The sequence below is a fragment of the Rana temporaria genome, chromosome 1, assembly GCF_905171775.1.
Source record: "Rana temporaria chromosome 1, aRanTem1.1, whole genome shotgun sequence".
Classification (NCBI taxonomy): Eukaryota; Metazoa; Chordata; class Amphibia; order Anura; family Ranidae; genus Rana; species Rana temporaria.
Genome location: NC_053489.1, coordinates 591,300,405 through 591,551,990, shown reverse-complemented (window position 1 = coordinate 591,551,990; position 251,586 = coordinate 591,300,405). Strand labels below are relative to the sequence as shown.

Here is a 251,586-nt window from a genome sequence, read left to right as displayed (position 1 = left end):
TGAGGACACATTACCACCACGTGAACTATTTGGGTCTATTGTAGGTCCACACTGAGGACCACCTTTCGCGGTGGCCTTTGTTTTTTTCCAGTTGAATTCCTGTTTGTGGGTAATTCAACCGATCTTTTGCTAATGAGGTCTGTTTCATACTTCATACTTCATCATCTGCTCATTGATTTTGCGATCCCGGTTCTCAAATGATGTAACATCAGTGAGCTGGGACAAATCTACCTGTAGGGAACTGATATCAGCACAAATTTGAATAAGATTACACTCCCTTTGAGTGATAATGAAACGCAACCATGACTGATTGCATTATGGGTATGTCTCTACCTGCCTTGCACACCTTGAGAGTGAATGTTTTTTTCGCCTTTACATTTTATCTCCAGCTCAGTCCAATTGGAACCCTGCTCAGGTGCTACAACACCTATATCTGCCTCTGGCTTTTGATCTGTATTCTCTGACCATGCTTCTCCCTCTCCTGTCCCAGAAATGTAGGAATGGTAACATGTTGATAGATGAGTACAGTGACTTTATCACAATACTTGAATCCATGTGTGTTATTAAAAGGAGTCTAAGATTTGGTCTACTTTTACACCTAATTACATTTTGGGGAGACAAAGGTATTAAAGAAAGTGTATTACTTTTGGTCATAAAACGGAGTTTGCCAGGCCATTCATAACGTGCAGCGTGGCTCACGCATGTGCAATGCATGCCTGGCTGTAAAGCCACAGCCAGGCGCCCACACTTGGAATTCCGGCGCCGTAGAGAGGAGGGGGAGAGAAGCAAGGCTTTGGGCGGCCGCAACAGTAGGACAGGTGAGTATCTGTTTATTAAAAGTCAGCAGCTACACTTTTTGTAGCTGCTGACTTTTAAATGGGTGGAACTCTGCTTTGTGCTTTGTACTTCAGTTCTGTTCAGTTCTGTTCTGTGCAGTTTACATGATTTTACACTTCAGTTCTGTTCAGTTCAATTTACATCGGTTTGCACTTCAGTTCTGTTCAGTTCAGTTCAATTTACATGTACATCTGTTCTGTTCATTTTAGTTCAGTTTACATCAGTTTGCACTTTGGATCTGTTCAGTTCAGTTTGCACTTCAGTTCTGTTCAGTTCAAATTACATCAGTTTGTATTTCAGTTCTGTTCAATGCAGTTCAGTTCAGCTTACATCAGTTTGCACTTTGGTTCTGTTCAGTTCAGTTCAACTTTGCCCACCTGATCACCCCCCCACATCTACTACCCTCTGTTCCACTTCACCCTCTCTTCTAGATTGTAAGCTCTAACGAGCAGGGCCCTCTGATCACTCCTGTATTAAATTGTACTGTAACTAAATGTCTTCCCTGATGTTGTAAAGCGCTGCGTAAACTGTTGGCGCTATATAAATCCTGTATAATAATAATAATAATAATAATAATAATAATAATTTACATCAGTTTGTATTTCAGTTCTGTTCAATTCAGTTCAGTTTACATCAGTTTGTACTTCAGTTCAGTTCAGCTTACATCAGTTTGCACTTCAGTTCTGTTATGTTCAGTTTACACTTCATTTCTGTTCAGTTCAGTTAAATATGCATGTACTTCTGTTCTGTTCATTTTAGTTCAGTTTACACAAGTTTGCACTTTGGTTCTGTTCAGTTCAGTTTACATCAGTTTACACTTGCGTTCTGTTCAGTTCAGTTCCGTTTACATCAATTTGCACTTCAGTTCTGTTCTGTTCTGTTCAGTTTACATCAGTTTGCACTGCAGTTCTGATCAGTTCAGTTTACATCAGTTTGCACTTCAATTCTCTTCAGTTCAGTTAAATTTACATCAGTTTGCACTTTAGTTCTGTTCGGTTCAGTTCAGTTCAGTTCAGCTTACATCAGTTTGCACTTCAGTTCTGTTTAGTGCAGTTTATATCAGTTTACCCTTCAATTCTGTTCAGTTGTAAAGTCACTTTTGAAAATAATAAACAAACTAACAAGACAAGACAAAGGGCCCTTTCACACTAGCGGACCGTATGTCCGCATTTTCATCCGTCCGTTTGCGGATGAAAACCGGACATACATGGGTCCCTATGTGATTACGGGTGTCAGCGGATGAACATCCGCTGACACGCGTAATTTGTCCGCCTCCGCAAAGATCCGCATTTGCAGATGGAAGAAATCCTATTTTTCTTCCGTCTGCCGGATCAGACCGGATGAACACGGACATACGGTCCGTGTTCGTCCGATCCCCCACAGCTGCCAGCTCAGCGGGGATTTTACGGAGGATCCCCGCTGAGCAAAGCGGACACACGGAGCGGATCATTACTGATCCGCTCCGTGTGAAAGGGCCCTAAGGCATAATAAGCTAGTATGCATAGTATACTAGCTCATTATATAATACTCACCTAGTATCGAAGTCCCCGCTGCGGTACCCGACACAGCACCGGCCGGTGACATGTCGTCCTGGAGTTACTTCCGGGTATTGCAGCTCTGGCGCTGTAATTGGCCAGAGCCGCGATGATGTCACTTCCGCGCATGCGCACGGGAGCCGCCAGTCATGGCATGACCTTTCACTGTCCGGAGGTATCTTCTCCCACATCCGGCAAAAGACCACAGTATCCACGGCAATCTACACCATGTCTGGCCCCCCTCCCCCACCGCTGTGTTCTGGGAGACACACATGTCCCAGAAGACAGCAGGGACCACTCAGAATGCACAGCACGACTCGCACATGCGCAGTAGGGAACCAGGCTGTGAATCTTCCTGATTCCCTTACTGAAGATGCCGCCATGGGACAGGTTGGCTTCGGGTGAGGACATTGCAGGATCCCTGGACAGGTAAGTGTCCTTACTTTAAAAGTCAGCAGCGGCATTATATGTAGCTGCTGACTTTTTTTTTTTGTTTCGGCGGACCTCCGCTTTAAGATAAAAAAACGACTGTGTGCAGCAGCCCCTCTAATACTTACCTGAGCCCCATTTCGATTTATTGATGTTGCACGAGACTCAGCTATCCAGGACTCACCTCCTCGTTCGCTGAGACAGCAGCGTGGTGCTGTTGGCTCCTGCTGCTGTAAAGTAAAGTCAGTGAGCCAAAAAAGAGAGAAAGGGGGCTGGACCGGGGCCCCATGTCTGAATGGAGCTGTGGTTCGACTCAGGTGCCCCCATAGCAAGCTTTTTTTCTGTGGGGGCACTCAACAGGAGGGAGGGGCCAGGAGCACTGAAGAGGGACCTGAGAAGAGGAGGAACTAGGCTTCTCTGTGCAAAACCACTGCAACAGAGCAGGTTGGTATAAAATGGATGTTATTTTAGTATCACTCTGTTCACATCTGGCGTATTGGGATCGCGACTTTGCCCCCATTTGCCCCCATTTCCAAAGCACAACTTGTGTTTGGGTGCCATTCAGAGCAGGACTTAGGGTGGTGGTGGCCCCTGGGCTTGAGTGTTGATTGAGGGGCCCCCTGGAGCCGAGAAGCAGGGGGGGGTCGAAGTTGTTGAGCGGGGGGGTGCCACCGAGAACGAAGCTGATCAAAGTTGTTGAGCGGGGGGGGGGGGGGGGGTGCGGAGTGCCGCCGAGATCGAAGTTGTTAAACGGGGCGCCCTATTGGGCAGGGCCCATGGGCTTGAGCCCAGTCAAGCCCAATGGTAAGTCGGGCCCTGGTGCCATTCATTTTTAATGACACCTAAACGCAGTGCAGTTTTGCTGCAATTGACGCTTGATCAATCGCACACCAATCATAGCAGACGGTATTGGGTGAAGTGTGTCACCCAAAAATCAGCTGAAGCTTCTTTTGGGTGACAAGCTTTGCAGTTTGCTGTGATTGCTGCATGATTTATTACATGGGTTTTATCTGTTCAGTCATATTTTTGCTATAAAAAAAATCTTCAGATTTTACATCTGTCTTCAGTTCAGTTTAGTTTATATCAGTTTGCACTTCAGTACGGTTCAGTTCAGTTACATCAGTTTTCGGTTCAGTTAAGTTTACATCAGTTTTCACTTCAGTTCTTTCACACATGCGGACCATTCATTTCACCAGTTTACGTTTTTACAAAGAAAAAACGGATGAACTTTACATACATTTTTCATCAGTTGGGCCCCTTTTGCATGGGTTTGTCCGTGTTCAGACTCCACTTCGCTCAGCAGGGATCGATCCGCTGATCCCCGCTGAGCAGGCGGATGACAGGTCCATCTCCGTTTACTGTATGGAGATTTGCCTGTCAAAGCCCCGCTGTTCTCTGTCCTATACAATCCAATTCTCCAGACAGAGGAAAAATAGGGTTTCCATCCTTCTGGATTTCACTGACAGGATCGGATCGGATATCGGCGGATATCAGCGAACATGTCATCAAGGTCATAAAGGTGCATGGAGCGTCTGATCAGGTCTGTCTGAAAAACTGACAGGCGGACCTGATCGAAAAGCCTGTGTGAAAGGGGCCAAAAGTTAAATTTTCATCAGTTTGCACTTCAGTTCAGTTAAATTTACATCAGTTTGCACTTCAGTTCAATTTTCATTAGTTTGCACTTCAGTTCTGTTCAGTTCAGTTCAATTTACATCAGATTGCACTTCAGTTCAGTTTACACTTCATTTCTGTTCACTTAAATTTAGGCCCCTTTTACACGGGGCGGATCAGTAATGATCCACCCCGTGAACCTCCGCTTGCTCAGCGGGGATCGCTCCCTTGATCCCTGCTGAGCCGGCGGATGACAGGTGGTCCCCGCACACTGTGCATGGACCGTCCTGTCTTTTCTCCGCTCTCCCCTATGGGGGATCGGATGAACACGGACCGTCTGTCCGTGTTCACCCGATCCGATCCACCAGACGGATGGAAAAGAAGGTTTTTCCTCCGTCACACCTTGGCGGATCAGGGCGGGTCGGATGTCAGCGGGCAAGTCACCGCTGACATCCGCGGCTCCCTAGAGGAGCACGGAGCGCCCGTTCAGGTCCACCTAAAAAACTGGCAGGCGGACCTGAACCGGCCGCCCGTGTGAAAGAGCCCTAACATGTACTTCTGTTCATTTTAGTTCAGTTTACATAAGTTTGCACTTTGGTTCTGTTCAGTTCAGTTTACATCAGTTTATACTTCAGTTCTGTTTAGTTCAGTTTTGTTTACATCAGTTTGCACTTCAATTCTGTTCTGTTCTGTTCAGTTCAGTTTACATCAGTTTGCACTTCAATTCTCTTCAGTTCAGTTAAATTGACATCAGTTTGCACTTCAGTTCTGTTCAGTTCAGTTTACATCAGTTTACACTTCAGTTCTGTTTAGTTCAGTTTTGTTTACATCAGTTTGCACTTCAATTCTGTTCTGTTCTGTTCAGTTCAGTTTACATCAGTTTACGCTTCAGTTCTGTTCAGTTCAGTTTACATGAGTTTGCACTTCAATTCTCTTCAGTTCAGTTAAATTGACATCAGTTTGCACTTCAGTTCTGTTCAGTTCAGTTTACATCAGTTTACACTTCAGTTCTGTTCAGTTCAGTTTACATGAGTTTGCACTTCAGTTCTCTTCAGTTCAGGTAAATTGACATCAGTTTACACTTCAGTTCTGCCTGTCTGTTTTCATCCGATCCGATCCGCCAGACGGATGGAAAATAGGGATTCCATCCGTCTGATTTTAGCGGATCGGATGTCAGCGGGCATGTCACCATTGATATCTGTCGCTCCATAGACCTGCATGGATCGTCCGTTCAGGTCCGCCTAAAAATCTGACAGGCGGACCTGAACGATCTTCCCGTTTGAAAGGGGCCTAAGTTTTGTTCAGTTTACATCATGTACTTCATTTCTGCTGACATCAAATGTTTTTCATTGTTGCAGAAACCCATCATAGGTGACAGAACTATAAACAAAAAATGTTTCTTGACTGGAGCCAGTTCTTACCAGAATGTGGTTCAGGAAAGTCACGTTCCATGTTCATTTCTCCCAAAGCCTTCTAAGGCTTCATTTACACCTGAGCGTAGTGCAGCAACAGCTGCTGCAGCACATTTATTTTTTTGCTTTTTTTGTTTGTTTTTAGTAGAGCATTTTTGGAGCGACATCATTCATTTGCATGGGCCTCCCTCCATTCCAAAAAAAAGATAAAGAAGCTCATGTAACAGATCTTGGCACAGGACCAGGAGCATATGCGGTTGAGATGGCTGACATCTTACCTGGTGTTTCCCCGCGGGAGACGCCGTTTACGGCACGGGCCCTGAAGGTCCGGCACAGTAAGCTGGACCTTCAGAGCGCATGTGCTGATAATGTCATTGCCTGCATGCACACTGAAGATCTCCTAAACTATGCAAGTTTAGGAGATATTTACAGTTCCTAAATGTAAACCTTATTAGGCTTACCTATAGGTAAAAGTAAAAAATAAGTCTTTACCACCTTAAGAGAGCCTGTATCTGGCAGTATCTGAACAAACGGTGAATCTTAAAATAATCACAATGGGGGTTATTTACTAAAGGCAAATCCACTTTGCACTACAAGTGAAAACTACAAGTGCAAAGTGTACTTGAAATTGCACTGAAAGTGCACTTGGAAGTGCAGTCGCTGTAAATCTGAGGGGTAGATCTGAAATTAGGGGAAGCTCTGTTGATTTTATCATTCAATCATGTGCAAGCTAAAATGCTGTTTTTTATTTTCCTTGCATGTCCCCCTTGGATTTACAGTGGCTGCACTTCCAAGAGCACTTTCAGTGCAATTTCAAGTAAACTTTGCACTTGTAGTACAAAGTGAATTTTCCTTTAGTAAATAACCCCACATATGCGTAATTAGCCAGCATTAGCCTATTGTGTATCGTAAAAAGCCTAGTGGGTCTTAAAGTGGTTGTAAACCCTTACAATCTACTTCTTACTACAGGTAAGCCTATAAGGCTTGCCTGTAACTACCGTGGATATCTCTTAAACCTGCACAGTTTAGGAGATATCCTCTGTATCAGCATGTGCCGACGTCATCAGCCCATGTGCACTGAAGCAACGGCACGTTTGTGTCATTGCTTCAGCTAGTGTGCCGTTACCGGCATTGCGGCTCTGGCCAATCACAGCGCCGGAGCCCGCGATACTCAGAAGTAACTCCGGGGGCTGTCGCCGGCCGGAGATGTGTACTGGGAACGCTATGGGGGCTTCGATCTAAGGTATTTCATAATGAGCTAGTATGCTATGCCTTTGTCTTGCAGGGTTTTTATTTTTACAACCACTTTAAGCCAAGTACACATGGGGGGTTATTTACAAAAGGCAAATCCACTTTGCACTATAAGTGCAAACTACGAGTGCAAAGGGCACTTGGAGGTGCAGTCGATGTAAATCTGGTAGATCTGAAATGAGGGGAAGCTCTGCTGATTTTATCATCCAATCATGTGCAGGCTAAAATGCTGTTTTTTATTTTCCTTGCATGTCCCCCTCAGATCTACAGTGACTGCACTTCCAAGTGCACTTTCAGTGCAATTTCAAGTACACATTGCACTTTTAGTTTGCGCTTGTAGTGCAAAGTGGATTTGCCTTTAGTTAATAACGCCCAAGGTGAGAATATCGGACGAATGAACGCCCGTTTATTTATTTATTTTTTTACGCTATTCACCATATAAAAAATGAAGATGTTACTAAAGTACGTAAATACTTGTACGACAGAATAAAAAATCAGAAGTGATCTAATATATTTGTATTGTATTTTCGGACGAAAACTGTGCTTATTAACCCCCCTGGCGGTATTCCCGAGTCTGACTCGGGGTGAGATTTTTTGGCTATGATCGGTAACCCCGAGTCAGACTCGGGCTTGCCTTGCTGAATCCACAGGCTTGGTTTACTTACCTTGTCCCTGGATCCAGCGATGCCACCGCGCTGTGTGAGCGAGCGGGACCTCGCTCGATTCACACAGTGCCTCTATGTGCCGCCGATCTCTGTTCCCTGCGACGTTACGACGCACGGGGCGGAGAACGGCACCAAATTCAAAAAGGTAAACAAACACAATACATACAGTATACTGTAATCTTATAGATTACAGTACTGTTTGTAAAAAATACACACACCCCTTGTCCCTAGTGGTCTGCCCAGTGCCCTACATGTTCTTTTATATAATAAAAACTGTTCTTTCTGCCTGCAAACTGTAGATTGTCCATAACAACCAAAAGTGTCCCTTTATGTCAAAAATGGTTTTAGAGCAGCTAGAAAACAGCGATAATAAATTATAAGCACTTGCAGAATTGTGCGATAGCAATTTGTGGGGAAATTCGTCATACAAAAATAAAAGTAATGACAGCGACAATTCTGCAACTGAGCAAATTTCAGTGATTTTGAGTTGATTACATTATTGAATAATTTTTATTATAATTATATTATTATTTGTTATAATTATTTATAATTATTTATTATATTATAATTTATAATTTTGTTTTAAAAAAAATGTCATACCCGGTATGCCTACTACACTCTTGTTTGGTCAGATTTAAGTGAGTTATTCCTAAGGATTACAGGCCTACAATATAAAACGCCAAATTTCCTTGCAAAATAATGGTACCGCTTTCAGCACCTTTTTTCTGAAATAATCATACCGCCAGGGAGGTTAAACGAACATTGCGATCCAGTATCATACGAGAAAAGTTTTCGTATTTGTGCCTTTGGATAATTTCTTACAAAAGCTGTGCACTAACAATCAGATTATTGTACGAGCGATTCGAAAGCGATATATTTTGTATGATTTCCTGGTGGTGTGTACAGGGCTTTAGAGCTGTATGCGTGTAAGGCATTATCTGGCTGGATCTGGCTCAGCCTGCAGGTAAAGAGTTACTACACACAGTACATCTAGGAAGTATGAAAGAATGTATTTTCATGGGCGGTCACGTGATCACTTAATTCTCAGTGTCACCAGCTCCCGTCTCTCATTAGGAGGTCATGCAAACTGTGAGCTGCTGCAGTCACTCATACTCATTTCACATTCAAATCCAGATGACGGGCTGACAAGCCATGGGAGCTGCTCGGGGAAGGAGCTCACTGTCCCAGCAGCCTGGAGAATCCAAGTAAGAGACCCCTTCAACTTTCTTTTTCTTCTTCTGATCCGTATTGTAGTGTTTGCTTTACCTGTCCTGCTGCCACATACATCGTGTACCTGTCTGACACACCTGTTCAGGCAAAGAACAAAGCACAGTTGAGCCCAGAGGGAATTATGGGTAGTATACAGGTGGCTTGCTACTGTATTATTTAGTTTTTTACGAAATATCTTGAAGTGCTCGTTTACACTTATACGCTTTAAAATGTGTTCAAATTTCTGCTTTACAAACAGAAGTCCCATTTTTGCTATGTATCTGGTTCACGTCTATGGGTTACAATTAGAATGTGTTAAGAGAAAATTATATGGGCCAATTCACCCCTACATGTGTGCCTTACTATGTGTCCTGCAATGCACATGCATAGGCGTGAATGGGTCCTTATCCTGCTTTGGTGGTTGATGCAGATTGTATATACAACATTACAGAATCTAGACAGCCAACAGTGGGAAAATAATAAAATTGAATTGCCATCTTTGTATTGAATTTTTGGAAGGATTTAAAGAGTAAGGGCTCTTTCACATGGGGTGATGATCCGCCCCGTGAACCTCCGCTTGCTCAGCGGGGATCGCTCCGCTGATCCCCGCTGAGCCGGCGGATGACAGGGCGGTCCCCGCACACTGTTTTCTCCGCTCTCCTCTATGGGGGGATCGGATGAACATGAACCGTCTGTCCGTGTTTACCCGATCCGGCCCGCAGACAAATGGAAAAATAGGGGTTTCCTCCATCTGCAGAATCGGAGGATTGTAGAACCGGGTGAGATCGGGTGTCAGCGGTTGTTCATCTGCTGACCCCCGCAATCTCATAGGGACCAATGTATGTCCCTTTTTCATCTGTACACGGATGGATGAAAAAGCGGACATACGATCCACCTGTGTGAAAGAGCCCTAAGGCCCCGTACACACGACCGAGTTTCTCGGCAGAATTCAGCCAGAAACTCGATCGGAGCTGTATTCTGCCGAGAAACCCGGCCGTGTGTACACTTTCTGCCGAGGAAACCGACGAGGATCTCATCGGGCCAAATAGAGAACATGTTCTCTATTTCCTCGTTAGTCAACGGGGAAACTTGGCTCGCCGAGATCCTCTGCGGCTTCACAAGGAACTTGACGAGCAAAACTATGTGTTTTGCCCGTCGAGTTTCTCGGACGTGTGTACGGGGCCTGACTCTTGTTGTGAAAAAAACATTCCCCTCTGAGTGATCTGTGTACGATGCAGGGATTTTAACAAACATTGTTGCAGGTTCTTAACTTTTTTTTTGTTATTCTGAAAAATAGCTGTTTGTTTGTCTGTGTCCGTGTGAATCTGTATGGGAGTGTTTTTATAATTATTATTCAGCTGCTTCACCTGCAGGACTCTAATGAGGAATGTGGCAGAGTCTGCATACCTTTTAAGCCCTGTACACACACTCGGTTTTCTCGATGGAACCCGGCAGGAAAACTGCATGGAGCTTTGGCCGGGAATCCCGGCCGTGTGCATGCTCCATCGGCACTGCCTCTCAGTTTTTCCCATAGGTAAGTAGTAGATCTGGCGGGGAAAAAAAAGAGAGCAGGTTCTCTATTTTTCCGCCGGGATTCCCGGCTGTTTTCCTGAAAGGAAAACTACAAGGAAGCATACACACGTCCGGTTTTCATTGCCAAAAGCTCTCCTGGCAGTTTTCCTGCGGGAAACCCGGTCATGTGTACGAGGCTTCAGATGTGATTTCCCTTTGGGAGTACATCACCAAAAATTTAATTTTTGTTGCAGAGATGCTCAAAATCTGATTTGTATATTAGTGCCGACTTCTAGAAAAATCAGTAAACCAATTGCACAAGCAAGAAATTTCTGGGGGCGTTCTGTACATCATCTGTACATCATCTGTATACAGAACACCTCCAGGTAGCCTTATTGCATTGCATTTTACAAAAAGTGATAGAACTGCAGATTAAAAAGGAAAGGTAATATTTAATAACATTTAATTACATATATGACTTGTGTGGCAAGTGTATACACTATATATATATTTTTTTTATTTACAATTTTTCTCCCACAAAACTTACCCTTTAAGCAAATGTGCCCACTTTCCTAATTGTTTGCTCCTCCATACAACCAGCAGGGATTTCTTACTTGAAGCTCTAACTGATTGACTGTTTTTAGGTTTTAGGTGCAGAAAACCATTGAAAGCAATTGGTTTCCTAGCTGCAGTGAAAGCACACCAAATCAGCACTGAGGCGTCTTTTTTAAAGTCCTATGCATTAAAAACTGATATTTAAGTTTAGCACACCTATGGGGAGCTAAGTCACTTGGTTGTTGATATCAGAGGCATTGGTGGTAGGATTGCCCAGCAGAAATGTATATCTCCAGTCCCTCTTGCAAGGCCATAATGAGGAAACTGATCTCTCATTACTGGATTGATAGCGCATTGCTTCATAGTACATCATGAAGAATTCATCAAAGGAGTACGGCATCATCTTATGGATATACAAAGCATTTAACAATTGGGTGAAACTTGGAATTCTGGTGGAATTTCTTACCATTAAAGCCCCCAAGAGATAGAAGATAGTTTTGAATCAGTTTTTTTTTTTTAAAGTGTATTTTGTGCGTGTACTCGAGAGAGGAGCCGGACTGCAGGAGTTGGGAGTAGGCAGGCCTCCCCCAGAGGCAATCTGCCACCTTTCTCCATGCCCCGGGGGGCAATGGTGGGTGTGTGAGGGGGTCTTCCCACACAGCCCGCCCTACCTGCTCCGCTTTGAAGCCCACCGGGGCAGAGGGACTCCCTATAAGGGAGTGAGAGGATCTAGCCCGCTCAACCAGCCCTGTTAGTCCTTCGCCTCTCTTTTTAGAGACCGCGTGGTCAAAGTGCGTGCATGTTAACCCAATTTCGAGTGCGTGCAGGTGTGGTGGTTTTTGTGGGAGGGGGGTGGGCGTACTAAGCGCAGGCTTACCTCGCATAGCACACCCACCGGGAGCCAGCCTGAGACCACCAAACTCAATTCACATGTAGCTGAGACCGGGAGCTGAACCCCTAGCTGCAGAGGTGAATGGCTTGTCAGCGCAGTGCCAATCGCGTTGAGCCACCGCAGCTCCCCTTTTTGTTTTGAATCAGTTTGTAGGGAACTATGCAGAACTCCGGAGGTGGCTCTGCCCAGCTCAGTAGATTGCTTTAAGAAAGGTCTGGATACTTTCCCTAATGTACATAATATAACTCGATACTGACATTTATAGGTAAAGTTGATCCGGGGAAAAATCTGATTGCCTCTCGGGGGATCAGGAAGGAATTTTTTTCCCTGCTGTAGCAAATTGGATCATGCTCTGCTGTTTTTTTTTGCCTTCCACTGGATCAACTGTGGGTATAGAATTGGGTATATGGGATTGTACAATATTTTTTTTTTTTATGTGGTTGAACTAGATGGACTTGTGTCTTTTTCAACCTGACTAACTATGTAACTAAGTAACTGTGTATCAGGTGGAGGTGCAAATTGAAAGTGCTTCTTGAAAGTTTTTTTGATCGGTTTTGCTACATTTGGCCCTGCAAGTGGTTAGAAGCAACAATGGAAGTAAAATGCAACATTTATGTACACATCTTCCAGTATTGTGAGAGATACACCGCTGCTCTAGGTAGGTCCACTCAATCCAACAACACCTCCAACATGTGTGCAGGCCCAGTTCCCACACATGTGCAATGCTAGAAGAAAAAACCCTGGTTAGAAATGTCCATATCGCAGCAAGAAAAATTATTAATAAAATCAAGAGTCCATAATGAGCTTCAATTCACCGAAAATAGTGACATTAATTATGACACAGTGATTGATAGAAGGTCCGCCACCAATTAGTGAAAATTTTGAGGCTTACCGGAGTGAATGGACCTAAATAAGTGTATACTTATCAGGTCAATCAAATTAAATGATGCCAAGGATCAAGATGTACTTCAGATGTTGAATAATCAATAGACCTCCTGGGACATCCTCATAGATAATGCAGTGATTTCACAGAAACCGTTTGATTGGTCTTTTAGTGTATACACTCAGGTGATATTATGCACCATGCAAAGTAATATATTAATGCAGCCAAGGAAAAAATAAAAATAAAGTGCACATAGCGTGATTCTGTATTTCCATAAAAAATCACATTTAATAGAAAACGTTTTACACTCACATTTAGGAAGAATAAAACAAGCGCTTAGTAATAAATTTCAGCAGTGGGGTCAGTGGAAGAAGAATAAAACAAGCGCTTAGTAATACATTTCAGCAGTGGGGTCAGTGGAGTCTCCCGACGCGTTTTGTTCCCTTAGAACATCATCTGGGGCACTGACACACTGCTAGAAGACACCCTTATATAACAAAGTACCCCATACCTTAATTATGGCTCCAACACGCGGGGAAAATTAATCCCAGTACATACTTCCGGGTTGCGCCAGCATAGTGAGTATGGCGTGAGTTCCACGTCTCATACTGAGAGACAAAGCTGGAACGCAATGTCCATCGCATAATAGGAAGTGGCCAGTATAGGCATGCGTTCCAAGCCTCAGAATGTATCAAGGGACTGGAACGCAACGCCAACAGCGTACTAAAGAGGTCGTTACAAACGTGAGTGCAACGTCCAAATCTCCGACAGCATGCCAATGAGATCGCCAGACTCGCAATCGCAACATCCAGATCTCAACGCGCTGACAATGTCAATACAAAACAGAGCCATCTAGCGTCTCGAATTAAATATAGTCACTCTAACAGTAATCAGTAATGAAATTTGACAAAACAGCACCAGCACACACCTGTCCTAGCTGATACTCAAAAAGGTTGGACCCATAAGTAGAAAGGGGGTAAAGATTATTATTATCAAAGTGTAAAAACACAGATAAATAGGACAGACGTGTCCACTTCATCATTAAAAATTAGTGGCATATAAAATAATATACATAGGTCAGTAAACCATAATGTATATATATGTAAATAAAAAAGAAATAAAACTGGGTAAGTAAATAGTTTAAGTTTACAAACCATGGAGAGTTCCAAAAAAATTACCTAAGATACATAATCGAGTGTCCAATGGAATTAAAATGGAGCCATAATTGGATATGATGTACTGATGGGAAAACTAAGATACATTAATAAATGCATTGCGAGTCTGGCGATCTCATTGGCACGCTGTCGGAGATTTGGACGTTGCACTCACGTTTGTAACGACCATTTTAGTACGCTGTTGGCGTTGTGTTCCAGTCCCTTGATACATTCTGAGGCTTGGAACGCACGCCTATACTGGCCACTTCCTATTATGCGATGGACGTTGCGTTCCAACTTCCTCTCTCGGTATGAGACGTGGAACTCACGCCATACTCACTATGCTGGCGCAACCCGGAAGTATGTACTGGGATTAATTTTCCCCACGTGTTGGAGCCATAATTAAGGTATGGGGTACTTTGTTATATAAGGGTGTCTTCTAGCAGTGTGTCAGTGCCCCAGATGATGTTCTAAGGGAACGAAACGCGTCGGGAGACTCCACTGACCCCACTGCTGAAATGTATTACTAAGCGCTTGTTTTATTCTTCTTAAATGTGAGTGTAAAACGTTTTCTATTAAATGTGATTTTTTATGGAAATACAGAATCACGCTACGTGCACTTTTTTTTTTTTTTTTTCCTTGGCTGCATTAATATATTACTTTGCATGGTGCATAATATCACCTGAGTGTATATACTAAAAGACCAATCAAACAGTTTCTGTGAAATCACTGCATTATCTATGAGGATGTCCCAGGAGGTCTATTGATTATTCAACATCTGAAGTACATCTTGATCCTTGGCATCATTTAATTTGATTGACCTGATAAGTATACGCTTATTTAGGTCCATTCACTCCGGTAAGCCTCAAAATTTTCACTAATTGGTGGCGGACCTTCTATCAATCACTGTGTCATAATTAATGTCACTATTTTCGATGAATTGAAGCTCATTATGGACTCTTGATTTTATTAATAATTTTTCTTGCTGCGATATGGACATTTCACAAGTTTGTATTATATTATAAAGACCCTCTAACCAGGGTTTTTTCTTCTAGCGATACACTTTATTTTTTCTTTTCCATTTTTTCAAAATTGATCTATTTTGTGGTGTTGGCTGCTTTTTTTCACGTTACTAAACAGCGCAGTGATATATCTACATTTGTATATAATTTTCTTGGTCAAGAGAAATTCCAGATGGCCGCACTAAAACACTACAATCCATATTATTAATCTTGAATGAAACAGCATAGAAACACCATACATAAGCAGAGTGGGAGAGGAAAGGTTAACACATTTCGCACTAGCCTCATCCGATAAGGGTTGAGGTTGGCACGAAACACGTAAGCCTTTCTTCCCCCGCTGTGGTTCTGTATGGTGTTTCTCTGTTTTTTCATTCAAGATTATTAAAGTGGATTTTAGTGTTTTTGTGCGGCCATCTGGACTTTTCCTTAATAACATCTTCCTGTATGGTGGATACTTTTCATTGGCTGAGCTTAGAATGAAGAGAGTGTGGCTGATTGCTGGATGCTTGTCTGGAAATGGGAAATTGCTAAGAAGCTAACTGTAAGGCCTCATACACACGACCGAGTTTCTCGGCAAAAACCAGCAAGAAACTTGCTGGGAGATATTTTTTTGCCGAGGAAACCGGTCGTGTGTACATTTTCGTCGAGGAAACTGTCGAGAAACTCGACGAGCCAAAAAGAGAGCATGTTCTCTATTTCCTTGACGGGAATGGAGAAAATTGGCTTGTCGAGTTCCTCGACAGCCTAACAAGGAACTCGACGAGGAAAACGATGTTTCGCCCGTCGAGTTCCTCGGCCGTGTGTACGAGGCTTCAGGGATGGCTATCAAGGATTTAGCTGTTATTATTCACAAAGCATTTGCCTGTGTATGCCCAACTTTGTTCTGGTGTATTTCAACATTTTCTGTAGATCCTGTCTCCAAAGTAAATTAGTAAGTAAAGTAATTGTAATGATTGTAAATAATGGAGTGGGACCCATGGTGGAGTGAGATGATTGGGTCTTATGTATTTGTCTGCAATGCATTATATGCAAAAATATGTTTTAGATTCTAATTATACTAGATCTGTCTGAACCTCCAGAACGTAACCATACCATTGATGCCACTGTAAAAGAAAACTTTACTGTAATAACATGCTGGTCAGTGACAGTTCAAGAGGTAGCCAGTGATCAGCATAACTGATGATAACATGCATGACGGTTTTGCATTTTTACAAAATGGTTATATGGTCAAAAAAGAATGAATGTCCAACCTTATGTCATCTACAGTTCTGGCTCTGGGGAAGGCATTCCTAGGTTGGCCAGTTTTGCTACAGAGGAGAAAAAAATACTTGCTGACTTTCTATAAGCGAATGTATAAATTATAGAACAAGTCCATCTGAATGTGACTAACTACTGGCAGACTATACCATGACTTGGAAAAAAAGAGAGGGCCAGATTCACAGCAGTAATACGAAAATTAGTAGATACGCCGGCGTATTTTCAAATTTGCTGCGTCGTATCTTGATTTGGAATCCTCAAACCAAGATACGACGACTTTTGGCAAAGATCCGACAGGCGTACGGCTTCGTACGCCTTCGGATCGTAGGTGTAATTTTCCGGCAGCCGCTGGGTGGAGTTTGCGTCGTTTTCCAGCGTCGGGTATGCAAATTAGCTGTTTACGGCGATCCACGAAGGCACGCGCGTTCGTCGCATTCTCTTACGTCGTCGCTAGTCGGTTTTTCCCATCGCAAACATAAGCCTGCTTTTTCATGGCTTACATTTAGACCAGCCATGTTAAAGTATGGCCGTCGTTCCCGCGTCGAATTTCAATTTTTTTTTTTACGTAAGACGCCCGGGAATATGAAACAACGTAACGCACGTCGCCGTTCAAAAAAAACGTTGGGGCGCCGTAGTTTCGCGCAAAGCACGGCGGGAAATTTTCACACGGAGCATGCGCAGAACGTTCGGCGCGGGAGCGCGCCTAATTTAAATGACACACGCCCCATTTGAATTAGGTGGGCTTGCGTCGGACAGATTTACGGTACGCCGCCGCAAGTTAACACGTAAGTGCTTTGTGAATCAAGCACTTACGACGAAAACTTGCGGCGGAGTAACGTAAAGGGGATACATTACGCCGCCGCAATTTTTCATGAATCTGGCCCAGAAACTTCAGTATTCCTTCAGACAGGCAGTAAGTTTACTGCCCTCTAAAAAAGGATCTGCAATGAATAACTTTTCAGTACAGAAGGAATAGAAGCAGTTTGCAGATGTTCAGGAGACACTACTCTCTTTAGGCCTGTTTTTTTTTTCTTTGCTTTTTTTCCCCTACTTTTCTTTTAAATTGCTGAATGGCAGTTGTACATTGAAGGACCTAACCGCAACTGCAAGCCACGGATTCTGCTCACGGTTGTAGTGCGGCCCTATAAATTACTATCGCTCAATTCTGCAAGTGATTCTAATTTATTACCGCTGTTTTCTAGCTGGTCTAAAAACTGCTTTTGATGTAAAGGGGCGCTTTTTGGTTGCCATGGACAATCTCAAGTTTCCAGGCAGAGAGAAAAGTATTTATAATATAAAACTGCTTGCAGGGCACTAGACAAAAGCATTAGGGGCAAAATGGATGTGAAATGATTTGATACAGTAATGTGATCTGTAAGATTATAGTGCATTATATGCGTTTTGTTTTTTGCACCTTTTTTATTTGGCGCCAGGCTCCATTCCTGTGCGTCACACTGCTCACAGGGAACGGAGTCCTGCACAGCGGGAGGACATCGCAGGATCCTGGGGACAAGGGAAGTAACTTTACAAGGATACTGCTATGCAATTACGAGTGTGGCTCGGTTACCGATTTTGAGAATGAAAATTCACCCCGAGCCTGACACGGGATTACCGTTAGGGAGGTTAAAGTAGTTCTAAAAGCAGAAGTTTTTTTTTTTATCCTCATGCATTCTATGCATGAAGAAAAATAAAAAAACCTGTGTGTAGCAGCCCCCCTTAGCCCCCCTTATACTTTCCTAAACCCCATCTCGATCCAGCGATCTTGCACAAGAGCCTCGGCTGTCCGAGGACTCTCCCTAATTTGCTGTTGGCCCCTGCTGCTGTCAATTAAAGTCAGTGAGCCAATGAGGAGAGAGGGGCCAGGAGCACTGGCGAGGGACCCGAAAATAAGAGAATGTTGGCTGCTCTGTGCAAAACCATTGCACAGAGGAGGTAAGTATAACATGTTTGTTATTTAAAAAAAAAAAAAGACTTTAATATTACTTTAAGCTGCCCATAGACAACTACATTTTCAGTCAGTGTTGATGTTTGAATGCCTCCCACAGTGCTATTGTGTTCTGGCGGTGGGGAGTCTTTCCGGGTGGCACAACATAATGATTACTTCTAGCGGCTATGGCTGCCGGCAGTACTTCTATGTAAAAATCAGAGAGGCCGGTTCTACCCAAGTTGGTCGCTGGATTAACTTGGGTGCAATCAGCCTGCTTATACAAAGATCGAATCTTGGCCAGTCCCTGCTGAACTGGTAGAGTTTCGATCTATGTTTGGGTGGCGTTAGACAGGAAAAAAAAGAAGATACTTCATTCCTTACCAGTTCTACCTAAAATGTGTTTTAGGCCTGGTGTTCCTGTTTGAGAATTTTGCAAATTCTTTGTACGCTGTTACCCAGGAACAGGTACAGATCTACCCAGCAGAAACAAAAAACAGCAAAATAAAATAAAAAATTAGGACACAAACCTTTTCTTGCTGTATCCAAAACAAAATAATTTCTTTTGGCTAGAGTTGGACTTTAAGGTGAAAGGAAGCACCCCCATCTCCATTACAAACACTGCACAACACAGCTCTGTCTTTTCAATGGAAAACTATAGTCTTCTCAATGTTTTTCCAGTTATAGATATAGATGTGAATATGATTAACATGATAAATAATGTTATCAATGTGTGTAAATGCTTTAAAATACCTTGTGTCTATTTATAGCACACAATGATCTTGTATACAGCCATATTTGCTTAGTACATATGCAGGCTGTGCGTCTCACTTAGAATTCCATGCATAATGTTATCTTTTCTCTAGGTGTAAGGCCTCGTACACACGACCGAGGATCTTGACGGGCGAAACACATCGTTTTCCTCGTCGAGTTCCTTGTTAGGCTGTCGAGGAACTCGACAAGACAATTTTCTCCATTTCCGTCGAGGAAAAAGAGAACATGCTCTCTTTTTGGCTCGTCGAGTTCCTCAACAGTTTCCTTGTCGAAAAATGTACGGTTTCCTCGGCAAAAAAAAAAAAAAAACAGCAAGTTTCTTGCTGTTTTTTGCCAAGAAACTTCGTTGTGTGTACGAGGCATAAGTCTACGTCCTCGTGTGTATGTTTTTAGTCGAGAAAACTGTGGTGGATCTCGACGAGAAAAAAAGAGAACATGTTCTCTTTTTTCTCGTCGGGAGTCTCAATTTCCTCGTCGTGTTTCTCGTCGGGCTGGTTTACGACGAGAAACACGTTTGTGCGTATGCTTATAAACCCGCACATGCTCAGAATAAAGTATGAGACGGGAGCGCACCTTCGGTAAAAGTAGTTTTCGTAATGAAGATGGTGCATTCGTCACGCTGTAACAGACTGAAAAGTGCGAATCGTCTCTCACCAAACTTTTACTTAACACGCAGTAACATGAGATTAGCAAAAGCAGCCCCAAGGGTTGTGCCAGTGGAATCGAACTTCCCCTTTATAGTGCCGTCGTACGTGTTGTACGTCACCGCGTTTGAGAACAACGAGATTTTGTCTTGACAGTGTGTATGCAAAGAAAGCTTGACAAGAACCTCGTCGAGGAAAACAACGTTTCTTTTACGATGAGATTCTCGGTCGTGTGCACGAGGCCTACCAGTGAGAGCTGACTAATAATGCACATAATGCATGCTCTGAGCGGCTGAAATTGTATTTACGCATTTGTTGTACAGGAACCTTGAGTGATTTCAGTGATGTTAAGATGTTTTCTTCTGTATATTCATCTCTTGCCGCCCTTGTAGCACAATTGAGCAGTAACAAAGAGGGTGGACTTTAATGCCCACACAAGCCACACAGGAAGGGGTTAAATGCAATCATGGAAATATTTTATAGCCTCCATGTAAATATGTGAAACAACTTTAATGCCTCGTACTCACAACCGTTTTTTCCGACGGGAAAACTGCTATGGGAGCTTTTCGTCAGGAATCCCGGTCGTGTGTATGCTCCATCGCAGTTTTTCCAACGGGAAAACTGCCGGACAAAAAAAAAAGAGCAGGATCTCCTTTTTCCCGTCTGGAAAAAATCCTGGTGGGAAAACAGTTCGTCTGCATGGTTTTCCGACGGGCAAAAAAACGCACATGCTCAGAATCAAGTATGAGACGGGATTGACCTTTCTGGTAAAACTAGCGTTCGTAATGGAGATAGCACATTCGTCACGCTGTAACGGACTAAAAAGCACGAAGACTGAAAACTGCGAATCGTCTCTCACCAAACTTTTACTAACACGAGGATCAGCAAAAGCAGCCCAAAGGGTGGCGCCGTTGGAATGGAACTTCCCATTTATAGTCCCGTCATACGTGTTGTATGAGCATGTGTATGCAAGGCAGGCTGAGAGGAATTCTGTTTGGAAAACCGTAGGTTTATTATCCAACGGAAAAAACAGTTGTGTGTACTAGGCATAAGGTATGATATATATATGTAGCGCCCCCTTACTTTCAGTATGGGCACTACGCTAAAGTTAGTGGGGAATGGGAGAGTTACCTTGCTCCCATTCACTATTTGTTTAAATTTTGGGACTTCTGTCATTCCAGAAATGTCCACTGGGTCAGTCTGTGGTCCAGGGATGCAATGTCATCCCTGGCCAGTAGTTGGCGCCAGAGGGGTTCTGGCAGAGTAAGTTTCTCCAGCAGCCAATCAGAGGCGCTTTTCCCTCGCGGGGCGTGCTGGAGGGGAGTATATCTGTGACATGTGTCATGTGTTCTAAAATCTTTGCGGGGTCCCCGTTCCAGGTGCGGCATCCACCTTCAGGGTGCGCGCATCCATGGACCCCGCCGGCGTGGCCCACCTGGCCATAGTTTCAGACTACTTGGAACCTCATCCTGAGGTACAAGGGGACCCCAGTCAATTTTGGCTGGGTTCCCGATTCTATTGAAAGGGTCCCAGGCTGGGTGCCATTCTATTGGGGAGTCGGTTTGAGGAGGACCCGGAGGCAGGTCGTCCAACAGAGCCTGAACAAACCAATTGGGGATCCGGTGACCAGAGTACTGACAGGTATGTTTGCTGTCACCTGGTGACCAATGCAGAAATCCTGAGTGACACCTCGGCTGCCAGGCCTGTAAAAAAAGGTCTGTCCGAGGACACTTTACCCACTCAGTTGGAGTGGCGACGAGTTACAAATTGGTACTACGCAGAGCAGTACTGACTGCTCTATTTAATATCCAGGCCTGATACCGCAAGGTTCTTCCTCTCTCTCTATTAATCAACTTTGCCCTTCCCAATTGACGTTGATGTTGGCCGTGTTGGCGTGGAAAAAAGAGCATTGGGAAAAACCTTTATTCACTGTCTGGACCTTCGCTCACTATTTGTCTCTACAATTGCACCCCTAGACAACACCAGGGTAACTTAATAGGCCGATCCCAAATCAACCAGCGGCTCCTTCGGGGGTAGCGCTACATAAGCATATCTCACCCCAACAAAACGACTGTAATATATTGCAGCTTACCAGTTTTCAGATGAGGTGGCTGCATTATTTTTTTTGTTCTTTTTCAGTCTTATTTTCACCTGGTGTTTCTACCAATAACACACTTCCCATCCTAGGGTGACAACACTCACAGAGATGTATCTACAGAGAAGCAGGGTTGTCACTGTGGGATTAATTTACTACAACTGGAGAGTGCAAAATCAGTACAGGTAGCAGAAGATGTTATCAGCTAGCAAAATTTTCGGGCAGGAATAACAGTTCTGGCCAAATAAACAAATAAACGCCTAATGCTGCGTACACACGATCGGTCAATCCGATGAGAACGGTCTGATGGACCGTTTTCATCAGACCAAACCGATCGTGTGTGGGCCCCATCGGTTATTTATCCATTGGTTAAAAAATGGGAAACTTGTTTTAAAATTAACCGATGGATACCTAACCGATAGAAAAAAAAACTATCGTTTGTAGGCACGACCATCGGTTAAAAATCCACGCATGCCGATGGTGTGTAGGCACGACTGACCATCACTCAGCTTCATCGGTTAACTGATGGAAAAATGATGGATGGAATGATGGATGGAAAAATCCATCAGACCGTTCTCATCGGATTGACCGATCGTGTCTACAGGGCATAAGGCAGTGTTAATTTTATCGACTAAAACCTTTTAGTCGACTAAATGAATACTATTTTAGTCTACTAAAATACGACTAAAACTAAAAAAATTTAGATGACTAAAATACGACTAAAACTAAAATGGGACTAAAACTAAAATGCTAGGGTAACTAATGCATTACAATTTAATTACACCCATTAGATTTTAAATACCGTAAGTAAAATTAGTTTTAGTCAACTAAAATGTACTGGAGATTTTAGTCGACTAAATACGACTAAAACTAAAACAATTGCAGAAGACTAAAATTCCATTTTAGTCCTAAGACTAATACTGCGTACACACAACCGTTATTAATGTCATGAAAAAAAACGAGGTCCATAGAGAATAATAGATTTTTTCCCCTCCAGCGTTTTGTAGCTACATAACGCTCAGGTGTGAATGGGGTTATACCCTGTAAAAAAGAAATGCTTTGATATACAAGTGCTTTGGATTACAAGCATGTTTCTGGAACGAATTCTGCTCGCAATCCAAGGTTTTACTGTACTGGTTTCTAGTTGGCAGCGGTGTTTTACAGTCTTTCTTCAGCTAATATTGTAATTGTGTTGACAAAATTAGAAAATGCATTTCATCTGATCTGCACGAGCCCACTTCTGACAGCGCTGGTAACACCATGTGATTTACACAAAAGCGATTTCTCTTCCTGCATTTTATCTACTTTGCATCCATGATACTTTAGAACTGAGGACACAGAAGCTCTGTTCCAGATTGCCTCTTGGGGTTTTTAACACAAGTAGTTCTGCTGTCAAATAAGTATACAGCCTGTCATTCTAATGCTGGAGGGCAAATTCCTTTCACTGAGGTCCTAGACAGACCCAGCATGGGGGGGGGGGCAGCCGAATCCTGTCCCACTTCACAAAAAAAATATAAAAATTGTAATTTTTAAAAAAAATGATAGAACTGCATGTTTTTTTTCTGGAGTTTATTTCAGCTTCATCAAATACTGTTTTCCTCTAAAATGGATATATAACGTAACTTCAATGCAGTGTCCCAAAAATCAGCTTTTTCTAGTTAAAACAAGTTCACACTTTATTTTGCCTACTTGTCATCGCTGAGTAGGTTTGAACTAGGAAACTGATGTGACAGTTATCACCTCTGGTCCTGCCAAGCTTCCCTGTCATATACAGAGCTGTAAAGGAAGGGACTGGACTGTTCTGTGCAATGAAGGGTAATGACGTGTACTGGTTACTTTTTTTTTTTATATTGTTAAACAAATGTTTAGCCTGACTTTTTAATGCCTATTGTATTAATCCTACAAGTACCCTTAGAACATTGAATTGATTAGCATCTGAATTGTGCGTTCTTACATTATTTATTTTTCCTGGATTGTATTTTTTCAAAAGTGTAATCAAACATATCGAAGAATTGATGTTGTCTTGAATACAAAGGGTGGTCACACCAGATATTGATTTGATTTGGATTTCTCTTTTGTTAATTTACTTTCCATTTCATTAACCCCCCTGGCGGTATTCCCGAGTCTGACTCGGGGTTACATTTTTGTGCTGCGATCGGTAACCCCGAGTCAGGCCTTGTACACGGGCGAGAAACTCGACGGGCAAAACACATAGTTTTGCTCGTCGAGTTCCTTGTGAAGCCGCCGAGGATCTCGGCGAGCCAAATTTTCCCATTCCCGTCGGGGGAAAAAGAAGACATGCTTTCTTTTTGGCCCGGCGAGATCCTCATCGGTTTCCTCGTCGAAAAGTGTACACATGACCGGTTTCCTCGGCAAAAAAAAAAACCCAGCAAGCTTCTTGCTGGTTTTTGCCGAGAAACTCGGCCGTGTGTACGAGGCCTTAGACTCGGGCTCGCCTCGCAGAATCCACAGGCTTGGTTTACTTACCTTGTCCCTGGAACCAGCGATGCCACCGCGCTGTGTGAGCGAGCGGGTCCTTGCTCGATTCACACAGTGCACGTGTGCCGCCGATCTCCGTTCCCTGCGACGTTACGACGCACGGGAGCGGAGAACGGCGCCAAATTCAAAACCGTAAACAAACACATTACATACAGTATACTGTAATCTTATAGATTACAGTACTGTATGTAAAAAATACACACCCCCCCTTGTCCCTAGTGATCTGCCCAGTGCCCTACATGTACTTTTATATAATAAAAACTGTTCTTTCTGCCTGCAAACTGGAGATTGTCCATAGAAACCAAAAGTGTCCCTTCATGTCAAAAATGGTTTTAGAGCAGCTAGAAAACAGCGATAATAAATTATAATCACTTGCAGAATTGTGCGATAGCGATTTGTGGGGAAATTCGTTATAAAAAAATAAAAGTAATGACAGCAACAATTCTGCAACTGAGCAAATTTCAGTGATTTTGAGTTGATTACATTATTGAATAATTTTTATTATAATTATATTATTATTTGTTATAATTATTTATAATTATTTATTATATTATAATTTATAATTTTGTTTTTTAAAAAAAATTCATACCTGGGATGCCTACAAGACTCTTGTTTGGTCAGATTTAAGTGAGTTATTCCTAAGAATTACAGGCCTACAATATAAAACACCAAATTTCCATGCAAATAATGGTACCTCTTTCAGCACCTTTTTTCTGAAATAATCATACCGCCAGGGAGGTTAAAGGGGTTGTAAAGGAAATTATTTTTTTCCTAAATAGCTTCCTTTACCTTAGTGCAGTCCTCCTTCACTTATCTCATCCTTCCATTTTGCTTTTAAATGTCCTTATTTCTTCTGAGAAGACCTCACTTCCTGTTCTTCTGTCTGTAACTCCACACAGTAATGCAAGGCTTTCTCCCTGGTGTGGAGTGTTGTGCTCGCCCCCTCCCTTGGACTACAGAAGAGTCAGGACGCCCACTAACACACAGCTCCTTTCTCTATCTGCAACGTAGAGAGCGTCCTGACTCTCCTGTGGTCCAAGGGAGGGGGTCGAGCACGACACTCCACACCAGGGAGAAAGCCTTGCTTTACTGTGTGGAGTTACAGACAGAAAAACAGGAAGTGAGGATTTCTCAGAAGAAATAAGGACACCTAAAAGCAAAATGGAAGGATGAGGTAAGTGAAGGAGGACTGCACTAAGGTAAAGGAAGCTATTTAGGGAAAAAAAAAATTGTACCTTTACAACCCCTTTAACCCCCCTGGCGGTATTCCAGAGTCTGACTCGGGGTGAGATTTTCATACCAAAAGTGGTAACCCCGAGTCAGACTCGGGCTTGCCTCGCTGCAGCAGCAGACAAAGTTACTTACCTTGTCCCTGGATCCAGTGATGCCACCGCGCTGTGTGAGCGAGCGGGACCTCGCTTGATTCACACAGTGCCTCTGTGTGACGCCGATCTCTGTTCCCTGTGATGCACGGGAGCGGAGAACGGCGCCAAATTCAAAAACGTAAACAAACACAATACATACAGTATACTGTAATCTTATAGATTACAGTACTGTATGTAAAAAATACACCCCCCCCCCCCTTGTGCCTAGTGGTCTGCCCAGTGCCCTACATATATATATATATAATAAAAACCTTTCTTTCTCCCTGCAAACTGTAGATTGTCCATAGCAACCAAAAGTGTCCCTTTTTATCAAAAATGGTTTTAGATCAGCTAGAAAACAGCGATAATAAATTATAATCACTTGCAGAATTGTGCGATAGCGATTTGTGGGGAAATTCGTCATAAAAAAATAAATAATGACAGCGACAATTCTGCAACTGAGCAAATTTCAGTGATTTTGAGTTGATTACATTATTGAATAATTTTTATTAGAATTATATTATTATTTGTTATAATTATTTATAATTATTTATTATATTATAATTTATCATTTTGTTTTTAAAAAAATGTCATACCCGGGATGCCTACTAGACTCTTGTTTGGTCAGATTTAAGTGAGTTATTTCTAAGAATTACAGGCCTACAGTATAAAACGCCAAATTTCCTTGCAAATAATGGTACCGCTTTCAGCATCTTTTTTCTGAAATAATCATACCGCCAGGGAGGTTAAAGGGGTTGTAAAGGAAATCATTTTTTTCCTAAATAGCTTCCTTTACCTCAGTGCAGTCCTCCTTCACTTACCTCATCCTTCCATTTTGCTTTTAAATGTCCTTATTTCTTCTGAGAAATCCTCACTTCCTGTTCTTCTGTCTGTAACTCCACACAGTAATGCAAGGCTTTCAGGAGAGTCAGGACGCCCACTAACACACAGCTCCTTTCTCTATCTGCAACATAGAGAGCGTCCTGACTCTCCTGTAGTCCAAGGCAGGGGGTCGAGCACGACACTCCACACCAGGGAGAAAGCCCTGCTTTACTGTGTGGAGTTACAGACAGAAGAACAGGAAGTGAGGATTTCTCAGAAGAAATAAGGACATCTAAAAGCAAAATTGAAGGAGGACTGCACTGAGGTAAAGGAAGCTATTTAGGGAAAAAAAATTGTACCTTTACAACCCCTTTAAGAACAAACCTACAGACCCTATCTTGTTTATAACCTGGGACTGCCTGTACTTACCCAATATCACACTCTGCGCATTCCTCTCCTACCATAGGTGTGCGCAGCCTATTGCATTAGGGTGTGCACACCAAAGCTCAAACACACATGCGTGTGTAATATACCATATATGGCCGTGGGCAAGTCAGTAGGGCTTTGTCAGCAGGGCAGAGATCGGTGTCAGTAGTATATCTTTATTTGTATTATTATTATTATTATTATTATTATTTTACAATTTTTTTTTTTTTTTGAACATTCATTTGTTTGTTTTTAGGAGCCCTGTTTGGGGGGCTTTGGTGAAATATCAGTGGTCTAAACAGACCCTGATGTGTAACTTTTGAGACAGAGAAAGGGACTGAGGACAGAGATTCCCCAGTCCCTTTCTCTGCAGCCAGGCAGCAGGGGGAATCTGCATAGTACAGGGTGATTAGGGTGTGCTCAGGCACACCTTACACCCTATGTGCGCACGCCTATGTCTCCTACACATATTTGCCTATCGTCATAACCTCTGCACTCCTCTTCTGCTCATACTGGCCATTATCATAACCTCTCAGGCCCCGTACACACGACCGAGTTTCTCGGCAGAATTCAGCCAGAAACTCGGTTCAGAGCTGAATTCTGCCGAGAAACCCGGCCGTGTGTACACTTTCGGCCGAGGAAGCCGACGAGGACCTCGGCAAGGAAATAGAGAACATGTTTTCTATTTCCTCGTTAGTCAATGGAAAATTTCAGCTCGCCAAGGTCCTCGGCGGCTTCACAAGGAACTCGACGGACAAAACGATGTGTTTTGCCCGTTGAGTTTCTCGGTCGTGTGTACGTGGCCTCACTCCTCAGACACTTCCTTAACATTGTTTGTCATGCCCCTAGCCTTGCACGTGCAGGAAAAAGCATGTTTTTTTTGCTAATACATATATGGTTATATATTTCTATTTATAGTACATACACAGCAGTGACAGGATGCATAACACATACAATAATTTATGACTAATTATTTATAAGTGTAATAACGTTTTTCAAGTAGATGACCTGTCCTCTTTGAGTAATACTTATTTTCCCTTAAAGATGCGTTCGACCCATTTTAAGAGGCATATTATGATTTTAGGAGGTGGAAAAACTGGCTTACCGCAGCAGTTATAAGGACAGTAAATTAGTGAAGCTGGAGAACACCTGTGGGAGGTGTGCCGCTATTATGACAAATAGTTACAGAATCCTTTTGGAATGTGAGTAAAACTGGTTGTACTGTGGACATTCATCATAATACAAGTGAACAATGCAGCAAAAGCATGACCTCTACCTCAGGTTCCTCCGCAGCTGGAGGTTACACACTTCAGCTTTGTCCAAAATGACATGTGTTCATTATACTGGCTCAAGACAAGATAGATGCGAATAGAAACTTTTCTGTAATCCATTTATAGTAAACCTGTGCTGAGAGAAAGAGGCTACAGTATACAAAAATGCAAACAGCAACACCAAGGAGCACTGGATTGCTCAGATAACTTAATTCCCTTCAAAGAGGCTTATCAGAACTATATGCTCTGACTACAACCAGTCTCCCCACAAGCTGGCATCGGTAGAGAAGCGAAAATGTTTGTAGTCATCAGTTGTGGCCAGAGTATAAAGTTTGATAAGTTATATAAGCCTGCCTGCACTAAATGTTCTGTAAGTGCATAGGGCCAGATTCACAAAAGAGATACGACGGTGTATCTCCTGATACGCCGTCGTATCTCTGTGATCCGCCCGTCCTAACTATGCGGCTGATTCATAGAATCAGTTACGCATAGATAGCCCTAAGATCCGACTGGTGTAACTTGTGTTACCCCGTCGGATCTTAGACTGCAATTCTAGGCCGGCCGCTAGGTGGCGAGGCCATTGCGGTCGGCGTAGAATATGCAAATGACTAGTTACGGCGATTCACGAACGTCCGCGATGCCCGTCGATCTAAATTTATGTTGTTTCCGTAGCGATACGCGTCATACAGTTAAGGCTGCCTCCTAGGTGGTCTAAGCAATGTTAAATATGGCCGTCGTTCCGGCGTTGAAATTTTAAATTTCACGTCGTTTGCGTAAGTCGTCCGTGAATGGCGCTGGACGCCATTTACGTTAACGTCAAACCAATGACGTCCTTGCGACGTCATTTAGCGCAATAATTTGACAGACAGCGCCTAATTTAAATTGTGCCCGCCCCATTTGAATTAGGCGGGCTTGCGCCGAGCAGATTTACGTTACACCGCCGCAAGTTTACAGGTAAGTGCTTTGTGAATCAGGCACTTACGCTGTAAACCTGCGGCGGTGTAACGTAAATGGGATACGTTATGCCGCTGCTGCGCAACGTAATTCTTTATGAATCTGGCCCATAGAGTTTTAGTTATTATATTTTTTAAATAAATGAATGCCCAACTCCAGGATACCCGTTGCTCCTCCGATGCTACCCTCCCCACTCATATAGTGACTGAAGTTGCCACTATTTCTGGAAAAATATTGACCTTTTTTTTCTGTTAATAAAATTGCCAATAAGTCTAATTTTCACCAGCCAGGTAAGCAAAATACTGCCCAGGTGGCAACCCTAGCGGTTACAATCCCTCAGGGGAGGGTCAATGATGCCCTGCATTCACAGTCTTCCAGACTGCAGGGGACAGAACAGGAAAGGAGGTGAGTATCTTGGTCAGGGTTGCTTGTTTGTCTTATAAACATGCTGGGGGACCTTTTTCCATTTAAGATATCTGGACAATCCAGAATGTTTGTGCTATTCTTTTAAGTAGTATGTAATTCCTGGAATACTATATTAAGCTGCAAGAGTTGTGGAGTTGACTGATGGCTGTAATTTTCTTTATATTTATTGATCAGTGCAACCTGTCATGTGCTCCTTCCTTCTTAAAATGCTATCTGCCCAGTAGCCATGCTAGTCCTTTCCTCGAGTTAATTTACTAAAGGTGTTGTTGAGCCATTCACTTTGCAAAGTGAATATTCACTTAGCTTAGTAAATATGGTGATTAGGTGAAACTGTTTTTGCTTTGGAAATTCAAGCATTTGCAAGCAAAAAAAAAAAAATGTTTGCTTACACGTGATTGGATGGCTGTTAAAGTTAAAGCGGGGGTTCACCCTATTAATAAAAAAATATATATATTTTTCCTCTAGCATAAAATGAGGCATAGTAGCGCGAGCTACAGTATGCCTGTCTTTATTTTTTATCCCCGTACTCACTGTGCAATCGTAGAGAGAAGATTCCGACTCCCCGCGGGGAATGGGCGTTCCTATGGAGAGGGAAGGTGATTGACGGCCGGCTCTGGCACGTCACGCTTCTCTGGAAATAGCCGAAATAGGACTTGGCGCTTCACGGCGCCTGCGCATAGTCTGTGCGCAGGCGCCGTATAGCGCCGTGAAGAGCCGAGACCTGTTCAGGCTGTCTTCGGGGAGCGTGACGTGCCAGAGCCAGCCGTCAATCACCTTCCCTCTCCATAGGAACGCCCATTCCCCGCGGGGAGTCGGAATCTTCTCTCTACGATTGCACAGTGAGTACGGGACTAAAAAAATAAAGACAGGCATACTGTAGCTCGCGCTACTATGCCTCATTTTATGCTAAAATGTTACTATGGAGGGTGAACCACCGCTTTAAAGTGGTTCTAAAGCCTTACAGTTTAACCTTAATGCATTCTATTTATTAAGGTGAAAAACCCACAGACCTCCCCTTTTCCTTACCTGAGCCCGATCCGATCCAGCAATGTGACTCCCTCCTCTGTCTCACTTCTTATTGGACAGATTGATAGCAGCAGGAGGGATTGGCTCCTGCTGCTGTCAATCAAATCTGATGACACAGGAACGGGTGGCGGTGCCGGGTCTGTGTCAAAGATGCAGCAGTGGGACTCAGGAGCAAGCACACATGGGAAAGCCACTTTTCCTGAAGAGGAGGGGCCTGGATGCCGGCGGGGGGGACTCCAGAAGGAGAAGATCGGGGCTGCTCTGTTCAAAACCATTGCAGAACAGTATAGCAGGGTGAACATTCTAGATTCTGAAGAGATTATGAGATAGAACAGTAACGTAGAAGATACATATCAGATTCTGAGAAGAGTAAGTCCCCTTTCAGACATGCGGACCGTATGTCCGTTTTTTCATCCATCCGTTTGCGGATGAAAAAGAAACATACATGTATCCCTATGGGATAGCGGGTGTCAACAGATGAACATCAGCTGACACCCGATATTTTCCGTCATCTGCCGGCTCAGCAGGGCTCAACGGAGCGATCCCTGCTGTGCAGTGCACACTGAATCTATATTGTACAGTATTGCTGCCTGGGCAGGTGGAGTGTGATGATGATATTAATAATTGTACACAGTATTGCATTTGCTGGGCCTGCCATATACTGTACTGTACTATACTGTATAACTGCACTACAAAATTCCTTAACAAATAATGCATATTTTAAAATGTTATTAGTAATAACATTTTAAAATATGCATTATTTGTAAAGGAATTTAGATTCAGTGTGCACTGCAGCAGTGTCACTCACACTGCACACTGAATCTATATTGTACAGTATTGCTGGGCAGGTGGAGTGTGATGATGATGATATTAATAATTGTACACAGTATTGCATTTGCTGGGCCTGCCTGAGCATGTGGAGCGGTCCGGTGGAGTGTCACTGACACTCCACCGGACCGCTCCACATGCCCAGGCAGGCCCAGCAAATGCAATACTGTGTATAATTATCAAAATCCACCTGCCCACAGTGCCCAACTGCCCACTGCCCAGGCATGTCATCCTTTGTGGGGAGAGCCTGGATAAGCCCGCTAAGCTGCCTGATATCATGATCTGGCTCTATTCCCATTCCCCACCTCCTGGGTCTGTGTGTCCCGTCCCGTGTACCTGTGTGCCTCTCCATCGCCGACTGTCATGATGATCTCCTCGGCGGGCTTCAACGCCGCTGTTCCATCTGTTTTAAGCATCCGGTCCCACTCCCATCTCACTGTCAAGTATCGCCATTCACCGGGCAGTCCGGGCAGACTCCGCCTCCTCCCGTAACGCTGCTTGTTGTGACTCACCTTCTGACCACCTGACGCGGCCGCGTCGAAACGTCACTCCGTACACTCCCAGCCGGGTGGCTGGGAATGTACGGAGGGACGTTTCGACGTAATGGGAACGGTGTTGCCGAGAGGGCAAAAGTAATCTGATAGATTACTCGTTACCCTCAGGAGGCCCATCGTTACCTAACGGCGTTTATTTTAACGTCGTTAGTTACAACACTGCCTGTAAGGCCTTGTACACACGACCAAGTTTCTCTGCAAAAACCAGCAAGAAACTTGCTGGGATTTTTTTTTGGCGAGGATCCCGTCGAGCCAAAAGGAGAGCATGCAGGGCCGTCTTTAATATGGTTTGGGCCCAGGGCAAACATTTTTTTGGGGCCCCCCTCCAGCTCATTTTGGGCCTGGCTGGTTCACATGTATGTTTTGGCGGTCCTCATTTGTGCAGGTACAGCAGCCCGTTGATTTGAATGGGCTGCCATGCCTTTGTTTCCTGCAGAAAAAAGGTGCATTCAGCATTTTAAAAATACAGTTGCCTTGAAATCCATTCTGCTTTTGCACCATGCTACTTACCTGCAGTTCTTGCACACACAAACGCACTGTGTTTTTAAAAGCGTGATCTAAAAATGCAGCAAGTTTGACAGTGCGGGAACTGCAGATAAGTCACAGCAGACAGCAGAATGGACAGACAGTGCTGTATTTCAGTGCTTGATGGGCATAAGCGTGCCGTGTGCGCAGCCTATTACATGAGGCATGCGCTTTTCTTTGCAGGAAACGCAGGCATGGTGGCCCATTCAAATGAATGGGCTGCTGTGCCTGCGCAAATGTGGGCCGCCAAAACACATACATGTGAACCAGCCAGGCCCAAAATAAGCCCATCAAGCAGTTAAATACAGACAGTAATGTCATGTACTCTGAGGCTTTACTCAGCCTGGACTGCAGGTCTGGTCTGTGATTTAAAGAGTTCCTCTATTTTACACATGGCATGGCATGGGGTCCCATGGTGCTAAAGCAGAATGGACAGACGGTGCTGTGACCCCATGCCATGCCATGTGTAAAATAGAGGAACTTTTTAAAACACTGACCAGACCTGCAGTGAATCATCAAATATTATAAAGACTTTGGGCACACTCTACAGAAAACTTCAATTTACAATATAGATTAGCAAACAGTGACATACCTTGAGGAGCAGGACATGAAGAAGTCAGCCTCAGGAAGAGCAAACTGGGGATGTTATAAAATCACATTCTAATTCACTTTTATATGCAAGCAGCACCCAGTGGCAGGAAGGGAGAAGTGCGCGTCCAAAGGGAAGCCAGGGGTGCTGTACATTTTAAAACACTGGGAAGGGAAGCAGTACTGTCACTGGCTGTGTGCCGCTGATGATTTTCAGCCTGATTTGTGGGCAGCACAGGGGCTTAACGGGAGGCAGGGCCGCCATCAGGAATTATGGGGCCACTTACACAGCTTCAGGCATGGGCCCCCTGGAGCAGAGAACCGGGATGGGGGGTGCTGCCGCCTGAAATTGAGAAGCAGGGGGGGGCTGCCGCAAATTTAGAAGCGGGGGGCCCTTTACAAAAAAAGAAATAAAGAAAGAAATAAAGAAAAATATATATAAAAAAGGGGTGTAGCCATCCGGGGCCCTGGGGACCTCTGGTCCCTTTAATAAAAATAAAAAAATAAATAAAAAATATATATAAAAAATATATTTTAAAAAGGGGGTTGCCATCTGGGGCCCTGGGGACCTCTGGGCCCTTTAATATTTTTTTTTTAATTAAAATAAATTACAAAAAAAAGGGGGTTGCCATCCGGGACCTCTGGGCCCTTTAATAAAAAATATATATAAAGAAACATTTATAAAAAAAAGGGGGGGTTGCCATCCAGGGCCCTGGGGACCTCTGGGCCCTTAAATAAAAAAAAAATAAAAAAAAATATATAAACAAAAATAAAAAAATAAACATTTATAAAAAAGATAAAGGGTGTTTGCCACACGGGGACCTCTGAGCCCTGTAATAAAAAAAATTTAAAATATATATATATATATATAATATATATATATATATATATATATATATATATATATATATATATATATATATATATATATATATATATATATATATATATATATATATATATATATATATATATATAAAATATATAAAAAGAAAAAAAAAATATATAAAAAAAAAAATTTATAAAAAAAAAAGGGGGGTTGCCATCCGGGGGCCCTGGGGACCTCTGGATCCTATAATAATAAACATTTATATATATATATATATATATATATATATATATATATATATATATATATATATATATATATATATATATATATATATTTTTTTTATAAAAAAAGGGGGGTTGTCATCCGGGGCCCTGGGGAACTATGGGCCCCTGGGGACCCCCAGACTTCTAAAAAAAAATTGGCCCTTTAATAAAAAATAAAATAAAAATATATTAAAAAATTGTCCCTTTAATAAAAATATATAATTTTTTTTTATTTAAAAATAAATAAAAAAAAGGGGGGGCTGCCATCTGGGGCCCAGGGGTCCTCCGGGCCCCTGGGGGCCTCCGGACCCCTAAAAAAAAAAAAAAAAAAAAAAACAATTTTTTTTTTTTTTTTTTTCAAAGGGGGTTGCTTTGGGCCCCCAACAGTGACAGGGCCCAGGGCACCTGCCCCATTTGCCCTGCGGTAAAGACGGCCCTGAGAGCATGTCTTCTTTTTCCTTGACGGGAATGGAGAAACTTGCCTTGTCGAGTTCCTCGACAGCCTAACAAGGAACTCAACGAGGAAAACGATGTGTTTCGCCCGTTGAGTTCCTCGGTCGTGTGTACGAGGCTTAAGTCATCTGATTTGCTACACATCTTAGCAGATTAGAATTTACATTAGTATAATTAGCCTCTGTTTCAGCTACACTAGCAATTATATTTAATCAAAGCAAAGTAAAAAAAAAAAAAACAACATAAGGTACACAAATTCATGTGATCCAAAAAACAGAATTTGCGTGTTTGGGACACCATGGATGTTCATGTGTTCCCTGGGGGGTTATTTACAAAAGGCAAATCCACTTTGCACTACAAGTGCAAACTTCAAGTGCAAAATGCTCTTGAAATTGCACTGAAAGTACACTTGGAAGTGCAGTCGCTGTAAATCTGAGGGGTAGATCTGAAATGAGGGGAAGCTCTGCTGATTTTATCATCCAATCACGTGCAAGCTAAAATGCATTTTTTTATTTTCCTTGCATATCCCACTCAGATCTACAGCCACTGCACTTCCAAGTGCATTTTCTAGTGCACTTTGCACTTGTAGTTTGCACATGTAATGCAAAGTGGATTTGCCTTTAGTAAATAACCCCCTTAGTTTGTCTACATGGAAAATGAACCAGAACGTGGGATTGTGTGCTCATAAACAAATGAGCAACCTAATAAAAGCATCATAATAATAAGAAGACATATGACACCGGCATGTGAAAAATGTATGGCCGCAGCTATTTACTTGATTTCAATGATAGAGTTTTAACTTTAAAACGTTATTACCACAAAATCACCTGTTAACCATTCATCGTGTTCTAAAGTAAATTTGATTGTACCAACATTACCGAATTGAAGAGACTCTCCACCTACATGGTGGGTAATAATACCCATGGCCGATCCGCCCTATAGGACTCACTATGCAAGCAGCTTAGGGCCCCACAAAGCTACGGAGGGCCCACAAAATTACTAGAGGCCCCACCTGGTGAGAAGTCATTTTCGGCCCCTCACCCTGCTTCTCAACTCGCTGGCTGCATGGGAGAAGAGGTAAGAAGTCAGTACCCCGCCGCTTCTCACGTTAATCTTTTAATGTGACATGTCACTGTCGGCAGCCCCCTTTAATGTGACATGTCATTTTGCTTAGGACCCCAGGGAGGTCAGGATCAGCACTGATAATACCCCTGCAAGCATCATGGTTGATTGACTTGAGATAACATGTTGAAGACCGTCCACTGAGAAGGATATATAAAGAAGAGGGTATCCAATGGTTGAAGGACAATATCTTACCAAGATTACCTTTTTCCAATCCTCTAAACAACAGATCCAAGATCTGCCCATCAAGAATCGCATACCCTTTGCACCTCTCCCTAGGCAGTTTGTCACTCACTTCACCAATTCCTTTTCATGACCCTGACAAGAACAGCGCTGAAGGTTGGCAGGGAAAAAACATTGGGCTGGATTCAGGTAGGAATTGCGCCATCTTACGGAGGCGCAGCGTACCGTTTTAACGCTGCGCCTCCATAAATTACCTGCGCTACGCTTCATTCATGAAGCAGTAGCTACGTAATTTGCGCGGGCGCTCCTTAAAACTGCCCGGCGTAAGGGCGCGTAATTTAAATGATCCCGTAGGGGGCGTGGATCATTTAAATTAGGCGCGTTCCCGCTCCGAACGTAGTGCGCATGCTCCGTCGGGAAACTTTCCCGACGTGCATTGCGGCAAAGGACGTCATTTGCTTCAACGTGAACGTAAATGGCGTCCAGCGCCATTCACGATTCACTTACGCAAACGACGTAATTTTCAAACATCGCGACGCGGGAACGACGGGTATACTTAGCATTGGCTGCCCCGTTAGTATGCAATTTGCATACTCTACGCTGACCACTACGGGAACGCCACCTAGCGGCCATCGTAAGAATGCAGCCTACGATACGACGGCATAAGAGCCTTATGCCAGTCATATCTTAGGCTGCAGTCGGCGTATCGACCTTGCTGAATCAGGAGCAGTCGATACGCCGGCGCAACTAAGCAATTGCGCTGCGTAACTATGGTTACGCAGACGCAATTGCTTACTGAATCCACCCCATTATTATCTCAAGTTTTCATTTCTATGAAAGCACTATAATCATACATCCAGCTTCTTAGATAGTTCATTCAGCAATTTGCCACTAGTGACTTTGTCCTCACATATTTACTCAGCCTACATTTCATTTGCATAAGCCCTGTCGGAAGGATCATGTGAAAATTCCAAGGGAAGTTACTCTATAAGCTTAGGAATTAGATGCACTCCCCACTCTGGGCCCAGGGTGTGACACAGATACAAACTCATTCAAGAAGAGAAAGCACAATGTACACTAAATGCTGCAAACCAAACCAATCCAAAATAATATTTTACTGATTTTGCAGGTGGTAACGTGAAATCTGATTTCTGTGAATTGCCTTATCAAGTAAGCCCACTTCAGCCCATACTGTTGATATCTGTGATGTGTGATTATTCATCAGCAGCAGGACATTTAACCACTTCAATACAGGGCATTTTCACCCCCTTCCTGCCCAGGCCAATTTTTAGTTTTCAGCACTGTCGCACTTTGAATGACATTTGCACGTCATGCAACACTGTACCCAAATAAAAATTTTGGTGGAATTTGATTACCTCTGCGGCTCTTATTGCGCTATAAACAAAAGAAGAGTGACAAGTTTGAAAAAAAAACACAGTATTTTTTACTTTTTGCTATAATAAATATTCCAATTTGTATTCTTCTACACATTTTTGGTAAAAAAAATCACAATAAGCGTATATTGATTGGTTTGCACAAAAGTTATAGCGTCTACAAAATAGGGGATAGCTTTATGTAATTAATTTTTTTTTTACTAGTAATGGCGGCAATCTGCGATTTTTATCGTGACTGTGACATTGCGGCGGACAGATCGGACACTTTTGACACATTTTTGGGGCCATTCACATTTATACAGCGATCAGTGCTATAAAAATGTACTGATTACTGTGTAAATGTGACTGGCAGGGAAGGGGTAAACACCAGGGGGCGATCAAGGAGTTAATTGTGTGTCCTAGGGAGTGATTCTTACTGTGGGGGGAGGGGACTCACAGGGGGAGGAGACCGATCCATGTTCCTCTGTACTGGGAACACACCATCAGTCTCCTCTCCTGACAGGGCGTGGATCTGTGTGTTTACACACACAGATCCACAGTCCTGCTGTGTTAACGGGCAATCCGGCTCCCGAGCTCCCAGCTCCCAGTATGGGAGATCCCTTCTGCGGACATCATATGTCTATGGGTGGATGTGAAGTGGTTAAAGAAAAGTGGTTGGAAACCTGAGCACTTTAACATGTGCATATGATAAAAAAAAGAAGTCACCTTCTGTACAAACTGCATGCCAAGCCCACCCCTCCTATTTGGTCAATGAGGCCAATCAATACAGCAGAAGCCCAAATCCAGCCAAGCAAAACGGATAAAAAATCCCAAAACCTAATTGTATCTCTAAGTAGTACATTTTAAATAATTGTCTACTTACGGTACTTCCCCGAGTTCACAAGATATAGCTACACTGGCTTCTTTACTTGAGACCATTTGTAGGAGAAGACTGTAGGGTGCTCCAGATGTTGAACTAAATCTACTGCCCTTAAGGTCTTGAAAATTTACAGACATAGGGGTTGAGTTACTAAAACTGGAAAGTGCACAATCTGGTGCAGCTCTGAATAGAAAATAATCAGCTTCCAGGCTTTTTGTCAAAACTTAATTGAACAAGATGAAGTTAGAAGCTGATTGGCTACCATGCACAGCTGCACCAGGTGTTGCACTCTCCAGCTTTAGTAAATCAACCTCCATATAATATATGTCAGGTGTATTTTTAGCTGTTTGCCTGGAGGTAAGCTCAAACCAGGGGCATAAGTACAGGGGTCGCAGAGGCTGCCATTGCGACACGGCCACATGCTCCAGGGGGCCCGCGAGGAACTCGTCGAAAAAGACACATCGTTTTCCTCGACGACCTCTTGTAGAGGAACTCGACAAGCTTGCTTTGCGTACACACTGTCAAGACAAAATCTCCTCGTTCTCAAATACGGTGACGTACAACACATACAAGGGCAGGGGAAGTTCGATTCCACTGGCTAAACTCTTGGGGCTGGTTTTGCTAATCTCATGTGTTTTTGTGTTAAGTAAAAGTTTGTTAAGAGACGATTTGCACTTTTCAATCTGTTACAGCTGGAAAAATGTGTTATCTCCTTACAAACGCTACTTTTACCCCCGTCTCATACTTTATTCTGAGCAAGCGCGGGTTTCTTAGCATACACACGCTCGAGTTTCTCGTCGAAAACCAGCCCGACGAGGAACGCGACGAGCAAATTCAGACTCCCGTCGAGGAAAAAGAGAACTTGCTCTCTTTTTTGCTCGTCGAGTTCCTCGACAGTTTCCTTGATGAAAAACTTACACACGACCGGTTTCCTCGGCAAAAAAGCTCTCCCACCAAGTTTCTTGATGGATTCTGCCAAAGAAACCAGTCGTGTGTACGAGACCATACAGTACATTCAGTGGCTGCAGGAGGGAAATGGAAGACTCGGACAGTTATGATTTTTATACCCTGGGAAGGTTGAAGTTAAAGCGGGGGTTTACCCGTACATAAGACTTTTTCCCCTTAGATGGATGCTCGTTTTGTCTAGGGGAATCGGCTAGTTGTTTTAAAATATGAGCTGTACTTACCATTTACGAGATGCATCTTCTCCGCCGCTTCCGGGTATGGGCTGCGGGACTGGGCGTTCCTATTTTGATTGACAGTCTTCCGAGAGGCTTCCGACGGTCGCATCCATCGCGTCACGATTTTCCGAAAGAAGCCGAACGTCGGTGCGCAGGCGCAGTATAGAGCCGCACCGACGTTCGGCTTCTTTCGGCTACTAGTGACGCGATGGATGCGACTGTCGGAAGCCTCTCGGAAGACTGTCAATCAAGAAGGAACGCCCGCTCCCGAAGACCCATACCCGGAAGCGACTGAGAAGATGCATCTCGAAAACGGTAAGTACAGCTCATATTTTAAAACAACTAGCCAATTCCCCTAGACAAAACGAGCATCCATCTAAGGCAGGGGTGGGCAATTATTTTTTCGAGGGGGCCACATGAGAAACTAAAAATATTTTGGAGGGCCGGGCCAAAAGGCTAAACTCAATACTGCATAAAATCAATTGTATTTCTTTATAAAAAGCAGTAAATATCATTGTTGGACAACTGGTACGAGTACTTGTTATAGACATGGCACAGGAGGGGGACAGAGGCTGGGGACATGGCACAGGAGGGGGACAGAGGCTGGGGACATGACACAGGAGGGGGACAGAGGCTGGGGACATGGCACAGGAGGGGGACAGAGGCTGGGGACATGACACAGGAGGGGGACAGAGGCTGGGGACATGACACAGGAGGGGGACAGAGGCTGGGGACATGACACAGGAGGGGGACAGAGGCTGGGGACATGGCACAGGAGGGGGACAGAGGCTGGGGACATGACACAGGAGGGGGACAGAGGCTGGGGACATGACACAGGAGGGGGACAGAGGCTGGGGACATGGCACAGGAGGGGGACAGAGGCTGGGGACAGGCAGCCACTGTTTAATCAATAACAATTGATTAAACAGTGGCTGCATGTGATGGCACAGTGGCTGCGTGTGATGGGCACAGTGGCAACAATTGATGGCACAGTGACTGCGTGTGTTGGCACAGTGGCTGCATGTGATGGCACAGTGGCTGCGTTTGATGGGCACAGTGGCTGCGTGTGATTGGCACAGTGGCTGCGTGTGATGGGCACAGTGGCGACAATTTATGGTGGCACAGACTCATGGGCGTCCGCTGAAACTTTTTCAGGGGGGGCGCTTCAGCAGCGGCGATACACAGTCGCATTTTACCCTTTCATCGACTGCTAGCGGGGGTTAAAAGCTACCCCCCCACGTTAAAATTTAAAAACACCCCACTGTGCCTCCTGCATCTTTCAATATCTCTTTGTCCTACTGTGTACCCCGTCTCCACAACTGCACCTCTGGACCCCTTTACATTACACAGCACCCTGGATCACTGGACCTATTTCTATTATTACATAGTTATACAAAATTAAATGGTTCAACTCACCATAATGCAGAAACAGTTGGAGACCCGAGTGTGTCACTTGCCACCATCGCCTGCCACGCGTTGCGGATTGTCACTTGCCACGTCGCCTGCCACATGCTTATCACTTGCCACGTTGCCTGCTGTCACATGTTGTGGATTGTCACTTGCCACGTTGCCTGCTGTCACATGTTGTGGATTGTCACTTGCCACGTCGCCTGTCACATGTTGTGGATTGTCACTTGCCACGTTGCCTGCTGTCACATGTTGTGGATTTTCACTTGCCACGTTGCCTGCTGTCACATGTTGTGGATTGTCACCTGCCACGTCGCCTGTCACATGTTGTGGATTGTCACTTGCCACGTTGCCTGCTGTCACATGTTGTGGATTGTCACTTGCCACGTTGCCTGCTGTCACATGTTGTGGATTGTCACTTGCCACGTTGCCTGCTGTCGCACATTGTGGATTGTCACTCGCCACATCGCCTGTCACATGTTTATCACTTGCCACGTTGCCTGTCACATGTTGTGGATTGTCACTTGCCACATCGCCTGTCACATGTTTACCACTTGCCACGTTGCGGATTGTCACTTGCCACGTCGCCTGTCACATGTTGTGGATTGTCACTTGCCACGTTGCCTGTCACACATTGTGGATTGTCACTTGCCACGTTGCCTGTCACACATTGTGGATTGTCACTTGCCACGTTGCCTGTCACACATTGTGGATTGTCACATCGCCTGTCACATGTTGCGGTCCGGACTGTCACTTGCCTGCTCCAATTGTCCCTTGCTGTGTCCCAGAGTCAGGACCAGGGTTGTCAGCAATGTCAGGCAGCAGAGAAATTATTTAAACTCTCTAAATTCCCGCGGTGCCTACACAGAGAGGAAGGGGGCTGCTGGGCGGGCAGTGAGAGATGATGTAATCTCTCTGCTCCCTCCCGCTTAACAGCTCGCTGATTGGCCAGCACTCGCTCAGGCATAGACACTCACCAAGCCAATCCGCCCAGCCCACAAGTTCTCTCACCCGACACCCGTCAGCGGAGCCGCCCGCACTTTTAGCTGTCACTCGCCCGCACACTATGTCACTCGCTCCCTCACCAGCCCACCCAGCTGCCCACAGCCTGGCCTGCTAGCTCTCACCCATCCACGGCACTCACCGGCCATCCGCTGTTAGATTTCGGGGGGGGCGATCGGGGGAGATATACAGTGCAGACACCTCACGGCTCTCCTCTCACTGTCACAGCGCCACGGCTCTATTTACCAGAGAACTCTGCAGCGGCGCTGTGACAGGGAGAGGAGAGCCGTGAGCTGTCTGCACTGTAATTCTCCCCCGATCGCCCCTGTCTGTCAGTGGAGCTAGCTCTAATTTCATTCATTTCATGACATTGGCACTGGTTTCTAGGGGGGGGGGGGCGAGAGCCCTCCCTTGCCCTGTAGACACTCCCCCTTGGACGGATCTGTCCAATCGCGAGCAAGGGGGAGTGTCTATGCGACTCCCCCTTGCTCGCGATTGGACAGATCCGTCCAAGGGGGAGTGTCTATGCGCGGCGGGGAAAACAGCTGTTCAAACGAACGCTGTCTATAATGTTCCCCGCCGCGGTGATTAACGTGGCGGCGGCGGGGGGGCCGGATTAAAAGGTCCGCCGGGGCGTATACGGCCCGCGGGCCGTAGTTTGCCCAGGTCTGATCTAAGGGGAAAAGAGAAAAAAAAAAACATCATTGGGTGAACTCCCGCTTTAAGTGGAGTTCCACCCAAAAATTTAACTTCCACTTTTCCCTTTCCCCCCTCTGGCACCTTTCAGGGGGAAGGGGGGTGCAGATACCTGTATAATACAGGAATTTGCACCCACTCCTGGGACTGACTCCCACTGGTCCCAGGAGACAGCGGGGACCACTGGGAAAGCGCCGCACTACTCGCGCATGCACAGTGGGGAACTGGGCAGTGAAGCCGAGGATGGCGGCGGGGGCAGCAGAGAGACGAGCGTTTGCTTGTCTTCTGATGCCAACATCGCTGGCGCGCTGGACAGGTAAGTGTCCATTTATTACAAGTCAGCGCTGCAGTATTTGTAGCTGCTGGCTTTTAATATTTTTTTTTTTTCACGGGACCTCCGCTTTAGTACATAGATTTTCTGAAAGTTTGGGAAGAAAGACTAAAGCCACACATGATAAGATTTTTAGACTTTTTTTTTTTTGCTTACTAGTCTCATATCGAAAATGAATAGGTTACCAAAGTATGAAAATTCTCGTACGACTGAATAAAAATTCGGAAGTGATGTAACGTATTGTATTTTTAGACTAAAACTGTACTTATTAAAAAACGAAAATTGTAGAATCTGGTATCATAAAGAGAAACATTTGTGTGTGTGTCCCTTCGGATAATTTCAGATGAAAGCTGTGCACTAACAATCATATTATTGTATGATCGCTTCGAAAGCTGTATTTTTTATACAATATTCTGATTTTGTGTACTAGGCTTTAGATGGATCAGTGTCACCAATGCAACTACTTTGGATGTTTGAAAGAATACACGTTCTTTCCCTTTATAGCTCCATCGCTATTCTTGTTTCACTCCTTATTTACATCACCAGGGGAATTTTTTTTGCATTGGATGCAAATTGTTGACCATGGAGATGGAGAAAAACAATAATCCTTCAAATGCATCCTTGTATATTATGCTAATAGGGGAAAAAAACACCCTGATTGTTATAGGAGTATGAAAGGAGTCCACATTTGTGTTCTGATGTGGAAATAATCAGTTGATCTTTGTTTGTGGTTTAATAAACTCTATATGACTGTCCTTTAAGTAAAGAGATGATTGTCTTTGAACTCTCCAGTAGGTTCATTACCCAGTTGTGAGTGCATTACTTAGTCAAGCTGGTCATAACACTACTTAGCAACCTATAGAATTTTTACATCTGATTTCATTTTCTATATAATTTAGATCTGTGGTTTGTTGTTGATTATCTCAAAATGCTTAAGCAGACTTACAGTTAAAAAGAAAGGTCTACTGTATATATTTGGGTCCCCTCTCTCATAATAAATAGCAGCATGAAAGTAAAAAAAAAACATAAATGCAATATATTCAATATATATATACAAACACATTTTCTTTAACCACTTGCCGACCAAGTCACGCCGATATACGTCGGCAAAATGGCACGGCTGCGCAAAGCAACGTATATATACGTTGCTTTAAATTTCGAGCCGCGCGGGCGTGCGCCGCCTGCCACGAGCTCCGTGACTGTGCCTGCGGGACCCACGGACTCGATGTCCGCCTGTGACTCGCAATCATGTCATGGAGCTGCAGAACAGGGGGATGCCTGTGTAAACAAGGCATCTCCCTGTTCTGCCTTGTGACAGGACACTGATCTTCTCCTCCCTGTCATCGGGAGCAGTGATCAGTGTCGTGTCACATGTAGCCCAGCCCCCACACAGTTATAATCACTCCCTAGGACACACTTAACCCCTTCCCCGCCCCTAGGGGTTAACCCCTTCCCTGCCAATGTAATTTACACAGTAATCAGTGCATTTTTATATCTTTTTACTAGTAAAAAAAATGCCATAAAACTATCCCCTATTTTGTAAACGCTATAACTTTTGCGCAAACCAATCAATATACGCTTATTGTAATTATTTTTTTCAAAAATATGTAGAAGAGAAGAATATGTATTGGCCTAAACTGAGAAAAAAAATGATATCTTTTTTGGGGATATTTATTATAGCAAAAAGTAAAAAATATTGCTTTTTCTTTCTGGAATTTTTTTTTTTCTTTCCAGGAATTTTCTTTTCTTGTGCTCATGCGCATTTCTTTTTTGATTATATTTCTCACACAATTCTCCCATCATCGATTAGAAAATCTTTTGTTTTTCCAAAAAATTCCAACATGCCCAATCACTCAAATTTGATGGTCATGCGAAAATCCACCATTGCTGTAACCCACTAATGGTTTGAAAAGATTTTCTAAGGAAAATTATTTCGGAATTCCACCCATATATGGGCCTTGTTCTTTTATTGGTTTTGAGCCACACAGTGTTCTCAGGATCCTGCGGGAAGTACCTGATGTCACACTCTGCAGTATAAAACTGCTATTTATTATGGGAGGGGGGCTGATATAGTAAATTACTTTCCTCTGTCAGATCTGCTTTAAAGCCGGGTTTCATTATCAAATTTTCTCATCTCCCAGGTATATAAAAGAAATATTCAGTAGTGCCCACCGAATTCTCATTTGCCACTGGTCGCGCAGCATAATTCATCCACTTCCTGTGGGCATAGACTGTCAGTGATGGGTCACAGTAGTATGTTGCTTAGACCAGTAATCAACCTTTACAACATGAGCTCCATTCTGTGCAGTAGTGAAGATGTGGCTTATCATGTGACTGGCTACAAGTCACCTGGAATTAAAGCGGAAGTCCTGCAAAAAATAAATTAAAAGCCAGCAGCTACAAATACTGCAGCTGCTGAATTTTAATAAATGGACACGCGCCTGCGATGTCGGCAGCAGAAGACGAGCAATCGTCCGTCTCTCTGCTGCCCCGCCGCCATCCTCGGTAAGGGAATTAGTAAGTGAAGCCTTGCGGCTTCAGTGGCCGGTTCCCTACTGTGCAGCGCTTTCCCAGTGGTCCCCGTTGTCTCCTGGGACCAGTGTGTTTCCCAGAAGGCAGCGGGGGGATGGGAAGTGGAGTGACTCTCGTGGGAGTCTCTCCCCAAAAGTGGGTGCAAATACCTGTACTATATATCTGCACCCCCCTTCCCCCTGAAAGGTGTCAAATGTGACATCGGAGGGGGGGGAGGGTTCCGAAAAGCGGAAGAGCCATTTTTGTATGGAATTCCTCTTTAAAGTATGTGTACTTTATTTTATTACAATTTAAATGCAGGAAGGGGTTCTAGGAAGGGGCAGACGGCTGGAGAGCGGGGTCGGAGTGGTTCAAGCTTGAGCTGGGCTTCGTGATTGTCTGGCTGTCATGATGCTTCTTATATGCACATAAGGACTTTTAATTTTACTCTAATAATTTCCTCGGCCGGCCATACATGGTGAATACATGGGTTGCAGGAAATAAATTAGCATGATTCCCCCATCAACACAGTGCTGACAGGGGAATCAGCCACCACAGTGGTGCAGTGAGTAGCACTTTCGCCTAGCAGCAAAAGGGTCGCTGGTTCGAATCCCGACCACGAAACCATCTGCCTGGAGTTTGCATGTTCTCCCTGTGCATGTGTGGGTTTCCTCCGGGCACTCCGGTTTCCTCCCACACTCCAAAGACATGCTGGTAGGTAAATTGGATCTTGTCCAAATTGGCCCAGTATATATATGTATATCTGTGTGTATAACTGTGTGTCCCAAGCGTGTCACGATCCTACGGGGTAAAATGACCGCACCAGCCAAGCAGACTCTGGCTGGAAAAAGCGCCCAGAGGCGATTCAGTTCGCATGAGTTGCGCTATACAAGTCATTCATTCATTCAATGTCTTCTTCCTGCAAGGGGAGGGGGGGGGCTTGGGAAGCCACCCCCACCAGAAGAAGACAGTGATTACACTGGTCTACAATTTTTGTTAAATTATCGACCTCCGATGGGTCAAATCAGCCTCCATGCGGACGTGACGTGTGTGAGGGTGGGAGGTGCCGGAGCGCTCCCTGGCTTGCTGTAGCGTGTAGCGTGTGGCGGCGAGACCCGAGGGCTCGATCATCCAAGCCTCGGAACCGGTGAGATGTCAGCGTGAGAGGCTGACTTCCCCCCGACGGCTGAGACGCAGACTCAACGGCCAAAAGGACGGATGCCGCGGAGCTGCGAGGTCTCCCAACCCCAACCCGGAGCTGGATACTGACCGAGGACATGATGAGAGCAACCGCAATAAGGAGGAAGCAGCGCCGCAGGGAAGGAGAACCGCGCGGCGGCAGCAGCAGGCGGATTTGAATACACCGGGTCGGGTGAGACGCTCAGTGAGCCGAGCTGGGTCGGGCGCTGTCCCGCTGCACCCCCCCCCTGGTTTCATCCCCCCCCTCCTATCTTGTATGCCCGAGCTGGGAGTCAAATGCTTAGCCCAGCTGTCACATAAAGGATCAGTGCAAGAAGCCTTTTTTTTTTTTCTCTTCCTCTGACGGGAGTATCTGGAAGTTGTAAAAAAATAATAAAGTGGGAGCTGAGCTATTCACATAAACAGGGGTGTCTATGCAACCCCCCCCTCACAGCATATAAATGTCATAATATTCTGATTGCTAAATGCGGGCATAAACGAGCCGACCAGCCCAAATGAAATTCATAGCTCTACATATAGTGACAAATAACAACGCGGGACTGTAATCACTAGAGCATAGTGGGCCGAACTGAGTGCAGGAGGTAAACCTGGATGTGTAGTAGGGGACCCCTTATTGTGGAGAGTAAAACTCAGGCATATAACAGGCCCAATTAACATCCTCAACTATAGCATATGGAGCATCTCTGCCAGTTCTGATGGGTCTGTAGAGATAAATAGGGGGATAGTTGGGAGGATCTTAACTATAATCCCCCCCCCCCTCATTGAGAATTCCCCCTACCGAGAACCGATTAAGCGGATTTAACGGTATCTCAGTGCCCTGGATATTGTTGTAATGATTCTTGGAGGAAAGACCCCTACTGCTGAATAGTGGCCATAGAGGCCCTATAATTTTGGATATCGCAGCTACAAAATCCCTACAAAATCCCTACGTCTGCATCACTTCAGGAACATATACGATAAGTTGGGCTGACGTAATATAGGAAACATCCTTGGTAAAACACAGAAGGTATTCCCTAGTAAAATGACAATTAGGCTGTACTAGGAGAACTTAATTTAAAAGCTTTCCCTGTGGCTCCTTTTATTCTTTTTCCGTTTCAAACTGGGGAAGAGAATCAGACCCACAAATAAAATGAATAGATCAACGAGAGGGGGTACTACAAAACCAATTAAGAACAATTCAGGGAATGGCTCCATACAGCAATACATGACTCAAGAAGGGAATAGTAAAAGCCCAGGTCTTTCAAAAAAATCTGAAAAAAAGAAGATTGATACAAAAAAGGGTACAGGAATAGGTAGCGCTGAGAGCTCTAGAGGGGAAACGACACTTGAAAGTGAGCAAGAGCAATATAATGTAGGGGAGTCAGATCAAGATACACACCCCCCCACGAAGGCAGAGATGAATGCCATGCTGATGAGGATGGAAAATGCCATGGAAAACATCATCAAGACAGAAATTAACAAGATAAGAGCAGACCTAGGTGGACTCCGCGACAGAGTGGTCGAGACGGAAAGGAGAATAGAGGAGCAGGACCAGGAAATAAACTCCTTGAAAAAGCAAGTAAAAGCTCTGACTGAAAATCAGAGATTAGCGGCATATAGGATTGAGGATCAGGAGAATCGTAATAGACGACAGAATCTTAGAATTAGAGGGGTGGTAGAAGAAAAAGATGAAGATCTCAGGGACATTACGAACAGTCTATTGAACCCCTTGTTAGTAAGATCAGTAGAATCCAAGCCCCTTAAGATGGAGAGAGTACATCGGGTGGGAAACCCCCAACAGATAGGAAAATATGGTCCAAGGGATGTGATTGTACGTTTTAAGAACTATGTGGATAAAGAGGAAATCTGGAGAAGCCTCAGGGGAAAACCTCCCTTGAGATATAGAGACATTGAGCTACAAGTTTTCTCTGATCTGTCTAAAGAAACGTTGGCCAGGAGAAGGAATTTGAAACCCCTATTGGAGCTTATGAGGGCACAAAATGTAAGGTATCAGTGGGGGTTTCCGGCGTGCCTCATTGGCATCAAAGGGGGTAAAACAGCACGACTCAGACACCCGGAGGAATTGAATGAATTTTGCTCCAAAATGGACTTAACGACACCAGAACTTCCAGAATGGGTAGATTAGTTGGGCTCTGCACGACCCGAGATTAGGGTTCGAGGTGGGGAGGGGGGGAGGGGGGAAGTCAGGGGAGTGCCCCGAGCACCACCATGAATGAGGAGTCAAGGATGAGGGTGAGAAATCCCCCATCAGCGGCTCCCAGGCCAAGTGTGGGCCGGGGGTGGGGAGGGTGGGAGGGGGGGTTGGGGTACTGGGGGGGGGAGGGGAGTAAAAGGGAGGGGTGGGATGGGGGAGAGAGGGGGTGGGATGGGGGAGGGAGGGGGTGGGAATGGGAAGAGGGGGGGGGTGGGGGGAGGCAGGGGGACCATCTGAACGACTCCACAGGAATTCTTCTCAAACTCAAAAAAAAAAAAAAAAAAAAAAAAAAAAAAAAAAAGAGATAAATGACAGATATTAAGTTCTTATCATATAATGTAAAAGGATTAAACTCTCATATTAAGAGACATAAAATTCTTGCCGAACTTACGCAGTATAAAGCAGACATCGTCTACCTACAAGAGACCCACATTACCTTAGAGTCTAATATAAAGATATATTCATCCGATTATCCCGTCTGGTATTATGGAGACACCGTATCATCGAGATCTCGGGGGGTTGCTATAGGATTTGCAAGAGGAGTTAGATACACACTGGTGGACAGATTGAATGATCCTGAGGGGAGGTTTTTGTTTTTAAAAATAAAACTAGGGGAGCAGGACTACACTCTGGCAAACGTATATGCACCCAATGTGAATTCGGCTAAATATATCAGTAAAATACTCAGAAAACTAAAAGATTTTGAAGAGGGACATGTGGTGTTGATGGGGGATTTTAACCTTTGTATGTGCCCGAGCCTCGATAGTACGTCCCATGTTCAGGGGAATAACGGTGAGCATCTTAAGCTACTGAAAAAACAAATGATACAAAATCAAATGGTGGATGTTTGGCGAATTTTCAACCCCAAGACAAGAGATTACACGTTTTTTTCCCCTGTGCATGGGACGTACTCGAGGATCGACTACATCCTCGTAGACCACAGACTTTTGGAGAGGGTGGTCGAAGCAAGATGTGAGATCATAACGCTATCAGACCACGCACCTATAACCATCAAAATAAGCACTTCCATACAAAAATGCATCCCTCCAGAGTGGAGATTGGATGAAGGTCTGCTGAGGGACGAGGATGTGGTCGAGAGAGTACAGAAAGAATTGGAATGGTACTTCCAGGAGAATGACAAGGAGGGAATCACAGGAGCAACCCTGTGGGACGCTCATAAAGCGTATATAAGAGGGATTTTTATTGCTGAAGGGGCAAAGAAAAATAAAGCAAGAATGAGTAAACTAAAAACATTAAAAGAGGAGATATATAGGCTGGAACAGGAACATAAATTACAGGGCCAAAAGAGGGAAACACTCCGTAAGTTAACTTTAACAAGGGATGAATATAAAGCCCTTGCCGGGCAAGAAACCAAGAATTTCATAGACAGGGTAGAGAGTGAAAGTTATGTCTGGGGAAATAAACCTAGTAAAAACCTGGCCAGAATGGTAAGAAAAAAGAAAACCAGGAACTTTATCGAAAAAATTAGGAATGGGGATGGAGACTTAGTTTACGCTACGAATAAAATAGCAGAATCTTTTAGAAGCTATTACGAAAAACTATACAATGTCCAACAGAAGATCAGGGACCCGGTCGAAAAAAAGGATAAGATCAGGGAAGTTTTACAGCAAACTAACCTACCGAAGATAGAAGAGTATGAGATAGAAAGAATGGAGGAAAGTATTACTGAACAGGAGATAAGTGAGGTCTTAAAAAATACTCCCAAAGGGAAAAGCCCGGGTCCAGACGGCTTCACGTCGGCCTACATACAAAGGTTTAGTACTATCTTAGTCCCTAGACTATGTCAATATTTCAATGGGTTGGGGCGAGACTATGAGATGAGCAGAGAGGCATTAACAGCTACGATCACTGTCATTAAAAAAGAGGGAAAGGACAATACGAATTGTTCAGGGTTCCGACCTATCTCACTCCTGAATGCAGATACCAAACTGTATGCAAAAATTTTGGCCGAACGAATGAGGGGGGCGATGACTGCCATTGTCCACCCAGACCAGGTTGGTTTCATACCTGGGAGGGAGGGAAAGGACAATGGGGTCAGGGCACTTCTTCTTATGGAGCAGATCAAAGAAAGAGGGACCCCCGGTCTATTCCTGTCAGTAGACGCTGAGAAAGCGTTTGACAGGGTAGACTGGGGGTTCCTGATACAAACACTCGAATGTATAGGAATTGGCCCAAGGATGATTAAATGGATCAAAACGCTCTATTTCCACCCTTGCGCTAGGATCAAGATCAACGGATCTTTATCCGCACCCTTCGAGATGAGAAATGGAACCAGGCAGGGCTGTCCCCTGTCCCCTCTTCTTTTCGTTTTATCATTGGAACCCCTGCTGGCAATGGTCCGACAAAATCCAGAAATATATGGAATAGAGGTTGGAGAAGATGAGCACAAATTATCCGCCTTCGCAGACGACATTTTATTTTATATAAGTAGCCCAAGAGTCACTCTCCCGAAGTTAATAACTATTTTAAAACAATATGGTGAGGTGTCAAACTTCAAAGTGAATACAGAAAAGACGGAGATCTTAAATATTAATATTCTTAAAGAGGAAGAACAATATCTACGGAAGAAATATAATTTTAAATGGCAAAAAGAAATAAAATACTTGGGAATAAAACTGGCAAATTCCATCAAGAAAATATATAGAATAAATTTTATCCCCCTGCTCAACGAAATAAAAAGGGAAATTAAAAACATATTCAATAGACCTATTTCGTGGTTCGGGAGGATAAATGTAGTAAAAATGGTTCTCATCCCAAAAATCCTATATAAGTTTCAAATGGTCCCAATATACCTACCACCGTCATTTATTAAAATAATTAACTCCCTCATAATGAATTATATTTGGAATAATAAAAAACATAGGGTGTCTGCTCAAATTCTAAAACGGGCCAAGAAAAAGGGAGGCTTAGCTGTACCCGACATCAGATTGTACTATAATGCTTCGGTTCTCTCAAGGGTTATAGAATGGGCTAAAGAATCCCAGGACAAAAGATGGATAAATATTGAATGCACATTAGCAAGGGCACAGTTAGGGAGATTAATTTGGAATCCACCACAACACAGATCCTTACACACTTCAACACACACAATTACTCATAATGCATGGAAGATCTGGGATAGACTTCACAAACAATTAAAAACAGAATTCAACTCACCCTTTATTGATATAAAAGAAAACGAATATTTTATTCCAGGAACAAAAGAAGTAGGGGGAAATTGGATCACAAATAGAACACAGTTAAAAGATATAACACTAGATGGTAAAATTAGGACACTTCACGATATTAAACACAGGATTGGAATTAGGGCGCTCGACGAGTGGAGATACTTGCAGTTAGTGTCATTCGTCAAGCGCCTACCACACCCTTTGAGGTCACAAGAGGATTACACCTTATTGGAACAATTGTGTAGCACCGAAAGCTCAAAAGGAAATATATCTAAAATCTATAATTACTTGCAGAAAATGGAAGAGTCAGACACGCTAAAATACATCCAAAATTGGGAAAAGGACTTAGGGATCCCAAGGGGGAAAACGACCATAGGAAGAATCCTGAAAATGACGCACACCTCGGCAGTAGATGTAAGAACTGCCGAGATGAACTTCAAATGTTTGACGAGGTGGTACGCCACCCCAGATAAAATGGCAAAATTCAGAGGGGGAGAGTCAGAGAAATGCTGGAGAGGTTGTGAGTCAAGGGGAACAATGGCACACCTATGGTGGGACTGCCCGAAAATTAAAGCCTATTGGAAAAAAATCTTGGCCCTGATAAAGGTAATAACAAAAAAAGAATTGGAAGATAACCCATGGGTAGTGCTCTTTCATGGGGGGGAGACCCCAGAGAAGGAATACAAGGATTCACTGATCCCTCATTTATTGAACGCAGCGAAAAGATTGATTCCCCTTAAATGGAGAGACGCGAAAAGTCCGCAAATGTGGGAGTGGATCGACTCCGTAGAGGACACTTATAGGAGAGAGAAATTAAAATACGGGAGCTATCAACACAAAGTAGGGGAAAAGGATATATGGGTACCCTGGACGGAATTTAAAAAATCCTGGAGGTTCGCAGAAAACCTGAGAGAGGAATAGGAACGCATTTTTTTTTTCAGTTGAGGGAGGGAATTCTTACAGTGGAGTCGTGGGATGGTCAAGGGAGGGGATGGGTAGGGGGGGGAGGGGGTATTTAGTTGGGGAGGGGGGATATGGGGTGCTGGGCTTTTCTTTGTCACGCAGATAAAACCTTTTAAATAGTTCCGTACTTACTATAAAAGAGTGAGTTCTAAACGGTGAAAAAAAAAAAAAAAAAAAAAAAAAAAAAAAAAAAAAAAAAGAAAGGAGATGAAAATATAAAAATAAACAAATAAATAAAATATAAATAACAAGTATAAAAAATTGCAAGAGAAATGCACCACAAATGATGCTAAACCTGATGTAGAGACGGAATTATGAATAAAATCATGAGCAAGTCTCTCGCTGTGGGGAAGTCTGAAGTGGCAAAAAAAAAAAAAAAAAAAAAAAAAAAAAAAAAAAAAAAAAAAAATTATCGACCTCCGAGATAAAATGTGCTAATTATTTCATATTTTGATTACATGAAATTCAAAACAGGTGATAAGGCTTCTGGTTGGTTAAAGTTTTCAAGATATTTCACAATAAAGATCTATACACAGGCGAGTATATTTGCCTACAAGGGAGGGAGGTATCTGATCATCATGATGCCTCGTAACTTCTCGACAAAGTATGGTAGAACAATGAAAGTGGTACCACATGGAAGTGTATAAATGTATTTTCACTTTGACTAAAGATTATAACCTAATTTATTGTTCTTTTATTACATTTGTCTTGGTAAGATCTACGCATCAAACAGTTACAATTGGTGGTTTGTGAAAGTGTCATTGCCTAACATTTCCAAGGAACAGATGCGTGATATTTTCCATCAACAGCCAAGATGCCTCAAAACTGTGTAAACAACGCAGATAACTTCTGCTACTTTTGTGGCAAGGTTACATTTGCTAAAGTGACAAGTGCTTTTGCGCTAAAATGGATCCTAAATGAGTGAATCCACCAAAAATATATAGTGCAGCAAAACCTAATTATGTTTACATGACATAAAACAGGAATATAAATAAATGGTGATTCTGCGCAACATATCACACTAATGGAATAGTGATATCACATAAGCAAGATAAATGTAAGAGCTGACAAATAATCAGCATATAGTATTAAATGCAAAGAGAATAGTGAGTCCAAATATAAATATATATATACTCAAATAGTGAATAGTGAGTCCAAAATATATAATACTCATAGGGCGAATGTGCAAAAATATATAAAGAATATTGTGCAAAAAAACCGGAATGGAAGTTCAATCCCAATAGTAAACACAAATCAGCTGTCAGGGCAGATATTCTGAATGCACTGGATGAAGGTGAGCACCAGCTCTATGGTGTGAGTGCACGGCCGTGCGATAGAAGATAAACCAGATCCCTGGCTGAGCTCCCGGGACTCTTACCTCTCACCCCTCCTAAATGGGCATTGATGTACAGGTCACTCGCAGCCTTCTATGGGTGGTCCCTGATGTTTCCTCTCTTGATCTGATGGATCCTTCCTTAATTGGGACAGATGCTCCTCGAAACCAGATGGATGATGTGGGTTATAAGAGAGAGAGAGAGGGGACTCCCATAGTGAGGTAACGTTTGGTGCAGGTAAAATATGTTTATTGAGGAAAAACCTGCACTTACATTAAAAGAAAAATAAAAGTGCAACGGGGAAACAAACAAGCGGCGTTTGAATCGCCAGCTTACGTCACTCCGGGTTTTGGAATTGGAGGACGTACACCCGGAGTGACGTAAGCTGGCGATTCAAACGCCGCTTGTTTGTTTCCTCGTTGCACTTTTATTTTTCTTTTAATGTAAGTGCAGGTTTTTCCTCAATAAACATATTTTACCTGCACCAAACGTTACCTCACTATGGGAGTCCCCTCTCTCTCTCTCTTATAACCCACATCATCCATCTGGTTTCGAGGAGCATCTGTCCCAATTAAGGAAGGATCCATCAGATCAAGAGAGGAAACATCAGGGACCACCCATAGAAGGCTGCGAGTGACCTGTACATCAATGCCCATTTAGGAGGGCTGAGAGGTAAGAGTCCCGGGAGCTCAGCCAGGGATCTGGTTTATCTTCTATCGCACGGCCGTGCACTCACACCATAGAGCTGGTGCTCACCTTCATCCAGTGCATTCAGAATATCTGCCCTGACAGCTGATTTGTGTTTACTATTGGGATTGAACTTCCATTCCGGTTTTTTTGCACAATATTCTTTATATATTTTTGCACATTCGCCCTATGAGTATTATATATTTTGGACTCACTATTCACTATTTGAGTATATATATATTTATATTTGGACTCACTATTCTCTTTGCATTTAATACTATATGCTGATTATTTGTCAGCTCTTACATTTATCTTGCTTATGTGATATCACTATTCCATTAGTGTGAAAGGTTACATTTGCACCTCAAAAGTTCAGTATGATGGCAGGGGTAAAAAAGGCATTCCACTTATGTTTTGGATGCAAAATAAGGGATCAGGAAAAGAGTTGGACCCCTCATTATTGTTGCATTACATGTGCAACTTATCTTTGTCATTGGCTAAACGAGAGAAAAAGACAATTTTTCGCAGTCCCAATGGCGTGGAGGGAGCATGAAAATGTTACATGAAAAAAACAATAAATGACTGGAAAGTTATGTTATTGGTATCAATATAAAGATACATTTATTGGTCAGCAGTTCACATTACTGTGCTATTCTTATTACAACTAGAGCTCACTGAGGTCTGTCGATTTCGTTGTGCATTATTTTTCTAGTCATGTTTACTGAGTGCCTTATCTATTGTATGCTATGTCTTGTATATTTCCAATAAAAACTTTTAAGTCATAAAAAAAAAAGATACATTTATAATGATTAGTGTGGCACAATTCTCATTGCTATACAGTAAAACCTTGGTTTGTGAGCATAATTTGTTCAAGAAACATGCTTGTAATCCAAAGCACTTGTATATCATTTTTTTTACAGGGTATAAAAGAGAAGAGAGGCACCTCTAAAGCCTCGTACAACACGACCGGTTTTCTCTGCAAAAACCAGCAAGAAAACTGCTTCTTGCCGAGATTCCCGTTCCTGTGTACAAGGCTTTCAGGTTTCTCGTCAGGAAATCGGGCCAGAATCTCGACGAGAAAAAAAAGAGAACCTGCTCTCTTTTTTCTCATCGAGATTATTGTCGGCCTGTTTCCCGATGAGAAACCCGAGAGTGTGTATACTTACCTGTCGCCGTGGAAACCTGCGTATGCTCGAAATGACTTTGACAGATGCGCAGTACACCCAGCCCTATAACGAGCTTTTATCCTACCGGACTATAAGCTATACACTCATCAGTGAACTTAAAGTTGATGGCATATCTGAACCCCTAAAACACAGTTCCCTGTGCGGTTCTGGATAATTACCGTATTTATCGGCGTATACCGCGCACTTTTTTGCCCTGAAAATCAGGGCAAAATCGTGGGTGCGCGGTATACGCTGATACCCGCTTTCCCGCGCCGGGTTTGAATACTGCGCCGACATATACAGAGCGCAGTACACTCGTGTAGTGTCGGGCAGGCTCGGCAACTCTCCCGCTGACGTCCTGTACGTCCAGGACAGGAGCGCGGAAGGAGCCGAGACTGCCCGACTATACCCGAGTGTACTGCGCTCGGTATATGTCGGCGCAGTATTCAAACTCGGCACGGGAAACGAGCGGGGAGGACGCGAGGACGCCGCAGAAGGACGCCGGACCCGAAGAAGAGGACACCCGAAGCCGCAGACGGACGCCGGACCCGACGAAGAGGACACCCGAAGCCGCAGAAGGACGCCGGACCCGACGAGGCTGCCGATGGACGCCGCGCAAGACACCAAAACTGTAAGTACAAAAAAAACTTTTTTTCCACAGGATTCGGGGCTCCTGGCTCCCTAGCGAGTGGTTGCTCTCTGTATATAATTCTCCTGATGAAGCAACTATTGTTGCGAAACTAGTCGGGATCCTGTGTTGTATGACCCCCTTCTTTTCCCCGCCACCCTGTGTTCAGGGTCTATTCCATCTCGGTGACCTGTACGGTTGTTCGTACAATATGTCCATCGTTCTACATTGCTGTCTTCCGATGTATTTTATGATTATGTGTGTCTCTTGTTTTTTGATACTATGCTAAATAAATTGACATATGTCTTTTAACTCTACTACCCCTCTATTCAATTTTTTTCTTATCTAGTACCGATATAGGCCCCCTGCCCCCTTGTTTTTTGGTCTATTGGGTCTTTGGGGTGCCTCCAGTCTTACCTTATACTAAATTGATCTCCAGGATGATGGTACTATAATTTTCTGTATTTATTGTTTACATTAAGAGGCTTATATTTAAATCACATGCACAGTAGCTTCCACGGCATACAGTAGGTAGGGTGAAGCAAGATGGCAGCGATAGCATCGAATGTGACAAGCACATTCTCGTCGTACGCAATGACGTCACCGCGTTCTTGCCTTTCAAGAGAACCGCGGTTCTTTTGAAAGGTCAGTGTGTGTACACTCCGGCGGCAAGAGATTCTTGCCAAGAATTTTGTCAGGGAAAACGAAGGGTTTTTCCTGACGAGATTCTTGCCCGTGTGTACAGGGCCTAAGTGTAGCAATAAGTTGCTAAATGTTGTACCTTCATTAAATGTAACCATATTGCTACACTTAGAGAATCCTCTCTTCTTTTTTATACTCAGTTATGAAATGACGCTACTCTTATATCAAGACATCGCTTGTATATCAAGGCAAAATGTATTAAAACATTTTGCTTGTCTTGCAAAACGCTCTCAAACCAAGTTACTCTCAAAAAAAGGTTTTACTGTATAACATTTTGCAGAAAAGTTATGGAGCACAATTGTACATCCCCCTCTTAATTTTGAATTATTTTGATGCAATTTTGACCTGAAGCTGAATCTTGTTAACTGGAGCTAATTTATATCAGGACTCAATTTTCCTTTATTCGTGACCCAATTCTAGTAGGATTTAGCTACTTTCATTTCCATGGCTATCTCCTTGTAGACCAGTGTTATCGCTAGTGGCTATAGCAGCTGCTTGCGATAACTGAAAGCAAATACAGCAGGCTGGTTGTACCCACGTTGATTGAGGGCGACCCTCCTGCGCAAAATAAAGTATAGGTATGTAATTTCCTGCAAGGGGTATGGGGCGCACATCGGGAGCCATTTAGCAGGTCCAGCGGATGCGATGTCCGCTAGCACCTGCCGATGATTCTGAGGATAGGCAGAGCAGCGTGGGAAAATGGAAATCTTATATTTATGCTAAGCAGAAACATGGAACTTTTTTTAGCACTGATCACTGTATTGGTGTCACTGGTCCCCAAAAAGTGTCACTTAGTGTCCAATTTATCTGCCGCAATGTCGTAGTCCTGCTAAAAATCGCTGATCACTGCTATAACTACAAACCGATCAATGTAAACGCTAATTGGGACTTTTACCAGAAATATGTAGCAGAATACAAATTGGCCTAAACTGATGACATAATTAGATTTTTTACATATTTTTATTGGGTATGTTTTATAGCAGAAAGTTAAAGAGGAAGTAAACCCTCTAATACTTTTCTTTAAAAAAAAAATCCTTGCAAGAGAAAGACATAATATGCTAGTATGCATAGCATACTAGCTCATTATGAATTACTTACCTGAAATCAAAGCCCCCGAACCGACTTTTGTTCCTCTCCTCTGCCGCCATCATGATACCCGAGTGACTTCCAGGTATCGCGGCTCCGGTGCTGTGATTGGCCAGAGCTGCGATGATGTCACTCCCACGCTGTGACAGCACAATCACCGTCACGGGACCCGCCAGTGATGGCACGATCGCCTTTTCTAACGCCTGCATCGCTGTCTACGATGTGCATGCGCCGTAATCATCGGTGCAGCCATTTCATTAAATATCTCCAAAACTGTGTAGGTTCAAGAGAAATTTATTGCACCTAAAGGTAAGCCTTAATCGGTAGGTTGAATTGGTCTGTGAAGCCTCGTACACACGACCGAGGAACTCGACGGGCGAAACACATCGTTTTTATCGTCGAGTTCCTTGTTAGGCTGTCGAGGAACTCGAAAAGGCAAGTTTCTCCATTCCCGTCGAGGAAATAGAGAACATGCTCTCTTTTTGGCTCGTCGAGTTTCTCGACGGTTTCCTCGACGAAAATGTACACACGACAGGTTTCCTCGGCAAAAAAATATCTCCCAGCAAGTTTCTTGCTGTTTTTTGCCGAGAAACTCGGTCGTGTGTACGAGGCCTAAGGGTTTTCCAACCACTTTAAAAATATTGTTTGTTTGTTTTTCAAAATTGTTGGTCTTTTTTTGTTTTTAGCGCAAGAAAATAAAAACTGCAGAGGTGATCAAATATCACCAAAAGAAAGCTCTATTTGTGGGGGAAAAAAGGACATAAATTTTACTTGGGCACAGCATCACAAGACCGCACAATTTTCAGTTAAAATAACACAGTGCCATGTCGCAAAAAATGGCCTTGTCAATAAGAGGGTAATACCTTCCAGGGCTGAAGTGGTTAACCACTTGACCTCTGGAAGATTTGCCTTAATGACCAAGTAATTTTTTTGCGATATGGCATTGCGTTACTTTAAATGACAATTGCACGGTCATGCAATGCTGTACCCAAATAAAATGTATGTCATTTTTTCCCCATAATTAGAGCCTTCTTTTAGTGATATTTGATCACCTCTGCATTTTAGATTTTTTGAGCTATAAACAAAAAAAAGACCAACAATTTTGAAAAGAAACCTAGATTTTTTACTTCCTGCTTTGCAGGGAAAGAAAATCAATCACTTCCCCCTGTCAGAACGGAATTCTGCCTTTTTTACATAGGCAGAGCTCTGTCCCGTGTGTCTTGCCGACGATCAGAAGGTGCCAGTGGACATCCAATCGCCGGCACCCGCTGGTCGGCGTCTGCTGTGACAAATCACTGACAGCTGAAATGCAAACAAAACAATGCCGGCAATAGAAACCTCAGGTCCCCCCTCCAAGCCATACCAGGCCCTTTGAGTGGGGTGGCCCAAAGCACTCACCCCCCCCCCCCCGCGCAGAAACTAATTGCGTGGGTTTAGTATGCTGCCATGGACTGGTGCCAGAAAATTAAAACTATGGTAAGTATTTGATATCATTTTCCAGTTTTGCTAACATGGCAGCATACATGTGGTGTACCAATAACTAGCTACCAGGGTGGGAAGCTTAAAGTGGAACTAAGCAGGCAGGTTCTCTTTAACAAATCACCCTTTGCCAATTGACAATTTCAAGTTTCCTTTTTCACAGCTCCCTTAACAGATTGTGCCTTAGCAATATTTTTTTCAAGACAGTCTCTGAGTATTGTGTTACTTTTTTTATATGATTCTAAAATGTGATCTTGTCTCATAACTCTTCTGTTCACAGCTCAACATGATGGAAATAACATGTAACACTTTGCTGCGACAACTCACTGCCCGTTCATCTTGTATTTATAGTTTGGTACCTTTGTTTACTTTGAGAGGATCATAAAAAAAGAAATTGCAAGCCATAGTTATATTGTAATTTAAAGATCTTTCATAGTTAGCTAACAGAGAGAAAATCTATTGGGAATTCTTGTTTTTTTATCTCTTACTATATACATATTAAAGTGTATCCATAGCCTTTTTTTTGTTTTAGACAGAGTAGGAAAGGGTAAAAACCCCTACCAGGGGTGTACTGTTGGGGAAATTTCCATTCACTTCCTGTCTCAGTGACACAGCAGGAAGTTAGAGGAAATCCCATAAGTTGAGGATAATTCCCTGCTTAAACAGTTGTCCCAAAAACAGGAAATCTCATGAGAAGATTCCCACTTACCTCTTGTTCCCCGCACCACGTTCTGGTATGAACTGGTCCTGAAAGTGAATAAAAGTGGATGACTCTTGTGTGAAAACATTTAGACCCCTATAGTAATGATGACCCATGTAATACTCTTTGTGAACTGACTTTTACCTCCATTGTTATAACATTAAGTGATAAAAGGTCTCCTCTCGCACACGGGGGGGGGGGGGGGGGGGGGTATGGGATGCCACGTTTGTAGCCATATACCTTTTTTTTCTTGTCAAATAACTTTTTATTGAAAAGATAAGATTGCATACAGCATACAGGAACATAAGACACAGCATGATGAGAGACAAGAAAATAGGGCACACATCTGCCTGTGTTGCAGGTATTCAAGTAGTAAGTAATGTGGGCCATCTGCATGTTTCTAGGCAATAGCTGGCACGAAGCTGGTGTCCAGGATGCCATATCATATCAATACATGTAAGTGCGCTGCATGACGCTTAAACATAGGGGGAGTTACAAGGGTACTCACAATAGGAGGAAGAAGGAAAGAGGGAACAGAAAAGAAATAAGATGAGGGGTAGAGAGGGAAGAAGAGGGAAGGGTCATCGAGTTGACCTTGTTTACCTGATCACGGCGGGTCCTCCCGAAGGCGCCAGGTCCCCCAGACCATGTCGTGGTCTTCTAGTCTGTCCTGTATCCTGGCAGTCATTCTCTCCATTAACTCCACATCCTTGATTCTAGCGTGCAGGCCCTCTGGGTCAGGGGGAGAGCATTCTTTCCAATAAAGGGCAATAAGACAGCGGGGCCGCTGTGAGGACATGGCGTGTGAGCTTTCTACAAGGCCCAGAGGTTCTCAAGGGGGATAGGCCCAATAGGAAGAATTTGGGGGACATAGGGACCTGTGTGTCTAGAAGGCGGCCCAACAGTTGTTGCACTTCGGTCCAGTAGGGGACAATCAACGGGCAACTCCAGTAGATGTGGAAGAGGGAGCCCTTGTCCCACTGACACCGCCAGCATTGATCAGAAGTAGTGGGGTATATAGCGTGAAGCACGTCAGGGGTCATATGCCAAAATAGAAGGACCTTATACGTGTTTTCCTTATACAATGTACAAAGTGAGCTCTACGGGCATTGCTCTACGGGTATTACCTCATTAAGGGCCTTTTCCCATCGGATCATATAAGAATGTTTACCCTGGGACTCTAGGGGGTAGGCATTCAGTATTTTGTATATATCAGAAATTAGGCCTTTCTGGGCCGATCCGGCCAAGACCAGCCTTTCAAAGGGGGTTGGAGGGGATAGTAGTTGTGGATTTGCAGGTAGCTATAGAACACCTGCCGAAGAGCTATGTAACAACATCTCGTTGGGATTCTTGAACAAATTATCAAGAATCCTCACGCAATGCGCCAACAACTCTTTAGGCCTCCCCAATCAAGCCCCTCTTAACACGAATCACTGCCCAAAAAAACTTTTTAGTTTCGAATTGGTAAAGACCCACGACCTGGAAGCCTTCATTTTGAAATTAAAAACTACTTACTACCCCGGAGAAGTCTGCCCTGCTTGGCTCATCCAGGAGAACTTACACACCATTATTGATGATTTACACTACCTGGTCAACCGCTCACTCCAACATGGGATTGTTCCAACAACTCTAAAACAGGGCTTTCTGACTCCACTTCTAAAAAAAGCCGGCTTGGACTCGACGGACACCAACAACTTCCGACCCATTTCAGCTTCTCATTTTTTAGCTAGAGTTATCGAAAGAGTGACTCTTCTCCAGCTCCAAACTCATTGTGAGGATGGCCTGCTCTTCCACGATCTACAGTCGGGCTTCCGCCCTGGGAGGGGAAACCGAGCTGGTAGCTTTGTCCACTCGAGAGAAGCTCCTTAACGTGGTGGATGCGGGCGGGTCGGCAGCCCTGGTGCTGCTCGACCTGTCCGCAGCCTTTGACACCGTGGATCACTCCATCCTGCTATCCAGACTCGAGTCCTCTTTCGGGCTGGGAGATACTGCCCTTGCTTGGTTCCGTGATTTTTTTAACAGCTCGCACCCACCAAGTTAAGATTGGCTCTTTTCTATCCCCGATTACCACAGTGGAGAATGGGGTCCCTCAGGGACCAGCCCTGTCCCCCATTCTCTTCAACGTTTATCTTAGGCCTTTACCCGACATTATTGCCAAACATGGTCTCTGGTTCCATTTGTACGCGGACGACGTCCAGTTGGTAGCCGATGATCTAACTTACCCTGACATGCCCTTAAGATTGGCCAATTGTCTGTGCGACATTTACCACTGGATGGCCATCAACAAACTGTGCCTCAATGGTAACAAAACAGAGGTCATGATAGTTGGAAAAGGCAAGACCGACTTTCTTCAAAATTGGCCCACTGAGTTGGGCTTGACACCAAATCCGAAACATAAGGTGATTGTCCTGGGGGTTATCCTTGACGAAAAACTAAGAATGATTCCCCAGGTTAGACAATCGGTTTCGAGAGCCTCCCATTTTCTACGACTTATCCCCAAGGCAAAACATCTCCTGACCCAAGACCAGAGGAAAGACTTAGTCCAGGCACTAATTATCTCTCGCCTTGACTTTTCAAATGGAGTCCTACTAGGCATTCCAATGAAATGGTCTAAGAAACTGCAGCTGGTGCAGAATCAAGCAGCCAGGCTTATCTGCAATCTCCAAAAGCAAGATCATATCAGCCCTGTGCTCAAAGAACTTCACTGGCTCCCTGTTACAAAACGTGCCGATTTTAAAATCCTCTGCCTGATCTACAGGGGCTACCACCAGCTGGGCCCACAGTTCCTATCAGATCTGACTCCTCACTATATACCTAGACGCTGTCTTCGCTCAGCCGACAAAGCTCTACTCATTGGCAATACTAACAGGCTAATTTCTATAGGAGAGTTAGAAAAGTGAGGCTATTTAAATATATCATAAGTGTAGTAGCTCAGTGTTTCAGTCCTTTAATGCATATATGTAAAAATATTCCGGTCAAAGAGGACCGAAAAAACAGGAAGGACTATTATGAATACAATGACTAAATGATTATTCAAAAAGTACAAAATGTATTAAATCTAGGTTTTACACATGATAGGAAGAAATATATTGAACAAGAGCTAAAATTAGTTACAGTGAAATCTAAACCCATGGGTATTGAACAGACTAACACTGTGACATACACATTTATGACAATTTATGTTATGTTGATTGTCATGAATGTGTATGTCACAGTGTTAGTCTGTTCAATACCCATGGGTTCAGATTTCACAAATTTAAGCTCTTGTTCAATATATTTCTTCCTATCATGTGTAAAACATATATTTAATACATTTTGTACTTTTTTGAATAATCATTTAGTCAGTGTATTCATAATAGTCCTTCCTGTTTTTTCGGTCCTCTTTGACCGGAATATTTTTACATAATTTCTATAGGAGGAAAACGGATTGGCTCCGCGGGGGCGACACTCTGGAACCAAATCCTGATTAACATTTGCATCTCCCCAAGCCTATATACGTTCAGGAAGAAGCTGAAGACCTGGCTTTTCTGCCGAGCATTTCAATCCTAGGCCAATTTTTCTTCGTTCATCTACTCGCTGATTTCTTGTCTTTTTCTCCCTCCCTTTATTTATGCTCCCCTCGCCAGAACATCCGGGCTATTTTGTCACAAAGCGCTTTGGCACCACCGACCGGTGGTATACGCGCGCTTCACAAACAAATAGTAATAATAAATAAATAAAATATCAAATTTGGTTTGTAGGCTAGAGAAAGGCAATAGTTTACGCGACAGGGGATCTACCAGATTCCCAAAATTAAATAGATTCCGGGACGTCCACGGGTAGGACATTTGGTGAGTGAGGCTATCTGGCACCTTGGGATTATACATGAAAGAGGTCAAGAGTGAACGCTCTGAGGACAAACCACAGGGTCGCGACAACCGACGCCAAAGTCGTCGGAGCTGTGACACAGTGCCCAGCAAGCACTCAGGGGGGACCTCCACATTCGCACTCCAAAGCAAGTTATTAGGGTGAGTCGGAGCTAGCCACAGTTTTTCGATCTCCATCCACTTTTTGTAGGACCGTTGGTTGAACCAAGAAGTCACCGCCCGGAGCCGAGTGGCCTGGTAATACCTAACAAGGTTGGGGAACGCGAGACCCCCGTCCGAGCGCGCCGCCATTAGTACCGTCTGGGGAACTCTATGTCTTTTGTGATTCCATGTAAATTTAAGTAGGTCGGATTGGAGTTTTCTCAAGTGTTTATAAGGGACAGGGATGGGTAACGTTTGAAAAAGATAAAGAAGCTTTGGGAGTATCGTCATTTTAATTGAGGCGATCCGGCCATTGCAGCAGTAAGGACCTTATTGAGCGGAACAGGGGAGGAAAGTTTTCCTGGTATAAGGTAGTAAAACTCGGAGTGATTTGTATCCCCAGGTATTTCAGAGAGGTTGTTTTCCATTGATAGGGAAAGTTAGCTCGCAAATGGGCAGTCTCCGCTCCAGGGATATTAATCGGGAGGGCCTCCGACTTGGAGGTGTTGATTTTATAGCCCGACAAAGCTCCATACCGAGTCAATTCTGCATGAAGATTCGGAAGGGAAATCCTAGGCTGCGACAGGGAGAGGATAACGTCGTCCGCGAACAGGGAAATTTTTAATTCCCTGCCTCGGACCAACACCCCCCGGATGGACGGGTTACCCCAGGTCGTTGCCCCAAAGGGTTCAACACACAGCGCAAACAGCAGGGGTGATACTGGGCACCCCTGCCGGGTGCCGTTGGTAAAGTAAAAGGAAGGTGAGAGGGCAAAGGGTGTCTTGACCTGAGAGGAGGGGTCAGAGTAGAGGTGGCGGATCGCACTCAGGAATGGGCCCCCACGTGGTGCAATGTGGCCCTTTTTTTTATTTATTTTTTATTTACGGATCTGAACACAAGTACATTGTTGATAGGACAATGTGTTGATAGGACAACTGTGTAAAGATCTGTAATTCACTCAGGGCTGTAAAATAGTAAACAGTAAATATGAGTGCATATGCGTAGATTGCACTGTTAACAGCTAAAGGAGGATAAAGAAGAATTGTACGCCTGTATACGCAAGATCTTTAAGGAGCTTGTGTTTTTTGCACAGGAGCTTTCTGTCAGGAAGACCCTGGATGTAAATATCAGTAAATTATTATTTCTACGTATAAGTGACCTTTAGGCTACATGCACACAACCATAAGTATTTTACTCATCATATAGACAAGGTTTTTCTGGAACAGAAGTTCCAGCATGGGTGATCAGTAAAATGCTTGCCCTAATGCCGCGTACAGACGGTCGTTTTTTGTGATGAAAAAAAACGTTGTTTTTGAAAACGTCATTTAAAATCACCGTGTGTGAGGAAAACGTTGTTTTATGTCTTCTGAAAAACGACAAAAAAAAAATTCGAACATGCTTGAATTTTTTGTGTCGTTTTTCAAAACGTAGTTTTTTGTGTCAATTAAAATGATAGTGTGTGGGCAAAACAACGTTTAAAACGATGTTTTTAAACCCGCGCATGCTCAGAAGCAAGTTATGAAGCTAGCTTCAATGGAAAAGAGTGCTGAACGTAACCGCGCTTTGCTAAAGCATTTTGAAAAAACGATGGTGTGTAGGCAACGTCGTTTTTGAAAATGAAGTTTCAAAAACTTTGTTTTATTTCATGATTTAAAACGTCGTTTTTTTTCATCACAAAAAACGACCGTCTGTCAAGGCATAAGATACAATATAAATGCACACAACTATTGTTCTGTATACTCCTGCTTTTTTTCCCAATCATTTTATAATAAGTTATCAAAAAGAACATGAAAGTACAAAACAGTACAACAATATTTATTTGGTCCACCTCAGCATACAAAATCTAGTGGAGAGGGAGCAAAAGAAAAGGAGAAAAGGACTAAGTGCAAGACGTGCACCTGCTGTGTGTTGTACGGATATTCCTCCGTCCAGATTTTGAACTGAACTGGGATAATTTCCCCCATTCCGCTACTTCCAACACTTCCCCCAAGTCCTGTTCCCATTTTACCATATAAGGCAGTTTATTAGGACCTCCATGTGGTATTCTGTATATCTTACATATGTGGCCAGTATGCTTATCTACAGACTACAGTTCTACAGTCGGATCACTAGTGTGCTTGAGGGTGTTCAGAAGATGCATTATTTGGGAGACGCCTATTAGGGAGTTGGTGATTCTCCTGTAATGCGCCTTTCAATAACATACATCTATGGTCACATAGGTCGGCGAGAGAAAGAAAACCTTTATTTGTCCACCACTCAAAAGTTTGGGTACTGAGACCCGGAGGGAACATTGGGTTGCCCAATAAGGGGGCCATTTGAGTGTGAAAGGACCTAAATCTATGACTTCTCGCCAATCTGTCCCACAGCCCAAAGGGAAAAAGATAGGGTTGAGCATAATATACCAGGTCTATCTCTGCCTCCGGCTTTGTTTTTTAAAACAGAATGTACTTTTTGCATCTTGCAAATTTTTAAATTTCTGGTTACAGGTCTGAACGCAGTGCATGTCTACGCACCGGTGTGCACTTTTCCTTTTTTTTTATTTTTTTTATTTCACTTGCAATAACATCCGTAAAAAAACACTTTCATATATGTTTTTTACGCCCATGTGCATGAGGCCATATACTGTAAGAAATACTACATGTGGTATTTCCATTGATAACACAAACTAATCTTATGTTTGAATTATCCAATGCAATATTTTTACATAGATGATAAAAATAATACAGATAAGGCAGCAGTAAAGCTTTTGTGAATTGACCTCTAAGCATTCTATACTGTGTTCCACAATACTATGACCTGACCTCAAATACAATAGGATTACATTTAAAGAAATCTAGTTTGCTGAATCTCGAAAAATTACGTTATTTTTCAGAAGATGAAGAATATATGTTTTTGTAGTTCCTTTTACAAGCATGTTCTAAAGATTGTCAATAGGCAAGTATTATAGTGTAGGAATATCTATATAATGCATACAAGCATGGAAGCAGAGTGGCCCCGCAACAGGCAGCGGTCTAACAGGTTTCTAGTGTTTGTTCTGTGGACTCATAATAATATGTACAGTTTAGGATGGGAGGAATAATTGAACATAAATACATAATAGCTCCTGTTAACCTATGTTCTCTTTTATATGTTATATCTAGCATGTCTTTTATCCTTCTTTATGCAGTAAACCTGGAGCTATGTACACCCCCTCATTTTATGTTATGTACCATTTGTCTCCAGCTCTCATTCTCTCTCACTCTCTGTTCTTGAGTCACAATATAGGACCGCAAAGATGGAAAAATCAATGTTCTGCTTTCCATTCTATGTGCTGTTTATTAATACACCTGCCTAGATCATGTTGTTTACCTTAGAAGCATTGAGAGGCTTTTCGGCTTACTCAATGACATTTGTAGAATTTATCACTGGAATTCTGGGCTCAAAGAACGACTTGGCTTCCCATCATTATTAATTGAGAACTTTACTTTAGTGAAGCTATCCTTTAACATTTAACCTTAACCCCCCTAGTGGAAGCCATCTAATAAAATACTTACCGTCACCAAGACTTCTGCGATTTTCATTTGGTTGTACAAGCTGAGCAGCCGCCACTGATTAGAACACCTGGGATCCTGACTGCAGGTATACTTGCTGCACCATGTGAACAATAGACATGTGCATTCGTTTTTGTCCGAATGCATTTTCGTTCGAATTTCAGGTATTTTTGTTATTGTTTTAACAAATGAAAACGAACGCATGGAATCCGAAAACCGAAAGATCCGACATAAACAAATTCTCTATTTTCGTTTTCATTATTCGAATGTGCCTAACCTTAAAGCGGTGGTTCCCCTAAAAATAAAATGTTAACATTGCCTTTCCCAAATAAATTACGATTAGAATCGGCCGGTTTTATTAAAAAAAAAAGGTCCGTACATACCGTTTGTTAGATTCGTTCCCACCGCCACTTCCGGGTACGATGCTGGCGGTGGGCGTTCCTAATTGATGGACAGGCATCCGACCGACGCATACATCGCGTCATGAGATGCCGAAAGAAGCCGAACGTCGGTGCGCATGCGCCGTATAGAGCCGCACCGACGTTCGGCTTCTTTCGGCATCTCGTGACGCGATGTATGCGTCGGTCAGATGCCTGTCCATCAATTAGGAACGCCCACCGCCAGCATCGTACCCGGAAGTGGCGGTGGGAACGAATCTAACAAACGGTATGTACGGACCTTTTTTTTTTAATAAAACCGGCCGATTCTAATCGTAATTTATTTGGGAAAGGCAATGTTAACATTTTATTTTTAGGGGAACCACCGCTTTAACTCTATTAGTCCAAGATTATTCTACATAGAGAGAAAAGATTCAACATTATAGAGAGAAAAGATTCGACATTATAGAGAGAAAAGATCGCTGCTGGAATTGGGTGGGGGAAGTAAAATAAAAATAATGATGATGATGAATGTTATTTGCTGATTGTAACCAAAGAGGAGGAGCAGTAAAATAGCTAGAACTAACTTGATAATTTAACATGAACAACGAAGATTCGACAAAGCATCGAAAAACATACAAACGTCGAATCTGTCATTGAAGGCTTATGGTGTCTGTTGATAGTTCTAAGAAGATTTGACGGAGCAGCTAAACTGTACGACGCCGCAATCGTACATTTCCGGTCAAATGCTCAGCCTATAGGCTATAGAAAAATTCTAATGTTGGTTGACTAGTAATATTAATTAATAAATATAATTATTACTAGTATCATACATTAGAATTCTACTATAGCTTGTAGGCGGAACATTTGACCGGAAAAGTATGATTTAAGCATCATACAGTTTTGCTGCTCCGTCAAATCTTCTTTGAACATTCGATACACACCATAAGCCTTCAATGACAGATTCAACCTTAATTCGTTCGGATTTTCAAACGATTGCAATTTCCAACGAAATAAATAAAAACGAATTTCGGGAGTAACTAAATGTTTTTTTTTTTTTTCGGACGAAAACAAAATTCCACATGTCTAGTGAACAAGGCCTTATTCTTCCTGCTGTACACACAATAATAAAAAACAGACTACTTCTTGAGTAGGTTGACTCATAGATGATAACCATAACTGGATGACATTTAATGGAAAATGGAAAAGAGTACCGCTCCAAACCCTGCAACCTATGCTGTGCTCCCGCCCTGTAGTACTGACAGGTGCAGACTCTGCGCTGATCCGTGGAAAAAAGAAATGTTCCTGGACTGCCACACTCTGATAGGCGATTTATTGAAACAAAATGAACAAAGGATAAAATCCAAAGCTGTATAACATCCAAAAATTCATGCAACACTGCAATCAATGGTAGAAAGTGGACATAGGAGACAAAAAAGCTAACATGTTTCACATCATGGATAGATGCTTAGTCATAGCTCATGATGACATTTGGTTTGCTAAAGCACTGTATCATATAAAACTGACATTTTTGTTATAAATACTGTTTTCCCTGTTGTCCTTTAACCACTTGCCGACCGATGCACGCAGATGTACGTGGACAACATGGCACAGGCAGGCAAATGGCCGTACCTGTACGTCCCTTTACTTTGCGAGTATGCTAGCGGGTCCCAGGAACTCGATGTTCACGGGGGGGGGCCCACAATTTGCGGTCGGCAAAGGCAGAACAGGGGGATGCCTTTGTAAACAAGTCCCCTGTTCTGCCTAGTGACATGTCACTGATCTCACAGTTTCCGTGATCGTGAACGATGATCAGTGACGTGTCACTGGTAGCCATGCCCCCTAACAGTAAGAATCACTCCCTAGGTCACACTTAACCCCTTTAGCGCCGCCTTCAGTGCCATTGTAATTTTTACAGCGATCAGTGCATTTTTATAGCACTGATCGCTGTAAAAATAACAATGGTCCCAAAATGGTATCAAAAATGACCAATGTGTCCGCCATAATGTCGCAGTCACAATAAAAAACGCTGATCGCCGCCATTACTAGTAAAAAAATATTAATAAAAATGGCATAAAACTACCCCCTATTTTGTAGACGCTATAACCTTTGCGCAAACCAATCAATAAACGCTTATTGCAATTTTTTTTACCAAAAATATGTAGAAGAATACGTATTGGCCTAAACTGAGGAAAAAATATGTTTTTTAATATAGTTTCTGGGGATATTTATGATAGCAAAAAGTAAAAAATATAGATTTTTTTTCAAAATTGTCGTTCTATTTTTGTTTATAGTGCAAAAAATAAAAACCGCAGAGGTGATCAAATACCACCAAAAGAAAGCTCTATTTGTGGAAAAAAAAGGATGTCAATTTTGTTTGCGAGCCGAATCGCAAAAAGTGGCCTGGTCTTTGGCCTGCGAAATGGTCCAGGACTGAAGCGGTTAATATTTGACCTTAAGCCCTGGTTCACATTGCAGCGATTTGGCATGCGATTTGACATGTCAAATCATATGCCAAATCAGAGGCTATTGCCGGCTATGGCACCGACTGAATTGCGTGACGCCACATTTGTGACACCGCACCGATTCCCAAAAGTAGTTCAATAGATATTTGTGCAGAAAGTCACACAGATGTCTCTGAAATCATCCCCGAAGTCAGGACTGACATGCGGGAATGAAATCGTGCAAGGCCAGCTGAACTCGCACAATTTCCTTCCCGCTGTCAGTGCGAACCTAGGCTAACTCTTTGAGTATCAGCTACCTAATAAAACACTTATCATCTTCCAAACGTCTGAGATCTTTACTGTGCAGCCCTGACCTGTGCCACACAGACTTTGCAGCGTGAACTCCAGGCATTGTCCAGCTTTTACTTCACATGTACACTGCTTGACCCATTAATTCTTATGGCTGGTCTGTACTCATGGTGCTCTCCAGTCATCCAAAAGAATGTGTGCTGAGCCATAGGCCTCATACACACGACAGAGTTTCTCGGCAGAATTCGGCGAGAAACTCGGTCAGAGCCTGATTCTGCCGAGAAACTCTGTCGTCTGTACACTTTCGACCCGATGGAGCCGCCGAGGAACTCGTCGAGAAAATAGAGAACATGTTCTCTATTTTCTCGTTGTTCTATGGGAGCTCTCGGCCCGCCGAGCTCCTCGGCGGCTTCAGGGCTGAACTCGCCGAGGAACTCGACGTGTTTGGCACGTCGAGTTCCTCGGCCGTGTGTACGAGGCCATAGGATTAAGTGGGATGAGTTGCACATATGCCCAATAGGATCTGGACACGGTCAGGCATTTTTGCTACAAAAATGATGCAGCACCAAACAAGGCCACATGGTGAAGAGTTGAAAATGTATCTGTGGCAGGCGCAGCACTATGAAGTGCCTTTATGCCCTGTGGCATTAGAAGAATTTTGATTTCTCAGATTTTAAGTTTAAGTCCAAACAAGACTATCTGTTACTCTATAATTCCTCTAGCACCGTTCTATGGAAGCAGTAGGTTTAAAGAGCACACCAAAATCTTGAGATAACTTCTTTATTAACTTCAGCTTTTCTTCATATATAACACTGACAATTTCACAGCAGGAAGTCAATGTACAAACATGTGTTGAATAAAGTATAACCAGGGCCGATGCTAGCGCAAGGCAACATGGGCCCTTGCCTTACGGCGCCAGCGCCGGCCCTGGGGGGGGCGCAAAAAAAAATTCCAACATGTGCAGCTACGGCCGCCGCCCGCACTATAGCCCCGGCGGTGGCACAGTACTTTACTTGGGCTCCTGCGCCGTTATTTGTTTTTTTCAGCAGTTCCGCCTGGTTGGCTGGTGGAACTGTCTGTCTCCCTCGTTGTGGGGGTGGGCGGGGGAACGTACAACGTTTTTTCTTCTAGGTTCATTTGCGCGATTGGCGGGCGGCAGAGTGGGAGGCACTGTGCCTCTGTGGTGCGCTGATTGGCCGTATGGGGCCGTATGATTAAAAGCCAGCAGCTACAAAAAGTGTAGCTGCTGGCTTTTAATAAACTGACACTTACCTGCTCCTGCGTTCCAGCGAAGCGCCGGCCGGGGGTCCGCTCCTCTCCCCCCCTCCCAGGCCGGCATCTTCATTGTCACTGTGGGCACCTGGCCGTGACAGCTTTCGGCTTCATGGCCGGGCACCCACTGCGCATGCGCGAGCGGCACTGCGCATGCGCGCGCGGCCCGGCGCTGCGCTGCTTGATTGGACAGTTAACTTGTATGTCTCTATACCCTGTAAACAGTCATTTCAGCAAAAAAATGTTTTTCCTTTAGTGACCCTTTAAGGTTATTAGCAGGTCTAGCTGTATATGCATGTAAGTCACATTAGCTGGCCAGCTACAGTATCTGCACTCAGGAGCCAACATCTGTCTCTAACTGCAGGTAACCGCTGGATCTGCAGATACATGCTTTTATCCGTGGACAGCCCCAACTCATTTCAGCCTATCATTCAGTTGCAAAGGCTGGATCACCTGGGATCCTGGCCATAGGTATACTTGCTGCACTATGGCCATTTAGGACATGTGAATGAGGCCTTATTCTTCCTGCTGCAAGCACCATCATATAAAGAAGGGGTGTCCCCCTATTGACATTCCTGGGCTACATTGAGGAATTGTCTTGGGCCACACATAAAAGACACTACCAATAAGGAAAGCTGATGAGCAGAAAAAGGCAGATCACAAAGTTAACTGTCACTATTATAGATAATGGCCCAGATTCACAAAGGATATTTATCCTTTTATATTAAATTGGTTTGGTTCAGGGTCTCAAAGGATAAAAGTACTCACAAAGCCAATATATAAATGAGCGGAATAATATACAGCAGTATACAAGCATCCAGGTTTTTTCCTTTGCTATGTGTCCACTTCTGGATCGCGTCACTATCTCTGGCCCAACCCGACACGTTTCGCCACAAAGGACGTCATCAGCAATATATAGTTGCTCACAAATATAGTTATAACTAATGACATGAATAAGTCATGATTGTAAGGTATGGGATGTTTTTCCTTGGGAAGATAAAACATCTAAAAGTCCAGAAAAAAGACACTGTAAAAAAAATCAGCCCCATGTGTTCGCTTATGCCACGTACACACGATCGGTCAAACCGATGAGAACGGTCTGATGGACCGTTTTCATCAGACTAAACCGATCGTGTGTGGGCCCCATCGGTTATTTTTCCATAGGTTAAAAAAAAGCAATCTTGTTTTAAATTTAACCGATGGATACCTAAACGATAGAACAAAACCGATCGTTTGTAGGCACGTCCATCGGTTAAAAATCCAGGCATGCTCAGAATTAAGTCGACGCATGCTTGGAAGCATTGAACTTCGTTTTTTTCAGCATGTCGTTGTGTTTTACGTCACCGTGTTCTGACAGGATCGTTTTTTTAACTGATGGTGTGTAGGCACGACTGACCATCAGTCAGCTTCATCGGTTAAAGCGCTGACTGACCGCTGATCGGAACCCTCCCCCCCTCCGGTGTCACATTTGACAACTTTCAGGGGGGAGGGGGTGCAGATACCTGTCTAAAGACAGGTATTTGCACCCACTTCTGGCCCGGCATTCACGGGCAAAAGACGGGCATTCCGTCACATCCCGTCGCCCCCCCGTTGGGTGCTGGGAACACTCGGCTCCCAGCACACAGCGGGAGCCAATCGGCGGGCGCGGCGCGACTCGCGCATGCGCCATAGGGAACCGGGCAGTGAAGCCGCAGTGCTTGACTTCCTGGTTCCCTCAGCGTGGATAGCGGGGGGAGCAGCAGAGAGACGAGCGATTGCTCGTCCTCTGCTGCGATCGGCGCTGGACTCCAGGACAGGTAAGTGTCCTAATATTAAAAGTCAGCAGCTGCAGTATTTGTAGCTGCTGGCTTTTAATATTATTTTCCCGTGGCACATCCGCTTTAACCGATGAAAATGGTCCATCAGACCGTTCTCATCGGTTTGACCGATCGTGTGTACGCGGCATAAGTGTAAACACATTTTTACAAAAAAATGCTAAATAAATATTCATCATTTTTAAGTAAGTTTACAATTTTGTGTTGTGCCACATTCGTGGCCGTCTTGCATCAAATGTGACCCATGGGCCAAAGGTTGGACACCCCTTTGTAAGTTGGTTAACTCGTAGTTAATAATCCTAGCTGGATGAAATGTTATTTGCTAAAGCACCGTGTAACATATAACTGCTGTGTTTTCTTTATTTTATTTATTTTTAATAAAATACTGATATTACTTTTTTTTCAACTTTTTTTGTTTCTCAGCACTGCCGATCTCCTCCAGACTTTTTCAGCCACTTTCTATCATTTGCACTTTTGGATTGGCTTTCTAGTAGAGACAAAGTTGGATCATGCTGCATAATGTGCGCTAGCGTAGCTAGTTGTGACAGGGCGAGACAGACTCAAAAAATGTTTTTTAATATTTGATCACCAATAAATATTTTAAGGCTGTACAATAGACATGTATTCTTGCATGGATCTTGGTGTGCTCTGTGTATTTTCTCCAGATCTGTTCAGGTATCTAGTGTGATACTTTGCCTCTGTGCAGGAGCTTCCTGTAATAAGGACCGGTCACTCTCGCTTCTTGTGCAGGGTGACTGGTCTTGTATCCGCCCCTCCTGTATTTTTCTGCAGACAGCCTGCAGAGGGCAATCCTTCTGGATCTCTTCCACAGGCTAAATACAGCACAGTAATGATGTTAGATGTTTTGTTGCTATAAGGTAATATCTGGGTTTGCAAAAGCAATTTGCGCACACAAAGTAGATTTATATACTTAGGGCCAGATTCTTGTAGAATGGCGTATCCTTGCGGCGGCGTAATGTATCCGATTTACGTTACGCCTCCGCAACTTAGACGGGCAAGTGCTGTATTCTCAAAGCACTTGCTCCGTAAGTTGCGGCGGCGTAGCGTAATTCGGCCGGCGTAAGCCCGCCTAATTCAAATTTGGATCAGGGGGGCGTGTTTTATGCAAAACTACTGTGACCCGACGTGATTGACGTTTTTTCGGAACGGCGCATGCGCCGTCCGTGGAATTTCCCAGTGTGCATTGCTCCAAAGTACGCCGCAGGAAGTCATTGGTTTCGACGTGAACGTAAATGACGTCCAGCCCCATTCACGGACGACTTACGCAAACGACACAACTTTTTCAAATTTTGACGCGGGAACGACGGCCATACTTAACATTGTTGCGCCGCACCATATAGCAGGGGCAACATTACGCCGGGAAAAGCCTAACTTAAACGTCGTAACTTTACTGCGTCGGCCGCACGTACGTTCGGGAATTTGCGTATCTGGCTAATTTGCATACTCGACGCGGAAATCGACGGAAGCGCCACCTAGCGGTCCAAAAAAAAATGCAGTTTAGATCCGACGGCGTAAGAGACTTACGCCTGTCGGATCTAATGGATATCTATGCGTAACTGATTCTAAGAATCAGTCGCATAGATACGACGGGTCAGATTAGGACTTACGACAGCGTACATGGCACTGCGCCGTCGTAAGTCCTTTGAGAATCTGAGCCTTTGTGTCTTTAGAGGTATGTTACTTTTTTGTTTCTGAAGCTTAGCTTGTGTAATTATTATGTATTATGTAAAAGCTTATAAGAAATTGCAGTGATTGAGCTTAGAACTACTTTAATTTTCTAACAAGTAGATAAAACTGACTGAATATAGCAGATGAAAATGTATAAAATAGAAAATCACAAAACAACCCTAGGACTGTATTCAACAAAAATAAATGATTTATCCAGCTAAATATCACTTCAAAATATTTTTTAATTTTTTTCAAATGTATTTTATACTAATGCTCACGTTTTTGTACAGTATATCTCATACATATATCACAATAAAACAAAGACTGTATTCATGTATACTTACCCCTGTAAGGTTGTGAATTCCACAGTTTGCATCTTTCAGAGGTAGTCATGTGACACAGAATAGGCTCACTATTTTCTAGACATGTTACCGTTTATGGGTGGATTATGCATACTCACACACTTAGCTCTTGTACACACTTATGCATTTTTCATCAGGATTTTTAATGGTGTACAAACATAACAGAGACACAATGAGCCAGTAGTTAACCAAAAAATGTATGCAAAGTCATAGTCAATGGGACCCTAGGGTGTCCAAATATTATGCAATATTTCCAGTCAATAAAACTGATTAAAAGTGTAATCTAAACCCAATAACTGCATTATAAATTGCAACTTAGAAGTCCATTAACGGGATATTTTCACCTGGTGATGTCAGTAACACACTTTGTTCCCTAAGTTGGCAGTTCTCAATGTATTGCATATATAAAGGAATAGCATTTTCACTCAAGGCTGTTTGTCTTTTTTTTGGACTACAGAACACCTCTCCCACTCCTCATCTTTGTGTAGCACCCTAGTCCTAAACAGGGCAGCTATTAAATTTAGTTGTGCTAGGTGGTAACTAGCCTGGCTGATTTGTAGTCTTTGATCCACTTGTTTCTTTCCTAAGCTTGAGTTTAATTTGTAGTCTCTCTCTTCTGTCAATAGGTGTGACTGTTGCCTTTGCATTAGGATGATAGATTACAGTGAGTTCAGGTTATGAGTAAATATGTTGTCTCGGCCAATCAACAGGAGTTTCCTTTGACTGCTTTGCATGCTATTTATTTTGAAGAAGTCAGGTAATCGGGTTCTTTCCACCCAGGCTGCAGCCTGGGTGGATGTGTGTGGAGCAGCAGCAGCGGTGTGGGCCTGAAGCCTGAGGCCTCTCTACGTGTAAAGGGGCTGAAGGGAGCCTGTCCGTTGCCGGAGGTAAAGGAGAAGCAGTTTCCAGAGGGACGACCACTCCTGTTGCCGGAGGCAAGTGTAGAAGGGATGGAGTTCTGAAGGAGTACCAGAGAAGACGCCTCACTAGCTGGGGGTGGCAAAGTAGTATATAGTGTAATACAGGGGGAGGTTCTCTTAATTCAAAAAGGTGGACTTGATGGGACTGATAATGCTGTTTGAGATTTTGGAGCAGCACAGGAAATTAAAAGCTAACTAGTTCTTTGCCCAAAAAAAAATCACAAAACACTTTTAATAATATTTTTACAGACAAAAAAGGAACAAGTTAGGCTGCATTCACATTTGAGCGTTTTGTCGCCTGAAGCGCGACGCCCCAAAACGCTAGAGGGGAAAAAATACATTATTCTCTATGGAGATGGTTGACATCTCCACTACAAAACGCCTGACGCCGAACGCCTGAAGCCCAAACAAGTTCTGGACCCTTTTTTGACGCTCAAATTTGGGCGTTTGGGCGTTTTACATTGGTGACCCTAGACCTGTAAAAAATCGCGGTAAAAAACGCCGCATTTTGTCGCGGCAAATGGCTGTAAAAAACGCTGCAAAACGCTACGCTCGGGTGTGAATGCAGCCTTAGGCCTCGTACACACGACCGAACATGTCTGCTGAAACAGCGGACAAATGTTTCTTAGCATGCTAAGAAACATGTCCACTGGAAGCCTGTCCGTCGGACATGTTCGGTCGTCTGTACAGACTCACCGGACACGTCCGCTCGGCCGAAAGCCCTCGCATGCGTCGAAGTGATTCGACGCATGCGTGGAAGCATTGAACTTCCAGGGCCGCGCACGTCGCCGCGTCATCATCGCGGAAAAGGCGCGGCCACATCACCGCGTATCGTGTCCGCGCGGATTTCTGTTTGATGGTGTGTACAACCATCAGACAGAAATCACCGAGCGGACATGTCCGATGAAAACGGTCCGGCGGACCGTTTTCATCGGACAGTCCGTCCGTGTGTACGAGGCCTAAGAGAAATCAATTGTTTAGGTTTAAATATAAAAAATTGTGTTGTATTGTTCTGGTGTGTGGTGCAACCAAATGAGAACTTTGTGTGTGTCAAAAATATATTTCAGTATGCTCTACAACTTCTCCCAACCACTATGAAAAAGGAATGACTCTTTCACCACATCAACCAGTTGTTGTTCAGAAAATCCTGTGAGCCATGCTAAACCTACTTTCAATGTTTAGCAAACGTCTTGTCTACAGCATGGGTTCTTTAATCCAAGGACCCAAGCTAGAAAATTGTTACCATATTGAGACCCAAGAAAAGTATCATTAACAAACTGTCAGAAAAGCGAAACAGAGACAAACAACAATGGCTGCATGCAAAAAAAACCAGTAAAGACCTTGTTGGATCCTGCAGTTTTCTCATACTGCGCACTGCACGAGATGAAGTGCATAATGTAATTAAACTCATTTGTTGTTAAGAAAAAACTTTTCTCCCTGAGACCTCAGGGGAAGGTTTTTTTTTTTGCAAAACAGATGAGTGTAGTGTCATAGAGTGAATGCCCAAGAAAAGGCGTATGAGGTCATGCCTGTGATGGACGCTGCATTAGACTCTGACCACCTTCACTAAGTGTGATTAATAGCTGGTCAAACCAACACTGCACTGTCACTGATATGCAACAATAACATTCTTAAGCCTCGTACACACGATCAGTCCATCCGATGAAAAAGGTCTGAAGGACAGTTGACTTAAGTTAACCGATGAAGCTGACTGATGGTCCGTCGCGCCTACACACCATAGGTTAAATAAACAATCATGTCAGAACACGGTAACATATAACACAACGACGTGCTGAAAAAAACAAAGTTCAATGCTTACAAGCGAGCATTTGTGGATTTTTAACCGATGCTTTTGCATACTAACGATCGGTTTTGACCTATCGGTTAGGCGTCCATCGGTTTAATTTTAAAGCAAGTTCTCATTTTTTTGACCGAAGGTTAAATAACCTATGGGGCCTACACACAATCAGTTTGGACTGATGAAAACGGTCCTTCAGACCGCTCTCCTCTGGCGATCCTATCGTGTGTACGCGGCCTTACTCTCACCCTGCACAAAGATTTTCCAGCTTGCGAGACCACTATCAAGGGACAGTAGACTGACGGCAATTATTGCTTGGTTCGCATAATTAAGCAATTAACCATTAATACCCAAAATAAATCACTGGCACCAGATATTTTTTATTGTAAAATATCAAACGTTGACAATATTAGCAATACCATTTATGACTTTGAATACACATCTGTAATACCCACTGTCACCACAGACAGATACAGTGGGCCAGATTCACAAAAGAGATACGACGGTGTATCTCCTGATACGCTGTCGTATCTCTGTTTTAGGGCCGTTCTAACTATGCGACTGATTCATAGAATCAGTTACGCATAGCTAGCCCTAAGATCCGACAGGTGTAATTGAATTACACCGTCGGATCCTAGGATGCAATACTTCGGCCACCGCTGGGGGGGAGTTTGCGTCGTAAACCAGCGTTGGGTATGCAAATTAGCAGTTACGGCGATCCACAAAGGTTTTTCCCGTCGTTACGTCGGCGCAAGTCTTAGTTTCCAGTCGCAGAGTTAGGGGTACTTTAACATGGTGTAAAATTACTCCACCATGTTAAAGTATGCCCATCTTTCCCGCGTCGCTTTTGAATTTTTTTGTTTTCCCGGTGTAAGTACGTTACGCACGTCGCGATTCTCAACACGTCGGCGCGTCGTAATTTCGAGCAAAGCACGTTGGGAAATTTGCGAACAGAGCATGCGCAGTACGTCCGGCGCGGGAGCGTGCCTAATTTAAATGGTACCCGCCCCATTTGAATTGGGCTGCCTTTCACCGGACGTGTTTACGATACACCGCCGCAAGTTTACAGGTAAGTGCTTTGTGGATCGGGTACTTAGACTGAAAATTTGCGGCGGTGTAACGTAAACGGGTTACGTTACGATGCGCCGCATGTACGAGAATCTGGCCCAGTATATCTAGATATTTACCACATAATAGCGCTCTTCAAAAAGACAGGGATCCCTTGTCTTAGTGCATTAGAGACAATATTAACAATTTTGAAATATAATTTAATTTAAAAAAAAAAATTGTGCAACAAAATATTTTAAGAAAAAAAAGTTTTTACAAATGAAAAAGAGACTATGATGCAATAGAAAACTGAAATTGAAAATACTGTGCAAAGTCTGTTCAATGAGTTTGGCAAAGTCAAATGAATAAGCAAGATTGATCAGTGGTTCTCATAGATCTTGGCTGATGTTCCTTGTTTAATGTTAAAAGAAGAGCTTTAGACTGCTGATGCAGCCCTTCTTTCTGGTCCCTGAGGAGGGTGCAGACAGAAATCATATGATCAATCAGAAGGAGTGGCCGTTGGGATGTCACAATGTTTATGACCATGCAGCGGCAATCCCTAAAATATGTTTTTTTTTACTGGAAATAATATGGTATTAATATCTTCGAATAATTACTGGTTGCATTCTGATAAACTTAACTTATAACAAATATGATGGGTATCGGCAGGCTATTTCACCTAGGAGATGTAATGTGTTCAGTGTGCCTCCAGTACCTTCTAATACAGTAGCGTTTGGACTTAAAATGCTGCAAATTAATTTATACAGGTAAATATGTCCTTATTCTAGTGGTACCGTTATTATCTCAGGAGTTATGACATACACTGAAGGTTTGATTCCCTGGGACGAGATAGACAGACATGTAGATTCGCTAATTACTTAAAGCGGAGTTCCAACCACAATTAGCATTTTTTAAATGTATGTCCTTTCATCATGCGTTTTTATAATATAAATCCGGTCACTTACTATTTTACAATCCGCCACCGCTCCGCATTGCTATTCAAAAAAGATAGTTTATAAAACTATGTCTACACCATTGTCATTTTGCTTGTGGGCATTGTGAAGCCTACAAGCACTTACTTCCCGGAAGTCTTGGATGGGGAGTGATAATTGGACAGCGCACTGCATCCTGGAAAATGATGACACATTTCCCAGGAGTATTAGAGGGAGATGATGTCAGAATCCTAGGTGATTTCAAAGGCAGATTCCGTGGGACCGCATAGCAACAGGCATTTCCAGATGAATAAAAAATTATTATTTTTTTTATTATTTTTTTTGGTCTAATGAGCACAATAATGAAAAAAAAAATTGGGATGGAAACTCCACTTTAAGCTAAACTATGTACGAGGGGAGGTTATCAGGGCAGTTCGCTGCTTAAGATTAGCAACTACTTGAGCCTGGACTTGAGAGTTTTATGACTGCTATTGGATTGAGACTAGGATGTGGATTGTCCTGTTAACAGGGTGTAAATTGGCTAAATAAAAAGGTTACATGGTTGCTCTGCTTTGATTTTAGTTAATGCACAATCCATGCAACTACTGCTGGATGCATTCTGCATGTACTTTAAGAGGTGGCATAAGCGAGGGAAGGCTCAATGTTCTAACACTCCCCAATGTGTCTATTTCAGCATGACTGAAAGGGTGGCTGTAACTCTGAAATACGTGCTCTGACTTAAAGGGGTTATACAGCTTTGTGTTTTTTCACCTTAATGCATCCTTGCGCATCGGAATTGCATACAGACGTTTGGAATTTCCGATAGGAATTTTTTACGACGGAAAAATAGAGACCCTGCTCTCAATCTTTTGTTGGCGGAAATTCCGATCGTGTGTACGTGGCATTAGTATCCCTTTAACCGGTTAGGACCCGGACCTTTATGCAGGTTAAGGACCTTGCCCCTTTTTGCGATTCGGCACTGCGGCGCTTTAACTGACAATTGCGCGTGTGACGTGGCTCCCAAACAAAATTGGCGTCCTTTTTTCCCCACAAATGGAGCTTTCTTTTGGTGGTATCACCTCTGCAGTTTTTATTTTTTTGCGCTATAAACAAAAATAAAGCGACAATTTAAAAAAATAAATATATCCCCAAAAAATATATATAAAAAAAAGTTTTTTTCCCTTAGTTTAGGCCGATACGTATTCTTCTACATATTTTTGGTAAAACAAATTGAAATAAGCGTTTATTGATTGGTTTGCGCAAAAGTTATAGCGTTTACAAAATAGAAGATAGTTTTATGTCATTTTTATTAATATTTTTTTTTACTAGTAATGGCGGCTATCAGCGATTTTTTTCATGAGTGCGACATTATGGCAGGCACATCGGACAATTTTGACATATTTTTGGGACCATTGTCATTTTCACAGCAAAAAGTGCTATAAAAATGCAGTGATTACTGTAAAAATGGCATTGATGGGGTTAACTGCTAGGGGGGTTAAGGGATTAGGGGTTAAGTGTGACCTCATGTGTGTTTCTAACTGTAGGGGGTGTGGCTGTACGGGTGACATCACTGATCGTCGTTCCCTATGGTAGGGAACAGACGATCACTGACACTGCTACAGAGAAGAACGGGCGCGGTCACGGAGCTTCGGACTGGGTCGGTCCACGGCTGGGCTTCTTAAAGGGGACGTACATGTACGCCCTTGTGCCCAGCCATGCCATTCTGTCGACGTATATCGTCGTGGGGCGGTCCTTAAGTGGTTTAAAGAATCAGCAAGGCAGACAGGCAACTAAACATTTTCTCAATACTTCCTTACACGTCCATTAGCTGAAAACAATGTATTTATTATTATTATTATTATTATTATTATTATTATTATTATGTTGCAGGATTTATATAGAGCCAGCAGTTTGTATAGTGTGTAATTTCTAAACTGCCATGATTATTTTCATATTTACCACCTATTTTATAAGGATTTGCCACACATTCACTGAAGATTTGTCTGATTGATTTATTTGAATTCACCCTCTGCAACATTCTCCCACCAACTTTCCAATTTAGAAAAGGCTGTGGTTGAATGTAAGTAATGGCAAATGAATCCAAGTGGCTACAAATGCCAAGAATCAACCATCTTTTATTTAAAAAATAAACTATGGGGCAGATCCACATAGATCTGCACCCGCGCAGCGTATCAGAGATACTCTACGCCGCCGTACCTTACCTAGCGTTCTTTCAAATCCTCAAAGATTTTGTGCCGTAAGTTACGGCGGCATAGTGTATTTCTGGCGGCGGAATTCAAATCGGCGATTAGGGGGCGTGTTTCATTTAAATGAAGCGCATCCCCGTGCTGAATGAACTGCGCATGCTCCGTTTTGAAATTTCTCGCCGTGCATTGCGCGAAATGACGTAGCAAGGACGTCATTTTTTAACTTAGACGTGACTTACGTCCATCCCGATTCACGGACGATTTACGATTTCAAATTTACTTAACATGGCAAATCTAACTATACGCCGCAAAAAAGCAGCTTTAACTATACGCCGGGAAAAAGCCGACTAGAGACGACGTCGGAAATAGCTAATTTGCATACCCGACGCGGAAAACGACGCAAACTCCACCCAGCGGACGCCAAAGTATTGCATCTACGATCCGAAGGCGTACGAAGCCGTACGCCTGTCGGATCAAACCCAGATGCCGTTGTATCTTGGTTTGAGGATTCAAACTAAAGATACGACACGGGAAATTTGAAAGTACGCCGGCGTATCAGTAGATACGCCGGCGTACTCTCACTGTGGATCTGGCCCCTTGAGCCTAATCACTAGAGAAGTAATTCATACTGTACACGTGAACAAAAGTGACAATTCCTGCTTTGATAACTCAAACCCTTGTAGTTTGCTTGTCTAATGTAGTAAATGAATGATCTTTATTTTTTTAATAACGTGTGGGAAAATTTGTTGGATGCTTTGTAAACAGGTCCATTGCAACTCTGAAACAAGTAACAATGGAAGTACATTGCAACACGCAAGGGTGGAAATATCATATGTAAACAATGACTACCTTTTTAATATTTGTGGCTCGCGGTAGGAAGAACAGACATGGAATAGCTAGGTATAGTATTTGGCCACCAAAAAAAAATAAAAAATCAATTAGCAAACAATGCAGTACAAATGAATGAAACATTGTAATACACTGGAAAAACAGGTATTCTAGTTGTTTTTTTCTAAATATACTTGTTTAATGGAATACTGTAAGGTCGGCCAGTGGGCGTGTCTCTGCACATGCCTGCTCCTCTGCTGATGGTAGGAGTAATCATTGAGAAGCCGGGCAGGATGGGGGGTCGGGGCTGGGATGGCCAGGGCCCGATCAAGGAGGGGGTGATACCTGGTGAGATGTGGACGGGGCATATGAGAAGGACTCTTTCGATCTGGACACTATGGGCCAGATTCAGAAACAGTTACGCCGGCATATCGGTAGATACGCCTTCGTAACTCTGAATCTACGCAGTCGTAAATTTAAATGTATTCTGTAAACCAGATACCAGAAATTAGGCCAAGATACGAGCGGCGTAAGTCTCCTACGCCGTCGTATCTTAGGGTGGATATTTACGCTGGCCGCTAGGTGGCGCCTCCGTTGAGTTTGGCGTAGAATATGTAAATGTCTAGATACGCCGATTCACGAACGTACGTGCGCCCGTCGCAGTAAAGATACGCTGTTTCCGTAAGAGGTACGCCGGCGTAAAGATAAAGCTGCCCCCTAGGTGGCCTAGCCAATGTTAAGTATGGCCGTCGTTCCCTCGTCAAAATTTGAAAAATTAACGTAGTTTGCGTAAGTCGTCCGTGAATGGGGCTGGACGTAATTTACGTTCACGTCGAAACCTATACGTCCTTGAGGCGTACTTTGGAGCAATGCACACTGGGATATGTACACGGAGGGCGCATGTGCCGTTCGTAAAAAACGCCAATCACGTCAGGTCACCAATCATTTACATAAAACACGCCCCCCTCATCCTCATTTGAATTAATTGCGCTTATGCTGGCCCCATTTACGCTACGCCGCCGTAACTTAGGAGGCAAGTGCTTTGTGAATACAGCACTTGCCTCTCTGACTTACGGCGGCGTAGCGTAAATACGATACGCTACGCTGCCTGAAAGATGCGCCACCCTACCTGAATCTAGCTATGAAAGTTTTTGGCTGACTCTGTCATTGTAACCTACTAATACCTACTATCAATGTTTTGCTAGAAAGACTTTATTTTGTGATTAAAAAAAAATTGGAATCTGTTGATATATTTCATTACAATATTAATTATGTGGTGAAAGTCTTTACATTATATTTTTTAACATTTATCGATACAGTCAAAATATAGTCAAAAACTATTATGCCGCCTACACACAATTGGAATTTACGACAACAAATGTTCGATGGGAGCTTGTTGTCAGAAATTCACGGCCATGTGTAGGCTCCATCGAACATTTGCTGTCAGAATTTCCGACAACAAAAATTTGAGAGCTGGTTCTCAAATTTTTCCAACAACAATTTTATTTGTTGGAAATTCCGATCGTATGTACACAATTGCGACGCACAGAATTCCATGCATGCTCACAAGCAGATGAGCCACACTGCCTATTGAACTTCATTTTTCTTGGCTTGTCATACGTCTTGTACATCACCGTGTTCTTGACGTTCGGAACTACTGACAACATTTGTGTGACCGTGTGTATGCAAGACAAGTTTGAGCCAACATCCGTCGGAAAAAAATCCACGGTTTTGTTGTCGGAATGTCCGATCGTCTGTACACGGCGTTAGGGCCCTTTCACACGGGCGGATCAGTAATTACTGATCCGCTCCGTGTGTCCGCAAAAGCTCAGCAGGGATCCTCCGTAAAAAACCCGCTGAGCTGGCAGCTGACAGGGCGTTCCCCGCACACTGTGCAGGGACCGCCCTGTCTTTCCTCCGCTCTCCCCTATGGGGGATCGGATGAACACGGACCTTATGTCCGTGTTCATCCGATCCGCCAGACGGAAGAAAAATAGGATTTTCTTCAGTCCGCAAATGTGGATCTTTGCGGAGGCGGACGATTACGGGTGTCAGCCGATGGTCATCCGCTGACACCCGTAATCACATAGGGACCCATGTATGTCCCGTTTTCATCCGCAACGGATGGATGAAAATGCGGACATATGGTTCGCACGTGTGAAAGGGCCCTTACAGTTTTTCTTTTGGATGTACTGTATATGTTTCTGACTATTACTTAAGATTCATTTCTGTCAATCTGAAAAGTTGGACACTCGTTACAAATTTTCATTGTTCTATTCCACCAAAACAAGGAGATGCCAGCCATTTTTGTCTTCTACCTCATAATTATTTTACTCAGTGTATTAACCAAATTCCAGTGTTATCGTACAATACATAAAGCTGCAGCTTTAATGCTCAATTTACTAGGCTATAATATATTGAAATTGGCAATTTGAAAATTGAAAATTATTTACAATAAGGAGCAGGTTTCTTGACCATTTTAGTATTGATCATGGTTACATGGTTCAATGGTTTGAATGGAAATTAGTAATACATAGATGGATGTATTACTTATGTAAAAATTGATAAATAGAAATCCCAACCACATTTTTTTATCTAATTTCTGATAGTCAATCCTACTTGTCAATGTCGATGTCATTGTTCAGATCCCACATGTTATTTATTTATTTATTTTTTCGTTTTTGCACACTCCTCCTAAATTGTTTATATTGTACAATACATCTCCTCAAATACAGTCACCTTCAAAGTAGGTTTGTCATATAAACAGCTTTCAGGCTAACATGAGAAGGAGCCTACACATACACTTTTTTTAAAAAAACAGCTTCACTTCTAGGCATTCCAGGAGCCCCCAACATGGGCAAGCTCAACAGACAAAAGTTTATGTCCCCCCCTATCCCATATTGCAATGCATGTGCCTCACTGACCTATAGGGTGGCACTCATAGAGGCCGATTTACTAAAGTGTATACTCATTGTACTTAGAAAATTAGTACAAACTGAGTTTGTCCATTTTTTTTCCTTTGCACATGAATGGATAATCAAAATTAACACAGTTTTGCTTTATTTAGCTAAGGGGTTCATTTACTAAAACTGGAGAATGCAGTAAAAGAAAAAGAAGCACATGGATGAGCTCATCTCTCTTAGCTTTCTCTTCCTATGCGCATGCTTCTTGTCAGTAAAGGAACTGATTGGCTTGTTATTTTGCTTCTTCCTCTCACACTCTCAGGCCTCGTACACACGACCGAGGAACTCGTCGGAAAAGACACATCGTTTTCCTCGACGAGTTCCTTGTAAGGCTTGTCGAGGAACTCGACAAGCTTGCTTTGCGTACACACTGTCAAGACAAAATCTCCTCGTTCTCAAACGCGGTGACGTACAACACATACAATGGCAGGGGAAGTTCGATTCCACTGGCACAACCCTTGGGGCTGCTTTTGCTAATCTCATGTTACTGCGTCGTGTTAATTAAAAGTTTGGTAAGAGACAATTTGCACTTTCCAGTCTGTTACAGCGTGACAAATGTGCTATCTCCATTACAAATGCTACTTTTACTCCCGTCTCATACTTTATTCTTAGCATGCGAGGGTTTCTTCGCATCACCATCGTGTTTCTCATTGAAAACCAGCCTGACAAGGAACACGACGAGGAAATTGAGACTCCCGTTGAGGGAAAAAAAAAACTTGCTCTCTTTTTTTTTGTCGAGTTCCTCGACAGTTTCCTCGATGAAAAACGTACACACGACCGGTTTCCTCGGCAAAAAAGCTCTCTGACCAAGTTTCTTGATGGATTCTATCGTGCAAAACGGTCGTGTGTACGAGGCCTGAGGCCTGCTGTACATGGACTGCAGGAGGCTGATACCAGGTTAAAGGGGTTGTAAAGGTTTGTTTTTTATTTTCTAAATAGGTTCCTTTAAGCTAGTGCATTGTTGCTTCACTTACCTTTTCCTTCGATTTCCCTTCTAAATGTTTTTTTTCTTTGTCTGAATTTCTCACTTCCTGTTCCTCATCAGTAAGCTTGTCCCCATCATCGGAGCCGTTCTGGCTCAACATGCTGGCCCCCTCCTTGGGACTACATCCCTGCAGGGAGATGCTGTGTTCGCAAATTCAGACAAAGAAAAAAAAATAGAAGGGAAATCGAAGGAAAAGGTAAGTGAACCAACAATGCACTAGCTTAAAGGAACCTATATAGAAAATAAAACATGAACCTTTACAACACCTTTAAATTAGGTATTTACACCACTTAGTTCAAAAATAATTGAATGTTGTATTTATGATCACAGAATTACATTATTTGTGTGTCTTTTAAATCTGTGATGCTTTAAAAGCCTTTAGAGTTACACAGGAGGTCTGGTGCTAAAATGCTCTCGGTCATCTCATAACAATATCAACTGTTCCGTTGGTTCTTTCTAGCTGTCCTACAAAACGTACACACCATCATGGTTGCTGATAAGGTAGTACAACTGTTGTACTGGGCCCAGGCCTCACCAGCTAAACAATGGTGCCCAGGAAAGTGTTATTGTTTATTTCTTCCTAAATTAATAAAGGGATTTTACTAGACCACACCCAGCTCCTACTTGCTTACCAGGGCTTAAATTACATTTCCTGGACCCTATCAGGTCAACATGCATTTTTGGGGCATAGGGGATAAAGTCAGTGCCGCTTCACTGCCCCCCATGGGGGTGAATGGGGTGTGGGCAGGGTTGGGGGGGTCAGTAAATCAACCCCACTGTGAAAGGGTTACTCCTGAGTCTAGCATGACTCAATGGACTTTCTCCTAGAAGACAATGACACATTTACATGTTACCTCTACCTTTTACAATATTTGAATTATAGCATTTGTTTGGGCAAATAAACATTTTCACGTGAGGCATCGGGTCTAGATGTCAGATCAGAAAAATGTAGAAACGTGGGAGGGCCACATGGACATGGGAAAGTGGAGAAGTTAGACTGGAAGAAAAGTACTAGTTGAGAAAGCAAATGTTACACCGAAAAATGTCACCGGCAAACAATGAGGTAGGTAAATATTTTCTTTAAATAGGTATATTTGAAAAAATTCTCTTAGCACTTGTTCCATCTAAGTCAGGGGTGCCCAACCTTTTGAAGAACGAGGGCCATTTGAGCAACTTGGTAACCAGTCAGGGGCCACAATGAGCGTAGCGGGTGGATGACAGGTCACGGCTACTCTATAGGCCCTCTGATCCGCCCAGATGAAAGGGGACGAACTCCCCTCTGTTTTTCGGATTGGAGGTAGGTGGGTGTAAACGGAGATCTGTCGCTCTATAGAGGTGAATAGAGGGCCCCATTTGGTCAAGCTGACTGCTTTCACACTGATGTTCTGTGGTTTACCCACACCCAGGGTGCAGCGTAGTGCACCTGTGTCTATCCTGCAGGTTAGCTGAATTTGCCATAGACTCCGCCTGCGTAAAAGCCGGCGCTGTAGAGGAAGCATAGGCTTATGGGGCTCTGCTCCACAGCCACTTTCTTGCTCTACCACCAGATTCATTCACAACACTGATGCAGTGGTATGGCTGGTCGGCAACCTGCGATCTAGGCTTGCCAACCCACCATTCCAGACCAGGAGGTCACGGGCCACATCAGAGGGCTTTGCGGGCCACATGTGGCCCCCGGACCACTGCTTGGCCACCCCTGATCTAAGTTGTCTGCATAATATAACTTCAATGTAATTTCAGAAAAACAGCAGCCCTTTCTGTTACTATTTCTAGTATTTATTTAAACCACAATCTGCCACTCAAGCCCTGTACACACAATCAGTCCTTCAGACCGCTCTCATCAGTTAACCGATGAAGCTGACTGATGGTCTGATGTGCCTACACACCATAGGTTAAATAACCGATTGGGTCAGAACGCGGTGTTGTAAAACACAACGACGTGCTGAAAAAAACAAAGTTCAATGCTCCCAAGCATGCGTCGACTTGATTCTGAGCATGCGTGGATTTTTAAGCGATGCTTTTGCATACTAACCGTCGGTTTTGACCTATCGGTTAGCAATCCATCGGTTCAATTTTAAAGCAAGTTCTACATTTTTTGACCGAAGGATAACTGGCTGATGGGGCCCACACACGGTTGGTTTGGTCCGATGAAAAGGTCCTTCAGTCTGTTTTCATCGGTTTTGACCGACCGTGTGTATGCGGCCTAAGACCTGTTTGAAATTTTGAAAACTATAAAATAGACTATTTTTCAGTAGCTGCCTCATGCAGAGAGAAAAACACAGATACACTAGTAATGCTCTAATATATAAGACCTTTGTGATTGTCACATCTATTGCCACCAGATCCATAACATTAACCTTTTTAAAGTGAACCTCTATAGAAGCTCATGGTTGGGAATATCATGTATTTTTAATCCTTCTATTTTTAGTTATATATCTTGCTGGAACATACATTTTCATTGCATGCTTCTGTTCTTATTGTGCTTAGCCTGGCTTTTTTTCTTTTCATCCTGTTAAAAGCTTTGACCTTTTGCTATCACGTATGAGTGGAGTGAACAGAAAGCAGGTTGTGGACCTGGAGATTTATGGCTTTGTAAAGCTCAGTCCTAAAGATCCAACCATGTATTTAAAGGCAAGAAGCTTGTGGTTTTTTCGCTCAGCCATGGTCTGCCTTTCTACTTTCACTTCTTACTTGTCATAATTGAAAGTTGTATAATGCATCCCACAGGGATCCGATAGACAGAGAGCAATTTTACACTCCATGGGTCGGTGATTTGTCAAATTGTGTGTTGTATGAAGCTGTTATCACAATCAGCGGCAGCTACAGGACTGCGAACATTGTATGGGAGTTATATTGTTATCTGAGGGCCTGGAATGGTTCGTAGTTTATCCACATTGTACTGACTCTGCATAGGAAAACATTTACCTACTTTGCCTACCAAATGATTGGGATATGATAAATTCATGACTGCATGGACTCTTATCTATTTCTTTACCTACACTTGTTTACAGCTAAAGTAAAAAGTTATAAAGTAGTGCCTACAAAGCCACTGAATGAGAAAGATACATGACATACAGATATATATAGCATTAAATTGCAGGCCTCCTTTCATTATTATAAAATATTTTAATTGAGGCTTGATTACAGTAATCCTTTTTGGAGGGGATAATGGTTTAAAGTGGATGTAAACCCACTCTCATCCTTCCTAAACTACTGCCATAGTGCTGATCTATAAGGATATAGATGCCTCCTGCATGTATCCTTACTAGTGTTGCTCACGAATATTCGCATTGCGAATATTCGTTACGAATATGGCATATTCGAATATTCGCGAATAACTCGAATTTCGCGGCCAAAATTCGCTATTCCGAATATTCGTATTTTTTCAAATTTATTTTTAAAAAAGATCACATCCTATCGACGTCTAAAAGCATTGCTGGTATGATTAGAGACCCTGGGCCGAGTAGCTAAGCTGAGGCGATCCTTTTATGTTGCTGAATATTCGCAATCGCGAATATTCGATTTCCGAATATTCGCGAATACTTTCTCCGCCCTTCTTTTGCATCAGAGCCAATCAGAGTTCTCCTACCACAGTTGTCAAAATTTCGCAATCAATTTCGCATTCGCATTAGCGAAATTTCTCAAAAAAATTTTTTTGATAAAATATCACGAATATTCGATGATATATCGCGAAATCGAATATGGCGTATTCCGCTCAACACTAATCCTTACCTGTCAAATGTCTCCCCTCTGTCTGTTATAAGAACTGAAAAACTTCAGATTCTGTGGGTGGGTCTGTTGTCTGGAGCTCGGTGGGAGGAGGTGTAGACTCCCCGCCCACCTCTACACTCCCCTTGTCAACATGTATTTTGTCTGACTCCTGTGTACTCCTTAGGCCAAGTTTCTCGGCAAAAACCAGCAAGAAACTTGCTGGGAGATATTTTTTTGCAGAGGAAACCGGTCGTGTGTACATTTTCGTCAAGGAAACTGTCGAGAAACTCAACGAGCCAAAAAGAGAGCATGTTCTCTATTTCCTTGACGGGAATGGAGAAAATTGGCTTGTCGAGTTCCTCGACAGCCTAACAAGGAACTCGACGAGGAAAACAATGTGTTTCGCCCGTCGAGTTCCTCGGTCGTGTGTACGAGGCTTTACGAGACTTCACGAGACTTCACACTGAATTCTGCTATGATCACCAACACTGACTTCAGAAAAGGAGTGGGGGTGGGAATTAAAAAATAATGCCTTTCTGAAGCTAGTGCATGAGATATGTAAATAACCTGTCACTCACCGCAAGGGGGCGGAACGGACCAAGGTTTTTTTCCTCTGTAAGTCCGTTTTATTTCACTGAACAATAAAAGAGGATTGTTTAGAGCAGGATTAACTCTGTGTGGCAAGACTGGGCACATAGTGTAGGAAATCGTATACTGTACATTGTGACATAAAAAAAAGTCTATGTCAGATTTGTATTGTTGTCCGGAGGCAAGAGAATATCTTGAGGAGGAGGACACAGACAGCAATCAAAATGTTTTTCAGTTGAGTTGGCAAGGTTTGGAAGTGTTGGTAGGTTTCAATTACTGTCCGAGTCCACACTGGGCATCCTGTTCAAGTTTTTTATTGTTTAGCTGGAAAATCACATAATTGTACCAGGCTTATCCAATGTTGAAGAGCCCATTTTTGCCTAGAGCAAACATTGCTTGCAATAGACAGTGGAAAGTATGCTTGGCATTGTGCCATGCAACTTGATCCCTACAGATGATGCATTTGATTTAAGCAACTGGATAAGGATACAAATTAAAACTAATATTCTTCATTAATTAGCGAGCAGGAACAAGAGACATATTTCACAATAGGTACAGCACTTGCTCAAAGAGAATATAATATTCTCTTTATTGTTACAGTGAACATTTCTGAATTTAAAGGACAACTATCGCAAAATATATCATGTACTGATAATGATTTGTATTTTTATTTTACACACTCTAATTATTATTTTATGAACTATTTACATGCAGAAAATAAAGGGGCACCGGGAATAGAGGGGTAGCGGCTGCTAGTACCGCAGACTCACACAGACTATTACCCAGTAGGAATGTGTTTCAATGGACTTTCTCGGTACTGATAACATGAGTCGGTATAGTAAAAAATGACATTTATTATACATAAAAACATACAATATTCAGTATCTAAAACAAAACTAGGACTAACAAGCCTGCAAGGAGATTACAAACGGGAGGAGCCGTGAGGTATCAGCAGTTGTGGGGAGGAGTCCTAGAAGAACCTCTAACGGTTTCACGGCGAACCACTTCTTCAGGAGGTATAGTCCGGAGTCAAGAACCATAGTGCATATATTGCTGACCAAAGTCCACCGTAGCGAACAAGGGGGAACAAAGGTAGGTAAAAGTCTATGCTGGTAAAAGCAATAGCGTATGGGCAGCTAGGGAGCATGCATCAGGCAGGTAATGGATATTGAATGGTAAGCAGCTGAGGATAATCAGCTAAGGACTGCAAAAGAGGCTTCCCCAACACTAAACAGTGGAGGTATAGGGGAATCAACAATCAGGTTACCGCACTGCCATGCAGCGTCCCAGCATTTAGCCCAAGGAGAGTCACAGAGGAGCTATTGCTTTTACCAGCATAGACTTTTACCTACCTTTGCTCCCCCTTGTTTCGCTATGGTGGACTTTGGTCAGCAATATATGCACTGCGGTTCTGTGTCTGTGTGAGTCTGCGGTACTAGCAGCCGCTACCCCTCTATTCCTGGTGCCCCTTTATTTCCTAACTAATTTCGGATGATGGTACATTTTATTGTTTTTCTTAATTAAATCAATCTGAGGCTATACTCAAATTCTTTGCATATTTACATGCAGACTTTTGTCAGGCTTATCAGAAAAAGTGACAGTAAACGGGGCTTTAGTTTATAGCAACAAATGTATAATAAGGAAGAAAAAGAGGGACTCCATAATGATCCCAAAAATTAAGGAGTTTGTAAAGGCTGAAGGTTTTTTACCTTCATGCATATAATGCATGAAGGTTAAAAACCTTCTGTGTGTTGCTCCCCCGCAGCCCCCCCAATACTTACTTGAGACCCTATCAATCCAGCGATGTCCACGGAAGCCTTGACTGTCCAGGGTATCTCTCTCCTCATTGGCTAACACAGCAGTGGGTGTCATTGGCTCCTATTTCTGTCAATCACAGCCAGTAAGCCAATGAGGAGCGAGCCGGGGGAGGGGCCGATTTGGTGTGAATTGCTAGAGAGTTTTTTTTGTTTGGTAGAGTGAATTGGATCAGCACAGGGCCAATCAGCACTGTCCAGTCAGAGAGTCAGGGGTCCTGCACCCTCATTAGACAGTCAGAGTAGAATGAAAACTCCTCCTACAAGCTTTAACCAGACACTGATAGAAGATGCAAGATTGCTATATACTGCTGATGAGAAAGGGTATTTAGCAGTTTATATTTACTAAAATTATTGCATTTCCATGTTCTGTGTCTCTGTGGAAGAACAGATATCGTGAATGCAGGGCCCTGGGTTTAGTGCAACCAATGAAGTCTTGCATGATTACTCCACATCCATGAGACTATAATTGTGAAGAGAGGATAGAGATGATAGCCTTGGAGCTTACTCCTTCAAATGAAAGTCAGCAAAAGCAGCACCTCCAGGGCTTTTTTTTAGGAGAATATGTGCAGGAAATCAACCACCCCCTCCCCACCACAACAAATGTGTGTGGGAGGGTCTTATAGGGGTATTAAATACCAGGCGTGTGCTACATACCATGTGCAGAATTCAGGAGTGCACTTTGTACAGAGTGCAGGGTTTACAAAGTTTAGGAGGTTGCTTCGTACCGAGTGTAGGGTTTAAGAGGGTGCTACATGTATCAGGAGGATACTACGCACAGAGTGCAAGGTTCAGGAGGGTGCTAGATATAGAGTGCAAGGTTTAGGAGTGTGCTATGTACAGAGTACAGGGTTCAGGAGGGTGCTATGTACAGAGTGCAGGCTTCCTCCCCCCCCAAATCCTCATCCTTGATATGCTTGTCTTGCCCCTTCTAGAACAAGTTGCCCCATCACCCCTCCTGGTTTATATCCCCCCCCCTGTACAAATGCCATTAATCCTTTTTCTTCTGACCCTCAAATCTTTTCTCCCATCTCCCAACATGTCAGATACAGCGTTGCTCAATGCACCAGGGGAGATGTTCTTCCTCCCAGGCTCCTCCTCATAGTCTGTCATAAGAGATGTCAGAGTTAAGGAGAAGCCTAGCGGAAGCTTCCCCGACTCCAGTGTGGCAGGGCAATCATAGCGGGAAAAAAAGGACTGATGCCCAGTATTAGTGATACCATTGGCGCCCCCCTGTACATACCATCAGCTGTGCCCAGGTAGGATTTGTTCCATAGGCCAGGACAGGAGCACTGTCACTTCTAAATACAGAAGTCGAGCATCTGTATTTAGAAGTGACAGAAGGAATCAGAATGCACAGTGCAGTGCCAGGACGATGTTCCGCAATGTTCTGGCTGAGAAAAAGCCCCGCTTATATTTCTGTCCTGATAGTTTGAGTTCACAGGAAAAAAGAAGAAACTGCTGCACATCCAAAGGTTCCAAAACAGCGTTCCTTTATTGAAAGTCACCAGGATACACAAGGGACACCAGATTTTTAGTCACATAGATGCGTTTCACACATCCAACCTGTGCTTAATCATTATGTAATGATTAAGCACAGGTTGGATATGTGAAACGCATCTATGTGACTAAAAATATGGTGTCCCTGGTGTATCCTGGTGACTTTCAATAAAGGCACGTTGTTTTGGAACCTTTGGATGTGCAGCCGTTTCTTCTTTTTCCAAGTATCCCATGGAGGCAGGCAGGGGCTAGCACTCCTACTTGGTTCCAAATTGGGTCATTGCATAAACCTGGAGCGGCAGATTCCTTCTTCCCTGACCCAGTTTGAGTTCACAGTGGAACTTTAGTTTATACATTGGAATATTTTTACATATCTTTTTAATATCTTTATATATATTTTTTTACATCTTCATAAATTATATAGGGTCTGGGATTAAAAGTACCATTTCAGTGTTTGCAGACGACACCAAGCTATGCAGTGGAATAACTTCCTTACAGGATGTCACCAACTTTCAAGCTGACCTCAATGCACCATTTAATTGGGCAACTATGTGGCAAATGAGGTTTAATGTTGATAAATGTAAAGTTATGTACTTGGGGGCAAAGAATATGCATGCATCATACATATTAGGTGGAGTACAACTGGGGGAATCCATAGTGGAAAAGGTTTTGGGGGTTCTTGTAGATCATAAGCTTAATAATAGCATGCAATGCCAAGCTGCGGTTTTCAAAAGCGAGCAAAGTCCTTTCTTGTATTAAAAGAGGTATGGACTCCAGAGAGAGAGATTTTATTTTGCCCCTGCACAAATCATTAGTAAGACCTTATCTGGAATATGCAGTTCAGTTTTGGGCACCAGTTCACAAAAAGGATATTGGAGAACTGGAGAAAGTGCAGAGAAGGGCAACCAAACTGATGAGAGGCATGGAGGAACTCAGCTATGAGGAAAGATTAGAGGAACTGAATTTATTCTCTCTTGAGAAGAGAAGATTAAGGAGGATATAATCAACATGTACAAATATATAAGTGGTCCATATAGTGAACTTGGTGTTGAGTTATTCACATCACAGAGGACAAGGGACACTCTTTATGTCTAGAGGAAAAATGATTTCATCTCCAAATGCAGAAAGGTTTCTTCACAGTAAGAGCTGGGAAAATGTGGAAAAGACTCCCTCAAGAGCTGTTTATGGCCAGCTCAGTAGATTGCTTTAACCACTTAAGGACCCCTTCACGCCGATTTATACGTCGGCAGAATGCCACGGCTGGGCACAAGCATGTACCTGTACGTCCTCTTTAACCTCCCTGGCGGTAAACCCGAGCGTGACTCGGGGTTGGTTTTCAATGCTAAGATCGGTATCCCCGAGTCACGCTCGGGGTGGACGTGCAGCGGCGCGGCTTACCTTTCGCTGGATCCACAGGCAAGTTACTCACCTTGTCCCTGGATCCAGCGATGCCACCCCGCTGTGTGAGCGAGCGGGACCTCCTCGCTCGATTCACAGTCTCCCCGTGTGCCGCCGATCTCCGTTCCCTGCGACGTTACGACGCTCGGGAGCGGAGAACGGCGCCAAATTCAAAAAAGTAAACAAACACTTTACATACAGTATACTGTAATCTTATAGATTATACTAAAAAATACACACCCCCCTTGTCCCTAGTGGTCTGCCCAGTGCCCTACATGTACTTTTATAAAAATAGAAAATGTCATTTCTGCCTAAAAACTGTAGATTGTCCAAAAGTGTCCCTTTATGTCAAAAATGGTTTTAGATCAGCTAGAAAACAGCGATAATAAATTATAATCACTTGCAGAAATGTGCGATAGCGATTTGTGGGGAAATTCGTCATAAAAAAAAAACAATAATGACAGCGACAATTCTGCAACTGAGCAAATTTCAGTTATTTTGAGTTGATTACATTATTGAATAATTTTTATTATAATTATATTATTATTTGTTATAATTATTTATAATTATTTATTATATTATAATTTATAATTTTGTTTTAAAAAAAAAAGTTATTTAAGTTAGAGTTATTTCTAAAAATTACAGGCCTACAGTATAAAACGCCAAATTTCCTTGCAAAATAATTGTACCGCTTTTGGTACGTAATTCCAGACAGAATCATACCGCCAGGGAGGTTAAGAGCCCAGCCGGGGTCCCGCGCTCGCGACCCGGTCCGAAGCTACGTTACAGCACCCGCGGGGCCCATGGACCCGATCGCCGCCAGTGTCCCACGATCGGTCACAGGAGCTGAAGAACTGGGAGAGGTGTGTGTAAACACACCTTCCCCATTCTTCATTGTGGCAATGTCAGTGATCGTCTGTTCCCTGATACAGGGAAAGACGATCACTGACATCACACGTCCAGCCCCGCCCCCTTCCAGTTATAAACACATATGGGGTCACACTTAACCCCTTCAGCGCCCCCTAGTGGTTAACTCCTAAACTGCAATTATCATTTTCACAGTAACCAGTGCATTTTTATAGCACTGTTCGCTGTGAAAATGACAATGGTCCCAAAAAATGTGTCAAAATTGTCCGATGTGTCCACCATAAGGTCGCAGTCACTAAAAAAATCACTGATCGCTGCCATTAGTAGTAAAAAAAAAATATTAATAAAAATGCCATAAAACTATCCCCTATTTTGTAAACGCTATCAATTTTGCGCAAACCAATCGATAAACGCTTATTGCGATTTTTTTAACCAAAAATAGGTATAAGAATACGTATCGGCCTAAACTGAGGAAAAAAAAGTTTTTTATATCTTTTTTGGGGATATTTATTATAGCAAAAAGTAAAAAATATTAAATTTTTTTCAAAATTGTCGCTCTATTTTTGTTTATAGCGCAAAAAATAAAAACCGCAGAAGTGATCAAATACCACCAAAATAAATCTCTGTTTGTGGGGAAAAAAAAATTGTTTGGGAGTCACATCGCACGACCGCGCAATTGTCAGTTAAAGCGACGCAGTGCCGAATTGCAAAAACTGTCCAGGTCCTTAATTGTCCTTAATTGCCTCTCGGGGATCAGGAAGGAATTTTTTCCCCTGCTGTAGCAACTTGGAGTATGCTTTGCTGGGGTTTTTGTCTTCCTTTGGATCAATTGTGGGTGAAGGATTGTGTATATGGGATTGTAATTTATTTATTTTTTTATTTGTAAAACTGGATGGACTTGTGTCTTTTTTCAACCTGACTAACTATGTAACATTGTGATTTCGCCAAACTGTTTCTGCTTATGCCTTATATATTGTCCCTTTCCTTGCTATTACATTTTTTTTTTTTGGTTCCTTGCTCCAAAGACCTAAACAAACATTTGCACACCTTCGGTGACCGGTATGTACAAACAGTTCTCACAGCCAGTCTCTCATGACTTATACATTCTGTCTATCCTGGACTTTTATGTGTTTTATGACTGCTTTAAAATACAGTAGCACTATATGCTTCTTCTGAAACCACAAATATATCAATGTTTATTCTTTGCTTTTCAATCAGTTTTTTTTCCAACTGAACCTGTACAGAATGATTTATAGGCAAAGTTTCAGAAAAATATTTTTAAAATATGTATAAAATGGTTTTAGGTGGTCACATAGAAACAGTTTATATTGCAACACTTATTTGAGCACTTTTAAGGACAGCAACATTTAACTATAGAACTTACTTTAGTTGAAAAAATGAAAACATAGCATTAGTTGCCGTTAAGAGAGAGAAGAAATGCAGCTTTGAAACCCCCTGGCCTAGATGTGAGAAGAAACATCTCCGCTTCAGTAACTTTAACAAGTGCCTTGGGGTAGTTGTACCTTGCGTTGTACCTTGGGATTCCTCAAGCCTTATGACTATGATAATGTAAATAACATTTTTGGAACTAGTCATATTTTAAAATGATACACAATAACAAGCATTCACCATAACAAAAAAACTCCCCTAGGGTCAGGCCTCGTACACACGACCGAGAAACTCAACGGGCGAAACACATCGTTTTGCTTGTCGAGTTCCTTGTGAAGCCGTCGAGAAACTCGACAAGCCAATTTTCTCCATTCCCGTCAAGGAAATAGAGAACATGCTCTCTTTTTGGCTCGTCGAGTTTCTCGACAGTTTCCTCGACGAAAATGTACACACGACAGTTTCCTCGGCAAAAAAATATCTCCCAGCAAGTTTCTTACTGGTTTTTGCCGAGAAACTCGGTCGTGTGTACGAGGCCTAAGAGCTTCAGTACTAGCCTTTACCTACCTTTTACAAAAAACTCCTTTGGGACCATATACGGTCAAACTACCACTCCCTATCACAATTTTCCAACATCTCATACCAGATATTGCCTTGAAAACATAGCTAGCAAAAGGAATCACTCATATTTCAGACTTACTTGCATAGTCTGCTTAAACCTTTCTCAGCATTACAAGCCACATATAACATTCCCTCATGAGAGAACTTCAGGTACACCCAGATTACTCATTGCCTTCTTTACAATACTCAACTACATAGATCCATACATAACCTAGCTTAGAAACACCTTTCTGGAGACACAGTCTCCTCCAAAGGCATTACATTGTACTACAACCTCCTGCAGGACAAACTTACCTTTCACAAACCACCCCAGTTTCAGAAATGGGAGGTGGAACTAGGACACCCTTTTATCGATTCCCAGTGAAGGGTGGCAATCCAGGCTCCTTTTAGAGCTACATGCTCTACCAACCTCTGGGAAATTACCATCAAGACATTTATCTTACACAAAATTGACCCTACCACATCACATCTATGCTGGAGAAACTGTGGGGAACCTGGACACCTACTCCACCTCTTATGGTCATGTAGCCTAATAGCATACCTCTGGGATGACATCTCTCACCTACCCATAAATCTCAGACCTGAGTTAGCCATCCTAAATATTGGCATTGACAACATCCCATCAGAAATCCAATACCTCTGCATACATGTGTTAATGGTCACTAGGCTGGCAATAGTACGCCACTGGAGAACATCGGAAACCCCCTCTAGATCTGAGGTAGTTAAATTAGTACACACCCACTGTTTGTATGAACGCATGTTTGCATCCAGCCAAGGACGACTAGTTAAATTGACCAAAACTGGACTCCCTGGCTCACCTGAGTTACTAGAACTAATCCTAACCTACCATAAATTTTGACTCTCTACTTTGTTCTTTATAATATGCTTTATTGTGTAGAGTTTGGTAAGCACGTCAATTCTGGTTAGTATTGTTATCATTACTATGTTGTTTTGTCTTTTGAAGCCATATTCATCTTTACCCAATTCTGGGACATGTGACCCCGCAAATTCTTCAATAAAAAATCTATTGAAATAAAACGTAATATTGGTGTCTGCATTAAAAAGCTGGATGAAAAGAATTACATTTTTTCTGGCAACAAAGACTCATCAGTCATATGTGTTTTCAAATGGTAATTTCGTTATCTTCCTACACTTCCGCTTTAAACGTGATTAGCTGCTTTCTGTATTGTGAAGCTTACATCCCAGAATGGGCAGGCAAGCTTTTTACATACTAAGCACTTTATGGACCAAGACTATCACCTATCAATAGTATTGTACTGAAAATAATGCAGATTCTCATTTTCATTTGGCGTCATTGCCGGTATTATATACATTTTCACTGTCTGATATTTGGCTTTTATAATTCAGGTGATACATTTCCTTGTCCGCATTTTTTATCGTGCCTTGTGCTAATATATAAAGAAACACTGTTGATAATAATGATGGAACATTAGATGCTAATTTCAAGGTCCACAGATAAATGATTTGGAAGTGAATGGGTACCTTAGAGGAAAGGTAATTTACAGCAGCGCTTTCCTGTTTGATGTGCTCAGTCAGATGGAAGTCGAATGTCTCTGGATGTGTTTTTTGAAGTCGCTTCACAGTTATGGCATTAGAAATGTTTTCATGGGAAATATTTGATGAAAGGTATGTTAAATCACTGTAGCAGACAATATGGAAATTGTGATAGCCCCATAGTGACTCATTAGAAGATTAAAGGGGATCTCTCTTTAGTAGAATAGTAATACATAGAATGGTCATTCTGGGCAAGATATTATTGCATTGTGCTTTCATTTGCTCATTTTACAGATATCAGTGTTTGTGAGTTTAGACTAAAAGGCATTTTTAGAACCATACAATAACTAGCTGTCTATCAGGAAAACACTAAAATGAATGAGCTAGACAGAAAAAAACAATATGAGAATACAGAGTTTTAGTTTAGGACATACGCAGTCTGGGCCAGATCCACGATGCAGTTACGCTGGCGTATCTATTGATACGCCGCGTAACTTCAAGGTTGCTCCGGCGTATCTTTGTTTTGTATCCACAAAACAAGATACGCCTGAAGCTGGGCTAGATCCGACTGGCATACGTCTTAGTACGCCGTCGGATCTAAGGTGCATATTTACACTGGCCGCTAGGTGGCGCTTCCGTCGATTTCCGTGTCGAGTATGCAAATTAGCTAGATACGCCAATCCACAAACGTACGTCCGGCCGGCGCATTTTTTTACGTCGTTTCCGTAAGGCTTTTTTCGGCGTAACATTACCCCTGCTATATGAGGCGTACACAATGTTAACTATGGACGTCGGGCCAGCATCGAATTTTACGTTGTTTACGTAAAACGTTCGCGAATAGGGCTTTGCGTATAATTACGTTCACGTCTAAAGCATTGGCTTGTTGCGGGTTAATTTGGAGCATGCGCACTGGGATACCCCCACGGACGGCGCATGCGCCGTTAAAAAAAAACGTCATTTACGTGAGGTCAACACGTATTAACATAAAACACGCCCACAACTTAGTGATTTAAATTGAGCGTCCTTACGCCAACACATTTACACTACGCCGCCGTAACTTACGGCACAAATTCTTTCTGGATACGGGAAATATCATAACCCTGATATCCTCTTCTTCAGTGGGCGGTCCTCTCTACAAGATAAAAGTGGTCTGACCACTGGTACTGTATGAAATAATTACACACCCCTTTTGTCCCTAGTGGTCTGTCCAGTGTCCTGCATGCAGTTTTATATAATAAATACTGTTCTTTCTGCCTGGAAACTGGAGATTGTCCATAGCAACCAAAAAGTGTCCCTTTACATCAAAAGTGTTTTTAGAGCAGCTAGAAAACAGCGATAATAAATTAGAATCACTTGCAAAATTGAGCGATAGCGATTTGTGGGGAAATTCGTAATCAAACAATAAAAGTAATGACAGCGACAATTCTGCAACTGAGCAAATTTCAGTGTTTTTGATTTGATTACATTATTAAATAATTTTTATTATAATTATATTATTATTTGGTATAATTATTTATAGTTATTTATTATATTATAATTTATGATTTTGTGTTTCAAACTTTATCATACCCGGGATGTTTACTAGACTCTAGTTTGGTCAGATTAGTGAGTTATTCATAAGAATTACAGGCCTACAATATAAAACACCAAATTTCCAATGAAAATAATGTTACTGCTTTCAGCACCTAAAATCTGACATAATCATACCGCCAGGGAGGTTAAAGGACTTGCGAAAAACATTTTAGAATTTTATTTTTTGAGGAATGAGTAAGGGTACTATGTGTGGGACGATATCTGGGGGGGGGGGCTTTTTGTTACAGGGGGTTACCAGATTCTGGTAAATTCTCTGCCCACATCATACCCCCACAACCACTGGGCCAGGGATGTGGGGAATAAGCCCTTGACTTCCTTAACATTAGGAAATGGTGTATTGCCAGGTGGTGTCCCTCCATGTTGAGGGCATGTGGCTTATTATGATTCATGGAAGCTCATGTTTGCCCCTTTTCTGGCCTGCCAGACTGAATGCTTTAAAAGGGTCTGGTATGTCTTTTGGGGGGAAAACCACACTTTTTATACTTGTTTTTTTTTTTGGGGGGGGGGGGGTTCACCTAAAATCACCTGAATGGCCTGCTAAAATTTTTAGGGGGAACCTAATGCCTTTTTTTACAGATCCTTTTTACAGATCCTTATCCCTTTATTTACATTCATGGGCACTGTCATCCAGGAATGCCCGGTCGATAGCTGAATGTGCCAAGCAGAAGTGAGTCATTGATTGTTAGGATGCTGGCAGATGCTAGCTCTCTAACAACCAGGAGCCCGGAGCTGAGTAAGCGATCACATTTAGCAGTAGTAGTAATGCTGCTGTTAAATTATTTACTTCCCGGAGTAGCTGGAAGTTCCCCGTCGCTTCTCCCGCTGCTGCTGAACATCCATTAATTTGTCTAACTTCCTGAACAATAGACAAACCTACAGCTCATTCCTAGAGAGGAATATCTGTGTATATTATTTCCACCTCTGATCAAATGTTTTTAGCCTATAGTGTTAGGCCATTTTCTCTATTGATCCAAAGCGTATCTATGGTCAAAATGTAAAATTATATATTCGTTTCCACATTGTATTTAAATTATTTCTAGTATTCTGAAGAATTTTCTACACCCAGCCCTAGGTGGGGGGAGTCCCCAAATAGAAGTCAGGACTTTAAAATGTGCCAAAATAAGGGAAAAACAAAAGTGACAACAATGGTTAAAAAACAAACCCTATTTTTTATTGTTACACAATTTGATAAAACCATGATCTGTTTGTTAAAATACATAAACATCACATCTAGTTAAACCATATTCTTTTCTTCATATAGGAGTCATTATAATGTGTCAGCCTGTTGAATCAACATGTTTCACATAATTACTGTAGTTTCCTCAGGATCCATGCTGAAATTTATATACAATAGAGCGGTGGTCATCAACCCTGTCCTCAGGGCCCACTAACAGGCCAGATTTTATGTATTACCTTGGGAAGACTAGAATACAATCATTTAGCAGAAAATTTCAGTTATCTTGCAAATCTGGCCTGTTAGTGGGCCCTAAGGACAGGGTTGATGACCACTGAAATAGATGACTATTAACATCCAATGTCCGAGGTCTTTCTGGTTACTCAGACTGCAGCCATTGAATGCTGATTTTTGGAGTTGTGCATGTCCTAAATGGGATCCTAAGCTCTTTGCATTGTGTGTGATAAAAGGAATATGAGTATCTGTGGCATCACGCTGTGAGAGATTCTGCGAGCCATATAGACTCCATCTTATAGAATAGACAAATAGCACTAAGGGAGTATCTTTCTTTCTCCCATATGGATTTTTGAAGATCTCCTGCAGTCAGTTCCTTGTTCCTTTTTTTTTTGTGTGATTTATATGGACATTGAATGCTAGGTTTTTCCATGACAGGGCTCAATGCTAGGGAATGTATTCTCTATGCCCTATGGCACTTCTGAACTACAGAAGTGCTAGGAGGAGGAGTTTCAAGAGGCGGAGTCAGTACAGGAATCACTTTCAGGCTTTTTAGGCAATAAGGTACCATAGGATATGCTATGTAGTCCTTAGAAATTGAAGGTGAACAGCAGAGGAGAACCTGCTAAGCATGCAAGGAATCGAGAAGATTGTGGGAAGAGATGGCCAGCAGACAGGCAGCACTCAAAAATGTTTTTGTTTTTTTCAAGTAAGCTTATATTGGATCATTAAAAATATTTCCTTTAAAGTGGGAGTAAACTCCCTTGGCTGATATTTACCTATAGGTAAACCTATAAAAAGGCTTATGGGTACAGAGATTTTTACTTGTGGAGCTGACGGTGGCATCACCGGTGCATGTGCTCTGAAGGAATTGCATACCTGTGCCATTCCTTCAGAGGTCTGTGCCGTGAAAAGGCGCTCATCATGGCTCATCCATTCAAAGAATTGAAGCCCGCCAAACCCGGAAGGAAGACTGAGTGAAGATGGAAGATGGAAGCCCTTTCAGTGGTCACAGCGTGGGGCTGGAAGGCTTTGTTTTAAAGTAAGTTTCACATAATGTGCTAGTATGCGATGCATGCTAGCACATTATAACATTGCCTTGCAAGAGGAAAACATTTTTTTCCTAAAACGTTTACCACCTCTTTAACTCTTCTGGTCAAATATTCTTAAGCCTATGGGGTTGATTTACTAAAACAGGAGACTGCAGAATCTGGTGCAGTTGTGCATGGTAGCCAATCAGCTTCTAACTTCATCTTGTTTAATTAAAGTGGTTGTAAAGTCAGAAGGTTTTTTTATCTTAATGAAATCTATGCATTAAGATAAAAAACCTTCTGTGTGTAGCGGCCCCCCTCAGCCCCCTAATACTTACCTGAGCCCCATTTCTGTCCAGCGATGTCCATGAATGCATCAGCTGTCCGAGGCTCTCTCTTGTGATTGGCTGAGACACAGCAAAGGCACCATTGGCTCCCACTGCTGTCAATCAAACTCAATTAGCCAATCAGGAGAGAGAGGTGGCGGGGCTAAATGGTAGCTCTGTGTCTTAATGGACACACAGAGCTGCAGCCCGACTTGGCTGCCCCTATAGTAAGCTGCTTGCTGTGGGGGCACTCTAATGGAGGGAGGTGCCAGGAGCTCCAGCCAGGGACTCGAGAAGACGAGGATCGGGCTGCCCTGTGCAAAACCATTGCACAGCGAAGGTAAGTATAACATGTTTGTTATTTTAATAGAAAGAAAAATCAGACTTTACAATCACTTTAAGTTTTGACAAAAAAAAAAAAATGGAAGCTGATTGCTTTCTATGCACAGCTGCACCAGATTTTGTGGGCTCCAGTTTTAGTAAATCAACCCCTATGTTCTCTTAGCATTAAATATTAGGGAATGTTACATTTTTCCCTGTGAAAGGCAACAATAATATTGTACATATTACAAACATTATGGGATTATCTGTGATTTATGTGCTAATGCTAATAATGCTTAGTGCCGGTGATCTGACGTGCTGGTTCCATGTATCATGGAAGTTCCAGCGCATGCGCGAACTGATGCGCTGAGCTGGTTCCAGCCATTGGGAAAGTTCCGTCAAGCACTGCGCAGGTGCAAACTTGCTGACGGAAATCCCCGAACGTCGGCCGGCATCCAGGGCGACGTGGACTTAGAGGAAAGTGGCCAGTCGGCCTCACGTCCTCGCTTCGCTCGGACGGCTCGCTTCGCTCGCTCGGCCTCCTGGCTCTTTTTTTAACATCCTCCAATCCACGGGGATGTTAAGGAAAGAGCCTGGCTGCCGGGCGAGGTTCGGAGATTTCCGTCAGAAAGTTTGCGCCTGCGCAGTGAGTGGAGGAACTTCCCCCATAGGGGAACATTCAGGACAAGTCACCGGTTCACACAGGGGCGACTTGTCAGACGACTTAGCCGCCTGACAAGTCGCGCCCCGTTCTGTACTTTGGAACCGTTCTAATAGGAGCGAATCAAGACGCTCCAACTTAGAAAAAGGTTCCTGTACGACTTTGGGGACGACTTCAGGTGCGACTTGCATTGACTTCATTATAGAAGTCATTTTGCAAGTCACCTCTGAAGTCGTGTGCAGATTGCCTTGCAGAGTCACGCTGCAAGTCGTGCTGCCCCAGTGTGAACCGGCACTTATAAATACACTGCCCCATTTTTAGGCATTAATGCATTTTTTTATTTTTTTAACTGATCCAAATACAGCCCATTGTTTTAAATGGGCCTGTACACACAAGCATGTATACTTGCACTATGCATAGATAAAAAAAAATACAAAAGCCTGTGTTGCTTGTCATGGGGTATACCGTATATACTCAAGTATAAGCCGACCCAAATATAAGCGGAGGCACCTAATTTTACCACAAAAAATGGGAAAACGTATTGACTCGAGTATACACCTAGGGTGTCCATCTGCATGCCTCACTGTGCCTCACTGTGCCTCACTGTGTCCATGTGCATGCCTCACTGTGTCCATGCCTCACTGTGTCCATGCCTCACTGGGCCCATGACTAGATTGACGTTTAACATGGGAGTCTATGGAAGGGGTGCCCAGCTTTGAAAGATCGATGCTCCCCAGCCGTAGGTCCCCGGACAACAAACTTTGCTACATGTGTGCCAAGTTTGGGTACCAGGTCCCAAAATTCCAGGAGATCAGGCGCAAAAAGGTGACTCGAGTATAAGCTGAGGGGGGCATTTTCATCACAAAAAAATGTGCTGGAAACTTGGCTTATACTCGAGTATATACGGTATATACCAGGGGTCTGCAACCTTTAAGACATAAAGAGCCACTTGGACCCGTTTCCGAAGGAAAATAAAAACTGGGAGCCGCAAAACCATTGCGACATTTAAAACCAATATAACACTGCATATATTGTTTCTTACCTTAATGCTATATGCAGGATCGTGCAGTCAGATTCCACCTCCACATGCCCAGCAAATGCAATACTGTACAATATATCAGATAAGATTCCACCTCCACATGCCCAGGCTGGCCCCAGCCCCCAGCCCTAGACTAGGCTGCTCTCCCCCCCAGTCCCAGACACTTCCAATCCACACATGATGCCGGTCCTCACCTGCGCTGCCTGCTCTAGTGCTCTTACTGTCTGTGTCACTCGTCGTCTGTCTCTCTCTCTTTGCAGGGCCACGGTCTTTGATCCGGAGCGGAGCCTCTGCGGGGGATATGTCGGCGGCTGAGCTGAGAGCTCTCGAATCGTGACAGGCTGAGGCGGGCAGGAGACTCCAGGCGCGTGCGCGTGCATGCACCAGCGCCACCCAGGCCGCGAGCACAGACAGGCCAGCTATGTGGCCAGTCACATGACCCCCCTGGCCTGTGGCCACATGACCACCCTGCCCCCCCCGCACGCCACGCGGTAGATGTAATTGCGGTAACGCCGCCCAAGTAATGGGAACGGCGTTACCGCGAGGGTAAGAGTAATCAGGTAGATTACTCGTTACCCTCAAAAGGTGCCGCGGCAAGGGTTCAAAAGAGCCGCATGCGGCTCCGGAGCCGCGGGTTGCAGACACCTGGTATATACAAATACACACATATACACACATACGATACAATCCCTTGATTAAAAAAAGTCAAGAAGAGCTTTTACATGTGTGTGTGTGTATATGTGCAAATATGTTCATGTACTGTACAGCTCAACCTCATGTTTTTTCTGCCAAAAATACTGTAACATTGTTCTAGCTGCCCCATATCACAGCATGCTACGCCAGTATTCTTATCCCCACACGTGGCAGTTCTGTCATTTTAATTCCAGGCATAATCATTTCAAGCCAAAAACAAAGTTAAACTTATCTTTGACTCATTAGCATCACCTCATGAGTCTTATGAAGATAAGGAAGGTGTTAGAATTTGCATGAGAAAATCCTTGTTTACATCTGATAGGACACTGGCTACTCCTTCCCACATCAGCGTTTTCCTTAATTAAAACTTAAAGCGGATGTGTCACGGGGAAAAAATATTAAAAGCCAGCAGCTACAAATACTGCAGCTGCTGACTTTTAATATTAGGACACTTACCTGTCCTGGAGTCCAGCGCTGATTGCAGCAGAGGACGAGCGATCGCTCGTCTCTCTGCTGCTCCCCCCTCCATCCACGCTCAGGGAACCAGGAAGTGAAGCGCTGCGGCTTCACTGCCCGGTTCCCTACGGCGCATGCACGAGTCGCGCTGCGCCCGCCGATTGGCTCACACGCTGTGTGTTGGGAGCCGAGTGTTCCCAGCACACAACGGGCGACAGACGGGATGTGACGGAATGCCCGTCTTTCGCCCGTAGCGTGTGGCCGGAAGTGGGTGCAAATACCTGTCTTTAGACAGGTGTCTGCACTCCCCTCCCCCCTGAAAGGTGTCAAATGTGACACCGGAGGGGGGGAGGGTTCCGATCAGCGGGACTCCACTTTAGGGTGGAGGACCGCTTTAAACTTCTTTTGTAATTTGTTTAAACTCATATTGATTTTGTAGTGTCTTCCTATCCAACCTGCTGAAACATAAAATGAAAGAAGTGGATATGAAATCAACCAAAAAAATAAAAATAATATCCTTGTAATTCTCACATTCTGGGGTTGATTTACTAAAGGCAAATAGACTGTGCGCTTTGCCAAGTGAGTTGCTCCAGAGCTTAGTAAATTAGGTAAAGCTTTACTTTGCAAAGAACACCCAATCACATGCAAGGGAAATTTAAAAAACAGCATTTTTGCTTGCACATGATTGGATGATGGAGGTCCGCAGAGCTTCTGCTAGATTTCTAAGCTCTGGAGCAACTGCTCTTGCAGAGTGCAACTACACTATGCAAAGTGCACAGTATTTTTTTTCCTTTAGTAAATGTCTGCCTGACACTGCAGGCAGGCATCAAATACCCATAGACTAGTACAGGTCTGAGTGAAGGAGCCCAGTGACTGTTGTTGCTGTTAACCCCTGGTGCACTAATACTAAGGCCTGCGTGGCCTGGAACATTGCTTATAGTGTCAAAATGGCGTTCATTCCCTGTCCTACTGCTGAAGGGATTGTTCTAGGATGCAGCTATAGCACTACCCCCGTAGGAGCTGCTGGTTTGAATTTGGGCCTGTCGTTACTTTACCATGTTCGTCCTAGGGGTCCTTCTTAAAGAGTTATTCACAAAGGTCTGCACCAACACATTGGGGTTGATTTACCAAAGGCAAAACAGCTGTACACTTTGCAAAGTGCAGTTACACTCTGCAAGTGCAATTACTCCAGAGCTTAGTAAATGAGATAAAGCTTCACTTTGCAAAAAACACCCAATCAGGAGCAAGAAAGAAAAAAAAACAGCATTTTTGCTTGCACATGATTGGATAATGGAAGTCAGCAGAGCTTCTGGTCATTTACCAAGCTCTGGAGCAACTGCTCTTGCATAGTGCAACTGCACTTTGCAAAATGCACAGTTGTTTTGCTTTTAGTAAATCAACCCCTTAGTCTCTTTTTCCCAAGGTTTTATTAAACAAGCTCAGACAGAGGGATGGAGGGTTAGGGGAGATTCAGGTACCTTGCTTTGCGGATCACGGGGACGTTCTTGGATCCAGAGGACAAACCGTTTCCACACTGGATTCAGCAACCACCGTATAGGCCTCTCTCACTGACCTAGCAGCCGGTGTGAAGCTCGTTCAAAAGTCTCTGCCCTTAGGACCGTGTAACCACCAACACACTTTGTTAAAATTCCAAAAACACAGCTACACAGTACCAGGATCTTTCAGCCAGCTGGCAGCACTGTGAGGTCAAATGGCCAGGATGCATCCCCCAATCGAATCCTCAATTGTTCGGCTTCTTCCTGCAGAGAAGATAGCTCTGGACCATCCCTGGACCAGTAGGACCCAGAAACTCCTGGGCCTACTCTCAGTAGTGGAGCCTCAGGCCAGCAGGGCCATCAGGTCAGGATCGGAAGACCCCGCCAGAACAGTGTCTGCCCCTTAAGTACCCTCTCTTATAATGCACAGCGGTGGGGACCACACCCACTGAGCTGCTTCTAGGAAAAAATACTCAATGCACCCAACCCGCTGCATTTCCAACCTTGACCCATGGTGACACCCACATTCAAGTGGAAAATATGCAACGCAGCTGAACTGGAACAGAAACCAATAATTTGGCATAATCATTCTGAGCTAAACTACAGCTCAGATAACTTATATTTACGAATAGCGCCTACCCAACAGGAGCAGGGCGCTACACAGCTATAAAAAGAAGAGTGTCCTCTTATTACTATTCAGTGCTTTGGAGTATCCCACAGCTCCCCTAACCCCGATCCAAGTTACTCAGCAATAAACTTTGAAAAAGGCAACTCCATGACTGTTTACTGAGCCAGAGAAGTGAGTTTTGCTGTTTGTGTGGCTGCCATGACACTGGTGGAAAAAAGAACCTATGACAACTAATCAGCCCCTTCGGGGGTTAGGGCTACATGAAAAATGAACTATATTCCTGCATTTATTATTTTGCAAAGCCAATATACTTGTGTGGTTTAGCCAATTCTTTTCTGCATACAGTATTAGATCTTTGTGGACCACTCAACTGTGGTCGTGGCAGGGAGGCTTCCTTTGCCTACATATTGAGGCCTCGTACACACGACCGAGGAACTCGTCGTAAATTAAACATCGTTTTCCTCGACGAGTTACTTGTCAGGCTTGTGGAGAAACTTGACAAGCTTTCTTTGCGTACACACTGTCAAGACCAAATCTCCTCGTTCTCAAACGCGGTGACATACAACACATACAATGGCAGGGGAAGTTCGATTCCACTGGCACAACCCTTGGGTCTGCTTTTGCTAATCTCATGTTACTGCGTGTTAAGTAAAAGTTTGGTAAGAGACAATTTGCACTTTTCAGACTGTTACAGCGTGACAAATGTGCTATCTCCATTACAAACGGTACTTTTACTGAAGGTGCGCTCCCGTCTCATACTTTATTCTGAGCATGCGCAGGTTTCTTAGCATACACACGAACGTGTTTCTCGTCAAAAACCAGCTCGACGAGGAACACGACGAGGAAATTGAGACTCCCGTTGAGGAAAAAGAGAACTTGTTCTATTTTTTTCTCGTCGAGTTCCTCGACAGTTTCCTCGATGAAAAACATACACACAACCGTTTTCCTCAGCAAAAAAGCTCTGCCACTATGTTTCTTGATGGATTCTGTCAAGGAAAACGGTCGTGTGTACAAGGCCTAAGTGCTAAAAGTTGGCCCTATTTATCATTCTAGAAAGTTGAAAGATATGCCTCTTTCACCAGAACAACTGATCCAACTGGAAGATTTCCCATATATTCCTGTTCTGGGCAGGGCTCAAACGTTTGCATTTTCCCTTTTAGTCCCGATCACAGGACAAACAGATGACAAAAAAACTCCCTATCAGGGACACAAACAGCATTAAAAACACAACAGCTGTTCTAACCACTCACTGTTCTATTAATATTTTAAAGAATATTTTACCATTAGATACACTTTAACCTCATATGTTGTACAGAGCACCACCGTTCCTTGTTTATTATATATTACAAGCATTGCACATGTCAATATCCCACTTAAATGACCCATTTTGAGGAATGATGCCTTCCATCGTACACTATTATAGTGTTTCACAACCTGGTGGGTCAAATGTAGATGTGAGCACCTGCAAATCAGCAGCATGTTGTGTGTTAGAATAAAAAGGAACTATTAAACTCAACAGAATAACACCGCAGCTGGCTAAACATTAACTAAAGCAGTGCGGAAACAACAGAAGAATATCCTTTTCTTCTCTGCCCAACAATACAGAACAAAGCTGTTCCCATCATCGTATAACATAGAAATTACTGAGCAGTTCGCTGTATGAAAATATCGGTAAATGTCAGCTTCATGCCATAAGTCTGACGCATTAACCATTTATTTTTCAGTGAATTGAAGTAGATGTCAACCCAGTCAATTAAAGTGATAATAAACAATCGGGGTTATTTACAAAAGGCAAATACACTTTGCACTACAAGTGCAAAGTGCACTTGTAATTGCACTGAAAGTGCACTTGGAAGTGTAGTTTCTGTAAATCTGAGGGGTAGATGTGAAATAAGGGGAAGCTCTGTTGCTTTTATCATCCAATCATGTGCAAGCTAAAATGATGTTACCGTATTTATCGCGGTATAACGCGCTCTGGCGTATACCGCGCACCCCCAAAGTGGCCCCCAATCCTGTGGGAAAAACAGTTTTGGTGTCTTGCGCGGCGTCCATCTGCGGCCTCGTCGGGTCCGGCGTCCTTCTGCGGCTTCGGGTGTCCTCTTCGGCGGGTCCGGCGTCCGTCTTCGGCGGGTCGGGCGTCCATCTTCGGCGGGTCGGGCACCATCTTCGGCGGGTCTGGTGTCCATCTTCGGCGGGTCCGGTGTCCATCTTCGGCGGGTCCGGCGTCCTTCTGCGGCGTCCTCCCGCTCGTTTCCCGCCACGACTTTGAATACTGCGCCCGCATATATCGAGCGCAGTACACTCGTGAATCTTCGGGCAGGCTCGGGCGCCTCTCGCACTGACGTCCTGTACGCTCAGGACGTCAGGACGTCAGTACGAGAGGCGCCGAGACTGCCCGAAGATTCACGAGTGTACTGCGCTCGCTATATGCGGGCGCAGTATTCAAACTCGTGGCGGGAAAGCGGGTATCGGCGTATATCGCGCACCCACGATTTTGCCCTGATTTTCAGGGCAAAATAATGCGCGGTATACGCCGATAAATACTGTATTTCTTTTCCTTGCATGTCCCCCTCAGATCTACATCGACTGCACTTCCAAGTGCACTTTCAGTGCACTTTCAAGCGCACTTTGCACTTGTAGTTTGCACTTGTAGTGCAAAGTGGATTTGCCTTTCATAAATAACCCCCAATTACCGTAACCAAATAGAATCCATACACACCAATTAATTATTGACCCTGTAATATATTCGGCCTCCCAGACCTTTCCCTTTCCGCCATCACTTCCCTTTGTGTTTGGAACAAGCAGTGCATATTAGTTATGGTCATGTACACTTGTCATGTACACTTCTCTATAGACATTACAAATCCCATAATCCATCTTGGGAGCAAGAATGAGCATGGCTGTTTTCCTACATACAGTAGGACCATGGGGAAGGAACGTAGCCACCCTCTAAGATGGTGGTGGTGAACCTTGGCACCCCAGATGTTTTTAGAGCTACATTTCTCATGATGCTCAACAGGTGGCAAAAAGACCAGGGGCTGCCACCGGGGGGGGGGGGGGGAATTGTCCAGGGTGGCCGTGGCACTGAGTTTTTTGGCTGGCCGGTGGGGTTGTGTGGCGGGGGGTAAGTTCACTTACTGGTTGCTTAGCAGTGCCCATCAATTTTGACCACTAATCTCACTGACCTACATACACCTACCTGACATACAGTCACTGACCTCACCTACCTACCTGACATACATACACCTACCTGACATACATACACTGACCTCACCTACCTACCTGACATACATACACTGACCTCACCTACCTACCTGACATACATACACTGACCTCACCTACCTACCTGACATACATACACTGACCTCACCTACCTACCTGACATACATACACTGACCTACCTACCTACCTGACATACATACACTGACCTCACCTACCTACCCGACATACATACACCTACCTGACATACATACACTGACCTCACCTACCTGACCAGGAGACAGACTTTGTGTGTCCAGGTGTCCTGCAGTTCAGTTCAGCCTCAGCCGTAGTATGTGGTGTGCAGCATGTGTCACAGCAGACAGCCAGAGGAGGAGAGGAGACTGCTTGGATTTCATCGCCTGCATGGCCAGCAGGCACAAGGCGGTATGGAGAAGACTCTTCTGCCTCCTGTTCCACACTCCGGTGCCCATGATCAGACACACTGAGCTCTTCACTCTGCCAACAATCCGCCCCCAGCACCAGCACAGCTCAGGTCAGGTCAGGTAATCAACACACAGTCACCCCAGTGCAGCGGGCTCCTCCGGTCATCCTCATCCCCCTCCTCTTCATCGGTGCAGTCACTGGCAGATTTCGGACTTGCCCGATCTCTCCTCTGCTGCCCTGATCACTCCTGAGTCCCGCTTCAGCGCCGAGCGGGGATCTCAGTGTTGTGATGTGGCTGTGGTGGCGGCGGCTGCGGGATTGTAATTCCCGCCTTCTGGAGCCAGCGGCGCGTATGATGGACGTCACACATCCCGCGGTCCCAGCATTGGACCAGTGGGACATCCGTCATATGTTCTGCAGGCTCCAGAAGGCGGGACCTGTGACTCGGCCACACTTGGCGGATCAGATCGCTCCCTGCTCGGCGGCGTTCAGGGTTAAATATTGTATGGTACCTTTTTGAGACTCTGGACTTTTCGGAGTCACATTCAGGGCTCCAGCCCCCCTAGCCACCCCCTCCCGACGCCTCTGATGCTCAACTACACTGCAAAGTGCATGAGCATCATGGGAAATGTAGTTCCAAAACATCTGGGGTGCCAAGGTTCACCATCACTGCTCTAAGGCGAAGTTGAACCGCAGCAACATGAAAAAAGGGAATTTGGAGATTTGGAGGAGGCTGAGTACGTGTTCATCCGATTCCCCATAGGGGAGAGCGGAGGAAAGACAGGACGGTCCCTGCACAGTGTGCGGGGACCGCCCTGTCAGCTGCCAGCTCAGCGGGGATTTTACGGAGGATCCCCGCTGAGCTGTACGGACACACGGAGGCGGATCATTACTGATCCGCCCCGTGTGAAAGGGCCCTAACTTTTTAAGTTAAGGATACATACAAGAATAGATTTATTTTTTAAATCAGAGTTTAGTGTCATTTCAAGTCTCATGTCAGCTTTGTGATGTTAAACTAATTTTAAAATGAATCCACATTATTTTAAAATCTGCAGATTTCAGGTGATCCTGCCATGAAGGTCCTATTGTAGCAACTTCCTGTAATAGGAAGACAAAGCTTTGTCCCTAAGGCGTTATTTACTAAAACTGGAGAGTGCAAAATCTGGTGTAGCTCTGCATAGAAAGAAATCAGCCTCCATTTTTTTTTTTTTTGTCAAAGCCTAATTGAACAAGCTGAAGTTAGAAGCTGATTGGCTACCATGCACAGCTGCACTAGATTTTGCACGCTGTATTTTATTTTATTTTAATAAATCAACCCCTATCTTCCAACTGTTGTCACCCTGTCACACTCTCCCGATAGACCTCATGCTGCTGTTTTTATCATTAGGAGAGCCTCCCTAAGAAATGGTGTGCAGCAGTTGCTGGATTGCATGTATTTAGGCCACACTATACTGATTTGTTACTTTTATTTGGGCTTTGGTTGGTTGAAATTCTTACTGTTTTTCTAAAGTTCCCAAAGCCTCTCATGGGGAAAAAATCCCTGCCTCTTTTCCATAAGGTCATTACCTTATAATTTGCTGGCAGCAGGAGCCTCCAATTTATTGTGTATTATGGATGAAGTGCTACCCCTGCAGGGGCCAGTGGAATTAACTGGTTCTTCCCTAAAAGTACAGAGGTTGCCCATCCCCACAAGCACCAATCCATTCACACCGGATCCAGCATTTACTCGAGTAATGTCTTTTTGATACTTATTGCTTGAAGAAACGTGAACAGAAGACGGATTAGGGCATGGGATATTCCAAAGCCATTAGCATCTAGAGGACAATGTTCTTCTTAAGTACATATGAATCTTGGACAGTCTACATCTCCACAGCTGAAGACCACAAGATGCATTTCTGAACAGGCCTCACAGCTGGGGACTATGATAGGGTGACCAGACATCCCCAGTTTCAGGGGACAGTCCCCTGATTGAGGACACTGTCCCCGGATCAAATCTGTCCCTGGTTTTGTCCCCAGATTGGATTTAATAGGGGGCAGGGGTAATTTCAAAGACAGTCAGTGCAGAATTAAAATAAAAAAATTGAATTACACCCCCCCGCTCCGCCGTGCCTACTAGCATAGGGGGGTGTATTTTTCCCATTATCTGTGCCCCTTTCTGATGATCATGTGCTGGTCGGAGCGGAGGGAATATTTCTTCAGTTTTGGGTGCATGCACATCCAGCTTCGCTCGCATGTTCTTCTGCCTTGGCTCAAATCCTGTCCAGCAACCTGCCTTCCCTGGCAGAGTGATCTTCCTCCACTCCCCAACCAGTAGTAGGCGGGGCCCGAAGAGTAAGACTTGAGAGAATGTGAGGTGGGCGGCGACGGGCAGAGAGTCGCTGATTGTTGCCATTACTAGTAAACAAAAAATATGTCCCCGGATTTCATTTTTTAAATCTGGTCACCTTAGACTATGAGGCAAGTTCCTTTGGCATCTGGTTACCGTGCACCTATGCACAATTACTGGTAGCCAATGTTATTTCCAGAACATGACACAGTCACAGGGATCAATTAAGGGTCTTTACTCACCTGTCCCAAAGACAGCTGCCATCTTCCAGCTTCCTCTGGACACAGTCCAGTGAGTGAGACTTCCAGACCAGATCCCTTGTGGTGAGGTTGTGCTATCAACTTCTAGGAAGATCCAGTCAGGCCCTGACATCACAAAGGCCTCAAGAATAGCTGCACAGTCCATTGGCTGCCTGAGGGAACCCTGCTCTCCAGTGTCTCAGACTATTTATCCACACACTGGCCCCCTTCTGGAAACTTCCTCCTCCAGGGATTGGCCAGAACCTGATAAATATTCAGGCTGGGTGATTTGAATCTCCTACCCTATACTCTGGTATCGTCTTCCAGAGGAAAGGGAAAGCAATCAAACTCCTATCCTGTGAGACCCTGAACGGACCAGACTAAGCAATTACTGCTCCTTGATTACAAGTGAGCCAAATTTGCCTAACACTTAAGAGGGTGCTACTTGGTGAATCCTCAGTAAAGAGTGGATGTTAGTTGGAATTGAGGATTATGTTAGACATGTGTTGCTCCTGTGCCCACCAGCAGATAAAATAAGCCAGAATGCAGTTTAACAGAACCTTTGGTTGTTATTTACCTTAAAAGAAAAATCTGTAGTTTGCTCCAGATGGTGACCAGAGGGCTATGGGAAGCAGATTCTTGCATCAGCGTGTGTGGGCACTGACAATCACAGAAATCTATACAATACTTGCTCTTTCATAAGCATTAAAATGATCATTCAGCATTGTTGGTAATTTAAAAGTATTCTCGTTATGTTAGGAATACATGCATAAAGGCTCTGTGATTGTAGCATTGAATGGACAAGAATTCTGTATACATTTGGAAATGACTCCACAGACTATTGTCCTTTCGTAGGAGGTGCATCACCTATTGCACATGAACGACAATAGACACAGCTATGTTATGTTTTCATAGAATTACTTTCTTTGTCTATCATGATACATTTACAGAGTTTTAAACATACACTGAATGTGGTCCTGGAACTGCCAACATGGCAATGGAATTTTTGTAATGTCTTGTTTAGCAAAGGCCGTGACTTAAAAACAGGGTTTAATCCAAATATATATTAAAGGGCCTTTAAAATCAGTACAGTAAAATCTTGGTTTGAGAGTAACTTGGTTTGATAGTGTTTTGCAAGCCAAGCAAATTTTTTAAATACAATTTGACTTGATATTCAAGCGATGTCTTGCTATAAGATAGGGATGAGCCCGATGTTTGAGTCGACCGTAACGCCATCTTTTTTTAATTTAGGAGCAGGGTTCCCCTTAAAATCTATTCCAGACCTGAGGGGTCTGGTATGGATTTTGAGGGGGACCCCTATGCCATTTAAAAAAAATTGCCGCCGAGTTCCCCTTAACCTCCCTGGCGGTATGATTCTTTCAGAAAAAAGGTGCTGAAAGCGGTACAATTATTTGCAAGGAAATTTGGCATTTTATACTGTAGGCCTGTAATTCTTAGGAATAACTCATTTAAATATGACCAAACAAGAGTCTAGTAGGCATCCCGGGTATGACATTTTTTTTAAAAACAAAATTATAAATTATAATATAATAAATAATTATAAATAATTATAACAAATAATAATATAATTATAATAAAAATTATTCAATAATGTAATCAACTCAAAATCACTGAAATTTGCTCAGTTGCAGAATTGTCGCTGTCATTACTTTTATTTTTTTATGACGGATTTCCCCACAAATCGCTATCGCACAATTCTGCAAGTGTATATAATTTATTATCGCTGTTTTCTAGCTGATCTAAAACCATTTTTTACATAAAGGGACACCTTTGGTTGCTATGGACAATCTACAGTTTGCAGGGAGAAAGAAAGGTTTTTATTATATAAAAGTACATGCAGGACACTGGGCAGACCACTAGGGACGAGGGGGGTGTGTATTTTTTACATACAGTACTGTAATCTATAAGATTACAGTATACTGTGTGTATTGTGTTTGTTTACGTTTTTGAATTTGGCGCCGTTCTCCGCACCCGTGCGTCGTAACATCGCAGGGAACGGAGATCGGCGGCACAGGAGGACGCTGTGTGGATCGAGCAAACACCCGCTCGCTCACACAGCGCGGTGGCATCGCTGGATCCAGGGACAAGGTAAGTAAACACAGTCTGTGGATGCTGCGAGGCGAGCCCGAGTCTGACTCAGGGTTACCGATCGCAGCACAGAAATCTAACCCCGAGTCAGGCTCGGGAACACCGCCAGGAGGGTTAATATCCATACCAGACCTGAAGGGCCTGGTATGGAATTTGGGGGGACCCCCACGCAATTTATTTTTACATTTTGGTTCTGGGTTCCCCTTAATATTCATACCAGACCCAAAGGGCCTGGTAATGGGCTAAGGGGGAAACCCATGCCATTTTTTTAATGACTTGTATTGCCGAGACCTGACAATTCATTACAGCTGGGAGTCGTTTTAAATGACTTTTTCCTTTAGAAATGTAATTTTGCTGCGGGACTGTTCTAAACATGGGAAAAATGCGCCACTTTACAGGCATACTATAGACACCCCCCAGGTACGAAATTTAAAGCAATATTTCACTTTTATTGTTTCACTTTAAGCATTATTAAAATCACTGTTCCCGAAAAAAATTGACGTTTTTAAAACTTTTTACATGTCCCCTGGGGCAGGACCCGGGTCCCCAAACACTTTTTATGACAATACCTTGCGTATAAGGCCTCGTACACACGACCGAGGAACTCGTCGTAAATGAAACATCGTTTTCCTCGATGAGTTCCTTGTTAGGCTTGTCGAGAATCTTGACAAGCTTTCTTTGCATACACACTGTCAAGACAAAATCTCGTCGTTCTCAAACGTGGTGATGTACAACAAGTACGACGGCACTATAAAGGGGAAGTTTGATTCCACTAGCGCCACCCTTCTGAGCATGTGCGGGTTTCTAAGCATACACACGAACGCGTTTCTCGTCAAAAACCAGCCCGACGAGGAACACGATGAGGAAATTGAGACTCCCGATGAGGAAAAAGAGAACTTGTTCTCTTTTTTTCGCATCGAGTTCCACGACAGTTTTCTCGATGAAAAACATACACACGACCGTTTTCCTCGGCAACAAAGCTCTGCCACCAAGTTTCTTAATAGATTCTGTCGAAAAAAACGGTCGTGTGTACGAGGCCTAAGCCTTTAAATTTAGCACTTTTGATTTTTCATGTTCGTGTCCCAAAGACTTTAATGATGTTCGCATGTTCCAACAGATTTTGTGCCTGTTTGCAAGTTCTGGGGGTGTTCAGCTCATCCTTATTATAAGAGTAGCATCACATCACAACTGAGTATAAAAGAGAAGAGAGGAGCCTCTAAGTGTAGCAATATGGTTACATTTAATGAAGATACAACATTTAGCAGCTCACATGGTTAAAGCTTAAAACAGGCACACCTAAGTATGCAGGCATACGGGGTAAAGCTGTCCACATAGACCATCCTCCTCACAATCGTCCCTTCCAAGCCACACTTTTAGATCGCTCTACTGCAGGGTAGTCTTCCAGATCGCAATTGCAGACTGACAACAGTAAGAGCCGGCAGTGTGGGGGATGGTCTATGTGAACAGCTTTACCCCGGATGCCTGTGCCATGTGCCTCTTAACCATCAACCATGCGAGCTGCTAAATGTTGTATCCTCATTAAATGTAACCATACTGGTACACTTTTAAGCGCCTCTCTTCTCTTTTATACTCTGTAGTGCCTGCTGGATTTTGCTTATAATCCCCTTGTGGAGGCTTCCATTTGTAAATGGACATTTTATGGTTACGCAACCTATCACATTGCTATAATCTTTTTTATATGGACTATAAACTGACGGATTTATGAATAAATGGTTGCCGAACTAATCATCCGAGTTTCCATTATTTCTTATAAGGAAATTTGCTTTGATATGTAAGTGCTTTGGATTACAAGCATGTTTCTGGAATAAATTATGCTCGCAATCCAAGGTTTTACTGTACATTTATTTTGGATGCTGCAATAGTGGGAGTGCGTAATTTACAGGTATTCATCAGGTAGTAAAGAGGTAACATATCACCAGTTGGCATAAGAATTTTATTAGCCCATCACCATGGGGTACCTTCAACTGATTTAAAACAGATGTGCTGTTGGCCATTCTTCCAAAGGATTCCACTATGCCTGGCTCTCCTGCAGTGCTCACTGTCTCCTATCCATCCTCAGAAGTCGATTCCTCACATAGGACATTCTGACCACTTATTATTGGGCAAGCTATCACACATGACATGGAGATGTTCCCCTCCCAGACAGGGTCATATATACTCACCGGCCACTTTATTAGGTACACCTGTCCAATTGCTTGGTAACACAAGAAGCTAAGGTGAAAGGGGAGGACAGGGGTGTTGCAGCCAGGTGGAAGGGAGGACAGGGGGGTTGCAGCAAGGTAGAAGGGAGGACAAGGGGGTTGCAGCCAGGTGAAGGGGAGGACAGGGGGGTTGCAGCCAGGTGAAGGGGAGGACGGGGGGTTGCAGCCAGGTGAAGAGGAGGACAGAGGGGTTGCAGCCAGGTGGAAGGGAGGACAGGGGGGTTGCAGCCAGGTGAAGGGGAGGACAGGGGGGTTGCAGCCAGGTGAAGGGGAGGACGGGGGGTTGCAGCCAGGTGAAGGGGAGGACAGAGGGGTTGCAGCCAGGTGGAAGGGAGGACAGAGGGGTTGCAGCCAGGTGAAGGGGAGGACGGGGGGTTGCAGCCAGGTGGAAGGGAGGACAGTGGGTTGCAGCCAGGTGAAGGGAAGGACAGAGGGGTTGCAGCCAGGTGGAAGGGAGGACAGTGGGTTGCAGCCAGGTGAAGGGGAGGACAGGGTTGCAGCCAGGTGAAGGGGAGGACAGGGGGTTGCAGCCAGGTGGAAGGGAGGACGGGGGGTTGCAGCCAGGTGGAAGGGAGGACGGGGGGGGGTTGCAGCCAGGTGGAAGGGAGGACAGGGGGGTTGCAGCCAGGTGAAGGGGAGGACGGGGGGTTGCAGTCAGGTGAAAGGGAGGACAGGGGGGTTGCAGCCAGGTGAAGGGGAGGAAAAGGTGGTTGCAGCCAGGTGGAGGTGAGGACAGGGTGGTTGATGCCAGGTGGAAGGGAGGACGGGGGGTTGCAGCCAGGTGGAAGGGAGGACAGGGGGGTTGCAGCCAGGTGAAGGGGAGGACGGGCGGGTTGCAGCCAGGTGAAGGGGAGGACAGGGGGGTTGCAGCCAGGTGAAGGGGAGGACAGGGGGGTTGCAGCCAGGTGAAGGGGAGGATAGGGGGGTTGCAGCCAGGTTAAGAGGAGGACAGGGGGGTTGCAGCCAGGTGGTGGGGAGGACAGGGGGGGTGATCCGTGATGCGGACCCGGCGGTCACGGACATTCCCATGTGCGCGCCCCAGAGGGCGCGCGGGAGCGCGATTCTGGAAAGGACGTCCATGGACGTTCACCCAGAGCCTTGTAGACGTATATCGTCTATAGGGCGGTTAGTAGCTGGTTAAAAAAGCCTGATTAAAACCAAGCGAGTGTGACATGATTGTCTCGGGGGGGGGGGGGGGGGTTGCCCGGTTAACCCCCCCTGGATCCGCCATTGAGCAAGGTGTACCTAATATAGTGGCCGGTGAGTGTGTATCATCACTCTATAAGGGGAAACTGTAACACACATTCCTACATATACTACATCTACAGAAACATATGAATATTCATGTCCCAGGGATTTGACATTTACTTTACTGCTAGTTAAATAGAAACAAAGGAGGGTGTGTGAGGTGTGTGCTAGCTCCAGTAGCCAGGAAATTTTCAGCCAGAAAGTAAATGATTTGCATTAACAGTACAGAAGCTGTCATTGTGACTGCAGAGAGGACCTCCTCCCAGAAAGACGCCTGTCTACACTTTGCATCTGTGGTGTAATGTGTGCTCAGGGTGGAATATTGACTGTGCCATTACAGCAGATCACTTAAACTTAGACAGAGGATAAGCCACACACAGCATGCAGAGCAGATTGACATTATAGCATCACTAGTGTATCCATGGAAATACATAGTCTCTAATATAAATCAATGGAAACACATAGGTATTGATTTCTATTTTCAATTTGCAAGAGTATTTTCTCAAGAGCTGAAGGAGCTGACTCTCTAATGACTTCCAACATCTGATCAGGTGGAAGCAAAAATGCTGTCTTTTAATTTTCCATGCAGGTGATTATGTAGCCTTCAGGCCAGGTTCACACTAGTGTTTGGATCCGACTTTGTCCTGCGACTTAAAGGTCCAACATGCGTCCGACTTCAATGAACAGAGATCAGACTTCGATCCCTGACAATACCAGGCAGTGTGTCTGGTATGAATCATTAGGAAGAACTCCAGGCCAAATTAAAACAAAATTGGCATGGGTTCCCCCTCTAAGAGCATACCAGGTCCTTAGATCTGATATGGATTTTAAGGGGAACCCCTATGCCGAAATAACGGCGTGAGGGTCTCCTCCAAAGTCCATAACAGACCCTTTTTCGAGCACGCAGCCCAGCCGGTCAGGAAAGAGGGTGGGGACGAGCGAGAGACCCCCCTTCCGAATCATACCAGGCCGCATGTCCTCAACATGAGGGGTGGGTGCTGTGGGGCAGGGGGGCCCTGCGCCCCCCCCACCCCAAAAAAACTTGTCCCCATGTTGATGAGGACAAGGGCCTCTTCCCGACAACCCTGGTCGTTGGTTGTCGGGGTTTGAGGGCGAGGGGCTTATCATAATCTAGGAGCCCCCTTAAATAAGGAGGCCCCCAGATCCTGGCCCCCCCACTCTATGTGATTGAGTATGGGGTACATCGTACCCCTACCCATTCACCTGGGTAAAAAAGTGGCAAAAGTAAAACTCACTACACAGGTTTTTAAAGTAATTTATTAGGCAGCTACGGGGGTCTCTTCTGACTTCTTCTGCCCTCTTCAGCCCTTCTCCGCTCTCTCCAGTTCTTGTCCCTCTGTCCGGTGTCTTCTGCCGGGTCTCCTCTGCTATCTTCTTCTCTTTTGCCCGCTCTTTTGCTTGCTCTTTCCCAGTCTTCTCCGTTGTCTTCTTCCCTCTGCTTTTCTTCCGATGTTGGCACGTTGCTTTAAGGTGGGGGGCCGCAAAGCACCCACCCCCCCATGTTGAGGGCCTGACCGGTCGGGCTGCGTGCTCTGATAAGGTTCTGGTATTGACTTTCCGCGTAGGGGTGCCCCTTAAAATTTATACAAGACTGAAGGGCCTGCTATGCTCTTGGAGGGGGAACCCATGCTGTTTTTTTTTTTATTATTATTTGACGTGGAGTTCCCCCTCAAGATCATCAGAGCACAAGTTGCATGCCAAAGTCAGATAAGGCAAGACGTCGATCCGACTTTGATCCGACTTCAGTGATATTCAATGGGCTGAAGTAAAATCAAAGTTAGACCAAAATAGTACAGGGAGCATTTTCAAAGTCAGACCGCATTGTGTCGGACCAGTTAACACGGCTCCCATAGGGAAACATTGATTTTCACACATCATGCGACATGAGCTCCCAATGTCGGAGCGTGTGTTGTACCAGTGTGAACCCGGTCTCAAGGGTAAAATCTCACCACATTCAATAAGCTCCGGGGGAAATTCTCCTGCAAAGTGCAACTTCTCTTGCAAAGTAAACACCTATGTGTGATTTAGTAAATCAACCTCATAGTCCCTAATAATATTAATGCATGGAAACACAGACCATGGAATTCATAAAGACTGGCGTAGACAGATTTTGGGAAAGGGTCTCACGTGTGTTCTAAAAGCAGAGCAGCATGTGCCAAAGTCATCTGCATGTCTTGTACTTTGAAGCATACTGCGCCACTTTTAGTATGCATGCAAGACACTTTCGTAAAATCTGTCGGGGCCAGTTTCTCTTTGTATGCCAAATAAGACTTGGTCTTAATTAGCTCCACTTTCATAAGATACGAACTGTTGGTATTTTATTTTGAACTTGGGGCATTTAATTCACCACAATGTAAAAGTGGTGCATTTTAGAACTACCTGAAGTGGTGCACGAGTCACTGTCAGAACAGATGCTTCATGAATTTGGCACAATATGCTGTAGTAACAAGAGGGAATAATGGCAGAAAAGTGGTGCAGTAGCTTTACTGAATTCCCCCCATAGTCCCTAATATTATAAGTATAGAGAGTGCTAGCAACCATTAAATGGCCTTATACAGTGGGTGACCGCGATATTGTGTCAATCTCGCTCCCTTTCTCGGCGAGATTGACCACCTACGAGCCCCATCGCAGGAGCCAGCGCCGAGCTGGCTTGCCGCGATGGAGACAAAGCCGTCATAGAAGCGGCAGAGATCCGACTTGGATTCCCGCCAATTCTAGCTGCAGCGTTTGGTATGAATCCCGAGAGGGCATGGTTTCCCTCCCTGGGGCATACCAGGCCCTTAGGTCTGGTATGGGTTGTAAGGAGACCCCCCCTACGCCGAAAGGCCGACGTGGGGGTCCCCCTACAATCCATACCAGACCCGTATCCAAAGCTCGCTGCTCGGCCGGTCAGGAATGGGGGTGGGGACGAGCGAGCGCCCCCTCCTCCTGAGCCATACCAGGCCACATGCCCTCAACATGGGGGGGTTGGGTGCTCTGGGGCAGGGGGGCGCACTGCGGCCCCCCCACCCCAAAGCACCCTGTCCCCATGTTGATAAGGACAGGGCCTCTTCCCGACAACCCTGGCCGTTGGTTGTCGGGGTCTGCGGGCGGGGGGCTTATCGGAATCTGGGAGCTCCCCTTAATAAGGGGGCCCCCAGATACCGGCCCCCCACCCTAGGTGAATGAATATGGGGTACATCGTACCCCTACCCATTCACCTGGAGGCAACGTGTAAAAGAAAAAAAACACACAACACAGGGTTTTTAAAGTAATTTATTAGTCAGCTCCGGGGGTCCCCCCTGTCTTCTTTAGCTCTTTTACCAGGGGGGGCCTTCTCCTTCCGCTCTCCGGGGGTCTTCTTCCGCTCTCCGGGGGTCTTCTTCCATCTTCTCCGCTGTCATCTCGGCCATTTTTTTCACAGCAGGAACGCAGTTCCCTTTGCAGGACTAAAGCAGCCAAGCCACCCGAGCCAATCCTTCACTGAGCAGCGATGCCCAGCTTGACTCAATGTCAGGGGCAGGCGAACCTTAGTAATCCTTTATGTTACTGGCCGCTTCCTGTATATGGATTCATCGGGGAGTGTGCAGGTATTCCGTCACTTCCTCGATGCCGCAATGTCTCCTGGGAGCTTTTGTCATTGTTCCCAGGAGACATTGCGGAGGTCTGCCGTGAGTTATTGCGGGATTTAGAAAGAACTTGCTTAAAAAAAGAACATGGGCTTTAGTAATCATCCATATGATCGTATCAATTTTTTTTTTGGTGGGGGAGTGGATTTTGGGTGGGAGTTCCCACACTTTTTTCCCCAGGACTTGACCCCTGGATGGGACTGTGACATCATAAGAGAGGCCTATATAAATCGGTGCATTTTCTGGAAGCACACGAAAAGTCTTGCATGCTGCGTCTTTGATGTGCTTTCAGAAAACCAAAAACAAGCGATCTAATGGAAAGTCTATGGGAAACCGCCAGTTAACCGCACAAGAACATCGGGTATACCTGTGCATGCGACTAAACCGTGGTAGTTTGAAACCGGCCTAACTGAAATCTCAGACCTTTTCATCTTTTTAGAATCTTTTACCTTGACATATTGGGGTTTGTGACTACTTTTTGCTAGGAAATTCCCTTAAATACCGATGTCTAATACCTTCACATCAGGGCAGGGACGGGGACGGGGGCAAACGGGCAGAAGCCCCAGGTGCAACAATTTACTGGAAGGGGGCGAGGGGGAGGTGTAGTGTGTATACTTAAAGTCTTGCAGCTGGAGATGCACAGCAATGCACAAAGATCAGCACCACTGTCCAGAACTGACCTTGCACACACTACCCTGGGGGATGTTGGGGGCGTGTTTTATTAGAAATTTTACTTGACCCTGCGTTTTTGAAGTTTTTTTTGAATTGCGCATGCGCCGTCCGTAAAATATCCCAGTGTGCATTGCTCTAAAGTACGCCGCAAGGACGTATTGGATTCGACGTGTAAGTAAATGACGTACAGCCCTATTCGCGAACGACTTACGCAAACAACGTAAAATTTCAAAACTCGGCGCGGGAACGACGTCCATACTTAACATTAGCTACGCCTCATATAGCAGGGGTAACTATACGCCGAAAAAAAAGAAACGTAAACGACGTAAAAAATGCGCCGGCGGGACGTACGTTTCTGAATCGGCGTAAATACTTAATTTGCATATTCCTCGCGTAACTATACGGAAGCGTCACCTAGCGGCCAGCGTGAATATGCAGCCTAAGATACGACAACACTTATACCAGTCGGATTCTCTGATTCTCTGAATCAGGCGCATAGATACGTCCGACCGCACTCAGAGATACGCTGTCGTATCTTGTATCTGAATCTGGCCCATTGTGTTTACATTAACATCTCCCCGTTCTATCTCTCCGCGAGACGATCGCGGGTATGCCCGCAGTGATTGAGTCCGCAACAACCGCTTCTTAATGGGGATGTATATATATGTCCTTTTGCCTGCCCGTGTCATGCTGCAGACGTATATCTGTTTGCGGCGGGCGGCAAGCGGTTAACGGAGATACATCACTACAAACACTTCTACTTTCGGACAACCTGACCTGCAGTGTGTTTAATATATAGACAATGAATATATGAACAGGCTCCAAACAACAATTTCCATCTGGAGGTGACATTTAATTTACTAAAAGCAAACAGACTGTGCACTTTGCAAGTGCAGTTGCACTCGGCAAAGGAATTTGCTCCAGAGCTTAGTAAATGAGTTGAAGCTTTGCTTTATAGAGTATCCAAGTATTACATGCAAGAAAAATACAAAAAAACAGCATTTTTGCTTGCACATGATTGGATGATGGAAGTGAGCAGAGCTTCCCCATCATTTACTAAACTCTGGAGGTAATTCCCTTGCAGAGTGCAACTGCACGTGCAAAGTGCGCAGTCTATTTGCCTTTAGTAAATCAACCCCATTGAGTTCTAATACCTTTGAAAGAACTTATGCCTCATACACACGACCGGTTTTCCCGATGGGAAAACTGCATGTTTGCTTTTTGCCGGGAAAACCGGCCGTGTTTATCCTCCATAGCAGTTTTCCCAACGAGAAAACTGCCCGCAAACGAGAAAACTGCCCACAAAAAAATTAGAACCAGCTCTTTTTTTTCCTGTCGTGATTCCCGGCGGTCTTTTTCCCGTCACGAAAACCGCTTGTGTGTATGTATTTCCGAGGGGGAAAAAACGTGCATGCTCAGAAGCAAGTTATGAGATGGGAGCTCTCATTCTGGTAAAACTAGCCTTCGTAATGGAGATATCACATTCGTCACGCTGTAACAGACTGAAAAGCACGAAGACTGAAAAGCGCGAATCGTCTCTCACCAAACTCTTACTAACACGGAGTCAGCAAAAGCAGCCCAAAGGGTGGCGCCATTTGAATGGAACTTCCCCTTTATAGTCCCGTCTTATGTGTTGTACGTCACCGCGCTTACGTCCGCGCTTAGGTCGGCGGGATTTGGCATGAACGTGTGTATGCAAGGCAGGCTGGAGAGGAATCACGTCAGGAAAAACTTTGTTTTTTTTCCTGACAGGAAAACCGGTCGTGTGTACGAGGCATCAGAGATTGTTATGTCACTTATTTACAGGGTCTTGTAGACATCTCAGTAAAATACATTCTACAGACCAAATTATTAAATCTAATGCAGAAGCTTACTGTGGTTCAAAGTACAGAAAAGAATTGGAATGCCTAGTCAGGTAGTACAAACGCCTTACAGATTTACACCGGATTATCGCAGTTTCTAGAGGCACATTGGGGGAATTAGGGAATTCCGTCTTCGTATTGTGGTAGAACTGAAACTTTAGTTATGTGTGTCCATCAAACTTTCTTTTCTTAGATTTTATATATTGCAGCTTACCAGTCCTTAGATGTGGTGGCTGCATTTGTTTTCTTTTTTCCTTTATTTTCACCTGGTGATCCTGCCAGTAACATGCTTCCTATGTATGTGAACCGAGACTAACATAGGTGCTTAGTAGTTTACAGGAGAACTGTAATAACTGATAACAGTACAGGGGAGACAGACTATACAGGAAGTAATCAGCTCACTTTTACTAATGGCAGCCTTATAGCTCATATCCTTGGCACTGGAAATCATAATCATTTTTTGGTTGGCTATAAACAAGTGAAACACCAACATATTTATCAATAGGGCCATTTAAAACACTTTCAATTTTTAGAAATATTCCTGATAGCACATCAAATATTTACCAGTTTAAAGTGTTTAAAAAGTGTTTATAAAGTGGAAATAAAGGTCAAAAGAATGTTTAACCTTAATTCATTCTTTGCATCAAAGTAGTTGTAAACACTTACATATACCCAGTGAAGTGACCGATCTCAGGTTATACACAGCGATGAAAAAAAATGATCCTACATAAGTTATACCTGTTTATCTGCAGGTCTTCTCTACAGCCGTTTAAAGTCCAGAAGTTATAAAGCTTGTATGAGCTGTCAGAAAAAGAGAGCAGAGAGCTGAAGTTACACTCTGCAGAGTTTAATGAGGAGAGCTCTGAGAGCTAATTGGAGGGTAGGGGCACACACCCCTTCACACAGCATGCTTGAACAGAGCTGAAGTTGTCAATCAACTGGAGGTCCCTCCCCTTTCATCTTTTTTCTCCTGGTGTCAGGAAAACGTGTCAGAAGTGATTCATGCTGATAGCAGAGGAATGAAGCAGCAGACAGAAATGGCACTTAATGCTCCTCATTGAGACAAGTAGACACTTGGGATATTCTTTCTTCATATTTCATGTCCGAGGTTTACAACCACTTTAACTACTTTAGCCCCGGAAGATTTTACCCCTTTTCTGACCAGAGCACTTTTTACAATTTGGTACTGTGTCTCTTTAACTGACAATTGCGCGGTCATGCAACGCTGTACCCAAACAACATTTTGGTGGTATTTGATCACCTCTGCGGTTTTTATTTTTTGTGCTATAAACAAAAAAAGAGTGACAATTTTGAAAAGAAAATAATATTTTTTACTTTTAGCTATAATAAATACCCCCCAAAAAGTTTTTAAAAAACAAATGTCTTCATCAGTTTAGGCCAATATGTATTCTTCTACATATTTTTGGTAAAAAAAATTTTTGGGACTATTGCCAAATTTTAGAGCCATCAGTGCTATAAATATGCACTGGTTACTGTACAAATGTCACTGGCAGTGAAGGGGTTAACACTAGGGGGCGGTCAAGGGTTTAACTGTGTGTTCCCTCACTGTGTTCTAACTGTGTGGGGAGGGGGGTGACTAGGAGAGATGACATATCGCTGTTTCTACTTTGTAGAAACACACGATCTGTCTCCTCTCCTCTGACAGAGCTCGTGCACGCGATTGCACGTGGACGGCAGCGATTGTGCCCGCTGGCCACGCGCATCAGGTTTCCTACCGTGCCTTTGGCGGCGCTCGGGCACCCTCTGGTGCCTCTCCCGGGCAAAGCTGTATATATATATGGGATTTCCCCCGGAAGAGCCATTTTGCCGCAGTAAATCTTCGTGAGCTGGTCGGGAACCGGTTAAGGAAAAATCCTTTCAAAAGTTGCTCCGTCCACCCTAACACTAAAATCCCTGCATCTACAGACATCCACGATCTAACACTAGCCTATCTAGCCCTGTAAAGAAGAAATCAGTATGCCTACCTTTTTTTAAGACAATCCGATTTGGTCTTCAGCGGGGGAAGCTCTGCAGAGGACACAGCTGACAACGGCTGTGGGAAGAATGGGAAGTGACGTCACCCATACAGTTACTATGGACCTTCCGTTATCAGATGTGTCTTCTGCACACGCCTGCACAGAGAAGCCGTGGCTGACAGCTCAGCGTGGGATCAGGTTGGATCAGCTTCAAAACAGGTATGCATACTGATGTATTCTTTACAGGGCTAGATAGGTTAGTGTTAGATCGTGGAGCTGCAGAGATTTTAGTGTTAGGGTGGATTTCTACTTTACACACTTACCTGAGCCAAATCTCGAACCAGCCCTGACTATGGCATGCGTGATGACGTCATGATTAAGCATCGCCCTACATGTTTCGTTTTAGAACACGTCTTCAGGGGAAAGGATTTTTTTATTAAAAAAAATATTAAAATTAGGCTCAACTCTAGCTAGCATTTTTTTTTAAACTTACAGCAACAGTTGTTTTTTATTTTGGAAAAAAAGTTGTAAAGCTGAAGTTTAGGTATGATCTTAATTGCATAGTTACAGTAGTCCAGCTTGGACCAGTTAAGTAAAACAAATACAAACATTTCTGCGCTAAACCCCCTTCAACCCAAGCTGCTGTTTAACCACTTGAGACCCGCGCTATTGACAAAAGACGTCAACAGCGCGGTTCTCAGGTGACAAGTGGACGTCTTTGGACGTCATTTGAAATGCATTACCCGCGTGCGCCACTGGGGGGCGCGCGGCGGGTAACCACTGTGCCGCCGCATCGCTGGGGACCCAATGCGTGTACCTGGCGGCCGCGATGTCCGCCGGGTACACGCGATCGTCGGGAACACAGCCGGTAACAGCAGGGACGTGGAGCTCTGTGTGTAAACACAGAGCTCCACGTGCTGTCAGAGGAGAGGAGACCGATCTGTGTCTCTTGTACATAGAGACACAGCATCGGTCACCTCCCCCAGTCACCCCCCTCCCCCCACACAGTTAGAACACACCCAGGCTACACATTTAACCCCTTCCTCACCCCCTAGTGTTAACCCCTTCCCTGCCAGTCACATTTATACAGTAATTAGTGCATTTTTATAGCACTGATCGCTGTATAAATGTGAATGGTCCCAAATTTGTGTCGAAAGTGTCCGATACGTCCGCCGCAATATCGCAGTCCCAATAAAAATCGCAGATCGCCGCCATTACTAGTAAAAAAAAATAATGAAAAAAAAATCATAATTCTGTTCCCCATTTTGTAGGCGGTATAACTTTTGCGCAAACCAGTCGCTTATTGCGATTTTTTTTTTTTTTTACAAAAATACGTCGAAAAATACATATCGGCCTTAACTGAGAAAAAAAAGGTTTTTTTTAAAAAAAAATGGGAGATTTATTATAGCAACAAGTAAAAAAAAAATATATTTTTTTTAAATTGTCGCTCTTTTTTTGTTTATAGTGCAAAAAATAAAAACCGCAGAGGTGATCAAATACCACCAAAATAAAGCTCTATTTGTGGGGAAAAAAGGACGTCAATTTTGTTTGGGAGCCACGTCGCACGACCGCGCAAATGTCAGTTAAAGCGACGCAGTTGCGGAAGCTGAAATTTCGCCTGGGAACGAAGGGGGTTTATGTGCCCAGTAAGCAAGTGGTTAAATATATGAATGATATTTTAAAAATGTATATGGAACATACAGCACTGCTCAAAAATAAATATATAAAAAATCTATAATTCCGACCATAACGAAAACATAACATCTTCCACAAGGTGATAAACGTGATAGCAAACCTTTAATGTGGTAAAGTGCCTGTGCTTCGCTGGAGCAGGTAGTACACTGGTGTGGTGCTCAATTCAAGTGTTAGCGGGCAGATCCTTAGTGCTGAGCTAAGCACTCTGTGAGCACCGCTCGATTGTTTTTAATATGATCGTATAAAGAAGTTGTTTTATGCTATGAGCTTTTTTCTCTTTTTTGTACTTCTTCGAATGGGACCTTCTTTTCATGAGTGTTTTGAGGATCGTAGGAACCAAGGGATTGATTGTTCTGTTTGACCATTTTGTAACAAGAGGTCAATCGAATCCGGTGAGTGAGTTATACAACTGGTGTTCATTGTGAAGGGTGTGAAGCAAAGGCATTTTATCACACTGAAGATTTGCTAGCACATTTCACACTTTGTGGATGATGTTTGTTTAAACACTGCATGGTTTATGGACTTCTAATTGATTTATTATATACAGTTGGAATGATTTTTATTTTTTTTTACCACATCGCTTGTTGGCTGGACTATTAATGTATTGATTTTTTGCACCTTTATTGATTTACATGTCATAAATTATTATATATATTTTTTATATATTTATTGATGTATTCATTTAATGCACTTCTTTTTAATTGTATAGAATAATTTTTATAGTATGATTTATTTATTTTTTATATACTTACTTTTGGGTAGAGCTGTATGTTGCACAAACAGTTTGCGCCAATGTAAGTATGTATATCTCATACCTGATGATCCCTGTGTAAATTACAAATCACTTTAGTGGTTGCCACTACTACAGTCATAGCAGCTGTCTCTAAGGTCCAGGGCTGATGGCGGGGGTGGACTGGCCTAATGGAATAGCGGGAAATTTCCCATCAGGCCGCCTGCCCTGTGGCCGCTTTGAGCTGTGGCTGCGACCGCCAAGCCGTTAGACCAGTGTTGCCAAGTGCCTGGTAATTTATGGCCAGCTTGTGAATTTCAGCCTATTTTACGGCTTCCGATAAATGCCCATTTCAGGCAGAGGTGGCCATAAAAAACATGACTTCGGGCCGACATGTCAATTGCGCATGCGCCATTACAAAGTCAGCTGGGCTCGAGAAAGCCGTAAATGTGCAGTGATGTCATGGCGCCATGTAAAGCTGGTCTTAGTTCGTTACAGGAAGACGAAAAAACAGCAGTGTATGCTCCTGATAGGTTGTAGAACATATGTATTTTTTTATTTTGCCTATAACTACATCTTAAGGCACCTTAAAGGAGTTGTAAAGGCAGAAGGTTTTTTACCTTTAAGCGTTCTATGTGTAGCACTACCCCCGAGGGAGCTGCTGGTTTGTTTTGGGTGGCATGCTACCTTTGTATCTCCGCCGTCTAGGGTTCTTGATGAGAGTTGTAGTAAAGCACTGGCGTAGCAAGGGGGGGGGCAGGGGGTGCTGTGGCCCCGGGCGAGACATTTAGGGGGGCGACTTTCCGTGCCTCCTCCTAATTTTAATTCCCTGTGTCACCGACACGAATGTCCGCCGGACCGGCCAGCGGCCACCATGTTTAATATCCAGCGAGCGCCCTGTGATTGGGCATATGGGGGTCATGTGAGGAGTGGGGCTGGAAGTCCCGCCTCCGCACATGACCTCATACGCCCAATCACAGAGCGCCGGGAAAGTCTGAACATGGCGGCGGGAGAAAGTGTGAGCCGCTGTCTTCCCCTCCGCTCTGGTGCTCTGCTGTACGGCGCTGTGTGGAGGGAGTTGCAGCATGGAGCGGGCTGCGGGTGGATGGCGCTGGCGGCCGGCGGGGAAGAGAGTCGGGACTCCGAAGCAGTTCTGGGGTCCTGTCCGTCCTGAGGAGAGTCTCTGGAGAAGAGCAGACAGAGAGGTAAGGAGGACTGCATTTTCACCAAGCTGGGGGGTGCGAGTATTGCAGGAAGTAGGAGTTAGGTGGGTCAGTGCAGGTGTCAGTGCAAGTGTCAGGTCAGTGCAGGTGTCAGTGCAGGTGTCAGTGCAAGTGTCAGGTCAGTGCAGGTGTCAGTGCAGGTGTCAGTGCAGGTGTCAGTGCAAGTGTCAGGTCAGTGCAGGTGTCAGTGCAAGTGTCAGGTCAGTGCAGGTGTCAGTGCAGGTGTCAGTGCAGGTGTCAGTGTAGGTGTCAGTGTAAGTGTCAGTGCAGGTGTCAGTGTAGGTGTCAGTGCAGGTGTCAGTGCAGGTGTCAGTGCAGGTGTCAGGTCAGTGCAGGTGTCAGTGCAGGCGTCAGTGCAGGTGTCAGTGCAGGTGTCAGGTCAGTGCAGGTGTCAGTGTAGGTGTCAGTGTAGGTGTCAGTGCAGGTGTCAGTGTAGGGGTCAGTGTAGGGGTCAGGTCAGTGTAGGTGTCAGTGCAGGTGTCAGTGCAGGTGTCAGTGCAGGTGTCGGGGGTCAGTGCCATTACCGGTTGAACTTTCACATATACACGATCGGCAGCTCTATAGCCTGCCAATTGTGTATATGTGCTGGCTGCGTGCCCCCCTACCCCCCTCCAGTACTGCCGCCGCCCCCCTCCTGACCCCTCACCTTCAATCCCAGGATCCGCTGCCCCATCTGCGGCCCGGGACCGGCTCGGGAGGGTGTCAGGAGGTAAGATGGGAGGGAGATCAGCATCTTCCTCCAGGCTGTGAATGCAGAAGTGCCGTGTATTACATCTGCATTCACCTGTCAGTCATCCGGCTGCTATAGCCAGAGAGAAGAAGCAGATCTGTGCTTCATCACCTTCTTTTGAGGTCCCCAGGTGACATTAGGGGTCCTAGAGACCCCTAATGTCTCCATAAAGAGGATCTGTCAGTGTACCTGTGCTATTATATAGGGGGATTTTTATCCCCCTATGTAATAGCAATGACATCAAGTGTAAAAAAAAAACATAAAAAGTGAAAAAAAATAAGTAACTATAAAAAAAGTTTTAAAAAAAGCTCCAAAATGTTTAAGTCCCCCGCGTTTACGCACATATAAACGTGGATGTTTATGTAAGGGGGGGGCGAAACGATTTAACAGTAGAAAGGTGAAGGGATAGCAAATAGGAGACAGCAGATCCAGGTATAACTGAATACGGGAAACAGTCCTGCTTCCAACGACACTTTACTTCGCCACTCCAGCTGGAGTGGGTATTGCGCACCTGGACAGGCCTTTCTCACCAGCCTGGCAGTCAGAGTGTCATTTGAACTTAGGATCAAGTCTCTGCCACAGACCCTCCTAAAAGATTGGAGACAATTATGGTCCGGAATCCTCTCTCAGTAGATTCAGCACCCGGATCTCCTTCAGGTAGTTTTGCAAAATTAGTAACTGACAAGCGACCAACGTCCAGCCTGTCAGATCCCAGGTTGTCCCCCGATGAATGGACAGGCCCCTCCTGGAACACCAGCCTCGTGATTGGTATCCTTGGGACGGACTCATCATCGGTCAGCTTCCTCCAATTGGACGAATAGCTTGGGACCCCCTCTAAAATGGGGACCCAGTCGATCACTGGGCCCACACAGTAGATCAATTGCTCCGGGCCAACGTGGTCCCGGAACCAGAACACTGCTACCCACACACACCCTGGCCAGGAGGGCCATATGCGGGGGGTTTGTGGAATGGCTACCCCAATGGTGGGCGCCACATGAGGAAGAACCTTGAGGCAATGGCATCTGCCTCCTTTAAACCCTCCCATCATGGACAGCGAGGTGGCCCATCCCCTGACTGACTGCTGAGGAGTGGTACTCAGACACACTTGACCCCACTGCTGCCACCTGCCGTCCGGGGGTGACGGGAGTCCCCGGACAAAAGGACAGCCCACAGTACAGCCAAGCTAGAGCAGAGACCCAAATTTAAACAATCAAACTAATTTAGTGCTAACTATTTCTCTGAATTCTCCCCTAAATTTAACATAGCACCGGCTCTGAAAGTAGCCAGGCGCTACATATGCATTAAGAGAAAAAAACTTTTGTGTGTAGCAGCTTCCCCAGCCATCCCTAATTACTTTCCTGAGCTCCATCTCTCTCCAGCGATGTCCATGAATGTCTAAGCTGTCCGGGACACTCCTCCTGAATGGCTGAGACACAGCAGCTGCGCCATTGGCTCCCGCGGATGTCAATCAAAGTCAGTCAGCCAATCAGGGCAGATAGGGGGTGGGGCCAGGTTGGGGCTCCGTGTCTTACTGGACACACGGAGCTGTGACTCGGCTGACTGTGGGGGCACTTGATAGGAGGGAGGGGCCAGGAGCAGCAAAGAGGGACGCGAAAAGAGGAGGATCGGGGCTGCTCTGTGTAAAACCAACTGCACAAGTACAACATGTTTGTTACTTAAAAATTTTCAAAAACAAGACTTTAAAATCACTTTAAAGTATACTTAAGGTGTGCTAACATCAGGGGTCAAGTCATGGGGAAAAAAGTGTGGGAACTCCCACCCAAGATCCACTCCCCCACCAAAAATAAATAAATTATACGCTCATATGCATAATTACTAAACCGCATGTTTTTTTCGATCCACTGTACCTTAGTAATCCTTTATGTTACTGGCCGCTTCCTGTATATGGATTCATCGCGTAGCGTGCGGGTATTCCGTCACTTCGTCGATGCCGCAATGTCTCCTAGGAGCTTTTGTCATTGTTCCCAGGAGACATTGCGGAGGTCTGCTGCGAGTTATCGCAGGATTTAGAAAGAACTTTAAGCAAGTACCCGATGAATCCATATACAGGAAGCGGTCAGTAATATAAAGGATTACTAAGGTTCGCCTGCCCCTGACAGTGACTCGAGCTGGGTTCGCTGCTTAGTGAAGGATTGGCTCGGGCGGCTCGGCTGCTCTAGTCCTGCAAAGGGAACTGCGTTCCTGCTGTGAAAAAAGTGCAGGGACTCCGTTCCCACGCGTTCCCGCAGGACTTGAGACCTGGCTAACATGGCATCTTAACCAATGTTATTGTATGTAATTTAGCACCCCTTAAATTAAAAAGCTGCATTTTGAACCAGGGCCTTCAATGCCAGTCAAACCCATGACTGTCTGCCTTTTCTTCTCCTCTTTACTTTCCTTACTCATTTATTTGCATTCTTATATGATACATATGTTTTTTTTTTTTTACTATACTTATGGGGCAATTTCAAGTGCAAAGTGCACTTGAAATTGCACTGAAAGTGCACTTGGAAGTGCAGTCGCTGTAGATCAGAGGGGGATATGCAAGGAAAATAAAAAACAGCATTTTAGCTTGCACATGATTGGATAATAAAATCAGCAGAGCTTCCCCTCATTTCAGATCTATCCCTTAGATTTACAGCGACTGCACTTCCAAGTGCACTTTGCAGTTGTAGTTTGCACTTGTAGTGCAAAGTGGATTTGCCTTTCGTAAAATAACCCCCATATTATTATTACACAACATGTTTGACATGTTTTAGCATTGTTTGAAATGAAAGTGAGCATGAAAGTAGATCTCTATCAACCAACTGATAAGCTTAGCACACTGCATTTATGCCAGATACATAATTATAGTTAGCAACTTGAAATGGATGTTGGGCAGTAAGAAGAACATTACATTTTCCTTGTGAATGTCTGCTTTCTTTTCTCTGGTAAGAAAAAAAAAGCAACCATAAGTTAGAATTTTCAGAAAAAAGAAAATGTTCATCTTGATCTGTAATATAAATGTCATACTAAATAACTTTGAGCAGTAGAACAAAGTCTCACTAGAGCAGCTGAACTAAAATGTGTGCTGGGTAAAGCAGAACTTCACTTTCTCAATCAATATTGACTATTTTGCATTTTTCTAGAATTAGTAAATAGATAGGAAAGTATATCCGATTTACTTGTTTAAAGTGATTGTAAAGGCTCTTCTTTTTTTTTTTTTCTTAAATAACAAACATGTGATACTTACCTGCTCTGTGCAGTTGGTTTTGCACAGAGCAGCCTGGATCCTCCTCTTCTCGGGTTCCTCTTTGCTGCTCCTAGCCCCTCCCACTTTTGAGTGCTGCTCAGTCAACAACTCGCTACAGGGGGCACCCAAGCCGAGTCAGAGCTCTGTGTATCCATTCAGACATGGAGCCTAGCCTGGCCCCGCCCCCTCTCTCCTCTGATTGTCTGGCTGACTTTGATTGACAGCCGCGAGAGCCAATGGCGCTGCTGCTCTGGTTTAGCCAATCAGGAGGAGTGTCCTGGATGGCTGAGGGGATCATGTACATCGCTGGAGAGAGAAGGAGCTCAGATAGGTAATTAGGCGAGTGTTGGGGTCTGCCACACACAGAATGTTTTAAGAATGCATAAAGATAAGAAACCTTCTGCCTTTACAACTCCTTTAAACTTTTTTTTCCTTAGTTACTTTCTGGTTTACCAGGGATCAGGGATTCCATGACTCTTTAGGAGGGGTTTTCTCCTGTCTGCATGCTTGAGCTAGGGGCAGATGGATTCCAGGAAATACTGTAAATGCTACATGAATCATCTGCCCCTACTCAAGATGACCATGACCAGAAATGCTAGGGGGTGTTTTCAAAGTCATTTATCAGCAAATTAAAGCATGGAGACGTGAATGGATGGGTGAATTTGCTTTGACTATACAAATAAATTAAATAGCATTTTTGGTTTGTGGTGTTCAGATGCAGTGTAGTTCTGCTTTAAGTAATTTACATCCTGTATGTTCATTAATACGCTTCAAGACCCAGTTACATTGCAGCACATGTGAACTCTGATCAAGCATTTAGTAATGCAGTTTGTCCACCTTTATGGCCCGTACACACGATCCGAATATCGGACGAAACCGATCGTCCGATGAACGATCGTACGATTTTCAGATCGTGTGTACACTACTTTCGAGAGCCGATCACGACAGTTCATCCGATATTATTAGATCGGACATACACGAAAATTTTCCTCGTACGATGTCAGATCGTACGATTTTCGTACGATTTTCGTTTAGTCGTCCGAAAATACAATACAAATACATTACAACACATGACATCACTTCCGATTATTTTTTCCGGTCGTACGAGAATTTTCGTGACTTTAATAACCTATTTAATTTTACTTGCGACTATTAAGCGAAAAAAGTCGTATGATCCGTCGTACGATATTCGGATCGTGTGTATGAGCCATTAGGCTGCTTTCACACTGAAAAATTTTAGCGCCTGCAAAGCGCCTCAGTGTGAAAGGAGTCTTATATCTCCTCTGGGCCACTTCTGTAGAACTTTACAACGATGGTCATTGTAGGTGAGGGATTCAGCATTTATTTTTTTGTACAAAAAGGCAAAGAAAAAAGTGTAAAGTGTAACAGCAGCACTGCTGATTGGAGAAGGATGGCGCAAAAAAAAAAGAAAGACTTGAGATTAATGTATTGATCCACTTGCCTATTAGTTCCGCCGATTTTTTTTTTTAATAGTCAGCAGCTACAAATACGGCAGCTGCTGACTTTTAAAAAATGGACACTTACCTGTCCAGCACGCCCACGATGTCAGCAGCCGAGGCTGAGCAATCGCTCGGTCCTCGGCTCCTCGGTGAGGGAATCAGGAAGTGAAGCCTGATGGCTTCACTGCCCGATTCCCTACTGCGCATGCGCAAGGATCACGGAGCGCCATTATTGGTCCCCGCTCTCTCCTGGGAACAGTGTTTCCCAGAAGACAGCGGGGGGGAAGTGACGTCACAGGCTGGATTGCCCGCGGGGATCAAACCCGGAAGTGGTGCAAATACCTGTCTCAGGTATCTGCACCCCCCTCCCCCCTGAAAGGTGCCAAATGTGTCACCGGAGGGGGGGAGGGATCCAAAAAGCGGAGGTTCACTTTTTGTGTGAACCTCCGCTTTAAGATTCGCAATATGTTCCAAAGGTCTTAGCTGACCACTAACATAAGTGTCACAGACACTTAGAACCTTAGGCCCGGATTCACGTAGAAGCGCGCATCTTTGTGCGGGCGTAACGTATCCTATTTACGTTACGCCTCCGCAACTTTGACAGGCAAGTGCAGTATTCTCAAACCAAAGTTGCGGCAGCGTAGCGTAAATAGGCCGGCGTAAGCCCGCCTAATTCAAATGTGGAAGATGTGGGCGTGTGTTATGTAAATTTAATGTGACCCCACGTAAATGATGCTTTTTACGAACGGCGCATGCGCCGTCCGTGAAAGTATCCCAGTGCGCATGCTCCAAATTAACCCGCAAGAAGCCAATGCTTTTGACGTGAATGTAAATGACGCACAGCCCTGTTACTGTACCTCTCTTCCCGAGCTCCAAAGTACACGAACCGCCGCTAACCGCCGAAGTGCAATAGGTTCCAACCGGCAACTCTCTCCATACACCGTCCTTAGTGGCCAGTAACCCAATCCCCTCCAATAACGAGACCAAGCTCCATCATGAGGGTAAAACACGAACTCTTTTACTGTGGGCTACCCGCCCGTATTTATGCAGGTCTCCCACCTGGTGGACACTCCCCTAGGGGACCAGATGGGAGACTGAAATAACAGAACGACATGGGGACATTTCAAACATACATCCCCACCATTTCCCAGCATGCATCACAGTTTCCTCCCCTCTGTGCGGGAGACAACTGGGACGAAATTCAATTATCTCCTCGAGCAGAGGCACATCGCCATCTTAACTCACAGTTACGAAGTACATTAAAATCTATAACTTTATAACTGCCGAACATTTTATATTCATATAACGTATCCCCAGATAGCCTGGAACTGAGGGCATATTATTGGGGAATAGCGCCCAGATCCCATCCGCATAGTCCGATCGCCTCGTGGTCGACATACGAATGGGCGACTTCATGTAAAACGGCAAAGCAGACGAACACAATATGTCCAGTATACGGATGGGTCCGTCACAAGCCCTATTCACGAACGACTTACACAAACGACGTAAAACGTGAAAAATTTTACGCTGTTCCGACGTCCATACTTAACATTGGTACGCCTCATCTACGCCTCATATAGCAGGGGTAACTTTACGCCGGGAAAAGCCTAACTTAAACGGCATATCTGTACTGCGTCGGAAGGGGCGTACATTCGTGAATTGGCATATCTAGCTGATTTACATATTTCTAGGCGTAAATCAGTGTACACGCCCCTAGCGGCCAGCGTAAATATGCAGTTAAGATACGACGGCGTAGGAGACTTAAGCTGGTTGTATCTTATACAAATTCTGGCGTATCTGATTCTTTGAATCAGGCGCCAAGATACGACGGCTCAGACTCAGAGATACGACGGCGTATCTGGAGATACGCCGTCGTATCTCCTACGTGAATCTGGGCCTTAGTCTTCAAACCAAGGAAATACTGTGTATATGCTTCACAATTCATATTTAAGAATATACTATCCACACGTTATGATGCATGGGTTTAAATCGTAGAGCAGTGTTTCTGAACTCCAGCTCTCAAGGCGCCCCAACAGGTCATGTTTTCAGGCTTTCCATTATTTTGCACAGGTGATTTGATCAGTTTCACTGCCCTAGTAATTACCACAGCCGTTTCATCTGAGGGAAATCCTGAAAACATGACCTGTTGGGGCACCTTGAGGAATGGAGTTGAGAAACACTGTCGTAGAGTAACCGGACTCTCCTTACTGATACCACAAAGGGGAGCCAGACATAATAAATATTTAATTGCACAGCCTGTGAGCTTCACGTAACAAGGGTGTTTTATGATGCATATGAACATAAATCTCAGTCTTCCTTCTTTAGAGAGATATTCTAGTTCCTCTTTGGAGATCAGGCTGGACTTTACTAGATCCACTAAAATCGGAGAGTGCAAAATCTGGTGCAGCTCTGCATATAAACCAATCAGCTTCCATGTTTTTTTTTCTCAAAGCTTAGTTGAACAAACTGAATCTAGAAGCTGATTGGCTACCATGCACAACTGCACCAGATTTCGCACTCTTAACTTTTAGTAAATCAACCAATGTGTTCCTAATCCATTAAAGTTACCCTTTCAGGTCAACAAAAGATCAAGGGTCTCTGCAATGAAAAAGCTTTTTTACTTACCTTCCCATTGGCTGGTGTCTCTTACCTCCCCTCTGTTGTAGCACTGCAGTCTCTTTCAGTGTCTTCAGCATTTAACACTTTCTGAAGTGGTCACATCCTTAGAAACTTTACTGTGACACAGGGGTTGGAGAAGGGAGCCATATTGATTGATGGGAAACACAAACATCTGACACTCCCAGAAGACCAAAGAGTCTTATGGAGGCCGTAGCACTGGATCTGAGCTATGTTAGCAAACATAAGCAACTTGAGGGGTGTAAAGAAAAACTCTACTATTTCATGGACCCTTAATCACACTTGTCTTTTAACCTGATAGGGTTACTTTTAAATGTTGGAAAATTTAAATAAAACAGAATGAAACATAATAGAAACATAATAGAAGGAACAACATGCTCAGAGTCTGTGAAAATATGGATTACAATTATTCTTATCCAAAATATTTACAATAATACTTCATTTTGTACAGAATAACTGTTCAGTGTCACAATTGATTTTGTACAGTTTATTATTACTGATTAAATAAATTATATAAAATGTCTGTGCTATATGAATAAAGAGTAGCAGCCAGCACTACAATCTAACAGAAACCGTGTGAATAAATAAAGTAAAAAAGTGCAGCGCTAAATATTGAATATTGAATATTAGCATATCAACATAATATAGTGTACAGTGTGAATTGTGACTTCCATGTACAACCACATGACCTAAAGCGGAGGTTCACCGGTAAAATGCTGTTTTTACCCTTAGATGGATGCTCATTTAGTCTAGGGGAATCGGCTAGTTGTTTTAAAATCCGAGCATTACTTACCGTTGTAGAGGGCGATCTTCTCCGCCACTTCCGGGTATGGGCTGCGGGACTGGGCTTCCTTCTTGATTGACAGTCTTCCGACAGGCTTCCGACGGTCGCATCCATCGCGACACGATTTTCCGAAAGTAGCCGGACGTCGGTGCGCAGGCGCATTATAGAGCCGCACCGACGTTCGGCTTCTTTCGGCTACTCGTGATGCGATGGATGCGACCGTCGGAAGCCTTTCGGAAGACTGTCAATCAAGAAGGAACGCCCAGTCCCGAAGACCCAACTAGCAAACAACTAGCCGATTCCCCTAGACTAGATGAGCATCCATCTAAGGGTAAAAGAGCAAAAAACAGCATTTATGGGTGAACTCCCGCTTTAAACATAATCAACTGATTAGTGACAAAAGTAAAATAAAGTGCACTGTGCAAAAAATATTTCTATATATAAAACCGGCATTAGTTGTATAGTCCCATTAGTGATTCAAACACCAATTCGTTCACATATATCTCATACCCCACTTGAGGTCTTTATGGACGAAACGCGTTGGATTGATGAGTACTTTCCATATCATTGTGCCCCTTGAATCCTTTATGCTTTTATGATCACAAAGGGGATATTTTATTGATGCACAATATCCCGCATTTTATGTAAGCTTTCTACTTTTAATAAACCTGTAACCAACAGTTTTTTCACTATGTGGAGGCTTTTTGGCTTTTTGTGGACGCTAACTGTGTGGGGGAAAGTTTATAACTTTTGGATACCATTTTGGTGATTACCATCTTGATGCTTACCATTATACGCTTGGTTGATGTTGCCATAAGTGGCTTAGCTGCGAAGGAGAAGCTGCACCGCTTTCATTTTTGGATACCATCTCTGTGACGGTCATCTGGATTTTGGGTATTACACACTTGGTTGATGCTGCCTTCTGGTAAGTGTATTTAATCTCCTCTCCTGGGTGGTGGATGCACACATCGTGGTGACTCCTTAAAGGGTCACTAAAGGAATTTTTTTTTTTTTAGCTAAATAGCTTCCTTTACCTTACTGCAGTCCTGGTTTCATGTCCACATTGTTCGTTTTTGGTCTGATGTTGCTGTAATTCTTCTCTGTTCTGGACACTTCCTGGTTGTCTGTTTCCTGATGACCACAGTACTGGGAGATTCTAGTTTCATTTTCCAAACCATCACTTCTCTATGGCTCTGTGCTATCACAGAGGCAGGATAACATGCAAAAACGAAACTAGATGCAAAAACGAAACGAGAGGTACATTATATGATTGATTTTTATCTATTTGTAATCAATTTTAAAAGGAATCCGTTAACTATTATGTCTCTATACCCTGTAAACAGTAATTTCAGCAAAACAATGTATTTCCTTTACAACTCCTTTAAGTCATATCTCTTAACAAGCATATGTGAACAAATTGGTGTTTGAATCACTAATGGGACTATACAACTAATGTCAGTTTCATATATGGAAATATTTTTTGCACAGAGCATTTTATTTTACTTTTGTTACTAATCAGTTGATGATGTTTAGGTAATTTGGTTGTATATGTAAGTCACAATTCACACTGTACACTATATTATGTTGATATGCTAATATTCAAGATTACATTTTTAGCGCTGCACTTTTTTATCATTAGTGATTCAAGAGTTTATGGATAAAATACTTATTTTATTATGAAGCTATTATGAAGCTATTTTCTCTCTAGTTTTTGTGCCTGTAATTAAAGAGATATGTAACCTTTACTGTCAGTCCACACATTTAACTTCTGGAAAAAAAAGGCTTGTTATTAAATCCCAAAAGCTCTAATCTAGCCTTCTGTTTTTCTGACAAATTCATTTTTACCGAACAGTAATTATTGGTTCTGCAAATGTTATTTCTGGCAGTTCTACTTGTAGCTAGTGAGGTTTCAACTTTTATGTATATTTACACTTAACAAAAAACTCTTGTCCAAGCATGCATTCACTAAATAATAGGTGTGTTTCTAGTCAGTATTGTACAATACAGTAGATCAGGGGTCCTCAAACTATGGCCCTCCAGGTGTTCAGGAACTACAATTCCCATCATGCCTAGTCATGTCTGTGAATGTCAGAGTTTTACAATGCCTCATGGGATGTGTAGTTCTACAACAGCTGGAGGGCCGTAGTTTGAAGATCCCTGCAGTAGATCAACAGAACGCGGTAACAGGCTACTGAGAAAAGTAACAGTCTTCACCTCAAACTGCACGGCTTCTGCTTTAACGAGAAAGGTGACAAAGATCTACAAGGCAGGGGGTGGCCCTTGGCCCTTAAATGTAACCAGCAAAGAAAATCGCTGTTTTTAAAGCACCACAATTCTAAATAAAGAACTGAATCACAAATAAAAATACAAACTCCATTAAATTGTATTAGAAAACCTTAACCTATAAACTCATTAAAAAACATTTATGCAAAGTCTCTGATATTATTAGGCCCTTCTCAAACATATAAATATGTTCCTCAAAGCAAAAAAGTGAGCTCATGAAAGGTTAAAACAAGCTGTTATCAGAACAGGCTAAAAATATATAAAATATCAAGTAGATAGACATGCCCAAAGCTTAAAGGGGTTGTAAGACCTCGTTTTTTTTTAATAACAAACATATCATACCTACCTCCACTGTGCAGTTCATTTTGCACAGTGTGGCCCCAAACCTCGTCTTCTGGGGTCCCCCGGCAGCGCTCGCGGCTCCTCCTCGCATCGGTAAACCCCCTGGGAGAAGCACTCTCCCAGGAGGGTTACCTTGCGTATGCTATCAACATATCCAATCAAGAGTCGAGAACCCTGGGCAGAGAGGTACAGTGCGTCTCTGCGAGGGAACGAATGGGCTCAGGTGAGTAAAACAGGGGGGCTGGGGGGCCGGTCAGTGTCAGAAGTTTTAACTAAGGTTTACAACCCCCCTGGCGGTATCCCAGAGCGTGACTCGGGGTTGATTTTTTCTACCAAAATCGGTAACCCCGAGTCACGCTCGGGGTAGACATGCAGAGCCTGCAGCGTGCGCTGGCTTACCTTCTCCTGGATCCAGCGATGTCACCACGCTGTGTGAGCGAGCGGGACCTCGCTCGATTCACACAGCGTCCTCCTGTGCCACCGATCTCCGTTCCCTGCGACGTTACGATGCACGGGAGCGGAGATCGGCGCCAAATTCAAAAAAGTAAACAAACACATTACATACAGTATACTGTAATCTTATAGATTACAGTACTGTATGTAAAAAAAACACACACCCCTTGTCCCTAGTGGTCTGCCCAGTGTCATGCATGTCATTTTATATAATAAAAACCTTTTTTTCTGCCTGAAAACTGTAGATTGTCCATAGCAACCAAAAGTGTCTTTTTATGTCAAAAATGGTTTTAGATCAGCTAGAAAACAGCGATAATAAATTATAATCACTTGCAGAATTGTGCGATAGCCATTTGCGGGGAAATTCGTCATAAAAAAAAAAAAAAAAATGACAGCAACAATTCTGCAACTGAGCAAATTTCAGTGATTTTGAGTTGAGTATTTTAATTATATTATTACTTGCTATAATTATTTATAATTATTTATTATATTATAATTTAAAATTTTGTTTTTAAAAAAATGTCATACCCGGGATGCCTATTAGATTCTTGTTTGGTCAGATTTAAGTGAGTTATTCCTAAAAATCACAGGCCTACAGTAAAAAACACCAAATTTCCTTGCAAATAATTGTACCGCTTTCAGCATGTTTTTTCAGACAGAATCATACCGCCAGGGAGGTTAAATGAAGTGAATAAGCAAAGGGCATACTTGACAAGGTGGAAAGAAAACCAGGCAGTGGTGGGTTAAATTAGTGGTTAGGGTATAAAAAGTCAGGACTCTTACCTTATTGGCCAAGCAGACAGGGTGTTTGTGAGGAGTAGACATGTGCACTGCCGTTTCATTTGTTTTTTGTTTGTTTTTTCATTTCTCTGGTCATTTGTTATGATTGCAATTCGTAAATTCATAAATTTGTAAATTCGAAAATTCATAAATGGAATAGAACGAATTAATAATAAATAATAAAAAGTTTTTATTATTATTATTGTTAATTATTAGTATTAATTTGTTACGTTCTATTCGTTTATATACGACATTCGTTATTTCGGAAAATTCGTAACTTTGGATAAATTCGTATTCGTTACGTTCACTAAGCCAAATTTGAAAGGAAATTCCAATACTTATAATTTAATAGCTCGTAATAGTTAAGTTATTATTAGTTAGTTATTAATTCAGATTTTTCAGGTTTTTCGTCATTTCGAATTTCCAAAGTTTTTTTATATTGCACTTAGAGGTGCCTCTTTTCTGTTTATTTTTCACAAAGAGAGGGTGAATCTCCCTAATGGACACAGACAGAAAAAAAAACATGACAGGTCTTCTAATTCTTCTCCTCTCTATTCAAAACCAAAACAATTATTGCCTTTAGTTATACTTTGACATTGTGTTCTATGTTCTGATAGTTAAACATGTTTCTCTTTCCAGGCATAACAGGTGGCTCTCATGTGTTAATCTTTAATGGGATACCAGGAAGGTAGGCTATAATTTAGTCGTCGTCTGCTAATACTTTTCACACTGCTTTAGATCGCTTTAGTATTATGAATGGAACACTTCATTTTCCTTTGCTTTCCTTTTCTCATCTTACTTTTTTTCCCTTTTCCCATTTCTTATTGATCACTTAAAATAATGCATCTAACCACTTGAATTTCCTAGAAACGTTTATTGCTGTCCTCTATCTTTTTCCTACAAATGGACATATAGACACGTTGTAATGTACTGTGTGTGCTAAGCTGTACTTTCCTGTGGTCTCACATTTTATCAAATGCTTTGTAGAAGAATAATGCAACTTGGCACTTTGTTTGTGTTTCCTTAAGGTACTGAGACACCTTGCCCAGATGGGGTGCAATTGCTGTAGAATGCTGGACAGGTAAGATTGTACTTGTTATAAAATCTATCCTTTAAGCAGATCTCCAACATTGACCAGTATACTGAAACATAATATGGATGACTATATCACACATCATTTGATAACAATTTTTAGGGCATCAAGCATTTTGGTTCAGAGGATTTGGTGCATTGTCTTTTAACACTTTTTCAGGATAATTTAGACACTGTTGGAAGTGGTATTAAACTCAAAAAAATGTGGTGGCTGAATTTTTTTTTGTTTTTTTAAAGGTGTTTGCCTTTATATTCACCTAGCAATTCAGCCACAAAGTCTGTTATTTGTCTACTTCCTTTAACAGATCAAACTGTCCAGCAAAACTGGTAGTTAGAGGGCTGGGTTAAAACCATTTAACACTGACAGGGGTGCTGTTATTCATTTACTGTAGGCAAAACCTTTATGTAACCGCTTAAAAAAGTGTTACCAGAAATTAAAGTTTAATTTGTTATTTAAGTCCATCTATATCTGCTAGTGCATATTACACTACCCTCTCCCCAGACTGACAATGCTGCTGTCCAAAGGTGCCTCCACTGCTTCTCCGGTGGAGTGGAGACACCCCAAAACTGGAAGTGTGTTGCTGGTTGGATCACCAGGTAAAAATAAAGAAAACCAATGCAGCCACCATGTTTAAGACGGGTAAATTGTAATGTATAATACAATTTTGGCTTTAGATTTAATACCACTATTATTTTAGAGGTTTTTGTTAGCTTAAAGTCCATCTCAATTTTTTTTTAAGTCTTTTTTTTTTAAGACTTTTTTTAAGACTTCCCCTAACCCCCACCCAACAACCAACTAAAATGAAAACACATGAAAATGTTGCTGTTACAGTCACCTAATGTTTTTCAGCCTCTGAATGCCCCTCTGTGGTCATGCACACATAGGCATGTACATGCATAGTAGAAGAAGAGCATGTAGAGGCTGAAAAAACAAATCACTTGCACATTCAGGAGAGAAGTGTTTGAGCAGAAAAAACGCCTGAAAAAATGCCTAAATGCTAGGTGTATTTTGTTCTTGGGTGTTCATTCATCCCAAAGGCCAGAATAAATTAATATTCTGGCCAGTGGAATGAATGAATGCCTAAATTCACCTAAATGTGCATGCACAACATGGCTTTAGTCACTTTTTTCAGCTGCCTTTTTTCTGACAGGAGCAAAGTTCTTCAGAGGAGCTGGGCAAACACCCAGTGTGCATGAGGCCCATACCTTCCCTAATTCCAGCAGTCTACTGGCCAGTCCTGGGACATCCTTAATTTGCAGAGGACAGTGCTTACTGACAGTATTACGTGAGTGGTAATCACATGTCATTAGTACTGAGAGCTCAGATTGACGTGATGATACACTAGGGGATTGGTCTAGGGCAGGCCAGTTCCACAGGAAGTGGACTGAATCAGGGTTTACTTCCTCTTTAAACATAATAGGAATCGCACTGGCAGATCTAAAATTAGCTGCTGGCAAAAAAAAAACATTTAGATAGACTGCGTAAAAAAAATAGATACAAGTTGCCATGCTTTATGTGACACTTAGAAGCTCATAAAAGTGCAATAACAACTTTAAATGACAATAAAGTGAAAAAATATAAAAAAAAGTATGATATTAAATATATCAGTCCCAATTGTGTAAAGAAATCCACCACTGTGCTGATATAAATGCTGTGTTGATCCCCTGCTTGTAATCCCCAGGTGCATCATCATCTCAAACTAATGGGACTCTTACCAAAACCTTTGGATCCTATTACAGAGTCAAATAGGCATGAAGTTCATGATTTCATCCATGAAGGGTCTATATAGAAGCCATTTATTGAAGATTCTGTGATATCTCCCAATCTCTATTGGAAATTGGGAGATATCACAGGATCTTCGGTAAATCAAGTAAAGCGAGGCAACCTGTATCTATGTTTTTACCTATATTTTGTTCACTATGGCAATGGCAACTTCTACTGCTCTGTATTTTCTACTGTTTAAAAGCACCTTTGTGTTTTTCACAACATATCCCTAATTCTACAGTTTTCCATTGTATGCAGTATATCTGCAAAGTTTAACAGGTCCAAAAGCAAATGTAATTTATTTTAGATGTCCACATGAAGAAAATATAAAAAAAACATCATGTATACCTTTTTTTATTTTTAGTTATATGTTCAAGCCCCAAGAACCACACACAAATGGCTATGTGAATGAAGGCCACAATTATGAACACGACCGCTCCAAGTCACCAACCATAAAGATCAGCGAGCTAATAAATGATGGACACAATGTAATTGACAGGTTCACTGGCTCGCAGGATCTGTACAGTGTGTCAGAAAAGATCAATGCCAAAAATGAAGTTGATTCCAGCAGCCCAATAACAGTTTCCTCATACATGGTTTTAAATATTAACTTTGCTGGAGAAGTCAAAGAACAAGATGCCCATTATTCACAGTCTGATGATAACTTGGAGACCAAGACTTCTACACACAGCTTAGAGCAAAATGTTGACCTGAGCCACAAGTCAGATGAACCAGAATGTAATCAGCATGAGCTTTGTAGGTCAGTTCAGGAAACCATTTCCTTTACAGAAAGTGTAACACTTGAATCAGAAAGGAGCAAGCTTACATTAAATAGTCCAAATTCCATAAGCAACTGTTCAGATCTGAATGAGCTTCCTGAACGTAAAAACTTTGTACAAGGTGCTGATGCATACCCTCCTAATGAAGTTAGCCATGGCAACAGTTCATCTACAGAGGATACAGAGGACACCGTTTCAACCATGAGGTCAAATGAACCTTTTTTGATTTCCCAAATGATAGAGAGACGTTCAGCCTGGGGTTCAAAGAAAGACTCAATTGTTGCAAATGGGATCCACACAGAAGATGATTTGGATCCAGATGTTGCTGAGGCACTTGCAGCTTTGGCAGCTGCAATTGCTGGTGAAGAATTTGAAGGCATATAAATTGCAAATCGAACATTCTCTTGTTGTATTGGAATGCACTAAAGAAAAAGTTCTGTGAAAATTGCCTTAAACCACTTATGTTATGGTATCTCAGGAGACATTGAATGTTGGCTGTCTTTTTGTGAAAAATACTAATATTGTTTAAATGAAGTAAAAAAAGAGACAACGGAAGAATGTTTGATTGAAAGAAAAACATGTAAATTTATTTTTGAAAGCACTATTGATGCCTTGTTCAATATTTTAACTTATCGGTGTCTTAATATGAAATATTGAAAACCGCTGGTTGGTAGACACAGTCCTCCTTTGATTTAATTTAAATTTATGAAGCTGATGTAATTATTTGATGTAATGATTTTAAATATGTGATTTACTTGGCCATTTTTATTGTGTAATAGTGTGTTAGGTCTTAAAGACAGACACATTTTAATAGTTATATATTTCCTTTTATTGCATTTTTCGAAATGCCATTAAATGTGTCCTTGTACAACCTCTAATAATACAACCACTTAGTAGAAACCAAGGCTGGATTTTGGAGTTTTACCTTTAGAGAGCACAAATATTCTGTAGATTTCATAGCCTTTAGTCGTGTACCTTACATATGTGACTGGTTGAAAATTCAGGTGTATTTCCACTTTTGCAGTCATATTGAGATAACACCTACAGTGGGGATCGAAAGTTTGGGCACCCCAGGTAAAAATTTGTATTAATGTGCATAACGAAGCCAAGGAAAGATGGAAAAATCTCCAAAAGGCATCAAATTACAGATTAGACATTCTTATAATATGTCAAAAAAGTTAGATTTTATTTCAGTCATTTACACTTTCAAAATTACAGAAAACAAAAAATGGCGTCTGCAATAGTTTGGGCACCCTGCAGAATTTATAGCATGCACTGCCCCCTTTGCAAAGCTGAGACCTGCCAGTGTCATGGATTGTTCTCAATCATCGTCTTGGAAGACCAGGTGATGTCAATCTCAAAGGTTTTTTAAATGCCCAGACTCATCTGACCTTGCCCCAACAATCAGCACCATGGGTTCTTCTAAGCAGTTGTCTAGAAAACTGAAAATAGTTGACTCTCACAAAGCTGGAGAAGGCTATAAGAAGATAGCAAAGCGTTTTCAGATGTCAATATCCTCTGTTCGGAATGTAATTAAGAAATGGCAGTCATCAGGAACAGTGGAAGTTAAAGCAAGATCTGGAAGACCAAGAAAAATATCAGACAGAACAGCTCGCAGGATTGTGAGAAAAGCAATTCAAAACCCACGTTTGACTGCACGATCCCTCCAGAAAGATCTGGCAGACACTGGAGTTGTGGTACACTATTCCACTATAAAGAGATACTTGTACAAATATGGTCTTCATGGAAGAGTCATCAGAAGAAAACCTCTTCAATGTCCTCAGCACAAAAATCAGTGTTTGAACTTTGCAAATGAACATATAGACAAGCCTGATGCATTTTGGAAACAAGTTCTGTGGACCGATGAGGTTAAAATAGAACTTTTTGTCCGGAATGAGCAAAGGTACGTTTGGAGAAGAAAGGGCACAGAATTTAATGAAAAGAACCTCTGTCCAACTGTTAAGCATGGGGGTGGATTAATCATGCTTTGGGATTGTATTGCAGCCAGTGGCACAGGGAACATTTCACGAGTAGAAGGAAAAATGGATTCAATAAAATTTCAGCAAATTTTGGATGGTAACTTGATGCCATTGTGAAAAAGCTGAAGTTAAAGAGAGGATGGCTTCTACAAATGAATAATGATCTTAAAATACACCTCAAAATCCACGGGGGATTACATCAAGAGGCATAAACTGAAGGTTTTGCCATGGCCTTCACAATCTCCTGACCTCAACATAATTGAAAATCTATGGATAGACCTTAAAAGAGCAGTGCGTGACAGACAGCCCAGAAATCTCAAAGAGCTGGAAGACTTTTGTAAGGAAGAATGGGCAAGGATACCTCAAACAAGAATTGAAACACTCGTGGCTGGCTAGAAAAAGCGTTTACAAGCTGCGATACTTGCCAAAGGGGCAGTACAAGATATTAACTCTGCAGGGTGCCCAAACTTTTGCAGACGCCATTTTTTTGTTTTCTGTAATTTTGAAAGTGTAAATAATGGAAATAAAATCTAACTTTTTTTGACATATTTTAAGAATGTCTAATCTGTAATTTAATGCCTTTTGGAGATTTTTCCATCTTTCCTTGGCTTTGTTATGCACATTAATACAAATTTTTACCTGGGGTGCCCAAACTTTTGATCCCCACTGTACTTTATATTTGTTACATATCTCCCATTCACAAAGCAGAACTTTATATTTAAAGTTATAACAAATATTTAAAAGTTGCTTTTTACTTGCCTAAAAATTTTTACTTTTTGTTTTCCCTTTCAATATAATATTACGGAGGGGCTGAGAAGTTTTGTTTACCATAATTAACCTTGTGCTGGCAGATCTTTATTATCAGTTGTAAACTAGATGTGCACATTGTCCTAACAAAAGGTTGAAAATCTCAAGACTTGGTATGTTGTACGTTAATGCACTTAAAAAAAACTGTTCCTCAACCTGTCCCTTATTTGCACATCACAATTTATTCTGAACAATTCAAGAGTCCTATGTATAAAACTGCTCCAAAAACAACCAGAAAGGTAAGAAATATAAAAATATATTTTATTTTAGGTATTCTATGTGAATTGGAACACATACTTAACTTATAGTGTGGGTATCTCAAGTCTGACTGCAAAGAAATACACTTTAAGTAACAATCTGATCCCAAAAAGCTCTTTTCTCACAGACATTTAAAGTTACCTAAGAGCTGGTACATACTATGACCAGTGTGCTGTCATAACTCTGCAATGACAATCGTAAAGCAGTTTGCACATTTTTGATTCACCAGATGATACCAGTAGCTATCTATCATAGTTATATGTATCCAGAATGCCTTCTAAACCTGTAAAAATAATAAATATCAGATGACATTTATATGTATAATAAATTTGATCTTTTAGAAATATATGGTCTAGTTTGCAAAATGAACAATGTAATGATAATTGTGACATTTTATAATAAAATCCCATAAAAAGATGTCTAGTAATCTGTTATAAAAATAAAAAAAATGCAGTGCTTATAATAAGTAGAACCACCAAGTGAATAATGTGTTATATGGGTACAAATACAAAATCCACGTATAAATCAGAAGTTCCAAACGTCCAGTGATAGCAATCCAAGACAATGGGTGTTGCACTGAAAATCATCACTGATAGGGAGACACACACTGACCCTTACCCTAAGAGCCGGTTCACACTGGGGCGACTTGGTATCCGACTCCAAGTCGCCCCAAGTCGTCCCAAGTCACGCGGTTGAGAAAGTCTATGTATGTGAATAGAGCCGTCTTAGCCCGCATACACACGGTCGATCCATCCGATGAGAATGGTCCGACGGACCGTTTTCATCAGTTCACAGCTGAAGCAGACTAATGGCCTGATGTGCGTACACACCATCGTTCCAAAAACCATTCAGGTCAGAACGCGGTGACGTAAAACACACGACGTGCTGAAAAAAACGAAGTTCAATGCTTCCAAGCATGCGTCGACTTGATTCTGAGCATGCACGGGTTTTGAACCGATGCTTTTGTGTACTAACCATCGGTTTGGACCTATCGGTCAGCGGTCCATCGGTTCGATTTTAAAGCAAGTTCTCTAACTTTTGTCCGAAGGACGAAAGACCGATGGGGCGTACACACGGACGGTTTGGACCGATGAAACTGAACTTCGGTCCGTTTTCATCGGTTTGGACCGATGGTGTGTACGCGGCCTTAATGTACACTACTGAAGTCGCTCCGACTTCAGAAAAGGTTCCTGTACTACTTCAATCCAACTTCTAGGCGACTTGTAGGCAACTTGTACCCATTGATTTCAATGGAAGTCGCCTCCAAGTCGGATCCCCGGTCTTAACTAAGGCAACAATACAGGAAGAGAAAATTGTTTTCTCAGGCAAACCCCTCTCTCCCCCCTCCCTCCCACAGAGCTGATTGTTAACTTATTGACCACTGGAAAGCCTCCTGTCCTGGAGGCGACTTGAAGTTGCCTTGTAAGTTGCCCCAAGTCGCGCTGTGGTGCACACTCAGGTCATGTTCAGGTTGCCTCGCAAAGTCGCGGCCAGAGTCGTGTCGCGCCTGTGTGAACCGGCTCTAAGCGTATAAAGTATAAACAGTAACAATAAAGTATACAAAACAGCTTTGTTTACAACAAGGACACAAAGCTACAGAATGTTTTTCTTGCTTTCTTTTATGGTAAAAAGAACAATTTTATCTATGCATCCTTACTCAGTACTGGCTTAAGATGGACCAACTAACCACATGGAAGTAGCTTTAACTCCTACATCACTCTCAATCTTTCACTTGGCTTTTACACATTGGAATGCCAAATGCAAAGCCTATTACAGGTTTATTTATTAAAGATCTCTAGGATGTTGATTTTGGGCACTGACCCTGATCAGTCTTCCTCTGCAGTACGTTGCTTGCTCACACTGGGGAAGAAAATACAGCATCAGTTTTGTATAGATTTACGGTTTGGAATTACATAGGCTTATAAAAAGAAAAAAAAAAGAAAAGTTATCCCTTAAATACTGAGGTAATGAGCATGGTTTGTGCTAAATAACTTTTGACTAGTCTTTGCTTCAAGAGTAAAGTAATGAGCCATTATTATTGAGCAAACTGTAATACAAGTAGTGCCAGTAATTGGCCATTAGGCTGTTGGCTGAATATTAAAGTTTAGTACCCGGGTCAGACTCTGCCATTGTTGTTTTGCAATCCTCATAGCACAAGAAATTCAATATGTTCACCTTTATGTGCCCTAGAAAATTTCAGTCACCTTTACAATAAGTCAATTTGAGCCATTGCTAAGTATACATTGACCATTCCTGCAAATTAGAAAACAAATCTTGTACTCATGTCAACATTACCGAAGCAGACACTCCCAGCGCCTTAACTACATGATTAATTCACTTCTTACAGGAGTAATGTGGGCCACAACTGTACTCACTTCATACTGCTCATTACTCAGGATCCTTGAATGTTTGCTTACATCTAAAGCTGGCTACACACGATACAATTTTCTTTAGATTTTTTTCCTTTAGATTTACCAAAACTATATAATATGAGGTCAGACCCAAACACTTTAAATTTGTATGCAATCGGGCAGGCCCTTGCACTACATAGCTGAAGGTAAATCTAAAGGAAATTGAACAACAAAAATGGTATAATGTGTATCCAGCTTAAGAAAGTAAAGTGTCATCATTTGTATGCATTGACTTTGGGATGATGCCAAACCACCCACACACATACATTGTAAATATGTGGATGGCTAAATGTTAAATGATTTCAAGCTTAAAAAGGTTTAAATACTGTGCTAACAATAAAAATAAAAAATAAAAAAAGAATAGAACAAATGAACTGCAGCAACTTAACTAGGAGATATAAACCAAGTGACAACACATAATCCCAAAAAATTGCGCAAAATCAGAATTCTAATTAATTCACAAAAATTCAATCAGTATTTTTAGTGCTATGACACATTATTAAGTGAAATCCTATAGTGTTTATATTTAAACAACATGAATTATGAAAGCACACAAATCTAAATTACATGACAAAGATTAATTAACTAAGAAAAAAAAAAAACGTAAAAAATAAAACAGTGACTGAATCCTTGATTTAATAGTCTAAAATCTATTAAATACAGTTTCCTCCACCAAAGTGACTTGATTGTGAACTTTTCTGTGACACACCACACACGGTAGTGAGGTAGGGTGACCACATTTCCAAACTGTTATTGAGTTTCCCCAAAAAAAGATGAGGGGGGCGGGGGTAATGTAGTCTCGGGGTTGATGGGAAATTTGTCGGCTGGTTATTTGTCAGGTGAATGTGCCACTTGACACCAGATGCAGTGCCGCTTGCCACCCATAGCCTGCCACCAGATGCAGTGCTGCTGTCACTCCCTCTGCATGAGCCGCGTGCGTAGAAGGAAAGGAGTGGCGTCACTATCTGGAGAGTGAAGATCACACCAGTCCCTGCTGCTTGCCGCTGGGTGCCGGAGAAGGAGGAGGTGCTGAGGTGGGTGGGGACAGCAGTGCTGCACTAAGCGCAGGCCTCGCTCCCGGTCTCACTGTCTGAGAGAAATGCTGCATACACACGATAGATTAGTCTGATGAAAACGGTCTGATGGACCATTTTCATCAGACCAAACTGATCGTGTGTGGGCCCCATCGGTTATTTATCCATAGGTTAAAAAAATAGGAACTTGTTTTAAAATTATCTGATGGATAAAAAACCTATAGAAAAAAATGATCGTCTGTGGGTATGTCCATCGGTTAAAAATCCAGGCATGCTCAGAATCAAGTTGACGCATGCTTGGAAGCATTGAACTTAATTTTTTTCAGCACGTCGTTGTGTTTTACGTCACCGCGTTCTGACACGATCGTTTTTTTAACTGATGGTGTGTAGGCACGACTGATCATCAGTCAGCTTCATCGGATAACTGATGGAAAAATCCATCAGACCGTTTTAATCAGACTAACCTATCGTGTGTACAGGGCATAAATTGTCACTGGTTGCAAGATGCCAGGCAGCGCTGGCCCTAGCAACCAGTTCTAGAAATGTAGTCATTAGTTAGTAGGGGTGTCCTCTATTTCATTCCGGGACATTGTATTGTCCCAGAATGAAGGTGCCCGGGACAGACATGTCTATTGCGGGACAGTCCCTGGGCAATCCGGGACACATGGGCACCCTATAGTCAGGGTTTCTTAACGAATCGTCTGGACCATCTATCTCTAGGATGGTCAAATGAACAGGCAGAATACCGCTGTGGGTTAGGTTAATGGTAACAACCAATCATCCAGGACAAGGCAAGAGTGATTCTCCCCTCACAACAGGACATCCAAAGCATCCAAGAGTAGAAATTGGTCATAGAAAACAAAAGGCTCCAATTATATAATACCATATGGATAGGTGTATTAAAAGAAAACGCCAATTGGCTACTTACAAGTATTAAAAACGAGATGTGCATAGATAGAAAACAATTGCCGGCAAAGAGAATAAGCATACACCCGAGCTTCCGGGACCACGTGGGGTGCGATGGCGTCAGCACGTAGCCCCGAACTCAGTCAATGTTTTTTTTTTTCAAATGGTTTCAAACTGCTTGTGAACATTTGTAGGGACTGGTGAAAAAACAGCAAACTGTTGGCACAGCTTCTATTTGTATCCTCAGCTTCACATTTGACACCAAAAATTGCCTGCAGTTACAAGTAAATGGCTATTATTTTTCCAAAGACAAGAGCAAGTATTACCAGTTTGGTGGGAGCTTGAAAGACATTGAACCAGTGGTGTCCTGCGGCACACTTAGTAAAGGAGGAATCCTGTTGCAAAATAACCATTAAAAGACTGACGGGGTGAAGGCGCTGCATTTTGTCACAGTAGTGACATGACAAGATGCTGTTTAGGATATTATCTTAAAGATAGTTATTGGAGCATACTAATAGCGGCTTATAGACCAATTAAAAAAACGAAAGGAAAACACAAGTATTTTAAAAGTCACAACATTTTTGCATCTTGTTAACACCCTTTCCCCTGGTAGAATCAAAGTCCTCTTCTTTGCCCCTGTAAGGAACTACATTATTACAGAGGCTTCTTAGTTTCCACACTGCCAATGCCAGGATGAGGGAATGAAGATGGCAGTCTACATCACTTCCTCCAATGGCAGCTGCATATTAGATTAAAGCCGCTATAAGCAAGTTATACAGAAGGTGCAACGGTGACATATCTCTTTCCTAATATGTATGACAATACATCACTGTATTCCTTGCAGCTGGAGTTAATTTATTGCAGGCCATCACTATTATTATTCTATCACTATTACAAAAAATATAATAAAAGTTTAAAAGATATATAATAAATAACCATTATACGACTTCAATATGTGCAAAATACTGCTGACACGAAAAACAATTGCTCAAATTTGGTCACTCCATCACACAAACATCTATAAATCCATGATATCCTATATAAATATAACCGTGTCCAAAGTCAACAATCCTTCATCCTTCAAATCTTCAAGTGATGATTCCAGAGTGATGAAAAAACTTTGCATGCTGGTGCTCAAGTGAATACCACCACAACCCCAACAGCCACTCTCTCACCCAAATGACTTCTGAACAACAAGGTTTTTTGAGCATATCCCTTTTAAAGCCAGGATGGGGCTATCACCCCTTCAGTGATGGTAAACATATTTAGGCACCCAGAATCAATGCATATAAAAAGACTTAGGCCTCGTACACACAACCAAGTTTCTCGGCAAAAACCAGCAAGAAACTTGCTGAGAGATATTTTTTTGCTGAGGAAACCGGTCGTGTGTACATTTTCGTCGAGGAAACTGTCGAGAAACTCGACTAGCCAAAAAGAGAGCAAGTTCTCTATTTCCTCGACGGGAATGGAGAAACTTGCCTTGTCGAGTTCCTCGACAGCCTAACAAGGAACTCGACGAGGAAAATTATGTGTTTCGCCCGTCGAGTTCCTCGGCCGTGTGTACGAGGTTTCAGAAGAACACAAAAGGAATAACATAATGCTCTCCGCAGTATAAAATGTTTATTAACCAAATAAAAATGCACTTACATGTAAACAGATCACTTTGGGTGCTCAGCAGTGACAATGGTAGGAATTCTCTTCATCAACATGCATGACAATACATCCCTGAAAATATGGGATAGTAGGCAGGAGACTACTTAACTACAATAAATTAATTTAAAATAACACACAGACATTGAGTTGGACGAATAAGGCCGCGGACATTTAATATTGCTTTTTAAAACATCAATAAATTACATTCAAAGCAATATCAACAATAAATTCCACTGAGACAACCAAATCACCACAACTCAGGTTGTATAATACATCTTTAAAGAAAATGGGAAATGTTCCCAATATTAAATTAGCAAACAAGTATTAAAACAAGTAAATTCAAATACATCCGCCTCCCTTTGCATTTACAAAGGTGGTACCACCACCCACATAATATGACAGGCAAGGAAGGGAGGGGCGCACCACAGCTACTTCGACCCCTTTTCCTTTCATTGTAGCTGCTCAGGGTAACAAGGCCACAGTTGATTATTTTCAGGCCATTTACTGTGTTTGATTTTGGTTTTCATTCGTTCATTGAATGATGCACTGCTTTCTACAGGTAAATATTTGATAGGTGTTTTAACCCTTCCAAACTCTATCCAGAAGGTATGGCTTAAAGGCTAAGTTCACCTTTTTTTTTCTAAATTCCAGCTCCCCTACTGTATGTACCAATATATCATTAATGTACTTCTTTTGCAAAAATAAAACAGCTTACCTCACTATCTTCATGGTTGTTCAAAAACACTTATCCATTACATCTGCCTTACTTCCTGGACAGACTTTGGGTCATGACACAGGAGGGAATTGACCAACTGATCTCATTAGCATACATCCTGCATCATCTACCCTCAGCTGGCCAACTCCTTCCTGTGTCATGACCTAAAGTCAGTCCAGGAAGTAAGGCAGAAGTAATGGATACGTGTTTTTGAACAAACATGAAGAAAGTGAGGTAAGCATGTGTAGAATAAACGAAAAGCTGTTTTATTTTTGCAAAAGAAGTACATTAATACTATATTAGAACAAAGGGGAGCTAGAATTTAGAAAAAAAAGTAAAGAAAGGTCTTAAAGGCCTTTAAAGTGGATGTAAACCCTCACATATACCAAGTGAATTGAACAGCCTCAGATGATACACAGACATGAAACAAATATCCCTACATAAGTTTTACACGTATACAGTATCTGCTGTCTTCAGCTTTATATATCCTTTAGAATGTTTACATCGTGTTAGGGATTTTCTCTTCCTGTTCAGCACTGAGAGTGGATTATTGGCATACAGCCAAGACAGCTGATTGGAGGAAAGGCCCACACCCACACTCCACATTGGCAAAGGAAGGAAGTAATGTGCAGAGCTCTGCTCTGAATTCAGCAGCACTCTGCTAATCTATTTATAGCAAACTCCTACAACACAAACTTCAGGCTGCTTTTATTTACCATCTCTGAGAACTTTTCAGAAGTTTTCAGGCTTATAACAGAGCTACGGGACAGAAGAAACACATGGGACTCAGTGCTTTAGAGAGAGATAAGAAAACACTACAGATATGTGTGCCCAGCTCAAATTTCATGAATTGGGTTTACATCCACTTCCTGCAGCCCAGAGCAGGCCGATGTCTTCATCATCATCTGAAGCTCCAACATTGCTTCTATAAAAATAAAAGGTAAAGCTTTTCTGAAAAATTTGAAAACATTTATTTAACTTAGTCAAGAATAGTGTGCAGTCATCAATATACCATTGGACAAATATGTTATAGCATCAACATCCCTATTAGAAAATATTGAAAGAACAGGATATGGGATTTTAAAGGTGCTAGCGATAATAGTCAATACAACATAAATTATAAAAAATTGAAAATATTTTATTAATAACAGCAATTAAAAAACTGATAAATACTATTCATTGACTGTTACAGGCATACACCTAAGGCCGGGTACTCACGAGCAAACATGTACGGTGAAACCGGTCCGTCGTACCGTTTTCACCGTACATGCCTGCCAGAGGGCTTCTGTACGATGGTTGTACTAACCATCGAACAGAAGTCCGCGCGTAAACACTACGCGGGGCGTGTCCGCGTCGTCGCCGCGACGATGACGCGGCGATGACGCGGCGACGTGGGCGGGCCTGCCATTTAAAGGCTTCCACGCATGCGTCAAAGTCATTCGACGCATGCGAGGGACGGCGGGCGCTCGGACATGTACGGTAGGTCTGTACTGACGACCGTACATGTCCGAGCGGGCAGGATTCCAGCGGACGGTTTTAAAACACGTCCAGGAATATTTGCCCGCTGGGAAAAGGCCCGGCGGGCAAATGTTTGCTGGAATTCGGCCCGCTCGCGCCTACACACGACCGAACATGTATGCTGAAACTGGCCCGCGGACCAGTTTCAGCATACATGTTTGGTCGTGTGTACGGGGCCTTATACCTAACATGTAACAGTGATGGATTGTATACAGTTGAAAGTAGCGTCCATTTTTGTTCAACAGTTTCACTGTTAAGGCAGGACTGGACGCAAAAAAAATACTTTAAATAATTTTTCAAAATAAATCCAGCTTTAGATGTAAGGAAAAATAAACAGTACACATTAATATACATATTATTATTTTGCAACAAAAATATACATTGCAAATATTGGTAAGGCATGCATGTGAAAAAAAGAAGGAAGAAGGAAGGAAAAAAAAATGCAGGAAGATATAGATCGAATGCAATCTTCCTCATGAACTCCCTACCTCATAGAGATACGGAGGTCACTACAATGGAACCAATCCTCTCCTGGTCTCTGTACGATGTGCACACACAGAGACCAGGAGAGGATTGGTTCCATTATAGTGACCTCTGTATCTCTATGAGGTAGGAAGCTCATAAGGAAGATTGCATTCGATCTATATCTTCCTGCGTTTTTTTTTTCCCTTCCTTCTTCCTTCTTTTTTCACATGCATGCCTTACCAATATTTGCAATGTATATTTTTGTCGCAAAATAATAATATGTATACTTATGTGTATTGTTTCTCTTTCCTTACATCTAAAGCTGGATTTCTTTTGAAAAAATATTTAAAGTATCACTTCGTGTCCAGTCCTGATGAAGCCTTAATGGCGAAACTGTCGAACAAAAATGGACGCTACTTTCAACTGTATACAATCCATCATTGTTACATGTTAGGTATTAGATGTATGCCTGTAACAGTCAATGAATAGTATTTATCAGTTTTTTAATTGCTGTTATTAATAAAACATTTTCTATTTTTTTATAATTTATGTTGTATTGACTATTATCTCTAGCACCTTTAAAATCCCATATCCTGTTCTTTCAATATTTTTGAACTTAAGTCTGGATGAATAAATTCCTGTTGCTACACCATGTGGCATCAGGAATTTATTCATCCAGACTTATTAAAGCGGGGGTTCACCCTAAAAAACTATTTCTAACATTAAAGCCAGCATATTAAGGACATTTACTGTATGCAGGTCTTTTTTTTTTTTTATCCGTACATACCGTTATATTCTGATTTTGTCCAGGGCTTCGGCATTCTGATAAATGCGGGACTGGGTTTTCCTATCCCTGCCTCAGGGTTCTGATGACTGTGGGACTGGGCTTTCCTATCCTTGGGGTAGATGATTGACGGCTTGTGAAACAGTTCCCCTGTCGCACAACGCGCGTCACCAGATTTCCGGAAATAGCCGAGCTGCGAGCCGGCACTATACGGCGCCTGCACCTGCCGTGTAGAGCTGACTGCGTAGGCGCCGTATAGTGCTGACTCGCAGCTCTGCTATTTCCGGAAATCTGGTGACGCGCGTTGTGCAACAGGGGAACTGTTTCACAAGCCGTAAATCATCTAACCGAAGGATAGGAACGCCCAGTCCCGCAGTCATCAGAACCCGGAAGCCCTGGACAAAATGACAATATAACGGTATGTATGGAAAAAAAAAAAAAGATGTGCATACAGTAAATGTCCTTAGTATGCTTAGTATGCTGGATGTAATTATTAGAATTTTTTTTAGGGTGAACTCCCGCTTTAAGTTAAAAATAAAATCTCCATTTTAAGATTTTTTTGGTGGACTCTGTGTATATAAATGTATATAATGTTGTTTGAGTTCTCTGTGTGTTTTTCAGTTCATAGTTAGTCCCCCTTAAAGATTCCAGTGAAGCAGTAACTTGCGTGGGAGGGACCGCCAATCACAGCACTGGAGCCCGCAAACCCAGAAATAACTCCGGGAGACATGTCGCCGGTCACATCGATGTGCAGAAACAGCTGCAACAGCTTCGATCTAAGGTAAGTATTTCATAATGAGCTAGTATGCGATTCATACTAGCTCATTATGCATTTGTTTTGTTTTTTATGAGTTTACAACCACTGTGAGACTAGTTAAGATTAGCCTGGAATTCTACTTTAAATGTAATGATTAAAAGGGTTTCATTACAGTGATAGGAAAGTGACTCTGACTTTAGGAGCCATTACAGTGACCATTATATTTATCATACACCACATTGTTTTATCCAAAGTCTGAAAAGCAGCCTGTAAAATATCAAAGGGAAAAAACAATCCTTGATCCTGAAATAACCTCAAACACAGAGCACATTCTCGTGTGAGTATCTGCGGAGCTATTAATAGAAAACACAGAGTACACAAAACACCGAGCTAGGGGAGTGACTCGGATTCTGAGATAGAACGCTCACAACTTTCTCACAACTTTTTCTGTACTTTACATTGATAATCACAACCTGTGTTTTAAAATACACTGCTTTTGTATAAGGTAATGGTGAGATCCTTTATATAGAGTACCCCTCACAGGGACACCAGTAGGACTATTGATTAAGGGAGGCCATAAATTATGCAATTTTCTTTCCTTCTACCACGGGTTGAAGGAAGTAAAATCACTAGATACCCCCATCAACATTTATTGTGTTGATAGGGGAATCCAGCGATTCTCCTTCCCACTGCACTATTGTATTCTGACAGCTGGAGGATTCCCCGGGGTCAGAAAACAATGATCAGGAATTGCTGGTAAAAGTGGCTAGGAGGAATGCATCAACAGCACATGGACAGCACATGCTATGTCTAAAATGGTTGTGTGCCCCAATAAACTTACCAGTGGGAGTTCTGTGGAGTGCGTCCTTGTTCTTCTTCATTCTCCTACCTAAGGTACAGTGGGGATCGGAAGTTTGGGCACCCCAGGTAAAAATTTGTATTAATGTGCATAACGAAGCCAGGGAAAGATGGAAAAATCTCCAAAAGGCATCAAATTACAGATTAGACATTCTCATAATATGTCAAAAAAAGTTAGATTTTATTTCCATCATTTACACTTTCAAAACTACAGAAAACAAAAACATGGCGTCTGCAAAAGTTTGGGCACCCTGCAGAGTTAATATCTTGTACTGCCCCCTTTGGCAAGTATCACAGCTTGTAAACTCTTTTTGTAGCCAGCCAAGTCTTTCAATTCTTGTTTGAGGTATCTTTGCCCATTCTTCCTTACAAAAGTCTTCCAGTTCTTTGAGATTTCTGGGCCGTCTGTCACGCACTGCTCTTTTAAGGTCTATCTATAGATTTTCAATTATGTTGAGGTCAGGAGATTGTGAAGGCCATGGCAAAACCTTCAGTTTATGCCTCTTGATGTAATCCCTCGTGGATTTTGAGGTGTGTTTAGGATCATTATCCATTTGTAGAAGCCATCCTCTCTTGAACTTCAGCTTTTTCACAGATGGCATCAAGTTACCATTCAAAATTTGCTGAAATTTTATTGAATCCATTTTTCCTTCTACTCGTGAAATGTTCCCTGTGCCACTGGCTGCAATACAACCCCAAAGCATGATTGACTTACCCAATGCTTAACAGTTGGACAGAGGTTCTTTTCATTCAATTCTGTGCCCTTTCTTCTCCAAACGTACCTTTGCTCATTCCGGCCAAAAAGCTCTATTTTAACCTCATCGGTCCACAGAACTTGTTTCCAAAATGCACCAGGCTTGTCTATATGTTAATTTGCAAAGTTCAAATGCAGATTTTTGTAGTGAGGACGTAGAAGAGGTTTTCTTCTGATGACTCTTCTATGAAGACCATATTTGTACAAGTATCTCTTTATAGGGGAATAGTGTACCACAACTCCAGTGTCTGCCAGATCTTTCTGGAGGGATCGTGCAGTCAAACGTGGGTTTTGAATTGCTTTTCTCACAATCCTGCGAGTTGTTCTGTCTGATATTTTCCTTGGTCTTCCAGATCTTGCTTTAACTTCCACTGTTCCTGATGACTGCCATTTCTTAATTACATTCCGAAAAGAGGATATTGACACCTGAAAATGCTTTGCTATCTTTTTATAGCCTTCTCCAATTTTGTGAGCATCAACAATTTTTTTAGTTTCAGTTTTCTAGACTGCTTAGAAGAACCCATGGTGCTGATTGTTGGGGCAAGGTCAGATGAGTCTGGGCATTTAAAACCTTTGAGATTGACATCACCTGGTCTTCCCAGAAGATGATTGAGAACAATCCATGACACTGGCAGGTCTCAGCTTTGCAAAGGGGGCAGTGCATGCTAAAAATTCTGCAGGGTGCCCAAACTTTTGCAGACGCCATTTTTTTTGTTTTCTGAAATTTTGAAAGTGTAAATGATGGAAATAAAATCTAACTTTTTATGACATATTATAAGAATGTGTAATCTGTAATTTGATGCCTTTTGGAGATTTTTCCATCTTTCCTTGGCTTCGTTATGCACATTAATACAAATTTTTACCTGGGGTTCCCAAACTTTCGATCCCCACTGTATGCACTTTTGTGCTGGAAGCTGTATGCTGCAGCTGTAGAGATGAACATGGACCACAACAGGGGCGTATCATGAAATCAGTGGGTTTGTGTGCAAAATCAAAAGTGGGCCACAGGGTTTGACAAAAACAACAATTCGGTGAAAAGTGTGCGTGATTTAAAGTATGCTAAATAGTGGGCATGGCTTAAATGGGTATGGTTAAATAGAGTCAGAGATGAATAACATAGTGCAGAATGTGATAATGTTAATTAGGGAAGGTACAGTGCGGAGTGGACAGCGGTGGGTAGTATGTGCAGGAGGGGGATGTGGAGTGTATGGTGGGGGTTGGTATGTACAGAAGAGGAGCACAGAATGTATAGAGGTGGGTAGAATGTTCAGGAGAGGAGTGCGAAGTGTATGGCGATGGGTAGTATGTGTAGGATGGTGTCAGAAGTTTTTTGTTTTAATTTTTTTTTTATATGGTGCTTCGGGTGGGGGGAGGGCAGTGGATGGTGTCAGTAGGGTAGTGGAAAGTGTCAGTAGAGCAGTGGACAGTGTCGGTAGTTTTTTTTTTTTTATTTCTTTATTGTTTACAAATGTATTTTTTTACATTTTTTTTTACAACTTCTTTTTATTTTACAATTCTTCTCTGTGGGGAGGGGGTTGGGGCAGTGGTTCGTGTCAGTAGGGCAGTGGACAGTGTCAGTAGAACAGTGGATGGGGTCAGTACTTTTATTTTTTTACAATTTATGTTTTAGATTTTTTTTACAACTTTTTTCTCTTTGTTATTTTTTTCACAAAGCTTTTTTTTTGGAGTGGGGAGGAGTGGATGCTGTCAGTAGTTTTTTTTTTTATTATTATTTTTATAAATTACATTTTTTATTATTTATTACAATTCTTTTTTTTATTTTTTAATCAGCAATGGTCGGTGGGTTTTGGTGAGATATCAGGGGTCTCAACATCTCCCCTTTGAGAAAGAAAAAGGAACTAAGGACAGAGATTCCCCAGTCCCTTTATCTTCAGCCTCAGCTCCTGTTCATTCATATTATTCATAAAATGAAGAAAAGTACGCACAGTTTACAATGTTTCAGTTATGAATGGACAGTGGCAGTGATTAGAGACTCTGTTGATTCAGAAAAGGAAGGAGCCGGTAAATGACATATAGCGTGCTTGCGTTCCCAGTTAGGTCCCTGCTAACGCATTTCGTCACCAATAGGACACCTTTTTGATGCTTCTAACGATTTCCTATTGGTGATGAAACACATTAGGCGGGATCTACGAGCTGCAGCACTTTTGATTGTTTGTGAGCATATGATCGTGATATCAGAAGTGTATATTTGGAGTCCTGTATACAGCCCTAAGAATTGGATGGGAGCTAATTCACCTACTGTTTGATGCTGTGAAGTCAATTCACCTGCTGTTCGATGCTGTGGAGGAAGATAGCTCTATGTCACAGGCATTTTTGACCTCTCTATAACATGAGGGTCCAACTCCTCTGGTAAGGAGAATAGTTGCATACACTGTGGTGTGTTTCTATGTTCACACTGAAGTTGGTGCGGGGCTCTCATCTGTTCTCCTTCATCATACATTATATGGACTGTATTTAACTGTAATGGATTAGCGCTGCAAATAGACATGTTATGCTTTTATTTTGAGGACAAACTTTGTCATTGTCGTTATAGTGCTACCTTACTTGGATTCTGTAATAGTGGGAGTAACATTTCTATGACTACTTACAAAGCTATGAACAGACAGAATACTAAGCAAAGGCTTTACTATGCCATCTATTGGTTACTGGCAAAAATATACAATCTCTCTCCAGTATGTAAGCTTAGGTTCACACGAGTGCTGCTGCATAAATCATGCATTGTACGTGCATTTTTGGTGCATTTGCACTGCCATAAAGTCTATGGCCCATGGGGCTATTTTCAAAATCATATCATTTAAAAAATGACACTGAACCATTTTGCAATGAACCAGATATTGCAGTGCGACAGCACACACAGGAGAAATAGCACTAGTGTGAACAGAGCTTTGAAAGTAATACAATATATTAAAACAAAGGCAACACTAGTACCACATCTGTAAATAATTAATTCCCATAAAGAAAAATAGGAAATATTTTACAGAAAGTCAGATTTTAGAGGCACATGTAGAGACAACTGCGAAAATTAAAATCACAGATTTATGTTTCCATATATTTATTAAAAACACCTAGGTCAATTATAGACCATTAAGGCCTTAAAGTGCCTAAACATTTCCACAAATCCAGCGAAAAAACAATCTACTGTATATCACATCGAATGTACTCTTTCACCACCAAAAAAAACTATCTAACCATTTATATATATTGTATAAAATGTTGAAACAAAAAAAGAGAAAAGGAAGTGGGACTTTAAATGAAGTACGTGGTTGCAAATGAATAGATAGTTGAATATAAAATGATATTTATTGGTTCATATATTTAAAATATATTCTTTGTATTGGTCCGTATCAGAGTACAAAACAGTTAACATAATAAGATCAATACATATCCAATAAAATTCATACATATACATACACATATTGTAAAATACCACCTGAGTGACCTATGATCTCTCTAATCCCTGTAATTTTTGAAAAAAATTGAACAAAAATATAAATTGCACGATTGCAAGAAATTAATGTATAAAATCTTGTAAGCCCATACCGGTAGTTCAGATGAAACAGTTCCATATAAAGTCTTAAAAAGACATGATTGATATTGAACAATATATCCCAATGCTCATAAATAAAATAGGGTAAGTGCAGGTGTACAGCTAATACCAAAGGTAGTGAACAAATAAACCACCAAACCTAAATAAACCAAGGAATAAAAGAAGGGAAAGGCAGGAATATGTGACTTCTGTAGAAGTAATACCTGATACGAAGACATGAGAACCATGATCCAAAGTGGTGCATAGTGTCCAATGGAGGAGAGAAAACAAAGTACCTAAAACCACCTGAGGCTGATGCCTATATAGGCGCCGCTATACAACACCCACCAACGTCACGAAAGTGTGCAGAGGGAAAAGGAGGCGCCATTACCTGAGTGGCTAAGCCGCCCGGCAATTGACGCCAAGACAAACTCCCATGTTGCTCGCGGATGGAAAAACGACAGTGTTATGGTGCCACGTGATGTGGTGCCGCACGTACAGCATGTAAGGATCTGACATTGATGCGCATTGCATGTGCACCCTACGTCCCGCGTCATCATCAACTATGTATTCATTAGGAACCGTGTACTTCATCCCACTTCCTTTTCTCTTTTTTGTTTCAATTAACAGTGATGGAGGGCGGCATATGACTACAGTAGGTCATTGCTTCATTTAAAATCCCAAACCCCTTCTTATTCAGTATTGTATAGAATGTTGACTAAGGCTTTGGGTGGTGTCCTCTCAAGCATTAACGCATTTCACCGTAAAACAGAGTTCTTCAGGGCAGAACAATGATGTAATATTGTGTTATATAATACAAAAAACAGCATAATTAGAGATTTATTAAATCATAGCCTACAGCTTAGCTTACCTATAACATCTAAGATACTGCATATGTATGAAAACACATACTTGGACAAAGGGACAAGAGGAGATCACCAGCCAGACAACCGCCTCCTTTTTGTCCTGAAGAAGCAGTGTTTTTACATGAAACACGTAGGATTTTTTGTGATCAACAAGTCCATTCTCTCATAAACAATAATGATGTGCTATAGATTGTTTATTTGTAGAGCTGTGTAAACATTTCAAGGCCTTAAAGTGATAGTTTAACATCAGTGTAAAGAAAAACATATGACTGTGTGTAAAGTTTCCAAATGTCCCTTACACAAAAGGGAAAGCCTCTCTTTTAGATCCAAATAGCACTGTTTATTTTTATTTCTCCCACTTGTAAAACTATATTGTTTGTTATTTTCACTATCCAGCCTTCTCTGGATATTTATAGATAAATCTAGCAAAAAAAACTGCATAGCAGTAGAGTGGAGTCACAAGACTACCTGCAGCACATGCAACATGAAAGCTTTTCTTGTTTCATAGACTGTGCAGTAAAATAAAAGAATGGCAAAAAAAGAGCTATTCATTTTGCTCCAATACATTTCTATAAAAGAACAATATTAAAGTGATCTGTAAAGCCTTTTTTTTAGGTAAAATAAAAAAGGAGGTTTATACTTAGTAGTAGTAAAATTGTTGCACAAAGTGCTCCCTAACCTCTTCTTCTGGGGTCCCCACCTGTGCTGTCCACTTCTGCATGTGCCCCTATAGCAAGCCATGTGCGATGGGGCTCATCTGCATCCGCAGACGCACGCAGCATGGCTCAGCAGTGCCCCCCACTCCCTCCTCACAGGATTCGACTGACAGCAGCAGGAGTCAATGGTTTCCGCTGCTGCCCAGTCCTCCTTGACAAGGAAGAGGGGAGAGAAGAGCTGAAGCCAGGCAGAGCACTGGATCGAGAGAGGACTCGAGTAAGTGTTTAGGGAGGGGGGGGCACAACAAGTGATAAAAATAAATTTGCATTAATGCAGGGAATGCATTAAAGAGGGATTCCACCTGCAATTTTTTTTTTTAAGTCAGCAGCTACAAACACTGTAGCTGCTGACTTTTAATAAGGACACTTACCTGTCCTAGGTGCCCGCGATGTCGAACCCCCCCCCCCCCCCAGGTCGGTCGCTCGATCCAAGCAGCTCCCAGCACCGCCATCCTTACTGAGGGAAAAAGGCAGTGGAGCCTTGGAGCTTCACTGCCCGTTTCCTACTGCACATGCGCGAGTCTCGCGGCACTTTTGTGAATGGGCGGCTGCTTTTTGGGATACACACAGTTCCCAGAAGGCAGTGCGCACCATTCCCCAGAACACACTGCGAGGAGGACGAGGAGGAAGACCTGCCGCGGTGGATGAAGAGGCAGATTAGGAACTTCCGCATAGCAACCGCTATTTCTGGTAACTAAAAATTATATTTTTTTTCTATTTTTTTAGATTTTCTGTAAAAAATAAATTTAAGGGTGGAACTCCACTTTAAGGTAAGAAACATTTAAACTTAATAAGTACCTTGCAATTGTATATATTCTATAACTCCATTTCATAAACTACATGCATAAACTTTATACCAGAAAAAAAAGAACAACGATAATAATAATAAACAGGATTCAAAGATGAATTAGTGGCATCTATCCATTACAGGATTACAGGATTCTTATACGTGCCCTGTACAATTATATATTTTATTACTCCATTCCATAAACTACATGTAATTTACACTAAGAGGATTTTTTTAGCAGTGACATTTGTATTCTTTATACCAGAAAAAAACCCTGAAATTATAAACAAAATTCAAAGAGGAATTAGAGCGCCATCTATCCATTATAGGTTATATCACACGTACATCACCTATTGACGTGAAATAATGTAAGCATGTTTGCTGTTTTACAGAATGGATGATAACTAGACTGTGACTGTTTACAAAGCAATCAACCATAACACTAAAAAATTACTATTCTAGGTTTACACGTGTCCTATAAAAGATCTGTTCCTAACACCCTTTCCCTTTTTATACAATGAGGCAGAGAATCTAACCAGCTGCAGTTTATTTATATCAAAAGATTTTTAGAAACAGTATTACATAAAGATAAAGTAATGTTTGGACAAATTGCTCAGCCTAAAACAAAAGTTTATGTTACAGAAAAAAAAAATGAAAACCTAAAAAAAAAAATGTAATCGTTTTATTTTTATTACGCTATTATCAAGTTGGTTTTTGTTTTGCACTGACAGCATTACCATTCTAAATAGTTTAAACCAATTCTGGGAGCGCAAATTGTACAAAATGCTATTCATCCTTTACCATTTTCAGTTTTGGAATGTATTTTTGTATTTTTTTTTATTTTTTTATTTTTAATAATTTTATTTCAATTTTTTGTAACTTTTGTATCAGTTTTGTAGTGCAGTATGGTGGAATTACCTAGGATATTTAACATTTGATTTACACAACATATGTATACTTTAACCACTTAAGCCCAGGAGCATTTGGCTGGCCAAAGACCAGGCCACTTTTTGCGATTCGGCACTGCGTCGCTTTAACTGGCAATTGCGCGGTCGTGCGACGTGGCTCCCAAACAAATATGACATCCTTTTTTTCCCACAAACAGAGCTTTCTTTTGGTGGTATTTGATGACCTATGCGGTTTTTATTTTTTGCGCTATAAACAAAAATAGAACTTTTTGCTATAATAAATATCCCCAAAAAAAAAAAAAAATGTCCTCAGTTTAGGCCGATACGTATTCTTCTACATATTTTTGGTAAAAAAAATTGCAATAAGCGTTTATTTATTGGTTTGTGCAAGTCACTAGTAATGGCGGCGATCAGCGATTTTTATCGTGACGGACAAATCGGACACTTTTGACACCATTTTGGGACCATTGTCATTTTTACAGCGATCAGTGCTGTAAAAATGCACTGATTACTATAAAAATGACACTGGCAGTGAAGGGGTTAACCTGTAGGGGCGCTAAAAAGGGTTAAGTGTGTCCTAGGTAGTGATTCTAACTGTTAGGGGGCGTGGCTATGAGTCACACGTCACTGATCGCTGTTCCCGATGACAGGGAACAGACAATCAGTGACAAATCACTAGGAAGAATGGGGAGATGTTGTGTTTACACTGACATCTCCCCGTTCTTCAGCTCTTTGACACGAGTCCGCCGGTGTCCCACGATGTGGCACCCAAACAAAATCGAAGTCCTTTTTTTCCCCACAAATAGAGCTTTCTTTTGGTGCCATTTGATCACCTCTGCAATTTCAATTTTTTTGTACTATAAACAAAAGAAGAGTGACCATTTTGAAAAAAAGCTATATTTTTTACTTTTTGCTATAATAAATATCCGCAAAAAAATATAAAAAGACACATTTTTTCCTCAGTTTAGGCTAATATGTATTCTAATACATATTTTTGGTTAAAAAAAAATGCAATAAGCGTTTATTGATTGGTTTGCGCAAAAGTTATAGCTTCTACAAAATAGGGGATAGTTTTATGGCATTTTTTATTGTTTTTTTTTTTACTAGTAATGGCAGCAATCAGTGATTTTTATTGTGACTGCGACATTATGGTGGACACATCAAAAGGGGCTTCTTAAAGGGGACGTACCTGTACGCCCATTTGCCCACAGCTGCCATTCTGCTGTATATAGGCGTGCAGCGGTCGGCAAGTGGTTAAATTGAATGTTTAGCAGTTTTACATATAATTTTTTTTTTATTATGGTAGTTGTGTTACGGTTAAAATACATCTGTATTGTTATGACATTGATCTTGTACCCAACCCTCCACTATATGTCCTAATGTATAACAGAAAATACCAATGTCTACTGTATCCTTATGTACTTTTCTTTTTTTGAAAAACAATAAAAACATTGAAATAAAAAATAAAAAACACGTCTGTATAAGGTTATCAGCTACAATAAATGTCCTGCAAGAAATTTAAACAAGACTTCTTTGAATGTAGCTTTAAATCAGCACAATAACTATTGAGCTTCCAGAGCCCAATTTTACCTCACCAATGTTTTTCTATGGAGATGCAAATGTACCGTACCCTTCCCATTTCCCCATTTATAGTGATCAAAGTTTGAACTTTTTTACAAACCCACGCTAACTGGTGTTTCTCCAGAACAAAGTATAAAAGAGAAGAGAGGCGCCTCTAAGTGAAGCAATATGGTTACATTTAATGAAGGTACAACATTTAGTGGTGGTTCACACTGGGGTAGCACGACTTGCAGCGCGACTCTGCAAGGCGATCTGCACACGACTTCAGAGGCGACTTGCAAAATGACTTCTGTATTGAAATCAATGCAAGTCGCCCTGAAGTCGTCCCAAAGTCATGTAGGAACCTTTTTCTAAGTTGGAGCAACTTGAGTCGCTCCTATTAGTACAGTTCCATAGTACAGAACGGAGCGTGACTTTTCAGGCGGCTAAGTCACCTGACAAGTCGCCCCTGTGTGAACCGGCACTTAGCAACTCACGTGATTGATGATTAAAAGAGACACATCTAATTATGCAGGCATCTGGGGTAAAGCGATCCACGTAGACCATCCTCCTCACCACTATCAGTTTGAGATCATGACCAGGAAGACTACCCTCCAGTAGAGTGATCTGAAACCGCTTTAACCGCTCGTGGAAGGAACAACATCAATGGCGGTGAGGAGAATGGTCTATGTGGACAGCTTGACCCCAGATGCCTGCAAACTTAGATATGCCTGCTTTAATCATCAACCATGTGAGTTTCTAAATGTTGCACCTTCATTAAATGTAACCATATTTCTACACTTATAGGCTCCTCTCTTCTATTTTATGCTCAGTTGTGACATGACGCTACTCTTATATCGATACATTGCTTGTATATCTGGTCAAAATGTATTTAAAAATGTAGCTTGTCTTGCAAAATGCTCTCAAACCAAGTTACTCTCAAACCAAGGTTTTACTGTAATTATGACTAGTCATTGAGGCTAGTTCACACCTTTGGAGTTTTATGTACATTTTGTAACACACAAAAATGCATGTGTCATTAAAATATATTGAAACCAATGAGGCCATTCACATGTCCACACTGAGTTGTGCTGCAATGGGTGAAAATGACACACTGAGCAAGTTGTAACAACGCAACGCGTCCGGGGGATAGGAGCCTGAAATTTTATGTCGCTAGCTGCCGTTTGAGAGCCTAACCATCCGACCTTGTGATTCGATGCCCTGGTTGTATTTTAAATGCCTGATGTTCTTTGGCTAAATGTGAGTAGCCTGTGCTCTTTTATACAGTATTAAATTATCCTTGTCCAGTGGAAGCTCTTCGATTTGTGATTTATTTTTTCATGTCCGGATCCATGTGTATGGCTGACATATGATAAATTGAATTACCATCTTGCTCCTTGGCCTGCTTTGTTGACATACCTGCCTATCTGACCATCTGGTAACACAGTGGTCTATTGCTGAGGTGAGAGTACCCATCTTTTTACTGGTGGAAGGATCACTCATAAGTTTGGTGTGCTCAATTTCACTTGGTGAAGAATCCTAGGAAGTGCCTGATTGGATCTTCAATCCTTTTGGACTTTATTGATTTTCATTAATTAATTAATTTTGGTCTTGCGCTGCACTGTTTTCTTATATACTGAAAATTACACACGTCCGATTTTTTTGTGCTTTGTGTACTGTGATTCCCCATAGAATAAGAAAAATGCATAAAAATGCATGTACAACATACAATCCACACTAAAAATTCTTGAAAATAAGGCCAAAAGCAGATACAGATAGATGTGAACCTGGCCCGATGGTGCATGCTAAAAGTGAAGGACATCTGCCAGTATATCTGAAACTTTATATGGCAATTGTAAACAGATGATGTCATACTGTAATGCTTGCAGTATGTGTATGCTTTCTTACATGCGGAGGAGTGATTAACCTGACGTATATAGCCTACAATTATAACAGCCCTATCTTTAGGTAAATTGCTTGTAAAACAATCACATACTCTGCTTTATGGTCCAGACTGTATAAACTTTAGAAACAGGTCAGACGTGTTTTGGAGGTCAGATGTCGCCTCATGGCTAAATATAAAACAAGCAGAAGGTTAAATGATAACCAGAGTGTTAACTTGGCAACAAAAAGCTCCACAGATTGGTTTACATTAACTCTGTAATCTGCAGCAACAATTACAATATACAGAAGAGAACAGGAAAAATAGGCATTGCCATTGTTTATTATATATGTTAGGTTATTGGTGTGATGGTGCGGTGTGACAGCAACTAAGCTATGTATAGTAGCTAAACGCTCCTCTGCCCACTCGTTTCCCTTATCCTTAATCGCTAAGCCTAACAAATAAAAAAAAAACACCCAAAAAAAAAAGGTAACAAATACCTTAGTCTCCAGCTGCCGGCTCATTTACCTAGAAGTGGTTGAGTTCATACAAAGAAGTTAGAGAGATCAACAGATGAGAACGCCCTATAGAAAAGACAGCTACCTAGGCTGCATGGGAAAATAATGGATGCTGATTGAAAAATAACAAATGTTATTTAGGTATGAAATATGCAGGATAAAAACGTATTAGCTCACAATATGAGAAAATAAAGAAAAATCTTCACTGATAGCATTAGACAAAGCACCTAACAGGTGGAATGTGGTGCGCTGACAATGAGCGCACAGACAAGTGGGAACAAATGACAAACATAAAACACAAAAGGTCCGGACGCTTCAATAACCATACTTGCAGAGGTTCCCAATGAAAATATCCTCCACTTACTGGATATAAACATTCCCAATATGTGATTGATATAGGGACTCTGTACATGAATGGCCCCCGGGGGATGTGGAAGAGCTATGGAATAAGATAATGGACACCTTACTGATACTCCAACATCTTAAGTAGATGCCAGGCAGAAAGTCAGTGGCCCGGATTCACAACAGAGTTACGATGACGTATCTCCGGATACGCCGTCGTAACTCTGAGTTGTGTGGTCGTATCTATGCGCTTGATTCATAGAATCAGTTACGCATAGATTTCTATTAGATCCGACCGGCGTAAGTCTCTTACGCCGTCGGATCTTAACTGCATATTTATGCTAGCCGCTAGGGGTGTGTACGCTGATTTACGCCTAGAAATATGTAAATCAGCTAGATACGCGAATTCACGAACGTACGCCCGGCCGACGCAGTACAGATACGCCATTTACGTAAGGCTTTTCCCGGCGTAAAGTTACCCCTGCTATATGATGGCGTACATGCGGCGTACCAATGTTAAGTATGGACGTCGTTCCCGTGTCGAATTTTGAATATTTTATGTTGTTTGCGTAAGTCGTCCGTGAATGGGGCTGGACGTCATTTACGTTCACGTCGAAACCAATACGTCCTTGCGGCGTACTTTGGAGCAATGCACACTGGGATATTCCACGGACGGCGGGTCACATAACATTTACATAAAACACACCCCCCTGTTCCACATTTGAATTAGGCGGGCTTACGCCGGCCTATTTACGCTACGCCGCCGCAACTTACGGAGCAAGTGCTTTGAGAATACAGCACTTGCCCGTCTAAGTTGCGGAGGCGTAGCGTAAATAGGATACGCTACGCCGGAACAAAGATACGCCGATCTACGAGAATCTGGCCCTCTGTGTCCAGCCTATATGTTGATAGTACAACAACTATGATGCATCTAAAGTCAAGCAAGGACAGAGTCCCATCACTTCCTAGTGGTTGAGTTAAACCTGTTTTCAGGATCCTGAGAAGTCTGAAGGTCTCAAATCGCCAAATACATTCCTGCAGGAAAGTTTTTTATTTTCATTCCAAAAAGAATGTAAAGCATCAATAGGAAAGTGAAAATTGAGGCATTGACTTTGTTGGCTTCCAAAATATATTTTTGTATGTAAACTTTTCAGAATAATTTGTTCTTTTCATTAGGCCCAGTGCATAAACCAACAATAAAAAATAAAAAAGGACATCCTTAACTAAATCCGTAAAACGTAAATATTTGATAGTAGAAAACGTTCTTAATAAATATGTAGCGCCTGGTTACTTTCAGTACCGGAGCTATGTTAAATTTAGAGGGGGTGAGAGAGTTAGTCCACTCTGACCATGTTGATTTGTTCAAATTTGGGTCTCTGTCTCAGCTTTGGCTGTGCTGTGGGTCCATTCTGTTTTTTCTGGGGTGCTGATCTCACCCCAGGTCGGCAGGTGGCAGCAGTGGAGTCAAGGATTGGGTGCTCTTGCCCAGCAGCATATCAGGAAGGTTTGGCCTCGCTGTGCATGCTGGAAGAGAGTATTTATGAGGCAGACGTCATCTTCCTGGGTCTCTCCTCGTGTGGTGCCCACCTTTAGGGTGGCCACTTCACGCCACCCCGGCGAATGGCCTTCCGGGCCGGGGTTGCGCATGCAACGCAAGGATCCTGGCTTTGGGACCACGTTGGCCCGGAGCAATTGATCTGCCGCTTGGGGAATCAGTAATCAACTGGGTCCCACCTAAGAAGGTCCTGGGTCGTCCGTCCAGTTGGAGGAGGCCGTACAGTGGAGAGGATTATCTCCGCTGTTCATTTACCAGGAGGGTCTGTGGCAGAGACTTTTTCCTAAGGTTCGAGTGACATTCTGGCTGCCAGGCCGGTGAGAGAGGACTGTCCAGGTGCGCTATACCCACTCAGGCTGGAGTGGTGAAAGAGACATTACACGTGGGAGCAGGGCCGTATTAATAGCATCATGGGCCCCTGGGCAAAGTAATGTTCTGGGGCCCCTACAGTGGTCATGTGAAGGTAAACGGACATCAAGTAGGTAGGCGGCAGACTGCCTCCCTTGTGTATCTATCACTCTCAGTGCCATCATGGGGCCCCCCAATTTCAGGGCAGAGTGGGTTCAAGGACCAGCTGCTTTGGGGAAAGTGCAGGGGCCCCCCATGCAGCTGGGGCCCCTGGGCAGTGCCCAGGTGTGCCCTCTCATTAAGATAGCCCTGCGTGGGAGCAGGACTGTTTCCCTACTTCTGACATCATAATCTGCTAATTTTATTTCTTCTCCTATCTCTACTCTTCACCAAGTTTTATTGTTTCTACCCGGCTGGGTAATAATAAAGAGCACAAGAAAAGACACCTGTCATGGACATTCACTTGCTACAACTTTCACCAATCACCCCTAGACATCAGAGAAACACGAGGTAACATGCCGCCAAAAACCAACCAGTAGCTACTTCGGGGGTAGTGCTACAAATAAAATAAATAAAACATGTACAAAATAACACACATTGTCTTTAACCACTTCCCAGTGTTGTATCACATATATGTGGTGGCCGGGCAGGTGAGTGCTAAAGCGGTATTAAACCTAAAACCAAAAATGTATTATATTGCCGCTTACCAATCATTAGATGTGGTGGCGGCATCAGTTTTCTTTTCTTAGTTTTTTTCCCTCTGTTTTCATCTGGTTATCTGGCCAGTAGCATAGCCAAATGCAACAGTGTGCGTTTGGGGAGGGGGTAGTGTTAAAGCAGTTTTCCAAAGGCAAAAGGGTTTTTATCTTAATGCATTCTATGTATTAGGGTAAAAAAATAAAACTTCTTCATGCAGCCCCCCCCCCCCCCCCCTCCCCTAGCCCAATCTCGATCCAGCGATGTGCAGAAGTGCAGCGGCTCTCTTTGCTCTCTCTCTCTCCTCATTGGACAGAAAGGCAGCAATGGGAGTCACAGAGCCAGCTTGGAAGCGATGACACACCTTAGGGAAGAGATACACAGTTCTCAGCCTGTGTCTCCTGCCTGTCATAAGAAGTACAGGTGACCCAGCTTCCTGATTAGTGTTGAGCGGAATACGCCATATTCGGTTTCGCGATATATCACGAATATATAGACGAATATTCGTGAAATATTCGCTAAAATCGAATATTCGTGATATTTTATAAAAAAAAAATTGATTGCGAAATTTTGACAACTGTGGTAGGAGAACTCTGATTGGCTCTGATGCAAAAGAAGGGCGGAGAAAGTATTCGCGAATATTCGGAAATCGAATATTGGTGATATTTTATTGAAATTTCGCTAATGCGAATGCGAAATTGATTGCGAGATTTTGACAACTCTGATTGGCTCTGATGCAAAAGAAGGGCGGAGAAAGTATTCGCGAATATTCGGAAATCGAATATTCGCGATTGCGAATATTCGGCAACATAAAAGGATCGCCTCAGCTTAGCTACTCGGCCCAGGGTCTCTAATCATACCAGCAATGCTTTTAGACGTCGATAGGATGTGATCTGTTTTAAAAATAAATTTGAAAAAATACGAATATTCGGAATAGCGAATTTTGGCCGCGAAATTCGAGTTATTCGCGAATATTCGAATATGCCATATTCGTAACGAATATTCGAAATGCGAATATTCGTGAGCAACACTATTCCTGATGCAGGCAGTGCTCCTACTCCCAAGCCCACCCCTATGTATACAGGTACCCATACAGTAAATGGGCACCCCATCTAGCACATGCTCAGTGTGCCTGCTCATCCGCCCGCCCGCTCACTGCCTTCACCATTACTGCCAGTTGCAAGTATGCAAATTATTGTGTGGAGGGGGCAGCTAAGGAAATTAAAGGGGGACATGCTAACTACTAATATAAAGAGCCAGGGGCACAATGTAAGAGGGAGCACTGATCACTAATCTAAGACTAATCTAAGACTGGCCATACATCATAATTTTTTTTTTACATTCAACCAGTTGGACAGCAGCGGAAGCCATTGCTTTCAACCACAGCCAGTAACGAGGGAGCAGGGGGTGAGGCCAAGTCCTGCTGTGTGTGTCAATAGATGCAAGGCTCAGGGGTGAGCCTGCACAAGTGCACCCAAAACAAGCAACTTGGGGGGAGGAGCCAAGAGACTAGCGGGGGACCAGAGTAGAGGAGGATCGGGGCTTGCAAGAGCAGGTAAGTATGACATATTTGTTATTTTAAAGATTTTTTTTTAATTAAGAATCACTTTAAAAAAAAGTAATTAAAATCACTCACAAGATTAGTGCTCCACTGTGCATGTAGGTGTGTTAGCAAAGGTCATCTCAATTCGGGTTGTCGCTGCTATCATGGAACTAGGCAAGGCAAGTAAAATGGTGGTTAAAGACAAAGGCCCGGATTCACAAAGCACTTGCGCCGACGTATCTCCAGATACGCTGCGTAAGTGCAAATATGCACCGTCGTATCTGTGCGCCGGGCCCACAAAACTAAGATACGCCTAAAAACAGGCTTCATTCCACCGGCGTAACATGCCTACGCTGGCGTGGAGTGGGCGCATATTTACGCTGGAAGCATTTGGCGCTCCCATTGATTTTCTATTCAAATATGCAAATTAGGGAGATATGGCGATTCACGATTGTACATGCGCCCGACGCAGGCTACGCGATGAGCGCGTAAGTCGTACGTCCGGTGTAAAGTTAAGCCCCATAAAGGAGGTGTAACTCAGCAGCAGACATGCAAAGGTCTGCACCAGGGAACACAAGCCAACGTATTTTACGTTGTTTTGTTGGACGTAAATATGACGTAGGTTACGTTCACGCCATAGGCAGTGATCCGGCGTATCTTAGGCAGTTGTTCCGACGTATTTGTGAGCATGCGCACTGGGATGCGTCCACGGGACGGCGCATGCGCCATTCAAATTACGTATCTGTCTGGCGCTCGGCCCATCATTTGCATGGGGTCACGCCTCATTTGCATGACTCACGCCCACTTCCACCTATTCCGGCGTTAACGCCTAGGAAACCTAGCACAGTTTTGGGAGCAAGTGCTTTGTGAATTCCATGCTTGCCTCTCTGCACTGCGTCGGCGTAGCGTACAGGAGATACGCTATGGCGGCAGAAATGTGCGCCGATGTCTGTGAATCCGGGCCAATATGTCCATATCTATGCCCAGTTATTACATGGCAAGGTCTCTTTATAGGATGAGATTAAGAGTGCTGAAACTGAAAATTGCTTATATTCTGTATACTGTATGAGATGTCTCAAGTCTCAAGGCAAGGATTTAAGAAGGATTATTTCCAATATGATAATGTAACCTCATTAGGCAATTATGCTGCTATCCTTAAATATCCTTAAATATTCTCTATACCTACAGGTAAGCCTTATTATAGGCTTACCTGTAGGTAAAAGTTTAAAAAATGGCTTTACAATCACTTTAATTTTTTCATTTCAGTATGGATATTTCCATCTAGTGGTCATTCAGATTGTTGTATCCTTCTAACTTAGTACAGGACAGCAGCTATAGTATGTTACATCGCCATCTTGTGCCCATAAATGATATGACCTCTGCCAAGACCCATAAAATATACACGTATATAACTTTAGGATAGGGCACAAGTCTCCAAACTATTCTGTACAACAGCCACATTGTATATTTTACAAATATTTGCAGGCTGAAAAAATCCCCATAAGAGTATCTCCTACATCAGAGTCTCCCCTTACATCAGAGCCCCCCTTACATCAAAGAACCCATCAGAGTTCTTCCTTACATCAGGGTCCCCATCAGAGGAGTCATACTTGGATCTTGCAAAGAGACATTTCACTATACAGTTTATATATTTTTTCTGTTACAATAATTTTTATTAGTCATATAGCGGGAAAATAACAACAATGAGGCCATGCAGAATTTAGGCCTTCCTCAAGCAAACATATGCCACAATTGCGATCCATATGCCTGGGCCCAAAGTTATTTACGTTATCCATATGGAAGAGACCTTCGGAACGGTTTTCCCTTTCCTCCCTCTGTCCTCATTTTTTCAACGTGCTCTTTAACCCAGATATTCCCGATATCCTACGAGCGGATGCTACCTTGGACGCAGGCAGGGGTTTCCCAGCTATGGCACCTTTTGATATCAGTGACACGTAATGTCTTTTTCAGATCTCCAAGCGAAACACTAGATCCCTAAGACACTCCTGTACCCCTACTTGCAATTTAAAAACTACTTCTCTATAAAACCTTCCTCACTATCTCTGGAGGAACCCACTACTTTTGAACTCCTCTGTGCTAATGGTCCATATGAACCTCACATAATTTTGTCTATATATAAAATTCTACACAACGCCCTCCCTCTAACTGATTCCACCCACAAATATATGAAAAAATGGTCCCATATTTTACAGCAACCTATCTCTTTAGAGGATTGGGGGAAAATATGGAAATCCACGTCTAGAACCTCATGTTGTGTTGTGCAGAAAGAAACAACATTCAAAATTCTTCTTTTCAGGTATAGAACTCTTGACAACTTGCACGCTCGCATCTCAGAAGCCTCAAGTCTATGCTAGAGATGTCAAGAGTCCACAGGCACCCACTTTCATATTTTCTGGGATAGCCCCATCATTAGTTTGTTTTAGGGCCAGATTCAGGATCTTCTGCAAATTATTGAACACCCTCATACCTCTGAACCCTATGCATTACCTATTGGATCTTCCTTTATCAGGTATTCCTAAAGCTTCAGGGAGACCATACTTGACAACGGTCCTGATTTTGGGACCCTCATCCCGATTGGAGCTTTTCCCGATTAAAATCCTGGGATTTTGCTTTTGTCCCGGGAAAATCGGGAATGGCTACACAAAGATGGCTGCCGCAGTCGCCATGAGTATTGTTTCCCCTTGTGTTCGGAGGAGAGGAGAGGGGCGGTCAATCGGCTTCTCTCTTCAGTGTAAACATTGAAAATTCTCTTGTACATTGAAGCCTATTGGCTGCAGGGATTGGAGACCCCCTCCCCTCGCCACTGAACACAAGGAAGAGATAAGCCGCCGCCAACCCTCCGTCCCCAAGTGTCCAAAGAGCTGGGACACTGATTGAAGGACCGGGGCTCCGCTGGCTGAGGACACTGATGGTCCTGGCTCCCCCCCCAAAGCTCCGTTTGGAAGACCCCTTTGGACCCCCAGCTTGGCGTAGGTCGGCCCAACATCCTCCCGTACCACAGGTACAACCATCTTCTGGACACGGCTGCATCTCTGCTACACCTCCAGACTGAGGGCCAGATCCTCAAAAGGGATACGCCGGCGTATCTACTGATACGCCGTTGTATCCCTGTTTCTATCTTTGGAACTGATCCACAGAATCAGTTTCCAATAGATAGGCAGAAGATCCGACATGTGTAAGGGACTTACACTGCCGGATCTTAGGATGCAGTACCGCATCCGCCGCTGGGGGCATTTCGAGTCGAAATGCCGTGTCGGGTATGCAAATTAGCACTTACGGAGATCCACGAAGCTTTTCGGCTTCGTTTTTTCTCCGTAAGTATTAGTTTGCAAACGCAAAATTAGGGCTGCTTTTACAAAGTGTAAAGTTAGTACACCTTGTAAAAGTAGACCCTTCTTTCCCGCGACGCTGTTATTTTTATTTTTTTTTATTTTATTTTTCCCGCCGTATTTTTTTTTTCCCGACGCAACTTTTTTTACCCGGCGCGATTCACAAAACTCGGCGTAACGTAAAACCGCGCAATGCACGTCGGGAAAATGATGTCGTGAGCATGCGCAGTACGGCCGGCGCGGGAGCGCGCCTAATTTAAATGGACTCTCCCCATTTGAATAGGAACGCCTTGCGCCGGACGGATTTAAGTTACACAGTCGAAAATTTCTAGGTAAGTGCTTTGTGGATCGGGCACTTAGGTAGAAATTTTCCAGCAGTGTAACTTTAATGGGAATTTTTAAGTTATGGCGGCTGGCTGTGGATCTGGCCCTGAGTTTCCATCCTCCCCAGCATGGTCGCTGGTGCCCTTCCATGCTCTGTCATATATCAAAATATTTTAGAAGTAGTATACGAAGTGGTATCCCCCATCTAGAGGCGTTACATTCCACCCTGTTGGAGTATCTCCACCATACTGGACTCATCCATCCATTTGCCAACAAGGTGGAATATTAGCCTCTAGATGCGACATACCACTTTTTATACTACCTCTGAAATATTTTGATATATGACATGCTGACTCGAGTTCATGTTTAGATTGTATAATATTTTTTCTTGTTATTGCAATTTTAAATTATAAAAAATTTTGATAAATAATTTTATAATAAATAATATGTTTGATTGCCTTAAACATCCCACCAAATGAGGACATGCTTCAAAAACTGAGAAAATTTACAATTTTAAGAAAAAATAAATAAGGTATTTTTAAGATCGATGGCAGCAATATGTCTCAGTTAGGACTGGGCAACAAAAAGCTGGCAAAGTAAGTGGTACTAACAAATGGACGAAAAAAACTCTGGATGGCCGCACTCCAAAATGACTAAAACAAAGTTGGTCTTTATTTTCAAATGCACATGCATTCACCGCAAGCAACAGGTACAGTATAGGCCGACGCGTTTCACGCTGTACTTCAGCGCTTAGTCATGACTAAGCGCTGAAGTACAGTGTGAAACGCGTCGGCCTATACTGTACCTGTTGCTTGCGGTGAATGCATGTGCATTTGAAAATAAAGACCAACTTTGTTTTAGTCATTTTGGAGTGCGGCCATCCAGAGTTTTTTTCGTCCATTTGCTACAATCAGCATCGCCAGCACCCTGGTGGTTCAACAACCCTTAATGATATACGAGGCTCACCTGGAGCGGTGAAAGATTTGTCTAAGTGGTACTAACAAAGGAAGAACATTTTTCAAGTAATTTGGTTAACATGAAACAGGTGAGTAACACAATTGGGAATAAAAAGAGCATCTTAAGACTCGTACACACGATAGGTTAAACCTATGAAAACGGTCTGAAGGACAGTTGTCCTAGGTTAACCTATGAAGCTGACTAATGGTCCGTCGTGCGTACACACCATAGGTTAAATAACCGACGTAAAACACAACGACGTACTAAATAAAACGAAGTTCAATGCTTCCAAGCATGCGTTGACTTGATTCTGAGCATGCGCGGGTTTTTAACCAATGGTTTTGCATACTAACGATTGGTTTTGACCTATCAGTTACCATCCATAGGTTAAATTTTAAAGCAAGTTCTAATTTTTTTAACCTAAGGTGAAATAATCTATTGGCCTACCCACGATCGGTTTGAACTGATGAAAACGGTCCATCAGAGCGTCTTCATAGGTTTAACCTATCGTGTGTACGAGGCTTTGGAGAGTCAGCGTGTCTCAGAAGTAAAGATGAGCAGATGTTCACCAATCTGTAAAAAAATGGAAAAAAGAAATATTGTTGCGCAGACCCAACCTAAAGTGCAAAAAAGTATTTTTATCAGCCGCGTCTTAAGTGTGCCATACAGCACAAAACAAACATAATAGAAAAGGAAGTCACGCTAATTTGAAGTGATATAGTGAACCACCAGTGACTAACAAACAATAAATTAGAAACAGTTCAATATATGGTGGTAAAAGCCACCAGTAGTGTGAGTATAAATTGTGAATGACTACTGGATATCATAAATGTCTCTGCAGTTGATATACACAAAATGACAATCTAAGCAAGCCAAGAGGTTTTAAAGCAGTCCACAGGTGTAGTGATGAAAGGAATCTCAGGTAACAGTGATGGCAACCACGCTGTGTTCAGAACAAACAGGAGACCTCCACCACAGATAATACTGACTCTTACCAGAATTCAGTAAATATACAGCATAAAAATCAGATCCAGCAGCAGCCCAAATGGTTATCTTCAACAAGCGATATCCCAATAGGGGAACTCTCCATTCATTAGTGATCACCATTTAAATCCAAGCTCCATAGATATGTAAGGAAAACACCAAGAGGGGAATATAGCGTAATACTGCGCTGATTTATTTAAAACATAGAACAGCCGAATGCTTACTTACATTCCGAAGATTAAAATAGGCATCAAGCGGGCATAAAAGTTGAAACAGCAGAGCAAAAAAACACAGCCGGCCGGACTGTGTGTTGGCGTACGTCCGGAGTATCCGGATCCTTACACTAGCAAACGCGGTAACGTCAGGGCGTCTCCTCCCGACGTTTCGTCACGATAGGGACGTGTTCACGGGGTAAGGAGACGCCCCAACTCACCGCACATATAACAAACAAAGGGGCGGAGCCAACCCGGGGGCAGATCCAATCACGATCGCTCATCCTCCATTTTGACTCCTGGAAACATGCAACGCCTGCTAATGCAAACCGCTGCCACAGTAAGGGAAAAAGTTTATACGTTCTCCCCTGGCACAAAAATAAGTTTTTTTTAAAACCTCTACTAAGACACACAGTCTTGAAAGCCGGAAGATCAAGGGAAATAAGGCAAATATAAAAAAGTATAATCCTCATAAAAATATAGCCAAAATACAATGCTACCAGCGCATTGATCCCTGTCTTAACCGGTCCTCCAAAATTTAAAAACAAACAAAAACATATGGAAAACGTAATCACCGGAGTCCGCCCCAGGTTGTCTACACCCCCATGTACATAAAATGATATATATAATCAATACAGTAAGCAGTCCTAGCTAGGTTAAAGGACAGACTATACAGCAATAACACATATAAATTAAACATCTATATTTACACTGAATGTATACAGTAAAAATAAAATATATCACATTAGTCAATGGAATAATCCATGATCTAAAGTGCCCCATCAGTACAAACTCTCTAAACTTTCTCTTTTAAGGAAAGAGGCTAATAGATAAAAAAATGCTGCATCTAAAAATTGTTGAACAACTTCAGAATAATGTTCCTCAATGTAAAAATGTTAATTAACATATCATCATCTACTGTATAGTTATCAACAGAAATCTCTGTGTGCAAGGGACAAGGCAAAAACATAATATTGGATGTCCGTGGTCGTCGGGTCCTCAGATGTCACTGCATTAAAAGCAGGCATGATTCTGCGATGGACAGCACTGGATAACATGACAATGTAAATATAGTTTAACTTTTAAAGGTAAGATTAGAATTTAGTTTAGCAACAAGCTGAATGTTTAACATTGGGCTGCTGTCACTGAAAAATGGAGTGCCCAATAAATTCATAAAACATGTATCAATCTGCAGGACTTTTCATTACAAAGAAATATAACTTGTGTCCAGTACCTTACGGATTTCATTTATCTGAGATACTTATTATGCGGACTAAACTTTATATGGATTAAAAGGTTCCAGCGGGTCTTTGTGTGGAGTGTACTGTATGTACACATATAGAAAAGTTTTTTTATTAAAGTAAAGCTCAATAGAGAGAAAAACAGGGGCCACCAATGCTGACCTCATTCTGGATATGCTAGTTGTCTGGCTGTTTCTGCCATCCAAATATCTGCAATACTAACCAGCAACAAATGTATGGATAAGGAAAGCCAAGGTGAAAACCAATTAAAGTCTCACAACCTTTAATCTCTTTATTAACCTATATCCCCACATGCTATTATGTGTGAATTATTATTGTGACACAACATTTTTTTTTTATTATTTATAAAATGAAAAAAAGTTTCAATCTTGTTGGTTAAAAAATGGTTTAAACACAACATGATATGTTTATATACCTTTCCTATATTTTCTTCCTTATTTTTATGTTTTTAGACTTGTATGACAGAACATTTATAAAGATGTGTTATGTTTTTTCAGTTGGCAATAATATGTTGTAAAAGTTCCTTGAAAATCCACGATAAACCTGGCTCCTCCGTACACAGGAGAGTCCTGTATCAGGAAGGAGGAGTTTCCTGTGGGACAGGTAGAAGAATCTCACCAGCTATCTGATGTTACCTTCTTACCTGTATAGAAAGGAAACTGAAAGTGATATAGAAGTTCCCAGAGCAGCTATCGCCTCTCTCATGTCACTTGAGTTCTGAACGAAAGAGAACTTCACAACATCATGAAAATGAGGAAATTTTTCCCCAGAAAACAGGAATATAAAAGAAGAATCATGGATACAAGACTTCAGATCAACCAGAGACTAGCACTGTGGAGTGACAGTGTAACGGAACAAATATCTGGAACCAGAAAGACATTGTCAGATCCAAGCCAGCAGAACAGAAATGGATATCAGGCTGGTGGTGTTGAGCATTTTACTGGTTGCAGTAAGTGGGCGCTTGCACAGGAGACTCTGCCCGAAATCCCGCTATTTATCAGTGACGTCTTCTGACATAACAACACTAAAGGAGCTGCAACACGATCATGAGAAGAACATGTCTACCAACGCAATGAGATGCTACAGAAGAATGCTGAGACACAAACCATCTGTATGTGACCTTACGCAGAGGGATCGTCTCATCCTGACCCTGGAGCGGGTGACACTAACAGTTGAGGTTCTAACGAATATTTCTGTGTCTGCTCAGGATGAAACTGTAAAACAGGCACTTATGGTTTTCCTCAAACTGAAAGATGATCTGATGGTCTGTAGAGGATCTCCAGAATACAATGAGCCCACCTCACCCGAGCTGAAGCTGTGGCTACATCACCTCCAACATTTTAAGGAGGCAGCATCTCCAGATTGTGTCCAGGAGGCTGTAATACTTAGTCTTATCCCTCTGAGAGTGGAAGATGTGACATGTTGGGCTCTCAACCACTAACTTACACTTCTACATCAAATAAACTCCCAACTGTAAGCATAAATAAGTCTCTTATGCTTTATTTGAACATATCAGAAGCAGGAAGACCATCGGGATGAAGGATAAGAAGTAAAGGATGGACTTTTTCAACATAGACATATTCTTCTATACCTTACTACTGAAGGACATACAGTACTACTTTAAAAAAAAAAAGTATCTACTCATCTTTAATCTACTAAAACCTGTAGGAAATTCATCCATAAAGTACAAAAGGGATTTCGTAACCACAAACGTATATATCATAAATGGACCTAATTGTTTATCCCAGCAGACAAGATTCCTCATCAACCCACAAGTGACTGACCTACTCTCTACACAGCAAAAATTCTGATGAGAGTAGTAGTAGTGAAAATGTTTTTTTTGTGCTCATAATTATTTTTTAACCTATAAGTATTTAATATTATTTATTTAATATTATTTTATCTTATCATATCTGTTTATATTCATGTTTAAACCTGTAAGTTATTTATTTATTATTTACATTACATACATTATTAAGAATATGTATTTCATGAATTTCTAGCTCCCTGGAGGATGCAATATATCTGTAATCGATTTATGTTAAAAAATATATATATTAATAAATGTATACACTGTGTGTGTGTATATATATATATATATATATATATATATATATATATATATATATATATATATATATATATATATATATATATTTTTTTTTTATTTTTTTTTTATTTATATTTGTGAAAAGGGATTTAATTTTGATCCATATGTATTTAATATTATTTATAAGTTATTCAAATATTTATTTCATGCGTTTCTAGCTACATATAGATGTATATACACACTATTGCAATTAATAAATAAAAAGTAGCAAAGTATTACACAGACAGTTGTGTTTAATCTTTTTTTCAGAAGTTTGTGTTTTTGTGTAACCTTCTGTACACTAATTGTGTAAGTGTTGGCTCTGTAGAGAGAAAGAAAAGAAAATGACTTCTAATTAGTTGATGTATGACACAGTTCACAATGTAACAGAACAAACCAATAAATTCCAGATAATCGCAAGAGGAATGCTTTGTATTTTGGAAATCAAAGTATGGATAGACCCTTCTATCTTTATATACCTACCCACCAAAGTAGGCAAGAAGAGGGTAATGTCAATATGAAAACCAGATTACCAATGGTATCCTGAAATCGTAAAAATCACACATATCTGAAAAAAATCAACATTTACAAAAACTGCTTCCCAGGCATAATACACAGGCAACATTGCATATGAACAAAGGGGAGAAAAACAACATTGCCTGCTACCAAATGCCAACTACTACTGTACTATTAAAGCTGTGCCAGTGGGTGAACATACATGGGCTACAAGGAAAAGTTTGGATATTACAGGTGAAACTCAAAAAATTTGAATATTGTGCAAAATTTCAGTTATTTCACAAATGCAACTTAAAAGGTGAAACTAATATATGAGATAGACTCATTACATGCAAAGCATGATAGTTCAAGCCATGATTTGTCATAACTGTGATGATTATGGCTTACAGCTCATGAAAACCCCAAATCCACAATCTCGGAAAATTTGAATATTGTGAAAAGGTGCAATATTCTAGGCTCAAAGTGTCCCACTCTAATCAGCTAATTAAGCCATAACACCTGCAAAGGCTTCCTGAGCCTTTAAATGGTCTCTCAGTCTGGTTCAGTAGGAATCACAATCATGGGAAAAACTGCTGACCTGACAGTTGTCCAGAAAACCATCATTGACACCCTCCATAAGGAGGGAAAGCCTCAAAAGGTAATTGCAAAATAAGTTGGATGTTCCCAAAGTGCTGTATCAAAGCACCTTAATAGAAAGTTATGTGGAAGGGAAAAGTGTGGAAGAAAAAGGTGCACAAGCAGCAGAGATGACCGCAGCCTAGAGAGGATTGTCAGGAAAAGGCCATTCAAAAGTGATGGGGACTTTCACAAGGAGTGGACTGAGGCTGGAGTCAGTGCATCAAGAGCCACAACACACAGACGGATCCTGGACTTGGTCTTCAAATGTTGTATTCCTCTTGTCAAGCCACTCCTGAACAACAAACAACGTCAGAAGCGTTAAAGAAAAACAGGCCTGGTCTGTTGTTCAGTGGTCCAAAGTCCTCTTTTCTGATGAGAGCAAATTTGGAAACCAAGGACCTGGAGTATGGAGGAAGAATGGAGAGGCACACACTGCAAGATGCTTGAAGTCCAGTGTGAAGTTTCCAGTCTGTGTTGGTTTGGGGAGCTATGTCATCTTCTGGTGTTGGTCCACTGTGCTTCATTAAGTCCAGGGTCACCTCAGCCGTCTACCAGGAGATTTTTGAGCACTTCGTGCTTCCTTCCAGAGACGAGCTCTATGGGGATGCTGACTTAATTTTCCAGCAGGACTGGGCACCTGCCCACACTGCCAAAAGCACCAAAACATGGATCAATGACTGTGGAATTACTGTGCTTGATTGGCCAGCAAACTCGCCTGACCTGAACCCCTATGGAGCATTGCCAAGAGAAAGATAAGAGACACCAGACCCAACAATGCAGAAGAGCTGAAGGCCGCTATTGAAGCATCCTGATCTTCCATAACACCTCAGCAGTGCCACAGGCTGATATCTTCAATGCCACGCCGCATTGAGGCAGTAATTGCTGCAAAAGGGGCCCAACCAAGTACTAAGTACATATGCATGCTTATACTTTCCAGAGGTCCGATATTGTTCTATGTACAATCCTTGTTTTATTGATTGCATGTAATATTCTAATTTTCTGAGATTGTGGATTTGGGGTTTTCATGAGCTGTAAGCCATAATCATCACAATTATGACAAATCACAGATTGAACTATATTGATTTGCATGTAATGAGTATATCTCATATATTAGTTTCACCTAAGTTGCATTAGTGAAATAAATGAACTTTTGCATGATATTCAAATTTTTCGAGTTTCACCTGTAAGTCCCTTGGTTTAGAAATAGAATGATTAAAGCTGGATACACACTATTCAACATTTGGATTTACCAAAACCATGTAGCGCAAGGCCCTGCCTAAATTGCATATAAATTGAAAATGTTTAGGTTTGACCTCATATCATATGGTTTTGGTAAATCTAAAGGAAAAAATCTGAAGAAAATTGTTTAGTGAGTATCCAGATTAAGATAGAGAAAATATTTACAGTGTACTCTGAATGTAGCTAATACAATTTACAGGAAGAATGGCAGCGAGTTATTTTTGGGGTGAAAGTATTTTTGGGGTGAAAGTAAAAACGAATGATTGTCTGGCAAAAAATATATTTGAGACCATCTTTTCCACTGAGTATTAAACTGCTATTAAACAAATTATTAGGCATAATTTGTACATTTTACATGGGGATAGTAAGCTGCATAACATTTTATAAGTAGGTTGTCGCTTTTCTTCTAAGAGAACACTCACCTTGGGATTGCTTCTTTCACCCAGACTTTGTGATATCAAAATTAAGTCTGATACTTGGATTAAGGTGAATAGGTCTTTCAAAAGTGGGCTCAATACATGTTGCTACTGTAAAGTTCATACAAAAATCAGAATGGTACAATCTGTATTGGCTAATGATTGGCTGTATCCATCAGTGCTTAAGTTGTAACTCCAAGAACATGGTTTAAATTATTTCCTGTTCAGAGTGCAGATTACAATATGTGGATTGCACTGGAAGGCTGCTGAAGCGAATAGGTGAACAACATGGTGTAGGACAGTGCCCTACAATGTCTAGAAAATATTTTTTTATCTTTCCATTTTATTGAGCATACTGATGGCTCTGTACATTGGGGATATTTATGCCATTGTTTACTTTGGTGTGAAGTATTTTGGATCTTTAGGCTTGAGACTGGATTGCCTCTAGGTATTAACTTTAGGTGGCACATTGACCTTCACAACTAATGTAGCTACTTTTCTTTTTCATTTCTTACATTTTTCCTTCATATGCAATGTTGCATCTATATTGTTTTTAGATTGTTGTGATTTCTAGAGCCTATTGGTAATCCAGTTCATGTATTACAATTACCTCTGTCTTGCCTACCTTGGTGGGTGGGTATATAAGATTAGGGGATCCAACCATATCTTGCTACAACTAAGGTGAAGATCAGCAGAAATGAGTTACCATTAGGGATGAGCTTCTAGTTCGAGTCCAACTCTTGGGGGACATGTATCAATGCAAAATAAAGTTTTAAAAACAGCCGTTTTTTTGGGAGCAGTGATTTTAATAATGCTTAAAGTGAAACAATAAAAGTGAAATATTCCTTTAAGTTTCGTACCTGAGGGTGTGTAAAGTATGCCTGTAAAGCAGCGCTTGTTTCCCGTGCTTAGAACTGTCCCTGCACAAAGTGTAATTTCTGAAGGAAAAAAGGTAATTTAAAACCACTCGCGGCTATAATGAATTGTCAGCTCCCGGCAATACAGAGAAAAGGCATTGAAAGTCATTGAGAAAAAAATGCGTGGGGGTCCCCCCAAATTCAATTACCAGGTCTGGTATGGATATTAACGGGAACTCTACCCCAAATGTAAAAAAAAAATTACATGGGGTTCCCCCCAAATATCCATACCTGACCCCTCAGGTCACTGGGAAAGCCTCAGAGAGGGACGGGGTCACCCATCACCTACATAAGAGCTGTCACTGTGCTCCTGCCGCATCATTCCCGGGGTATCTCCAGTGGAGACAGGTGATGCGCTGCGCTGCGGACATCTCATCGCTGGATCCTGGACCTGGATGAAGATGAGATCTTCTCATCGCTGGACCCCAGAGAGGAGATCACCCATCGCAGGATTCCGACAATGTTAGAGCGGAAACCGAGAGTGGATTACCACCGCTGGAATCTTTTTTTTATTTTTAATAAAGGACTTTCCCAACGGTGTCTGTGGTTTTTTTTTACAATTTTTTACACTTTTTTTGTGAAATGGTAGGGGTACAATTCACATAGGGGGGGGCGGGATCTTGGCGCTCTCTCGTCCCGTCCCCCGTCCCCCGTTTTTCCTGCGGCCTGCCAGGTTGCGTGCTCGGATAAAGGGTCTGGTATGTATTTTTGGGGGGAACTCCACGCCATTTTTTTTTTAAATTTGGGGTGGAGTTCCCCTTAAAATCCATACGAGACCTGAAGGGTCTGGAATGGATATTTGGGGGGAACCCCACGTAATTTTTTTTTAAATTTGACGCATTTATTTTATTTTTTTATCAATGACTTTTCTCTGTATTGCCGAGAGCCGACAATTCATTATAGCCGCAAGTGGTTTTGAATTACTTTTTTTCCTTCAGAAATTACACTTTGTGCAGGGACAGTTCTAAGCACAGGAAACAAGCGTTACTTCACAGGCATTCTATACACCCCCTTTTATTGTTTCACTTTAAGCATTATTAACATCACTGCTCCCGAAAAAACGTTAGTTTTTAAAACTTTTTTACATTGATATATATCCCCTGGGGCATGACCTGGGTCCCCAAACACTTTTTAGGACAATAAATTGCATATTAGCATTTAAAATTAGCACTTTAGATTTCAAAAAATTTCGAATCCCATAGACTTTAACGGGGTTCTAAAGTTCACACAAACTTTTGGTCTGTTTGCAGGTTCTGGTGTGAACCGAACGGGGGGGGGGGGTGTTCGGCTCAACCCTATTTACCATCTGTATGGGATTTATCCTGTACTGGCAATGAAAAAATAAACTTGCATCATGGAAACATCAAAAGTGCTGCCATTTGACCTGATTGGGAGCTGATCATATGACCTGAACTGTATATAAACAAGATACAATTAAATCATACATAGCTTTGGGTTTACACAGAGAAACTTTACAGATCCATGTATTGCATATAAGTAAATTTTTAAAGCAATTATAGTGGGGATAACAAGTATTTGATACACTGCCGATTGCAGGTTTTCCTACTTACAAAGCATGTAGAGGTCTGTAATTTTTATCATAGGTTTTCTTCAACTGTGAGAGCCGGAATCTAAAACAAAAATCCAGAAAATCACAAGTAGGAAAACCTGCAAAATTGACAGTGTATCAAATACTTGTTCTGGGAGTAAATTACCAATATAAATGGAAAGACTAATGTTCAGTTGATCAGTTGATCTTCTAGGTAAAGTGAGTACAAACTACCAGCTGTCAGTGTAAAAATGATTATAAAATTGAGGTAGTGTACAATATATGCAGATAATTATGACTGGACCCCCCCTTCCCCAATTCCGAGCAGCTACATAGAAAATATATACTCCAAAAAAGTTGGAACGCTGTGTAAAATCTACATAAAAACTATTTGCAAATCTCCTAAACACATATTTTACTCCAAATAAAAAATAGAAAACATATCTATTGTATTAGACTGAGAAAATGTACCATTTCAAGAAAAAAAATAAGTCATTTTAAGATTGATGGCAGCAATACGTCTCAGTCAAGAAAGGGCAACAGAAAACTGGCAAAGTAAGTGGTACAAACAAAGGAAGAGCTGGAAGAACATTTTAGTAAAGTAAATAGGTTAACTGGAAACAGGTCAGTAACATGATTGGTTGTAAAAAGAGTATCTTAGAGAGTCAGAGTGTCTCAGAAGAAAAGATGGGCAGATGTTCACCAATCTGTGAAAAGCTGCATCTAAAAATTGTCAAACAACTTCAGAATAATGTTCTGAAATTGCAATTAAGGCGGAGCTCCAGCCTCAAAAAAGTTTTTTTAAGTCAGCAGCTACAAATACTATAGCTGCTGAATTTTAATAAAGACACTTACCTGTCCAGGGAGCCACAATGTCCAAAGCCAATTCGTCCAACGACTCGGGTGCAAGCGCCACCATTGCAACTAAGGGAAATCGGCAGTGGAGCCTTCAGGCTTCACAGCAATTTTTTTACTGTGCATGCGCAAGTCGTATGGCACTTTCTGAATGGCCCATCATCCTCTGGAACACACACAGGTCCCAGAAGGCAGCGGGTGGGGGGGAGGAGTAGGGCTTGAGACAGAAGAGAAAATAACGTAGGTTGGGACAGAAGTACACGTCTGTACTTCAAAAAAGGTAAGAAAAAATATATATATTTAAAATGAGGGGAGGAGGGGTGGTCTTTTAGTTTAAGACCTAGTTGTATAGTTGGGTGAAACACCGTTTTAATATATCATCATCTACTGTATATATTATTATGTAAAGATTCAGAGTATCTGATAATCTGAGTATTTGAATTGTGCAAGGAACAAGGCACAAACGCAGTATTGGATGTCTGTGACCGTCGGGTCCTCAGATGGCACTGCATTAAAAGCAGGCATGATTCTGTGATGGACAGCACAGAATAACATGACAATGTAAATATAGTTTAACTTCTGAAGATAAGATTAGGATTAGTATTTAGTGTAGCAACAAGCTGGTAAACTCTGAATGTATAAACTGGTTTTCAGCGTTAAAAATCCTGTCCAAGAAAAAAAACACATTGGGCTGCTGTCACTGATAATAGAGTGCCCAATAAATATATAAAACATGTATCAATCTGCAGGACTTTTCATTACAAAGAAACACAACTTTTGTCCAGTTCCTTACAAATGTTAATTTAGCTCAGATACTTTTTAGATGGACTAAATTTCATATGGACTAAAAAGGTCCTGCTGGTCTTTGTGTGGAGTGTACTGTATGTACACGTATAGGAAAGGTATTTTATTAAAGAAAAGCTTATAAGAGAGAAATACAGGGGCCACCAATGCTGACCTCCTTCTGGATATGCTAGTTGGCTGTTTCTGCCATCCATACTTCCTGCTATACTAACCAGCAACAATTGTATGGATAAAGAAAGCAAAAGAGAAAGACAATTAAAGTCTCACAACCTTTAATCTCTTTATATATCTCTATCCCCACATGCTATTATTTGTGACTTATTATTGTGACACAATATATTTTTTTTTTAAATATAAAAATAAAACAAAAGTTTCAATGTTGTTGGTTAAAAATTGGTTTAAACACAATCCCTAAACTGGTATTGTATATGTTATGTTTATACACCTCATCTATATTTTCTTCCTTATTTTCATGTTTTTAGACTTGTATGACAGAACATTTATAAAGATGTGTAATGTTTTTTTCTGTTGGCAATAATATGTTGTAAAAGTTCCTTGAAAATCCATGATAAACCTGGCTCCTCCGTACACAGGAGAGTCCTGTATCAGGAAGGAGGAGTTTCCTGTGGGACAGGTAGAAGAATCTCACCAGCTATCTGATGTTACCTTCTTACCTGTATAGAAAGGAAACTGAAAGTGATATAGAAGTTCCCAGAGCAGCTATCGCCTCTCTCATGTCACTCGAGTTCTGAACGAAAGAGAACTTCACAACATCATGAAAATGAGGACATTTTTCCCCAGAAAACAGGAATATAAAAGAAGAATCATGGATACAAGACTTAAAATCAACCAGAGACTAGCACTGTGGAGTGACAGTGTAACAGAACAAATATCTGGAACCAGAAAGACATTGTCAGATCCAAACCAGCAGAACAGAAATGGATATCAGGCTGGTGGTGTTGAGCATTTTACTGGTTGCAGTAAGTGGGCGCTTGCACAGGAGACTCTGCCCGAAATCCCGCTATTTATCAGTGACGTCCTCTGACATAACAACACTAAAGGAACTGCAACACGATCATGAGAAGAACATGTCTACCAACGCAATGAGATGCTACAGAAGAATGCTGAGACACAAACCATCTGTATGTGACCTTACGCAGAGGGATCGTCTCATCCTGACTTTGGAGCGGGTGTCACTAACAGTTGAGGTTCTAACGAATATTTCTGTGTCTGCTCAGAATGAATCTGTAAAACAGACACTTATGGTTTTCCTCAAACTGAAAGATGATCTGATGGTTTGTAGAGGATCTCCAGAATACAATGAGCCCACCTCACCCGAGCTGAAGCTGTGGCTACATCACCTCCAGCATTTTAAGGAGGCAGCATCTCCAGATTGTGTCCAGGAGGCTGTAATACTTAGTCTTATCCCTCTGAGAGTGGAAGATGTGACATGTTGGGCTCTCAACCACTAAACTCCCTACTGTAAGCACAGATACGTTTCTAATGCTTTATCTGAACATGTTAGAACCAGGAAGAGCATCGGGATTAAGAATAAGACGTAAAGGATGGACTTTTTCAACATAGACATATTTTTCTATACCTTACTACTGAAGGACATACAGTACTACTTAAAAAAAAAAAGTATCTACTAATCTTTAATCTACTAAAACCTATAGCAAATGCTTCCATGAAGTACATTCCTGAAATTTGCAACTACAGGATTTATCCTCTATCAACCTATCGTACAAGGGATTTCGTAACCTCAGACTTATGGACCTAATTGTTTAGCAGACAAGATTCCACATCAACCCATAAATGACTGACCTACTCTCTACATAGCACAGATTCTGTGTAGAGAGTAGTAGTAGTAAAAAAAATTTTTTTTTGTCATATGTGCTTATAATTATTTTTTAACCTATAATTATTTAATATTATTTATTTAATATTATTTTATCTTGTCAAATATCTTTATAGCAATGTTTTAACCTGTAAGTTTTTAATGTAATCTATTTATTGTTTATATTACATAAGTTATTAAGAATGTATTTCACAAGTTTCTAGCTCCCTGGAGGATACACTATATCTGTAATTGATTTATGTTAAAAGAAATGTTTTATTTTATTTTAGCGATAAATCTATATACATTGCAAAAAATATGTAAGTATGATACAGGCAGTTTATAGGAATATAATAGCTGTGAAAGGGTAAAGTAAAATTGTCTTTACATTTGTTTTTATATTTCATTTTGACCCATAAGTATTTAATATTATTTTATTTATTGTATCGGTAATTCATCTGAAATTCATTATGTTAAACAAAAATGTTTTTTATTTATTTCAGTGATAAATGTATATACACACTTGTGCAAATAATAAATTGAAAGTAGCAAAGTATTTTACAGACAGTTGTGTTTAATCTTTATTTTAGAAGTTTGTGTTTTTGTGTTACTTTCTGTACACTATCTGTGCTAGTGTTGGCTCTGTAGAGAGAAAGAAAAGAAAAGGGCTTCTAATTAGATGATGTATAACACAGTTTACTATACAACAGAGCAAAACATTCTAGATACTTACAAGAGGAATGCTTTGTATTTTGGAAATCAAAAGTAGGGATAGATCCTTCTAAAATCTTTATACAGGGAGTGCAGAATTATTAGGCAAATGAGTATTTTGACCACATCATCCTCTTTATGCATGTTGTCTTACTCCATATTATGTGATGTGCATCTCTGTAATGAGAAGGTGTGTGGTCTAATGACATCAACACCCTATATCAGGTGTGCAGAATTATTAGTCAACTTCCTTTCCTTTGGCAAAATGGGTCAAAAGAAGGACTTGACAGGCTCAGAAAAGTCAAAAATAGTGAGATATCTTGCAGAGGGATGCAGCACTCTTAAAATTGCAAAGCTTCTGAAGCGTGATCATCGAACAATCAAGCTTTTCATTCAAAATAGTCAACAGGGTCGCAAGAACCTTTTAGAAAAACCAACGCGCAAAATAACTGCCCATGAACTGAGAAAAGTCAAGCGTGCAGCTGCCAAGATGCCACTTGCCACCAGTTTGGCCATATTTCAGAGCTGCAACATCACTGGAGTGCCCAAAAGCACAAGGTGTGCAATACTCAGAGACATGGCCAAGGTAAGAAAGGCTGAAAGACGACGACCACTGAACAAGACACACAAGCTGAAACGTCAAGACTGGGCCAAGAAATATCTCAAGACTGATTTTTCTAAGGTTTTATGGACTGATGAAATGAGAGTGAGTATTGATGGGCCAGATGGATGGGCCCGTGGCTGGATTGGTAAAGGGCAGAGAGCTCCAGTCCGACTCAGACGCCAGCAAGGTGGAGGTGGAGTACTGGTTTGGGCTGGTATCATCAAAGATGAGCTTGTGGGGCCTTTTCGGGTTGAGGATGGAGTCAAGCTCAACTCCCAGTCCTACTGCCAGTTTCTGGAAGACACCTTCTTCAAGCAGTGGTACAGGAAGAAGTCTGCATCCTTCAAGAAAAACATGATTTTCATGCAGGACAATGCTCCATCACACGTGTCCAAGTACTCCACAGCGTGGCTGGCAAGAAAGGGTATAAAAGAAGAAAAACTAATGACATGGCCTCCTTGTTCACCTGATCTGAACCCCATTGAGAACCTGTGGTCCATCATCAAATGTGAGATTTACAAGGAGGGAAAACAGTACACCTCTATGAACAGAGTCTGGGAGGCTGCAGTTGCTGCTGCACGAAATGTTGATGGTGAACAGATCAAAACACTGACAAAATCCATGGATGGCAGGCTTTTGAGTGTCCTTGCAAAGAAAGGTGGCTATATTGGTCACTGATTTGTTTTTGTTTTGTTTTTGAATGTCAGAAATGTATATTTGTGAATGTTCAGATGTTATATTGGTTTCACTGGTAAAAATAAATAATTGAAATGGGTATATATTTTTTTTTTGTTAAGTTGCCTAATAATTATGCACAGTAATAGTAGTCACCTGCACACACAGATATCACCCTAAAATAGCTAAAACTAAAAAAAAAAAAAAAAAACTACTTCCAAAAATATTCAGCTTTGATATTAATGAGTTTTTTGGGTTCATTGAGAACATGTTTGTTGTTCAATAATAAAATGAATCCTCAAAAATACAACTTGCCTAATAATTCTGCACTACCTGTATACCTACCCACCAAGCTAAGCAAGAAGAGGGTAATGGCAATATCAAAACCAGATTACCAATAGTATCCTGAAAAAAATCAACATATACAAAAACTGCTTCCCAGGTATTATACACAGGCAACATTGCATATGAACAAAAGGGAAAAAAACAACATTGCCTACTACCAGTTGTCAACCTCAAACTACTGTACTATTAAAGCTGTGCCAGTGGGTGAATTTACATTAGCTAGAAGGAATAGTTTGGATAATAAGTCCCTTGGTACAGAAACTGAGATCATTATAGAATGATTAAAGCTGGAAACACACTATACAACTTTTGTTGTTCGATTTCCTTTGAATTTACCAAAACCATGTAGCGCAAAGCATGATTGCATACCGATTGAAAGTGTTTAGGTCTGACCTCATATTATATGGTTTTGGTAAATCTAAGGGAAAAAATCTAAAGAAAATTGTATAATGTGTATTCAGCTTAAGACAGAGAAAATATTTACAGTGTACTCTGAATGTAGCTAATCGAATTTACAGGAGGAAAAGCAGGGAGTTTTTTGGGTGAAAGTAACAACTAATGATTGTCTGGCAAAAATATATTTGAGACCATCTTTTCCACTGAGTATTAAACTAATATTAAACAAATTATACTGCATACCATTTTATAAGTAGGTTGTCATTTCTCTTCTAAGAGGACACTCACCTTGGGATCCCTTCTTTCACTCAGCCTTTTTGATATCATAATTAAGTCTGATACTTGGACTTGGAAGGTGAAGGGGTCTTTCAAATGTGGGCTCAATACATGTTGCTATTGTAAAGTTCATACAGAAATCAGAATGGTACAATCTGTATTGGCTATTGATTGGCTGTATCCATCAGTGCTTAAGTTGTAACTCTAAAGCCTCGTACACACGATCAGTCCATCCGATAAAAAACGGTCTGAAGGACAGTTGTCCTAGGTTAACCGATGAAGCTGACTGAACGATCGTGTCAGAACACGGTGACGTAAAACACAACGACGTGCTGAAAAAACGAAGTTCAATGCTTGATTCTGAGCATGCGTGGATTTTTAACCGATGGTTTTGTATACTATGGTTTTGACCTATCGGTTAGCAACCCATCGGTTACATTTTAAAGCAAGTTTGCTTTTTTTTAACCGAAGGTTAAATAACCTATTGCGCCCACACACGATCAGTTTGGACCGATGAAAACGGTCCATCAGGTCCTTTAGAGCATGTTTTAAATTATTTCCTGTTCACAGTGCAGATTACAATATGTGGGATGCAGAAAATATATTTTTTATCTTTCCATTTTATTGAGCATACTGATGGTTCTGTACATTGGGGTGATTTACACCATTGTTTACTTTGGTGTGAAGTATTTAGAATCTTTAGGCTTGAGACTGGAATGCCTCTAGGTATTAACTGTAGATAAGACATTGACCTTCACAACTAATGTGGCTACTTTCTTTTTCTTTTCTTAAAAATTCCCTTCATATGCAATGTTGCATCTACAGTATATGGTTTTTAGATTTTTGTGATTTATAGAGCCTATTGGTAATCCAGTTGATGTATTACCATTACCCTTCTCTTGTCTACCATGGTGGGTGGGTATATAATATTAGGGGATCCAACCATATCTTGCTACAACTAAGGTGAAGATTAGCTTAAATGAGTTACCATCTGTATGGAATTTATCCTGTACTGGCAGTGAAAAAATAAACTTGCATCATGGAAACTTTAAGGCCTCGTACACACGATAGGTTAACCAGAGGACAACGGTCTGAAGGACCGTTTTCATCGGTCAAAACCGATCGTGTGTGGGCCCCATAGGTTATTTACCTTTGGTTAAAAAAAAGACAACTTGCTTTAAAATTTAACTGATGGATTGGTAACAGATAGGTCAAAACCGATCGTTAGTACGCACAACCATCTGTTAAAAATCCATGCATGCTCAGAATCAAGTCGACGCATGCTTGGAAGCATTGAACTTCGTTTTATTCAGCACGTCGTCGTGTTTTACGTCACCGCATTCTGACACGATCGTTTTTTTAACTGATGGTGTGTAGGCACAACTGACCATCAGTCAGCTTCATAGGTTAACCCAGTGTTTCTCAACTGCAGTCCTCGAGGCGCCCTAACAGGTCATGTTTTCAGGATTTACCTCAGATGAAATGGCTGTGGTAATTACCAAGGCAGTGAAACTGATCAAATCACCTGTGCAAAATAATGGAAAGCCCGAAAACATGACCTGTTGGGGCGCCTTGAGGACTGGAGTTAGTTGAGAAACACTGGGTTAACCTATGACAACAGTCCTTCAGACCGTTGTCCTTTGGTTAACCTATGGTGTGTACGAGGCGTAAGAGTGCTGCCATTTGACCTGATGGGAAGTTGATCATATGACCTGAACTGTATATAAATAGGATGCGATCAAATCATACATAGCTTTGGGTTTACACAGAGTAACTTTAGAGATCCATGTGTAGTGCCCATGTACTTTATAGTACTGGTGCTAGTCAAATTTAAGTATAGATCAGAGTATAGTTAGACTCTGATCCTGATTGTTAGGTGTGAGAATAGGGCCTCTGTCTCAGCTTGGCTGTGCTGTGGGTCATTCTGCTGTATGGGGGGGGGGGGGGTTCTTCCAGCCCTGGTACTGCAGGTGACAGCAGTGGAGTCGAGGTTTGCGTGTTCTTCCCAGCAGCCAATCACAAGGGTTTGTCCTCGCTGTGCATGCTAGGGAGGGGTATTTATGGGACAGACGTCATCGGTTCTGGGTTCTTTTTTGTCGAGTGTGTCACCCACCTTTAGGGTGGCCACATCACGGCACCCCGGCGTTATGGCCTACCTGGCTGGAGCGTGCGTGCCACGTGGTGTTCCTGACTCTGGGGCCATTTGGGCCCGGAGCATCTTAACCAGCGATGGGGATCCAGTGAGCGACTGGGTTCCCTCTTTTGAAGATCCCAAGCTGGGTGCTGTTCGGTGGGGAGTCGGTCTGAGGAGCGCCATTGAGAGGCTGGTGGTCAAATAGGGCTTGGACGAAACCACCAGGGATTACAGGTGGCCGGACACTGCGGGACTGGTCACCTGTCAGTCGGTACCTGGGCAACAGGTTGAAGGAGATCCAGACGTAACTCAAGTAAGGAGGCATATCTCCAATAATCCAACCCAGAGGGGACCTGTGGCAGAGGTATCTTCTGAGGCTCATTGAGAGGGGTCTGTGGCAGAGACTTTCTCCCAAGTTCAAGTTCACCGAGGAGGGTCTGTGGCAGAGACTTATTCCTATCATTGTCCGAGTGATACTCAGGCTGCCAGGTCAGTGAGAGAGGCCTGTCCGGGTACACTGAACCCACTCCGGCGGGAGTGGCGCAGAGAAGTGTTACGTTTGGGAGCAGGACTGTTTCCTATCATTACGCCTGAATCTGTTATTCTTTCTCCTTTCAACTTTACTCTCCTCACCACAGGTTTTATTGTTTTTACCCGGCTGGGTAATAAATAGCACAGAAAAAGAGCACCTGTCTTGGACATTCCTTTACTTCTGTTTATGCACATACGCATCACTCGCCCCTAGAGAATTCGGAGGAGCCACGAGGTAACACGCCGCCCAAAAATCCAGAAGCTCCACTAGGGGTAATGCTACACATGTAATGCATTTAGATACATTTAAAAAAAAGCAATTACCGTATTTATCGGCGTATACCGCACATTTTTTCCCCCTTAAAATCAGGGGGAAATCGTGGGTGCGTGATATACGCCGATACTGCTGTTCCCGGGTGCCGCCGAATTATACCGAGCCGAGTGTACTCTGCACTCGGCTCGGTATAATTCGGCTGAGGAGCCGAGACAAGCGGCTGGTTGGTTGTAAATGACCAATATTAATGGAAAGCCTTGATCTTCTAGGTAAAGTGAGTACAAACTACCAACTGTCAGTATAAAAATAATTATAAAAATGTGGTAGCGTTCAGTATATGCAGATAATTATGACTGGACCCCCCCCCCCCCTTCCCAAATTCTGAGCAGCAACATAGAAAAGATAAACAACCCTAACTCCATAAAAGTTGGAACGCTGTGTAAAATCTACATAAAAACAGAATGAAATTATTTGCAAATCTGCTGCATCTAAAAATTGTCCATCAACTTCAGAATAATGTTCCTCAAACTGCAATTAGGGCAGAGCCCCAGCCTCCAACATTTTTTTTTTAAAGTCAGCAGCTACAAATACTATAGCTGCTAAATTTTAACAAGGACACCTACCTGTCCAGGGAGACACGATGTCGGCCCTCCAAAGCCGATTTGTCCATGGACTTGGGTGCAAGCGTCACCATTGCAACTAAGGCCTCGTACACACGGACGGACAGTCCGCTGAAAACGGTCCGCCGGACCGTTTTCAGCGGACATGTCCGCCCGGAGATTTCTGTCTGATGGTTGTACACACCATCAGACAGAAATCCGCGCGTAAACAATACGCGGGGACGTGGCCGCGCCGTCGCGGCGACGATGACGCGGCGACGTGGGCGGCCCTGGAAGTTCAAAGCTTCCACGCATGCGTCGAATCAGTACGACGCATGCGAGGGATAGCGGCCGATCGGACATGTCCGGTGAGTCTGTACAGACGACCGAACACGTCCGACGGACAGGTTTCCAGCGGATAGATTTCTTAGCATGCTAAGAAATTTTTGTCCGCTGGAAACTGTCCGATCTGCCGGACAATTGTCCGGTCGGGCCTACACACGACCGAACATGTCTGCTGAAACTGGTCCGTCGGACCAGTTTCAGCGGACAGATCCGGTCGTGTGTACGGGGCCTTAGGGAAACCGGCAGTGGAGCCTTCAGGCTTCACAGCCATTTTTTTACTGCGCATGATGCGCAAGTCGTATGGAACTTTCTGAATGGCCCATCGTCTTCGTCCCAGAAGGCAGCAGGGGGATGAGAAGGGCTCGAGACAGAAGAGAAAATAACGTAGATAGGGACAGAAGTACACGTCTGTACTTCAAAAAAGGTAAGAAAAAATATATAAATATCCAAAAATGAGGGGGGGTGGAGTGGTCTTTAATTTAAGACCTAGTTGTATAGTTGGGTGAAACTCCACTTTAATATATCATCATCCACTGTATACGGTATATTATTATCAAAAGATTCAGAGTGACCTAAGATTAGGATTAGGATTTAGTGTAGCAACAAGCTAGTAAACTTTGAATGTTTAAACTGGATTTTAGTGTTACAAATTCTGTCCCAGAAAAAAAACACATTGGGCTGCTGTCACTGATAATAGAGTGCCCAATAAATATATAGAACATGTATCAATCTGCAGGACTTTTCATTACAAAGAAAAACAACTTTTGTCCAGTTCCTTACAAATTTTAATTTGGCTGAGATACTTTTTATATGGTCTAAATTTCATATGGACTAAAAAGGTCCTGCTGGTCTTTGTGTGGAGTGTACTGTATGTACACGTATAGGAAAGGTATTTTATTAAAGTAAAGCCCATTAGAGAGAAATACAGGGGCCACCAATGCTGACCTCCTTCTGGATATGCTAGTTGGCTGTTTCTGCCATCCATACTTCCTGCAATACTAACCAGCAACAATTGTATGGATAAAGAAAGCCAAAGAGAAAGACAATTAAAGTCTCATAACCTTTAATCTCTTTATATATCTCCATCCCCACATGCTATTATTTGTGACTTATTATTGTGACACAACATTTATTTATTTTTTAATTATAAAAATAAAACAAAAGTTTCAATGTTGTTGGTTAAAAAATGATTTAAACACAATCCCTAAACTGGTATTGTATATGTTATGTGTATACACCTCCCCTATATTTTCTTCCTTATTTTCATGTTTTTAGACTTGTATGACAGAACATTTATAAAGATGTGTTATGTTTTTTTTCTGTTGGCAATAATATGTTGTAAAAGTTCTTTGAAAATCCATGATAAACCTGGCTCCTCCGTACACAGGAGAGTCCTGTATCAGGAAGGAGGAGTTTCCTGTGGGACAGGTAGAAGAATCTCACCAGCTATCTGATGTTACCTTCTTACCTGTATAGAAAGGAAACTGAAAGTGATATAGAAGTTCCCAGAGCAGCTATCGCCTCTCTCATGTCACTTGAGTTCTGAACGGAAGAGAACTTCACAACATCATGAAAATGAGGACATTTTCCCCCAGAAAACAGGAATATAAAAGAAGAATCATGGATACAAGACTTCAGATCAACCAGAGACTAGCACTGTGGAGTGACAGTGTAACGGAACAAATATCTGGAACCAGAAAGACATTGTCAGATCCAAGCCAGCAGAACAGAAATGGATATCAGGCTGGTGGTGTTGAGCATTTTACTGGTTGCAGTAAGTGGGCGCTTGCACAGGAGACTCTGCCCGAAATCCCGCTATTTATCAGTGACGTCTTCTGACATAACAACACTAAAGGAGCTGCAACACGATCATGAAAAGAACATGTCTACCAACGCAATGAGATGCTACAGAAGAATGCTGAGACACAAACCATCTGTATGTGACCTTACGCAGAGGGATCGTCTCATCCTGACCCTGGAGCGGGTGTCACTAACAGTTGAGGTTCTAACGAATATTTCTGTGTCTGCTCAGGATGAATCTGTAAAACAGGCACTTATGGTTTTCCTCAAACTGAAAGATGATCTGCTGGTCTGTAGAGGATCTCCAGAATACAATGAGCCCACCTCACCCGAGCTGAAGCTGTGGCTACATCACCTCCAACATTTTAAGGAGGCAGCATCTCCAGATTGTGTCCAGGAGGCTGTAATACTTAGTCTTATCCCTCTGAGAGTGGAAGATGTGACATGTTGGGCTCTCAACCACTAAACTCCCTACTGTAAGCACAGATAAGTATCTAATGCTTTATATGAACATGTTAGAACCAGGAAGACCATCAGGATTAAGAATAAGACGTAAAGGATGGACTTTTTCAACATAGACATATTTTTCTATACCTTACTACTGAAGGACATACAGTACTACTTTAAAAAAAATATATATCTACTTATCTTTAATCTACTAAAACCTATAGCAAATGCTTCCATAAAGTACATTCCTGAAAGTTGCAACTACAGGATTTATCCTCTATCCTATCCTACAAGGGATTTCGTAACCTCAAACTTATGGACCAAATTGTTTAGCAGACAAGATTCCTCATCAACCCATAAATGACTGACCTACTCTCTACATAGCACAAATTCTGTGTAGAGAGTAGTAGTAGTAAAAAGGATTTGTTTTTTGTCATATGTGCTTATAATTATTTTTTAACCTATAATTATTTAATATAATTTATTTAATATTATTTTTTCTTGTCATATATGTTTATATCAATGTTTTAACCTGTAAGTTTGTAATGTTATTTATGTATTATTTATATTACATAAGTTATTAAGAATATGTATTTCACAAGTTTCTAGCTCCCTGGAGGATACACTATATCTGTAATTGATTTATGTTAAAAGACATTTTTTATTTTATTTCATTTCATTTTAGCGATCTATATACTGTACATATATATATATATATATATATATATATATATATATATATATATATATATATATATATATATATATACACACACACACATACATTGCAAAAAATATGTAAGTTTGATACAGGCAGTTTATAGGAATATAATAGTTGTGAAAGGGGAATTGTCTTTACGTTTGTTTTTTTTGTTTTTTGTTTTTTTTTTCATTCAATTTTAAGTTTATTTTCAATAAAAGTACATACATTTGTATAATATCAGCAGTATACAAATCAATAATATACAGAAAACAGTAAAGCAAGTACATTACTTCACATATTAGACATTCCTGTCATAGTAACTGTCCATCACATCTATCCATTTCTCATGTCCTTCACCATATGGTGAGATTAAGACAGTTCATATAAGCAACGGAGAAAAATTAGGTGTAACTAATAATATATAATTAAATAAAATAACAATTTAATATGCTATATGATCCCTTAGGGCTATCATTACCACACAATAAATTATATATAAATAAAAAAAAAAAAAAGATCCCCATGTGTGTACTAGACCTAAGTTCACGGAACAAATAAAGGATAGGATTTCTGGAGAACAATAACCTCTCCGACACCCCCAATGGGAACTGCCTGTGTCCAAGAGATCAAGCAACCCCTTCAATCCCCCCTCCCTCCCTCTAATAGTTTTTATTAAAACCCACCGGGTATATTCTCTAAACCCTCCTCAAACCTAATATCCCCAAAAGTTTGGTGTAATCCTTTAAAAACCTAAACATAGGTAAATACAAATGTTTATAATATATTCTTTTATATTCTTTTTTTTTCTTACCTAAACCTAACACCCTGAGAATGAGAAATAGTGAGTATTCTATCCTCATAGATAAGACAACGAGAAATAAACACAGAAAAATCAAAGAAAGGAAGAGAAAAGAGAAAAAGAAAAAGATATGGCAGCCTGCCTGCCAATGAACACCATCATCTTCAGGGTATAAATGTCTTCACAGCCTCACGGGGTAAAAGATATTCCCATAAATTGCATCCAAGGTTCCCATATTTCATGGAAAAGAGTAGACATATCCAACATGGAACAAACCCTCTTTTCTTGTTCCATGATCCATGTAACCTTTCGTTTCATATACCTGATGGAGACAGTAGTTTTTTTCCACGCAGCTGCAATTGTGATCCTGGCACCCGTCAGAATGTATTGGATGAGTTTTCTAGTAACCTTGGAGGTCTGGGGTAACATTCCGTTAAGTAAAGCAATAGTGGGGGATTGATGTAAGTTACATCCTGTGACTCGTCTTATTATGTTAAACACCTTATTCCAGTATCCCCGTATTTTGGGACATTTCCACCATATATGTACCATAGACCCCAGTCCCTGACAACCTCTAAAGCATAGGGGCGAGGTTGACGGATACATGGAAGCCAGTTTAACAGGAACTAGATACCACCTAGTATAAATTTTTACATTAGCCTCTACAAGGGATATATTCACATATCCTTTAATGGATCTAGTATAGTTATTACACCAGTCAGATAAATCCCAAGTGTTATTAAGTTCCTTTTCCCAGGCCAACATATGAGGTAATTTGGTACAATTATTAGCAAGAGATTGATATATGATTGAAATATTTCCCTTCCTGATCAAACCCTGATCACAATTACTTTCATAAGGTGTCAATAATCCAGAGATCGAGTCACTATCCCATAGACTTTGTGCATAATCATGTAGTTGGGAAAATCTTAGTTTTTCTGAAACAGGAAGATCTAGCTTGGCTATGAAGTGTTTCTCAGGAAGTGGACCTGATCGTGAAAAAAAACGACCTATACGATACAACCCTTTATCATGCCACCATTTGAAAGAATCTATATCAATTTTAGAAACAAAGAGTGGGTCTAGAAAAACGCTTGATAAAGGCCTGCCTTTAGAAATTAGAGAGGGATTGTTTTTAAGTGAATCCCATAAAACTAAGGTTTGAGAAAGAGTCGGAGATAATATAGAAGGCCTGTTTTTGGTAGGACTCCACATCAACTCCTCTATCGTTAGATTCGGGGTCGCCTGCTCTTCTATATCTAACCAGTCAGGGCGTTCATGTTTAAGAAAGGTTTCCGATAATTGTGCCAATCTCGCTGATTGATAATACCATAATAAGTTGGGTACCCCCAGACCACCCTGTTCAGGTAAGTTATAGAGAGTGCGAGATGGAAGGCGTGGACCCTTATTGTTCCAAATAAACTTGGTAATCTTTCCTTGAAAAGATTTTAGATGACTTTTAATTATCGGTATGGGTAATGATCTAAAAAGATACAAAAGCCTAGGGAGAAGAGTCATCTTTACCGAGTTAATTCTACCAATCCAACCTATATTCTGAGTACCCCAATCTTTCAAATCTTTCTCAAGTTTTCTATACATAGGGGGATAATTGGCCAAATACAAATTTTGGATGTTGGGGGTCAAATAGATACCCAGGTATTTGATAGAGGTGTCCCATTTGAATCCATAATCTTTCTTCAGTAAAGAAACCATGGATTCAGAAAGAGAAACATTGAGGGCCCTAGATTTGGCCACATTCACAGTTAGACCTGAAACCATAGAGAATTTGTCTAAAAGAGAATATAATTCTGGTATGGATGTGTCTGGATCAGTTAAAAACAATAAAAGGTCATCTGCAAATAATGCACATTTATGCTCCTTTTTGGCACTTGTTTTTATATTTCATTTTGACCCATAAGTATTTAATATTATTTAATTTTTATTTAATTTATTGTATCAGTAATTCATCTGAAATTCATTATGTTAAACAAAAATGTTTTTCATTTTTTTCAGTGATAGATGTATATACACACTTGTGCAAATAATAAATTGAAAGTAGCAAAGTATTTTACAGACAGTTGTTTTTAATCTTTATTTTAGAAGTTTGTGTTTTTGTGTAACTTTCTGTACACTATTTGTGCAAGTGTTGGCTCTGTAGAGAGAAAGAAAAGAAAATGGCTTCTAATTAGATGATGTATAACATAGTTTACTATATAACAGAACAAAACATTCCAGATACTCACAAGAGGAATGCTTTGGATTTTGGAAATCAAAAGTAGGGATAGATCCTTCTATCTTTATATACCTACCCACCAAGGTAAGCAAGAAGAGGGCAATGGCAATATCAAAACCGGATTACCAATAGTATCCTGAAAAAAAATATACAAAAAAACTGCTTCCCAGGTATTATACACAGGCAACATTGCATATGAACAAAAGGGGAAAAAACAACATTGCCTACTACCAGTTGTCAACCTCAAACTACTGAACTATTAAAGCTGTGCCAGTGGGTGAACTTACATTAGCTAGAAGGAATAGTTTGGATAATAAGTCCCTTGGTACAGAAACTGAGGTCATTATAGAATGATTAAAGCTGGAAACACACTATACAACTTTTGTTGTTTGATTTCTTTTGAATTTACCAAAACCATGTAGCGGGTGGCCGGACACTGCGGGACTGGTCACCTGTCAGTTGGTACCTGGGCGACAAGTTGAAGGAGATCCAGACGTAACTCAAGTAAGGAGGCATATCTCCAATAATCCAATCGAGAAATTTTCCCAATTGTTTTTTTTTGGCAAGCTCAGGTAGAAAAAAATGATTTCAATGTAGTAAAAAATATAGTATTTATTCACATATATAAAAGTTCTTTTATCAAAAGGGTTGGACAAAAATGGGTTGCATGATAGAAAATGGGTTGCGGCATAACAAAGAGACATGATTTACATGTATTGTATTGAACAGTACACAACATTACATTTATACGGCTGATAAGATATGTTGCAGTATAAACTGTTCCTAACGCGTTTCGACCCTACTGGTCTTCTTCAGAGGTTTTTAATGTTGTGACTGGAAGGGAACATAATAGATTAAACATCTCATAATCTTTAATTTAAATTTTTTGTTTAAAAAAAGTAGTAAGTAACCCTATAAAAGCACCCACCATTACATTCATATAGAAAAACCTTTAAATAAAGGAGAGAGGGGTAGAAAAAGGGAAAGAAGGGGACATGATAATATACCTATACAGTATAAGGAAGTATTTAAATGTATTATTTACCATTGGAGGAATTGTAAAAAAAGGTCTCGATGTGGTAGCTCAATATTGATAGGGGTGTCCGATGGTTCCTCCAGGGCTGGTCCAATCCCCGGATATCATACACATGCGTCCACACCGGGGAACCCCATTTTACACAACAGGGGTCACCCCTTAAAAGTGGAACCAGTGTGGAATGGACCAACAAGGGGGGAGGGGGAGGGAAACACAACGGAGAAAGGGAAAGGGATGACCTGCAACAGAATGATATGTATTACAATTCTGAGGCTGTGTATGTGTTTACATACATGGGGGATATCTATAAGTAAATGGAGGTGCCAAGGAATATGGGCCCTAAAATTGGTAAGTATGGAAGAGTAATTGGTAGGATATAGCGAAGAGGATGCCTCCTTAAATATCTCCAATAATCCAACCCAGAGGGGACCTGTGGCAGAGGTATCTTCTGAGGCTCATTGAGAGGGGTCTGTGGCAGAGACTTTCTCCCAAGTTCAAGTTCACCGAGGAGGGTCTGTGGCAGAGACTTATTCCTATCATTGTCCGAGTGATACTCTGGCTGCCAGGTCAGTGAGAGAGGCCTGTCCGGGTACACTAGACCCACTCCGGGAGGAGTGGCGCAGAGAAGTGTTACGTTTGGGAGCAGGACTGTTTCCTATCATTACGCCTGAATCTGTTATTCTTTCTCCTTTCAACTTTACTCTCCTCACCACAGGTTTTATTGTTTTTACCCGGCTGGGTTTATTAGCACAGCAAAAGAGCACTGTGTAAAATCTACATAAAAACAGGATGAAATTATTTGCAAATCTCCTAAACACATATTTTACTCACAAAAAAAAAAAAAAGAAAACATATCTTATGTATTAACCACGTAACCCCCAGACCATATTGCTGGTCAAAGACCAGAGCACTTTTTGCGATTCGGCACTGTGACGCTTTAACTGACAATTGCGCGGTCGTGCGACGTGGCTCCCAAACAAAATTGGCGTCCTTTTTTTCCCACAAATAGAGCTTTCTTTTGGTGGTATTTGATCACCTCTGCGGTTTTTAGTTTTTGTGCTATAAACAAAAATAGAGCGACAATTTTGAAAAAAAATGATATTTTACCATAATAAATATCCCCAAAAATATAAAAAAAAAAAAATTTTCCTCAGTTTAGACCGATACGTATTCTTCTACATATTTTTCATAAAAAAAATCGCAATAAATGTTTATTGATTGGTTTGGGCAAAAGTTATAGCGTTTACAAATAGGGGGTAGTTTTATGGCATTTTTATTAATATTTTTTTTTTACTAGTAATGGTGGCGATCAGCAATTTTTTTCGGTACTTCGACATTATGGTGGACACTTCGGACACTTTTGACACATTTTTGGGACCATTGGCATTTTAATAGCGATCAGTGCTATAAAAATGCATTGGATTACTATAAAAACGCACGCGCCCCTAGTGGCCGCAGAGAGACCCAACGTTATTGTACGGGCTCTCGCGCAGGGGAGCCGATCTGCCGCTGTAGAACTGCGGCGGCAGGTCGGGCAGCAACACGTCTCAGTCGGGAAAGGGCAACAAAAAACTGGCAAAGTAAGTGGTACAAACAAAGGAAAAGCTGGTAAAACATTTTTCAAGTAGCCAATGGCTGCGCTGCTATCAATTCGTCCAGCCTAGCCAATCAACGGCCAGGCTGGGAACCGAAGAGGATCACGTGGACGCGCGCAGGACTTTCGAGGGGTCAGGTGAGTATAACGGGGGTTCACGATGTCGCCCCTCCAAAGCTGATTTGTCCATGGACTCGGCTGCAAGCGCAACCATTGCAACTAAGGGAAACCGGCAGTGGAGCCTTCAGGCTTCACAGCTGTTTTTTTTACTGCGAATGATGCACAAGTCGTATGGAACTTTCTGAATGGCGCATCATCTTCGTCCCAAAAAGCAGCAGGGGGATGAGGAGGGCTCGAGACTGAAGAGAAAATAACGTAGGTAGGGACAGAAGTACATGTCTGTACTTCAAAAAAGGTAAGAAAAAAATATATAAATATCCAAAAATGAGGGGGGGTGGAGTGGTCTTTAATTTAAGACCTAGTTGTATAGTTGGATGAAACTCCACTTTAATATATCATCATCTACTGTATACGGTATATTATTATCAAAAGATTCAGAGTGACCTAAGATTAGGATTAGGATTTAGTGTAGGATTTGAATGTTTAAACTGGATTTTAGTGTTACAAATTCTGTCCCAGAAAAAAAACACATTGGGCTGCTGTCACTGATAATAAGAGTGCCCAATAAATATATAGAACATGTATCAATCTGCAGGGCTTTTCATTACAAAAAAACACAACTTTTGTCCAGTTCCTTACAAATTTTAATTTAGCTGAGATACTTTTTATATGGACTAAATTTCATATGGACTAAAAAGGTCCTGCTGGTCTTTGTGTGGAGTGTACTGTATGTACACGTATAGGAAAGGTATTTTATTAAAGTAAAGCCCATTAGAGAGAAATACAGGGGCCACTAATACTGACCTCCTTCTGGATATGCTAGTTGTCTGTTTCTGCCATCCATACTTCCTGCAATACTAACCAGCAACAATTGTATGGATAAAGAAAGCCAAAGAGAAAGACAATTAAAGTCTCACAACCTTTAATCTCTTTATATATCTCTATCCCCACATGCTATTATTTGTGACTTATTATTGTGACACAACATTTTTATTTTTTTATTATAAAAATAAAACAAAAATGTCAATGTTGTTGGTTAAAAATTGGTTTAAACACAATCCATAAACTGGTATTTTATATGTTATGTTTATACACCTCTCCTATATTTTCTTCCTTATTTTCATGTTTTTAGACTTGTATGACAGAACATTTATAAAGATGTGTTAAATTTTTTTCCTGTTGGGAATAATACATTGTAACAGTTCCTTGAAAATCCACGATAAACTTGGCTCCTCCATACACAGGAGAGTCCTGTATCAGGAAGGAGGAGTTTCCTGTGGGACAGGTAGAAGAATCTCACCAGCTATCTGATGTTACCTTCTTACCTGTATAGAAAGGAAACTGAAAGTGATATAGAAGTTCCCAGAGCAGCTATCGCCTCTCTCATGTCACTTGAGTTCTGAACGGAAGAGAACTTCACAACATCATGAAAATGAGGACATTTTTCCCCACAAAACAGGAATATAAAAGAAGAATCATGGATACAAGACTTCAGATCAACCAGAGACTAGCACTGTGGAGTGACAGTGTAACGGAACAAATATCTGGAACCAGAAATACATTGTCAGATCCAAGCCAGCAGAACAGAAATGGATATCAGGCTGGTGGTGTTGAGCATTTTACTGGTTGCAGTAAGTGGGCGCTTGCACAGGAGACTCTGCCCGAAATCCCGCTATTTATCAGTGACGTCTTCTGACATAACAACACTAAAGGAGCTGCAACACGATCATGAGAAGAACATGTCTACCAACGCAATGAGATGCTACAGAAGAATGCTGAGACACAAACCATCTGTATGTGACCTTACGCAGAGGGATCGTCTCATCCTGACCCTGGAGCGGGTGTCACTAACAGTTGAGGTTCTAACGAATATTTCTGTGTCTGCTCAGAATGAATCTGTAAAACAGACACTTATGGTTTTCCTCAAACTGAAAGATGATCTGATGGTCTGTAGAGGATCTCCAGAATACAATGAGCCCACCTCACCCGAGCTGAAGCTGTGGCTACATCACCTCCAGCATTTTAAGGAGGCAGCATCTCCAGATTGTGTCCAGGAGGCTGTAATACTTAGTCTTATCCCTCTGAGAGTGGAAGATGTGACATGTTGGGCTCTCAACCACTAAACTCCCTACTGTAAGCACAGATAAGTTTCTAATGCTTTATCTGAACATGTTAGAACCAGAAAAAACAATCAGGATTAAGAATAAGACGTAAAGGATGGACGTTTTCAACATAAACATATTTTTCTATACCTTACTACTGAAGGACATACAGTACTACTTTAAAAAAAAAAAGTATCTACCAATCTTTAATCTACTAAAACCTATAGCAAATGCTTCCATAAAGTACATTCCTGAAGGTTGCAACTACAGGATTTATCCTCTATCCTATCCTACAAGGGATTTCGTAACCTCAAACTTATGGACCAAATTGTTTAGCAGACAAGATTCCTCATCAACCCATAAATGACTGACCTACTCTCTACATAGCACAAATTCTGTGTAGAAAGTAGTAGTAGTAAAAAGGATTTGTTTTTTGTCATATGTGCTTATAATTATTTTTTAACCTATAATTATTTAATATTATTTATTTCATATTATTTTATCTTGTCATATAGGTTTATATCAATGTTTTAACCTGTAAGTTTGTAATGTTATTTATGTATTATTTATATTACATAAGTTATTAAGAATATGTATTTCACAAGTTTCTAGCTCCCTGGAGAATACACTATATCTGTAATTGATGTATGTTAAAAGAAATGTTTTATTTTATTTTAGCGATAAATCTATATACTGTACATATATATATATATATATATATATATATATATATATATATATATATATATATATATATATATATATATATATATATATATATATATATATATATATATACACACACACAAACATACATTGCAAAAAATATGTAAGTATGATACAGGCAGTTTATAGGAATATAATAGTTGTGAAAGGGGAATTGTCTTTACGTTTGTTTTTATATTTCATTTTGACCCATAAGTATTTAATATTATTTAATTTTTATTTTATTTATTGTATCAGTAATTCATCTGAAATTCATTATGTTAAACAAAAATGTTTTTAATTTATTTCAGTGATAAATGTATATACACACACTTGTGCAAATAATAAATTGAAAGTAGCAAAGTATTTTACAGACAGTTGTGTTTAATCTTTATTTTAGAAGTTTGTGTTTTTGTGTAACTTTCTGTACACTATTTGTGCAAGTGTTGGCTCTGTAGAGAGAAAGAAAAGAAAAGGGCTTCTAATTAGATGATGTATAACACAGTTTACTATATAACAGAACAAAACATTCTAGATATGAATTCTAGAGGAATGCTTTGTATTTTGGAAAAGTAGGGATAGATCCTTCTATCTTTATATACCTACCCACCAAGGTAAGCAAGAAGAGGGTAATGGCAATATCAAAACCGGATTACCAATAGTATCCTGAAAAAAAATCAACATATACAAAAACTGCTTCCCAGGTATTATACACAGGCAACATTGCATATGAACAAAGGGGAGAAAAACAACATTGCCTACTACAAGTTGTACTATTAAAGCTGTGCCAGTGGGTAAACTTACATTAGCTAGAAGGAATAGTTTGAATAATAAGTCCCTTGGTACAGAAACTGAGGTCATTATAGAATGATTAAAGCTGGAAACACACTATAGAACTTTTGTTGTTTGATTTCCTTTGAATTTACCAAAACCATGTAGCGCAAGGCCTCATATTATATGGTTTTGGTAAATCTAAAGGAAAAAATCTAAAGAAAATTGTATAATGTGTATTCAGCTTAAGACAGAGAAAATATTTACAGTGTACTCTGAATGTAGCTAATCAAATTTACAGGAGGAAAAGCAGGGAGTTTTTTTGGGGTGAAAGTAACAACTAATGATTGTCTGGCAAAAATATATTTGAGACCATCTTTTCCACTGAGTATTAAACTCATATTAAACAAATTATACTGCATACCATTTTATAAGTAGGTTGTCGTTTCTCTTCTAAGAGGACACTTACCTTGGGATCCCTTCTTTCATTCAGCCTTTTTGATATCATAATTAAGTCTGATACTTGGACTTGGAAGGTTGAAGGGGTCTTTCAAATGTGGGCTCAATACATGTTGCTATTGTAAAGTTCATACAGAAATCAGAATGGTACAATCTGTATTGGCTGTTGATTGGCTGTATCCATCAGTGCTTAAGTTGTAACTCTAAGAACATGTTTTACATTTTTTCCTGTTCACAGTGCAGATTTCAATATGTGGGATGGAGAAAATATATTTTTTATCTTTCCATTTTATTGAGCATACTGATGGTTCTGTACATTGGGGTGATTTACACCACTGTATACTTTGGTGTGAAGTATTTAGAATCTTTAGGCTTGAGATTGGAATGCCTCTAGGTATTAACTGTAGATAAGACATTGACCTTCACAACTAATGTGGCTACTTTTCTTTTTCTTTTCTTAAAACTTCCCTTCATATGCAATGTTGCATCTACAGTATATGGTTTTTCGATTTTTGTGATTTATAGAGCCTATTGGTAATCCAGTTCATGTATTACCATTACCCTTCTCTTGCCTACCTTGGTACAGGGCTGTCTTTTCCATTGGGCACGCTGGGAAGTTGCCCGGGGGCCCCCCTTTGCCTGGGGGGCCCCCCCATCGGCTGCCCAGCAACCCCAGTAAAAAATGGTGGAGAGCAGCGGGTCAGAACTGTAGAACTGTATCATGTCTACAGTCTCTGAGGAAGAGTCTGAAGAGGAGTCAAGAGTGGGAGCGCCTCCGGGATGGGGGTCATGGGAGAAGTCAGACATGAGGAGACAGTAGGATAAAACCAGAGCAGCCATGCTGGAGCCATCTGACTGAGCCGTGCATGTTGCACCTGAGAGGAGGTCAGTGATAGCGCCGCCAGGCCAGTCTAAGGGGCGGGTGGTTGCTGATGTAAGGGGGGAGTGAATACAAAAATATTAGTGACCACCCCTTACCTTAGTGTATTTACTCTACGGAAGGTGGTCTCTGGTCACCAGAGTGCCCCACACATCAGAGTTCCTGGTGTTCCCCTTTACATCAGAGTCTGCAGGATTCCCCCTTACAGTGCAAGGACCCTGATGTAAGTGGGAACTCTGATGTAAAGAGAAAGCAGTGAACTCTGATATAAGGTAGTCTCTGGTCACCAGAGTCCCCCTCCACATCAGAGTTCCCCCCTTACATCATGATCTGCAGCGTTCCCCTTTACATAAGAGTTCCCTTTCACAAGGGGGAATCCTGCAGACTCTGATGTAAGAGGAAACTCTGAGAAGGCTGGGTTATAGTAACCTAGCCTTCATGTCAATGAAGAAATTAGTAAAACTGTAATTTTAGGTACTTTTTTTGCAGTGCCAGTAAAAAAAATGTGGTTCTGCCAGTAAATTTCATGATTTTTGTCAGTAAATTCTCGTGCACGATTGTGCAGACAGGGCCCCAGTGCACTGTATTGCCCGGGGGCCTATAATGCTCTTAAGATGCCACTGCCTTGGTAGGTGGGTATATAAGATTAGGGGATTCAACCATATCTTGCTACAACTAAGGTGAAGATCAGCTGAAATGAGTTACCATCGGTATGGAATTTATCCTGTACTGGTAATGAAAAAATAAACTTGCATCATGGAAACTTTAAGAATGCTGCCATTTGACCTGATGGGGAGTTGATCATATGACCTGAACTGTATATAAACAGGATGCGATCAAATCATACATAGCTTTGGGTTTACACAGAGTAACTTTAGAGATCCATGTGTTGTGCCCATGTACTTTATAGTACTGGTGCTAGTCAAATTTAAGTATAGATCAGAGTATAGTTAGACTCTGATCCTGATTTTTAGGTGTGAGAATAGGGCATCTGTCTCAGCTTGGCTGTGCTGTGGGTCATTCTGCTGTATCGGGGTGTTCTTCCAGCCCTGGTACTGCAGGTGGCAGCAGTGGAGTCGAGGTTTGGGTGTTCTTCCCAGCAGCCAATCACAAGGGTTTGTCCTCGCTGTGCATGCTGGGGAGTGTGTACGGAGGAGCCAGGTTTATTGTGGATTTTCAAGGAACTTTACAACATATTATTGCCAACAGAAAAAAAACATACACATCTTTATAAATGTTCCGTCATACAAGTCTAAAAACATAAAAATAAGGAAGAAAATATAGGTGAGGTGTATAAACATAACATAAAATACCAGTTTATGGATTGTGTCGTCCGTGAATGGCGCTGGACGCCATTTACGTTAACGTCTAAACCAATGACGTCCTTGCGACGTCATTTAGCGCAATGCACGTCGGGAAATTTTAGGGACGGAGCATGCGCAGTACGTTCGGCGCGGGAATGCGCCTAATTTAAATGGCCCCCGCCCCATTTGAATTAGGCGGGCTTGCGCCAGGCGGATTTACGCTACGCCGCCGCAAGTTTACAGGTAAGTGCTTTGTGAATCAAGCACTTACGCTGTAAACTTGCGGCGGTGTAACGTAAATGGGATACGTAACGCCGCCACAGCGTAACACATTTCTATGTGAATCTGGCCCTGAAAGTTTAAACTGGATTTTAGTGTTACAAATTCTGTCCCAGAAAAAAAAACACATTGGGCTGCTGTCACTGATAATAGAGTGCCCAATAAATATATAGAACATGTATCAATCTGCAGGACTTTTCATTACAAAGAAACACAACTTTTGTCCAGTTCCTTACAAATTTTAATTTAGCTGAGATACTTTTTAGATGGACTAAATTTCATATGGACTAAAAAGGTCCTGCTGGTCTTTGTGTGGAATGTACTGTATGTACACGTATAGGAAAGGTATTTTATTAAAGTAAAGCCCATTAGAGAGAAATACAGGGGCCACCAATGCTGACCTCCTTCTGGATATGCTAGTTGGCTGTTTCTGCCATCCATACTTCCTGCAATACTAACCAGCAACAATTGTATGGATAAAGAAAGCCAAAGAGAAAGACAATTAAAGTCTCACAACCTTTAATCTCTTTATATATCTCTATCCCCACATGCTATTATTTGTGACTTATTATTGTGACACAACATTTTTTTTTTTTAATTATAAAAATAAAACAAAAGTTTCAATGTTGTTGGTTAAAAATTGGTTTAAACACAATCCATAAACTGGTATTTTATATGTTATGTTTATACACCTCTCCTATATTTTCTTCCTTATTTTCATGTTTTTAGACTTGTATGACAGAACATTTATAAAGATGTGTATGTTTTTTTTCTGTTGGCAATAATATGTTGTAAAAGTTCCTTGAAAATCCACGATAAACCTGGCTCCTCCGTACACAGGAGAGTCCTGTATCAGGAAGGAGGAGTTTCCTGTGGGACAGGTAGAAGAATCTCACCAGCTATCTGATGTTACCTTCTTACCTGTATAGAAAGGAAACTGAAAGTGATATAGAAGTTCCCAGAGCAGCTATCGCCTCTCTCATGTCACTTGAGTTCTGAACCAAAGAGAACTTCACAACATCATGAAAATGAGAACATTTTCCCCCAGAAAACAGGAATATAAAAGAAGAATCATGGATACAAGACTTCAGATCAACCAGAGACTAGCACTGTGGAGTGACAGTGTAACGGAACAAATATCTGGAACCAGAAAGACATTATCAGATCCAAGCCAGCAGAACAGAAATGGATATCAGGCTGGTGGTGTTGAGCATTTTACTGGTTGCAGTAAGTGGGCGCTTGCACAGGAGACTCTGCCCGAAATCCCGCTATTTATCAGTGACGTCTTCTGACATACCAACACTAAAGGAACTGCAACACAATCATGAAAAGAACATGTCTACCAACGCAATGAGATGCTACAGAAGAATGCTGAGACACAAACCATCTGTATGTGACCTTACGCAGAGGGATCGTCTCATCCTGACTTTGGAGCGGGTGTCACTGACTGTTGAGGTTCTAACGAATATTTCTGTGTCTGCTCAGGATGAATCTGTAAAACAGGCACTTATGGTTTTCCTCAAACTGAAAGATGATCTGATGGTCTGTAGAGGATCTCCAGAATACAATGAGCCCACCTCACCTGAGCTGAAGCTGTGGCTACATCACCTCCAGCATTTTAAGGAGGCAGCATCTCCAGATTGTGTCCAGGAGGCTGTAATACTTAGTCTTATCCCTCTGAGAGTGGAAGATGTGACATGTTGGGCTCTCAACCACTAAACTCCCTACTGTAAGCACAGATAAGTTTCTAATGCTTTATATGCACATGTTAGAACCAGGAAGACCATCGGGATTAAGAATAAGATGTAAAGGATGGACTTTTTCAACATAGACATATTTTTCTATACCTTACTACTGAAGGACATACAGTACTACTTTAAAAAAAAAAAAGTATCTACTAATCTTTAATCTACTAAAACCTATAGCAAATGCTTCCATAAAGTACATTCCTGAAAGTTGCAACTACAGGATTTATCCTCTATCCTATCCTACAAGGGATTCCGTAACCTCAAACTTATGAACCAAATTGTTTAGCAGACAAGATTCCTCATCAACCCATAAATGACTGACCTACTCTCTACATAGCACACATTCTGTGTAGAGAGTAGTAGTAGTAAAAAGGATTTGTTTTTTTGTCATATGTGCTTATAATTATTTTTTAACCTATAATTATTTAATATTATTTATTTAATATTATTTTATCTTGTCATATATGTTTATATCAATGTTTTAACCTGTAAGTTTGTAATGTTATTTATGTATTATTTATATTACATAAGTTATTAAGAATATGTATTTCACAAGTTTCTATCTCCCTGGAGGATACACTATATCTGTAATTGATTTATGTTAAAAGAAATGTTTAATTTTATTTTATTTTAGCGATAAATCTATATACTGTACATATATATATATATACACACACACACACACACACATACATTGCAAAAAATATGTAAGTTTGATACAGGCAGTTTATAGGAATATAATAGTTGTGAAAGGGGAATTGTCTTTACGTTTGTTTTTATATTTCATTTTGACCCATAAGTATTTAATATTATTTAATTTTTATTGTATTTATTGTATCAGTAATTCATCTGAAATTCATTATGTTAAACAAAAATGTTTTTAATTTATTTCAGTGATAAATGTATATACACACTTGTGCAAATAATAAATTGAAAGTAGCAAAGTATTTTACAGACAGTTGTGTTTAATCTTTATTTTAGAAGTTTGTGTTTTTGTGTAACTTTCTGTACACTATTTGTGCAAGTGTTGGCTCTGTAGAGAGGAAGAAAAGAAAATGGCTTTTAATTAGATGATGTATAACACAGTTTACTATATAACAGAACAAAACATTCTAGATACTCACAAGAGGAATGCTTTGTATTTTGGAAATCAAAAGTAGGGATAGATCCTTCTATCTTTATATACCTACCCACCAAGGTAAGCAAGAAGAGGGTAATGGCAATATCAAAACCGGATTACCAATAGTATCCTGAAAGAAAATCAACATATACAAAAACTGCTTCCCAGGTATTATACACAGGCAACATTGCATATGAACAAAGGGAGAAAAACAACATTGCCTACTACCAGTTGTGAACCTCAAACTACTGTACTATTAAAGCTGTTCCAGTGGGTGAACTTACATTAGCTAGAAGGAATAGTTTGGATAATAAGTCCCTTGGTACAGAAACTGAGGTCATTATAGAATGATTAAAGCTGGAAACACACTATACAACTTTTGTTGTTTGATTTCCTTTGAATTTACCAAAACCATGTAGCGCAAGGCCTGATTGCATACCAGTTGAAAGTGTTTAGGTCTGACCTCATATTATATGGTTTTGGTAAATCTAAAGGAAAAAATCTAAAGAAAATTGTATAATGTGTATTCAGCTTAAGACAGAGAAAATATTTACAGTGTACTCTGAATGTAGCTAATCGAATTTACAGGAGGAAAAGCAGGGAGTTTTTTTGGGGTGAAAGTAACAACTAATGATTGTCTGGCAAAAATATATTTGAGACCATCTTTTCCACTGAGTATTAGGCCCCGTACACACGATAGAATCCATCCGCTGAAAAATCCCAGCAAATGGGTTTCAGCGGATAGATCCTATGGTGTGTACACTCCAGCGGATCTGTTTCCGCGGATATTTCTCCCCTGGGATGGATTCCAGCAGATCGAATATTTGCTGACATGCCAAACAAATCCATCTGCTGGAATCCATCCCAACGGATGGATCCGCTGGTCTGTATAGACTCACCGGATCCATCCGTCCGAAGGGATCCCCGCATGCGTCGTAATGATTCGACGCATGCGTGGAATTCCTTATATGACAGCGTCGCGCACGTCGCCGCGTCATAATCGCGGCGACGGCGCGACATGTCATCGCCAGAGGATTTCTGCGCGGATTTCAATTCGATGGTGAGTACACTCCATCGCATTAAAATCTGCTGAAATCCTCGAGAGGATTTATCCGCGGAAACGGTCCGCTGGACCGTATCCGCGGATAAATCCTCCCGTGTGTATGGGGCCTTAAACTAATATTGAACAAATTATACTGCATACCATTTTATAAGTAGGTTGTTGTTTCTCTTCTAAGAGGACACTCACCTTGGGATCCCTTCTTTCACTCAGCCTTTTTGATATCATAATTAAGTCTGAGGCCTCGTACACACGACCGAGGAACTCGTCGTAATTGAAACATTGTTTTCCTCGACGAGTTCCTTGTTAGGCTTGTCGAGAAACTTGACAAGCTTGCTTTGCGTACACACGGTCAAGACCAAATCTCCTCGTTCTCAAACACGGTGACGCTCAACACATACAACGGCAGGGGAAGTTCGATTCCACTGGCACAACCCTTGGGGCTGCTTTTGCTAATCTCATGTTACTGCGTGTTAAGTAAAAGTTTGGTAAGAGACGATTTGCACTTTTCAGACTGTTACGGAGTGACAAATGTGCTATCTCCATTACAAACGCTACTTTTACCGAAGGTGCGCTCCCGTCTCACAGCCCGACGAGGAACACAACGAGGAGATTGAAACTCCCGTTGAGGAAAAAGAGAACTTGTTCTCTTTTTTTCTCGTCGAGTTCCTCAACAGTCTTCTCGACGAAAAACATACACACGACCGTTTTCCTCGGCAAAAAAGCTCTGCCACCAGGTTTCTTGATGGATTCTGTTGAGGAAAACGGTTGTGTGTACGAGGCCTAATACTTGGACTTGGAAGGTGAAGGGGTCTTTCAAATGTGGGCTCAATACATGTTGCTATTGTAAAGTTCATACAGAAATCAGAATGGTACAATCTGTATTGGCTAATGATTGGCTGTATCCATCAGTGCTTAAGTTGTAACTCTAAGAGCATGTTTTAAATTATTTCCTGTTCACAGTGCAGATTTCAATATGTGGGATGCAGAAAATATATTTTTTATCTTTCCATTTTATTGAGCATACTGATGGTTCTGTACATTGGGGTAATTTACACCATTGTTTACTTTGGTGTGAAGTATTTAGAATCTTTAGGCTTGAGATTGGAATGCCTCTAGGTATTAACTGTAGATAAGACATTGACCTTCACAACTAATTTGGCTGCTTTTCTTTTTCTTTTCTTAAAACTTCCCTTCATATGCAATGTTGCATCTACAGTATATGGTTTCTGGATTTTTGTGATTTATAGAGCCTATTGGTAATCCAGTTCATGTATTACCATTACCCTTCTCTTGCCTACCTTGGTGGGTGGGTATAAAAGATTAGGGGATCCAACCATATCTTGCTACAACTATGACAAATAAGAATATTCCCCCTGGGTGGGACTTTACAAGCCAAACACAGTGTTGGTAAAAAATATGATCTTTAATGGGACAAGACATACATAATGGCACTTGATAAACGCACACAATACGCACCTAGGTGCATTTAAAAGCAACAAATGTACAAAATACAAAAACAATGCCACCAAAAACAATACATGTGCCAAGGATGGCGAAAAAAGAGCAAAACGAGAAAGCACTCTCTTAGTGGGTGATGTAAGTATGCCCGACGCGTTTCTGGTTAACAAACCATCATCAGGGGCCACGGAGCAGAATAGTGCAAGTAGTAGTTCTGTTTATAATAAAATAATAGAGAACACATAATAAAACACTGTACATACAAAAAGGGCACAAGGTTAAGAATATGTTCGAGAGATGTAGCATATGGCAAACGGATAACATACCAAACCACGTGATGGACTGGGTGTGGATACCCTATAATTAGAGTTGAAAATATGTTTATTAGAATTTTAACAAGTTATACATGAACAGCATAAGGTGTCACAGTCAGGGTACAGTCATGAATGGTAGAGTGGTAGAGAGTCAGCCCAATGGCTATCGCCCACAGCAGGACTCCCACCAGCATATAACACAACAGGAACAATTATGACAAGAACCCGAAACAAAAAATTGTGAGCGGCCAAAATGGCCTCTTAGTAGGTGACAACATTGCAACCAGAGTCTCCAGGAAGGAAACAATAAAATCAACAGAAAAAAATGACACATAGGACAAAAAAGAACCAAGGCCGAAAAAGAAAAAGAAAAAGAAAAATAAGAATAAAAATGGGGGGGTAAGAATCAGGGTCATGAGAGGGCGGGGAGGAAGGGGGAAGGAGAGAAGAAAGAGAGAGAATATAAGGAAAGGAGGGGAGAGGAAAGAAAACCAGAGGGGGATCATGGGGGAGTGTGAGAGTTGCTGAGGGGGCAAATGGAAGAAACAATGTAAATAAAGTGGGGGGGGGAACCTAGTTTATCTTAAGGAGGTGACACAGACGTAGGCAGTCAGGGGTGATCATGGTTGGGTGGACAACATGTTCGCCAGGGTGTCAGAGGAAGAGAAGTGGAGCCAGATGAGCCATAGCATTGTATACTTATCAAAAGTGTCGTTGTCAAGAGCCAGCATGTCCTCCATTCTCATGGTATCGTTCATAATAGAGACCCAGCGTGACAATGGAGGAGTTGCGGTCGACTTCCAGTAGGAAGGTATGAGCTGTCTTGCTGAAGACATGAAGAAACGGAGGAGGCTCCACCTCTGCGATTTAACAGAACCAGGCAGGATAGAGAGAAGAGCAATTTTAGGTGAGGGAACCAGTGATTTATCGTAGACTTTGTTGTAACATTCAAATACCTGAGTCCAGAAGGGGCGGATCCTCTCACAATCCCACCAGACATGTAGATAAGTCCCCACAGCAGCGGAACATCGCCAACAGGATGCCGGGGTGGACGGAAATATTTTGTGCAACATGGAGGGAACCCTGTACCATCTTGACAGAATCTTGTCGTTTTTTTCCTGTGCGTAGCAGGAGATCGTGGACTTGTGAGTAAAGTAAAACGAAGTCTGCCAGTCTGCCTGCCGGATGTCCTCACCCAGATCTGCAGACCACATCCTAGTGTAAGAGGGTAGCTCGGTGTGCGTGAGTGTTTGCAGTAGGTTATATATGGCCGAGAGTAGGTGCCTGGGCGTCTCCGAGAGGGAGCACAATCGTTCAAACTCCGTGAGAGGGCGGTGTACCTGAGAGGAGGAATGTAAGTGCTTTGTAAGTGTGGACAAGTGCAGTGTAGTGAGCCAGTCATGAGCGCCTGCCGGAGTCGCTGGCGACCCCAGCGTAGGATGCACAAAGGAGCGTGCCTGGGGCCATTCAGTCCTTTTGAAGGGGCCTAACGAAGATACACCAAAGCCTTGGGGGAAGGAGGGATTGTCGAATAGGGAAGATAACGGAGAGGGGTCGGAGGACAGTAGGGAACATAACCCCCTGTTGTACCATAATCTGAGAGAAGCCAGAGTAAGCGGGGAGGGGGGAGGTATGTGTGTCAGTTCAGTTCTATATCCCCATAGGAGTGCTCGTAGGTCAACGTGAGACAAGTCTTGTTCTAGGGCGACGGAGGCCTTCAAGAAAGGACGCGGGAACCACTCCAAGACACGCGCAATATGCGCGGCCTTGTAGTAGGTCTCGAAGTCAGGGATGCCAGCTCCACCCCGCAGCTTTGGGCGGGTGAGCACATTGTACTTCACTCTAGAAAGCCCCTGCCGCCACAGGAATCTGATGGCGAGGGAGCGAAAGGAGTTGAAGAAGGACTTGGGGATTAAGACGGGAACCGTTTGAAGGAGATACAGGAGTTTGGGTAGAGTGTCCATCTTCAGGGTGTTGATCCTCCCAAACCACGGCAGGGAAGTCCCCCCCCACTCCTCCAAGTCCTTCCGCAAACGTGAAAGCAGAGGAACATAGTTCAAAGAAAAAAGGACGCCAAGGTATGAGATTCCCCTTGTTTGCCATTTAAAAGAAAAATTGGCTTTGAGCCTAGTCATCGTAGCTGCAGGGAGGGAAACGTTGAGAGCCTCAGTCTTGGACAGATTGAGTTTGAAGTTGCTAAATGTGCCAAAGCGACGGAATTCCGCGAAGAGGGATGGTAGGGAGGTATGGGAGTCCTGTAGGTATACCAAAAGGTCGTCAGAATAGAGGGATAGTTTGTAATGGGAGGAAGGCGTTTGGATACCGCAAATGGAGACATTTTGTCTGATGGCGCAAGCTAAGTGTTCTATTACAATGACAAATAAGAGTGGGGATAGGGGGCAGCCCTGCCGGGTACCATTGGAAATGTCAAAGGGCACAGAAGTAGAACCATCCACCAAGACCGAAGATACCCTTTAATTAGTTTAAGTTCAATCCAAGAGTTATATGGAGGTGGAGTAGCGTCCGAGCATTCCTCATTGCCTGGCTGTGAAACAAATAGGAATAGTATAGTGACTATAATAGGTATATGCTAAGCACCCCTAGCCAACATGGAATAGTAAGCAAAGGTGTGCAGAGCATGGGCAGCCTTAACCTTGGACAGGGGTCTAAGCAGGAAAAAAGGGGGGAAAAGAAAAAGGGGGGGAGACCCCAGTCAGAAAGAGATCAAAAGGGGGTGAAGTGACCCAAGTATACAACAGAAAAAGCATAGATGGTTAACAGAATAGGGTAAACCTGGCCATAAGTGGGTGGGAGTATGTAAAGAGGGGAAAAGGAAAATAATTACCAACGAGGTAGAAAATCAAAGGGCCCAGGACCTGCCGGTATTTAGCCAGCCGAATAGCGTCCTGCCCGGTTCCAAGAACTCGTCTTTTATCCAATTCCCCTTTAAGGTCTAAATAGACCTCAAACACTCTAAAAGAGAGAGAGGAAAAAAAATGGGGAGAACTGTTAGAACCTACTAACCAAGGTTAAATTGGGTCCATAGAGTGTGGCCAACTTACCAGATAGGTCCAGGGGTGAACTATGGCGTTATCCCAACAGAGTAGGTGCCTGAGATCCTGCACCTCTAATGGCTCCTTTTATACTGGGAGATGATCCCAGCATGGACGCCACGTGCGCACCGACATCATCACCGTGCACGCGACGACATCAGTGTTGCGCACATCGATGTTGCGCACACCGTATGCACGAGACGCCACAAACGGCGTGGAACTTCGCGCACGCCGCAGGGCGTCGCAAATGGCACGCGCGCATGCACAAATCGCCATGAATGGAAATCTCTAAGTGGGAATAGAAACTGTCGGCAATGGAGGTGTGTACCCGGTACCAGTCCCAAAATAGGGCACCACGGGCAGGAAAAACATAAACAGTGCAGGGGGGATGATCAGGCGCTTAGCTCCACCCCCTCATGGTTGGAGCTATACAGTCCCAACCAAAGGGGAATCCACATTCTGCCTGAGAAAAAGAACAAAACCACAAATGGTGTTACCAGAGTCCATCTTACCAGATGCCACATCTCAACGACATCAGGGTTCATTTACAGTAGATATTGCCCAAAAATCTGTGCAGAGGGAAGAGAACAGATTGTTAATATTATTAATGTACAGCATATTTTTAAATTTTGGCCACCGATGGTGACCTACCCCAAGGTTGCAAATGGAGGGACCGGACCATTGCCCGGGGGGGAGAGAGATGGAGGGAGAAACTACAATCAAAAGAGGTGGGGGCGGGGGAGTAGGGAAGCTCAAACAGTTAAAAATTTACTTTGACACATTGGTCTTGACTTATATCCTCCCTATTGTGTTTGATCAGCCCTCTCCTTCCCAAACCCCTGACTTGTAGCCTTCTAGAAAAGGCTGATAGCTCACAGTACTATTTAAACCGGGAGCTAAGGTGGCCCGTAGGGCCACTATCCATCTACTTTCTCGTTGAAGTAAGGTCTTATCCCAATACCCACCCCTGGGATTGGGGTGTATCCTATCCAGCGCTATTAATCTGATCTTGGGAAAATTCCCCTGGTGCACAGCTCTTGTGTAGCGGCCTAAAGGCAAGTCAGGATTGCAGGTCCGCATGCTATGTACATGTCTGCTAATCCGTTTCTTAAATTCAAGCTTAGTCTTTCCCACATAAAAACACCCACAGGGGCACATCAGTAGGTATATAACTCCAAATGTGCAACAATTTACAAAGTGCGTTGGTTTGTATGGAGCTCCATTGGGCAATACAATGTTCTTGGAGGTATTGATAAACTGGCATTGTGTGCATCCCCCACAACTGAAGGTCCCCCAGCGTTTACATGGGTCACCACGAAATGCCCCCGTGTATTCGCTCGTGACCAGTCTGTCTTTCAACGACCGAGCCCTCTTGTACGTAATCAGAGGGTTGTTTGGAATAAATTGGCTTATCACCGGGTCGATTTTCAGTATATGCCAGTGTTTTTCTATGATGCGTTTCACCTGTTTATATCGTTTGTTAAAAGTTGTGATAATCCTTGTTTGAACACAGGAATTGTCTAAATCCTTGGGTTTTTTAGGCGCAAGAAAGAGTAAGCTGAGTCTTGATTTATCTCTGACTCTTTTGAAAGCCTTTTTCAGGCTCGTAGGGGAGTACTCTCTCTGGAGGAGTCTCTCTTTTAGTTTACTAGCCTCTGTGAGAAACATCATCTCGCCTGAGCAATTTCAGCGTATCCGGAGATATTGTGTATATAGGATAGATCTGATTAATGGCGCAGGGTGGAAACTTGATGCGTGTAAAATTGTGTTCCCGGCTGTTTCTTTGCGAAATAGTGTACTTGACAGGTTACCGTCTGAGGTTTTATAGATGGTGACATCTAGGAAGGTGATTTTTTCAGGGTCACAGACTTTCGTAAACTTGAGGTTAAAGTCATTAACCCCTATGTCTGTGATACACTGATCTAAGCCCTCAGCCGTCCCGTTCCACATGAGGAAGATGTCATCGATAAAACAGTGCCAGATTAGAATTTTGTCGGCATGGGAGTCAGCAACCTCCATCAACAGGAAGGAGTTCTCCCATTCCCCCAGATACAGGTTGGCGTACGATGGGGCACAACATGTCCCCATCGCCACCCCCTGTATCTGGAGGAAATGGGAGCTATCAAAAGCAAAAGCATTGTGGGAAAGAATAAACTCCAATGCCTGTACAATAAATTTATGTAGAGGTTTATCATCCTTGTGCAATTGACTGATGAAACGTTCAATCACTTTTATACCCTTCGAATGGGGTATGGAGCTATACAATGCCTCAACATCCACTGTTACTAGAATGGCATCCTTGGGGACAGTTAAATTCTCAAGGTTTTGCAATAATTGGGTAGTGTCCCTAATGTATGAAGGCAAGTTTGTGACCAAAGGTCGCAGTTGTTCGTCAATGAATTGACTCAGGTGTTTAGTAATACATCCCCGGCCAGAGACGATCGGTCTCCCTGGGGGATTGTGAAGGTCCTTGTGGACCTTGGGAAGGCTGTAAAAAGTAGGGATCTTTGCATGATTGGTACGTATGAATTCCCACGTCTGTTGGGTGATCACATTGTCTACATATGCCTGATCCACCAATGCGAAGAACTCATTATCAAACCTATCGATAGTGAGTTTCGATATGGGTTTATACCATTCTTGGTTTGATAAGGTCTTTCTACACATAGCTTAATATTGCTCGTTATTCATCACCACTATGTCCCCCCCTTTATCTGAGGGCTTTATTGTTAGCTGATGTTGATTGGCAAGTTGTTCCAACGCAGTTTTTTCTTTCTCCGACACATTGTCAGAGGTACAACACCTCTTCAGTTTAGTGATATCTTTAGTGGTCATGGCTATAAAGGCACTCAGATTAGAATTGAGGCTGAGCGGTGGAAATTTGTTGGATTTCTTTTTAAAAACAGATTTGCCAGAGATGCCTGCAATAGTGGGGGTTATATGTTCTTCCAAAACAGCATCCAAATCAAATTTGTCTATAAGGACTTTATTCGTCTGTTCCTCTAGTAAGGAGATTAAATCATTAATTGCTTGTTTCTCTCTATTAGAGGGTTCATTTGTGGGAACAGGTTTCGCATATAGACTTTTTAAAATCAATTTGCGAGCAAATAGATGTAAATCTTTGATTGTGTCAAAGATATCTAAATTCATAGATGGACAAAACGTTAATCCTTTTCGTAGGATGGCTATCTCATCCGTGGATAGACTGTAGTCGGACAAGTTGATGATGCTAAGGGAATCATCGTTGGATCCACATTGTTCCTTATGTCACTGTGAGTTCGTCGGGGCCCCTAGTGATGGGGTCCCAAGAGGATCCACAGTGCGCCTTCCCTGACCGGGTGGGCCACCCCCCGTGTATTGCCTGATCTTGGGTTATTCTCATTGCCCATTGCCATGGGGATGGATTGTGCAGTGGATGTGACATCCGTTATGTGTTTCTTCGTTTCATTCCCCCTTTCTGGTGATGTCCACTTTTGCTTTCTTGTTCCCTGTTTATAAGGCTGGGAGCGAGCCGAGGACAGCAAGTTGAGGGAGGAATTAGAGCCCCTATTGTTCTTCCAACCCTTAGACTTTCTAAGGTTTGTTCTACGTTGGGAACTAGTGATGTCGCAAACCTAAAATTTTGCGTTCGCGAACGCGATCTTCCGCAAATGTTCGCGAACGGGCGAACCGCCATAGACTTCAATGGTAAGGCAAATTTTAAAACCCACAGGGACTCTGTTTACATTGAACAGTACCCTGCACCTCTGGACACCTTTACATTACACAGCACTGCACCACTGGACCCTTTTATATTACACAGCACCCTGCACCTCTGGGCCCCTTACATTACACAGCACCCCACAGCTCTGGGCCCCTTTACATTGAACAGTACCCTGCACCCCTTTACATTACACAGCCCCCATAGCTCTAGACACCTGTATGTTACACAGACACCCCCCTAACAGTTCTGGACCCCCTACATTTTTTGTTTAAATGTAATCTACTGTGCCACCAGATATGAGATGTGGCACTGGCAGGTGGGCACAGTTTACCCTGTGAGGTAAAGACACCCTGGCAGACAAAAGACTACTATTTAGTATTGCAGTGAATTTTGTTTTTATATCTTATCAACTGTGCCAACACAATATAGATGATATGTGGCACTGGCAGGTGGGAACAGTTTACCCTGTGAGGTAAAGACACCCTGGCAGACAAAAGACTACTATTTAGTATTGCAGTGAATTTTGTTTTTATATCTTATCAACTGTGCCAACACAATATAGATGAGAAGTGGCACTGGCAGGCAGGTGGGCACAGTTTACCCTGTGAGGCAAAGACACCCTGGCAGACAAAATACTACTATTTAGTATTGCAGTGAGTTTTGTTTTTATATCTTATCAACTGTGCCAACACAATATAGATGAGATGTGGCACTGGCAGGTGGGCACAGTTTACCCTGTGAGGCAAAGACACCCTGGCAGACAAAAGACTACTATTTAGTATTGCAGTGAATTTTGTTTTTATATCTTATCAACTGTGCCAACACAATATAGATGAGATGTGGCACTGGCAGGTGGGCACAGTTTACCCTGTGAGGTAAAGACACCCTGGCAGACAAAAGACTACTATTTAGTATTGCAGTGAATTTTGTTTTTATATCTTATCAACTGTGCCAACACAATATAGATGAGATGTGGCACTGGCAGGCAGGTGGGCACAGTTTACCCTGTGAGGCAAAGACACCCTGGCAGACAAAATACTACTATTTAGTATTGCAGTGAGTTTTGTTTTTATATCTTATCAACTGTGCCAACACAATATAGATGAGATGTGGCACTGGCAGATGGGCACAGTTTACCCTGTGAGGCAAAGACACCCTGGCAGACAAAAGACTACTATTTAGTATTGCAGTGAATTTTGTTTTTATATCTTATCAACTGTGCCAACACAATATAGATGAGATGTGGCACTGGCAGGTGGGCACAGTTTACCCTGTGAGGCAAAGACACCCTGGCAGACAAATGACTACTATTATGTATTGCAGTGAATTTTGTTTTTATATCTTATCAACTGTGCCAACACAATGTAGATGAGATGTGGCACTGGCAGGTGGGCACAGTTTACACTTTAATAGTGCTGCCATTTGACCCGATGGGGAGTTGATCATATGACCTGAACTGTATATAAACAGAATGTGATCAAATCATACATAGCTTTGGGTTTACACAGAGTAACTTTAGAGATCCATGTGCAGTGCCCATGTACTTTATAGTACTGGTGCTAGTCAAATTTAAGTATAGATCAGAGTATAGTTAGACTCTGATCCTGATGGTTAGGTGTGAGAATAGGGCCTCTGTCTCAGCTTGGCTGTGCTGTGGGTCATTCTGCTGTATCGGGGTGTTCTTCCAGCCCTGGTACTGCAGGTGGCAGCGGTGGAGTCAAGGTTTGGGTGCTCTTCCCAGCAGCCAATCACAAGGGTTTGTCCTCACTGTGCATGCTGGGGAGGGGTATTTATAGGACAGACGTCATCGGTTCTGGGTTAATTTTTGTCGAGTGTGGCACCCACCTTTAGGGTGGCCACATCACGGCACCCCGGCGTTATGGCCTACCTGGCTAGGGCGTGCGTGCCACGCGGTGTTCCTGGCTCTGGGACCATTTTGGCCCGGAGCATCTTAACCAGCGATGGGGATCCAGTGAGCGACTGGGCTCCCTCTTTTCAACATCCCAAGCTGGGTGCTGTTATTCTTTCTCCTTTCAACTTTACTCTCCTCACCACAGGTTTTATTGTTTTTACCCGGCTGGGAAATAAATAGCACAGCAAAAGAGCACCTGTCGTGGACATTCCTTAACTTTTGTTTATGCACATACGCATCACTCGCCTCTAGAGAATTCTGAGGAGCCACAAGGTAACACGCCGCTCAAAAATTCAGAAGCTCCACTGGGGGTAATGCTACACATGTATTGCATTTAGGTAAATTAAAAAAAAAAGCAATTATATGGTGGTAGTAAATGACAAATATTAATGGAAAGACTGATGTTCAGTTGATCTTCTAGGTAAAGTGAGTACAAACTACCAACTGTCAGTATAAAAATAATTATAAAAATGAGGTAGCGTTCAGCATATGCAGATAATTATGCCTGGCCCCCCCCCCCCCCCCTTACTTCCCAAATTCTGAGCAGCAACATAGAAAAGATATACAACCCTAACTCCATAAAAGTTGGAATGCTGTGTAAAATCTACATAAAAACAGAATGCAATTATTTGCAAATCTCCTAAACACATATTTTTCTCACATAAAAAAAAATAGAAAACATATCTTATGTATTAAACTAAGAAAATGTAACATTTAAAGAAACAAATAAGGTAATTTTAAGATTTATGGCAGCAACACGTCTCAGTTGGGACAGGGCAACAAAAAGCTGGCAAAGTAAGTGGTACAAACAAAGGAAAAGCTGGAAAAACATTTTTCAAGTAGTAGGTTAGTAGGATGATTGGGTATAAAAAGAGTATCTTAGAGAGAAAAGATGGGCAGAAGTTCACCAATCTGTGAAAAGCTGCATCTAAAAATTGTCCAACAACTTCAGAATAATGTTCCTCAAACTGCAATTAAGGCGGAGCCCCAGCCTCAAATTTTTTTTTTTTAAAGTCAGCAGCTTCAAATACTATAGCTGCTAAATTTTAATAAGGACACCTACCTGTCCAGGGAGACACGATGTCGGCCCTCCAAAGCTGATTTGTTCATGGACTTGGGTGCAAGCGTCACCATTGCAACTAAGGGAAACCGGCAGTGGAGCCTTCAGGCTTCACAGCTGTTTTTTTACTGTGCATCGTCTTCGTCCCAGAAAGCAGCAGGGGCATTAGGAGGGCTAGAGACAGAAGAGAAAATAACGTAGGTAGGGACAGAAGTACACGTCTGTACTTCAAAAAAGGTAAGAAAAAAATATATAAATATCCAAAAACTAGAGGGGGTGGAGTGGTCTTAAATTTAAGACCTAGTTGTATAGTTGGGTGAAACTCTACTTTAATATATCATCATCTACTGTATACGGTATATTATTATCAAACGATTCAGAGTGACCTAAGATTAGGATTAGGATTTAGTGTAGCAACAAGCTAGTAAAAAAAACACATTGGGCTGCTGTCACTGATAATAAGAGTGCCCAATAAATATATAGAACATGTATCAATCTGCAGGACTTTTCATTACAAAGAAACACAACTTTTGTCCAGTTCCTTACAAATTTTAATTTAGCTGAGATACTTTATATATGGACTACATTTCATATGGACTAAAAAGGTCCTGCTGGTCTTTGTGTGGAGTGTACTGTATGTACACGTATAGGAAAGGTATTTTATTAAAGTAAAGCCCATTAGAGAGAAATACAGGGGCCACCAATGCTGACCTCATTCTGGATATGCTAGTTGGCTGTTTCTGCCATCCATACTTCCTGCAATACTAACCAGCAACAATTGTATGGATAAAGAAAGCCAAAGAGAAAGACAATTAAAGTCTCACAACCTTTAATCTCATTATATATCTCTATCCCCACATGCTATTATTTGTGACTTATTATTGTGACACACCATTTTTTTTTAATTATAAAAATAAAACAAAAGTTTCAATGTTGTTGGTTAAAAATGGTTTAAACACAATCCCTAAACTGGTATTTTATATGTTATGTTTATACACCTCTCCTATAATGTCTTCCTTTTTTTATATTTTTAGACTTGTATGACAGAACATTTATAAAGATGTGTTATGTTTTTTTTCTGTTGGCAATAATATGTTGTAAAAGTTCCTTGAAAATCCACGATAAACCTGGCTCCTCTGTACACAGGAGAGTCCTGTATCAGGAAGGAGCAGTTTCCTGTGGGACAGGTAGAAGAATCTCACCAGCTATCTGATGTTACCTTCTTACCTGTATAGAAAGGAAACTGAAAGTGATATAGAAGTTCCCAGAGCAGCTATCGCCTCTCTCATGTCACTTGAGTTCTGAACGGAAGAGAACTTCACAACATCATGAAAATGAGGACATTTTTCCCCAGAAAACAGGAATATAAAAGAAGAATCATGGATGCAAGACTTCAGATCAACCAGAGACTAGCACTGTGGAGTGACAGTGTAACGGAACAAATATCTGGAACCAGAAAGACATTATCAGATCCAAGCCAGCAGAACAGAAATGGATATCAGGCTGGTGGTGTTGAGCATTTTACTGGTTGCAGTAAGTGGGCGCTTGCACAGGAGACTCTGCCCGAAATCCCGCTATTTATCAGTGACGTCTTCTGACATAACAACACTAAAGGAGCTGCAACACGATCATGAGAAGAACATGTCTACCAACGCAATGAGATGCTACAGAAGAATGCTGAGACACAAACCATCTGTATGTGACCTTACGCAGAGGGATCGTCTCATCCTGACCCTGGAGCGGGTGTCACTAACAGTTGAGGTTCTAACGAATATTTCTGTGTCTGCTCAGAATGAATCTGTAAAACAGACACTTATGGTTTTCCTCAAACTGAAAGATGATCTGATGGTCTGTAGAGGATCTCCAGAATACAATGAGCCCACCTCACCCGAGCTGAAGCTGTGGCTACATCACCTCCAGCATTTTAAGGAGGCAGCATCTCCAGATTGTGTCCAGGAGGCTGTAATACTTAGTCTTATCCCTCTGAGAGTGGAAGATGTGACATGTTGGGCTCTCAACCACTAAACTCCCTACTGTAAGCACAGATAAGTATCTAATGCTTTATCTGAACATGTTAGAACCAGGAAGAGCATCGGGATTAAGAATAAGACGTAAAGGATGGACTTTTTCAACATAGACATATTTTTCTATACCTTACTACTGAAGGACATGCAGTACTACTTTAAAAAAAAAAGTATCTACTAATCTTTAATCTACTAAAACCTATAGCAAATGCTTCCATAAAGTACATTCCTGAAATTTGCAACTACAGGATTTATCCTCTATCCTATCCTACAAGGGATTTCGTAACCTCAAACTTATGGACCAAATTGTTTAGCAGACAAGATTCCACATCAACCCATAAATGACTAACCTACTCTCTACATAGCACAAATTCTGTGTAGAGAGTAGTAGTAGTAAAAAAAATTTTTTTTGGTCATATGTGCTTATAATTATTTTTTAACCTATAATTATTTAATATTATTTATTTAATATTATTTTATCTTGTCATATATCTTTATATCAATGTTTTAACCTGTACGTTTTTAATGTAATCTATTTTTTATTTATATTACATAAGTTATTAAGAATGTATTTCACAAGTTTCTAGCTCCCTGGAGGATACACTATATCTGTAATTGATTTATGTTAAAAGAAATGTTTTATTTTATTTTAGCGATAAATCTATATACATTGCAAAAAATATGTAAGTATGATACAGGCAGTTTATAGGAATATAATAGCTGTGAAAGGGGAATTGTCTTTACGTTTGTTTTTATATTTCATTTTGACCCATAAGTATTTAATATTATTTAATATTATTTTATTTATTGTATCAGTAATTCATCTGAAATTCATTATGTTAAACAAAAATGTTTTTTATTTATTTCAGTGATAAATGTATATACACACTTGTGCAAATAATAAATTGAAAGTAGCAAAGTATTTTACAGACAGTTGTGTTTAATCTTTATTTTAGAAGTTTGTGTTTTTGTGTAACTTTCTGTACACTATTTGTGCAAGTGTTGGCTCTGTAGAGAGAAAGAAAGGAAAATGGCTTCTAATTAGATGATGTATAACACAGTTTACTATATAACAGAACAAAACATTCTAGATACTTACAAGAGGAATGCTTTGTATTTTGGAAATCAAAAGTAGGGATAGATCCTTCTATTTTTTTATACCTACCCACCAAGGTAAGCAAAAAGAGGGTAATGGCAATATCAAAACCGGATTACCAATAGTATCCTGAAAAAAATCAACATATACAAAAACTGCTTCCCAGGTATTATACACAGGCAACATTGCATATGAACAAAGGGGAGAAAAACAACATTGCCTACTACCAGTTGTCAATCTCAAACTACTGTACTATTAAAGCTGTGCCAGTGGGTGAACTTACATTAGCTAGAAGGAATCGTTTGGATAATAAGTCCCTTGGTACAGAAACTGAGGTCATTATAGAATGATTAAAGCTGGAAACACACTATACAACTTTTGTTGTTTGATTTCCTTTGAATTTACCAAAACCATGTAGCGCAAGGCCTCATATTATATGGTTTTGGTAAATCTAAAGGAAAAAATCTAAAGAAAATTGTATAATGTGTATTCAGCTTAAGACAGAGAAAATATTTACAGTGTACTCTGAATGTAGCTAATCAAATTTACAGGAGGAAAAGGAGGGAGTTTTTTTGGGGTGAAAGTAACAACTAATGCAGGGGCGTACCTAGAGCATTTGGCACCCGGGGCGGATCCAATATCTGGCACCCCCCACGTTAAAATGTAAAAACACCCCACTGTGCCCCCTGCATACCTCTGCATCCTTCAATATCTTTTTGTTACTACTGTGTACCCCTCTCCACAACTGCACCTCTGGACCACTTTACATTGCACAGCACCCTGCATCACTGGACCCCTTTACATTAAACAGCCCCCTGCATCACTGGACCCCTTTACATTACACAGCCCCCTGCATCACTGGACCCCTTTAAAATTACACAGTACCCTAGATCACTGGACCCCTTTAAAATTACACAGCACCCTGTATCACTGGACCCCTTTACATCTCACAGCCCCCTTCACCTCTGGACCCTTTTACATTACACAGCACCCTGCACCTCTGGACCTCTTTACATTGCACAGCCCCTTGCATCACTGGACCCCTTTAAAATTACACAGTACCCTGCATCACTGCACCCCATTTACATTACACAGCACCCTGCATCACTGGACCCCTTTACATCTCATAGCCCCCTGCACCTCTGGACCCTTTTACATTACACAGCCCCCTGCACCACTGGACCCCTTTACATCACATAGCCCCCTGCACCTCTGGACCCCTTTACGTTACACAGTACGCTGCATCACTGGACCCCTTTACATTACACAGCACCCTGCACCTCTGGACCCCTTTACATTACACAGCACCCTGCATCACTGGACCCCTTTACATTACACAGCACCCTGCACCTCTGGGCCCCTTTACATTACACAGCACCCTGCATCACTGGACCCCTTTACATTACACAGCACCCTGCACCTCTGGACCTCTTTACATTACACAGCCCCCTGCATCACTGGACCCCTTTAAAATTACACAGCACCCTGCATCACTGGACCCCTTTAAAATTACACAGCACCCTGCATCACTGGACCCCTTTACATCTCACAGCCCCCTTCACCTCTGGACCCTTTTACATTACACAGCACCCTGCACCTCTGGGCCCCTTTACATTACACAGCACCCTGCATCACTGGACCCCTTTACATTAAACAGCCCCCTGCATCACTGGACCCCTTTACATTACACAGCCCCCTGCATCACTGGACCCCTTTAAAATTACACAGTACCCTAGATCACTGGACCCCTTTAAAATTACACAGCACCCTGTATCACTGGACCCCTTTACATCTCACAGCCCCCTTCACCTCTGGACCCTTTTACATTACACAGCACCCTGCACCTCTGGACCTCTTTACATTGCACAGCCCCTTGCATCACTGGACCCCTTTAAAATTACACAGTACCCTGCATCACTGCACCCCTTTACATTACACAGCACCCTGCATCACTGGACCCCTTTACATCTCATAGCCCCCTGCACCTCTGGACCCTTTTACATTACACAGCCCCCTGCACCACTGGACCCCTTTACATCACATAGCCCCCTGCACCTCTGGACCCCTTTACGTTACACAGTACGCTGCATCACTGGACCCCTTTACATTACACAGCACCCTGCACCTCTGGACCCCTTTACATTACACATCACCTGCATCACTGGACCCCTTTACATTACACAGCACCCTGCACCTCTGGGCCCCTTTACATTACACAGCACCCTGCATCTCTGGACCTCTTTACATTACACAGCACCCTGCATCACTGGACCCCTTTAAAATTACACAGCACCCTGCATCACTGGACCCCTTTAAAATTACACAGCACCCTGCATCACTGGACCCCTTTACATCTCACAGCCCCCTTCACCTCTGGACCCTTTTACATTAAACAGCACCCTGCACCTCTGGGCCCCTTTACATTACACAGCACCCTGCACCTCTTTACATTACACAGCCCCTGCACCACTGGACCCCTTTACATCACATAGCCCCCTGCACCTCTGGACCCCTTTACATTACACAGCACCCTGCACCTCTGGACCCCTTTACATTACACAGCACCCTGCACCTCTGGACCCCGTTACATTACACAGCAACCTGCATCACTGGACCCCTTTACATCTCATAGCACCCTGCATCTCTGGACCCTTTTACATTGCACAGCACCCTGCATCACTGCACCCCTTTTACATTACACAGCTGCCTACACCTCTGCACCCCTTTACATCACATAGCCCCCTGCACCTCTGGACCCTTTTACACTACACAGCCCTCTGCATCCCTTTACATTACACAGCACCCTGCATCACTGCACCCCTTTTACATTACACAGCCACCTGCACCTCTGGACCCCTGCATGTTACACAGACCCCCCTTCAGTGCAGACACCCCCTCAGTGCAGACACCCCCCCTTAGTGCAACCCCCCCTCAGTGCAAATCCCCCCTCAGTGCCAAACTCCCCCTCAGTGCAAACCCCCCTCAGTGCAACCCCCAGTGCAAACCCCCCCCTTAGTACAACCCCCCCTCAGTGCAAACCCCCCTTAGTGAAAACCCCCTCAGTGCAAACACCCCCTTAGTACATCCCCCCCCACCCCTTCAGTGAAATCCCCCCTGGTGCAAACACCCCCCCTCCCCATTCAGTACCTCAGATCATCGCAGGCAGCGCCACGGCACATGGACAGAATGTCCCCTCGGCCCCTCCCCCTCTGTACACACAAACAGAGAGGAGGGGGCTGTGCCTGTGTGCCGACTGCCGACCACCGCTAACAGCCCGTGGCTGTGAGAGGAGGGGATGGATGGTGCTGCGGTTTCACCCCGCAACCCCCCCTCCTCTTGTACCGCGGCGCTTGGCGCTCCGATTCCGCGGCGCTCATCGCTGAAGTCGCGGGGGGAGACGCCCCCCCACATGCAGTCGCGGGGGCAGACCGCACCCCCCTAGCAACGCCTCTGTAATGATTGCCTGGCAAAAATATATTTGAGACCATCTTTTCCACTGAGTATTAAACTAATATTAAACAAATTATACTGCATACTATTTTATAAGTAGGTTGTCGTTTCTCTTCTAAGGGATCCCTTCTTTCACTCAGCCTTTTTGATATCATAATTAAGTCTGATACTTGGACTTGGAAGGTTGAAGGGGTCTTTCAAATGTGGGCAAATTATTAATATTTCTTCATAAATTTTGGCCACAATTTATACTGCTACATGTCTTTGATAAAAATAACCCAACATTTTTGGAAATTATTTGGTCTGTGTGAAAGTTTTAGAGTCTACAAGCTATAGTGCAAATCATAAAAAATTGTCACATCTGATCACACCTGATGTACTGAAGGCCTATCTCATTTCTTGGGACCCTAACAAGCCAGGAAAGTACAAATGCCCCCAAAATAACCCCTTTTTGGAAAGTAGACATTCCAAGGTATTTATTAAGAGGCATGGTGAGTTATTTGAAGTTGTGTTTTTTTCCCACAATACTTTGCAAAATAAAGATTTTTATTTTTCATTTAAAAAATTTCTCAAAATTGTCATTGTAATAGCTTATTTCTCTCACATGGCATGTGCATACTACAAATGACACCCCAAAATACATTCTGCTACTCCTCCTGAGTAAAACGATACCCCATGTGTGAGACTTTTTCACTGCCTGGCCACATACGGAGGCCCAACATGCAGGAAGCGCCATCAGGGGTTTTAGGAGCATAAATTGCACATCTAACTAGTTGACTACCTATTACACTTTTGAAGGCCCTGGAACACCAGGACAATGGAATTACCCACAAAGTGACCCCATTTTGGAAAGCTAATACCCCAACGTATAATCTATGAGGCATAATGAGTCTTTTGAACGGTTTATTTTTTTCCAGCAGTTTTTGGAAAATGTGGAAAAAAAATGAAAACGCATTTTTTTTACACAAAGTTGTCCATTGATAAGATATTTCCAACACATAGCATGTACATACCACACATGACACCCCAAAATACATTCTGCTACTCCTCCTGAGTAAAACGATACCCCATGTGTGAGACTTTTTCACTGCCTGGCCACATACGGAGGCCCAACATGCAGGAAGCGCCATCGGGGGTTTTAGGAGCATAAATTGCACATCTAACTAGTTGACTACCTATTACACTTTTGAAGGCCCTGGAACACCAGGACAATGGAATTACCCACAAAGTGACCCCATTTTGGAAAGCTAATACCCCAACGTATAATCTATGAGGCATAATGAGTCTTTTGAACGGTTTATTTTTTTCCAGCAGTTTTTGGAAAATGTGGAAAAAAAATGAAAACGCATTTTTTTTACACAAAGTTGTCCATTGATAAGATATTTCCAACACATAGCATGTACATATCAAAAATTACACCCCAAAATACATTCTGCTACTCCTCCTGAGTAAAATGATACCCCATGTGTGAGACTTTTTTACTGCCTGGCCACATACAGAGGCCCAACATGCAGGAAGCGCCATCAGGGGTTTTAGGAGCATAAATTGCACATCTAACTAGTTGACTACCTATTACACTTTTGAAGGCCCTGGAACACCAGGACAATGGAATTACCAACACACTGACCCCATTTTGGAAAGCTAACACCCCAACGTATAATCTATGAGGCATAATGAGTCTTTTGAATGGTTCATTTTTTTCCAGAAGTTTTTGGAACATGTGGAAGAAAAATGAAAACTCATTTTTTTTACACAAAGTTGTATGTTTCTAAGATATTTCCAACACATAGCATTTAGATAGCAAAAATTACACCCCAAAATACATTCTGCTACTCCTCCTGAGTACAACAATACCACGTGTGTGAGACTTCTACATAGTCTGACCACATACAGAGATCCAACATGCAAGGAACACCGTCAGGTGTTCCAGAGACACATAGTATGCACATACCAAGAATTACACCTCAAAATACATTATGCTGAGCAAAGCGTAAACAAAAGATTACCTGTGGTAATAGTAGCGCAGTTCTACAGCAGGATAGCACTGGTCCAGGCAGCAGGCAGGGACTTGGTCAGCAACGTCCAGGCAGGGATACTGTCCCGTCAGGGTTAGTGCAGGTGGTCAGTTCATGCAACAGGCAGAGGCATGATGGCATAGGTCCTACAGGCAGCAGGCAGAAGTAGGGCCTCGTTCAGGACAGAATGGGGACAGGGGTAGAGGCTTCTCCCACCCAAATCTCTTTGAAGCCTCCGGGCAACCAGACCCTAATCTAGGATGAGAAAACGAAAAAGTTTTCTTCATCCAGAAAAACTTTTCTGGCGCCCCTCACATATGTGAGACCCCTGTGTTCCCACTAGTCCAGTAGCAGGGTACAAGATCAGTCCATGAGGCAGGCAAAAACATGGTCAAACAGTCCGAGGTCAGTTCCAGATCAGGCAGAGGCAGTACAGAATCGTTAGGCAGAAGAATGGTCGAAAAAACAGTCCAGGGTCAATTCCAAATCGGGCAGAGGCATTACAAAATCGTTAGGCAGAATCGTGGTCAAAAAACAAGCCGGGGTCAGTTACAGAGCAGGCGGTGGCATAAGGGGTGTGAAGGTGTGTGAAGGCAGGAACGGAGGATTAATACTTTAGTTTGGTGTGGTAACGGCGAAAACAGTCAATTATACAGAGGCCTGGTTTGGAAGGACAATCGGCACAATGGTAAGCTGTGTCTCGTCTGACTCCTTCACTGGCGCATACCTTGCATCGTTTTTGACGTCGTCGGCCTGTTTCTGTGGGAGGGACTTTATCGGGAAAATGACGCTCGGCGAGATGACTTAAAACATCAGATCGGATGGTTTGGGGTGCATCGTTGTGGAAAATAAGGGCAGTGATAAGGTCCTCTTGGTAGCCAAGGAAGCGTTTGGGGTTTTGGGTGGAGTTGCGGTATATTACAAAAGAATTGTATATGGCCAATTGAAAAAAATAAATGGCAACTTTTTTGTACCAATGGTACGTTCTTCTTGTGGCAAGATAGGGCTCAAGCATCTGGTCATTGAAGTCGACCCCCCCCCCATAAACAAATTATAGTCCTGGATGCAAGTGGGCTTTCGGATGGTGGTGCCACGCCTTCTGCGGGTTTCAACAATGGTGTCATTGTGGATAGTAGATAGCATATAGACATCCCTTCTGTCCTTCCACTTCACCGCCAAAACCGCATTGTTACGCAGACTTGCTGATTCTCCTCTTTTCAACTTTTGGTTCACCAGGCTTTGAGGAAAGCCTTTCCTGTTGTTTCTGACGGTGCCACATGCTGGCGTCTGCTTCCGGTGCAGGTTGTGGAACAGGGGAAGAGAGGTGTAGAAATTATCTACGTATAGATGGTATCCTTTGTCTAATAGGGGGTTGATTAGTTCCCAAACAATTTTGCCACTTGATCCCAAGTAGTCTGGGAAATTAGGGGGATTGATCTGGGTGTCCTTGCCTTCGTATACTCTGTAGGCATACAGGTATCCTGTGACTCGGTCACACAATTTGTAGACCTTCACACCATAGCGGGCTCTTTTGCTGGGCATGAATTGTTTTATTTGGAGTCTGCCACTAAATTTGATAAGGGACTCATCCACACAGATGTGTTGGTCCGGGGTGTACAATTGGGGGAATTTCTCGGAAAAATAATTGAGTAAGGGCCGGATTTTGAAAAGCCTGTCATGTTCTGGGTGATTTCGGGGATGGCACTGGGTATTGTCGTTGAAATGTAGGAATCTCATTATGGCAAAGTATCGGGCTCTGGGCATTATGGTGGAGAAGATGGGCATGTGGTAGATCGGGTTTTTGGACCAAAAGGCACGTGAAGTGTTTTTTGGGTTGAGTCCCATACAAAATGTTAGGCCTAAAAAAATTTTGAACTCGTCCAACGTAAGGTCTCTCCACTGGAAGGGACGGGCATAGTAGGACGTGGGATTGTTTTCAATAAATTGCTGTGCAAATAGGTTGCACTGGGCCACAATTTCGGATAGCATGTCCTCTGTAAACATGAGGTTAAAATAATCGAGTGGGGTAAAATTCTCCGTGTTCACTTGGATTCCTGGCTGGGCCGTGAAAGGGGGAATGTTGGCTTCTCCTGAAGTAGCAGGAAGCCACAAGGGGTTCTGAAGGGCATAGGGAAGGCTGGCATGGGTCCTGGAAGTTTGTTGCTGAGGCACTGCGGTGCTGGCAGATGGCACGGCGGTGCTGGCAGATGGCACGGCGGTGCTGGCAGATGGCACTGCGGTGCTGGCAGATGGCACTGCGGTGCTGGTGGATGGCACTGCCTCCTCACGCCTTCGTTTAGCCGGCCGGCTATCTTCCTCCTCTGAGTCACTCAGTGTTGCGCTACTGATGGCTGGCTCATAAGCGACGTCAAACTCCGAATCAGAGTTGGAAAGGGACTCTGAAAGAGAGAGCTCCACGTTGCTCTCGTCGGGGGCAGAAATTATTTGGAAAGCCTCCTGAAGGGAATAGGACCTTTTGGACATTTTGCTGGTGTGTGCTAAACCTTCACTGATGGGCACTGATTGGCAGCACAGGTGGGCACTGATTGGCAGCACAGGTGGGCACTGATTGGCGGCTCAGGCGGGTACCGATTGGCTGCACAGGCGGGTACCGATTGGCGGCTCAGGCGGGTACCGATTGGCGGCTCAGGCGGGTACCGATTGGCGGCACAGGCGGGCATTGATTGGCGGCACAGATGGGCACTGATTGGCGGCACAGATGGGCACTGATTGGCGGCACAGGCGGGCACTGATTGGCGGCACAGGCAGGCACTGATTGGCGGCTCAGGCGGGTACTGATTGGCGGCTCAGGCGGGTACCGATTGGCGGCACAGGCGGGCACTGATTGGCGGCACAGGCGGGCACTGATTGGCGGCACAGGTGGGCACTGATTGGCAGCACAGGCAGGCACTGATTGGCGGCTCAGGCGGGTACCAATTGGCGGCTCAGGCGGGTACCGATTGGCGGCACAGGCGGGTACCGATTGGCGGCACAGGCGGGCACTGATTGGCGGCACAGATGGGCACTGATTGGCGGCACAGGCGGGCACTGATTGGCGGCACAGGTGGGCACTGATTGGCGGCACAGGCAGGCACTGATTGGCGGCACAGGCAGGTACTGATTGGCGGCACAGGCGGGCACTGATTGGCGGCACAGGTGGGCACTGATTGGCGGCACAGGTGGGCACTGATTGGCGGCACAGGCGGGCACTGATTGGCGGCACAGGCAGGCACTGATTGGCGGCACAGGCGGGCACTGATTGGCGGCACAGGCGGGCACTGATTGGCACACAGGTGGGCACTGATTGGCAGCACAGGTGGGAACTGATTGGCGGCACTGGGATGGCACTGGGATGGATTGCACTGGGAATGGATTGCACTGGGATGGATGGCACTGGGATGGATGGCACTGGGATGGATGGCACTGGTGGATGGCACTGGGATGGATGGCACTGGTGGATGGGACTGGGATGGATGGCAGGCACTTTGTAACTGTAATACTGTAACTATTTTCACTCACTTCTCTCTCCTCACACGATGTCTCTGTGTGAGGAGGGAGAGGCGGCAATGAGAGATGATCTCATATGTTTACATTTCAGATCTCCTCTCATTGGCCGCCCAGATCGCATCGCAAACGGCCACTCTGATTGGCTGTTTGCGGTGATCTCTAATTGGCTGTGTCCAAGGGACACGGCCAAAACAAAATTTCCCCGCTGCGCGCTCTGGAGCGCGCGCGGGGACCGCCCAAAGGGGCGGCCGTCAATTGACGGCGCTCTGGCTTTTGGGATCCGCGCTGTAGCCGTCAATAGACGGCGCGCGGATCCCAAGTGGTTAAAGTCAGCAGCTACAAATACTATAGCTGCTAAATTTTCAGGGAGACACGATGTCGCCCCTCCAAAGCCGATTTGTCCATGGACTCGGGTGCAAGCGCCACCATTGCAACTAAGGGAAACCAGGAGTGGAGCCTTCAGGCTTCACAGCCCTTTTTTTACTGCGCATGATGCGCAAGTCGTATGGAACTTTCTGAATGGCCCATCGTCTTCGTCCCAGAATTCAGCAGTGGGATGAGGAGGGCTCGAGACAGAAGAGAAAATAATGTAGGTAGGGACAGATGTACATGTCTGTACTTCAAAAAAGGTAAGAAAAAAATATATAAATATCCAAAAACGAGGGGGGGTGGAGTGGTCTTTAATTTAAGACCTAGTTGTATAGTTGGGTGAAACTCCACTTTAATATATCATCATCTACTGTATATTATTATCAAAAGATTCAGAGTGACCCAAGATTAGGATTTAGTGTAGCAACAAGCTAGTAAACTTTGAATGTTGAAAACTGGATTTTAGTGTTACAAATTCTGTCCCAGAAAAAAAACACATTGGGCTGCTGTCACTGATAATAGAGTGCCCAATAAATATATAGAACATGTATCAATCTGCAGGACTTTTCATTACAAAGAAAGTGCCCAATAAATATATAGAACATGTATCAATCTGCAGGACTTTTCATTACAAAGGAACACAACTTTTGTCCAGTTCCATACAAATTTTAATTTAGCTGAGATACTTTTTAGATGGACTAAATTTCATATGGACTAAAAAGGTCCTGCTGGTCTTTGTGTGGAATGTACTGTATAGGAAAGGTATTTTATTAAAGAAAAGCTTATTAGAGAGAAATACAGGGGCCACCAATACTGACCTCCTTCTGGATATGCTAGTTGGCTGTTTCTGCCATCCATACATCCTGCAATACTAACCAGCAACAATTGTATGGATAAAGAAAGCCAAAGAGAAGGACAATTAAAGTCTCACAACCTTTAATCTCTTTATATATCTCTATCCCCACATGCTATTATTTGTGACTTATTATTGTGACACAACATTTTTTTTTTTTAATTATAAAAAGAAAACAAAAGTTTCAATGTTGTTGGTTAAAAATTGGTTTAAACACAATCCATAAACTGGTATTTTATATGTTATGTTTATACACCTCTCCTATAATTTCTTCCTTATTTTCATGTTTTTAGACTTGTATGACAGAACATTTATAAGGATGTGTTATGTTTTTTTTCTGTTGGCAATAATATGTTGTAAAAGTTCCTTGAAAATCCACGATAAACCTGGCTCCTCCGTACACAGGAGAGTCCTGTATCAGGAAGGAGGCGTTTCCTGTGGGACAGGTAGAAGAATCTCACCAGCTATCTGATGTTACCTTCTTACCTGTATAGAAAGGAAACTGAAAGTGATATAGAAGTTCCCAGAGCAGCTATCGCCTCTCTCATGTCACTTGAGTTCTGAACGGAAGAGAACTTCACAACATCATGAAAATGAGGACATTTTCCCCCAGAAAACAGGAATATAAAAGAAGAATCATGGATTCAAGACTTCAGATCAACCAGAGACTAGCACTGTGGAGTGACAGTGTAACGGAACAAATATCTGGAACCAGAAAGACATTGTCAGATCCAAACCAGCAGAACAGAAATGGATATCAGGCTGGTGGTGTTGAGCATTTTACTGGTTGCAGTAAGTGGGCGCTTGCACAGGAGACTCTGCCCGAAATCCCGCTTATTATCAGTGACGTCTTCTGACATAACAACACTAAAGGAACTGCAACACGATCATGAGAAGAACATGTCTACCAACGCAATGAGATGCTACAGAAGAATGCTGAGACACAAACCATCTGTATGTGACCTTACGCAGAGGGATCGTCTCATCCTGACCCTGGAGCGGGTGTCACTAACAGTTGAGGTTCTAACGAATATTTCTGTGTCTGCTCAGGATGAATCTGTAAAACAGGCACTTATGGTTTTCCTCAAACTGAAAGATGATCTGATGGTCTGTAGAGGATCTCCAGAATACAATGAGCCCACCTCACCCGAGCTGAAGCTGTGGCTACATCACCTCCAGCATTTTAAGGAGGCAGCATCTCCAGATTGTGTCCAGGAGGCTGTAATACTTAGTCTTATCCCTCTGAGAGTGGAAGATGTGACATGTTGGGCTCTCAGCCACTAAGCTCCCTACTGTAAGCACAGATACGTTTCTAATGCTTTATCTGAACATGTTAGAACCAGGAAGATCATCGGGATTAAGAATAAGACGTAAAGGATGGACTTTTTCAACATAGACATATTTTTCTATACCTTACTACTGAAGGACATGCAGTACTACTTTAAAAAAAAAAGTATCTTCTAATCTTTAATCTACTAAAACCTATAGCAAATGCTTCCATAAAGTACATTCCTGAAATTTGCAACTACAGGATTTATCCTCTATCCTATCCTACAAGGGATTTCGTAACCTCAAACTTATGGACCTAATTGTTTAGCAGACAAGATTCCTCATCAACCCATAAATGACTGACCTACTCTCTACATAGCACAAATTCTGTGTAGAGAGT

The 251,586-nt window shown here is 42.4% G+C and overlaps 8 protein-coding genes across 8 annotated transcripts; all 8 read left to right on the top strand.

The window, feature by feature from the left end:
• Window positions 1–8,782: 8,782 nt before the first annotated feature.
• On the top strand, window positions 8,783–151,858 carry LOC120924282. Its single transcript, XM_040335146.1, has 4 exons — window positions 8,783–8,945; window positions 147,958–148,006; window positions 148,347–148,399; window positions 150,540–151,858. Exons 3-4 carry the CDS (start codon window positions 148,368–148,370, stop codon window positions 151,336–151,338), a joined length of 831 nt encoding a protein of 276 aa, XP_040191080.1. The 5' UTR covers window positions 8,783–8,945; window positions 147,958–148,006; window positions 148,347–148,367; the 3' UTR covers window positions 151,339–151,858.
• Window positions 151,859–188,831: 36,973 nt separating this feature from the next.
• LOC120925028 (interferon lambda-3-like) lies at window positions 188,832–189,718 on the top strand. Its single transcript, XM_040335930.1, has one exon. The coding sequence runs from the start codon at window positions 189,118–189,120 to the stop codon at window positions 189,649–189,651; it is 534 nt and encodes a 177-aa protein (XP_040191864.1). The 5' UTR covers window positions 188,832–189,117; the 3' UTR covers window positions 189,652–189,718.
• An 8,333-nt stretch (window positions 189,719–198,051) lies between these two features.
• LOC120925027 (interferon lambda-3-like) lies at window positions 198,052–198,984 on the top strand. Its single transcript, XM_040335929.1, has one exon. The coding sequence runs from the start codon at window positions 198,152–198,154 to the stop codon at window positions 198,683–198,685; it is 534 nt and encodes a 177-aa protein (XP_040191863.1). The 5' UTR covers window positions 198,052–198,151; the 3' UTR covers window positions 198,686–198,984.
• An 8,204-nt stretch (window positions 198,985–207,188) lies between these two features.
• Window positions 207,189–208,333, top strand: LOC120925026 (interferon lambda-3-like). Its single transcript, XM_040335927.1, has one exon. The coding sequence runs from the start codon at window positions 207,673–207,675 to the stop codon at window positions 208,204–208,206; it is 534 nt and encodes a 177-aa protein (XP_040191861.1). The 5' UTR covers window positions 207,189–207,672; the 3' UTR covers window positions 208,207–208,333.
• Window positions 208,334–215,918: 7,585 nt separating this feature from the next.
• On the top strand, window positions 215,919–216,839 carry LOC120925025 (interferon lambda-3-like). The gene has a single exon (XM_040335926.1). The coding sequence runs from the start codon at window positions 216,262–216,264 to the stop codon at window positions 216,793–216,795; it is 534 nt and encodes a 177-aa protein (XP_040191860.1). The 5' UTR covers window positions 215,919–216,261; the 3' UTR covers window positions 216,796–216,839.
• A 5,230-nt stretch (window positions 216,840–222,069) lies between these two features.
• On the top strand, window positions 222,070–222,903 carry LOC120925024 (interferon lambda-3-like). Its single transcript, XM_040335925.1, has one exon. It carries the CDS (start codon window positions 222,358–222,360, stop codon window positions 222,889–222,891), a length of 534 nt encoding a protein of 177 aa, XP_040191859.1. The 5' UTR covers window positions 222,070–222,357; the 3' UTR covers window positions 222,892–222,903.
• A 14,905-nt stretch (window positions 222,904–237,808) lies between these two features.
• Window positions 237,809–238,820, top strand: LOC120925022 (interferon lambda-3-like). The gene has a single exon (XM_040335924.1). It carries the CDS (start codon window positions 238,095–238,097, stop codon window positions 238,626–238,628), a length of 534 nt encoding a protein of 177 aa, XP_040191858.1. The 5' UTR covers window positions 237,809–238,094; the 3' UTR covers window positions 238,629–238,820.
• Window positions 238,821–250,379: 11,559 nt separating this feature from the next.
• LOC120925021 (interferon lambda-3-like) lies at window positions 250,380–251,269 on the top strand. The gene has a single exon (XM_040335923.1). It carries the CDS (start codon window positions 250,668–250,670, stop codon window positions 251,199–251,201), a length of 534 nt encoding a protein of 177 aa, XP_040191857.1. The 5' UTR covers window positions 250,380–250,667; the 3' UTR covers window positions 251,202–251,269.
• Window positions 251,270–251,586: the final 317 nt, after the last annotated feature.

Excerpts from the sequence above, each read along its gene's own strand:
- LOC120925021 (XM_040335923.1), top strand. The coding sequence starts at position 250,668 with ATGGATATCAGGCTGGTGGTGTTGAGCATTTTACTGGTTGCAGTAAGT.
- LOC120925024 (XM_040335925.1), top strand. The coding sequence starts at position 222,358 with ATGGATATCAGGCTGGTGGTGTTGAGCATTTTACTGGTTGCAGTAAGT.
- LOC120925025 (XM_040335926.1), top strand. The coding sequence starts at position 216,262 with ATGGATATCAGGCTGGTGGTGTTGAGCATTTTACTGGTTGCAGTAAGT.
- LOC120925027 (XM_040335929.1), top strand. The coding sequence starts at position 198,152 with ATGGATATCAGGCTGGTGGTGTTGAGCATTTTACTGGTTGCAGTAAGT.
- LOC120924282 (XM_040335146.1), top strand. The coding sequence starts at position 148,368 with ATGGGGTGCAATTGCTGTAGAATGCTGGACAG. Across the intron at positions 148,400-150,539 it reads TGCTGTAGAATGCTGGACAG|TTATATGTTCAAGCCCCAAG; the intron begins GTAAGATTGTAC and ends TTTTATTTTTAG.
- LOC120925022 (XM_040335924.1), top strand. The coding sequence starts at position 238,095 with ATGGATATCAGGCTGGTGGTGTTGAGCATTTTACTGGTTGCAGTAAGT.
- LOC120925026 (XM_040335927.1), top strand. The coding sequence starts at position 207,673 with ATGGATATCAGGCTGGTGGTGTTGAGCATTTTACTGGTTGCAGTAAGT.
- LOC120925028 (XM_040335930.1), top strand. The coding sequence starts at position 189,118 with ATGGATATCAGGCTGGTGGTGTTGAGCATTTTACTGGTTGCAGTAAGT.